The sequence below is a fragment of the Coloeus monedula genome (assembly GCF_965178545.1).
Source record: "Coloeus monedula genome assembly, chromosome: 12".
Lineage (NCBI taxonomy): Eukaryota > Metazoa > Chordata > Aves > Passeriformes > Corvidae > Coloeus > Coloeus monedula.
The window spans coordinates 10,387,374-10,592,713 of NC_138792.1; the positions used below are offsets into that span (position 1 = coordinate 10,387,374).

The 205,340-nt window shown below is 39.5% G+C and overlaps 3 protein-coding genes across 19 annotated transcripts; 1 reads left to right on the plus strand and 2 right to left on the minus strand.

Moving 5' to 3' along the window:
* Positions 1-1,686: 1,686 nt before the first annotated feature.
* On the minus strand, positions 1,687-110,153 carry STAG2 (STAG2 cohesin complex component). 4 transcript variants are annotated; one of them, XM_082289482.1, is made up of 34 exons: positions 109,952-110,153; positions 73,709-73,853; positions 71,721-71,799; positions 70,438-70,599; positions 67,597-67,693; positions 66,253-66,329; positions 64,480-64,684; positions 62,056-62,207; positions 60,759-60,832; positions 60,521-60,644; positions 59,339-59,437; positions 59,164-59,243; positions 58,517-58,624; positions 57,542-57,653; positions 56,847-56,964; positions 56,021-56,124; positions 55,051-55,143; positions 54,766-54,855; positions 53,503-53,706; positions 51,893-51,963; positions 51,466-51,553; positions 51,282-51,362; positions 48,132-48,224; positions 45,581-45,755; positions 45,001-45,140; positions 43,773-43,874; positions 41,976-42,124; positions 41,317-41,445; positions 40,745-40,950; positions 40,157-40,346; positions 39,958-40,071; positions 39,047-39,173; positions 38,643-38,720; positions 1,687-2,454 (listed from the first exon to the last, which is right to left on the minus strand). In XM_082289482.1, exons 2-34 carry the CDS (start codon positions 73,750-73,752, stop codon positions 2,398-2,400), a joined length of 3,822 nt encoding a protein of 1,273 aa, XP_082145608.1. In that variant the 5' UTR covers positions 73,753-73,853; positions 109,952-110,153; the 3' UTR covers positions 1,687-2,397. The 4 variants fall into 4 exon arrangements, with proteins under 4 accessions (XP_082145608.1, XP_082145609.1, XP_082145610.1 ...); XM_082289483.1 differs by having other exon boundaries at positions 1,688-2,454; positions 39,958-40,041; XM_082289484.1 differs by lacking the exon at positions 1,687-2,454 and adding an exon at positions 33,657-36,062.
* A 9,344-nt stretch (positions 110,154-119,497) lies between these two features.
* On the minus strand, positions 119,498-136,825 carry XIAP (X-linked inhibitor of apoptosis). 5 transcript variants are annotated; one of them, XM_082289647.1, is made up of 9 exons: positions 136,152-136,495; positions 135,993-136,063; positions 134,600-134,723; positions 127,971-128,873; positions 126,316-126,415; positions 124,808-124,886; positions 124,181-124,214; positions 122,705-122,929; positions 119,498-121,241 (listed from the first exon to the last, which is right to left on the minus strand). In XM_082289647.1, the coding sequence occupies exons 4-9, from the start codon at positions 128,839-128,841 to the stop codon at positions 121,048-121,050; spliced, it is 1,503 nt and encodes a 500-aa protein (XP_082145773.1). In that variant the 5' UTR covers positions 128,842-128,873; positions 134,600-134,723; positions 135,993-136,063; positions 136,152-136,495; the 3' UTR covers positions 119,498-121,047. The 5 variants fall into 5 exon arrangements, with proteins under 5 accessions (XP_082145773.1, XP_082145771.1, XP_082145772.1 ...); XM_082289645.1 differs by lacking the exons at positions 135,993-136,063; positions 136,152-136,495 and adding an exon at positions 136,736-136,825; XM_082289646.1 differs by lacking the exon at positions 135,993-136,063.
* An 8,944-nt stretch (positions 136,826-145,769) lies between these two features.
* On the plus strand, positions 145,770-196,315 carry THOC2 (THO complex subunit 2). Of its 10 annotated transcripts, none has more exons than XM_082289205.1 (40): positions 145,770-145,938; positions 151,734-151,789; positions 152,980-153,071; positions 154,210-154,261; positions 156,328-156,398; positions 157,096-157,217; positions 158,004-158,137; positions 159,711-159,877; positions 160,540-160,632; positions 163,009-163,164; positions 166,089-166,261; positions 166,407-166,602; positions 168,316-168,357; positions 169,054-169,095; positions 170,117-170,247; positions 170,334-170,435; positions 171,648-171,732; positions 172,742-172,835; positions 173,278-173,358; positions 173,627-173,723; positions 175,494-175,611; positions 176,111-176,290; positions 176,881-177,045; positions 177,722-177,997; positions 178,426-178,567; positions 181,004-181,161; positions 182,020-182,148; positions 182,636-182,767; positions 182,851-183,035; positions 183,766-183,950; positions 184,247-184,352; positions 184,726-185,162; positions 186,015-186,073; positions 187,511-187,627; positions 191,650-191,787; positions 192,138-192,207; positions 192,286-192,443; positions 193,084-193,160; positions 193,262-193,309; positions 195,473-196,315. In XM_082289205.1, the coding sequence occupies exons 1-39, from the start codon at positions 145,877-145,879 to the stop codon at positions 193,287-193,289; spliced, it is 4,908 nt and encodes a 1,635-aa protein (XP_082145331.1). In that variant the 5' UTR covers positions 145,770-145,876; the 3' UTR covers positions 193,290-193,309; positions 195,473-196,315. The 10 variants fall into 10 exon arrangements, 9 of the variants coding, with proteins under 9 accessions (XP_082145331.1, XP_082145335.1, XP_082145332.1 ...); XM_082289209.1 differs by having other exon boundaries at positions 187,592-187,627; XM_082289206.1 differs by having other exon boundaries at positions 184,250-184,352.
* The last annotated feature ends 9,025 nt before the right edge of the window (positions 196,316-205,340 follow it).

Consider the following 205,340-nt stretch of genomic DNA (forward strand, 5'->3'; position numbering starts at 1 on the left):
GGCACATGTCCCTCACCTTCCTGAGTATGTTTTGTGCAGTTAGACAAATCAGAGCTCAAAATTGCATCCAGGGCAATGGATAAAGATTGCTGTATCACCACAGACTGCAAAAGGAGAGCATTTGGGGAAAAACAACTCTGAGAAATATGTGTTTGAGAAATAGTTTCAGATCCCTCCATGCAAGACATACTCTTGTATATACTGTTCTACTTAACTTTTATCTCACATACAGACTTCAATCATCACACAGCAGTTGTATCCAGCACGTATTCGGATATGTGAGCCTATGGCATATTCAGTTTCCAGCGGGTACTTCAGAGCCACAAGCTCAGCCTGATTTTATAGCCTGATCTCTAATGATCACCCTGCAAACCATGTCACATTATATGAAGCCCGAGAAATTATTCTCACTATCAAACAACTTTACAACCTTGTTTAAACCATTCCTTTGTTTCATTTCTTTCTTTTCAAACAGCTTTTTGGTCCTATTTTTTGTGCAGGTCACTTCTAAAGATGACAGGAAGCACAATGCTGCAGCTCAAATACACAAGACTCATCTGCCCTGGCGGCTGAGAGGTGCTAATCTACAACATCCTCTTAATTGCCTGGCAGGATATGCAAGAAGAAAGGACCTCAGGTTCCAGATCAACTACCGAAAAATTAATAGTGGCCCAAGTATTATCCAAAAATTGGAAAGGTCAACAATCCCACCCTAAATGTGTCTTTTTTTCTTGAAGCAGCAGTTTAGGACATAATTTGCTGACTATCATAACCATAATGTTATTTAAATTGAATTCCTTCTGAATGTAATTTACTGCCAAAGTTTATTGAGCTTATTTTAACACCATAGTGGGAGATTAAAAACTAAACTATCATTTCAACTATTTTTATAAAGGTTACATTAGTACTTTTCATTTCTTTATTGCCTTACTGAATGTCAGGGTGCAGAGCACTCAGCGAAGCCTGACAGTGGCTAAGAGACATAAAGGTCATGCCGTGTACATTTACCTCAAAAGTTCAACCTTCGCTTGCCTAGAAAACTACTCACAAAATTACTGCCTCCAACAAAAATAAATAAAAGAGGAGGTCATCCACACCCAGAGCACCAGAGACACTGCAAGAAGCTCTGACCTGGGGAAACACACCTGCCCTCAGAACTATCTTTCCATTTTTGTTTCAGTGATGTTTTAAATTCAGACACAGAGCACACCTCTGCCTACATGGAGCAATATGATCACACCTTCCCATTGCAGCTGGAACATGAGGAGTTTGACAGAGCTCGTTTTGCTCCCCAGAGCCCTCGGATTCTTCTGAGGGCCAGAACAATAATAAATATTAATACAATGCAAATTAATTATTAACAATAATAAAACACGTTACGGGTGATTACATGATAGGTGAAAAGAAAAATAATTCATATTGAAGAATGTGTCTGCCTTGGTCTTGCCCCAAGCACCCACACACATACCTTCATTGCTATTAGTGTATCTTAATATAATAATAATTTTAAAATTAATTTAAAATGTGCATCATCAGTTGAAAACACTTTTTGTCCACTTCAAAGGAACAAAATTTTTGTAGTAGGGTTTAAATTGAATTGAGACATGAAGTATTTGGTTAACAGGGCACTTAACCTTTATTAGAGATTGGTGCATCACTTTTACTGCTGTTGCAGTGTTAATCTCAGGGTTCTTTTCAGGAGTAGCTCTGAAGTCATTACTATCCAAAGATGCTTAAAAATTCAGGATGTGAGCAGAAGCAGAGCATGGGGGTCATTTCTGACAGAACAAGGAAAGAAATGTTATGGGATCCAAGCCCTGAGGGCAGAGGGGCCATTGCCAACACCCAGCCACTCTTGGCACAAGGGACTGAGAGCCCTGGGGTAGTACCACAGAGCCCAGCAACAAACCAGAGCTTCCCAGGACCTGGCTTTAAAGTAAAAAAGGCATTTGTGAAAGTGTTCATGCTGTGGAAGGTGTACAGGGTTGAGACACTGGGGCTTCTAGTTGGATGAGCTTTTTGTCACTTCTCCTCCTGCAAATCACCACAGGTGTAACAGAGAGCAGAAGCCAGAAACAAAGGAAATTCCACACAACTGGCTGAGAAGAATGTTCAGCAAGACATAAAAGTCTGCCCGGGGCCAGTCCGCATTTCGGCTGTGCAGCCCTTCTGTGCGCTGGGGCTGCCTGTCCATCTCCACCGCATGCCCTGAGCACTCCCACACCTCGCTCTGTACATCATGTGGTTTATGTTAGGTTATATTTTTTTTCCGTGAGGTTTGACACAAACACAAAGGTGATCAACTGTAAAAGTGAAGCATTGCACGGCCCTGCAAAAACCAGGGCACCACAGCCTTTGACACGTTCTCGGCAAGGCAGCACAGGAGTCTCCTGCACCTCACCATGCTTCTGCTGAAACAAACCAGGCTGCTCTTGACGTTTGAGCGGTTTTCTCCTGTGGGGAGAGAGCATAATGTTCAGTATTTCTCACGATGCCTTTTTTGGGCTGTTTTCTTCTTTATCTGGTTTACCTATTTTTCCTCTCTAAGTTTTCTAGGGCCCTGGACATCACCAGGTACAATGGCCTGCAGCTCTTGAATGTGCTTAAAGTTGAGAAGTTTACTCTCAATTTGAGATCCCATTTAAATCGAGACAATTTTTAGACCAATAAGTCTTTCTTTTTGAATTTGCAATATATAAAAGTCCTATCAGTGAACCACTTGGGCCTGGTAGAAATGCACAAGCCAAAAAGCTACAGTTCTGTAGGTGCTTTTTCTCCTGTGCTATTTGTTCTTCATTACAACAATGCAAAACACTGGAAACAAAAATGAAGAAGACAAATTAGAGTCTGATTAGCAAGGGAGATATAAGCTAATACCCATCACTGTTATACTTCCTTATGCTGCTTAATGAATCAATGCTGGCAGGAAAAAAGATTGCTGGTGCCTGAGGCACTTAATAACAGTGTGTACCATAACATGCATTTCCCTTCAGGTATCACTCTAAAAAGTTGGTATGGACAATTTCTGCTTCTAAAGTAATGAGAGCAGAGGGTGATGCTGTCAAGATGAGGAATTTTGTCAGTACTGTGTGAAGCTGCACACAGGCAGCCAGTTAGTCATGTGTCTGGGCAGGACTTGGGGGCAGGAGGGTCACCCCAAGGCTGAGGGCAGGAGTGTCCTCCCCACCCTGGGCACCACCAGAGACCCAGCACCACCACCAGCTCCAGGGGTGTTGGACAGGTTTAGAAATGAGCATGGGCGCTGCTCATGCAAGAGGTACTGAAAGAATTCAAGCACCAGCTGCTCCCCTCAGAGCCCTCACAGCTGGAAACAAAAAGAGAAAGAACATGAATAAAATGCAGTGCATGGAACTGCCTCCTGTCAGCAGAGATGTTGCAGGTGTTGCAATGCACAACTCACAGCTAATAGCATTAACCTGAAAAAAACCCTTAATATTTGGTTCCATCTTCATCACATCTCACACATTCCCCCCACCTTGGGCCCTCAGACTTTCATTTGGGCTCCACCTTGCAGCTTCTCCTGTACACATTCACCTGTGGAAGGAGCCATCATTCCTACTCATCTGTGGCTGCCTCCTGTATGTCCAGGTATGCTCTCCAAAGCATCCTCATTAGTACGAAGAGCATGTAATCAGCAATGAAAACTTCGGGATTCATTTTAGTGAAGTATGTAAGGCTTGAACTGTATTATCTCATCTGGTAATTAATACTGTGAAGAGATCCTGCACAGTGTAACAACAGCTATAAAATTGCTTCACCTACATGGGATACAGAGAGAAGAATTACACTATATGATCATTATTATAATTTTTGAGTTTTTTGACATTTACTTCCGCTAAATCTTGTAACATCCTTCATGAACTTATTTCCTTTCAAAATGACTTCTTGGCAGAAAAAATGGCATTAAAACTCTAAAAGGGGCATCATGTCATTTCAGAATGAGTCAAGGTCAGCTTGTTCCTTTTTTAAGTACAAAATACCACACTGCTCCCTGCCAGCTGGGGAGAAGCTGCCTGCACTCTTCTGTCTGTCACATTCCATGTCTGGGCAATGAGGGAAAACAAACACAAGAAAATGAGAGGGTGCAGCACGGTACCAGAAATTCCAACTGACCTGGTGTTGCAGAGGATCAGGTTTAGAGACTAATTTCTTAGGAGCTGCAGTGAGAGAATCTTAATCATATTGGGATGGCAAAGGAGCATTGCCCTGCCACAAATCTCCAGTGCTCTTTCAAATATCAGTTCCACAGTGACAGTAACTGCAGCCACTGGTTTGTGTCCTTTGACTATAAGCCAGTTTATACAATTAATAACGCATCCCTGCCCAATCAACAGAACGATCCGTCCTTGCCCCTAGGTACTAATCATGTGTCAAGACAATTAATTGCAGAGATGTACTATGTGAGGAAGGTTGCCCTTAATGTAAAATGTGGCAATTTTTCTGAAGGGCCCAAGGCAACAATCATCTGAATATTCCTCCTTACAGTAACACTACCCTCTCTAAACGAGAGAGGAGAACTTAGTCAACAGGAGACCTAAAAACAAAGCTCCCTCTGGGTTCAAGCCCACGAGATCCAGAGCATCCTGCCACCTCCCGCTGAGCAGAATCATGCTCTTCAGCAAAGGTTACAATTTTCCATTTACACTGGATCAGAAGTCCCTGAATGGCTAAATTCAAATGCTGATCACTGCAAAGGATTTTTAAGAAATTGGGGTTTTTTTCTCCCACCAACTTTTCTAGTTCACAAGAAGCGTTTCCCTCACAGAAGCCTGGTCCAGAACCAGGGAAGGCTTGCCATTGATTTCCACAGAAATATGATCAGATCCCCCAGTATTCACCATCTTACTGGGTGTGTAATTGGGTGCAGATGAGGGGAGCCAGCAGAGAGCTTAAGGACACAGGTTTGGGCATAGAAATGAGTCAATATGTCAAGGTACTCTTTGTTTCACTTTGTCTACTCTTCCTCTTCTTTCTCCAAGGGAAACGGGAAAATCAAATGGGTCTGCTCAAGGAGGGCCAAGTCCTCTCCAGTGACTCCCTCCTTGCTTCAGCCTCTTGACATCTGCTCCACACTGTCACCTGTCCAGGGACAGCCTTCTCAGGAGAGGGGTACAGTTCATATTATGATGATTAGACAAGGAGCAACCAAAACCGCTTTGCACCATCTGTAATCTGGTTGTTGTCAGGGTCTTTCCTTCTGGGTGGGAAGCAGCCCTGTCAGCAAGAACCATGTCAGAGCCTTGGTGACTGGAAGTCACGATCTCCCCACTGCCTTACCTTGTCTTTTGATTTTTCACTTTGACTCATTGCTCCCAGTCATCCCTGTCGTCAATAATAAGAGGTGCTGGGGCACATTTTACAAATATGTGTGCCTAATCATCTTGATAGCTGAGAGGAGCCATGTAGATAAGAAGAGCTTTTATCTCCTTTTCACAGCGGCAATGTGAACCCTCCAGGGCTGCACAGGATGACTGCAGCCACACAAGGTTCCAGCAGCAGCGTGCACCCGGTTATGCAAAAAAAAGAGGAGAAAAGCCCTTCCAGTCTGCACCAGCTGGATTTAACCTCATGCACCGCTTCAGGATCTGGTGAGTCCCACCAAGTCGGTTATTGTAGACTCAAGATAACCTTCCCCCACTTTGATGTAGCTCTCCTTGGCTCATCCTTACCTGGAAAGGACACAGCCAGCCTTCCTGGCTACTTTGGTACATGCCATTGCAAATCCACCCTGCCTGGAACGTGTGGCTCTCCTCATCCCACTGTGAAAGGCCATCCATGCCCTCGTCATTGGTTTCTTTCATGTACAACAAATTGTACTTATAACAGGAAAGACCAGGCAGAATTCCCCTGAGAGTCTGAAATGACATTTCTCAGGATCTGACAATAAAACACCACTTGTGCTCTGCCTCTCATCTGTTCACCCTTTCAGTTAAGCTTTCACTCTGTGCATTAGAGAAATGAGTCATCTTCACCATCTCTTATGCACTCACATTCACAGTACCTTGCCTTAATCTTCAGTTTTTCACTATCACCTGAAATATATGCTCTTTAATCTCTAATATTACTTTATGGGGAAAAACCACTAAAAAATCAATCACACTTGTAACGAGAAGCTTCCAAAGACTCTAATCCTAAAATGCACTCCTATAATAGCACAAGGGAATCTCCACGCTCAGTATTAAAAGGATAATTTTTCAGTGCATCCCCAGTTTCCCAGATACACACAGCTCTTCATTTTCACCTGCAAATGACTCCATAGATTAACTGAGACAAAACTCAATCAAGCATATCTGTCATTGCGATTATGGCCTGGCTGTAAAGCAATTTCACAGAATGGAGAGGACCATGATATACCTACCACAGCTTAACAGCCTTCTTCATTGCACCAGATTTACATAACTTTATTCAGTGTTGTAGGTTCAGAAAAAAGTTCATATTTGCCAATAGGGATGGGAAATGAGCAAAGCAGTGACACTGGAGGTAGTTTATCATTTGAATTAGGTTCTGCACCTGCAGAATTCCCCTCTTGCTTTTTTGGCAACACCTTGTGTCTTGCACAGACCCAATAACTGTAAGGGACTATTTCTGTATTTATATTTTCTATCTAATAAAAAATAGTAGTAAGTTGTAAAGATTGAATTAGAGACCACAGTGGTTTTCGATTTTGACTCAGGCTGTGGAGTTCAGTGGGGAAAATGTAGCCCTTAACTCTACACCAAGAAAATACACCAAGATCCTTGTGCTCTCTGCTTGAAGTTCTTCCAGAGTTACTTTAGCATGCCTTCAAAAAATTGTCCCCAGTGGCAATTTCAGAGCCATATATATCAATTCAGATCGCCATGTACAGCCATTTGCAAATTCTGACATGCCCTCAAATCCTAAATCTGACTTAAAATTTCTTCAAGCAGTTTCTGACAGTTTAAGCAAGAAATGCGGACTTTTGAAATGAAAACTGAAATTCTCACTCTTGCGAAAACACTAAGTGATATGAGAGTTGACATGTCAATCATCCTGGCTCCGGAATAATCGTTCATGCTTATTTTACTGGGAAATGAGCAGGTGTGCAAAAGCTCCTGCTAAGCCCCTGCACCTGCAGGAAACAAAACTCTCCAGCAGTCACAAGAATTTGCCCCAGTTCTGCTGCAGAGCTGCTGGGTTCGGGTTGCTCTGGCCCACGCAGAGCATGGTTGGGTGATGCTGCACCATGTTCTTGAAAGAAAATGGGCACAAATCATAGAGTCAGAGATTCATTTAGGTTGGAAAAGACCCAAAGATCATTGGGTCCAACCATTAACCAACACTGCCAAGTCCACCACCAAACCATGTCCCTAAGTCACATCAGGAGTCTCTCCACACTGGCAAATTGGCTATGCTTTAAAAACTCAAAATAGCCAGCCCTGATTTGGTCAAATCAATGCAACCAAAGGTAGTGTGGAGACTTTCAAAAAGCTGATCACATTTTCTAAGGAACAGCTGAATCATGCCATTTCAGAGAGAAAGCCACAACGATTCTTGGCTGTGCGCAACTTGTTCCCGTAAGGGCAAGGGAAAAACCCAGGCCCAGGGCTGCCTCTTCAAGGTGGCTGGTCAGGCGTGCTGATTTTTGTTCCTTATTATGAAAACTATCTTTTGCCTTCTTCAATAGAAGATAGAAATTTGATGCCATTTCATTTTGTCTTTTTCCCCAGATCCTCATACTTCAAGGCTAAAGCTGAGCTCCCTGGAATGACTCTGGAGCTGAAACATACACCTAAGTACTTGGCTGAATCAGTCCCTCTCCAAGTATAAGGAGGAAGATATTCAGGCTTTCTAATTCAGCAGCACAGCAGGGAAACTGCTTGTCTCTGCATGATTGTGTAATTGCTTTTCAAAGAGAGAAGTGAGTTTCTCTATCCACATTGCACTAACAAACCTCAGAAGTCACTTTGGTCTCCCAGCCTAACTTTCAAGATTATTTGTTATGGATAAAAAAAAGACACTTCTATTTCCATAGCTGACAAGCTTTGCCTTAGGGCATGCATTTATTTTCCATGCTGTTGATCTATTCCTCCCTGTATCAGGCTAATTCATCAGATTAATAAAGGACGATTTAGCTTCCTGCAGGGTGTTATTGATCTCTTGGGGAACATGGCAGTTGTTTGCTATGCCCCCTTTCCTCTGAGCAAAAGGGATGATTTTTAAATATTTCTAATGCTTGAAGGCTACAGTTGGTTCTCACCAAGCAGCTACAGAGGAGCAAAAGGCAGCAGCAAAGGGGAAATGTAAAATGTATCACCTGAACCCCTCTTTCCCTACCTCTGTATTCATCCGTGTGTCCAGAGCACACAAAGCCCCAGCAAGGAGGTAGGAGTGAGCACCTGGCTCCCACAAGAGGCTTCAGGAAGACAAGGCACATCTGGGTTGAGCTGGCACACATTTCATCCACCTGCACCAGGCATTATTTGAAACACGCAGCTCAGTTCATAGACTATCAGGTCAGAAAGGCTCCCTGTATCAGCCCTGTCTCAGACCCTGCTAGGTTCTGCTACAGAAATCTTCATGTGTCATCCAACACAGAAACAAGAGTGTCTCCTTACCGGTGCCAAACTTCCTTCCTCTATCCCACCAAAATCATTCCTTTACCTTCAGGCTACAGTGCTGGACGAGGAGCTTTAATTCTCCATAATCTCCCAGTTGTTCTCTGGCTCCCTGCTTTTCTGGGCAGCAATCCCTGTCCTGCAAACACAGCCTGGCTCCTGACTTCCAGGATACATGGCTTGATGCTTGACCTTATTAAAAAACAAACAAACACTGTTTATTTATGCCAAGCTAGAAAGCCCAAATGTTCAGCCTCGATGACTTACTACCTCATTCTTCACCTTTCTTCTGATTTTATGTCATCTGTGACAGTTTCATTTTCTCCCCAAAACCACAGACAGAAGTGTTAAACGTTGACAGAGCAAGACCTGAGCCCCACCAGAGCTAGGTAGACACAATACCTTGCTCCTGTGTTTGCAGCAGCTCTGTTGTGAGGCTTGTAAATCCCTTGCCTTGAAATCCATTCAGTATGTGCTACATTAATTTTATGTACTTCTAATTCCTTAATCAACAGTTTTGAAGAAACAAATATCTCTGTAAATTACAACAACATTATTACCTTTAGCAGTCTAATTTGAAATCTCATTAAAAAGATATGAAGTTCTCTTCTGTAACCCTACAGTGAATGGAATAACTTGGAACAGATCCCCATCCTTTGTTAGTCATACCTTTCCATATGCTGTTCCATGTATGTCTAGGTCTGGTTTCCAAGCTTGCTTTCACTCCTGCCCATCTGTGATGGCCCAAGCACCAATGACAATCACTATGACCACTGCTGAGAGCTGTGTGGCCAGTATCAGTGACCAGTGGTGGCCTGTGCTATGCTGCACACTCAGGGTCACTGTGGAACACTCCCATCTTGCGGTATGACCACAGCTGAAATTGGTTTCCCCCAAACATGACACATTTATTGAACGTTTCTGCAAGGTTCAAGTGCCTTTTCTGCATCATCAGTGGCTTTTCTGCTTTATCAAAAGATCTTTTTTGCAGGGCTCAGCTGGTACCTGACGGAATAAATGCCTTTTCTTCCCAATATATTCTGAAAATTACTGAGCTCTGCTTGTATCATTTTCCTTCCCATAAAAAGGAAGCCCCATTTCCTCGAGTATAGAAAAGTTTTAGAAACAGAATTAGGCAGGGAATTGTTTGAAATGAAGGGGTCGGGGAGTGGTTTCTCCCAGTGGCAGGGGCTGTGTGTGATCAAACCGAGTGATCAAAGACAGGCCCCACACCTGAAGCTGCCCGTGTCTGCCCCCATTCAGACACATTTCTCATCATTATCCCTTAACCCCGCAGTTTCCAGTCCCACTTAACAAGGCTGTGTTTATTTGTCTGATTTTTGGCATGACAGATAAAACATAGCTATCCCAAATTTCAGTCCATAAATCCCAGTAAGTAGATTGGATGGACCTAGATTAAAAATGAAAATAACTGCAGAGACTTTATTTTGGAAACAAAATGAAAGGCTTTAAAACTGATTTGCTGATATGTCATTTGTTTGATGTCATCCCTCTATAAGTGGGTTATGATTGTTCTCATGAATGCAAAATGATATGCAAATATATCCATCACGTCCTGCTGCTTCCAGTTTTATCTGCCTCTTTCCTAGACTCTTCTTTCCCTTCCCCCAGAGTCTCCCAGAAGCATTTGTCCGACTTGCATTTGTCCCAGAAGCATTTTGAGAAGCATTTGTCCCACTTGCAAGGCCAGGGACAAAGGGAGTGGAAAAGGCAAAGAAAACCACCCTACACCTCTTCTGACACATACACGTTTTGTGATGGTTTATGTCCCTGTCACGTGGCATGCAGTTTCATTTCTGCCCTTGAAAAACACCTGAAAAACCATTGCCAGCATACATTCTTCCTTGACAATTTTTCTCTGGTTACAGAAAACACAGAAAGTTTATAGTTAGCCATCCTCCCTCCAAGAGTGACAGCTTCTCTGTCCCAGGTGTTTTGGAGCAAGCAGGACTCACCAGAACTGTCAGAATTTTTTCCTTAAACACAGAGCAATTAGTAGCACAAAAACAATCAATGCTCTCCTGCAGGAAGGGAAATTTGAGTGGGGTTTTTATCTCTTTTTCTACACAGTGCTACACATAATCTTTAGGTTCCCCAGAACAAGACTGTGCTCAGGGTGAATCCCAGCTCCAAAATGATGGAGTTTGTGCCTAGAGGTGGATGTGGCAAATCTGTACCTGGGAGTGCTGGCGAGGGGCTTGGAGCCGTGTGCCAGCTGCTCTCCTGCTCTGCCCCCTCGGAGAGTTCCACCACCGTGGGTGGGTGCGGGGCAGGGGCCAGGACTGGCCATGCCCCGTGGGGTGTCTGGGGCTTGGGCTGCCTCCAGGTCCTGTGCTGGCAGCTCTGTGGGAAGCGGCTGCTGCTCCTAATTAAATAGCACAGATCCATTCCTGCTCATCAGTCTGGCGGCCGTAAGCCCTCCTACTGTAGCCTCGGGGCTGGAATTAATGCTGCTTCGAGACAACATAAATTGCAGCTTGAAAAAGGCAGATCAGATGTACACTTACTGCCATTAAAAGGCTTTAAATTTGCTTAGAATTGAAAAAGAAAAGGAAATCTACCACGGAAGACCCAGATACAGCTGTAAAGGGCTGAATGCAAATTACAGGGTGAAGTTGAACTCATCATGAAGTTGCTTTAGGACTTTGCAATGCACACCCACAACACTGTCCCTTTGCAAGGGACACAGAAGCTGACTCTGCATAGTGGCCAAATTTTAAAGCACTGTCATATTAAGAAACGTGGCTTTGAAATACTGGATGTCTCTTGAATAATTTCAGGTCTGTTTTTATAATGTAGAATCAAAAGATTTGAAGCATGAAAACAACTGAATTGCAGAAACTTTGGATATGGGGAGGGAAGGGGAGGGGAGGGGAGGGGAGGGGAGGGGAGGGGAGGGGAGGGGAGGGGAGGGGAGGGGAGGGGAGGGGAGGGGAGAGGGAAGAGTTGAGTTGTGGGTGGGTGGGTGGGGGGACAGGGAGAGGTGACAGGGGTTAGGTGGAAGCATGTCACCCTTCTGGGGGTCCCAATGATGTCTCACTGCTCCCCTCCATCTGGTCTGCTGGTGGTGAGGGTCCCCTGTCGCCGCTGTGGCCACGCCATGCCAAAAAGTATAGAATAGAATCCAGGGGATTAATATACCTTTGGGCCAGGTGGGAACGCCCACGTGCCTCCCTTGCAGGGGGCCAGTTTGACACTGTCCCTTGCAATGCTGTGTATTTGTTGCATCATGCTGCAGTGCTCTGGTGCAGGGTCTGGGACACCCTTGGGGGGGCCTTTGATGGGTCATGACACCCCTCTGCTGTCCCTCATGTGGATTCAGCTTTTACTGGGGCGAAGGGGCCCCACAGCTGAGCTCCTCTGCCTCTCACCAGAGGCTTTCTCACCACACATCCAAAGCCTGTCTCCCCCCCCTCTCATCCTCTCCCCCCCCCCCCTTTTGGTGTGAGGGTCTGTTCGAGCCTGGCAGCTGATAGCCCTGGGATTGTGGTCTGCACCCCAAAGGTTTTAAGCTTGATCCCTCTGTGAATGTATTCTTTTCTCCCCAGACCTGAGTTTGCTTTATCTTATCTCCATCAGGAGGGGTCCAGGGCCTCAGTCAGAAGGCCTATTCAGGGTGTGGTGGTCTTCTCTGCAGCTTTTGTAATACAGTTTTGTTATAATAGGCAAAGGTCCTTCATGAAGATGTTTAAACCATAAATTATTACATTCAGTCTCTGACATTATCTTCCAGCTGAAGAACAGACCAGCTCACAGGGAACACAACCAAATGTCCATTGATTTGCTCTCCCAACTACCTTCCATGGAAGGGTGGGAAGAGAAGGCAGAGCAGGGAACTCACAGCAGAAGGATCATGGAAGTCTGTGACAAGATGCTGAAGTCACCAACTCTTTCTGCTATCATGAAGAACCAGGAGAGAGAACTCTCAGCCCCTGAGCATTTCAGGTCAGTGCTGGGGACCCACACACGTGGTAGCCATGAAACACGAAGAGACAACAGTGTTACAGTCCCATTTCAGCATCATTAGCAGGGCACTGGTGTCATGGCGACTGAACAATTCTCATATAAAATCTTCTTCTGAAACAATAGCCATAGACAAAGATCTTTCTCTGTATGAACGATGGTGTATTATTTTCTTTTTAATTGCATTGATTTACACTGAAAGCTTTAAACATCAGCCTAATAATTATCATAAACCAATTTCTCATCAGGAATACAATAAACCATTGTCTGAGCCAGTGCTTACAAGGAGGTGATTCTCCTGCATCAGAGGAACTGGAAAGAAATGAGAAGCAACACTTAAAAATGCCAGACTGCATCCAGGTTGCTGCAGTTAGGGGAAAAAATTATGTGAATGATTGCCAATAAACATGATGGTAGGTAAAAACCTTCAGAGCCAGCAGTAGTGTTTATTTATGGAGAAATGCCTAGATGGTGGTCAGGGGCTGGCACCCACCCTCACTGACCTGCCCTGGTTGGAGTCAGGGGTCACCCTGCTGCCCTCGCACCTTCTGAAGGTATTCCTGCGAGACTGCTGGAGGGGATCTGTGTCCTGAATGCTCCTCCCCAGAGCTGAAACCAGGGAATAGCAAGCGTGTGGCCACGGTTTGTGTGATTGCTGGTGGCACTGCGACCTGCTGCCTTTCTGCCCTGTCACTCACTCCCTCTTCCCTTGCTCACCATCTGTGATGACATTTCCGCTCACAGAGAGACATCAGCAAATACCTTTGGAATGAAACTTCACACTGCTCCAATCCCTGCTCTTAGAGAAGGTCTGACTATTTAAAACCAGCACCAAAAAACCTGGCTAGAGGCATGGAAAATTTTAGATAAAACAATTGCAGCCTCAGTCAGCTCTGAGACACCCTGACAAAGGCAGAGCAACATGAGACACGTTCTAGGTAGAGCTGCTGGGCCAGGGCTCACTCCGGGGGGACAGGCTAGGGTTCCCCACAGCCTGGAGAGGAGGTGGAAACGATGTGTGCTCTGAGCCACCCAGATACCTGCAGGAGTGAGAAGGATGCAGCAAAAGAGAGCTGTAACAGGGTTTGAAGGTTTTGAGCTCCTCTGACAGTCAGGTGCTGTAGTGCACCTTATCTGTGTGAGATCTCGCAGCAGCGAGTGCTTCACAGCCCCATCACACCCAGCTCCGCCTGCGGCATCACCCCAGGTTTTACTACCACTGCAAAATTTCCACTCCACGACCGGTGTCAGCAGAATGGGCTTTATTTTGCAGAGTGATCTTGAAATGTACACGGTGGTTTGTAGGGGTGGGATGAAGCCCCGACAGGACGGTGATCTCAGGGAAGTTTCCAGGCAAAGGCACATCCCAGGGCGGCGGCTGGAGGGGCACTCCATGCCTACTGCCTCAGGAGCTGCCAGGGGCACAGAGGTGCTCAGCGTGGCAACAGGGACACCCCGAGAGTGACAGCCCCCGCCCTGGGTGCAGTCAGCACCGCCCTGTGCTGCATGGGCGAGATCTCAGGTGGCATTCTCTCTCCAGCAGGGAAACCCTTGCTTTCCACAAATCCATTGATACCTCAGGATTTTCATTTGATTTCCCTGACCTACGCAGCTGCCCTGGCCTGCCCAGCAGAAGGCTCTGGGACTGAGGCTGTGACTTGAGCGGGGTGGAAGCAGCAGCACAAGGAACATCTTCCATGGGGCTGGGGCGTCCTGCCTTCACCACAGCATTCATTTCAGCCTCCAGCCCTTCATATAAAGTATCATCAAATAATTTACAGGAGGTGTCAGCTGCAGGCTACAGCCAAAAGGAAGGTTTATTTAAGACACCGTGTGGATTGTTATACAAGATCCTGATGGATTATTCCTATCTGAGAATTTACAGATACTTCAGGAGCATGGCCAACAATTTGGATTAGTTGAGATTAAATTCAGACTGGGTTGGTTTTCCTCCCTTAGGAAATCTCAGCCCCAGGTCTACAGATATTTTTTGAAGGCAAGATGTAGACAAAAACAACTTTTACACTTTCCAGCAGGCACCTGAAGTACTTTTCCATCAATCACCTTTGATATACAGAGGCAGAAGTGTGAGCTACTTCATTAAGAGCCCTCACACATAACTGGGTACATTTACATATTAATCAGACATCTAAGCTGCTAATCTTTCTATCTTATATGCTTCTGTAACCATTAGTCAGAGCCAGGTGCACTGGTAAATACTCCAGGTACCACCAAGTGCTCTAAAAATCAAGATGAGTGTGGATGACAGGGAAAGGCTCATATTTACAATGCTGCTGGTAGAGCCAAGCACTGTTAGCTCTGCCACAGTAACATAAATACACATATCTGACACCAGGAGCTTTAGTCCAGTGGGAGCACTGAGCAAAGCGAGGCACTCCCACTGCCAGGAGACTTCCGTGATTCCCACAGAAATAAACCACAGAACTGGTTCCAGTTCCACCTTCTCCAGGCTCTTTGCTAGTGTCTGAGCAGCACTGGGCACCTGGCACAAGACCCTGAGAATAAAGGAAGACAGAGAAGCTGTCTCCCTCCACCCCTGATAGCCCACAGCCCAACCCTGCTTGTCCCCCAAGGGCAGCAGCTGCCCCACACCTTAACCCAGGACTCAGTGGGGTGGAAGAGATCAGCCTCAGTTCTTACCATAGAATCATAGAATCACAGAATTCAGACTTGAGAGATCATCTTGTTCATCTTGCCATGGGCAGGGGTACCTTCCACTATCCCAGGTTGCTCCAACCCCATCCAACCTGGCCCTGAACACTTCCAGGGATGGGGTAGCCACAGCTTCTCTGGGCAAACTGTACCAGGGCCTCACCACCCTCACAGGGAAGAAAGAATTAATCTTTCACAAAGTTCAGATGGTTTTCTGGACAAGATTTGGTGCCTGGGTAAATCAGTCATAGCAAAAGTGGTGGAAGCAATGAGGGACATGGGGAAACTGCTCCAAAGTCAGTAGTTACTGAGCTGAACAGACATGGAACTCGACAGAGGATGCAGTCAGTGGCTCCACAATCAAGCTGCTGCTCACTGTGGGGCACCCAGCACCAGTCTCAGGTACAGCACAGTAGTTGCTTGGTTTTCTGTTCAATCTGTTCATTTGCCATTCCAGCACCTGCAAATCCACATCCTCAGCTTCCCATCTCCCTCCCTCCAGCACCTCTCATCCAGCTCTCCACCTGGCTTGTGTGGTACCTCGCTTTGAGCTGCTGAATTAAATTCTCTCCATCCTCCAAGAGCAGACAACATTGTGAAGTTTAAGCCCTGGGTGTGAGGTTCAACCTTCAGGTGCCTGTTCCTTGGCACCACACATGTCGCTGCTGCCTCCACCCTGAGGCTGGGCATACACTGTGAGCAGGGCACAGGGACAGCCAGTGCCCAGTGGTCACACACTGACAGCTGCAGACTTACACAAAAACCACAAACACCTATAATTGCCTTTGCCGAGGAAGTGATCTGTGGTACTGCTTCCTCCTTGCAGACCCATCACAGTTTACATTTCCTGGGCTTTAGTTAAACAAAAGAAAAGCAACGTGTGTGTCTTCAGTGATCACACAGGCTCTGCAGAGCACTCTGATCTTCCCTGCTTTGGGCCTCCAAGTTTTTTTTAGCACTTCCTCCAGATTAAAATGATGGAAAGGCTAGCCAGATCCTGAAGAATGGCTTCATGCTTTTGCCATGGAACATCACTTGGGTTACCTGCAGCTCTCAGTGCTCCCTGTGGCACCAAGCTGGCCTTGCTGCCTGGCCCCAGCACAGACACCCAGCTAGCAGCACACTCCGTGCTGCTACCCTAACACCCCAGCACCTCTCCCTCGTGTCCAAGCAGCCCCTCAGATCCCCACCAGCAGCTCTGCTCTGCCCTGCCACCCCCGGCCCATGGCAGCAGGAAGGTGCTGAAGCAAAGGGATGCTTTGGAGACCATGAGTCTCTCCACAGTCTGTTCAAGACCCACAACCAAGAAGTTTTACCAGTGGATGTGGTTCTTAGAGGAGAGCCTGGATGCCCCACAGATGCCATTAGAGCCCATCCCAGCAGCTGGAGACATTCCTATTCCTCACCCCATAGGAAAGGCAGATTTTGGAAACCACTAGCAATTTATGCTTCTTGTCTGGAGAGCCTGAACATAGCACTGGTGCTTTACAGCCAGTGGACCTCTCCTCCATCTTTAACTGCGCTTTATAATGTTTTATTGATTGGTTTTGTCAAACTATTTTATTGATTGGAAGTATTTCCAGCCTCTGCAGTCTGGGCATAAATGTTAAAGAGGAGATGAGGAGAGACAGGCTTTATGATGGAGCCCTGGCTCAGCCTTGAGTCTGGCTGAAGACCCATCCCTGGCCCAGTGGTCTTGCTTGACCCAGGCCAAAAACTGGGAGAAAGGAGCTGGGATGCAATAACATCCATGTCTGTATCTCTACCTTCCAGACAGAGGCACAAGTACAGCAGCCCTGTCTGAGCTGAAATAAAGCCTTAGCCATGACTGACCCTGTGTAGAGGTGCTCAATGGATAAGGAGGGGCCACAGCCACCACAGGCAGAGCAGGGCCACACACAGCCTGGGACACTTCCAGAAACATGGGGGCATGGAGGCAGGTGAGGTTGCCGTCTGAAATACCACCCTGACATGTTATTGGTACCTCACATCTCACCCCCATCTCCTGGTCTCATCAACAGGCAGATGGATGCTCCAGCACTCACATGGCCCTGCCTCACTGCCCCCCAGTCACTTGCCTTGCTGGAGCATCCCTGTGAATGCCAAGAGCGACTCCGCTAGGTCCGACGTGGAGGGTTCAGGCTGGCCTCTTTCCTGGGATACAGCCCAGTAATGCCTGCTTTGTCTGGCTCAAAACAGAGGGGTGCACCCAGGGTGAGATGGGCACAGCTTGCTTTGGGGTCAGGATTATTTATTCATTATTATTTATTCATAATTTTTAAATGAGCTTTACAGCTCAGTTCTGATTTCTGGCATTTGCCTCTCCTAGGAGTATGTAAAACACCACAACGAATGCAGTGGGGGAAACCTCCAGCCTCTGAACCACCAAACTGCTGAACTATGGTCACATTGACCACATTTACACAGGGCAGAGCATCTCTGCTCCTTGCAGAGCAGCAGCAGCAGGCATTACCATGAGGAAAAGCTGGTTACACCAGATAGGAGCATGTATGATGTGGGCATTTCCATTTCACATGTGAACCATTAACAAATAAATAAAAGAGACCATAGAAAGCATTTCTCATAGGAAGCCCAACTTTCTCCTGCAAACCCCCAGCTAGAATGTTTTACCTTTGCTGTGGTTTTTCAGTTGTTTGGTTCAAGCAGTGGAAAGAACCTGCCTTAACTGAGCCATACTTTGGCTGGTGCTTCTTTCTAACAGCATATATTGGTATTTTCCTATAAAAACCCAAGGTCACATGAGCAAGACACTGGGGATTTTCCATGGGATCAGCCAAGAGCAGTCAACACAGGGAACAGGAGGCCTTTGGTCCTGCTGCCTTATAGGAAAACGATGCTTCCACCTGGATCCTACAGTGTGGATTTCATGGCCTTTTCTACCCCTCAAGAACAGGACCCCCCTCCCCCCTTTCCTGCAGGAAAGCAAAGCTGAGTCCCCACTCTTATTGAGGAAACCCCAATTTCCATTTCATTCCATCATCTCTTTGCAGCTGCAGGGAGCAGTGCCCTTCTCCACCTGCCTGAACCCCAGAAGTGCTCCAGGGGGAAGGAAAGGTCCAACCCTCACCTGCAGGAAGGAAATAGAGTTACTTTAAAATCATTGTTAAGTACAGTTATTTAATAGCGTCCAAAAGCTCCACTGCCCCCCAGCCCTCAAATTACATATATCACATGAAATTCACACAGGCCACTGCTGGGAAGGGTGGATGAAGCTATTTTTTCCCTTTTTATCAGAAAAGGACATAGAGCCAGAAATATTGGCAAAGCCAGCTGTCCTTCAGACAGTGGATTCCACAGATAAGTCACTCCCCAACAGTGTGCAGCACAGATCTGCCCGTGTAAGTGGCCCCGTGGGGACTGTCACACGCTCCTTCACAGAGCGGTGCTGCTACGGGGCAAATCCATGCAATGCAACTGTGAACAAAACTCATCTTAACACTCACATTTTCCAGTCTTGATTGAGACTCTTGAAAGCAATGGAGTGATTTCCTTTGCCTCAGGTGTCTGCATTACACTGATCCATGGGGCTTGTAGGGCACCACTGAGTGGTCCTCCCCTTCGAGTTGCACAAAGGCCCCCCAGTATTAAGCACCACCCAAGGGGGTCCAAAAGATCAAACACTGAGTGTTGTCTCTAGGGGAAGCAGCAGAGCTGTGTTCTTGTCCAGCCCCTCTATTCCACCTCTTTGATTTATTTACCTAAGTGCTGCCAAGTCTCCAGTTCCACCAAACCATGAGGAAAGCAGACACAGTGCTCCTCTTTCCCCTCCAGCATCCACCAGCATGTACAAGTGACCCAAAGCACAGAGGGAACAGGCCTGTGTATGTTCTTGGTGGCTGCGGTTGGCTGGAAGGGTCCTGGGGCCCTCCAGGCTCTTAGCTCAAGGCAAATCATAGAATCACAGCATGGTTTGGGCAGGAGGGACCTTGAAGATCATCAGCTTCCAACCCCCTGCTATGGGCAGGGATGTCTTCCTCTAGACTAGGTTCCTCAGGGCCCCATCCAGCTTGAACACTTCCAGGGATAGGGCAGTCACAGCCACAGCTTCTCTGGGCAATCTGTTCCAGTGGCTCACCATCCTCACAGGGAAGAATTTCTTCTTAATATCACCCAAACCCACCCTCTGACAATTTAAAGCCATTCCCCTTGTTCAATCACTGCATGCCCTTGTCAAAAGCCCCTCTCCAGCCGGAAGGTGCTACAAAGTCTCCCTGGAACCTTCTCTTCTCCAGGCTGAACAGCCCCATCTCTCAGCATGTCTCCATAGGAGAGGGGCTCCAGGCCTCTGAGCATCTCCCTTTATATGGTTTTTCATCTGGATATGGGACTTGCCTTCCCCTGTCCCTTTCTGTGAAAGGAGAGTAGAAAAGGGCTGAGCTGCAGCTCACTTGGGAAAGCCAGGCTTGAACAGGAGGGGAAACAAAGGGATGAAGAAAAGTTTAACTGTTTTTCTCTCCAACACTTGCACTCCAAACATAAATAAGTTACAGATGCTAACATTAGATTTCAGTGCTTGCAAACATGGCATGGCTGGTTTGCAGTTCTGGGCAGACGGCTCAGGGCTGCTGCTGCCACTGTGCCCAGACACTTCTTGCTCCTCCGTTCAAGCTTTGATGGCAGCTGATATTGCTCTGTGCCTAAAATATTTTAAATGGCTAAGCCACCCCAAATGTCTTGGCAGGGAACAAGGGTCTTGCATATAGATCACACCGCTATTTCTGGACTGTTCTATAAATATGCCTTTTCTCTGGAAAAAGCCTCAGCTGCAGAGGCCAAGCCTCTGCCCAGCACCTCACCTCTCCTTTTTGGAACTGGCCTCCTTTCTTCCCTAGGAAAATTCCTCCTAGATTAAAAACTGGTTTTCCCCAGATACAGCTATTGAGGGAGCTGGGGGGCGCAGGAACCCACCCTTCCACCCAGTGCCTGCTGAGTGTGAGCTGCAAGGAGATTTATGTGCATTTCCTAGGGGGACGGGCTCCTACTGCAGGGCTCCTCGGGGCAATTTCAGCACCTTCCCCAGTGCCAGCAAACGAAGCCCATTTTAGGGGACTACAGGACTGTCCCAGCAGTGCTGCCCCCGTTGCTCTGGGGCCCTATCCAGGCTTAACTCACTAATCCCCGACACGCTGAAATCCTCCCTCCGTGTCCCAGGGGCACAAGGCACAGCCATGGAGCATGTCCTGGAGCACCCGCGCAGTGGGATCACCACGGATTCAGCTGCAGAGCAGCGCAAACCCCACAGCTGCAAAGTGACAAAGTCTCACCTGGGGCGGGGGGAAATTTGTGTGCTCACTGCTTCCTTCCTTCATCCACTGCTCTGCTCCGCAGAGAGCCAGAGCCCAGACAGGCTCCTGCCGCCTCCTCCCAGGGATTTACCACCAAGCAGCACCTCGTGCAGCACAGATTTACACCGCCTGAACCCTTATTTACACTTCAATTCTGTCATTGCTCGTGCACAAACACAAATCACATTGCTTTCCCTAGACATTCTTGCCAGCAAGGCTGCACAGCTTTTCCCCCTGGTATTGAAGAGTGGAGTGCTATATTAGTAGATAGATATTAAAAATAAATAAATTGGGGGAAAATGCAGCAGCCAGCAGCTCTGATTGAAGATTAACAGGTATTTGGATTTTCAAAGAGATAATGCTTTAACTTAAGCACCTGAGTGACTGATCACATTTATAACACTGCTCATCTGCTTTGTACTTGAATCAGATGATGCACGTTTAAAAACCCATCCCCAGGTGAGTTTGGGGCTTTTTTGGAGCTCTGGCATCAAAGAAGCAGACAGACAGGAGTCACAGGCCAAGCAATGAAACCCAGCAATCACTCACTGAGTGCCATTGCTCTTGCCTGGTGCTTTGAACACAATTTGTAACAGAAATGCAAATATCTATTTTTTATTAGTGACCCAACACAAACCACTTCACTCTGACCACAGAGATGCAGAGTGAGCAGTTCATCCAAGCAAACATTTACTCAGGTGCCTGAAAGGCTGCAGAGCCCCAGAGCAAGAACAAAGCATTTAAAAAGAAAATCCACTTTTTTTTTTCTTTCCCCTTCCTGAACCATCAAAAAAGGTCACAAAACCTTTGCGGACTTCTGTCACAAGCCCAGAATACAGTGGGCTTCCTCCCCAGCCAGCAGGGCCCTGTGCCAAGATGGTGGGAGTATTCAATCCCAGGCTCCGGAGCATGGAAAGCAGGACAGAGGTCTGTGGGATGGACAGACAGACACCCTGGAAACATATGAATATCAGATGATACCTGGTGGGACTGATCTACCCACCCCCACCAAAAACTGTGCCCTGGGGACAACACCCTCGAGCCGACCCCTCTTGAAGCCTTTCTTCTACCACCTTGCAGCCATTTACTCAGGACAGACCTAAATCTTTTTCCCTGCCTCCCATGGGGCAAGTGGGAAATGGAGCAAGGCAGCTGAGTGGTGTTCCCAATGTATCCAGAGAAGGGCCATGGAGTTGGGGAAGGGTTTGGAGCACAAGTCTGAAGAGAAGCAGCTGGGGGGCTCAGCCTGTGGAAAAGTAGTCTCAGGGGGATCTTACCACTCTCTAGGACTGCCTGAATGGAGATTGTAACAAGGTGGCAGTTGGGCTCTTCTGCCAGGTAACAAGTGACAGGATGAAAGGAAATGAAATCCCATTGTGCCTGGGGAGGTTTAGATTGGGTATTTGTGAATATTTCTCTGCCTAAAGGGTTGTCAAGCACTGAACAGGGCACTGCCCAGGGCAGTAGTGGAGTCCCATTCCTGAAGGGATTTAAAAGACGTGTAGATTTGTCCCTTGGACATAGCTCAGTGGTTGCCTAGGTACCGCTGTGTTAATGGTTGGACTTGATGCTCTGTGTTGGCTTTGCAAGGCCTGGTTTTTGGTAGCGTGGGGGCCACAGAGGCTTCCACCATGTCCGGCAGAGCCAATCCCTGATGGCTCTGAAGATGGACATGCTGCTGGCCAAAACTGTGCCAATGAGAGATGATGGTATTGCCCTTGTGATAACATATTTAAGAAGAAAATCAAAACAAAGTACACACAGTTCTTTCCTAGCCAGAGAAGAGGAGGAGGTGAGAATATGTGAGGGAAACAACATGGACACACCAAGGTCAGTGGAGAAGGGAGGGGAGGAGGTGCTCCAGGCACCGGAGCTGAGATTCTTCTGCAGGCCATAGTGATGACCATGGTGAAGCCGCTGTGCCCCTGCAGCCCACGGGTCTGGGGGATGCAGAGATCCACTCACAGCCTGTGGGGGAGGTGCCCATGCCAGAGCAGGTGGATGCCTGGAGGAGGCTGTGATCCAGTGGAAGACCCAGTGGAGACAGAGGGCCCTGCTCCCAGGCTGGAGCAGCCTGTCCTTGGAGGGCTGCACCCCGTGGAAGAGAGACCCATGGCGCAGCAGTTTTGGGAGGACTGGGTGTCCATGGGGGGAATTCACATTGCAGCAGTTTTGGCAGGACTGCTGCTCATGAGAGTGGACCCATGCTGGAGAAGTTCATGGAGAACTGTCTCCTGTGGGAGGGACCCCACGGTGCAGCAGGGGAAGGGCTCCTCTCCCTGAGCAGTGGAAGAAGATCTCGGGTGATGAACTGACCAAACCCCCATGCCCAGTCTCCCTGCGATGGGAGGGGCTGGGGGAAGAAAAGGTGTTTTTAGGGGCTTATTTTACTTCTCATTATCCTCCTCTGATTTTGTCAGTAATAAATTCACTTTGTATCTCTAAGCCAAGCCTGTTTTGCCCCAGTCCTTATCTCAACTCATGAACCTGTAGTTAATTTTTTTTTCCTCTCCTCTGCCCAGCTGTGGCAGGGGAGGGTGAGTGAGCAGCTGTCATGGGTGCCTGGTATTTGGTCAGTGTCAAACCATGACATGGTCTTAGAGGTCTTTCCCAACCGAAATAATTCTACAGCTCAGTGTTTCCTGGGCACACAGCCCTGGGCCCAGCACTCGTGGCCCCTCACTCAGCAGGTGCAGCCCCCAGGGAATACAGCCCAGCCTGGGGTACAGCTGCACACTGTCAGGGACAGAAAACACTGTTGTGCCTAACTGGGAGAAACCTAACCTGGAGGTGATGGACTAAATTAGTTTTTAAATCATTCACTTACTTCTTTAAAGGGAGGGCACTGCTGCCCAGCACACTGGAAATCCACAAGCTCTGGTTTCCACCCAGGTCTCAGCTCTTGCTCACAGTCAACTGGTTGTGGGTCTGGGGCCATCTGCAATCACCACCCCATCCCAGTGCCCAGGGACTCCCTAGGGACCTCCTCCAAATGGCTCCGTGCACACAGGGAATCAAACTGGCCATGCTCACTTGTGGGAGGGGCTGTGCCCATAGATCCTGCAACACCAGCAAACCCCTCTCCTGCATGGAGAAGGGCTGAGTATTCATCTGTGGGATCACATAGCTGGCGGCTGGGAGCCTGGAGAGGAGCCAGAGCCCAGCACAGTCCCTGGAGCTGCTTTTCTCTCACCCACTGGGGTTTGAACCAAGACCTACAACAAGCGAGACAGGGCCCTCGTTCATCTGAGGCACACAGGATTTTGTGATGACAGACATTCAAAAAGCTGCAAGAGACTGCCAGTGAGGAGCATCAGAGCCCCGCTGCCAGGGGAAGCTGTCCTGCCACAGGGGCCCATTCTGCGCAGGCAGGAGCTGCCTTTCCTGCCTCACCTACCTGAGCAGGGCTCCTGCCAGATTGGCATCACTGAGCAGGTTTATGCAGAGCTTTCTGCCTTCTGTGGCTTCCCAACTTCCTTTCCATTTTAGTGACTTCAGATTTTCCACCCAACACTAACGTTTCCTTCAAAGCCCAGGTTTTTAGAGCAGCACCAGCAGTTTCTTCCTCAATCACATATCTCTCCGCTAGCTGGCAGGTCCATTTTCCTTAATGGCTTCTTTTCCCAGGACATGCGTGGGTCCACCTAATCAACAAATAACCAGCTTGACTGGTATTAACAAATTACCCTGTTTTCCCCTGTCTTACAGTATTTTTTTTCCATTTCCTAACCTGTATCTCATTTGATTCCCATCCCTCCTTTTATCCCCTCTCAGTCTGCCCCCTGCCAAATTCAATTACAAAAGAGACACTCCAGCTCACTGCATCTGCACAGGCCAGCCCACAGCTGGCCCTGTGATGACTCTGGGTTTTTAGGTGGATGCCCTGTACAACCCGCAACACTCCCCACCCTCATTTATGGATGTGAGACAAACACAAAGCTCTGCCATGTGGCAGAGAAACAGCAGAAAGGAGTCCAAAGGCTCCTAAATGAAGCAAGCCAATTGGTACTGTCCATCTTCCCTCAAGCCATTTCCTGCCCATCTGTCCTGAGGTTGTGCAGCTCTGGCACATTCCTTCCTCTGAGCTAGGTGGGCTCCCAGAAGTTGGGAAGGCAGTGAGAGGGCTGTAGCATCTCCTCCTGTCTATGGAGAGCACTCAGTACCACTGTCTGATGCTGCTTGTGTAGGGATGTGCCCAGACATTGTGGAATTTCAGCTTCTGTGTTCTGCTCAGCTGCAGGATGCTGTGCTATTCAGATGTATGCAGAACCTTTTCAAGTGGAATTCTAATTTTAATTTGCACATGAACTTTTAAAAGTTGTAGATGGTAGTCTTTTGAGACAGAATGAAGGAAATCATTAGGAAATGACAATTCAGATGGGAGGCTCCATGTGGCCTCCAACAGCGTTGCAGGGAATCACAGACTTCACCACTACTGAAAGATACTGTAATGATTTGAGAAAAAACTGTTCAATGGCTTGGACACCAACCTGGCACTGGAAATGTGTGTACATCAGACACCTCAGCCATCCCCACAGCTCAGTCTTCTGTCGAGCAGTTGCAGTGAGAGAGAATCATGTTTTTGCTAAAATTCCACTGTGGAGTGAATCGAGCAGCCAACAGCACCTGCTGAGCCAGTACCTGACCCTCTCCCCACACAAGTCTCTGGTGTTCACATCCACATTTCCCATCCAGAAACTGCTGTGAGACAGGAAAACACAAGATGTGTGGCCCCACTGACAGTCAAGGAAAGTGCTCACAGAAGTTAAAACACTCATCCCTGCATCTCTGCTGCACTCAGTGTGCTGTAGAACCCTTACTTGTGCTGCTGTGGGGAACGGCCCTGCTCAACACAAAGAATTTGAGGTCATGAGGTGTTGAGAACTCACCTCTGCAGAGCACTTCCAACATGAGCCCCTCTGAGGGGGGGGGACACTGTCCTGCACAGTTTCAAGGAGGGTAACAAGGAGCAGTTTAAAACCCTCCCACCCCTGCAGAGCCATCCTCTCCTGCTCATAGCCAAGGCTCTCCTGGGCCTGTTTCTCCACTGATAGAGGGCACCCATTCCCATGCTGCCCCAGCTCATGAGCCACTGCCACCTTCAGTAAACTGTTGCCTCTCCTCCACAGCTCCCCAGCCCAGAGCTCCTCCTTGGTGAGAGTCCTGGAAACACAGAGCCACCAGCTCAGCTCCATGGCCATAATGGTCTGCACAGTGGCACTGAAGTGATGCAATAAAATGGATCCAGCTACATGAAGTGCAGAAGGGAGGCAAAGAAAACCAAGTCATCCAAGGTTTTGTGGTCATTTTCTCAAGAAAGAAAAGAGTTTTGCTCCCATTTCCTCTAGCATTTATCACTCAAACAATGCCTCACTGATGAAAAGAAGAACCTGCAAAGTTTTAGTCTGGCTTAAAACAAATCCACCTACAGAGCCAAGGAGATTTCAACTACCATAGAGAGGGTGGAGACAGAAACATTCACTATTTAATGGAAAGCATATCAAGTTTGATACGTCCTAAATTCCTTTTTAAATGACACTGATTAGTCCTAATTGGTGCAGTTGGCATTACCTCAGCCCTGACATCCGCTCAGGAGCTGAATACTTACTCAAAGTCTCATTGAAAACTACTCAAATTTTAAATAAAAATTGTGGGTTTTTTTTCTTTTCCTACGCCAAGAATATATTTGACAATTAATTGTGCAAATGTTGAATGAGTTAAGAAATTGCAACAATTTGAGAAGAAATGTTTAAGGCAGGCAGTAAAAAGTCAAGGACAGCACTCTGGTCAGGCTGCCAATTTCATACCCAAGGCTGAAAAGAACTAATGAAGTTAACTGTTATTAATGAAATGATATAGCTGTATCTCATATCATCAGCTACCTGGCAGTAGCCCTGTGGTTTCCCGTGTTACTGCTTTTACGCTTTACTGGCATCCACAGGGTGTGTGGCTCCAAATGCTAAGGTGAGAGTGGGTGCTCCCAAACACCACTGCCAGATGTCTGTCCTACTGCTAGATCAGGCAGCCACAAAAAGGGAGAAAATAATCAGTATTTCCCAGGCTGAAAAACTTTGTCACTGTGACAAATTCATTCAGAAGACAGACTAAAAGAAAAAGAAAATTTGGGGAAAATATGTAAAGTTGAATGACTGGCTTCTGTGGAACTTCCATCCCAAATTGCTGCTGTACATGCTCAGACTTTTATTTTTCTTTTTAGCTGGAGGGCCACTGAGAGGACATGGTAGGACATATTAGCAGAGAAAAAAGTCCAGAAGATGTTGATACACATTTTTTTCTGATGATTCAGAGAGAACATCTTCCCAAAGCCCCAGCTAGGGACCACTACAATATGGTGAGGACCTCCCATTTTAATTATCATCTTGAGAGGGGCCCTACAGGAGGAATGGGGAGCAGCACCCGTGATAGAAATGGAACAACCAGCTTACACAGTACTCATCCCCACTTATCCATAATGAAGTATGGAACTGAAACAAGCCCAGACAGTTCCTCGGAGACATCACAGTGAGATATGGGATTTATACTGTAATTTGAGTCTCTTAAGGGAGCCCTTCTAGTGGCCATGTATCCCTGGAACACCAGGGAGACAACCCTGCTGTTGCAGGGGTCACTTCAGCTGTGCAAGCATAGGCGTCTCTCAGGCTACTGCAGGACCCACACAGGAAGATAAAGAGTATGTGTACAGCGTAAAGCACCACAACATCCACTCCTGGGCTATTTCGGGTGTTAGAATAAATTTAGCTACATCTACGCTGCACTTAAGCCTGAACAAAAAGTATTCTCTTTTCCCCAAATTTCTGGCAAGTGAAAAATGTTGAAGCCTTCTCCAGGGAGCCCAGCATCACTCACCTGGCCCCTCTCCAGTGGGAGGTACAGCTGTCCTCACCACAGCAACCCTCCAGCACTTAAAACCTATTTTCCATTACACATCTAAACCAGAGCATCTGTAAAGCACATCCTGACACTACTGAAAAGTACAATCTGCTCTCAAATTTCTCAGCCACTAAAAGCAGGCAAACATCTCCTGGTTTATCTTTCTACTCTGTTAGGTCCTTCATTTCTATCCTGTAATTTAATATTTTCCTTCCATATTAATATTTTTGTAAGATAGAGAACTCAGCCCATTTTGATAAATTAATTCCTGCTGACTCCAGAAGTACTTCATTTTGTTCAGTAAGACAGAGGTAAAACCCCACCCTCTGCAGAGCACAGGAACAGCATTCAGCACTTCCAACTGCAAAGAGGCTCCAGGGACCAGACCTGTGCACCCACACCCCTTGCCAGTGTCCTGCGACAGCTCCTGGAGCCCCAATGACACGGGAGAGATGAAGTTCCCAGACACAGTTCACAAAACACAGTGGAGAATCGACCCTCAGCCCTGCTCTCACCACAAAACCCCTGGAAGTATCCTTGAAGAAGGTTGTTCTCTTCATCACTATTATTCTTCTCTATAAAAGAGTCTCGTTAACCAATTTTATCTTCACCCTGCTGTGGTCTCTCTGCTCTCAAAAAAGGATTAATTTTTTTGTTACCACAAAGTGACAAGAACTGTTCTGCTTATTTGTACGTTCTTGTAGAGATTTAGTTTGTGAAGATCTGCAGGAACAAAGTGATAGAGGAATAAAAAGAGAGAGGGGGCAAAAATCCCCAGCCCCGCAGGAGACCTTATCCCAGGGGAAAGACAGCTGTGAACCAGGCAGGACAGCAACATTCCCGTCAGGACATCAGGTCAAATCCAGCCCCAACAAGGCTGGGAGAAAGCAGGGACCAGGCTGTGCCAGTTGGACACAGGGCAGTCCCCAGCACTGGGGGTCAGACTCCTCCTGGCTGGGGCAAGTGATGGAGACAGGAATTGTGGCACAGGTGCTCCACTGGGACATGCACAGAACCCCTATCCCATCCTATGACGCTACAACCTCACTAAAAATTATATCTGGTTCAGATATAGTAACAAACATTTTGCTGCTTTTACAACATTTTGGATGTCATTAAAAATTATTTGCAACTTTTCCTCAATATGGTCGCAATTTCTTCTCCTGGTTGGAGACTAGGAGCTGTCATAAAAGCCTCAAGTTGTCTGCCAATATGAAGGTTATCTTCACCTGGTAATCTGTTAGGTGTCAAGAACTATACTGAAACAGCATTAAAAAGCCTCAGTTGTCCAAAAATGAGATATATTTTAAAAAATACAATAGAGACCAAAGATAACTAGAAAAACTCCCTGTATTTTGGAAGAGTAACAGAAAAAAATACCTGAATCTCCACCAGGGATAGTAACAACAGAAATAGATATAATGGAAAAAAAAAATCCAATGTTTGAACAAATCAAAGAGGCCAAATTCAATGAGTAAATTACCACAAATTATCTACCCAGAGCTGACTCTCATACAAAGCCAAGAAACTCTCTCCCCTAAGTGCCATGGTACTAGAGTGAAAACAGAATTAATTCTTTGACTTTGCAAAAACTGCAAGGTATCACTTCTAAAATATACTGATTTGAGCTGCCTGTACTGCTAACTTGAGCTTTACTTTGTGTAATCTTCATCCTTTGGAAGCAGAGTTCTTTATAATCAGCTGTGCCATGAACATCAGTATATTTAATGATGTGTATCTGAGCTGAAACAAGGCTCATTCAGTCCAAATTCCTGTAACATGCACCTTCCTTTACCTTAAAATCATATGGGAAAAGTCCCTCATCACAAGAACCATTGTTTTGAAATTCAGAAAACAATCATCCCACTCAATGTACACAGGTGAGGGAGGGTCCCCACTCCTCTTCCCCACCAAGTCCTAGAGGGATCAGGGGTGTACTTTATGCTGAGGCATCAGATCTGTACTTTTATTCCTAGAACACATTGCCTTGAAAGCCTTGACCCAAAATCAAGTTCGTCTAACATTTTCCTGAAAAAAATTAATTATCTCACTCTGCAGGCAGGTGAGACTTGACAGCATTTCCTGGCTCAGGCTGACCACGCTAAGCAATTTTAAATGAATTTGGGGGAGTCAGAAGGTGGCTGACCCAGGGCTACAGGACTGGTACGGCTGCTGACAGCTTGGTGATAATAGGAATGATAATTAATAATAATTAACTGCCGTTTCAGAGAAGATGGGCACCCCACATGTCTGATACCATGCAGGAAGCAGAGCCTGAGGAGGAACCACACAGTGGCCAAGCTGTCAGCCAGGGCCCAAGGTGGTGACTGGTCAGAGCATCTTTGCTCTCCAGATGCGAGTTACGCCGGTGTACACAAGACCCGGAGCTGTCATCTGTGTGAATGTTGGTGTTTGGTACAACACCAGTCGTTACCCACCCACACGACTCACCCTGCCAAGTTACCACAGTTTTGATTACACATCACTGAGTGCTGTGGTTTGGCTTCATGGACCACTCCACACAATTCATTTCTGGTAAATAAATGAGAGCTAAACAGCAAATCAAATTCAAAAAGAAAAGAAATTTGACTTTCCTTGTGAGTAGAGATTAAGAAAAAACTAAAAGACATGTATTTGAACTTTACTAATGGGTCAAGTGACCTAAATTGAACACTGTTAACTACAGAAACAGCATGTGAAGAGACAATGCTTCTAAACTGTCAATCTGCAGCTTTGTCACAATCTGAGACAAATCAGTAGTGTGCCAGAAAAAACACAAACAGCTTATTTCTCTTTGGTTAACTCGATACAAATCCCAGGAAAAGGCAACACTAGCAGCTGAAAATGCATCCTTGGCAGTCTCTCTGCTTTACAGGACACCCTTTCTTTCTGTCAGACCTACAAATCCGCCCCAAGTGAGCTAGTGAACTATGCAGTTAAAATTGTCAGTCTGAAGCAGAAGATTAAGCGTTGCAAGATTTAAAAAATAAATAAAAGAATTTGTAATGAAAGTATCCTTAAATATAACATCTGCTTCTTTTACTTCACAGCACTTCAATAAGCTGCTTTCACCACATAAAATCTATTGATATGAGCAAGAATAAAAAGGTCCCTAACAAGGAAAATGACCAATAGTGCAAATGCATAGATTTCTCCAGTTACAAGCATTTACAGAGTAAGCCCTTAAACTGTAACACCATCGGTCCCTCAAACAGGATGGAACTGACAAGATACTGTTTTCACTGACAATGCCACTGCCCTAATCCACACTAGGTATCACAGAGTACTTTGATTCTTGTCTGTAATGGAAGACTTCAGTTTAAAAAAACACCCCCCCAAGAACTCTGCTTTTCAAGATTCAAAAGATTATAAACTGGCAACAGAAATAATGGAAAGACAGGTTTTGTCAGTTGATACACAAGAACAGTTGTGTAAAAGACAGCTCAGTGTTTTAAGATGAACAATACAAAGAGCAGGCTAAATATAAGATATGCCACATCTTTAAGTGCTTTTGTGCATGATATGAAAAACAAGTGGATGTGGTTTGCTTTTTTGCTTTTGATGGAGTGCAGCAGTTTGAAAGAAGAAAACAGAATTTAAGCCTGTGAAAAGAGTGTGTTAAAATAATAAGAAATGGGTGCATATGTCGCTCAAGAACTGTGGTTTAACTGCTTTTCACAAAGCAGCAGCCAATTGCAAGGCTTCCCTGATGGCCATGTGGGGTGGCAAATAGGTGTCATGTGGAGCTGCTGGCCAGGATATTGAGGCTGCAGCCCTCCAGCATGGAAACCCCAGTGCTGGGCAGCTCGGGATCAGAGCAGAGCTGAAGCCCTGAGCCAACCCAGCCCTCCTACAAGCTGAGGGAACTGCAGCACAGTGCTCACACTATGTCCCACAGCCGGGGCCCTACAGATGGTACAGGGGATTTAGGGAGAAAAGCTTAAGGGCAAATGTACTGAATGAGCAGTCTAGAGAAGGGCTAGATGAGCACAAGGACACCATCCCTGCTAAATTTCTGAGACATCATTCTAGGTGTACCCACAGCCCACCAGATCAGGAACAAGCTGCTGCTGTGTGCACTGATCTCTCACCTGCCACTACCCACCTCAACAAACAAGAAACTGTCTTCAAACTCATTAATCCATTTTCCCAAACCTTGTGTTACTTGAATGCTTTCACAAAGTCACTACCAACTTCACACCTCCTTCCTAATTTGAGATGCTCTAGGTCTCCAGAGGTTTTATTACTTTTATATTTTATTTCATTAGGTTCTTTTAAATAGCTTTTCTAAAGTGCAGAATTCAAGCTGTTATCAGCTGAACACAAATTTCATTTTTAAAACTGGTAACTGCAGCTTTTTCTTCACCAAAAACAGTTAATATACACAAAACATGATGTCTTTTCCTCTTATTTTCCTATCAAAAAACTGCTGAGACAAGCTCAGCAGAAATTACACAATCAGGTTGGGGAAGCACGATGACATTAAAGAACTGTACATATTCTCTGAAGGACAGGGATGTTTTCTGTCAGCTATCCATCCAATCACTTTAACATGCTTTGGATCATTTTTCTGGGCACAGCTATAGCTTCTTACCACTGTACTGCCACTATGATTTACATCCATAAAACCTGGCAGTAGCTGCAAAAAATCACAACAAAAAGCAGCAACTGACTGTCTAGCTGGAAGGCACCATTTCAAACAGCTATAATGACATCTAGCTGGTAAAAACTTTAAAAAATGTAAAAATTAAGACAATCAAAGAAATAGATTCAAGAAAGCACAGCAACATGAAAGGATACAGGAGAGAAGGACAGGTGAGGAAAATGAGAGGGACCATTCACCTGGAACTATTACTTTTAAAACAGAAGTATTATAAAACAGTATTGTCCTACATTACCTTGTTTTCTGAGTACGTCATCATCCGCCTCCATCAAAACTATGCTCCCTTTTGGATGCCAACAAATATATATGAAATTAAACAACCTCAGTACAAGAAATTACATAGGATTATGAAAAATGAGGCAATGGCATAAATTACATTTCAGTATCACAAATTGATCGAAGAATATTAAATTAAAGCAGTTAAGTAGGAATGAAAATATTTTTAAAGAACCAATTTGTGTTTTATCAAAAGAATTCTGAAGCACAAATTGACAATTTTGACACGTTTCAAAGAATGAACAAGTCCTTGATATTCATCAGACTATTTAAAAAAAAAAGTATCTATGGGTTAAAAAGCAGCAAAGCATTGTTGTGAATCAAAGCAGTTCAAAAAATCCAGTATGGGTAGGAAGTTAATTGTATTGCTGTCCTGAAATCCCACACTAGGACAAGCGTATGTGTAAACTATGGGGAAAATGGAGGATCAGATTTTAAAGAGGCGGTTTTCTAGTTGTACTGAGATACAAGATGGGGATTTGCGAGCCCTAACATGCTACAGGAATCAACATCACACCAACCAAATGAGAAAAAAAACAAACAACAGCCATCACTAATGTCTTACGTATTCTCTTTGGTTGTTTAATATCAAGAAATACTTTTTACAGAATATGTGGAGACTATTCCTTTGAAATTCATTCTGTGTCAATACCTTCCCTATGGCCTCTCTGGCAAACCAGACGACAGGCTTTACTTTCTCTGAATAGTTTGGCTTTTTCTATATTTTTATCATATCTCTCTTCAAAACTCCGATTTCTTCCATTTACAGGCTTTGTACCAAAATGGTATAACTAGAACAGACTTTACATTGTATAGTGAAGGTATTTTTCTTCCGTTATAAACTTAAAACCTACTAAAACAATTTTCCACAAGATACTATTGAACTTACAGCAGGATTTAGAGACAGGAATAATGAACATTTGCAATAATAATAACTAAAATAAAAACCAACCCAAAACTTCTTAAGTTACATTAGCAAGGATTAAAAGTGTTATCTCGCTAAGATTTTAAAATTACTGCTTTAAAAAGTCTTGTACCAGAAAGGAATTTTCAATCCCCAGCTAGAGGCTCTCAGTAGCTGAGGAAAGGGGAATGGGAGGGGAAGCCATGTTTAGGGTTTTCCCCTCATTCCCTTGCTCTCTGGCCAATTAATCTCAGAATGTTTACCAGGTGTATGATAAATTTAAGGAATGGAAAGTAGTATACACATTTAATGGTATTTCCATTGGACTATGTACAGCATCTCCAATGTCTGAATCAAAAGCATTCTGAGTAAAATCAGATAATAGTTATTAGGAAAAAGAAACCAACAGAAAGGCTATTAATACACCTTTAAAAAACATTAACACAAAAATAATTAACCACTGCTTTCTTGGCATGTAAAAGTTCTATACAAATTTTAAAAATTTTATTTGCAGGTACTAACTTCTTCAAAAGCTCACTCTGTATTTACACTAATTCTTTTAACAATTTTATCTCAAATTAAAGCATATTTAAAACAATCATGATTGCATTAACTTTTCTGCTTTAAATTATTACCCAATTAGTGCTTTATTCACATTTTAAAAACTTGTACAATTTATTACAAATATAAAACAGTGCAGTTTTTCATACATTATCCCAACTCTGAGACAAACACTTAAAAGACATGGAAAAAGATTTTGATTTCTATAAACATAACATTTGCATTACTCATACCCCTTTCTTCACTGTCCTCCCATAACCCCAATTTAAAAAGATCAAACATACAACATACTGTAGGTTTATTTTTATTCAAAAAGTTACTGTCTCAAGACATAAATACAAATCAGAAAACAGTACAATTAGGACAATAGAATGTGGAGGACAACAGGTTAAGGTAAATATATAAAACATTTTTAGCTGGTTGAAAACAAAGCTGTAAGAACTGCTTTCACAAAGAAACACTCCTTCAAGAGTAAGAAAAATCAACTTAAGTTTAAAATCATATATACAGTCCTCTCAGCAGTTCTATTAAATGCAGTGGTGTGGAAAACAATATAGGCAGTACTTTTAGACATGAGAGTATTTATTTATGTAAAATGAGTTAGGCAGATCTAGTTTTGAGTTTGTTGTTACCCCATGACTTAGTAAAATAATTATATTTTATCATGATCCTTTAGATAATCTATGGTTTTTGGCTACCACAGCCGAATGTTTAATTTCTGAGTCTAAAAACAGGAAGCCTTTTTGTATTCACCCATTTGGGGAGATTCTTGTATTGCAAGCGTATTAAGGCATGGAATGATTAAAATAATATACCTCAAGAACTGAGAGACAACTGACAAAAAATATACATATGTAATATAAGTTAATATTTCCTTTAAAATGATGTCTAGCTGCCTAAGCCTTGCAAAATGAGTCAATGTCAAAATGGCATAGATCCACTTTCTGTTTTAGACCAAATTTAATTTATTTGTGAATGGACACAAAATGAAGTTTAAAGCTTAGCTTTCAAAGAATATTATGGGTTGTTTATGAATTTCTATCATCCAATCTAATTTACATATAGAGGAAATGTACTGTAACCTGTTAGAAGTATCTTTAACCTGAAGACTGCTTGCAAAGACAGATAGATAAAACAATATAAAATACAAATTTAAAAATCATTTTTAAAGCATGAATTCTCATGCTCTTCTATTTTTAAACATTGTTAAACTTTCAATATATTTCTGAAACCTCATAATTTTAAGTTGGAATTTAAAAGTAAGAAAAAACTAAACAAACTGCGCAATTATAAAATCAGCACCAATTTATATATATATATAATTTTATTTAAAATTTAGATCCCTATTCCCACACTCTAATAAGCTGTATAATTTTTGTTTAGAATTTTTCTGCAAACATACTACAATAAGCTTCTTTTATTTGGAGACAAAATACAGTGGCACTACTGGAAGGAATTTCACAACATTACATTTTTCTTAAAGGACAAGCAAACTTTCAGGGTTGGTAATGGGCAAGCAAGAGTGAAATCTGTTACGTTCTGGTAGCTTATAGCTTATGGACCTTTCTGAGAAGGCTAACATGAAGCTTTTGGAATAAAAAGTGTGTTTTAGATTAAAAAGCTGTTAAAATTCTGCTTTATGTATTTTTTTCCATGATTAATTAATACAAACCTTCTGTTGCTGAAGTTTGCATTTGATTGAAAATACTGACAACTCTTCTGGTTCGTTCTATCACTGTAAGAAAACCAATCCATCTACTATTTCAGTTCGTGGATGTGAACAGCAATCCAGCAGAGCTCATGATTATTTAGTATAGCCAGCAAATGTATAGAGAGGGGCTCAAATCTGTACCAAACACCTCTCAGACTGTTAAGAACAAAACTCAGAGGGAATACTTCTTATGATCCAGAAATAAACTGATAGCACATAAATAAAATATTGATTTTTTTTTCCCAACAAAAAGTGTAGCTTATCCTCAAATTGTTTACTTGTCCTTTACATTTCTTTTTTCTTTCAGGCAAACAAAACTGCCCCTTCAATGCACTTGATCTTGAAAGCATGTCATTCTCCTTAGAGAAAAATCTGTTCAGAATTTCACTGTATCTACCACAATTTTGTATTGAAAAACTTCCTCTTCCACTTAGAAAATGACTTCACCACTGATTTATTTGCTGCTCTGGTATTAAAACATTGACACCCCAAGAACCTAAAAAAAAAGTTAGAAATGGTGTCAATTTGTAGTCTACTACACATTTAACAAATAACAAAGCAATTAGTATATGATTTAAGATTAAGACACTTCAAGATATGTTAAGGCATTATTAAGTTTATTTTTCTTCCAAACCAGATTAACCATACTTCTGATTTAGATAATAATATGAAAAGGGCTCCTCATTCATTAGAAATATTTTTCTCACACTTGAAATTAATTAGATCCAGTAGGGATGTGATAAAGTCTGTGTTTTAATTATTTTAGGCAATAATTGCAAAAGAATTTTTAGTTAGGTGCCTAACTCAGAGTTCTTTGACAATGACATTCTATTGGCCTCAATCTGAAATCAAGTGTGTTATTTCCAGCAACTAAACCTGGGACAAAACACTTCAGACACCGGCTGCTGCTGCATCTGTGATCACAGAAACCACAGGCCATCCCACATCAGCCAACCAGGACACAAACTTAACATTTCCTAGGAAATGTATCCACTCTGTCAGGAAGACAGTGAAAAATCAAACAGTCATCAGGTAAAATCAAGCAACTGTACTTCAGGAGATTGGGTGACTAGGGAAAGAAAAAGTTTTCCTGAAACAAAGAATCATTTTCCACTTCCCATGTGAGAACAGGATATATAGCTTTCTATGCCAATGGAAGTAGGTATGACCACTGATGTGCCAAAAACACCCAGAAGATCCAGATTTTGTGAGTGCCCTAGCTCTAACAGGACTTTATAAAGTCAGCAAGAGCCAAAACAGACTAAGTTTTCCTGAACCTTAACACTGCTGTTCATATTCATCTGTTCACAAACCAATTTTTACTGTTCTTTCAATTAAATTCACTTTGGGTGCCTCCTACAATGCAGCACACAGACAGAACTGCCTCTGGTGCCAGTAACAAGTGGGCACACCAAAAAATTAAAAGACAGACTAGAAGTCTGATCATAAACCATGTGCATCTGAATAAATTAAACAGCTTTATTATGTCTACACCTACTAAAAACAAGTGCAACAACTCCAAGAATAAGGGATCCCTGAAATAAATTATATGAATAAAGCAAATAAACTTTATTCTGAGATGATTTTTTTTGCATTTATGAATTATTTTTTTTTACACTGAACACTGGCTGTTAGATTCAGCTCCGATTTCACGTGTGCCCGTGTTATCTGGCGGCCTGTCTCCCGTCGGGGGGGTTATGTAAAGGAGCGGCTGTTGCGCAGCCCCGCTCCCGCCCGGCCCCACCCCGGCGCTCCCCGCGCTGCGCTCCGCTGCCGGCGGCTGCCCCCGCGCGGCCGCTCCCGCGCACTGCGCCCGCGGCACAGCAGGGCCGGGGAGGGAACCTCAACCTGTTAGAGCGGTCCTCAACTAGTGTTAGAGCTGGAAAGCTAAAAGGGGAGCAAATCAATTAAATGCAACCTGGAGAAGGCCAAGGTTTCAGCATTGTCAGACTAAAAAGTGACTGGTATTTCACAGATCAGTCCAGGAAAAATCGAGAAGAGGAGGGGAAGAACTATTGTAAAACAGAATGTCAGAGAACAGGTAAGATACTTTCTTGGTGTTACTTCAGGAACAGAACACACGACAGCCAGACGCACAACCTAACTGATTCATTATTACTAAAGCAAAGCCCTACTGGTACAAAATATATGGATTTGCATTTAAAACAGTATTTAGGACTTCTTTCTCCCATAAACAACAACAGGTTCACGCTGCAATAATACTGTAAAAAAAACCATAACCATCTTCCAAATTCCACCAAGCTGTCCAAGATTCCCAGGAAGCCTTGTTGTACTGTCCTCTGCTGGCTTGCTGCAGCTTGTTATTTCCAGTGTAATTTTGTACCAGCTACACAAGGTCAAAAATGGCTGCATACTTTACAAGTGGTTCAAGACAGAAGGAATCCCTCATGCAGATTTTTAAAAGAGAATAGAGACTGCAGATTTATCAAGTCGGATAAAAGGGCAACTGCAAGCAGAAACTACAGACTTCGGATGTTTTGGACCTAAAACTTCATATGGAAAGAAAAAATACCTCTCATCTCTATAAACAGATATCTGTATTATATCTTATTTTCTCCATTACCTTACTTATGCACAAAAGTAAATATGCCAATTAAAGAAAAAAAATAACCACAAAATGCAAACCATCCAATGCTGACATTTGGTAATGACACCAGAGTCACTGAACTAAGCTCAGCACAACAGGAAACTTGCCTTTAATACTGTGTATGCACATTTCTTTATTTTTCTAATGCTCTTTGCTACCAGTCTCTGCGAGGGTCTTTTCCACACCAGATGTATTTTCTGCTCAGAATCATAGGCTTTTAATTTTTACATAGGTATATATAAATATTAAGAACAAAAATCCTATGAACTTGCAAGGAACACTGACTACCCTAGAATGTATGGAGCTGAATTACAGCATAAAATACTTCTCTGACTGTACCAGTCTGTCAAAATAAGCTAATAATGACAACCTGAAGATTGCATTCTTTCCATTTAAAATCTGAAGTAAGAGAGTATGGAAACCTTAAGACTGATGTACATTACTTTCCCCTTACGTAAGTTAACCTACCGATTCATCCATGATTGAAGCGGGGTCAAAGAAATCTGGTTTTAGTTCCGTTCTTTCTCTCCTGTTCTTTGATGGTGGCTTTAGAAAGCAAACAAACAAACAGGTTAAGTGTAATTTCACCAGAAGAGCAGAGGTTTTACACTGTAGTCAGTGAAGCTGAACTCTCAAGGGGTAAGAATTCACAAGAGATAAACGTTATTATTAGTTATTAGAGGAAGTGTTCTTGCTTTTTGTATGGCAGTTGGAGCAGATGGCTCTTGTATACAGACAACAGCACAGCCCTTTAACAATGCAGAAAGCAACCAGAATGATTTTTGTTTTATAGGAAGGAAAATTTCAAATATCTTACTTCAAAAGCAGAAATACAAATCCTAAAACCACCAAAAGAGCAGTAAATTTCTTACTAGGTCTATGTCCATGGTGTCAAAATCCATGCCTTCATTAAGATCTTCAATCCGCCCTTCTGATGACATCATCACATCTTCAACAATTGGCTCTTCATCATCTTCCATTAGACTTGTGCCACGTCGACTGAAATGAAAAGCAATACTGTTTACTAAATCAAGTTAACTTTTATCTATTTAAAAAGCTAATGCTCAGTAAGGGACTCCCAACAAATGATTAGATGAAACAGAAATGAAGTAATTAAATAAATGCACAACTACTACTAAAGAAAGCTGGTATTTAACCAGAAGATACTGAGAGAGTGTGGGAGAACGCCTAGAAAAGGTCAATTTAGATAACCGTGCTACACTGCTAAATGGGTATTCTGAGAGGGTGTGAGAACTGATAAGCAGATCTACTCTATACCTAATTTATGCTCAAGTGAGAAAGAACTTAGGTTTTGCCACCTAAAGAAAAATTGTTTCTGCCTTATGATAAGGCAAGAAAGAATGTCTTTGCAATAAAGCAGATCTGTAAAACCACTACAAATATTCCCACACAGTCCTTCATCCTCTTTCGTCATAACTTCTACATGAAACATCAGATCTTATGAGAAAACTATGGAGTCATTCTAATTATACTAATTGGTGTCACTGTATTAAAAAAAAAGCCACCATTGAAACTATGTTACATGAAGTACTGGTAATAAAATAATCAAGAAGTAGGGGAAAGATGTAAAGCTCCTCAATACATATGCCCACGGATTTTGTTTGCAACCTGTACTTTTTTCTGTAGAACCACACAGGCCTTAAGAATGCAGAGAACTTTTAAACTTAGAAGATGTATCCTTCTTAAAAGATACAGGTGTTAACACAGCATTTATAAACCCTCCCCTCCCCAACCCACTGAAGGAACATTTCACTCCACTCACATGGCGTGTTGCAAGTTGCTTCTCAGCTTGACGTAGTTCATCGCTGCCCTCTCCTGTTGTTGCCGCGCGGCTTCTTCCTGTTGCCTTTGAGCCAACATCCACGTTACTTGCGTGCTTAAAAAGACCATTATTCTATTTTAAACATGTACTGGTTTTGTGTATGAACACTAACACAAAGCAGACCTACTCGTGTACGTACTTGTAGTCGAGCGGCGGTTGGTGGTGCTCGGGCTGCATAGGATAGACGCCCATGTAATTCTCGTCAGGTCGCAATCTCTTGGGCTCCCTCATTATCGTGGAAGTGAGCTGAGGTGTCTGCATCATGACTGGTGTGTGCATTGACTGCTCCCTGTTCAGCCACATACTGTCACTACTGCTACTTTCTTCAGCTGGAAGCAAACACAGGAAGAACATCCGTGAAGATTTTTTCAAACTAGTCTAAAAGTGAATATTGAAACACAAATTAAATGTGTACTTTCTGTTTACAGAGAATCAATTGCTTTAATTTTGCCACAAAGTCTTATATGTGCCTCAAAAGGCCTGGATTTATAATCACTGGCTGGAGCATTTCTGTATTTTTCTATTGTATGACTTAACACTGTGTTATGCCCTTATTTCCTTTTGTGAATCAAATGAATACCTTTCTCACTGAGACATATACATGGTCAGAAGTTACCTGTTCTGAAAAAATACACTAAGGCATACCAATATACTCACACTAACAAATATGGAACACAGTTTATATGAATATCTACTCCAGTAAATTTTAAGATGAGAGAAGTTCTACCTTCGGGTACTTTCCGCTTGCCTGTTGCTGGCTTTGTCTTCTTATTTCTTACTGTAGATCCTCGACTACTGATTCCACTAATCACTGACATGGTATCATCATCCCCACCAGCTAATAAAGAGTTTCGGTAGGACATGAGAGGAAGCCACACATCTTCTCTTCGTAGAGACATCTGAAAGGTCATGAACTTCTCCAAGTAAACATACCTTTAAATGGAAACAGAAATACAGAGATGCAAAAAATCTGTAACAAAACGTTAACACGTCAAGGTAAGTAACCACTTAATTTGTGTTTTGGGGTGAAATTATCACCTGATGTTTCTCATCTAGTTAACAGAAAGGCCTGACAACAGCAAATCTGGAATACAATTTCTGTTCATTCACCATAAAATGAAAAATAACAATGATAAATACAATTTACCCTCTGTGAATATACTTGACTACGTTAGTGTAAACTTACCTTGATGTGCCAAAGATTTCACTTTAGAAGAATACAATACACAAATATTTATTCTGATGCATGTCTTTTGTGGTTATCATTACAAATGTTAAGAATATTAAGAAAATACTTACACTGTTCTTTTGTCTTGTCTGAGAAGTTTCGAGGAGAACTCACTGAGAATATCAAGAAATGCCAAATTTAATGGTGGGTGGCTCTCACCTTGTGGATTAGGCTCCTTAAAAGCAAATTCTATGCCATCCCTAAGAAGAAATTAAAAATTGCATCAGAAAAAGAACAAACAAAAGTTCAAAGCACCGTGAGCTACTAAAACTGAACCCCTTTCCTTTATGTCAAGAAAGCAATAATTTGATGTTTCCATATTCCAGCAAAAAACGTGAATACCAGTCATTATTTGAATCTAGACACACTCTTTCTGTCATGGAATTTCTACCTTGCATTGCAAGTTTTCTGCATGAGGACAACATGAGCACCACTGATAATGAAGTGGATCAGTTCTTACTGTTATGGACCAGACATTAAAAAGGCTTTTTCATTATAGCATTGACACTGCTATCATTTACATACTTTATACAACAATGCTGGAGAACACCAACAATACGAAACATTTGGCTTTTACTCAGAGACAAAACTGTAGTTGTCTTCTAATTAATATATGTGCTCTATCATCTCTAGGGCTGATGCACTTAGTATTAAACTAGATGAAAAAGATTATCTTATGTTAGTCAAGAAGTGTTTACAAAAGTGGAAGTAATACAAAGCACACAATTACTTGTGTAACATAGCAATAGCTTCTCTTGTTTTCAACTGATCCAATCCAAATGTTAAAGCAAAACGTCGAGCAAGTTCCTTTATGCCACTGAATGTTGGTGATGATCTGTCAAAATTATAACCATTTTCTTGAATCATTTCATTGAAGAGCTGTATGGAATAAAAAGGGAAATTTTCATGTATTAAAAGATTATGCCAAACTTTGAACCAATACACACAGAGCTAAGTTTCTGTTTAAAAGTATGTTTTACAGCTTTCTTTTCACCCCATTCTTAATCTGACAACACCAAGAGACAAATATGGAAGTTTTGGACAGTGAAGTCAAAGCTACTCTTGAAGAGTCTGCACCCCAGAGATAAACTTTGAAATGCACTGTCCAAGCACTCATCAAACTGTATGACAGATTTCTGGATGACAGATTTCAGTGCTTCACTAAATCAGGTGATCTACAGTTGAGAATACAAAAAATTAGTATGATTCCCTAATTACATACATTAACAGAGAAGGTATAAATGGGGTAATTATCACCTGGTCTTTACTGTAATACTTTGCCAAACTACTAATTCCCAATTCTTTTTTTTTTTTAATTTTCCTTCCCAAAATACAAGTATAAAGAGGAAATTCTAAAATGGAAACATGTCTTCAGGGAAATTGCCAAAGACACCAGAAATTCTGTCACCAATTATGAGATTTTTAAGTACTCATCAATAGTTGTCACAGCCAAATACTCTGAACTTTACAGTCTTTTCTTTTCTTTGATCAATCCTCTTCTCATCCTACCAATAATCAATTTTTCTAGTTTTGTCTAACACACGCTTCACTCTTCAGTACCACAAAGAACAAACCAAAGAGTGTTTAGTTACATATTTCACACTGCAGTTCCACTAGCTACTTAAGAGTCATGCTGCTATCAAAAGGAAAGGCTTCATGCTCCCTTGTACTGGCAATATCTCTACTGATAAACCAGTCCTTACTTTAATAAGGACTATTTCTGTTTGGTCTCCACCAGGATCAATATCTAGATCTACATTCATTATGCAGAGCTTCATAACCTTTAGTCAAAAAAAACAGGGAGAGAGAGAAGACAAATTTGGGTATATTTTCCTTTCATGGATAGCAGTGATCTATGCTGGATTACAGTGTTTTGCAGATATATGGCTCTACTGTTCTGAGCCTGTGAATAAAATCCATGCAGATGGTTTATGTGAGCAGATGAATCAAATGCTAGCCTTAATTGAATTCATCAGGTTTCCACACAAACAAACTTTACTGAAGAGAGCATTAAATTCTGTTTTAATATCAAATATGTGTGATGTCCCTACTAAACATTAAGAAATTACTATTTCAAATTAATTCTCAGAATAGTTTTTTAAAAAATCCTAAACCAAAAAAACATACCAAAGCAAAACAAAACCCCCACAAAAATCCCCAAACCACAAACCCACGCCACACAGGCGGGAAGTATTTATCTGTTCACAAACTAGTAAACTGGCCACTTCACAACATATTTCTGAATACATGACTTAAACTATTGTTTTAGAGTTATGAAGGTTTCATAGAGTTACATTCATTTTGTATTTATTAGCCTCTCCTATGTTTTTTGTGGTACAATATTTGGTAAGTATAGGAAAAGTTCTAGCAGTTTTGCATATAGTTGCAGAAAATGCATTTCAGTTTAGACCTATTTATCCCTACTGTACATAAAAATTTCTTCATCCATACCTCAAACTAGCTACTAAACAACAGGACATCATCTACAGTATGGAATTTCATGCATAAAACCACTGTAAATTCTTACCTGCTGCAAACTAAGAATAAGTGTTTTAGCACACTGGATTTTGTCTATCTGTCTTGTTTTACTCATCGTTTCTTTAATAATATCACCATAGTCATTGTAATACTAGGAAAAACAAACAAACAAAAAAGGTTAGCTGTCAATATTAGTTGAAAACATTGCAACTACTGAATTCTTCTGAAAACAAAATCTAGGATGTGCGCTTTAAAAAATAAAAATCAAACACTACCTAAAGGAAAAAACCCCAACATGTTTAGGATTACAGCAAAATTATACCCTAAACCTCCAAAATAATACTTAAAAAAATTTAAATGCAAAAAAAATAAACCCACTTTTAGTTCTTGCAGTGAGTATTACTTTGGAGGCAGAATGACCTATTTATCTTCAAGGCCATGACATATTTGTTAATGACACGTGTTCACCCCTTCAGGGTACAAAATTAGAATCTAATCTTTTTAGTAACTCCTGTAACTCTGGTGGGGAGTTTTCTATATTCTTTGCTGAAAGGAGGCACTTACAGACAGCATCATAGCCATAATGTGTCCAACAAAGACAGCCGCCTGTTCAGTTTTTTAAGTATTTCAGGTTTAAGACAGACCCAACTAGTTATTTGGAGAATCAAAATATATGTAGGGCACTCAGACAGATAAAAGCAGGCTGCCCAAATTTTAAGTTTTAAGGTAATCACCGAGGAGCAAAGCTTTATCATGGTCACAAAATGAGAACTTCTATTAGTGTGCAGCTGTGAATCCCATGAGCCAGGAGAGATTTTTATATTTAAGAAAGATTGAAACAGATAAAAAGAATGGGGGGAGGAGAAGAGGGGACTCAAACCTTATTTCTCTTCTACAAAGTTTAAACTTATATCATTTAATGAGGCTAGCCATCATGGAGTTGATCTTTGGAAAAACATTCTCAAAAGGCCTACTAAACTAATAAGTGAATTAAAAATATACCATCAATCAGAATAAGAACACAAAACTAGTAAAAACGACATCAAAATAATTAGTCAGTTTCCCTCCTCGCTCCCTACCACCCACACACTGGAACTGTGAAACGCATCTCAGTAATTTTTCTCCCTACATACAGAAAAGGGCCTACAGCTCTGGAGTTTTGAATTCGTCACATTTTGAATCGGTTAATCTTGTAAGGTAAAAAACTTAGTTAAAAACTCCACAACTACTGTATTCTAGCAGTTGTATGAAGTATCACTACTAAGCTTCAAATTTACCTTCATATATTGCTTGAAAATGTCTGCAGCTGTGTTCATTTCCACCACAGTATATACAATGAGCTTACAGAAAGCTGCAAGCAGGTTTCTTCTTTTGTGCAATGCTTCAATTTTGCTGGCTTCATCATCCTGCTGTCCATCTAGAAGGAGTCCAGAACAGGAAAACTGTCAGGTTTAAAGACTCCATATTTAAACGTTTACATAGGAAACTGTATGGGCTAGTAGTCAGGATTCAGAAAATCAGATCTCAATTCTGATGGCAATGCACTTCATTGTCTACTGACAAGTCTCTTACCCTGATACAAATATTTGAGCCTATTAAACCAAACCCTTACTGCAATTACCCTACATGTTCCCAATACAGAAAATCCTTTAATCAGATGACATTTAAAAGCCAAATCTCCCTCTGTGTACATGCACACCTCTCAGTGACAAAACAAGACTAAAACAAAAAAACAACCAGGCAAATAAAAAACCCAACAAAAAATACCACCACCACAAAAACCCAAAAATGCACAAGAAAACAAAGATACTAGTTAGAAAACAAATAATATAAAAGAAACTTAATTTTTGTACAAACCTGCACTATTATTATCATCATCCTGATCAATGAAGACATGATCTAAAATAAAACTGAGTAGTTCAGATTGCAAGGAAGAATCAGGAGTGTAAACAAGTGGCTCCAACATGTCACGTCCTCCTGTCATAATCTGATGGCTGAAGATCATCAGCACATCACACAGAATTGTGAAAGCCTGTTAAAAAGAAACGTTAGTAAATACTTGCTTGGAAAGTGGATTTTGTTTAGAATAATGTATTTGCACTTGACAAAATACTTAAGACCTCAACAGTGTACACAGGTCACTGAAGTCCTACACAACTGCAAAGGCCAACTGAAGTCAAAATGTGCACAGCTTCTCACAGCAGGTTCCTGTATCAAGACTGAGTCTCCAAACAAAAATATTGCACAGATGATACCAACTAAATATGCAAATATTGCAGGATTCAAACATGAGAAGCCTGAAACTCCCAAATTCTGCCTGACGGATCTACATTAGGCCACTAGAGAACTTCGTGGACTCCAACCATAGTACGAACTCCTTTTTGCTGTCTTTTTAAAAAATAGTTTCGATCATGTTTGTTTAACATGTAACACCTGAGATTATTCAATCCCTTTAAATCATAATGTCCAAAAATCCAAAAGTGCAACCGATTTGTTTGTTTTGCTGGCTAACTTGTGCATCTGACATCAGATTTAAATGTCTGTACTCCACTGCCCCAGAAAGTTCAAATGTCTTAGTACCTGACATAGAGACTGACACTCTTCAAACTAACAGACCAAGGCAACAAGCTGCTTAGTGCTGTACCTTCTCTTTGGCTCTAGTCTCCCAAGTACTTCCACGAACAGGTGTGTTCTCTATTTCCTCAAAGCAAATATTACTAATTCCTGGTCACAAAAAATACACATGCTCCTCTGAAGTCCTTTGTGTCCATTCATGAGATTAGACAAGGGAAGTGGAACCAAGGCTATTGTACCCTATGCAACAGATACCCTGTGTAACTTGGCAGTTCTAGTTTCTAGAGCATTCACCAGAGTCTGAGAGTCATACAGCCTCTTAGAACGACCTACTCAGAGCTTCAGTAATTTTGTTACTTGCACTTTTCACACCCTACACCTTGTGACTATTACACTAGGTAGCTCTTTGACATAGAACAAGCCTATTAAGCTTCAGGAATATTCTTGTTCTAGCAAGAGTTTCAAAAGCTGCAATTGTGCGACTCAGTGGACCAGATTTTCCACTTTAACCAGTTTATTATTATCTTCGGCAGTGAAAAGGCTCCTGGCTTTCTATTTCTTTAATTAAACTGTCTACCTAGAAGATAATCTGGTCCTTCCCCTATAGAGACAATCTTCATTTTCTTTCATTTTAGCATTTTAAAGATTGTTAAAGGCATTTACTTAGAATTAATCCTGCTATCAGTAACCTGTGCTCTTCACTGGAACCTCAAAATCCTATGAGTGTCCGGGCCAAAGAACTATTTGCCCACAGATTGGAAGAGACTCAGCCCCTACAGTTTAATTATTTCCTTTGACTCTGTTATCCTCAGAACTCAGGACGAGAGTTTCCCAATATGATGTCTCAATTCTTTTCGAAACAGAAGCACAAATTAAAGACAACCCCCAAAACCTTCATGCCAGCATTTCAAAAAAGCCAGAACTCCTGCCTGAACTGTCACCCATTACTTACTCAAGCTTAGTATCTACATTTTTTATGTCTAAAATATTTAAGAACTTATTTCCAGCTAAAACTCTCCCTGCAAAGACAACTGTATGAAGGACTGACTATAAAACTGCACACATCTTTTCCAAGCAGTGTATCGTTGTTGAAGCTTCCAATCATTTGCTAGAGCATCTCTAAACAACACTCTTACCAAAAGATCAGTGCGTGAGTGTGGGGTGTGTGAGGTGACTACAAAAAACTCCCATTTCCCAACAATAAACTCTCCTAGGTTACAGTGCATACTGGTGCATATATAAACATATACGCACTCATCTTAAGTACTCTTTTTTTCCTCCTGATTTTGAGATCCCGAAATTCTTGGGACTCTGAAAAACTGAGGAATATACTGCCTTATGCAACAACACAGAGGAGGAGGAGAAGGGAAGCTGCACCTGCATGCATTCAAAGACAGAACCAATAAAATAACTTCTCTTTTAAACTGCTGTCCTTAGCTCTTCCAGTTTTGAGCCTATGAATCCACAGCTCCACAGGAGATGTAGGTCATTAGCACAAGGCAAGCAAGAGGTTTGAAATGGAACTCTCTCAACTTACACCCAGAAGGCTTCTACATCTGCAGAGTCATTATTTAAAGAAACAAAAAGCTGCTTTGCATAAAACATGCTACCTAAAATTACTCAAAAATAATAAAGTTTAAATTGATTCTGAAATCCTATGTACATAAGGAAGGCAAGCATACAAGTACAGTATGTATTCACACTCAAAGGGCACTCAGCCTGAACATCCAGGACATCACGTTCCCACACAAGTGCCAAAAATATTAGCAAGAAGAAATTTTCAACTGCTTTAAAAGTATAGCATTAGAAGACTACAAGTAACAACAGCACTAACCTGTTCCTTAACAGCAGTGTTTACATTGGTCAGGTAGTGTTGACAGATTTGACAGAACACTCTCATCTGTTTCTTTAGACGTAGAAGATCCTCCTTCAAAGAGAATGATTTCATATAACCGTTTTGCTTTTTCAATTTTATAGTCCCATTTAGTGCATGTACTTTCACAGAGCATTCCACCACAGGCCTTAGTGGTAACATTCAAGTCACATTATTTTAAAAAATCACTATTACAAATAAAATTAGCAACCAGCAATTTCCTTAATTCTGTCACTCTGTGTAGCACAGAGGATATGGCAGTTGGGATGAAAATCGTGTTATTTCATAAAAAAAGTAGTAACTAAAAAAACTCAGAAAGAAACCTAAAACACCCTAACACCTCCCCTCATCCCCCAAAAATTCCAGAGTATAAAGCATTTTCTCTTTAAAATACCTGTATTTTCAGCCTAAATGATAGATTTTAGACAGCTGTTCATAACTAGAAAAGACAAGCCTACTTGGTATTATTTTATTTTTTTAATTCACTGATTTGGGATAAAGTGGACTATCAGATCAGTCAGTCTTCTTTCCCCGGTTCATTGTAAAAATAAAGGTAGCTTCAGGCACTGCAATAACTTCCCAAAGAGTAGATTACTGAGCAAACAAAGTATCAAATTGGTCTAAGTACCACCCACATGTGTAACACAGTTGGTGTCACTCAGTCATGTGAAGATGTAGCTCTGTAGAACTGGGGAAGTTGTAATATGAGACCAACTGTGTAACCAGCATCAGTCCAAAGATGTAATACACCTGAGGGACGTCTAAAATCTACGCCTGCAATCTAAACTGAAACAAGTCTCTCCCTTCAAGAAAGTGGGTAACACTGGGTACAGCATATTGTTTAATCCCATCAGGATTAACAAAAGCAACAGCTTCTCCTTGACAGGAATTTAAGTATAACATGATTTTATTAGTCCTTTTCTACACAAAATCTTTTCTCTCAACATTTACCATTCAGATTACTACACTGATGCTAAGACATTACACGTGGGAATATTTTCTTTCCTTTATACAGAATTATTTGTTTACATTTTTATTAAAATTGAACCATTTATATAGTCTTCAATTTAGTGCATGTATTATGAAGCTAATTCCCACACTTAGTTCACAAACCTGTTCACAAAGAGCAAAGTCAGCAGATGTTGACAATGTTGTCAGAAGCCAAAAAAAGCCAAAATCAACCAATTAAAAAAATCAACCAACCAAATCTTTAGGCACAGTACATTCCTGTCACTTCTGTTTCTGTGCTTATTTTTTGCTGTTGTACATTCCACTTTCATTGAACAGAAGTCAACCGAACTTCTGTAGGTACTTAGTATATTTGGCAGCAGTCAAGCAGTTATACAATAAAATAGTTGTAAATCAGAAGTTAAACCAATGTAAGCTTTAATTTACCAAATTTTATTATGCAGGAGCAGAAGATAGTCTCTTTAAGGGACCACTTTTCAATTAGGTTCTTTTCATTCCTGCTGAAAGTATTACAAATTACATTTTGCTGCAAAACAGCTAGGTTCATCTTCATTTCTAAACTAACCTGTCAGTATTTATCTCATCTTCTGCCATTAGGCTTGTGATAAAGCTTTGATCACTGTTACTGCTGTTTACCCTTTAAAGTAACAAAGCCTCCAGATCCTTCACACCCCTAGGTGCCTCTGAACAATCTGTGTAGCCACTTCTTATCAGGTATTTGGGGTGGGAAATGTGAAAAGCCACTAGAACACAGATGGGTAAACCAGCCAGCCAGTGGTCAAGTTCCTATTTATCTCTTAACATCTTCTGACTATAATTAGTCACTGGACTAAAGAAGTCTGAACAGATAGGGGAAAACCACCATAATCTGATACAGGTGTTCTCTGTTATAGGATCTAAATTAGTACAAGTTACATAGCATGATTTTCCACTCCTGCATCTACTAGAAGCTCAAACTACCACATGCTAAAAAAAAAAAAAAAAAAAAATTTAAAAAAAAAAAAATTAAAGGAAAAATGTACGCACCCTCACATTAAAATGAGAATACTGTAATAATGGATTATTAATTACTCATACATTATTAATGCCATGAGTTCCCTTTGTTTTCTCCCTAGTAAATTGTGACAGTCATATACAACTTCTTTTTCTTATATTAATTACAAGCATGATAATCAGAACATTTAAAAAACCTGAAGAATTTACTTGTCTCCTCCCTGACATAAAGAAACTCAAATAATGTAGTGCAACTCCAGCATAGATTTTCAGTAAAAAAGCACTCCTCTTACAGGACTGCAGAAAATGTATGTTTGATTACAGGGATTACATTTTTTAAATTTTAGTTAGAGAAATCATCAAAATGTTTTGGCACTTAAAAAATCCATTCGTAACTACCTAGGCCTTTCAAAAAAAGCCTTTTTTCATTAAGCAGTTCAGAGTGAGCCACCTAATCAACCTCTTCAAGCAGCACTGGATACAGGAAACCTTAATCCTTCCTCTAAGATTTTTCAAGAAGTGAAATTAGAAAGATGACATTTGCCAGAGCTTTGCCCTTCAAGATTACTATACATAGAACCAGAACAGGGCCTCTCATCATTCCCTGAAAAAACCTGAAATTTAACTTAATCTTTTCATGTCTTTATTTAACAACAGATTTAAAAGACTGATGAAGAGTAAAGTAGAACAGCAACATATTGAGCAATAAGAATACTATGATAGTATACAAATTCTTACATCTCACTGACTTGTCACTGATACTCTTCAAGGTTTCCAGACAAATTCAAATCCACTACTTGAGAGTAGAAAGACTGACTATGCTGGGATAACTACCATTCTACCCCTTCTTAGCATTGTTACTGTGCCTGATAGGTATCAGGTTTATTTACTATTACTGTAAAATTCCATCAAATTAAACATAATATTGCTATTTACATAATAAAAACAATTAAAGGAAGTACTAGGTTTGCAAGTCAAGAATGTGACTACTAAAACTATGAATTCAGAAGAACTTATTTAAAAAAGCAGGATTAGGTAGGTATCAATAGAAGGAAAATTCCTAGTCTTAATTCCATCACAGTTCCCACTTGATGACACTGCAGCTATTTACAAATGTTTATTTACTAATACAACTGGAACAAGGCATACCTTTGTGGAACTGCTTTCAGTAACTTTTGCTAGCTGCCAAAGGATTACATAATGAGTACACTGCAGTGCATGAATAACAATCTGAAACCAAAAGGAAAAAAAACATTAGATGACAAAGGCCAATAAAAAAGAGCAACAAAAGCTATTTGTAGCTGTGCCTAAAGAACATGTTTTAACTACAGACCTGTTCTGGCATGTCTCCATTTTCAATGCCAGTTTTCAATAACTTGTAGTTGCAGCCAAACAAGTCCCATCTTGATAGGTCATGAGCACTGGAAGCATTAGAAATGAAGCAAAAAATATTATTTAACTAATACTCTTTCTGCAATTTGAAGTTAACAACTACTAAAAGCCTAACTGGTCAAAAAAAAAAAAAAAAGAAAAAAAATTAGTCTTGAAAAAACCCAGCCATTGAATACCTCCACACCCCAACCAACACACACACACAATAAAAAAAGCAAAGCAAAAAAACCCCATGAAACTGCATTAAAAAGTAAGATATATCATATTAAAAACAAGCAACCCCCTCACCACAAACTCTGATACTGAATTAAAAACAAACAATCCCCCACAGCACAAACCCTGACAGACATGTGCAGAAGCCAACCTACTTGTGAAAAGCAGTGATTCTCTTCAGTGTTGACAAGACTTGATATGCATCATCTTCATCAGGTTCCTCCCCCTATTTAATAATCATACAGTGAGACATCTCAAGCAGTGTAGTCTAAGTGAACTGGGGAACTTACTAAAACCAAACACACACACACACACAAACTGAGGGGAAGGAGAGGGTGGGGACCTGATTCTAAATTATTTATCATGTCACATATGCTTTTAGAAGAGTTAGAGAGATAAGGCAGCAAGCAGTTCATATCTAGAAATGGAGTCAATGATCTTAAGTGTCTTTTCCAACCTAGACAATTCCATGATTCCATAAAATAGAGGCAGAAGAAGAGAGAGGAGAGGGGGGTGGGGAGGAAGGAGAAGGGAGGGGGGAAAAAAAAAATTGAAAAAGCCTAGGATAGTGGAATACAATGTATAATATAGGTGCTTCTATTTTCTCTGAAGAATCCAGCAGAGGCCACTGTCAGACAAAAGACACTGGACTAGATGGGCCACAGGTCAGTACTTCAATCTTACTTTAATCACAGAAAAAAAGGCTTTGAGAGAGGTAAGGGAACTGATTTGTTCTAATCGTCCCATAAATTCTGACAAAGTTGCATTTAGTAAAAAAAGAAGAGTAAAAATGAAAGGGTCAAAAAAGTATCTACTTGTACATAAGATAAACTATCTGAGGTCAAGAAACTCCTCCTAAGTCTAGCAGAGATAATGCAAGCTTTACTATTCTGTAGTTGCACAACCCATCAAAGAACTAAGGATTTCAACACTTCCACCAGAGTATTTGCCATTTTCCCTCAAGCCAACTTCTGACATCTCATTTCCTTGCTTTACTTCTCATTCTTTCTTTTAATCACAAAGGGAAACAAATGGGCACATTTCTTGTTTAGGATTTCTAGAACGGAGTTCTAGTTCAGAACAGAAAGCAAGAGAAAAAAGGCCATCTTGATAAACCACATGCATTTAAGAAACGTTAAGAATGAAGCTGTCAAAAAGACACTTCCTATGCTCCTTACCACAGATGAAGAGGAGAAACAAGTTTTGTCTGAATGTCAGAGATCCCACATAGTACAGTAAAATACACTATCAGAAGATTCTCACTTTTCAGATCAACACAGTGTGGGAACAAAGTTATTTCTGATCTACTAACTGCATCTGCTTGCATTCAGGAAGGGAGGGGGAGTGTTTTCTAGAGATTTTGATATTTAACAACAGTAACATGCAACCACAGGCAAGACTACCTAGAATAGTACATCTGAGAATCCATGGGGAATTACAATACTACAGCTCTCAAAAATGTAAGCCTCAAAAGCTAAGAGTAAAAAGTTTATGTATTTAATTGTTTATCTGAAACTTAATTCGAATTCCCAAAGGATTCTTGTCAAAAGGAGATCAAAATTAAAGACTCGCTGTCTCAATCTCCAACACAGTCTGTGTTCACACTATCACAGCAATGACACTGTTGCATTATTGCACTCGACTTAACAGTTTTGAAATTCAGAGGGAAGATCCTATCCCTAGCTCTGGCTTGCAAAGAAAGACAGAAAAACATACTGAAAATATTTACAAGGGCAGGAAAAGGTGATTCTGCACATTAAAATACCTCTTGCAGGAAGTCCTCAAGAAGTCGATTAAACTTGTCTGCCAATTCATCTATTAACTGACTTCTTGCAATATCAACCCTGTTAAAGATTGTGAATTCTTCATTACAGAGAGCGTGGTAGGTTTTTGAACAGGCTTCCAAAACATCTATATCTGTGTGCTTCTCCACAATATCCCGGATTTGTCGCAGTAAGGCATCCAAATGCTAGAAGGAAGACGAGCCAAAGAAGAAAATATTTATTTTTATTTATACATATACACACAAATACACGCATTTTTAATAAACCTTAAGGAATTTTAAAAGGTAAATTCTGTTTACTACTTTTGTAACTATGATACAGAACACAAACACCTTCTAGAAAATCAGTGAAGCTTCTGAAAAACTCAGTCTATTTACCAAAAATCAAGTTGGAGCTTGTAACAGACCAAATCACCAAAGTGATTAAAAATTTGCTATTGTCAGTATTGTCTTACCTAACACTTGAATTTGCAATGACAACTGAACAACACAGAAGTATTTACCTCCCACTCACACAAACATTTATGCAAGTTTGTGTGTGTCTTAAAAGCTGTTTAATTGAAGATTTAGTTTCATAACACTCTACTGTCCACCAGCTAAAGCCAACTTCAGCTGTTCACATATTCCTCCCCTCAACATGAGTTACTCACTGCTGCTCTATCACTGCTGGCTATGCTGTCAACTACACCATTTTATCACTTTTTGACTCTAATGATTTCCAGCTACTTCCTTCACAATGCAATAGCACATTTGAGAAGGAATCAATAGAGATAAGAACAGCTTCACCAACTTCATAAGCATAGGAGATAAAATGAGAGCAGTAACTTCATCATTTGTGATCTGGTATTCTTCCTCTCTTTCATGCAACGATGATGGTGGTTTTCTAGTTTCAGTGACAGAAAAAGAAAACTTACTGAGCTGTTTCTACAAGCTTTATCTGTCAGACAGCTATCTCAAATAAGACCATAACCCAGCAATAAATATTCTCGATTTAAGTTCATCTAACTGGCAAGATTTTCTGTTAAAACCAGCCAGAAAGGCCTTAGAAAACTCAAACTTTCCTTATCTCTAAAAAGAGCAGCCAGTCACAACTCTGAAATCCAAGTCGCATTATCAGTAAGGGTAACAATAAATAAAATCTCCTTTACACAAAAGAACACTCCTAGAATGGTGACTGAAATTCCAGTGACTAAGTCTAAATTCCCGGACTTTTCCTTTTATGTTAACATGTGGATGTTACTGTACCTTTTCTAATCGCCCTGTTGTATAAATTTCCAAATCAAAGTACTGTGGCAACTGCAGTAAGTTGGTGACTTTTTCTGCATCTACAGAATACTGCAAAATCAGCAAGGAAAAAAGTTTAGATGAAAAAGTCTTGGACAACATAATTCATTATAGAACAAGTAAATACAAACGAAGATTAGTAAGAAAAAAACAATAAAACTCGTGGCAAGTTGTATCATTAATTACAGAAATATATTTGTAAACAATCAACAACAATCCATCAGTGAGAAATGAAATTAAACCTACCTTTGCTAGCAACTGAGGAAGCGCCACCGCAAAAAGCTCAGTGATTTTTGTCCTGTCATCCAACTGGGTTTTCTTCTCCTTTGCTGTCAGCACCTAAAATATTGGTATTGTGAGGATTTTACAACTAAAAGTTCTGGTGCAAAGTTTCATTATCATTAATGAAATGATGATTAGGTACATGGACCTCTAAAATCACTGTAAAATATCAACGTAAAGCAGGAGGGAAGCGTGCAATTAAAATAAAAAGAAAAAAACAATAATTCAGCATTCAAAAAACGCAATTCAAAGTTAGGACTAACACTATTAAGATTATCTTGAAAACAGAAGTGATAACCTATAACAAAAGGTTTACCTTTCCTGCAACAAAATAACATGACTGGAATGACAATGTAAGAATGGGAACCCCTTCAGCTTAGAACTTTTAGTGATACTTACTCAATTAATTTGTCAAACCTATCTTCCTACAAGCTTTCAACCTGTAATTAAATGGGTTTCTTACCAAAAAGATGCACCAGTCTTGAGAGAAGACTGCTTAATGCCTCAGTAAAAGAGGCTGTCTAAACTCTGTATAATCACAGAAAAGCCAGTCGGTGGACTGGCCTTCTTCCAAGAGACTATGGAGTGTATTTTCCTTTCCCTCATTCTGCTCTTTCACACTGAAAATAGTCTTAGCTTTTCCCAAACATTGATTCTTGTCCTCCTTTCAAACCAACACTGTTTCCAAAATCAAATTTTATTACCTTCAATAGTACAAACAAATGCAGTAGTTCGAACAGTACTAAGCACATGCCAACATTCAGAAAAAGCAAACTAGCCAGGGTAGTCAGATAAATGGAGGCTGTGGAGACCAAAGCTGAATCTCCTATCTCAGTCCCTTCAGCAGCAACAGCCTCCTATCTTTTCCTTCTTCCCACACTGGCCCCACAGAGCCATTCCCACATCTCTGGATGAGTAGTTTTTTGCTTCCTACCCTTTTCCCTGTTCCTCTTCCCACAGGAGGATGACATTCAGCCGCTTGCCGAATTGTACACAGCATTATTTCAATCAGTGCGCTTTCCTGTCTGTCCGTTAAAGCTGAAATTTAAGAAACAGACATTAAAACACAACTTATTTTTCACTTTCCACAAGGATCACAATATGTTTGGGTTTTTGCTTGGGCTTTGGGGTTTTTTTTTGGGTTTTTTTTTTTAAAGGCAAAAAGACAGACATGTAGACCAACAGCTCATTTCCAGAGGTGGGGGTGGCAGAGGGGATAGAGAAAATAAGTACTGTATAAAACGACACCAGAAAATATTGAAAAATTGAGGGAATATCACTGGAGGAGTCACAGAAACAGATGGAATAAATATTAAGTTTTATAATCATTTTACTTCGTTTCCACTTTTCAGAGGTCCATTTACTAGGACCTAAGAATTACAGAATTAAGTCAGGGGTTTTGTTTGGATCTACTGACATTAAAGAAATTATACTATTTTTCCATACGGTACTTGTAACAATAAATTAACCAGTTTCACAAGCAACTTAGTTTCTCGAATGCCAAAAGTGCAGCCTGAACTTGTGGAACAACAAGGCTACACTGCACGCTAATTCCTTCTCTTTTCTTCTAACCATTGTTCTTGTGTCGCACTTCCATACCACGTGGTGATCTCTTTCTACTCTTCCTCACATTTCATAATTGGTCTTAGTGACTTATAGTCATGGAAACATAGAAAATACATGTAAACATCTTTTTCCTTATTTCAAGCCTAACAAAAACTGCACAGCAATATAAACAAATATCTACAAAAATCTCTTACGTTCTTCTCCATTGAGAGGCTCCTCCAGCAGAAGACTGTTCATACATTCCCAGTCCTTCAAGAGGTCTGTAGCACAGTCCCACATGCTGTCCACAAGATAAGCAGCATGTTCGTGCAACTAAAATGAGAACAGATTAAGTATTTTATCAGCAATGAAGTTCATTACAGAACTATAATAAAGAGTATTTCTCGCACGTGGCTCCTGCCTGTGGCAAAAATACAGAGCAAGTTTTGCAAGCTCTCTGTTTAAAATGAAGATTTTCTTCCCCAATTAACTTAAAAAGATGAATCCAGACCAACAGCTACAAGGAGTAGTGCTACAAGATCTGTCAGAACTTGGGGGATAGGTGGGTAGAGGTTGCTGGGTTTTTCTGCTTTTTTCTCTCTCCCCTTTTAACTCTGTTAAATCACAACTTCTTTACATTTATACATCATCATGATTGTCAGAGTAGCACTCGCAGCCTGTCTCAACACTGTGTACTGACAGACCCTTCAAATAAACACAACCACACAAAACAGTCTTCTGACCCCCAGGTTGCTCAAACAACAGGAAAACCAGGACAGATCATTATTAACCGATGAGTGGGGAAAAGAAAAACAACAACAAAATGTAACTGAAAAAAATTAGAACAAAGCTCAACAAAAAAACCCCACACACACCACAAAAACAAGGATATCCCTGAAACCCAACTTACTTCACTTTCCAAAAAGAAAAACACTAATGTCTTCACAAGATTAGCATTTGGACTTTGTCTTCCCCTCCTTTTCAGTATTCCATCATCTTCAGCATCTCTGCGGCTGAAAAGCCTAAAAGAAGAATTATTTCTTGACAAGTTTCTTCTTCCTTGCCTTCACCATAGTCAATTCACATCAAGATATCTGGTTTTTATGCACTAAATACCTTGTTGCTTGGCTCCACATTTTATTTTGAAAGGAAGTAATTTGGGACAAGCATCATTTGAACCATTTCATATATGCGTTTTATATATGCTGAGTCGATATTCCACTGACTGTTTCCAGTGGAATGTATAATTGTAACAAAATGCTTTAAAATCATCAGTGATAATTGCAGGTGCTTGAGGTCCTATGCTCTGCCTTAGCAAATTGTATTTTCTGATCCTCCCTACAGGAGACTTTAAAGCAGCTAGGAAATACTGGAAGGAGGTCTGATAAGTATTAGACGGAAACTCTGTTTTGTTCTCCTACACACCTGACACATGTTGGATTTTTAGTGGATTTTTTAAAATGAAAAATATTTTATGAAATGGTCATATGGGACAATGGGGAAGAGGCAGGCACAGGGGAGGAACTACAAATGGGAAAACACTCATTATGACGCAAACCCAAGTTTTAGGCCCCAAACTATGTAAGCATTTTAAGACATTTTACAGGAAGGATGGGAAAGGAGAAGACATAGGAACATTTTTATTATATTCCCTGAAGGTACAAGCTTTCAAAGTGCAGCCTTCAAAACTGCTCTCTATTTCCCATTTAGAAAAACTACAGCAATTCAGGAAATACAGTAATGTTACATTCTCTCCTCTTTCTTAAGGCCACTTTATGATTCATTTTTTCCTTAATTAAAACTAGTAAGAATCATCGTATTAATGCACACAAAATGCACAAAAATCTATAGGAGCAAGAGGTTAACTGTAATTTCTCCATCTTACTTTTTATAAAGAAATTCCCCTGCGGCAACTGCTACTGGCCGATGAGCTGAATAAACCAGGTGGTAGACATTTTCACAGTCTTCTGCAGTCAGAACTTCTTCACTACTCCTAGGGGAAGGGATGGGAAGAAAGAAAGAAAAAGAAAGAAAGAAAGAAAGAAAAAACCAAAAAAGGCTGAGTCAACAAAGTATGACCTCTAATGAGGGAGATGGAAATGAATGAGAACCTAGACCTTTTCCTTCAGTTTATCATCCTAAAATTCAGAGTCTTAGTTCCAAAGTCTTCCTGAACAAAATATAATGATCAAGTACAAGCTACTGCTAGAAGGTTACGCTCAAGAGTTCAACTACCGCATAACGTTCAACATATTCCGTGTTCCTCATTTCAAACATTCCATGATAGTTTTTAACTATGAGGCTGAATTCAAAGTTCCCCTACACCTACTGAACTGTGGGAGATAGGTAGTAACACTGTTCTAGACAGATTACTTTTGAAATTCCATTTTGTTTGAGTGCAAGATGTACAGACATTTGTATAGCCTTCAGATTATCTGAAGCATCATGCTGCTGGCCTCACCCACAGGGATGAGAAACACTCAAGTTTCAGTATGTGTTGTACGTCAGATAAGGAAATATATATGTACTTACTGTAAAACAAGAGTGAGTAATTTTATTGCTTGGACTGCAACATCATATTCTTTGTCAAGAGTCATAGACACAATTCTGTCCTAAGAACACAAAAGAAAATATTTTTGAAGAGGAAAGAAATATAATGCAACTTAAAAAAAATTCATATATACCAGAAGTAAGAAGTTACACTAACCTTGAACCGACTGGTGAAGAGCTCCAATTTGGAATTAAGCTCCTTATTATAGTAAAGCCCCTGCAACGCAGTTAGGCATTTGAGTCTTACTTCTCCTTGCTAAAAGAAAATTAAGAACTGAATTAAAAGTTAAGTATAGGATACAAATGTGATCTTCCTGTCATACAAGACAAGTTTCTTTTACAGTCAGAATTAATTCAAAGACAAAGATTAAATGCTGTCACAATATACTACCAATAATCATGCTAATGACGTAAGAATATAACCTTGTTTGTAACAAGGCAGTGAAGCAACAAAACCAAACAAAAACCTCCAAGGTCTTACTGCAGTTACCATCTCCATAAATCAAAATACACCTGTTTCATTCTTTGTAAACACTCAAGATATTTCTATCTTTGATGACCATCCCTTGTGCAGTCAGAATTACTAAGTAGATAATGGAAGAAATATTCCTCCTGAAATACAAGATCTACTTCAGCAGAGAACACGTTTTAAGGTATAGATGATCTCAAGCAGTTTCTATCGCCCACTGTCAGAGGTTATTGGGTTTTTACACCAAGCCCATGAACAGCACAGCAAGACTGAGCATCCCTCATTTCTTTCACTTAAAAGTCAATAGCTTAAAGTTTCCAATGCAAGAACTGAGGCAATGCGCTGACTCAACAATGAGTCAGGGAGTATTTGTAAACTATCTATTGACCTCTCCGAGCAGAGAATAGTCTCTAGGTGGTAGTTGGTAAATACAGCTTGAGGCACTCACCAGCATAAAAGGGGGCTTTTCCCATGCTTTTTACAGCTAGATGAGAATGCTACAGAGTTTCTTAACTTGGCAAAACAGAGAACTGCCAGGCTACAGGGCCACATTTGTCCATATCACATGCATTAATTTGAAGTAGTTAAGTACTGTGAATCACAAGTTTGCATCAGCAATAAATAAATAGAAAAGATCATTTGCCTACAAATAACAGTTCCTTAAAAAAAATCTGTATGTACTCTCTAAAAATATTCAAAAGATTCAAGTCTGGCTTATACATATTTTGAAATGCCAGTACTTCTGAGTGATAAGGAAAGCAGTGACCAATTCAAACAGTTAAGAGATCCAAACCTAGTCTGGAAATATCAATAACCAAACCCAAGGAGTTCTGCTTCTTGGTTCTGCTCCTTTTGCTCAGTGCAGTTTACCTTGTCATGCATAGTCCATCCCACGTATTTTAAGTAGCTGTCATTGAGAAAGGCATCACTGTACATTTTCATCCATATTCCAATCTCCTCAATGCAGATGGCTCTTATTTCAGCAATTGCATCTCTGTGGAGGGAAGTGGGGCAGTAAGTTCAAACAGATGAATAATCAGAAATAACCTGTCAACAGCTTCCAGAATAGATTAATGGTGCTACACATTACTTACTGAGAGAAACTTACCGGTATCTATGCACAAAAACACCTTTAAATATTGCATTCATCATGTTTTCTATTTCATCCTGATTTTCTTGAAGCTGAAAGAATGTGGAGAGTATATAAACAGTGAGCAGCACTTTTACAGTCAGATCAGATGGTGCTGATGCTAGACAAACTAAACTAATATTTAACATTTTAAGTGTGACCATTAAATCCTTTCATAGATTTAGAAATATTCACAGATCTCTTTCCCAGTACAATATGCTATTATTTAAGAAATTGTATCTACCACAGCATACAAATTCTAGTAATTCTGACCACTGGAAAACAGTTCTTCAAGTGCAACAAAGATATCTTGGGTTTCTGAAAGGTCCTTCTTAATTAATTTATAAGAAAACCTGATTTCATTTTCTAGTAATATCGGTGCTTTTTTTATGTATCTCTGCATTACTCACACTAGGACTGGCCCTGCACACACATCTAACAAAACTGCATTGAATAGGTGGTTAAGAGATCAGTCTCGAACTGCAAGATCTTTGGGAGATGATCAGAAGACAAACCTGTTAGTTTGTCTGAACTGTCAGGAAAAAAAAAAAACCCTTAACAGGTAACAGCACAAACGCTGAAGAGCAAAGGTGAGATGTTTCCTTTGATCATCAAAAAGTTATTTCTGATGTCTAAAAAACAAAAACCTAAAAGAAAGCAAACACCACCACTCAAAAAAAAACCAAAAAAACCCCCAGAAACCAAACCACTAGTTGCCCCAAAAGTAAAAACTGAAACCTGATTCAATTAGGGCTTTCAACAAGACAACACTGTCAGCAATGAATCAGCAAGTCTCTTTTACACAAAAGAAAGAAAATAGAAGTAGACTGCATTTTCAATTTTGATAGTGCTTTCTGTAGATGAAAAAAGCCTTATCTAAAGCCTTTAAACACACTTTCTGCTGAGATCATTATAAAAAGCAGTATTTTGCTCCAAGATCACAGAGGTCTTTTCTAGAAGCCAAAAATCTGACAATGTATGGTAATTCTTGGTACATATTTGAGCTCAGTGTAGGAAGATCATCGAGAAACACAACAAAATTGTATCTATTACTGATTGCGGTCTCTCTCACCAACCTTACTACAACACTACTATTTTTAAGACTCCACATTTATTTCTTTTTACAGAAAACCCGACAGTAAGAAGCACCTTTCAAAGTTTTTTAAATATTAATAGAGAGACTAATAACTACCAAAACCAATTACAGAACAAAATTAATTATTCGCTGTCATTTATGAACACTTATCATATGCATACCATCTAGAGTTGCACTAACCTCCTTTCTCTTCTGTAGTAAGAGTTCCAGCCTATCATTAGCTCGTTTCCCAATTATTTTATTTCGTTCTGCTTCATACTGCCGCTGTGTGTTGTCCATGTTAATACTTAGATTTAATGCCACATTCACTAAAGCAGTCATCAGTTTCATGGCTACAAAAATAAGTGAAAAGAATAAGGATTATTTAAAAGGTTACCTGATCAAAAAAAACTTAGAAGAAAAATCTTGACACCTCTTCCTGTCAATCCTTTCTGTATTTATGAAAATATAGTCACTGTAAATTTTTAGATACACAAACTTGAGCAATGTCTTACCAAGCACTGCATCATTATTTATCAAGACAATAGATGTAACACTGCTATTCTGTTCTTTTTTGTCGCTTCTTTAATGTTATGTGCATTCTTTTTATTATAAGCAAATTATTACTGTTGAATTGCGATAGAGGGTATGTTTCCTCCCCAAAATGAAGACAGAATATAAAATTTACAAACATAGCTCAAGAAATACTAAAAGAATTCCATTATCAGAGTCAGTTAGACTGATACCATTCAGTCTTAAATATACAAGAAGTTTCTTTCTTGAAAAGGAAATGTCTTAGACAACCAATGCCACCATATCACACCAGTCTTTTCCCCTCAATTTAATTTTCACAAGGGGCAGGTTTTTCAAAGATTCATTTATTAGCAAAAGCAGAGAAAGCACATTAGCCAACTACAACCCAGAAAACAGAAAAGCAAAATATAAAATACACTTGCACAGGATTTTTTGTGTGCTTTTCTTTTTAAATCAACCCTTTTTAAAAGGGTGCATACAAATAATACCCCATTTTCAGACACTAGAAGGTGATCAATTGTGTACTTGCTTATCTTGTGAGCTCCTGTAACAAGGCATAAAAGGGCTTGCACTGGCAGAGAACACACAGAAAATTCTTGTGCATGTACCACCAGCAAAAAGCTGATGAGCAAGGCTTAAAAGACATGCAGTTATATGGAAATATCATTTCACACTGTGATCTCAAAGGATATCAAGATTAAAGAACAAGTCTCAGCTAATCACAGAAGCCAAAATTACCAGAAGTACCAGTAAACATGGACACAAGGATTTTGTTGGCACTCTTTTCTGTATAAAATAGTCTTCAACAATACAAACAGTAAAACTCAAGATGAACACACAAAACCAACATAATTGATACTGATGTGAACAAATGCAAACATATGGCTACAAAAAAATATTTTGTGTGACAGAAACTGACATGCAACAGGGCAATTTCTGCAACTTTTATTCAGGCACAGCTCAAATTAAAAAAAAAATTATATAAAAACTTGCTATTTAAGACCTAGAATTTGTATTAGTCATATAGTACAACAGTCAGAATTGCTAATACAGCAGAATCTGGAAATTCTCCTGAAATAAACGGTTTTGTTCCTCTCTCCGTAAGAAATGTCCTGGCTGGTGGAAGTCTCACACAGCAGCAGCAGCCCCATGTGCAGTGTGCTAATGTAAATTCAAGAAAACTATCACGGATATAGAAGGGCTGACAGGACAGTCAGGACTGAAGCCAGCTGTAAATCAGCCAGGTTCAGGGAAGCTAACAATAATTATTTCCAGTGTGGCAAAACCTCAATTCCACGTAAAGGCTGAATTTACCTTGTTCAAAGTAAAATTGCTACAATAACCTCATATAAGCTGACAGCCACACAATACCATTCACAATCCTTCCTCAATAATCAGTGCAAGTTTAGGACTTATCCTAGAAGCTCATCCTTTGTCCATACAAAGACATATTTCTTTGAAACACTCTGTACTTAACTCATAAGGGATTTCTTTACAATTTAACAGATTGGGAAAAAAATTATGTGAAAAGGTCAATTACATAAAACAAATTTAGAGACTGTATTACTGACGAAAAAATTCTTTTAAATTATTTCTAATGCAAAGACTGGAACTGCTACTTTACACTGCACCATGGCCTCAATATGTAGCACAAAATAAGTTTGTAGTAAAAATTGCATCCAACATAAACTACAACTTCTTTTTGACTTAATGCAGAGCATGAACAGGTTCAACTGCATTTGAGGTTAAAAAGATTTACACCCTTATTTATGACCAAAGACAAACTAGTAGAATCAACAGAAAAGTTTGCTTCTATTTACTTTTTCTACTAGACTTAAAGGCAATAAAAACTAAGTACCAATAAAAATTAAGCTAGCAAAGAATGCTTTAAAATAGTGCTGTATTTTTCAGTACCAAAAATCCAAGATAAAAAGCTGTCCCAAAGCAAGTTGCATTAGATAAAAACTGTATCACACAATAAAACACAAGCTGAATGTTGAGTATCAAGAAGTTTAACCAGAGTAATTCTGTCCCGTGCAACAGAAAACATTAAACGTAAGCAATACCCAAATAAATACATAATTCACTGACCTGCCAGTGTGCTAGTGTGCCGAAACGCTCTGACTTGTGAGTCTGACAGCCCCGTAAGCAGTGAAATGACAGTATCCATCATATATTCATCATATATGATGCTATATTGACATTGTCGGACGAGTACTCCAATGAACTCACAAAAACTGGATTTGAACTTCTTCCACTGGGGGCCAGCCATAGTTAGTGGATAATCTCCACTATCCTATTAAAACACAGAAAAGGAAACAGGAAGCTCTTTCAAACATCTTAAAAGTTATTTCATTAAATAAAGATTAAGAAGAGATGGGTACAACTTTAAACCCAAAATCTCCAAGGCCTTAGAAATGATACATCAGAAGAATATGATGCCATAAATATGCATATACTTTGCAGCTGAGGCTTGTTGTAACACAAAGACAACATTCTAACCACTAGTTTATCTTTCTTGTTTGACTCAAAACCAAAAAAAATTACATGCATTATAAATCTGCTTCATTACACTAGAACCATCACCTGGACAGTTAGGTGACAAGTTTAGGAACAGTCAGAGGAGGATCATAAAAATGTTTACAGGGAAATGCTTACATATCAGACTGAAACTTCCTGAAGTCATAAAATTACCTACTACAACACCTTGACTATAAAAAACATGTGTTCCTCTTCTGATATGGGAGCCTTTACAAATGATGGTAAAATGACAGGGAGAAAAAAATAATCATTTGTGTCAGTGCTTCTGTGAATAGTTTCTTTAAGAGGCTGAACAACAATACAGATTGAAAAATAAAGAAAGTATCTATGAAAAGGGATTAGAAATCTGAGAGCTGTTCATTACAATTCTGTTACCAAAAAAAGTGACCATGACTGTGATTAAAAACCCCAAGTACCAACAGTCCCAGGTGTGGCTTTACAAATTTTATACAACTACTGCCTCAGAGCAACCAAATCTATTTATGCATTGAGGTAATTCTAAGGAATGCTAAAATCCTTTTACAGAAAAAGATATTACATTTTCCCCTCAGTTTAAGTTATGGATGTTTTTAATTATTGGAGGGGTGGCAGTGGAGAGAATTATTTCTGTACTACACAAATTTGGGGAGGAGGTTTTAAAGCTACATTTACGTTCTCTGAAACACAAGATGAAAGGAACACCACTCAAACCCAGGAAAACCAAAACCAAACCAAAACCAAATCAAACCAACAAAAAAAAAAACCCAAAACAAAAACTACAACAAACAAACAAAACAAAAATAACCCCACCCATTACCCACCAAAAAAACCCCCTACACAGCTCATTTACCCCAACGCTCTGTGGAACAGAAAGTGACAATTTAAAGGGAGAAAAGCCATAATCCCCATGCAAGGAAAAGTATTAGTCTTCAACTGGAGAATAATCAAATTTAAATCCCCACAATTTGTAGATTAATGAGTGCATAGACATAAATTTAGCAACCACTTTAAGAGAGAATTTAAAGCCTTACATAAACATCAAGATAGGGAGGGATCCCCCATAGTGCCACCATAGTAGGAGTTCCCACTATTTAAAAACTGAAAGTCAGTATTGATTTCTTAAACCACTAATCAAATATGTTGCATACACACAGAGCTTTACTTCCTGGTTTTATAAATTCAGTGAAATAAGAGAGTTTAATATTTTCATTCATAAAAGTCCTGTAATTTCTGCAACTCCTTATTCTTGAAATAAATGTTTAGCAATGTGAAGCAGCAAGATTAGGACAAGTAAAAAGAAAATAAAAATTAATATTATACATAATCAGCACTTCATTAACTTACCTCATCAAATTCTTCAGTCATTTTTCGGATTATTTCAGAATTCTGCATATGTCGGAACATCTCTGCTGTGACAACTCCTACAATTTAGATATTAGGTCATTAGCACTGTTAATATGAAAGCTGTAGATGGCATATGACATACCTACTGCTACAATGTAAAAAGAATCCATTTTCACCTAACCTACTGATTACACATGTATATTTTTAATAAATTTCACATTTTTTCTTCTAGCATCCATGTATAATAAGCACTTAGTACCATTTTTATATGTGGGGTTTATTATTCTTTTCAAGAAGTGTTTGCATGTACATACACATCTAGAATTTACTCACTCACTCATATTCGGAAGTCAAAGATACTTGTGCCAGACCTCTGTATCAGCGAGCAATTACACCATCTGAAGTGACCTTTTTGGACTCAATATTCTAAATGGTGCAAGACATTTCTGAACAGCTGTACTGCTACTTATTACCTTCTGCACTGCAATAAACAGAGTGCTTTCATGCAATTTCTATTTGTCTTAGCCTCAAATTGTTAGACCTCCCAAAGTTTACTGCAAAATTCATGACAAGGATCATCACAGAAAGCACTGAAAGATTCTGTGGCCTTATCTTGTAACAAAAATCAAAAGGTCACTACTCTTGAAAGTGCAGATAACCTCTGAGGAGCACTGTTAGCTTTCTAGAGATTTACGCACATTAAAGGTTTTATCAGGACAGAGAAACACTTGGGCAGAACAAATTACATCCAGTCCTCCTCTATCAAGCATAGGGACACTGGAAGGCAAGTTACCTTCTCTTCAAAAGGAGGTGAGGTAAAAGAATGGAGGACACGGAAATGAAGAAAGAAAAGTCAGAAAATAAAGAAAAAAAATATGGAAACACAGTCTTACTGTAGACAGGCAACATGAAGTTGTCCATAATATCTTTTAAAACAAGCATATCTACAAAAGCTATGAAGCATTCTTAAAACAATCAACATAAAGAAACAGGTACATCCAAATTAGAATTTCAAGAGTGAACAAGCTGAACTATCAGTGTTAGGAGAGATGGTTTTCTGAAATAATAGCAGGAACAGAGGAAGATGAAGCACACGTTAAGTACCAGTACTGACTTCTATCCACTGTAAATACAAAAAGGCTTAATCAACACTTTAAGCTACAGTACAATATTTCTAAACTTCCTGCTCCCACCTTCGGAAAGAGTCATTTAACTCCAAGAACTTGATAATGTAAATTAGCTGTGGGATGAAACAGTTCTACAGCATCAGTAGTATGAAAGCAAAGATTGAGAATCATATTATAATATTACTTAAATGGATGAGTAACCATTTCAGTATCTTACCTTTGCAGCCTGAACACTGAATAAAGAAGTTAATGAGATCAAGAAGTGCTATATCTCTGTCATGTTTGTATGACTCTATCCAGTCATCCACTACAGACTGAAAGAAAACAAATAAAAGGCACTGCTCAGTTTTCTTAAATTGAAGACGTTGTCACTTAACTGCTTTCCAGTAAGTGGTGGTTCTTCATCCCTTAAGTAATTTGAACCCTCTTTTTTGATTAATACAGAACTAAATGTTTAAATAATCTTTTACTGTCTTAAGTTCTCAAGAACTCATTTTATTCTATAAACATATACCAGTACAAAACTGACACCTAAACATAAAGCACAGGAATACCATATACTCCTACAGTAACGTTTTTGGAGGAAGAATACAAAAATAATTGGGGTATTTTACAGAATCACGTTTTTTATTTACACCCTCCTCCTGCTCTGCCAAACTATTGACACTTCTCTGAAGATACTATTTGTGCATTCAATTCAAACAGCTACAGCTCCCTATACTCTTTAAAAAATGTGCCTCTTTGATGAATTTGCTTCAACCACGTTTGCTGTAACAGGATCAACAGCACTGCCCTACACTCCGTGGATATTAATTACTCTGTAGTCACTAAGCCAAATAGGAACAAGCATGTTTTATTAAAAAAAACCTTAATGTGAAGCAATTAAACCTGTGATAATCATTTTGAGAAAACAGAATTTACCTGCAATTATGTTTTAACCATCCATTTGTAGAGTACAAACCATCTACTGCCAAGGTCATAAAAGCACAGAATCACACAATTTTATTAACACAGGTACAAGAGACTCACTCGGGTCTGACCTTTTTTAATACGTTCATACCCTTCCCTAAATGATGGAATAATTCCGAATTTCAAAGACAGTTGGACTATGAAGCATCTCCAAAGCTTCCTGTCTGTATTCTCAGTGCTCACCCTCACAGGCAATATTGCTGCGAGGACAAATAGAACATACTGCCGTTGAGAAAAACATCTGAACAGAGATACAGCTAAATCCCTTTTCCCCGAATCTCAGATTGTGTACAGTGTGATGCACAACTTCAACTTCTGTCAGCAAGACAAAAAGTATGAAAAACTCAAAGTGAAACTGTCATGGTCTTTCCAGTAAGAATAGAATCTGTGAACTAGAACTGAGGGGATTGACCTAAAGGGAGGGATGAAATATGAAGAAAACATCTTAAATTTGGCTTCTAAAGAAGGTCACCATGCAAGAACTGAAGAATGATAGGAATGCAATAAATATTTCAATTAGGTAGTTTTGTTTTCAGAATCTATTCAATTTAAAGAAGCTCCAGCAAAACAGTCGTCTCTTGAAGTGTTTTGTCTCTGTGAATGAACCACCTCTTATTCCCAGAGAACAGACACTAATTCACAGAATCACAGAATGGATTAGGTTGGAAAAGACCTTTGGGGTCATCGAGTCCAACTTATGACTTAACACCACCTTGTCAACTAATTCAGAAGGTACAGAATAGAATTTAAAATAAAATAATTCACTTAAAATTATTACCAAAATTTTTCCAGATAAGCAAACGCTGAGGGCCATGGAGAAAACTTTGTACTCTGACTGCTGAAATGGACTTTATTTTAGAAATAATTTGAGAATTTTTTTTTTCCTAATTTTAAAAAATTGACAAAGATTCAGGTAACAATTTCCCAATTCAAGACAGTAATCAGAGCTGGCAAAGGTCCATTTCACCCTTGGAAAGCAAAATATTTTGACTGTATATCATTTTAAACAGCTAAAATGTCATGAAGATACAATTACTGATAACTGGCTGAAAAAGTTGCACACAGAGCAACAGTTAGAGAAGTATTGTTTTTCCATCCACTTTGAAATCGAGCAAAACAAATGACGGGAGTATCAGAATTTCTCCGTGCAAATACATCAAAGTCATGTGTTCTTGTTCCCAGCTGTAATGCAGGAGCCTGCAAACCTTGAGACGACTGCACAGCGACCCAGCTTCCTGCATGTGTGTTACAGGAGCTGTAAACTCCAGACTTCCAATCCCAAAGATAGTCTTTCTTCCACAATGCCAAGGAGTCACAGGAGTGAGTCAGCAGGAAAGCTTCATGGCTGACAGGCTTACACTTTATTACACTCTAACCCTATCTTGACTGGGAGACCTACAGACAAGCAAACACTTTTTAAAAAACCCAGCAAAAACAGAGCAGTATTTCTTAATAGTCTGACTTCAGTCCTGTAAGTAAATGCAGTGCAGAGAGTGCCTAACGTAGATACTTGAACAGGTTAAATTCCCCCTAAGTTGACTTGGCCAGAGTACATTGCTACACTGTAATTGGCTGGAATTCGGGTCAGGAAATTTAAAGAGGAGCTCTTAAGTTGTAGCTAGTGATTTTACTTTGGGTGCAAGAAGAGAAGCAGCTATTTATTTTCAGATAACCTAAGGTCTGGATGCAAGTAAAAACTACAGATTCTCACTAAGTTCTATGACAACGGTAAGTCTGAACCACATTTGTATTTAGTTACCACCACACAAAAAGAACTTTAAAGTCATGCAATCCAAAACAACCTTTTTTCATTCCAGATACAAAAACTTACTTTGAATCATAGTATGAATTTATTCATTATGTATGTAATTACTCATGAATAACATTTTAAAATGAAAAATCAGTTTATTCAAATTCAAACATCAACAAAGAAAAACCACTTTATTTTGATCTTTATATACAAGTAAAACTAGCAAATTGAAGGAAAAAATTACTTGAGATTTCATTTGATTAAACTGCATGTAGAGGAAAATACTGTTATATTTAAATTGTATCTACATCCAAGTCATAGAGATATCCCAGGTCTTACCTGCATAGCACTCTTGCCCATTTTAACTACTTCAAACAGCATCATGTTTTCCACACCATTCTGTTGGTGATGTCCATTCATCCGATTTGGACCACCAGGTTTCCCTCCTCCGTTTCCACTTTTCCCCTTCTCTGCTGGTCCTTTTTTTCCTTTTTTACAGGTCTGCAATCACACACACAAGAGGTTTTACTTAATTACTATGAAGTATTAAAGAAATCACTATCCATACCATAACAAATATAGACAAGGCCTTTGATTTTCAGCAACCATATTTTTTAAATATTTTACATATATATGTGTGTGTGTATATATATACATAAACTCAAAAGTTGAGAACAGCAGATCCTAAGTGATACAAAGACCAGCAAGAACTCCGCAGGTTCCCCTTCCTCCTTCCCTCATTTAAAATCTTTTAGCAACTAAAAATGTGATTAGTGATAGCGTATAACACAGATCTTTCTTGTGTTTAAATTGTAAAACAGATTATATGTATTTCCTTTAAAACAGCTAAGGTGATTCCCTTAAAACATCACAAAGTCTCCTCTGCAATTCATTAACCTTTTGTTTTTTCATATGAACATACATTTGCAAGTGGGGGTGAGGAAGAGCGGACAGGTGTCCTCGTATTTGATTTCTCAAATCAAGTATGACTTACAGAAAGAAAAACATTAAGTACAAATTACATGACCATTGTGCACAATCTATCACCACCTCTCAATAGCCAGGTGCTCTGCACTGGTACAGGCACATGGGGTGTCCAATGAGGGGTCACAGTCCAGGCCAGCACTCAGCAGGGAAGGAGCCACACATGGTGGGTGTGAAGCCAGTGAGAGGCACATGGGGAGGACAACTGTCCAAGGAAGGGAGAGAAGGGCTGGGAACTGGGTTTAGACCTCCCACTCCACTACTGTAACCTCCTGTCTGCAACCCGTTAAAAAAACCCCTTTTAACAGCATAATTGGTTTCTGTTCACTTTTCAAATTAAAAGACACAGAAATCGTGATGAATTTAAGTATAGGATGGAAAATATGCCAAGAAACCAATCAAATCAAAGCTTATCCTTTCCTTCTCTACTTCCCTTATGCCTTCAGAGCACTAAGAAAATACCACTGAAAACAGTCAAGATGAAGCCTTTCCATGCAAATACAAATATGAACTCTAGCCACAGAACACTTGCAGCATTTTCAGAAAATATTCCTTGCTCATTCAACTTCGAAGCAAGTGCTAAGCTCTTCAACTTATAACAGTAGAAACGTTTCAGTATCCCTGAAGACTGAACATACTTTGCCTTTGCCTTGTTTTTGGTTTTTTCCTTCAATATCCTCAAAGTCTGTATCGGAAGAGAAGTGCGTTTCAGACTCCCTGCAAGGATGAAAAGACAAACCATTTACACATTTCATCAGAAACATTCTTAAATATACTACATAAGATCACAGTATGCTCTCAGTCCAGTAAGTCAACACCAACAGTGAAACTGTTTCTTTCGCAAGCCTGCTGTTGAGGAACAGAGCATATCCCCATACTCGCAGCCTATCCTGTCTCCTCTCAACAACGTATCTGTGAAGGAAGCCATACAGTAAGATTAAAAGATTTGAGGGTAGGTAGAAAATAGCAGCAGGCTGGGAACCATGCCTTTGGCATGTGACAAACATGACAACATCTCAAAAAGCAAAGAGCTTTAAATATCGGCCACAAATACTTAAACAAAATGAGAAGGAGAAAAAACCCAACAGCAAAAAAAAAACCCCAAAAGCATCACTCTCCCTGACAACCAAAGCGTCTCAACAGATTTCTTCATGCTGTTAGAAACTTAGGAAATAATTAAGAGGTTTGCACTTATGTTGAAAGGTACAGAAAATAAGTTTATGTCAGGTTTCCTCACCAAAAAGATAAGCTGTAGTTCTGTTTAGGCTTATAAGGTAAAAACATACTAAATACACAAACTCATTTATTTGGTTTCCTACACAGTAAAACATGCTGCATTGATACACAAATCCTTTATTGCCAACACTTGATAGGAAGATGGTATGTGAAATGACCTGAATTATTAACAGAGAATGCTTGGCTTGTGTATTCTCTATTTCTACATTTCCTGTAGAATTTAACTTAAATGATGCTACCTAGACCTCGTTTTAACACACAGATGCAGTAACAATGAATTTCAGCTACTATCTTACTGATACACACTTCCTGATTCAATTAACAAACCAATCAGAAAGATCACCAGAGGCACAGAGACTCATTCCTATGGATTTATTTATAACATTCTAAAACACTCCAGAAACCTACAGTCTCTCACTATTGCAAGTGTCTGAAAGGAGCTTGCTGACTTTTGACATGGATTCTGCCATGTCTGGTTTTGCTGACTATGTAAGCTGATATGGACTGGAAAAGCCTCCATCAGAACGCTGGAGGAGGAATGAAAGAAGGGAAAAAAATGGGAAAAATTTCTTCTTCAAATATTCCTAGATGTTCTTATTTTCACAGAAAGAACTAAATACAAACTCCAAACGCTCCACTAAACAATAAACTGTACCCACAGAGTACAAAACCATTATAAACATTTGTAAAAACATTATTTCATATTAAACCATCTTCCAATTTATTTCTAATCTTTATTTCTCACTGAAAAGAAAAAACACCCACACAAACTCATTGATACAAAACTGCATCTTTGTGTCTTTTTAGACTTCATAACTAAGTTAATCCATTTCAACAGTCTAGAGAAATGTATTCATGCCAATCCCTTGACAATAAAGGGGGATGAACTGGATTCTTTTGGTCTGCTTAAAATAATCACTTTACTTCTCTATCCAAAAGTGTAATCTCTACCTAATTCTAAATCTTGGAAATTACCCCAAGACAGAAATTCAAATGTCTGTTTCTTTAAAATTGTGGGAAGACTAAATGCTTAAAATTACGTCAAAAACAGCAAAGAAATTATGCTGAGGGAAGCCATTACTTTGGCTTTAACTAAAGCACTTGGCATCACATATTTTAAATATTAAGTGACCCGCACAGTTAAGGGCTAATATTTCAACTACTTGATTTAAAATCTGATTTTAAAGAATATTTTTAAAGCTTATTTAAGTTACTGCTGAATTAATACTCAAGAAAAAATTAAAACAATGCTTTATCAACATCTCAATAGAAAAAGAATATAGAATACTATCCTTTATTATGTTTCCTTGTTTCCAAGAGAAAGCAAACCATAACACAAAAAAGAGACAGTACATTTACAAATGGAACTACAAATTCTTAAAGCACTTACTGAAGGAGAGTAAAATCAGTTGGTATTTCTGGAGCTGCTATCATTTCTTTATCATCTTCTGGAACACCACTGTGTTAGAAAGATATTCAAAAAGCAGTCTGAAGTGCAAGCTTACTTTTCTTTCTTCCTTTGTAGCAGACAACTTCTAGAATAAAATAAATCAAAAAATACAGTGAAAATTATTCCACATATGGAAGGGTAAAAGAGTTGGAAACACAGAAAATGCAGATCACAGCATCCTCTGTTTCCAACCAAGCTTTTTCCTGTTTAAAGATCCTCCCATGATCCTACTACAAAGCGACTCCACAAATGGTAAAAGCATTGCAGCAAAATAAAAATACAGAAGCACTTAAAAAACCCCAAACAAACAAAAATAAAAAACCCACAAACAAACAAAAACAACCACCAAAACAAAACACCACCACCCACTTTTTCTGAATAGGATGAGCAAACTGGAATGGTTTTCATTAACACCTGGCAAGTAGCAGAGCCCAGCATTGACACACTAGGGTAATTCTAGTTGACCAAACCACAAAGTTTGTTGAACTTGAAGCACAACATGTGTACATTTAAGGATATTATATACAGCAACTTTGTTATCTCCAATTTGCCAACTTCCGTGTAGTTTTCCATAAATATAAGCTCTTACAACAAGTTCTTATAACCAGCAGCTTCACAACTCCATGTCTTCCAGAGTTGATAAACCAGACTTACAACAGGTTTAACATTCGAAGTATTTGTCAAGATTCTTAAGAGTTCATTATAATAAATTTTGTTTTTTCTCTTATTTTTCTTGTTGGGGGGGGGGGGGGGGGAATCTCCCTGGATACTTCAAAAGCAAGTTTTAGCCATCCACGCTGAAATATTCTATGTCACTCAAATCCCCAGGCTAACTTTTACATGGTGAAATTAAGAAAGCATGATGTTCAGGTATTTTAAAGACAGAATACCAAGGAGGAAAACCTTCATTGTCAGTCTGGTGACTCTACAGCTTTCTGGAGTGATTAGGTATTTAAGGAAAAGATTTAATTTTGGCATGCTAAGCACATGTTGCTCAAAGTCTGGTAGCACTACTCCAGAAACTGCATTTCAATTGAGCGTGTGGCAGAGAGGCTGGACAGGTTTTCTCCTGCAAGTACTTATTCTGAATGCTAGGGGCCACTGTAGCTTCCAGGATTTAGAGAGATGAGAGAAACCATAAACCCTGAACTTACTAGGGTCTCTTTCTTTACATTTCACATAATTACATAAAAGCAGAGAACCAAAGTGGAAATAAATAATAGCAAAGGCAAAGAGGTTCAAGATGATCAATCTCAAGGCAGTCTGCAACTACTAAAGCATGTTCCATCCAAAACACAGCAGAAGATAAAACGCTTCAATAAAACCGTGCTGCAGAATGGCAACACCCTCTGTCACTGCATTCCTCCCTTCTCCAAAGGCACCACGTGAGCACATGACCAATTCACACTCTCTGTAGCAACCCATGGTCCCAGGCACGGTAACGACCCCTGCCCAGCCATTCACCTTTGTAGGCTCTGCCAATTCAGTATCACCCAATTTCATTCCCCACTAAAATGGGCAAAATACAACTCAAGTATTTTTCCCCCAGATTCTCAAGTTAAACTGGTTCAACAGCAGATACCCACAGTCAAGGCACATGAAACATAAGACTGCATAGCCACCAGCAGGGGAGAGAAGAGTAAAATTCCCTCCTTTGGTGGCAAGCTGCTTATACCATCCAGGCTGCCTGTGAAATGACATGCTCAGAAGCTAATGTATCGAAAAGCTCCACACTTTGGAATTTTTAAAATATATTTTGTATTTATCTATCTCTTAATATTTACTTCGATTCCAAACAGAAACTCAAACTTGGAAAAAAGACACTTTAGTGCCTTGGTCATCAGGCTGGCACCTGCTCAGCTGCACAGGGAGGAGGGAACAGAAAAAAAGAACGAAGAAGAAAGATATACATCCACACAAGTTCTTTTTGAGGCATACTTGTGATTCAGTCCCAGTGCAAAGCAGAGATGCAAACTTCAAAAACCACACTGCCCAGTTTCAAGTTCAACCTGTCTATCAATGTGTTGGTATTTGATTCGTTCTAGTTTACATTTTTCCATGTTGAGAGGCAAGACATCTACTAAAGTGGCAATCGGGATCCTTACATGCAAACTGGCTCCTTTTATGAAACCCAAACCTACCATCCTACCAAATTTTGCAAAAGTTTCAACAAATTCTTTTAATCACATAAATACTTTAAAGAAAAAAAACCCAAAACTATGAAAAAGAATGGGCAAATTATTAGAGTACTTATTCTCTACATCAAACAAGCCAAATAAATTACTAATAAAACAAGCTGTCCGCCATTTATAACAACTTGAACTTTTTGTCAGAACTGCTTGTTCATCTTGATACAGACCACAAAACGTGAGAGAAAACATGGCATTTGTCAGAATCACCTCCTAGAACAGAACAGACATATCATGCTAGATGCTAAAGTATTAAATTACTAAGATTCATATTTTTTGTTTTTCTTGAAGGTAGAATAAACTTAGCCCTCATGAATGCAACCATATTCTGGTATTCTGGAAAACAGAAGATAGAGATGAATACTTGGCAATGGTGTACATAGGAAGAGTGTAAGGGATCTCAGGCGTCAAGCTTAAGTTCCAGCAATGACCAAAAAACCCCTTGCACTTGTCCTAGTAAAGAATAATTTTACAAGATTTACATACACCCAGAGTGAGAGGGTCTTTTGATGCTCAGGCAGCAGGGTCAACCCAGTACAGCAAGCCCTCTCCAGCAGTGGCCAAGCAAAGCTGCCCAAGGAAGAACATTATTTTCTTTATAGCAAAGTTTCCCTGAATACCTTCCTGGCATCCAGAAGTAGTCCATGGATTTTGCTGGCCAGAGAGGTTGTCCCTATACTTCACAACACCTTATTTTTTCCATTAGTATTTCCAAATAGTTTTTTAACTCGATACTCAGTGGAGGGTCTTCCACCCAAGAACAGTCAAATTCCGTACTATCAAAAGGCATATTCTTTGCCTTGAATTTATCACTTTCCAACTTCATGTCATGTTCTCTTGTTTTGGTATAGGAAAAGAGTGACACTGGTCATTCCCCAAGATCCTTCATCTCATTAAACACCTTCTGGAAATTCAAGACTACTGCCAGCCATGTCTTCTTCATGCACACACTAGATGACTCATTCAAAGCACGTGGTTCAGGAAGTCACTAAGAAAGGATGCTTATATGGATGATTTTCCTACTAAAACTTTTCAAAAATATCAAGTTCATGTATCACAGTGAAGTCTGAAAAGAAAGAAGTGAAATTCTTGCAGATGTCATTCCAAACAGTGAAGGTCTACTTTATCTATTACATGTGTTCTAATAAGCAGATAATTTTAAGAAGTTAACTCTAAGACGTTAGCTCTAAACTGAATTGTCATAAAAATCAGCTCTTGGGTTTCTTTTTTGGCATGTTCATAGAATTCCAACTTCAATTTTCCAAAGCAGATACTGAAATCTTTCAAGCCTGTGAAAACTTTTAAAGGCACTTAACTTTGTGAAATCATAATTAAATTATTAACTATAAAAAGAAAATGTATCCTGCAGAAGGATCACAAGGTGGAGCTCTAGCCTAAAGCTAACTGAAGAAACTCCAAAAGACAGGTCATCCAGAGGTTGACCTAGTTATTTCTCGGCAATAAACTTTATAACAGATTGCTAAAACTGCAATAATACTGTAGCACATTTCTTTTAGATTTGTATTTAGATTGTTAAGACACCAGAGGATTTCTTCATCTTTTCTGAAATAAAGGCACATACATGTTTGATTCCAATGACTCTTCCAATGACAGAAATGCATACAGCTGCTGTAGTATGACTAGTCTCTGTATTTAGCTTTCAAAACAAGCAGAAGAATTTCAAAATACGTTATAATAGCAGAAATAATGTATCCCTTTGTTGTACTTTGCTATTTTAAACTTTGCTAACAAAACATTAATGAACTAAAAAACCTACTGGAACAACAGGAGCAGTTCAGGAACAGTAATCACACATAATGCTTCCAACTATAAATGTAGGAGGGGTTTCTACTTAAAAGAATTTGACTGTTAAAAGCAAGAGGCAAGCACAAAACACTATCAAGACTCCAAATGCATCTTCATTGAAAAACAGATTTAAATCTTAAAGGCTATTTATTCTCTATTACATGAAAATTAATTTAGGGGTAGTTGTGATTAAGTCAAATACACTGGCCAAATGCTGATTCTGCCAAAAGCTGACAGAATGCACCAGCACAATTCACACAATAACACATACGCTGTAATCAGCAGTTGCTGAGGGCTACCTGTCCTCCCACAATTCCTATTACACGCACAGATAATTAATGCAACTCAGTGAGTAGCCTTTGCTCTAAGAATATACCTAATTATATATGTATATATATATACACACACACAAAAAATACAAAGAATCACAAAACAGTCCCCGACATCTGTGTTTTGTACACTTGTGTAAGCGCAGTAAGTCCAGCGTTATTGACCAAGCTAACAGCAAGGTCTCAGGCAAATGGGTTATGGTTGGGGGGCCTTCCCTACACAGGCTGTTTATTTTGGTTACTGTTGGATGTTTGGCATCTATTATCTGGAAGGTTTATAATGCAAATCAATAAAACAGTTATAATTTTTTTGGGAAGGCAGAGATGCAAAGTTAAAAAAACAGCTACATGACCAGGACAAAGATTTGGGTAATGCAGGATTGGCTGTTCAGAGATGTATTGATTTTTTCCCTGTAATTCAATTAATCACCTGTAAAATCAAGGACCTCACTTAATTCAGAAAATTAGAACTTCTCAAACTGTGATGCTGAAGAGTATGGCTGAAGTTCATCTTTGAATTATTTACCTATCCATGAATGAGAGATGCTGATGCTTCAGGACCAATTATGCAGCAGCAACAGTTAAAATGCTAGTCAGATAAAATTTAAATAAAGGATCAGAAATATGTCCAGCATTTTCCTGTAACTATTTTAGAAGAGAAAGCCATTATCAGCTACATGATACCTCTCACCTGGTTTTCTGATAAACTAGAATATGCCTAACCTTTTGTTTTATAAAATAAGGTTTGGTTATTCAGGGGAAAAAACCCCAGACAAATCTGCTTCTTCATACTCCTTTTGCTTTTATCTCTGTAAGTGGACTTTTAAGCAAGATTTTCAGCAAGTGCATGACATTCCCTACAGACCTCAAAGAGTGTGTTATTTCTACTAAAAGTACACAACCTAATATTTCAGCTGCCAACAAGCTTTAAAGTAATTCTGCAATTTGAGTAAAATACAGAAAACATACTTCAAGTATAATTCTGTAATGTAACTGTCCTTTAATACCAGTTATAACCGTATCAGCAGCTTTGATCATATTAAGATAGTGTAATCAAGACTAAAGAAAACAATAATGCAATTAATACCTTTATCTTTGTGGTTATTTTTGTGCTGTTTGCTTAACAAATGAGACTTGTAATTCCTTTACAGAAAGACCTGAACTAGACACCTTCAATCTACATTCTTCCTTGCTTACCAAGAGAGACATGGTCAATATACACAGGACCAGTCCACGGTGCCAAAACCACTGAGTAGCTAACATGCCAACAAAGAACCTAAATGACCGAATTCATACAGCTCTTTTCAGTCTCTTTCTTCACATTTTTTCCCCTAAACTTCCAGCTGCTACACCCCCTCCACACCACTTGGGACCACACATCTCTCCATCTTTCAAAAAATTTTAAAAAGCCATGTTATGAAAATTTTTGATTTTATGCTATCACTACCATTTTTTTTTCCCCCGGCCTGCTCTTTATTCATTTTTTTATAACACTTGCTCTTCAGTTCATACAATAAGTCTGCTGAGTAAGTGGGAAAGAGCCATCTCAAAACACGCTTTTCCAACGCCGTGGGCTGTTACTGAAAACAGTAGGTTTTCCTTCCCTCTCTCCAAACACACAGGAAAGTTTCTGCTCCTTCTGGCACTTAGGCAAACCAGCAGCAAGCAACCATTTCCTTCCTCCATGATTGGCCCTCCATTGGAGCAGCCAACTGAATCAAGTCCTCCTGCAGCCACACAAGTTACTGGATGCAGCATGGGCAGCTGAACTATAGCTTCACAACAAAGCCAGTGAGGAGCTTTGCCAAGGTCAGAGCATCACCACCACCAAGCAGAGCTCTGCGGCAACACAGGACCTCATATACCAAAGTGGCGAACTGGAGGCCTTGCATGGTTCCTGCCAGGATTCCTACCCTTTTGTTGGGAGGAGCCACTGCCAAAATCCTGCAGTTCTGTGGGGCTAAGCAGGACTAAGACCCCAATCACCCACCTGCCGAGGGGAGAGCAGCCCTGCAGACAAGCACCTTGCCTGGGACACACACATGACCTGTGACAGCACCTTCTGTCTCTAAATTCATCAGGCACCTGCCCAGTCTCAGCTGTCTCCTCAAAGCATTCCCCCTTCTCCTTTTCCTCATGCATTTCTTCAATTTTCATTACACAGCAGACAACACAAGTACCTACATAACCATTCACCACTTACCACCCCTCAGCCAGGAGTCCAGCTGAGAGCAGCTGAGGACCCCCAGAACCCGAGGGAGCCAGCCAGGAAACAGCCAAGCACATGGAAACACAGGTCCCCAGAGGTAACGCACACACTGGTCAACACAAAGTAAAATTTGCTTTCACGGTTTAATGTTGTGAAACCAAAATATTAAACAGGCTTTATTGAGGGGGGAGAGGGAAGAATGAAAGAAAAAACAATTCAAATAGCATGTGAAAGATGTCAGGCTAAAACCTAAAGTGAAGGTTGATACTTTACCCAAACTTTACAGACTTGAAAAGTGAATATACAAGGACCTTTGTACCACCCTAATGAGTCTGCCAATCCCAACTACAACACCAAATAATCCCCTTCTCATTAAAAGTACTTTTGGATTTTTGCAAGTTTTATTAAGTATGTGGAACAACTATTACAGAAGGAAAAGAGCTTGCTACAGTGCTTCAATCATAGGATTGCTCATTAAAGTACCATTAATAACATCAATATCTTGAATGAAGTAAGTTAAATACTGTTTTGAAACATAAGTACACTGTTACTGCTTGTGTCCTATGAGGTTATTGTAATGGCATCAAGTAATTCACACTGTCCAGTAAATGTGGTTTTAAAACACTCAACACATGCATTACAATATCTGAAAGATTATTGAACTGTACAATAAGTGCAACTAGTATGCTTATTGAAGGGGGAAATACCTGTGTTACTCTCCAGTGATCCTGCCCAACAGTATTTCCAAGTTCTGCTAAAATGCACCTGAAATTCCCATATATCCTTAAAATGGTTTGGGTTTGGACGTCTTAAAAAAAAAATGCAAAGGTAAGATAACAAAAGTAGAAGTTACACCTCATTGTGTCTGTCACATCTTTCCTTGCCAAAGAAGAGATTGCTTCCAGATGTTGTAGTCTGACTGCGTGGAAAATGAGGCTCTTAGGAAGAATAAAAGCCAAGTCAGATAACAACCAAGACTTTAAAAAAATAAATAAATGGGGAAAAAAGCCACATATGCCTACTTAAGTCAAAAAAGGAGTACTGGTTCATTTATGATACAAGGCAAGCACACCCTCCAGCTGCCTAAATGCCATAAATTTCCAAACTAAACTACAAAATAGAACAATATGCCCCTTCACATACTGCATTTTCAAAATGTACTTTGCACATCCCCTCAAAATCTTTGCTCTTGTAAAAGCTAGGGATGAAAACATGCACAGTCCACAGCAAGCAGGTAACCTGCTCCACAGCAAATCCTCAAGTAGAATTAGCATTGTTCAAATGTCCAGCCAACAGCAATGAATTACTTCAGTACACAGGGTGGAGGCAGGGTTTTCCAAGTGACAAGGTATCCCCCATCTAGCAAGTTCTATTTTTTGTTCTGCCACTGATCAATGTGAAACTGCAAGTTGCCTCACTTTAGTGGAGCCTCACTGCTTCCACTCCTACCACACAGATTTTCCCCTTAGAAAAGTCCAGGTCACTAGAGCTTTGTGCCCAAAATTTCAGGCATTTTTAAGAACAACTGCATTTGATTACAAATTCTGGAGGAGGGATTATACAAGTGCATACTGTAATAGCTTCAGTTGCTATTCTAAGATACAGTCAGTATTAGACAGCTGAAATAAGGAAAAACCCCATAAAATAAAACTAAAAGTTTTATTTGTGGAAAGTTTTAAAAGTGGAAAGTAAGATCTCTCAAGCACATCTCCCAGTCAGCTTGTATCAGCCCAGGTCATAGAGCACTTGGATAGTCCTTTGCAGAGCCCACTGTACCCCCCTGCATGGTGATCCCAAGCCTTCCAAGATCAGAAGGCAAAAAGAGACCTACTCTGTTCTATGTTTTGTCAGCTGAGATTCACCAGTTTATTAGCTGAAGCTTCACACTATATAAAAATGTTTGAACAGGCTCCAGACAATAACTAAAAGAGACCAAATTCACCACAGAAATAAACAGAAAAGAATATAGGCACATGTCAAATGGTTTTAAGTCTTACCCAGACCTTTAAAATAATTAAAAAACAACAACATCAACAAAAACAAAACAAACAAAAAAACCACCCCACAAAAATGGGGGGAGGATACTTCGTTCAGTATCATCCTGCTGTCTCCTGCCGAACCAGCCTAGCTCTTTTTCTGACAGGCCTGGGCTACAGCAAGGGCATCACTGCCCGAGATTCCCTTGGGCCACCTGCAGGGCTGCGGCTGCTCTGCACCCAGCGCTGGGCGCTCTCCCACCCGCCCGCTCCATCACCACTGCACCCACAGGCTCACAGCAGCACTGGAAAATTCATTGAAAGTGTGGCTCCAAAGACTGCCATTACCTGCCATTCGTGTAAACAAGCAAGAGCAATCATCCATCCTTCCCTGGCCCAAATGAAAATCTATGTCATCAAAAAGGAAAAGGAGTATCTAAGAAAAAAAGAAATAAATATTGTGCCACATCCAAACCAAGCAGTATGACCGCTAAAACCTATGCCTTTTCTAAGTGGATTATGGCTCTTTCAACCATTAATCTAAATAATCATCCTTACAAAATAATATTCAAGCAAACTACCCAAATATTCAAAAGTTGGCTTCACTTCTAAAACAGAAGAAATAAAGATAAAAACCTTGTTATCGTTCATTAAAAAGTTATCTCTGCAACTCTGCCAACCTCAGAACAGCTGTGCTCCATACATCCTCAGTCATAACTTAAACATTTTTAATACCCAACATTTTGTTCTTGTTCTCCCTCATAACATTTGGGCTAAAAGCCCAATTGGTTTGTTCAGAGATTTGCAGTACTGAATAGTAATTTTATATGAAACAGCAGTTGTGATGTGCATGGCTTTCCCCCATACAATTTAGAGGACTGAATATATCCACGATGAAGAATCTTCATAACCCAATAATTTATTAATTACTGGATTAAAAAAATACATATTATCATCACTAAGTCTAAACATGACTCTCTCCTTATTCTTTATTCATCCTAAAACAGAGTCCTCTTAAAATAATTCTGTGGGAGAGATGACTGGCACTAAAACCTCACATACGGAGACCTAGAGTTAACTACTGACATTCATTGAACATCCAGAGGAAAGCAGCCTGGCCACTTGCATATATCCTAAGAACACTGCAAAAATATTGGCATTATTTAAATCAATCAGTTTTTTCAACTCTGTAATTGCTTACTTTTGGCAGGTAAAAAATTAATCCAACTGAGAGTGCTATAACAAATCAGGCCTGTTTTATGAAAGCTAACGTGAAAAAGAGTATCAAACCCAGGTTTTTTAGAGACCAATCTCATTTTACCAAGTAAGCTGACAAATACTGAGCAACTCTTGATGTGTATAAAATATTCTGAAGCAAAGGTTAGTGCAACTTGTCCTTTTGAAGTTATCTTCCTTTATAAGTGCCTCTATTAATGTGCAGGAGTATCCTTCACACTGGAGCATCCATTCTACACAGACCTAAAATACACAAGTACAGCTTGTTAAATCAACCAAAATTAAACCTTTGGTTTCTTCATTCAATCTAAAAAGAAAAAAAAAACAAACCATAAAGCTGTATCCCTGTACGTTTGCTCTTGAGTAAATTAATCATGTAAATAAAGCTAGTAGCTCTCTCCTTTCAAAAGACAGTTATACCTTACAGCTAAATTTATATTATGTTGAAAATTTACTGATGACATTATGCAAGTATCATAATTTGCAGTAAACATTTTATTTGAGCAATGTTCAATACACTGAAAATATTAAAACTACAACTATCAGACTTACAAGCTCAGCAACACAGTAGAAGCTGTTGAGATAAGGTACTTACTTTCAGCCTTTTTCCGGTATTTTCTTTAAAAAAAAAAAAAAAAAAAAAAAGGAGCAGTAGTGCCAGATGTCTCTTAAACAAGCTACATGTGCTACGATTCCTCCCCCTTCCCCCACTCCAAGAGAGGCGTTCTGGAACAGGGTGTACCCTATAGCACCGGTGAGCTGAATTCACAACTGCCCCATGCTCTTCGAGGTGCATGAAACCCACAGCATTTTTCCAGCACCTGGAGGGATCAATCCCCTCACCTCCAGGACATGGAACAAGGCTTGCATGCTAAATATTGCTTTCTCTATTTTCCCTTCCAGCTGAGACAAAAATACCATCTTGGGCATAAGGAAAGAAATCCAGCTGTTGTTTTTACCCCATGTCACACACACAAAAAGAACATCCTTTTTTAGCCATCATAGTTTACTAGCTCCTTCACTATAAGGCATACCAAAAACCATTTCTGCCTGCTAGAAGTTAATTGGTAAGTATGTACGAAAGATAAAATAAGGTTACATTGCAATGTTGACTGAATTTACATCAGCTACAGCTTAACTCGTACAGCAGTTTAATACTCATGATTTTGTGTGGTAAATTCAGATACATTTACTGCTGACCAACCCTTTTCTAGGACTCTTAAGAGGATGCTATTGGGGGAGAGCTTGCGGCAGGAAACTTTACTAAATTGATAATTACCATTCTACTGGAGAAGGAAAAAAACCCCAAACAACAATAAACGACCACCCAATCAAAAAAAAAAAAAACACAAAAGAAGTTATTTCATATGCTCTGGCGTACAGTCAGATCTATTAATGGTAACTCATCTGCAGTGACAAAGCTAATATTCTGAACTTGCAAACAGAGAAGACTGAAGAGCTGACAAATCCCATTTTGCTGATTTTCGTAGCATGGGAGGTAACCTCTGACAGAGGGATGGAAAATTCAACTGCCACAGAGAAAGTCACCAAAGGACAGCTAAAAAATCTATAGTTGTCCAACAATTGCATGGAAAAATACTTTATTCACCATACCTTCAGCTTTTAATTTATTATCTGAACTGTCTCATCTTCTTGTGGTTTTCAGTTCACGATAATATTTGCCTTATCAGTTTGCAATTACCTCTAATTATTAATACAAGAATTGCCAGAATGCAAGTGGTGTACCTGTCACCATGTCTTTCCCAACAATTGCTGTGTTTTGCAATTATCTGCATTCCTACTCCTAGCATAGGTTTCTGTTTTGTACCAAATACCTGCCCCCCCCACCTCCCCACACTCAAATCAGAAACAGGTAACTCAGCAATAGAGAACACAACATACTGTTACATATAGAGTTTTTCAATCCTCCTTTAGTTTCTCTGACATTTCTCAGTAAATAAAAATTTCAAGTATTTTGAACAGTTGGACAGAAAAGGGATTATTTAAAATAGGCAATACCTCTTTCAGATTGCTTAGATCTTTCTACTCCATTTTATGTTGTGCACTGATGCAATGCTGAAAGAAGTCAATACATTTTCTCTAAACACATACTTAATTTTCTGAAATAGAATTTCAATCTTGTTGAATCCCCCATATTAAGTTATTCAGTTCTCCTAGATACCTACTCAAGAGCAGTGTTTCTTTGACTTAATTAGTTAGCTGTCAATTACATAATTATTTATTCCTCCTGGGTTGAACTCAACAGACTCTGCTCTTACTCATGCCTAACAGATTTTGTTCTCCAGTTACTTTTACCAGAGATCTGTGATCACCACTCAGGATTGTTACATCCAATCATAACACCTAATGGCAAATAAAAACTTTTTAATCAGGTAAGATTCTGCAAAATCATTTACTAAGTACTTACACCAAGTTCACAGCTCCTGAAACCATGACTTGCTCACAAAAAAAAAAAAATTAATTACATGCAGTTTGTCATCACAGGGTTGGCTATATATTATGGGAAAAGGGAAGAGATTTAAAATTAGGTAACTGGATTAGGATTCATGGATGTTTAAATACCTTTATATAAAATATAACCTAGTATGCTTAAGTATCATCAAGTAGCAAATTTTTTCAAGTCATCATTTTAATGCCCCAGGCACCAATTTCAAAAGAACACTGATGAACAATGAGCTTGTTCACATTATAGTTATCTCTTTACATTACTAATGCAAACTGCCAACTTTGTGTTCTTACTCAAAAAGTCACTTACTGTTTAGAGCTGCTCTGGCAATAAATCAGCGGTACAGAATTCTCATGCTGTTGTACCACTAATCAGGATTACAAGTATAATATCTTGCTTCAAATGCAATTCCTACACAGGCATGCCACTGAAAGTTAACATCACCTGACAAAATAGCTACACAAAATGCTTAGTTACAATAACACAATGCTCCAACTAAAATATATTTACCATCTTCCCTTTAGTTTGCCCACATTAACTAAATGTAATCACTTTTAATGTTTCAGAGCACAGTTTAATTACTCACGTAACATGTATTAAAAAAACTCATTGTTTTGGTCATGATCTATTTATTACACAAGTGTCAAAACATTGGTTATTAGTCAATCAACTGATCTGGAGAATTAACTATACAAATCTTACTGAAACACACTTAGCAGGTATATCTGGGAAGACAAATGTCAATAATCAAAAGTTATGTCTTTCCAAGATTTTTCTTCTTCTCCCTATTTCAGCATCACTGACTGTTGCTTTCACATGGACATCACACTAAGAAGAGTTTATGTATTAAAATCACATTCTGTTAGGAGTACGTCTCCTATCCCCCAAAATACGCATGCCAGGGGCCATTGATACATATACTGGATTCTCTGCGATTCCATAAACTTGGAAGTCAAGACTAATATTCTATTCAGAGAACACTTTCTTGGCACCTGACTGCCTTGGTCTTTAAACAATAGAAAACAATTTTCAGCACAAGTTAAGGAGAGGTAATAATACTCAATCTAATTGTTAGACATTTTTATCCAAGTGTAAATCAGGGCTGGCGATTGTTCAGCTTGACCTCCACTTACTATAATCTTGCCCTAGGGTATGAAAATCCTAGATCATTAAATGCAACAAATTTAGTCTTGCAAGCAGCCTAAAATGAACCTACAACCAGAGCCACAGTTTTCAACTGCTGTTAAGTGTTGGAGACGATACTGATAATAGATAACGCAATGTCAAATTGGGCTTTTCCTCAGCAGATTTTGGGTTTGGGATTTTTTTGTAGATTTTTTTTTTAAGAAACACAACTACTATCTCTATCCTTAGTATATGATTTTTTTATTTCAGGGTGTTTTTGAGGTTAAGGGAAAGTAACTATCCTTTAAATTTAGAGACCAAGAGAAAAACAATATACTGTTTTTTAAAATTTAGATAGATAGATTTCAGTTGGAAGTTTTTGAAGTCTTTCTGAGAAAAGATGGGTTAAGATAAAGCTGCCCACTTCTTTCAGTTATGAGAAACATTTTTAAATGCCAGCTTTCCTACAATTCTCTAGACAGTCAACAGACATTTTAGGAACTGCTACCAATTCATTACTGTGAAACAGATGCCTGCCAAAAAATTAATTACAGAACATAAATTTTATTACTATGTGAATTAACTTAAGACTTCATATGCTAAGTGCAAAAACTATCCTAAAACTGCAAACCCTGGTATAATACACAGCACAAGGCAGAAGAAAAAAAAAAAAACAACAGAAAGGTATGTAAGCATTTCTTGCAGCTGATCATAGCAAGACAGACCTGCTAGGTCACAAAGTAGTAAAATTCCTCTTGTGCAAGTCTTAGCTGCAGGGAAGGAACAAAGGTAAGAGCCGCATCCCAGCAGAGAGGGAGCCAGACAGCAGCACAAACCTTTAAAAAGGTCAGAGAAGACGGATGATGGCCCTGAACAAGCAGTAATTAGCTCCTCCTGAACCTAACTTATTTGGTAAGAAAAGGTCTAAGGACACAGCTGGAGTAGTTGAAAGACTAAAGCATAAGAATGGCAAAGTCACAGCTGTTCAACAGCAAAAGAAAATCACAGCACACAAACACCATCTGAGAAATGAAAAAAAGCTTTCACAAGACCCAGAGATATCACTCAATTTACAGAACTCTACATAGGTCTCCAAGGCAATTAACTCCAATTAACATCCACATATATTAATAACAATAAGCACAGCAAGTGCTAAAATTTAGATATCAAATATTAGTACTGAATTTACATGCAGTAAACATACCACCAGTGACAAGCTCTAAATAAGACTCACCCTAGTAGTGATACATAAAAATAGTACTCCATCAAAATTGTTGTTCACACAGCTTTATCACAAACAAATGCATAAAACTCTTAACACCTAGGACATAATTAAGGAAATAATTCTGGCACTTTGTGACTACAAAAAAATCCAGTCCACAAAGGATACCTTACCCTTTTAGGCCTACCATATTGTCCTCAGGTTTCTCTGTACCATATACAAATATACATCTTTTCCTTCTAAGCAAAATAATTGTATGATGATTATTGACTACCAAGACACATTCTGCAGCAAGGAAGGTTTAAATCATTCTTTACATTGCAGTATTTCTGTATTTAATTCTGTATTACAGCCCAACCTGAATATACACATTTTAGAATGGCAATCACAGTCCCCTCAAGCCCCCTAAAAGAACATTTAACGGAGAAGATTAAAGTTGTTTCGATTGATATATTAAGCACTATATAGTATAAACTGAGAATTTTAGCAACATCCACAACCTGACTTCCCCAAGAATCAATACCCTTAATTTAAATAGAAGGAAAAACATCACTTTGCAGAGAAAAAGACAATTGTCCAACACTATTTCCAGAAGCACATACCAAAATATTTTCACGTCCTCCAATAACTCTGAAGAAAACGAAGCGCTCATCAAGCCATTCACTTTACATCATCAAGCACTTCACTTTACATACGGCACAACTTTGGAGCAACACATGCAGCAATTTACAGCTCAAGAAATCTCCAAGTATTTGCTGGACTGCAATATTTACAACCCTCAAGCACTAGCATAAAATTATGCTATTAAATGTTTCCCCTTTACCAAAACAATGTTCTTGTTCGCAATGACAGCTAATATTTGCATGGGAGAGAAGACAAAGAAGTGCCCTGGCTGCCTATTTAAACCACATCTCTCACCAATTAACACATCAGGGTTCATGCACTATGACAATTCCCAATCGTGAAACTGAAAGATCAAATACAAGTTTTAATACTTACCATTCCCAAAATCTACATTAAAATAACACACTAAATAAATCTTTTTTATTTTTTACTAATAAATTACATGGTTTAAAACATGTGCATTTCCTGCACAGTAGTGTAACGTAAACTAAGTATGACCATATGGGTGTGTGCTGGAACAAACAAAACCAAACAACTAAAAAATATTTAAATTGTCCAGGTCGAAATACCATTTGATGTTTTCTGTATCACACAGTCTCTAACATGCAATGACATACTACTTGTCAGCAGTTCTCATCTAGACAACATGATGGCAAAACCTAAACTTTTTTTGGTTGTTTTCTGGAGCACACAAGGCTAATGGGGGGGAGGGGTGGAGAAACAATATAAAGCATCTACAGATTGACTGATGACTAGAAAAAAGACAGAATGTTTATCTTCCTCAGGAAAATGAAGAAAGTGCATTTTGTACAGAAATTCATTTTGTAAAACGCTATCAACATGTCTATCAGCAAGACCAAGAAGTAGACAGAACTCATACTGGAACAATGAATACAGGAACAACATCACATGGAAGAAGTCCACAAAATCTAAGCAGACTGGAGAGAGATCTTTAATGATGAGGAAAAAAAAAAAAAAATCAGAGATGAGAAGGAAAACACTATGTAGTGACCATGTTTAAATATTCAGCCCTAATGGCTGACAATCATATTCTATAAGCAGCAGGATCAGAGGTGTGATGTTGCAAATGCAATAAATCCCCAAGGAAACAATATGTCTTCAAGATGTTCTCTTGAAACTGCTTGTGGTTGATTGAAGCAGCATCAATAACACCAATGCACACACAGGTAGCAATCCCTCCCCACTGCCAGGGAGAGCACAAAAAGTAAACGGCCACATGACTTGGTTACCCTTATCAGTTCAAAGCCACAAATATATCAAGCCAGCACTACTGCAGTATTCTAGTCCCCTCAGTCACTTGAAAGGAGGGATACACACGCATTTTGTCATGAGTGACGAGAACTTACTACTAAAAACCTTTGTTGAGCCACAGTTGGCAAAACTGTTCTCTTTCACAGGAAATATTGATTATTTTTAATACAGACAAAATCATTCATGAAGAGTAGCATTTTAAGAAAAATTGATAAAATTATAATTTATTAATTTCCGGTCATGTGAAACAAACCTTTCACAAACTCTTATAAGTGACACCAGATACAGGTTATCTGTGTTCCAACTAAACAGTTTGAAACCAGAAATAAAAATGAACACAAAAAGCCCAAAGAAAACTGTAAACCTGGAATAAAAACTATTCATCTTCCTAATCTTCCCTCAGCCATTTTATAGTAGACAATCTTTTTACTATGGCTGCTTCAGTGCTGACTGTATTTTCATGTGGGGAGCAAGAAAAAAGACATTCTAACAGATGATATCTAGTTCTTCAAAACTTTGTTGAATGTTAGCATATAGACAGCACTCACACTTGCACCCCTATCTATCCATCCTTGTAGCACAGGCTCCTTTATGATCCTTTACTGATCAGAAGAAAATCAAGAACCAGGCATTTTCACAAAAATTTTAAGTATCACTTTAGCCTGTGACAACTGCTATGAACTCCTGGAAGGCTTCTGCAATTCCCAAACTAAAAATCATACAAACACATGGTGTATGGGCAGTCAAAAGTACAAACCCAGGCAGTAACTCATCAGCTGATTCATCGATGGTTCTAATGCCACAAAGAATAATGTTCAGTGAAATCCATTTGGAAAATGTGTATAAATTAAAAAACATTGTCCCCCATAAGTATTTGCAAGTAGGTAACCATCATTTGTTTTTTTAAAAGGCAGCCTTTTAACTGTATAAGCTTAGTCCTTAAAACAGGCTATTAACCTAAAAGTTACCCTTCAGACAAGGCAATCTTGTATTGCTCCCTGAAAAAAACAGGAGATTGAGAAAAGTGTTCTCATTCAATGCTGTAAGACAAAAAAAATTATTTTTTTAAACTTAAGCCACAAAATTGTGAAAAATACTGCGGAATCTTCTAGTGGCTACCTCTTGAATCTCACATGCTTTATCTAGTGATGTGAAAAAACATTAAGCACCCAACACATGCAATTCTTTTTCCTCCACAACTGGACAGTAGTGCAGTATAAATGCTACTGACAAGAAATTAGAGGATTTTTTAGCAGGACGTGAGTTTTACAACAGACTTTTAAGCAAAGTATATTGTACAAAGTTAAATGTGGTTGGCCAAAGCTTAAGAAGCTGGATGACTATCCACTACAGTCCATCTACTGAGGTGTTTTTGGCTACTCCGAAGTTAAACAACTGAAATGTTATAGCTCACCTAAGTTTCAAGCTTCCACCACTAAAGCAAAGAGCAAGACCACCAAAGCTCACACCTTCCTTTTAAATTCTTCCTTTAGTTTTGCAAGAGCTACAGTGCCCTCGAGAGCTCAGCAGCCCACCTGCTTGACTGTTTATTTGTGGCCTTCAACAACCACTTTTCTAAGCTTGTGTTTACACAGCCCAGTTGATGTAGCACACATTATTACACGCCCAAGTTAGATTAGAAGCAGTATGCATTTAAAAAAAATAAAAAAAGGAGAATTTTATGACCAGAAAATTTCTTAGAAACATTTATTCAAGGGTACCATTGTGTACTTCTCACTGCAAAGCAATGAATAATTTCAATTAAAGCTGACTGATCTAATGTGAAAACCTTTCCTGAGACAGTGAAAAAGTGTTTGCTTTTTATCCTCTCCATCAACACATACAAGAGCAAAATGAAATTTAAGTTCAAGGACTGCTTTATGAATTTGAATTTATGACTACGCAGATTGTGGGCCTTCACAATCTTACAGATAGGCATATCTATAGAAGCCTAAAATGTATTTTTTAAAAAAATAATTTTAAAAACCCTTTGTAATACTGCACAGGAAACTGCACATCTAGCTAAAGAACTGTGAGTGACAAAATCAGGGAAAATATTTTATTTCTCCCTTTCTGGCCTTTTGCCCTAACTGGTACTAGCCTACTTCCACAGCAATGACCAGGTCCCTAAAAACCCTGGGTGCCCCTTACACTTTCTCTGGTTTGGCACATTTTTTTGAAAGGTCCTGGGGGAGTTTCTTATGCCTTGTCAGTGGTAGTGGTTGATGTGAACCCATTAGCCTACATCTCCACTACTGACAACTCCCCCCTTCCTACGTGTTACTCCTAAGACCATTTACCTCACAAAATGAATTAGCAAACGTCAGTGCAAGGAATTTTTTTTTTAATGCAATTAAATAGGGCAGCACTACCATGTCTTGCAGAGAATTCCAGAGGACAGAGGAGTTAACAGTGTTAAATGACAGATACTAATCATAAATCTAAATATCTGGGGGCAGGAATGAGATAGCAGGAAAAAAAAATGAAAATGGCATGGTTAAAGAATTACTTCAGGAAAGTAACTGCTACCAAATTATGATCAGAAGATTAATATTCTGCCATCATGAAATGGACAGTATTTACCTACCATATAATTTAGCATTTATTAAGTAAAATTAGTAGTACTGGCTTTTCTGCAGTATCTTTTGCCCTTGTTTTAATTAACCTTTCAATGAAGAGAAGTTTAGATGTCTAGTAACACTTCACAGTTATTAGGAAGTTCAACAATAATATAACTTAGGAACTTTATTTTGTACCCCATGAAGCAATACAAGTAGATAATGCACACAACAGGTATGCCCACCTATAGTGCCAACATACACAGACCACAAGCAACAACACTTAGCGGAACAATAACTCAGTCTGTTCCAAGCTACTGCATGGCATTTTCAGAACAAAAAAACATCTCGTTCCAAACTTAAGCCACCAAAGACTCTAAACACAGACTAATTTACAAGACAGTCAAAAATTGCAGCATGATAATCACACCATCTTCCAGGTTTCTGCATGAACATCTGCCTTCTGTGCCAACAAGAGACAGACGCACATCCAGTTCTTTGACAGTGATACCGCAAGTGTTTATACTTGGACAAAGTAGTACCAGATCACACACTCACAGAACCTTGATGTCCCTTTGACTGAGGCCCACAACTACATTTCTGGTAATTTTGCATTAATCAGATCTGTCCTGGACAGAAGACATGTGATCCATCATTAAACCTGCTTGATTACAGGTTGATTTTACAAACAGGAAGAATAAGTCAGCATTCTCCTAACATGTAGGTGTGGCATTTTTGATTCATTGACCCTTAAGAGTGCTGCCAGGCCTTATGCACACCAGATGGGCACAAAATATGATAGTTAATTATTTTGTAATTTAAAAAACAACCTGAAGCAATACTAGAAGCATTATTACAGACAATGGAAGCCCTTCCTTTACCTAGCACCAGCTGAATTTTGTGCTTCAGGGGAAAGGGAGGTTGTCAAGAATGCAGATGAGGAAGGAGAAAACAGGTACAGAACACACAGCTTCAAAAATCACCATTACTCTAAAGAATTAAAATACAATAGCATTTTAGAATAAAAACCTTAACTTATATAGCAGGACAAAGTATCTCCAAAAGTAAACATCTTATTTGTCCAGTAAAACCAATATAGACTATAACAAACCAAAATATCGTAGTATATACCCAACTACATTTTCCTTAAAGACAGTCCTTACTGCCACGAGTTTGCATTTTGTTCAATGCTGATTTATCATTACACTATATCATTAAAATAGTCTAAACCAGTGTTTTCTTACCACTTTTGACAACTCTATTTCTCGGCAATTTATACTTCTCTTAATGTAAACAACCTATTTTCCTCTCCTTTTGAACTCATTCCATGTACATCCATAGGAAGACATTCCTTAGGCTCACTTTCTCAAGATTTGAGGATCTAGTAACAACACTGGTGAAATGTATTTTTCAAGTAACTTTTTTTGCTTGTTGTTTATTACCATAGAAGATAAAAACTTCTGATTCACTACAAGATACTGTTTCAGAATGTGACAATTGCAATAATTAAGGTTTTGTAGAATGCCCAAAATAACAGTGATTTTACAGCAACATGCAGCTTATACTGTTTGATATCTAACTGATTAATTCAGCAATTTACGGGTTCCCCAAAGCACGTGAAGAATCCTCCTCCATTTCATTTGGAGTATAATATATTCCCAGATTAGTGGCTCCAGAGAACCACTTAAATAGAAATAACACAGATATCCCATGTTTCTAAGACTCTTGACTGTGTTCTATGATACTGTGGTACACAAGTCCAATGTCTGACCTGCGAAACAAACCCTTCAGCTCTAAATGTCATTGTTAAATGTTTTGAACAGAAACTACCAAATCTAAAAACTGAATATACATTTTAAAGCATCATGCCCTCCAGCAGTTAAAAGGGTTTACACCATTATTGAATACCTATAATATAAAACACATTACACATTATACAAAATGCATTCTACAACTTAAGCACTTCCATGATTTCCACTTACTTTCCTATTTCACAATCTTTGCTTTTTCTACACCTTCTCAAATTGTCATTTACCTGTAGAAAAGGAAACTGTTCAACAGCACCACCTTGGCCAAATTCTAGTAATTTAAAATTTTATTCTGTTATTCCTTTCGCTTATCAACTCAAAGGACATTTATACCAATTTTTCAAGGGATTGCATTAATTATCCCTTTTTTTGCTAAATAATGAATTAAACTACAAACAATAACCATAGTAGTTTGATAATACAATAAAACAGATGGGTTGCTACTGGAGAAAGAGCAGCCCCACCATTCCCTTCTTGCATATACTTCTGGCCATACTTCATAGTCAAGGGCACTTGTCATTGTTGAGCAACAGTCTATTAATTTCTTTTCATATGAATTAGCTTTCCAACAGTTTAATAAGCTGAGCTGGCTCAACAAAAGAGTCCTGTGGCTGGTGCAAAACGGCTCCTTTGAAAATCAGTGAGACACTACGGCAGCCATGATCAACCGTCCAATTCCATCAAAAGCAAACAGAGAAGTCTGTACTGTTTTGGTAGCTACAACTGCTTTAGAAGTTGCCATACACTGCTCCAAATCCAGCCCACCCTCTCTGGCTATGGCACTATGAGGAATATTTAGTACAACACCCAAGTGCCTGTACCAAGTGTTACCTAGCCAGCTATGAAACAGAAAAGCCTGGCCCACATGCTGTTTTTCCCACAGTAATCAAAATTCTTAACTCACTCTGGTTTGTGCTGTCTGAATAAATTCAATGTTCTGACAAGCCAACAGCTGATCACCTTTGCCTAAAGCCTACATAGAATGGCAATGAAAGCAGCAGAGATGTGACAAGTAGAAAAATGTTAAATTCTTGCAGAAAAATTCAACAAAAAACCACCAGCTCACTTTACAAAATACAACCTAGAGTGGTCTCATCTAGGTTCTCTAATCCATTACTATTACAAGGTTACTTCAACACATCAGACATGATTAGAATCTACCATTCCTCCATGCAAAGCCAGGACTAGCTTTATTCCAACACAGCACTCATCACTGAATAGTTCAATACACCAAGAGTACATAATCAGAACTAGCTCTATTTCTAATTATTTTCTTAATTGATCTGTGTAGCTTCTACAAATGCTGCTATTATGAATGAAAACAATTTTTTTTTAAATTACATTAATTTAGGGAATTTCTCTTTGAATTCTCTGTTAAAAGTTTAAGACCAATAAGCCAAATCCACCACTTCATTTCCCTTAGCGTTCTGTGAGCGTCTCCAATAGGGAACCCAAAGCCACAGAAGAGTGTCCAGGCCAGTCCTGGTACAGAAAACAAGCTGGTTTAGCACACTACTGCACCTATACTAAGGACTCTGACCTCAGTATTTCTTCCTATTAATCCATGCTGTTTCTATCATACAAGTCACTGTATAAACCTTTTTCATGTTCAACTCCCAAAGCAAAAGCTGGAATGACAAAATCTGAATGCTTAAGCCAGAACTGAAGCCACACTTTAAAAGGATGCTTAACATAAAAACATGTCCAAATCCAAATTGCAAAGACACACATTTATAACTTCATGTGAATTCCAGCTGTAAATTACATGAAGAAAGCTATTCTATTATCTCTTCAAAATAAAAAGAAGCTGTAGAAAATCTGGGTAATAGAATGCAAAACAAATTATCTGTAAAACCTGCCACTCAAAAGGGACATTTTTATTAATTATAGATCTGTTTGAAATCCATATGCTGATTTTTTAGACACTGCTGCAGCAAAATACTTCATACAACACACTAGTCATTTAAAGCTGATCCCCAGCTTCAACAAAAATCAATATAATAGTGATTTTCAAAGTAAAATATGGGACCCTAATGAGAACATCCACAACTGCTTTAGTTTTGCTGCTGTGAGAACCTTACAGTAATTAAAACACTAACAGCTTAATGAATTTGTCATAGCAGTTCTATTTAATAAATATCAGTTAACTGAAAACGGGCATTTATAATGTCAAAACACAAGTAGGGTAAACCTCAGTAACTTTTACAGGAATTTTCAACCTAACTACACATTTTAAGATGAGTGACAGTTCTTAAGCAGCAAGCTCAGAATGAACATTATTCTCACAGCATTACTTGTTATGAATATGCTACGGCTCCCCAGACTGGAAAGAAATAAACCTCAATATTGCAGAAACAAAAATCAACACAGAAAAGCTTGAAATACCACACACAAAATGAACACAATGCGATTCCTTCCCACAGTCAGCATCCTAGAACACAGAGACCTCCTGAAGAGTAGCACTGCACTCCATTTGTAACTTTTTTCTACACCACATGAAACCAGAAGGGTACAGTGACGAAAAAGGGTGTGTTAACGAGATGATAAAGATTATTCCTACTATTCTAGTTACAGCATTTTGTTCTTTTGACATCAAAAAAATAGGGGTCATAACTGCCCATTACTGATTTATACTGACAAAAATTAGGCTCAAATGTTAAATAAAGATTAGTTAATATTTGCAGAAGAGTTCGAACATACAAAATGCTATGTAAGTAGCAAGTATTAAGTCTTCCCACACACTCATTCTGGCATGCTTCCAAGCAGGGAAGTCCCACAGAAACATTTCAACAGCAGTAAGGAGAAACAGAGAGCTCAAGCGATTGCAGCTATATGCACAACAGTCCTTCTAAGGAGCACCTGCAAAACTGGGGAGAACGGATGCCCACTGCCTGCTACAAATTCCAACACCAAAAAAGAAACTCCTGTTGCAACACAGCTTATATAAATGCATGCTGAACAACCCACATCTCTATAATCCTCTGTACAACATAAAATGACCTACAGAACTCCAAAGATCTTGTAAATATGACTTTCCTGTTGCCTAGTATTCCTGACCAGACTACAACTTCACAAAGCAAAGTCAGCCTACAGTGTAGCTGTCAGTTTGATTTTCATATAGAATCTTATTTTCAATACATCACAGTTCTGCCTAGAGCAGACTAGTTTTCCCAGATTTAAAATCTGAAATAGTGAGGAATTAGGCAATGAATCACAATGTAATAGTTTCTGATCATTCAAGAGCAAAGTTCTTCCCAAACACCTACAGAAAATCAGCATCTTCTTAGCTAGGATCCCATGTTGCAAAAAACACTCTGCAAGCTTTCTTCCAAGAGTGAAAAAAACCAAAACGGTCTGAATTGAGCCAAAAGTGAGGTAAAGAGGAGAGGCACATGACACATTCAGGCATTTCACAGTATCTCTGAAGGACAATATTAATATTTTATGATATTAAAAAAGGGTATGTCTGATTTAATTATCAGGTACTCTCAGAGGTAAGACCCGTAGCCTCAGCAAGCCCCACAAACCCCTCAAGCTAGGATGGATGGGACATCGGATCATTGCATAGCATGGTCCATATTCTGTAAACAGGCCAAAGCCAGACCTCATGTATAGAACTGGCATTGCAGCTTCCAGAAACCACAGAAAACTCAAGAGTGCAAAGGCTCATAATAAGATCTAACCACAACAGGCTGGTAAGCATCCAGCTGAAGAAGGAGGTCTAGCAGGGTTTTTACAGCAGCATCTGATTAACCATGCCAAGGCTGAAAGAAAAATCTTCTATAATTGTTCTTAAAATCTTCTCTTACCCCTTCCATCTTATTCCCAGTAATACCTGCACAACTTCTAACCAGAACATAGACTGAAACCAGAGAAAAATGTACATCATCTTCCTGCCTGCACAAATTAATGTAAATCAACTGCAGTCCTGAATTTCCTTGTGGAGCTCTAACTGATCTATGACAGACTTTGCAACATTTCAGGGAAAAAAAAAGATAAAATGGAGATCACTGCAGAGATTAGAGGACTACTTTTGGAATTGGCATGTCAGCCTAATGGTTTTTATGTGTAAGACCAGGTAGAAAAGTAGTAGATGACAGCAGGAATGAAGTTTTCTTTTCCTGGCTCTATAGTTACAGAAGATTACTGTTGGACCAGGTAACTGATACAACACTTCCAACTACTGAAATAGTGAATATTTCTGTATTCTTACTGGCCAGAAGGTCCCATATCCTCTTCCATCAGAAGCAGCGCACATTTGACTCCATAGGAATTTAACCCACAGAAAACTACTCCTCTTCACAGTTTAGCTCCTTAAATCAGTTCACCTGTAGGGTTCAAGTGGTGATAAAACACACAAGGCTAATAACAGAACATGTGGTCAGGACACAGAGACAGAACCACCCTGCTAGCGGCACCTACTCATGGAACTGCCCTGTGAACAGGAAGGCTCATCTTCAGTAGCTTGAAGTGAACAAGTATGGAAGGAAGAACACTATGAATGAGAGAGGAAATTCTGCACGTGAAATTATGTTGAAAAATTACTTAGTTACATAACTGCCTAATTCTGTTTTTTCACATTAGTGAAGTAACTAGTCTCTCCACCAACTACCCTCACAGAAAAAAACCTGCCTTTTCAATGGACTGCCAGTTTGATTTCTCCCCTTCAAATTCCACTCAAAAAGCCTTTAATGTTTGATAGGAATTGAAAAATTAAACACTCAAGACAAACATTTGCACCATCAATATCTGTCAATGTATTCCAAGATTAGGTTTTTACATTAAAGCAGTTACTTATACTGTACATACTAGTATGTGGAATATGTCAACATATTCCACAACAGAATGAAAAAGAGAAGATGATACAACCGGACACACAACATACTTTTGAAATGGCTCTAGTATTCATCACCATATTCTTACACGTTTCTATCTTTCCTATCTTTCTTGCTATATTTTCCTTCTTCACAGTAATCCCATGTCATCTGCTAGGATGCTTAATTCCATATATACTAACAAACAGTGCTTATTGTAAAGGAACTGAAAAACTTCAGTAAGTTTCTTAAATCCCCAAGCTACCAAGAACATTGAGTCAATCTTGCATCCAAAAGAACCATTAGAATTTTTCCATGCTTCCCTTCACTGGAGATAGCGGAAGACTAAGCCCATTTGTAGGATTCTGCAAGAATGCATAAATCCTCTCTTGTGAACAAAACTTCCCTAACCAGTTCTGAATGCAAGGTATGCTTTGCATAGTTTACAGCCCCTTGACACAAAAAGGAAAACCCTTGAGAATTCAATTTCACAGAGATTGTTACTGCATTTGGGGGTGAATAGGAAGAATTGTAATGAGTGACCTACTGTATATGAAGAGGATGACTTTCTACATTTTATTCTATCCAATGCTATTGAACTGAAAGTGTCTAGAAATGTTTTTGACATTTTTATATCATATTGATGTAAACAACCTGCATCTTGCCACCTTTGAAAATTTCTGCTTAGCACCAACTACTGCTCTGAGGTACAATCATACTCTGAGTTAACTTTCATAAAACCACAGCACTGCTGAACAGAAATTGAGCAGTATAGCAGAGACAATGCAATGCAGCATGAGAAGTAAAATTCCTAAAGGCTGATTTTTTAAAATTATACTTCAACTGTCAAGCCACAGCTCTTCTGTGTGCAAAATCTGGTTTGTTTCACAGCGGAGTGGTAATACAGCATACACATGTCACTGCATCAGCAATACTTTTTAATTGATACACATTTTTTAAATTAATCAAATACTAATATGTATCAGTTCTGAAAATACAGCTTATCAAAATTAGTTGAATGGAAGCACACTTAAAACAAGAACAGTTTAAACACAGAATATTTCAAAAAAAAGTAATTCAGTGGGGAAGAAAACCCAAACATTTTCCATTCTTATTAAAGCATTTGCCTTGTTAAACCATTTCTACATTTGGTAAATCAACATGCAAAAGCCAGTTTCACCTTTTCTTTAGCCGATTGTTTATTAAGCAAGTAATAACAGACCTATACCACAGATCCAAGAGAGATACTTGTGCAGCTTTCCCTTCTGGTTACCATAGTTTCAAATGAACTGTAGATTTCTAGAAATAATACTTATGAGAAGGAATAAAAATATCACTGCTTAAATATGAAAACTGCAAGAAGAATCATTTTGATTAGTGTATGAATGACACTTAAGTTAACAGGTAAATGCTTAGAAAAGGAAATTTGATTTGCAAGACTTCGTCAGACACAGTAAGTGAAGCCTGAGCACGGACAGGAGGAGAAGGATAAATACAGCACATGGAACAAGAGGGAAGAGAAAAGTAGGCACCAGAAAGTCATTTAACAGCCATTTACCTGTCTCTTTTTCAAAAATTCCTAACAAAAAAAAGCATCACCAGCTCTGAATAGGGACATTATGGTCTCAAGCCTCCAACACCAAGGGTGTTTATAAACATATACTGGGGGGGGGGGGGGTATGAATCAATCTTCACAGGAATTTAAGACAACTGTAAGATTGGAAATAAAGAAGGACCTTCCAATAGGAACCGCCTAATAGACTGCCAAGAGAGATTGTGGAACCTTCATCCTCTGAGACATTCAAAACTTGACTGGACAAGTGGCCTTACAGGACAAGACTTAAGAAAAGGCTGGATTAGACCTCCAGGTGTCCTTTCCCACCTATGCAATTCTGACCAAGAACACAAATAATTTTTTCATTGTGCCATTACTTCTAGGAAGCAACTGCACATTCATTATGCAAAGCTTTATTTCACACGGTGTTTAAAGGAAGTATTTTGGATACAGTTGTTCAAAAAGATACATAAAAAGCCAATAAAAATAAAATAGTATATAGCCATACACCAAACTGGAACTTTCCTGCAAGAATATTGTTCCCATCCCAAAATAGTACAAAATAGACAGGTTTTACAAATTCTTATGTTATTAATCTTAAATTATTAAGATGATAGTCTTTCCTTTTCAAATGTATTTAAACTGTATTCTTTAACCTAAACCAAAATACAGTATATCAATTCTCTTCCCTATTTCTCTGCCGCAAGCACAGCTCTGCCATATAATATACAGACTGCAGCCCCATGTCATTCTTGTTTTGAAGAAGAAGAAGAAAAAAAAAAAAAAAAAAAAAAAGGCTTGATCAAGTCTTCCCAGTTTCCTCCCTTGGAAAAAAACATCATAATAATCAGTACTCTGTTTCTTAGAATATCAGAAGTAAAATGGCCAGTGGTCAGGATGCACCGCCATCTTACACAAACTAAATTAGTTCACCACTATATCCATAATTATAAAAAATGTCTTATTCCAGGACTCATGTCAGACAGTCACCTTCAAATTGAAAACCAGACACCTCAAATGCACACATAAATTACGAGGCTGTGTTCTTGACATTTACTACTTACATTGGGTTTTTTTTTAACTTCAGTAATCTATATAGTCAATTACCCACAGCATATTAATAAAAGTAACACATGAAAAAATACAGACCTTCAATATTCACACCCCTACTCCATACAAACCCTACTTATAATGAACTCTCCTTGCTGGAAATCGGCCAATTATATATATCACTTGCTTATTATCTGCTTACTAAGACTTGATATGGTCCAAATTTTCAGTTGATCCTTCTTAAGGGATGAACTGAGAGCTTTACCTAAAGAAATAACAGGTAATACCATGAAAGACTAAAAAAGCCTTAGCTTTAACAGTTTATTTTTATTTGTAAACAAAGTAGAAGTCAATTTTCTTTTGCCCAGATATGATGCTGCAAGGAAAGTCTTAAAACTTAGGCTGAAATCCTATGTTCAGAAAAAATCTGCAATTCAGCCATAACCAAGAACTGCAACATTACCTCCCAATCAACAATGCCCATCTCTTTCCTGTCAGTTAACATGGATTACGCAATAGGAAAACAACTGCATTAAGTCCTCTTTACTATGTGACCACACACAGTACAACACACACCTTCCCAGGAAGCATCAAGCGAGTGTTCATCACATGATGCCTGCACTTGCTGGGACTGAGGTACCACTGGAGAAGGGAGAAACCTGAGGGGAGCCTGCAGGTAAGGTCAGGTGTCCTCCACATCACCCACAGCTCACTCACTCACAGGCCACAAGCTAAGCAGCATTTCACCAAACCTTTACAGCAACTCCAAAGCCAAATTTGGAATGCAATCCCAACTAAATAAAACATGCATACCTGAGGTTTGTTGTTACTTTTTAAAATAGCCAGTAGTTTCACAAATGTTTTGTCTTTCTCAAAATGTCAGTATATTCAATTTCATTATTTTGTTAATAGGAAACATTGAAATTTCAGCTATAAATATTACCAATCTAAACCACTGCAGAGATATCCATTATACGGCAACAGGCACCATTTGAGACCTTTTCCAAAACACAAGCAGAAGTCATCAGCTTGTTCTATCAACCCTTGAACAATGGGAACAGATGCAAAAATACTTTCCTCTCTAGAGCTACACAGGAACAGTAACAAAAAACTGCTGTAGAAAACAAACTGATTTCTAGTGTCACACGTATTCCCTCACTCTAATATAATAACTAATCTTTACTGAAATAAAGCATAGAAAACTAAAATGCATAAAAGGTTGTGTAAGGGCAGGACTAATAAGCCATTAAATTCAGAGCCATAAGGAAATAAACCACTCACCTACATACCAAAAAAGAAAAAATTCACAAAAAACCCCAAAACCAACCAACACATGTTCTCAGATACTTTTTTGGGTAGGTATTGTGATCAGCTTCTCAATCACAGATCACAAACTACCCTGCTATATATGCCAGTCTTCTTACATCTACTCCCTCTTCTGATCATATTCTTTTACAAAAATAAGCCTTCCAAAGGCAGAAATCATAGCTAGCTACACAACCAAAAAAATGTGCAGAATAGAAAACAATGAAGTATATAGCTGGACAAAGCAGCTATCTGACAACTAACTTAGTTTCCCTCTGAAGCCACAATAAGTCAAGAGGTAGCTGCACACAAATATAGTCCTATATGTCCTTCATTTCTGACTCAAACTGGCATAAAGAAATTTAAATACAGACTAGTCCTGTGCTCCTCCATGCAAATCTGTAGCCAGTACAGGCTAGGAAAAGCCAACTGCCACATGAAAGGCAAAGCGGTACCCAGGGGGATCAAATTTTCCCACATTCCTATCTCCAAAATTGGGTGCCAGATATCAGAAAATGTTTGTGAAAGAAATGTTTCTCTTTCCCTTCTTCCTACCCAAGATTTTGTAGATCTAGGAGACTTAAACAGTGGAACACTTGGAAATAAACTGTTTGAGTATTCTGTGAAATAATGGAATGGCATAACCCATCAAATCTAGCATTCTGGTCTAGTCTCAGTGATCTCATCCATCAAACTGACAGGATCAACAAAAAAAGAACACAGTTTATGTGTTGACACCTGAGCAGTAAAACATCTTTCTTGAGACAGAAGCCAGTCAGATAACAGCCCCTCAAGCTTCCCAACTTTAACAAACCAGCACCAGTCCTACAATTGCCTGTGATGATCTAAATGAGGGTCACCTTCAGAGATTTCCCTGACTTTGTATTTATTCTCACCAAAAAAAAAAAAAAAAAAAAAAAAAAAAATCCAACTTTACCAGATTTTTATGAATTTCAAGATGAGAATACTAAAGGAAAATAAATTCTAGTTTAAACAACATACAATTAAAACTACAATTTTAACCTTGTACTCTCAAAATGAGTCTTTGCTTTAGCACTCTTAAGTAATACGTGACCTTGTCAAAAGTCACATCAGATTCCAAGGCTTAGCCTTAAACCACAAAGACACAGAACTTTTTTTTTGAAAGCAGATTTTTTTTCTAATATAAAAAGCCAACTGAAGCCACTGTACTAACCTTCAAACACGAAACCTGTTCACTGAATGGAAGAGCTTAACTGGTTTACTCTTCAAAGCAGTCTTTTAAACGGAACAAACGCTCGTCCAAGAGCTCCAGTTCCGCAGATGTGACACTGCCAAGGCGACCGAAAGCGCTCCCTGCCACTTGCCCGCGCCCCATCCACCCCGCTCAGGGCTCCCCCGCCCGCGCAGCCGCGGCCCCGCCGCCGGGGCGCCCCCTGGGGACCGGGGGCGGCCGCTGCACGCGCCGCCCGCAGCCAAGCGCCGCCGCCGGGAGCTCGGCACGCCCCGCGCCCCGTCCCGCCGGGAAGGGCTCCACGCTCTTAACCAGGGCGTTTCATCTGCCTGCAGCCCTGTTCAGTTCCACCTCTGTGCGTAGTCAACAGGACAGAAGAGTCAGGAGGCAGAAGGAGGCCCAGAGCAGCCCACACCACAGAACTGCCGGTGCCAATGACCCAGGAAGATTTCCCATTTTTACTGAGCCTTTGAGTTTAAAAGGGGAGCTGGTCTAAAACGCTGGATGGTATTGAATCTAAACCACGGCTATAGGCTTCTATGTCACCATTTAAGTTTTTGTGATGCACATGAAAAAGAGCTCTTTCCATGTCTCCATATATTTGCTGTGCGCAAGCTTTTTTTCCCCAACCTAAAACTCATATAAGATAAAGTTTTCAGAATATGAATGTTTAAAGCGATACTGAGAAAGAGAGCAAAGCTTTTATTTAAGAGTATTAAACTGGTATGTTGATGGCTGCTATCAATCACTTCTTTCCATGACAAAACAAATACTGAACCAGATGAAACTCTTGGAAATTCTCACATCTCGCTGACAGAGACCAAATCGACAACATATTCCTCTTTCCAGTATGTTTTCTTAATTACACACATTGAAGAAAAAAAGGAAAAATAGAAAAAAAACCCCAAACCCACAAAACGAAAGAACACCCACCACCAAAACCCAACAGTACCATTTTGGAAATTCACACCTACAATATTCTCCTAAGTTTTCAAATTAGTCAGAGAAGAAATGGCCACTGTAGGCAGAGATCACACTGAGTTGAAAACCTTGTCTCATCTGACAAAACACAGAATTCCAGTACCACAACCAACAAGCACAAGTAACAAGCAGAAATATTTGCTTATTTTCTGGGATTCATTTGGTGTAAATAAGCAACCAAAGTATTTCAAGTTTCTGTAAAACATACAACCTGTTTTTGCTGGCACACAAGTTTCAGAAAAGCTCATCCTCCTAAAATATTTGCCTGCAGCAAAACAACTGAGACAGTAAGACCACAAATGAAAATGACAAACGAGGATTCTGGAATCATTCTAAATTTGAACCGTAAGTGACAAAGAGCAATCTAATTTTAAGAAGTTCATAAAGCTTTGATGTGCCAACATCATTTCATGACTTAACTAAGTCTAACACAGTTGCTCCCACCACCAAGAGCAGGAACTTTCAAGTGGTTTGTTGCCTGCAGCTATTTTCTACAGGAGACTGCAGTAGCATGTAATATTCAAGAGAAGCTGTCTACATTACTTTTTTTTTTATAATTCAGTTGCTGTTGGTAAATCATACTGAGACAAAATAAACCTAGAGAGTATTTAACTGACAATTCTATTTACACTCCTTCCAAGTGGAAATTGTTTCACTCCAAACATTGAAAGACTTGAACACATAAAGTTCAAATGTGATATATTTATGGGAGTTTAGTTAGATTAACAACCAGCTAACTGAATACTCCAATTCATAAAATGAAGGCTATTCAAGTAACATAATGCATTTTTAAACTAAGTATTTTAGTAAGCTATGAACTACCAATACTTTGTCATTTCACAGACCCAATTTCTTTTAAATATATTCAAGTATCACAGAATCCTTGATTTGAATCAACTCAAATTAATTTCACTTTTCAATTACAAAATATCAAGACTTTATATCTAGAAGATGCGAGCTGTACATAAATTTTAGCTGTACTTAAATTCTTAAATACAAGTTTAACAAATCCTTACATTGCTTATTGATTCTATTCAGCATTATCTTCCTGAAACTGTAAATGCATGAAAAAGCTCCAAAAGCATAACTCTGGCCCAAGTACATAACTTGGGAGTTATCTGAAGTCTAGGAAGTATCACAGAAAAACTAAGTCTCTCTTATCCCCTAGTTCCATGCCTGTGGGTTTTTTGGTTGGTTGGTTGAATTTAAGCTTATACAACAGCCAAGCTTAAGTTTACCATAGCTAACTTAATACAAACAACAGCAACAGAAGTTCAGGGGGGTTGTGTCACAGGTTGCACAAAGCCCACCCATAGACAACACCATAAAATGTCACCGGTTTTGTCAAAAAGAGCCAAAATAAGCCCTGTGAGTTACAGAGCAAGATCTATTTGTCAGAGATGGGATTCAATTAATATTTTTCTCCTTTGTATAATTTCGAAGCTTTGTTAGTCTTTGCTTAATCAGAACAGTGTGGGGATTCCAGCCCGTTCACCTCCAGGGCTTTCAGCAGCAAAAATTCATGTTTATGCTAAAAGCAAGGCAGCTCTCACACCAAGTTTCATTTAGTAATGAAACTGTTATCATGGCTATAAAAGAAAACAAACTATGTTACCCAAGGAAGAGCCCTCTACCAGATCTGTGGTACTAGTCTGTGACTGATCACCACGAAGACTGATCACAAAATTATGAGTTGAGGATAATGAACAGGTAATACCAAGAAGACAGAGATTAATGATTGCCAACTGCACAATCACTCGTGGTATTTATCTGCACACCATCAGCCAGCTTGCACATGGGTAAGTCTTGGGAGAGTTCAATACCAGATAAATACTCCAGAAACAATAATAAATAGATTGCTGATTTAAGGAAAAGAGACTATGAAAAACGGAAAAAGTTGTTTCGAATGGCCGAGCACTACAGACGAGAAAGAAGTAATCAATCACAAATCGAGACAGAACTGCCAAGAGTTAACAGGGAGACTTATGCTTGGAGAACACTTCGCTGTAGGAAACGCAAGGAACTCTCATTCTTGGTCATTTAAAACAGGGTTCAACAAAACTCCCAGAGAGGATAAAAGCGGCCGTGCAACGACTTCCAGGGAAGCGATCCAAAAGGCGTTTTCCTATGGTTCCCTTCCAGCAGCCTCGCGAGCCGTGAACGCGGGATGCCGAGCAAAGCCCGGGCAGCGCCGGCCGCGCTCGCCCCGAGCCGGGCGGAGGGGCCCGGCCGGGCCCGGAGGAAGCGGCCGCCTCCCGCGCGGCGGTGGCCAATGGGCGGCGGGCGCGGCCCGAGGCGCGGCGAGCAGGCCCGGCGGGGCCGCCGTGACGCACTTCGGCAACCGCCCGCCCGCCCGGACCGCGCCGGCACGGCCCCCCCGCAACCCGCAGCGAAAACGCGGGGTCACACCGGCGGCTCAGGCGCCTCGGGAGACCGGACACGCCAGGGTGTGGCTCGGGGAGCGCACGGAAAGGGAGAGCTTTCGAGCGCGGGTGGGGCGGGGGGGGGGGAAGCAGCAGCGCTACCCAGGCTGCCAAAAGTAATTAAAAAACAAAACAAATGAAACAAACAGATAAACAAAAAAATCCCAACCAACCACGCACCCCACCTCCCCCCCTCAGTAACTAGAACACTGGAGTCGGCAGTGATCGAAACTTTGTGTCAGCTCCTAACGCCGCATCCCGTGGGAACATAAGAAAGGAGAGCCGAGCCCGGGCAGTAAAATAAATAAATAAAAGCAGCGAAAGAGGGGCCCGATCGCCTCCGCGCCCGCTTTCGGGGGCGAGGAGAAAAAAAAAAAAAAAAATTGAGGTCGGTGGGCCCCGGATTTCCACGGGGCAGACGGATTATACAACGCCACCAGAACAGAGGAAGGCATGGAGGCAGAGCGGCCGGGAGCAGAGCGGTGCGGGCCCCCAAGGCCAGCACGCCCAGCACCAGGGATACGCTTGGGCAGGGAGAGGAATTCCCGGAAAACAGGGCCTCCCTGCCCAGCCATCTGCGGCCGCTCACTCCGCTGTCCCTCCGATCCTAACCACAGCAACAACTACATATATATATTATATACTTTTTTTTTTTTTTTTTTTTTTAGCCTGTGTAGAGAAAATAAGCGCCCAGAAAAGAGAAACACCAGGAAAGCTCGTTTCCTACCTGGGCAGGGTTCAGCTCAGTTCAGTGCGTGCCGAGGGGGAGGGGGCAGAGGAGCACTATCTAAAACAAAAGTGGCGCCAAAACCCCCCAGTAAGAAGCATTCTCCTTCCTCCTCCTCCTGCCCCCCTCCCCCACCGGGGCCGGCGAGAGCCCAGCGGGGTTCCAGCAACACGCGGCTCCCGGCATCGGGCGTCCCCGGCACAAGTTGGCAAGCGCCCTTTCTTTACAAAAAAAAATAAAGGAAGCCGAACGGAAACTGCCACAACTCTTCCTCTTAGCGGGCAGCCGCCGAGGAGCTCGGCCAAAGTCACTCGGAAGGGAAAAGTCGACCCACAAAGGCCTTCCCCGAGCTGGGCGCCGGGGCGAGGGGGCAGCGAAGGGAGGCGGGGGGGGGGGGGGAAAGGTGCAGGTCAGTCCCCACGTCCTCCCTTGGGCCGAGGGAGTTCCGCTCCCGCAAGCCCTCCTATGCACTCACAGGGAAAGGCGGCCAGAGTTGCCCCAGCTCTGGGAAGAGAGACTGAGCACAGAAAGAAACCCCGATCCCTCGGCACTTCCCTGCGCGCTCCGGGAGCGGGCTGGAAGGAAAAACTCGGCTGCTGGGCAGCGGGGAGTAGGGGGAAGGAAGCCGTGGCGAGCGCTGTCAAGGGTGCGAGTCCCCTGCCTGCGGCCTCCCCCGACATTCGACCCCGGGGCACCGGCAGCCGCCCCACCATTTTCTCTGCGCGGCCCAGCACTCCCCCCGAGCGCAGCGCGGGCCCCGACCCCATTTCCCTCGCTTGCCCACCCGAGCGGCCCGGCCCGGCCCGGCTCGCCCGCACACACACCCCACGCACACAATGCCCGAGTCCTCCATCTTGCCGGCAGCCCCTGCTCGGCTCGGCAGAAGGGGGGAGGAGGAGGAGGAGGAGAAGGCGGTTCTCCATTTTAGCTCGCCGAGCGCCAGGCCCGGCCTGCCCGCGGCCGGCTCCGGGGAGGAGGAAGGGGGCCGGGGCGGGCACGGGGGCCGCTTTCGGCGCCCTCTCGCTCTCTCACTCACGCTCCGCTCGCCTCCCCCCTCCCCGCCGCGGCGCGCCGGGAACGGGGGGTGGGGAAGCGGGGGGCTGGAGTGTTTTCGCGGCTCGGCCCCGCCGTCCTCCATCTTGGCTGCGCGCAGTCCCCGCGGCCAGCCGGCCTGGCGCCCCGCGCGGGCCCGGGCGCCGCGGGCCTCGGCCCGGCCTCTCATCGCCGCCGCGCACCGCGATTCCGCGTCCCCCCGCCAAACTTCCAGAAGCTTCGCCGCCATTTTCTAACTTACCTTGCCCAGTGTCGGCGTAGGCAGCGAGGAGGCCCCGGCGCGCAGCTCCGCTCCCGTATCCCTGGCGCGGCTCGCCGGCTGCGCGCCCGTCCCGGCCGGTGCCGGGCTGTGGGCGCGGAGGGGGCGCGGGGCGCGGGCGGGTCGGGGTTATTTAATTTGGCGGCGGCGCTGGGGATTGTTTGGGGTGTTCGCTGCTCGGCGGCTCGCGGGCGAATGGAGGGCGCAGGCGCCACCTGGCGGCCGCCCAGCGGGGCCCGCTCTCCTGGGCGTGGGGCGACACCTGCCGGCCGCCTGCAGCCGCGCCGCGCCGAGCGGGGTAAACAAGGTGCGGCGCATGCGCGGGGCCGCGCGCGGGGCGGGAGCGCAGCTGCTGCGGGGCGGGCCGGGACGGGATCGGGGCCGCGGCACGGCCTAAAAAGGAGCGGCCGCTCGGACACGGGGCGAGCTCGCCGGACGCGCCTGGCCGCACGCAGGCATGGGGCCCTTTGCTGTTGCAACCTTGGAGTAATTGGGCATAATCGTCCGGCCGAGGCAAAGGTGGGCCTTACCGAAGTGAGCTGCGGAGCCAGTGCCGCCGGGCTGCCCTCGCTCCCTGCGCGGTGCCGCCGGGAAGCCAAGTCGTGTGCGAGGGAGCCCGTGGCTTGGGAGATAAGTGTGCGGCTGCCCACGTGGATGTAGGGTGCCTTATCTTGAGAGCTGCAGGACGCACACAGAGGCAGTGTCTGCTGGCACCGAGGGCAGTTCGCGTGGTCGGGAGCATTCTCCAGACGTGCTTTCTGCTTCTGCCCATCGCCAAGCGTGTTCGTAGTTAGATGAGCATTCGTGGGATTCGTTTTTTCTCCCTGCATGAGGATTGTATGAACCTGAAGCTCTCCATATAAGCAGTACAGAGTTCTTAAAGTAACCAGATACACAATTTGTGACACGTTTTTTTTTTTTTTCACTTTATTGTGTAATGTTGAGCACATCGTTTATGCTGAATAGTTCTACGTAAGATTATATTTAGATCAGTCAGCACAGTAATAGTTTTGTCCTGGTAATTCGTCTCTAATCACCCTCATGTGTTTATCTACTTATAATTTTGGGGACAGTGTTAGCATAACTAAGCAGTCTCTAAGCCGAGTTACTCTGTGCACCTGCCTAACAAAGGCAGGATACTTAAGAGAAAAGTATCCACCGGTTCCAGTCTTTTCAAAACTAAGATGAGGTGTCCCGCAGGAAAAATAACACACACAATGGAAATCGTGATCAGATTAGGAGTGTTTAAAATAAAATTTAAATTAAAAACCAGCGTAATGTAAGTTGATGACACCTAGGAATTCTAGATACAATCTGTCAGTTGGTACGTGAGACAGGCTTACAAAAATAAATTCTATTTCGTAGCTTGAATTCACATTTCAGATCGTTTTGCACCTTCTGTCAAGTTTAGAGGAAACAAAAAAGAAAATAAGCAGAAAGACTGCCTTATAGGGAACACTTTAAAATAGCATCCTGAATGCCCAGTCATACAACTATGTTCATGGTTTCAATTACAGCTACAGGTGCTGCTGCTGATCTTTAATCTGATAGTGTCTGGAAACTGTAGAAGAATTGCGTATTTTTAAAACCCCACCAAACCTAATGTAAGCCTTAAAAATTATCTGTAGTGTTACAGAACGACACTTAGGAATAAATGGAAAGGAGCTGGATCTGTTTGTGCTTCTCCCATACAAAGTCGACTTCTGACAGCTGCCAGATAGACAACTTTCCATAAAAATAAACTACAACATTTTGCCTGCGCACAGAATTCCAGTAATGTGTCTTCTGCTTGAGATACAACAGGGATAACTCATATTACAACTCCAAAACTTTGCAAGATTATAGCAGTTTACTGCAGGAGCTGGCAGGAGCAGAACACAAGGCAGCTCCAGTCAGCTGTGCATGAAATACGTGTACAGCACGCGTGTATTTTGTTCTATTCCAGAAACACTGTAGTTCACACTTGAGCTTACAGCTGAGAGGTTTTAGGTAAATGTGTTTACCTAATGTGAAGAAAACGTGACATAGTTTTTAAGGTGTGGTTTTGAAGGAATGAGTGTGCAAGCACTGACAATACCATGGCAGAGAGTTCAGCCCATTTCCAAAGCTGACTCAGGCCTTGGAAGCCCAGACCCATAACACTTCTAGGTGTTCTGACTCACACGACAGAATTTGCTTTTTTCTACTTGTGACAGAACATGGAAGCGCTCTAGAGACCAGACTCCAGGTGCAGCAGCACGTTACAAACCCCTGGTCACAGAGCCTGCCTAAGAGGATTTCGCACTCCCCAACAATTTCCTCCCTTGCAGTTGTTTCATTCAGCTGTTAGCTCAGCCCTGTCTTAGCAAAACTTGCTGCATCAGACAAGGGGGGAGGGACATTTGTTTTCTAAGGGACTGGTTTGATTCCCACCCCCCCAACCCAGATCATTTCTCTGAGCTGTTCCAGCACAACTGCAGGAGCACTTCAGTCAGCACAGCTGAAGGTGCTGAGCACTCTGGTGAGGCCAGGAAAGTTTCTGCTCTGCTCCAGTGACCAGAAGACAGGAATTTCTTGAGTCAACTGTGCCCTGTGAGGATTCCTCACCTTTAAGGGGGCCAAACTGGCTCTCTGAAGAGCTTAACTCCTGCATTTTCCTCATGAGGAGATCATGCTTCTGGGACTGAGCCTTCCAGTTGGTACAACAGGGAAGAGGATGAAAAGCAGTTCCTCTGCTAGCACACCACTTATTTCTAAGCTACCAATTCCAGAGTGGGCTTCTACCATTGGTTCAGACTTTGGGAAAAAAATAAAGACCATCCTGAAGTTTCAGTATAGTTTTAGCACAATAGCGTCCTTTCCAATACAGTGAAAAATGTAAAAGAAAAATAAGTGTTATCTAAGCATTATAAAGAAATAGAGATATTTTAAATTCTGACCTGTCTAGAAAGGATTTATATCTGATAGAAAAGAAGTTCTGTGAAAAACTAGGAGAAAGTATTTTACTGAACTATGTCATCTTTCTCAAAAAAGCTACTCTTTAGGTGCTTCAAAGTCCATCATTTCTGATATTGAGCCCAATTTAGAGAGGATTTAACAAAGACTTTACAACAGGCACTGTTATTATGCTTGATCCAAAGAGAGCTTCATGATCAGTCACACAGGAAACTGAGCAAGGAGAGGGCAGATACCAATTCCGTGTCTGAATTAATGGCCAGAGGTTCACCACTAGAGAAGATCAGAATAAACTCAAGCTGCCATATGGCTGATTCATTTTTCCAGGCAGGAGATTCATGCTCATGCTACTTCCTTTTCTTTTCATGCTTCTTCCTTTTTTTTCTCCTGTGGAATAGGAACCCCCTCTGCAGTTCCGTTTCGTCATTTGTATTATTAAAAAAACCAACAAAACAAAACAACCTATTAAAAAAACCCCAAAAACAACACCACAAAAAACCACCAACACACCACCACCCACAATCATTTATTTATTTATTTATTTATTTTAAGACTTTGCTTTTGAGAATTGGAAAAAGAAACCAGAATTTGTGTATTGGATTTGTCCCAAGGTGAGGTGGTAGCTTTGATGGCTTGTATTGAATAAGGCACGGCCATACTTTTGTCTGCTGAGATGGGTACAGAGGGAAAAAGCAGTCTTCCTAGCCAAGTTTTTTTCCCCAGATTTTTGAATCTGGCTTAGTCACTCCAGGGAAATCTGCTCTAAATCCTTTTGAAGATGAGCTATTACATAATAAACAAAAATAAAGACCATTAAATGGGTTACTTTTCCATAATTTGCAGGAGAGATTGCACATCAGTAGCTCCTTAGGTCTTTCCCTGCTCTGAATAATTTCTTCCTTTTTCCGTTTATGTCTCCCTTGCATGCCCCTATTTCTCACCAGGTCTTTCCAGAACACCCAATTCATCTCTGAATTTTCTTTGAGCCAGTAAGTTTCTGCCTGCTCCTTCTGTGAAGGAGCACAGAATCACAGTTTGTCCCATACCACTACAAAGGAAGGAAGTTTTAACTCCCCTTCATTATTAGCTCTAAAATTGAACAGAATCCCAGTAAGTTGCAGATTCCTTCCTGCTAATTGCATTATGAGCAACAGCTTTACTTAGTCCTCTGTGCCACTTGTTACCCAAAGCCCCATGCTGATTCCCCTGTTTGGGTGAGGTGCTCTTTCTATGTCTTGTTCTTCAAAATAAAAATCCCTTAGTCAGGTTCTAAAGTTCCATCTCCAAACTGTGTAAAGGCCACACCAGTTTTTGGTAGGAAATAATGAAAAGCCCTTCTCCTGGCTGCAGTCAGGACGAGTCGCTTTCACTTGAGGCATCACCTCACCCTAGGTACAGGAACAAGTGTTACCAATCAGGCCACCACTCTTGGATTCAGGACACAATCTGCTCTGGTTTCCAGATATAAGGAAGTTTTGGAAGACACGGGCAAGACATGTTTGTGTCCTGTAGCTAAGTCCAGGCAGAGGGACCATGAATCATGGTCCATTTTATGAGTCAGGCACTATGACAGCCTCAGTGACAAAGTCTGAGGAGGAAGCACAGGAACCAGAGAAACATGTTTCAAACTGGGTAAGCCAGGTAAGTGGCAGGGCCCACTTAAAGGCGGCAAAAACAGTGTGAGACAGAAAAAGGGCTGGGGTGAGAAGCTTTCAAGAACTGAAATAAGGTCAAGCAGGCCAAACAGCACAACTGATGCCAAGCAAGGGAAGCAGCTTTAGCTGAGAAACAGCTAAAAATCCAGTGAAACTATATCACACTCTGGGTGTGTAGGGCACCTAACCCATCAGGAACACAAAGCAGTTCTCAGTTGGTCAGAGTTCATAGGGCTCCACCCCCCCGAGACTCTGACATGGAGCCAGGGGTTGCCTAAAAAGGGGAGAAAGGAGGCTGGCTTGTGGTTAGGTGAAGTTAGAATAGAACTGAGACAGAAACATCATTATTCAGCTCAACCTCTGCCCAAGTTCACAGAACAAAACAGTTATAAACAACAGAGTCAAATACTTTTGTGTTTAAGCTTAAAAGAAAATCCTCTATCAAATGTATGGGACAGCACTTCTCTATATGTGCAAGCAAACACAAGATTTGGATGATGTACCTTGATCTTTTCCCCACAAACTACTGAGGCAGGGGGTTAAAGGGGAGGTCTAGGCAGTGGGGGGTTGTTAATGACAGATAAGGTCAAGGAACAGATTACTCTTTCAGATAAGCTTGTATGGTTTTCTGGGACTGACCTACCACATTCCCAAGGTCCTATATATGTATGTCTGTCCCTAACACAGTTTCCTTTGGTTTAGATTTCACCATCAACCAACTTCAAGGTTTCTTTCAGACTGTGTTTCTCACAGGTCACTCCCCTACTGCCGGTTGTGTCTGGGGCTGAAGGCCTTTTTTGCTGCCTCAACTGTGACACAGCGGGCAGTGGAAGCAAAGCAAAGTGTCATCGTGGCATTAGCTGTGATTAAAGTTTTTTGGAAGTGGCACAATGCATAACAAGTGACATGTTGGTGGTTGCACAGGTGTTCAAAATCGTTAAGATAAAAATACTTCTTTTAGACTGTAACTTCCTTTAGTGTGATAGTAGCAGGCCTACAAAGCCTCAGTGCCAGCAGCTGTGAACAAAGTGTTTTCCCCTCCATGGCAAAGAGCACACCTGGGATGCTCACTATAAACACCGAGGACAGTGATTCTCACTCTCACTCCCCCAGGGAATCCCCACGTTTCCATTCCCTGTACCTCTGGTTCCAGCTGTGGGCCCAGCAGAAGTGAAGCTTCCAACCCGGAACATCAGTCTTCCTAAAAGACACTTGCAATTGCAAATTAAGCCTTTAAGAAAGCAACCGTTGACAAAGTTATAAAAGTCCTAAATTGTGATGCAGATGCCAAATTGTTATTTTTGGTACATCTATTTTGCAAAACACCCATTTGAAGCAACAGTTACTTTTCTAGTGGCTTGTACCCTGCAGACAGAGCTGCCATACTGACTCCAGTAACATGACGTGGGTCAGTTATGCATGACAGGGAGGTAAAGTCAGTCCTGGACTCAGAAACTTCTCTCTGTAACCCAAGAGTTAAAAAGAAGAGATGCCTGTGGCTTGACACCCACTTTTGAAAAGCTTGTATTCAGAAGATTAACTATTTGGCTCAGGTGATGACTCTCATCATACACTGCAAAATTAAGTTACGTAAGAGGAATTGTGTCAAGAGTTTTACAGCAAGATCTAACTACAAAATCAAAAAGACATAACATGAATAAATTTAAATGCTGTCTTGGTAATCTTTGAAGGTTCTATTAATTCACTCTCCAAAATTTGAAGGTGACCATACACATTTATACTAAACCTGGCTTTTCAGCAATTATTGTAGGTGTTTTCACAGTGGGACTCTGCAAATGTGTTTTTAATTTTTTGATAGTAAGCACAATTTTCAATGTGAGAGCAAGACTAATTCCAGTATTTCTCCAATACATTTGTAGCAATTATTACTTATCAAGCAATTTATCTCAGCCAACATAATAGCTATCCAGGCTATAAAACTGTAAATCAGTAATTACCTAAAAGCAACCAATTAGTTTTCAACCAGCTTTAAATATTATATACTCACAATATAATTAATACCATTTTGTCCCAGATTTTTCTTGGGGTTTTGTTACCCAAATCATTTGTAAATGAATATATACCATCTTCTTTCCTGTCCTAAGAAAAAGCAAGTTTTTTGGTAAGTTAGCCACAGAGCCATGTTCTCTGGGTTAACACTTGTAGTTTTACTGAAATGTTATCAGTATTGCTTAATAGGAATTCCTGGCTAAGAAAAAATTAAAGATAAAATCTGAATTTCAGCACAGGTTGTTTATCATCACATGCCATTTGCCTTCTCACAGAGAGCCACATTATAATTACAGCACATTAATTGCTGCACAGCAGCATTGGTAGAGCTCTTGAAGGGACATGACACAGTGACATGACACAGAGGCATTTGCAAAGATGAGAAGGTACTTCCAACAACCCGAATCAGTGTGAAGCCACGGCAGGGACGTGGGGGAGGAAAGATTTTCTTGATCAAGTTTTCAAGCTACTCAGTAAAACTGAATGCATGTAAACCACACAAAAAACTGGGAGAGTATTCACTAAGTTCACTATATAAACTTAGCAAGAGTGTACTAAGAGGGAGAGTATTTACTCATACTTCAGTTCCATGAGGAATTAAGGTGGATGTGGGTAGACTGGCTCTTTCCATCTGACCCTATGGAGAAGGAGACCCACACCCTTCACGAGCCACGTTCAAGAACTGAGGCCAATCCAGCTGCTCTGCACAAGACCAACACGAAGAAGCCTCCATGGCAGCACTGGGAGCACTCTCTAGCCTTCTCCGGCATCTGGCCTTGCTGACAGGAGTCAGTCATGCACAAAGCAGAGGGTAACAAAGAACACCGTGTTAACAACTCACTGTTCAAATCCTCACTGCTGTAGAAAAACCCTGCAAAAGCCAGAAAAACCTCCAGCTCTGCCTTTGCTCTATGAAGAGCTGACCTTCACACATCAGATGCTTGAACTTCCGCACCTTGTAAGGTAGAGCAGATTCTCTTCCAAGTAGCTCCTGAATACCACAGCAGCAAAGGTCACTGCCTCTGGTAATGCTCCATCCTAGAGTAACACCACTTCAGCTTGGTTTCACATGAACACCATATTCAAGTGCCTGTGTTAACCTCCCACCCAGTTATAATTCAATTCCAACCACCCATTGTATTTACATTTCTGTTAATTACAATAAAAACAAATAGAAAAGGTAACTTTAAAACCCATGTCTTAGATTAACAGCAACGCTTTGAAAAAGTTAACAAACTATTTGTCCTGTAGCTTCAGACTGCACACAGAGCTAACAAAAAATCCCACTGAAGAACTGTGGTCAAAACTAACCAGACAATGTTAAAATGAATATTTAAATACTCTAACTAAAGAAAAAACAACCAAAACCCAAGTAATAATTTAAGAAGGTTTTTTTGTATTATGAGCTTAAGATCAAGTCCCAAAACAAATTTTAAAAAAGTCCAGACATCTCCACTGCTGTAGAGACAGAAGCTGCTGCAATCAGCTCAGTAAGTCAGTGTTGTGTTTCAGGCCCCACGTTTCAAGGCAGTGAGAAAAAGCTCCATGCATAACAAAAACATTGGCTCTTTGGGTTCTCCTTATTTTAGCCTTCTGTTTCTAAATGAGCCATGCACTTCCCATGCTTTCTAAGCAACACACTTCCAGGACATTATTGAAAACCCTTGTAAATCTCTCATGTATTCAGAGTAGCGAGTAGTTCTGCTGCTACAAATAATACCAAAGAAAGTTTTTATACAGAAGCCACTAGAAGAAAGTTACTGAATACTGATACTTGAATATATTGTACAGCTCCCAGGTAACTCTTATTAAAATCAGCTCCCAGGGCATCTTTGTCCTGCTGCTAGCCTCCTTTTCAAAGCCCCTGTGCTTCCACTCCGTTTAATTGCATCCTTCATTTCTGTCTCTTTAAACACTCAGCCCAATATTAGAGGCCATGGAATTTCTTCTTTGTTTCTTTAAGATACTGAAAATCAAAGTAATTTGAAAAAAAAATCTTCCTAATTCAAGCTGTCAGAATTTGATGACTACGCTAATTATTTTTTCACATTTAGTCTGAATAGAACTCTGATTTTTTTTTTTTTTTTTTTTTTAACCCTAAACCTACAAGCAGTTATTTTGTCATCTCACTAACAGGTTTTTAACCCTTTTATGTCCCTAAGTGATTACAATTTGAATTGCTATATAGCTGTATCTTTTATGATATTAATGAAAAAGTTGCAGTAAGGGATATGTATATAAAATATAAAAGTGTACCTTTTAAAAGTTAACAAGCTTTACCACAAAGCATTCATGCAAAGTAGGACAATGTGTTTGCTCTCCATTGCAGTGTAGAAGGTTCTTTGTGTGACCTACTTCCCAGTTTTTCTCAGACAATTTACATACTACACTTACACTCCAAACCATCTCCTTGCTGAGATTTAGTTTGGTAACAGTTTAAGTTAAATTTGGTCTATCTCTTTCACAGACAGGACTTTGAGCCACTTGCCAGGTTCTGCAGCCTGTGAGTTGGATCCAGGTGATCCAAACAGCCTCTCTCATATGACTCAGGTCAAACTTAGGTAACCAACCATCTGCTTAAACAAGTCAGCACCACACAGTGTGCAGCCTTAACTAAACAGACTATTTCAGGCAAGATACACCAGCTCATGGCTAACAACCCCCCTTCAATTTTCCTTGATAAGTACAAAAAATCCTCCCTGCAAGGAAGAATGGGAGGTAGGAACAAGGCTGTCAGCTTGCCAGTCCGTATCTGTCCTAAAAAATCCCTGTATGTATGAATTATCTGAAACACTAAACTCCTCACAAAGGCACAGAAAGGCAAAATAAAACTGAATTCTCCATATGTGCTGAATTCTTTATGAATTTCTAGTCATCATCTATTCCCAAGACCAAATCCAACCATAAAAAAATACCAAAACTATTGTTAGATTTATAATAAACAAACTTTAATCTATCCAAACAATAGATTTTATTTCTTCTCCAATTAAAACATATTTGTTATCCTTAATAACATTCAGGTTAAATTAATAAGTTTAGTTACAAAACAAAAAGCAACAGAAAGCAGCCTCCTGTTATGATTTTTTTTTAATGTGAGAATAAAATACACTGATCAAGGAACACCTGGGTTGCACTTTAAATATTCGTACCATTACACAGCACAGTTTTTAAAAAAATAGAAAAGGTAGATAATACATTTCTGTGTGTTCAAAACTTTTATAACATGAACAACTATATTCTGTATATTCTATATTTTAAACCTTAGTGTGTGGAACTCAAAAATATATACACAGAACATATCAGCAGTTCCACAAAATAAGGAAGTGACATAATTCAGCAGAGTGATCATAAAACAGCTGTACTTAAATAAAAAGCTGTGATACTTCTAAAATTAGAAATGGAGGATCAGTCCAATAAGAAATAGTTTAAGTATTTTAAGGTGACTCTCATTAGAATAGTTCCTAACTTTTAAATTTAAATGCTGTAAACTGACAAGAACAAAAATGAAAGATTTCTAACGTTGCTAGTGAATTTTTAAAAAGCATTTTCTAGGAGATAAAGTTTAATCTTCGCCTATGAAAATATAAGATATGATGCAGTGCAAAGTATTAGCAGATAAATCAGTTAGGATTATGCTGTGTTAAAAAAAACCCCAAGAAAAATGCCAAACTGAACATTTTGTGTAGGGAGCAAATTTAAAATGAGCCTCCTCTCATGAAGGGCACAGGGTACATAAAATCCCCTTCATTTTTCTTGAGTTCTCCTTTAATCAATAACATTAATGTACATTTTATATACAGATGGATCTTTGTGAAAAACAGATGGCTAAAACCAGTTTACTGAAGCCAATTTATACATCTGAACCAGAAAAATACATAGGGAGACAGGAATTAAATTAAAACAGACAAACTTAACAAAGTAGCAGAAGTAAACATAAGGTGAAGTATTACAGCAGCAGGTTTTTGTGTATTGTCTGAATTATGTCACAACCAAAGTTACAGAAAAAAAGAGACTATTTTCAATCTTACATAATATTTTTAAAAAGCTAAAATCTCAGGTATAATACACATGTATACAATTATATTTTGAATTAACTTATTTACAAATTTTATATAGGGACAGGCTCTTTGTACAACTCTGTTTGTACAAACTTCAGTCATAGTGTCCTACCAAAGCGAAGCAAAGGAATGATCTCATATATAAAGGTTTACATTACTTGGGCTTTTCCATATCAGGTCTATGAATTTAAGTTACAAAATATACATATTTGCTTTTCATACATATTTCTTTTTACATACAAGAAATTCACTTAAGGAAAATAATTTGTAAAGTGTTAAAACATGTAGAGCTTGACAGCAGAAAAATCTAAATCCTGCCATATGGTTACATTCTGGAATTAACTGCACTTTTTACATTACGGTACACATTTTTAAAGTAATAAAACAGGCAACACTTGCATCCATAGTGCTGTGTGTTTCACTAATACATAAAAATTTCCTGTATCTTCGTAATATCTGTACGACACAGAGGGCATTCATTAAGTAATTGAGCACATTCCTTACAGGCAACTAGGTGACCACAGGGAATGAAGACAGCTGATACGTCTTTAGCCATACAGATTTTACAGAGCTTTTCCTCCTGCAAGCGTCTTAACTTCTCTTCAGTACTGAGGTCTAAAGAAAATAGACACATAAAAAGAAGTTAACATACTTAGTACCACTGACTCTTGTTCTTTTTTTTTTTTCTCTTTACACACAAGGACAAAGTTTTCTTCATATGATTTAAAGGTCACACCCTTAAAAAGAACAACAAAAAAATTTAAGAGAGAAGAATCCCAGCTGCAGGATGGAATCCTCTTTTTTTTACTTCCCCTTCTATCTCATTACATCTCCCAGGCCAATGCAAGCAGCGAGTGCATCTATCTTTGTAAGAGCTTGAAATACCTATAGAATTTAGGATATGCATATTTCAATCAGAAACCATTCTTTGCATGGACCTCTCACTGACAAGTTCCCCAAAATTTGAGCAGAAGGTGAAAGAAAGGATAATTGCTACTTAAGAAATTAACCTTAATTACTTAAGGTTAAGTAATTTGGATCTTATTTCTTTTTCTGAGTTTCCCCAATGAGAAAAATGAGGATGTGATTTCCTTCCCTGCCCCCATTTTCAAATTGCCCGTATTTCAAAAAGCTTAAAATCTGTAACACAGAAAGAGTCAATCTGGCATTGTATATGAGCTCTTTATTATTCCAGTATGCCCCATTTGAAAATACAAAATTCAGACACCCTCCCCTGCCGCTTGGGGGAAGCTCTGCACAGCCAACCACCAAAATGAGGTCCAGCTGCACTGCAAATTCTTTTTCCCCCACAATGTCCTATTAAAAATCTTATTAAAAGGAGTGGGCTGGTAAGATCTCTGCTTATCACACCAACCAGATGGTCTTTGCCCTCCCTATGACTTCACCCCTATGCTTGTCTTAAATTACAAATCTCCTGAATCAGAACTCCTGGGTTTGGTCTATTTGCAGAGTGCGCCACAAGGGCTTTCTGAGCGTGACCTGCACATTGCAGCAAAACTGGAACATAAATAACTGAATAGAAACACCATTTAGAAGCACGCTTGTTCTTACTGGCCAAGAACAAAAATACTTCTACCCCCAGCAAAATTATATACTGCAAAATAACTAACCCCCCACTATGACTTCTTCATATTGAATACACTGAATATGACAGTGTATCCCTGTGTCTATTTCATTTTGCCACATCTATATTTCTTCTTATAACTATATTCTTGTAGTTATTCTTGCTTTTGTTTTTAAATATAATTGTCACAACAATTTGGCCTTTTTTTGTTAGCACATACAACCTTTCTCAGAAGCATGCTAGACTGTCAGTGTTACACACTTCTGAGATACCAATACTACTTATTTTAGAGATGATATTTATAAATGCTGCTACACTCAAATATTTTAACATCCTGTTTGTTCAGGGCTTTTTTTGCACGTCCCAAACCAAATGTCTTTAATTTTAAGTTACAGTATTGTAACTTTACCATAGGTAAGACTGGGATCAGAGAGTAAACAGCTAACAATAAAAAGTATTTCACAGACTAAAGAACTGATATGAAAGTACACACAGAGGTTTTGTAATTGAATAAGCTCATCTTGCTCAACTGCGATTTCATTTGGTTCTTCTTCCCTTGTATTTTCTTTATGAGCACTTAAGTCTGCTACCAGATCCTCAACAGATGTGTGACTTTCTCCAGTCATCTGCAATCTCTTTTCCATGGTGTTCCTAATCTCAGACAAACTGAAACCCATGGCTATGGCACTTTGTACCAAAGGATTCTGTAAGAGATCATCTAAAACAAGAAATTAAAAACAAAACAAAAACACTTTAAGAAGGATGAATCTGATTATCTGACAGTATTCACAACAATACTTTAAGATACATATTTGCAAACAAATATGTAGCCTAAGGAACTATATTTCCAATTTGAGAATTTTGCTAATTGTAAAGACTGCAGATTTGAGTTTTCTTCTATCCTAGCTTTCCCAGTCTCCCTTCATTTATTTATATTATAGAAATCCTCCTAGATTTGCTGTTCGAATCAACAAACACGTTTCATGTAACTGTCACCACAAATTCTGTAGCTGAATGTTAAGTGAAATTCATCCAAAATTCCAAGTCCCAATGGATAAGTAACATTACACCAATTTTAATCCAGTTCAGGGAAGAAAAAAAAAATCATACGTATGTTGAGAGAAACCAGTATGTAATTTGAATTTATTAAACCAAAACACAGCAGCACTGTGTTACACCACCACCAAGCAAACAGATCTGTCCATGGTAAGACACAACACTACTTGGGGAAACCATTTTTCAGTCTGTTGGACCTTCCCCTTCATTTTACTAATCAACATTCAAACATCAAAATTTTTCAATTTTTAATTTTTAAAAATTAAGCCTTTTTTTAAAATAAAAAAGGTTCTTTTAGTTTCACTCTCATAAATGAGCCATATGGGAGAGATTCCAAAGCAGGTTTTTTGTAACCACTCTTACTAGCAACAGCTCCCATTCCCTGGGATGAAGCTGCTTGACTGGCCTCCTACTACCTCTTTAACTGTTTTATTTTTTTATTGCTGGTATTTGTGAAAAGCACTGCAGGAATGTGTAATACTGAAACACATAACAAACTGCTTCAGCTTGCTCAGCTTCCTAGTCCTTGCGATTGGACAGACCAACTCTTCCTGCCCCTTGAAAAAGGACTGTTTCCATTCAGTATTCTTTAACATTCATCCCAAAGCACTAATTCAATACTGGATGCACACTCACCAGCTATAAGACTGCATCCAACACAAACATCTTCCATGGTTCACAACTTTTACTTTACAGTATTTACCAAATTATATTACCCCTAAGAGAAATAAAATACATTCTCAAGTTCTTTAGAAGCAATGAAGCAATGGAAGAATATCATCCAACAATTTGCCTGTCATGCTTGATTTAAAAATGTAACAGGGTTATTTTTAAAATCAACCATTCCTGCCACTATACATTCAAATATGTATATTCCAAAACAGGGGGGAGGCTGTTTGTTTTAAACAGATACCTTTAGGAAGTATTGTCCCTTCAGCAGCTTCTGTCTAAAAGTGAAATAGAAAGAAACAAAATTATAATTCTGGAGAAAGTAGAAGGAAATGTATACAGTTACAAAATAAAAAACAGCTATTTGATCTCAAGTTATTTTAGAGACTACAACTAACCTGCTCTGAATAAATGATCAGTATTTTGTTAAAATTTTAACCCATCTTGGCAATAATCCTATGTACATGATTCTTAGTCTACAGAAGAATTCTGAAATATTATCAGTTTTACATTTTAGTGACTACACACAAGTTTAACAATGCTCTACCAAGAAGAAAAGAAAATGTATCTGCTATTATTCATCATAAACCTTAGGTTCCCAGGCTATAAAACAAATGGCACTTGTTCAGTATCCAGTATACAACGTTCACAAGGTACCCTGGCTATGATCCATAACCCAGCAATGGAGAACTGGGAGATCTGTGCACTCGGATTGACAGAAACAAAATACACCGCAATTCTTTCACTTTCTGCCAATGAAAGAAGCAGCAGGTGGATTAAGTGATATGCACATAATTAAAAGGTAACTTCATATAAAAATTATTTAGATTTTTTCTATTTTAACAAAAAGATTAATAAGCAAGAAACCTACTGTTGAATCCTTACGTCCATCTCTTAAGTGAACATTATTTATAAATTCTATCCCCTTTTCCTTGCTCACAAATCTGCACCTGAAAATAAGAATATTTAGATTTAATAAAACTGCATTAGCAGCAAAAATCTGTTGCATAACTTTGGAAGCTTTGATAAGTTTCCCACATTATACAGACTGCCTGCTTTTAAAATCTCTAAATGTTTAGTCAACATCCGTGATGTCGCTGTAATATTTCTAAGAACACCTTAAGCACTACTTATCTTCTTACATTTTTGGTGAAACAGAAAGCTTAAGAGTTTTTGGCCATGACAACTGATGACACATACTTCTAAAAATAAAGACTCACTCAAATGAAAAATAAACATTATGTTAAAATGCTGGTTCTTTTAGTCTTTCACAATCAAAGCAAACAGTCACTGGTCAGACAGGTGCCTTCCGTGCTTTCTTGCATTATTTCCCAGCCAGTCTTAGCCACTGGGCAGAGCTCTTCCCTACCAGAAGATTTAGGGAATGCTATAATTGCTTGACAAGAGTTCTCCAGCTCCAGCAGTTACTTCACTTTCAGGAACAGACAGCTGCTGTGAGACTGACACACTGTGACTGAGGCTGATGTGCAAACAGAACCCCCAAAAAACAGTTTATGATCTGAGAGGAAGTAATCAAACCCGACACAATTTATGCAATCTAAACCAAAATCAAACCCATAAAAGAGGAGCGAAATGTAGAAAGAAAACATTCCTTAACCATTCACTGCACCACACTAAAAACTTGGAATCATATCTCTTTCAAGTGGCAGAGACTAATAATTAAAAACTGCCTGTACCACTGTTAAAACAGGGATCAGCTAATGCATAAATACCAATCTCCAACTTCCAGAGAGCCATTCACCACAGAAAAGAAAATTGAGAGTCAACGCATAAAAGACACCGATTTTATCAATGTTAGATAGGTAACTAAATCTTTGTATTTGGATGACTTCTGTTCACCTGTGAGAACTACTGAGTCATACTGTTCTTCCTTTCCTCAAACCAGATTTTAGACGACATTGGCAGTCTTTCTAAAAACTACTTCTGGTACTACTACTACTACTACTATTACCTGGAATCCCTAATCCTTTATAATTAGAGAGAACTCTGTTATACATTCCACGCCGCTACTGACTTCTTCAGGTTTGTTTGCACTGTGGCAGCTGTTTAGTCATTTTGTATTCTGGTATAAGTTATAAACTTTTGCAAGTACCAAGCTATTACAACAACCATTACAATGTAGCACTTGAAAAACAAGAAAAATCCCTCAGATACATATTGACAAAACTACACGATTCTTCTTGCTGAGAAAGCAATCATCGCTTAAATCCACACATAGATATCTTTCCTTTAATAATGCCTACAAATAAGACAACATAAAATTATTTTCATAACTCTAAACAATGTTAAGCCATAATCAACCTTCTCAAATAAATAAGACTCAGACACACACCAAGAAAACACTAAGAGATACCTTACCCAGGAAACCATTTGGCATGTTGATCCCAAGGGTCTTCATTTTCCTTCCATTCTTGCAATCCTCCACCACAGTGGAAACATACAACGTGATCACCATTGCCTGAGGAAACACACAAGAATAAAGTTGCATACTTTACTGCACATACATACTATGTGCAGGCATAATACCAAGTTTTCAACTAAAATGTTACATTATTAAGAAAATAAATATTTCTTATACTGATTCACAATTTAAACTGAAAATAACTCCATTTTAACAGAGAACAACATGCACGATTTGAAACAAATGTTCAGGGGAGAACCAAACTTAAAGAAACACAAAAAAAGAGAAGCAAGTTTTCCTGAATTTTATTTTAGTAAGTAATAATACAGATAAAAAACAAAAGCTAAAAATAATCTATTATCAAGGAGCTCAATCCAGTGGTAAACAAGGCCTGAAAATGGCTGCCACAAAGAATGAGAGATGTTTACATGGCGGTGTGGTCCTCCATTTCCTATTAAGATCAACAGGCCCTAATCAGCAATAACAAACCCAGCTGAGGAGAACTGCATCCTCTCTGTTCTAGCACTGTGCCTACTGTGATCCAAGACTGCCCCAGAAACTGCTTAAACATTGTTTTAATTGGAATGAGAAGAGGTATGGATAGGGTTTCCCTAGAGAGTTAAATTCTTCTCAGGCCACAGGGAACAGTTTTCACAGAAGTCACCTGAAGAGTCCTCGGTTTGATAAGCTGGTGCTCAGTTAGTGCAACTCCACAATACAGATCTTTTGGTAGTTTTATGAATCCAAGAAGAAATCAATAAAATAGTTCTACTGGGTACAAATATTGCCCATTTATAACCCATACAGGAATATAGCAAAGATTTTATTTATGGCCACGGGTAAAATAAATGGAATCAGATTAAAAAGTTCTGAGAGCTACTAAGAGAGAAGTCAAGTAAGATGAGAGCAAGAAATTATCCCAGATAATCCCCTTTTCCTTGTCACCAAGTAAGAGCAACACTTTGCACTCGTACAGGATCTCTCACTGAGGAATTTCAAAGGTCTTTAATGGTACTGTGCAATTTCATCTAACTGAGAAACCAATGCACAGAGACGGTGTCTTAGCCAATTCAAACACTACATGTCCAGGAGTAAAAGCTCTTCTACTGGCACCACTGTCTTCATAAAGTAGGCAGTAGTGGTATTTGTGGTTTTGGGTGTCCACGTGCCATGATAATGCAAACATGCGTTAACTAAGTAGAATGGCACACAGCCTGCATTGTCTTGTTCACAGGCTTTTGTACAGGCCACAGGCCCATTCCTTACACCTAAGGTCTGGAGGACAGCACTTCATTTCTTAAAAAATATTAACTCAAATAATTGTCTTTGTGAAAGATGTATTATAAAGGTTTTAATAGGCAAGAAAATACTTGGCCGTTTTACTGCTAAGAACAAATTTATGATCAAGTCTATGCCTTGCTAGTAAACCATACCTGATACAATGTATACAATTTTACATAAGAACTGTGGAAAGTAGTTTGCAGAGTAAAGAGATTCTGGCAAATTGTTCCATATAAGAATTTTAAAAATTGAGGGTTTTTTTCATAACAAGACACTTCCTTATGTACAATTTCTTTGTAAAAGGTATTAGCCATTTCAAGGTCTGGCTTACCTGTGCTATAGAATCCAGCTTCTGCAAGTTGCTTCTTGTCAACAGGATATATCCAAGATAAAAATGTCTGTAAACGTTTTCCATATTTTGCCATAGAGGGATTCCTTGGGTGCTGTGCATTGTTCAGACCACTTATGCCAAGCTCAGCAGGAATAGATTCACTTGAAATATTTCCAACACCCCGGCCCAGGACAAAAAGGCATTTGGGAAAATGCCTCTTGTGTTCTGACCAAGCTCTGTCACTGGGTTCCCAGTTCTTCAATTTTCCACCACAACAAAAACATGCCACTTGATCACCAACACCTGTATAATAAAACCCAGCATTAGCTAATTCCTGTGGTGTCAACTGGCCATTGAGGGGCCAGTTGTGAAAAGACTTTAATCTTGTTTCTTCACTGCACATAGCAGGATTTTTAGGATAGAAACTATCTGACATATCCACAACCTGCCTAGTTCTCAAAAGGTAATCTGCCTCCACATCAGGGTCATCCAGAGCACACGGGAGGACTGAATTGCTGGAACCATTTTCAGTTCTATTCTGGTAGTTCTGGGCAACAAGATCCATGCTATTTTCCAGAAAAGCAGATTCAGTAATAAACTTGCAGCTGGGGGCAAGGTGTTTGTGTCTCTTAACTGCAGAATCCCCAGGCATCCATCCTTCAATAGTTGTATGGCAACTGAAGCACTTCACTTTGTCACCTTCTCCAGTATAAACAAAGCCGGCTTGTGCTAGAGCTAACACCGAAATGGGACAGCCCTGTGGAAATCCAATAAAAGTTCCCAGTCGGTCACGTTCCTGTGCCCATTCCTGGGCACCATCAGTGTCTGCAGAGGCACAAGCTTCTGAGTTATGTGGGACATTACACGACATCTCTTCATAAGCAGGTCTCTCCTTTAGATTTCCTAAACAAAGAATATATGTTTTAATTTCCCAGACAGAAGGATAGATCACATCCATATACAACCCTGGAGACTGGCTAAATTCAACTACCATCCTTTGTGTATTAAAATAACAACTCTTCCTCCTCTCCCCCATTTCACCCTTGGCTGTATCACCTGCTACACAGAGGCAAACACCAAGGTATTAAAACCAAAATAATAAAAAAATTGTAAAGAAAAGCAGGAAGATCAAGATATCTTAGAGGCCTATAAACATTTACCTGGAGAACACACAGGTTTATAGCTTTAAAAGTATGTTCCTTTTTTTTCCTAATAAAGATTGCAAGAATTAAATCAACAAAATACTTCTGGCCAAAACTCTGCCAAAAGGCTTCTGAACCTGAAATACAAAGTTACTAAATTTAAAATACTGATCTAAGTCAGACCACAGTTGCAAGATTTTAGAGCTCAATTCTCAAACACAACTACATATTACCCTCATGTGAAGGCCATGACCCCCATGCCCATTACAGGTGGGCAGCAACTGGTAAAAAAAATCAAAATAAAAACCTTTTTTACTTGTGTTATATTGTAAAGACATACCTCAATTTATATTTTAGCAAAATATCTTGTGAAATAAACTATCTGATATTTCACTGGGGCATTTTATCAAAGTGCTGTGCACTGCTTTTAAGATCAGTGTCTTGGGACTACCCAGCACAAGTGTTCATGTCCGGCATATTGCTTCCACTTTTCCATGCCCTGCCTACACTCTCTACAAAAATTCCTGTACCTCTGCCATCACCTCAGCTTTTCCTCCCTTCCCTCCCTGAAGGAAAATCATTCTTCTTAGCACTTGTTCCTACCCCTGCCTACACTTTTCCACGGTGAGTACCAACTACCAGTCCTGCCTCCCATCCCTTCTGTGCCACAAGGCTGCTAAGAGCACTCAAACAAGCTAAGCCCCATCTTTGTTGAGGATGAAACAAAGCAACTTGGCTACAGCGGGTCCTGTGCAAGAACCACAAATTGACAGTCATCACCTTCATCCCAACACAGATGAAGTCAAAGCACAGTAAACATTCATCTCTTGTCCAGACAAGTGCAGTGATACTATTGACTTTAAAAGTCTTGGCTATTGCTGATACACATCTTAAAGTGGCAAATTAAATTATAATGAGACTGCTCAAATAAACTTCTTAGCACAAAGCAGTAATAGTTCAGCAATTAGCAAAAAGAAAGGCATATAAGGAAGAGCAGAGTATGTACTTAACTGAACAAGTGTCCCTCTCTATTTTCCATAGGAATGCTGAAATATATCTATTTCCAGTCTATAAAATGTAGGCCAGCACACAAAAGCATAGCTTCCTCAAGACCTGCATTAATGTTGATTATACATTCTGTAATGTCGATGCAGATGTTCCAGTGATTGCTTCTATAACACCAGATTTAGCTTCTACAAAACCTGTTTTGGGGTTCAGAAAGGGGAGGGGGAAATTAAAATGCCTATGAATTGCAGGACTGCTGCATCCTCTGCCAAGATGACAAAGATAATTAACCTATAAGCAGGTAGGGAAAACGTGACATCAAACACCTGGCATGGGTGCTTCACATAATAACAGATACAAGATTTCTGAGCACCAGCTTTAATTACTTCTTTCAGTTCATTACTAATGTAAGAACACTAGAAATATGCTGTGGCTTTCTGTTTTAGCTTAGCAAATTCAAAAATAGCATCTGACTAAATAGCATTGACTAACCTACAAATCTGACCTATATGCTTGTTTTGACTTCGAAGGGCAAAAAACCCCAAACCAGTAATTACATTTAGTAATATGAAAGCTGCCATAAAACATGTATTTTTTATATACATACATACATAGAAATGTTTTTTATACTGAAAGCTTAAAAGCTTTCATGTTTATTGCTCACATTTATTTCCTTATAAAATCTTACTTTAAAGCCTCTAGAACTGTTCCTGTAAAGATCTCAAGTGACCTTAAGCATCTATCACTACTACACTGCATCCATGAAAGAATTGGTGTAACTCAAAACCAACTAGCTGCATAGTAATTTTCTTATCTGCATGCCTGAAAGACTTTCTAAAAGAACACAAACAAAGCCTACATCACATCCTTCAGAGGCTCCTTCTCAAACTGTTCATTAAAAAAACCAAAACAAATGCATATGGCTTTTGCTGTATGAATAGCAGTATATCTCTATTTCTATTGTATTTATATAGAAATGAGTTCAGCAGCAGTGAAAAAAACTCTTCCTATTTAAATTTTTTGCATTTTAATTTTTTGTTTTATGTACATTAGTTTTTTTCTACAATGCTATGAATACTTCAAAAACCCTTCTGTTAACATGGTGAATAAAAAAGAAATTATGCCCTCTACATGGTAATAATGAAAATATTTGCCACATTTGGATTCTCTGGAATTAAGCAATCCATCTCAATCCTCACAATCAAAACAGTATGAAAAGCACATACCAAGAGACCAGTGAGTACCGACACAAAAGGTACAATCACAACAGATCAATTCTTTAATATGAACTAGCTTTTTCAAATTATATCAACCACATAATTTAATCATGATGTCTTGCAGCAAAAAGGTTCAACTATGATTCTAAAAGCCTCTCAAAGTCACATCTAATTACTGCAATGACAGAAGCAGGACCAGTCCCTCCCCAGGTAGATGCAAGGTTTAACAATGCTCCAGCCACATTATGAAGCTCTTCCCTTACAACAGCCCCATGAAACATGGCTGGTTTACATTTCACTATAGTTTTATCTATGAGAAACATCTTTATCAAGCATTGAGGCAAACTCCTTGCCTGTGTAAGTACTGTTTTATATACAATATTAGTGCTACTTCAAATACAGTATCATGTTCAATTATTTCTATTTCGAACAACTGTTAAAAGCAACTATTCAAAGTGTAAAATTACAGCTACCTTAGGAAGAGTATTTCTGCACCGGTTTTTTAGCCATAGCCTAACTCCAGTTAGTTGGAATAATGATTTAGAACAATTATCTGGCATCATAACAGCACTCAGACAGATATTAACTGCAGCAGAAAAATGACTGAGGGTAAATTTTTGAATAGTTTATGGCTAAGAAATGTAAATTCACAAAAATCTGCCACCTAAGATGGGCACACAAGACTTTACAATATATACCAGTAGCCAATCTGAGTTCAGAGTATACTCTATGTATACTGAAGTTAATTAAGCCATTTTGCATAGGTTTTATTTAAGGACACGTGAATTAAAGGTAGAAGGTCCAGAAATGTTAACAATAATCATTTATAAAACCCAGATATTTTAACTATTATTGAAGCATTATATATCTTCTTATACAGTGAATAAACAAAATCTATTTTAGCCTGAAAGGTTTCCAGAAATTGAGCCAAGTTTAATCCTGCTTTTAGATATCTGAAGGCTATTTGCCATAAGACACCACCCTCTTTCACAAGCTGAATTACCAATTTATATAGCCTACTGATTATGTTTCAGAAGAAAAAATAAAGACAAAAATATATAGCAAAAATGTTAACTTATTCAAAATGCAAAATTGTACACTGTCGTTCTGCAAAACAAACATGTTTAATTCAGCTTTAAAAATATTAACAGGTCTGGATTTTATGCAAAAATACAACATGATCATATTATCTAGATCTGAAAACCTTCAAAGGAAAAGTAGAAAACGCACTTTTCCCTTTCAACTATATTTTACTAGACATGATTATTTCCGTCCTTAACCCTAAACCAGATTGGCATTATAAGGAGTTATTTTTAATTCTTTTACATGACTAGCATGGGAGTAACCTCCAAGTCAGAAATCTACTTGCACAGCCTCATGTTCCTGACCAAAGGGTACATGTTAGTGTTTATTGTTGACTGAATTTTGAAATGTGAGTAGTACACCAAGCGAATATCAAAAAGAACATACTGTACCAGCTGACACACAGATTATGCATGTGTCACTTCAATGAACTTCAGTTTCTGCCTGCTCAGCTGCAATTGGATCAAGGAAGGTGCATGCTGCTAACTGAAAACATACTTATAAAGATTATAAAAGTATAAAATGACCAGAAACATGACTTATTTAAACAGTGTTTACAAATTTTAGCATATTTGTATCTAATTATCAATAGCCATTTTTAAAAAAAGTTCTGTTTATATTCTTTTTAATTTATTTTAGAAAGAGAGTATATATCTACAGAATGCCTCCTGATTCAATGCCAAAGCTTACATAACCCCATCAGCTCAGCTTCATTTGTCTGTTCTTCCAACAGGTCCTACTTAGCCTCCCATCAGGGTTTGTCATTACAGGAAGTCAGTCAGTTGCTCAAGGTTATAGTAGGCTATTATACCCTCCTGATTTCTGACTTTAGTCACAAAGACTTCTACGCTCTCCCCATCTTCAAAATGTACATAACCAGGCAAACAGAAATACACCATTTTGAGAACTATTTTTACATTGTGTTTTTCTTCATGAAGAAGTCATACAGGTATGGAATAGAGAAATGAAAAAAAAAAAGGATTCATGGCTGCTAAGGGCAGAGAAAAAAAATCCTTTTTGTGAACTTGCAAGTTAAATGTCATCACAACTTCAGTTGTATGTATGAGAAGGAAGGAATAAATACCAGCTGCTATAGGAAAAACTGGCATGCTGTAGCCTAAGATACTGCTCCTGTGGCTAAGAAACAAACAAAAAAAAAAAACTGAGTCAACAAGGGTTATTAAAAAGAACAGCCAGTAGTAAAAAATGCCTATTAAAACCTGCAGTGCCCTGAGATGCATCTTCTTTTTCCTGAGTATGAGCTGCGCTTCAGCTTTTAGTGCTACATCCTTCTTTTACAAATAATTTAAACTCCTAGTTAAAGAAAAATATGGAGAAAGAGGGCGTTTTTCATCAGGGAGATATTATCATATGAAATTTCAGTTACAGCAACATGATTCATGCCACAGCAAAACTGCTGAATCTTCTGGATTCTATAGCAAAGTTGGAGAGGCATTGGACCAGCACCTCCTGCCTCACCCACTGGCGAGGGTGTTCCCTGCCCTGCCAGTGCTCCTGCCCACAGCAGCCATGCTGAACTCATCACTCACAGAGTCACTCAGCAGCAGCCTGAGGCAGAACAGCATCCTGATACTTTCTGGTGTCACAGCACGAATGTTTTGCTATTAAAGAATGAGAAGAATACATACATATATATATACATAAGTGTGTGTATTTATACATGCACATCCCTCATCATCTTGTAAATTTGGAAATCTGTCTTGAATTATCCTCTATATTTTATTTTTTGCTTTGTCAGGAAATGGGGATGACTTGGGAATTATTTCTAATTATAATATTTTACCAAAAAAGAAATATGAAAGTTGTGCCTGTTGAAAATACTCTGCTTGCCTTCCTATTTAATAAGAAACTCTCCAAAACACTGAAGGGGAAGGACAATGATCTGCAAGATATGTGCAGCTTCATTTTACATTTTATATGACAGGAGTGACACTCAATTCAAGCTTTGCAGTATGCCTTCTTCATCTTAACAGCATTCAGTCTTCACACACAGCTACATTTTTTATGTTTAAAAATCTTGTGGTTTCCAGAGCCTGACTTTAAATCATCATGCTCAGAATATTTTGGATTAGAACTCTGCAAAAAAGACCCAATGCTATGAAAACTAAAAAGCAGCAAAGGACTGCACACTGTTAAACAAAACAATACAAAAGGTACTTACAGTAGTTTTCCCTAAGGAATTAGTATCCAATCAGACCAAGTATAGCAATGGATTAATCAAAGCAGATACAGGTTTCATGGCTATTTTCCATCAATCTTTAGAACGAATTCCAATACTTTCATTCCTGTTGGTAGAAACAAAAAGAGGTTAAAAACCTTCTTTTTCACATAACCTTCAGCACTGTTTATGAAGCCACAACTTTGAAACTATGAACAAAACAAACATTTTAAAATTCTCTCCCTTGGCCAAAAAATCCGAACTAAAATATATTCTAAATTTGAAAGAGTCTGAGGTCAGGGAAAGTCTGAAATGCATATATTTTACTAAAACTAGCAAAGGACATAAATTGGGCATATTCCAGAAAATCCAAAGACAACAAAACAAAATCCTGGAACTAAAAACTAGAGGGCAGCAAAAAGGAGAAAGAACGTAACAGCAGACAGAATTAAATCCCATGATCCAGACTTCTCTTCTCTCTCCTAGGAAATTCTGTATCTGATTATAAATTGGATTTTCTGGAAGTCTTCAGCTCCCTGCAGCTGTACCACCCACTTTGGGAGGACAGCAACAGACAGAAGTCCTATCACAAGTACACACGGCCTGAAATGAAATCCATTTTCATACTTCTAAAATTGAGATATGAACACACATTTCCTTACTTTCCTGGTAACAAATGCAAGTCTGTCTTGTATCAGTGGGAGCAGTCAAAAAAACCCACAACCAACCACCCTCATCAGCATTCTTTCACTTTTGCTGATGGTTGCAAAGGGCGAGATCAGGCGAGGCACAGAACAATCATTAACTTATTCCTTTGCCCTTCTTGGCCAGTGCTGTAGGTGCCAAGCTTTTCATAAAAGGAGGTAGTTGGGGATTCTTTAAAGGACCTCAAAGAAAACTTCAAAGAAATCAAATAGATAGCAAAAGGAAGCAATTAAGAAAATGAAAAATATCCAAATAAAAGCTAAACCAACCAATCCATCACACAAAAACTTGCTTTCTTAGAGATGATACTTCACTGTTGTCTTCTCTGTTATGTGGTGACTTACTTCAGGATAAACACTGAGTAATTAAGTTAGTGTATTTCCTACTGCTCTTTGTCAAGGTATTAGATTAAAAAAAAAAGTATTTGACAAAAAGGTAAAAGAGGGTTTTTTCATGCAGTTGGTTGCCTTTCCTTCAAAAATGGTCTACTGTAAGATCTTGAAGTTTCTATATGTTCATTAGGAAACTAAATTCTCCCAGTTAGTTACATGAAGCATTGCAATTAAAATCACAACGTAAGACTGTAGCAGTGAAGGGATAATGAAAGTAGTGCTGCAAACATGTTTGCATTTTAGAGCAGATGCAGATTAAAAACAGTGCAAAAATTACCCAAACCAATCTGAGTACTTACACCCATTTATAGAGCTTTCAGCAGGAAGACAAAAGCATCAGACAAGTAGTACAGAAGCAGAAATACACTTACTGTTAAAGAGAAAAATGTAAGCATAACATCATAGACATTGTGCAAAAGAGAACTGCTTGAACTTAAATTACCGCTGAAAAATACTACCTGAGTGAACTTCTCCCTGTAGAATTCTTAATAACTACTGTAATCTTAAAAAAGAAAAGCTGAACAAAACTGCATTTTTATTAACAAGAAGCAGTTCTAGAAAGCGACGGGCCTAATAAAAGAAAAATAATACAAGAGTGGGCAGGCAGAGATAATATTCAAATATGTGAAAAGAACCACAGAGACCACAGAAGCGCTTATTAGACAGCTAATTTTTCATTCACTTCTGCAAAGAGCAGCATTGAAGATTTCCACCCGGAGCGCTGCGGACCCTCGAGCCGGGGCACGGCTCGGGACCGGGTCTGGGCTCCGCCGGGGCAGCCCCGGCCCGGTCCGGACGCTCCCGCGGGCGGCGGCGCGCCCGTCCCCACGGCAACGCCTCGCCGGCCGGGACCGCCCCGCCGGGTCTGTGAGCGGCCAGGGGCAGCGGCGGCCGCACCGGCCCTCGGCACCCCCGGCACCGCCGTGGGGGCTGGAGCAGAGCTGAAGGACCGAGCCCCCCGCCCAGCGCGGGCGGCCGGGGAGCCTGGCCCGCCTCGGAGCCCCGCCGCCGCCCCGGCCCCGCCGCTGTCGCGGGCACTCACCGGGCACATCCCGTCCCGCACGGTCCGCGGCGCGGGAGCCACTCTCGGCAGCGCTCTCCGAGAAGATGGCGGCTCCCGGCAGCCTCAGCGCCGCCCGGCAAGGGGCAGCGCCCCCTGGCGGGCCGATGGGGGTGCGGCGGGCGGGCTCCCGCCGGCGGAGGGCGGCGCGTGGCGGCAGCGGGCGGGAAGTGCAGAGCGGCCCCGCAGCTCTGAGCCGCCTCGGCCCGTCAGCCCCGCTCCTCATCCCCCTCAGCTCCTTCGGTCCCCTCAGCCCCGCTCCTCATCCCCCTCAGCTCCTTCGGTCCCCTCAGCCCCTTCGGTCCCTTCAGCCCCGCTCCTCATCCCCCTCAGCCCCTTCGGTCGTCACAGCCCCGCTCCTCGTTCCCCTCATCCCTGCTTCTCATCCCCCTCAGCCCGTTCCGCAGGCACATCCCCTCCGTTCCCTCGGCCCCCTCAGCCCTACTCCTCAGCTCCTTCCGTTTCTCCGTCCGCTCCGTGCCTCACTTCCTACCGGTCCCGGCTCCGCGCCGGCCTCGCCTCTCCTCTCCTCTCCTCCCTCAGCATCTCTAGCAGCCCCTTCATGTCACATCATCTTCTTCAGACGGTTTCAGGTCTAGAAAATGCTCATCCCAACGCTCTCCTTGCTCTCACCTCTTGTCCCCGCAGAAGTACAGCTTGTTACGACTTAAATCTGTTAAACCAGAATTTTTTTTGGACTTGAATTTTCCAAATCAGACAGAAACCTGAGGCTATTTTCTTTGGTAGTTGTAGCCAAAATCATCTAATCATTCTCATGGCTAAGACTAAAATGGTCTTGAACATTAAAATATTGCTTTAACCTTTCTCTGTTTTTTAAAATCTCAACTGACCTCACTTATGACCCAACACATATGTAGCCAGAGTATTTGGTTGTATGTATGTAGGGGACCTGCTTCCTGCTATCCTCGGGAAAACTCAGCTATTTGGAATAATGTTCTCATGGTTTTTTGGTTTTCCCCTTGTGCATGTCAACAGTAGCAACTCACTTTTTCAGATCACTATCTCCAAAGACTTTGTGGCAGATAGTATGGACAATATCAGGAGAAGCAGTGCAATTATACAATGTATTAGAATGTTTGCAGGTTCCAGGGCTTACACTGAAAGCCCTTTTGAGGAAGGATTTCTTCTCACTTTGTTGTCTAGCACCTACTAAGGTCCCAGTTTGATTCAAAGCTTCTAGTTATTACAAGTAACTATAGTATACAGAAAGTAATGAAATAGTAACAAACTCACTTTGATTGAATAGAAAAAACGGATAATGATTATTCAGTAATCAACAACAGTACTCAATAACTTAGGATGCAATTCCACATACCACTTGCTCTTCGTTCAGAAAAGAATGACCCACAATCTATAACATATTTAGTGATGTAGCACAATGGTGATGTGGAGCCTATAAGAAATAAACAGCTGTACTGAGTCACATCCATCTAAACTTATTCCACAGCAGACCAAAGCCAGATCATTTATTTAAGAATCTCTGGCACAATAAGAGGTTTGCACCTTAACACTGCAATGTGAACATGAATATTTAATCTTCTAAGTCCTTGTAGTACCACATTATTAATACATTCATTAGCAGTGATTTTCACAAGGGCCCTTGCTCTGTTGAGGTTTGATACTTCTCCAGATGAAGCAGATTGTTTTCAGAGGTCACAAAGTGGTTTTGCAGACACCCACTTTCAGGTTTTGATGTCTAAATCAAAAACTATGGTAAAAGTTTAAATTGAAAGGCTCCCATCCCTGCAGGAGGTTGAATTAGATCGCCTCCCGAAAACCTTTCCATCAAAAAATATGAGATAAAATAAAACTGAAAAAATCAGATCATACCAAAAGTACAGTATCCTTGAAATTTTCTTTACACAATCATGTTAAAAATTTCAGTCAGTTACAACCTGTTTGAGTCAGATAAACATAAACTGGACTTAGCACATAGTTCTTTGACACAAACTGTTCAGTCAACAATGGGTCATGCGTCACAGAGGTTCACACAGAAAACTGTATTTGTTGACATTATCCCTAAGAAATTAATGCAATTTATTTCCTACTCATCTCATTAACTAATCAATTGGACCATTATTACCAGATGAATGAACGGAGTGAAAAAACCTCTGCAATCCAGAGCTGAGATTTCAGATGTGCAGCAAACAAGAAAATCAAATATGGAAAAATGGAAAAATGACAAAATGGCGCCTTGACAAGGAACATTTTCTCATGAATATGACAATAGAAAATCAAATAACTAATAAGTAACAGATGTCTGAAAGCTGTCTTTTCCCTTGAATTATATCCAGTGCTTTCACTACCATTGGAAGAAGAGATGCAGTCATTTGATAGGAAAGCCATGCATTTGTACGCTGGTCCACAGAAAATCAAACCTAATTCTCTCTTCCAAAATGGGACACTCTTTCTCTTTACCCACAGCATTTACTATTACAGCACATTCTTTCCTTCTTTTTGTTGCAAGCAGGTGATAAACATCATTCTCATTACATTTTCATTAAGGGAGTAGAGGAGTCTGAAGGGAAGTTTGAGAAAAATAGAGGCATAATTATAGTACAGAAACAGGAAAAGCTGAAAAAACACGATGAGCCTTTTCAACTTCAGCAATGAAATCTTATGCAAGACAAACATTCCTATAACTCCCAAATCCATTGCTGATCAGACAATGCAATAAAATACCATCTCATTAAAACTAAAGCCATCAAATAATGGCAACAGTACTGAACTTGATAATACATTCCCTATGGGAAAGTTAGCATCTAAGCATGTAAAAACCAAATCTTCATTTGATGTCTTAGTATGCTACTGCTGAAACTACTTTTCAGTTCACTTCAGTGTGGTGTCAAATCAGAGACAAACTGTTTACTTTCTTTCACAATTCACTGAGCAGACAAGCTAAGATAAATGCCAAATGAAGAGGAAAATGCAACTAGTGATTTATCTTAGTTCTGTTTGAACTGATTAATGCAAGAAATAATTATCTAGAGCCAGGACTTTGGACTTAGCAAGCATGTGACATATGACTACATACATGGTTTTCTATTCATAATTCCTTCATGCTGGCACACAGGTACTATGTAAGTCTGATATAATAAGTACAAAAATGGCAAGTTCAAGGCAATGCTTCCCTATTCCCTGCATGCTTCCACATTTATGCCCCGATAGGAGAAAAGAGACAGAGAGGAGCAAAGAGGAATGCTGTGGTTAACAAACACGTCCCTTTAACTGATCACTTTGGTCATTAATTTCCATCATCCTGTTGATGATGTCTGAGAATTATTATATATGCGGGCAACTCAACATGACCATCCAAATCTTAGCAGAGTAAATTTATTAAATGCGTTATATTTCTGTAGAAGCTAAAAAAAAAAAAATATATTCGTCACATGTCAAAGGCAGGTGTATTTAATTAAGTACCTTCTGACCTTGAACTCACTCAAACGATCAGAAAGAGATGCAGCAGCAGAACAGAGAGCAACAGACAAGGTGCCCCAGACGGCTTTCCAGGCTGGGGTCAAGAATGAGGAATCACGACTGAGAGTTCCAGAAGTAGCTTCTTTGACTCCTAACAGTACCTGCAAACCCCAAGTTTAGGTAGGGGTTCAGAATTTCTCTGACTTAGTTACCATTAGCCACAAGCACACTTTAATTTTAACATAGTTGGTATGTGGGGTGCACAACTCAAACAAGGGTGTGGACCGTGTTGGTAAGAGTTTGATTTACCAAATTCAGGTTTTATCTTCAAACCTTCACATTCTCTCAATGCACTAATACCATTAACCCCTCACAATAAACCAGCACAAGGCAACTATGCCATGGGATAAGTGCCTGCCAACTTCACTAACAGCCACACCAATAGCTCTGGCAAACTGCAGATACTGCCCACCTATCACAGGGGGTCCGATGCTGGTCAGCACCGGTATGCCACGACCTTCCTAGAGAGAGCATCCTGCAAAGAACAACTCTTCCAGGGGCGATGGCAGGCCTCCCTGGGCAGCACGGGATTTCAGCAAGTGTAGCAACTTCTCTGCTACAAGTGATTCCAGCTCTTGTGATTCAGCTTTGTGAAATCACCCAAGGCGAGCTCGGGAACAGAGAGATAGGAGCCTCGTTTGGTAATTCCACAGAGATAGCTTTTATTGTCCAGCAGCCCCTGTGGAAGAAAAGACAAAGACTCCCTAACTGAGGCAGAAACAGGGGCTTTTTATGGGAAAGGCAGGGGGTGGAGTAGAAACCAATTAGCCAACTGGGTACAGGCTATCACCACATAGAAACAAGGCATGCTGGGGGTGGTTCACTTTATCACCATGGCCCGAGGAAGGTTGCTTATCTCTGGGAGAGTCTTTTTACACTTAGGCCTGTCTCCTCTAAGGGAGCGCAGAGGGCTCTTGTGCCAAGGGCTCACAGCCCTCCACACCCACCCACTGATAAGTGGTGACTGTTTGCAAACATCAGCTTCCTACACTTCCTGCATCACCAGCACTCAGCCAACCCTCCCCAGAAGCTCCAGCCACCTGGAGCTTCTCTGCACACAGGCCAGCGGAGAGGGGCAGAAGGACAAACTGCAAGCACAGGCTGCACAGCTGCTGGGACACCAGCATGGGCTGCCTGGCTCTCCCAACACTGGACAGACACTGCTAGGCAGCTGATACAACAAACTCTTTGTGTGTGTGACCACAGATTCATTACAGGCTGAAGCTCTCAAAGGGATTTTGGCAGCAGAACGCAGTAAGTCATCCCATTTTTTTGTGGGATATGTATGTAATCCAAGAGGCGTAATGATACAGAGCCCCATCCTGAACAATATCCAGCTATCAGATCAATGACTGAATGATGAGCTGTGAGCCCAGGAGTATCTGCTTTGCAAGTTGTACTCTGCCTTTCTGCACTAATGGATTTAGAAAGTGCTACAAGACTCCAAATTACACTGCCAGTGATACTGTCACTGCTAAGCTTGCAAAATATGCAAAATACATGGATTTTTTTTTTGTTATTTTCACACCTGACATACTCTTGAAATTCCAGTAATTGACCTTGATGTGGCATTTTCAAGGAAGGTGTATGTACTGGAAGACAAAATGTCGCCTCATTAATTTATTAGTTTTTTATTGTGCCATCATTCTTCAGAGCAGGCAAGCAGGAATTGTTCATGCAATAGTTCCAGCACAAGCTGGGAGAAAAACCCATTAGATCAGTTTGTCTTCATTCTTCAAATGAATCCCAGCAGTAAGTGTCTCACAGATCTCCACTTCTGCACTAACATTTTGCCATTCGGTGACACTGTCATTAAAGAAATAACTATCCTTTTCCCTGTTGTTGTAAGCTGCTGCTGAAACAGATTTTGGGAGGGTCTTTTTGTCTTTCCTTGTCAATGCTAATCAGAAAAAACCAAACCGTATTCTTTAGCGCTATATGCTCTGATGAGAGAGAAATACACACTGAAGTAGTGAAACATATTGTCAAGCAAATAACTGATCTGCTGCCTACCGAATGCTGTTCCAATCACATTACTCCAGGCATTGCTCACAGCACCATTTTTAGCAAAGCCCCTTCTTCATAGGCATTATGCAGAAGAGTTTAATTAGTCTTCTGCCTTTCATTATTCACCAGCAGGTTGCACAAACATACACAGAACCAACAAGTTAAGCCTTGACCAGAAGACTTGCAGGTCAATCAGGTTTGGAAATGGAATCTAAATCTAAAGCTGGCTCTTGCCTGTGTTGGCAAGTGGTAAGAAAAGCAAACAACTCTGACTGAAACAACACTGATTTCTGTGAGCTGAAAACAAGCAAAGCTTTCCAAAACAGTGTGATCCTCCACATCCACTGATCTTAATTAAATCTGGGACATTTTATAGCTCAGGATGATGCAGTGACACTGAGCTTAGCTATGAAAAAGCCCAAAAGTTGCATGATGTGTTTGACAATCACTGTCTGAGAATGTTTCTCATTTCTGTTGTCCAGATGAATGGAAACAGCTGGTATTACCTAATGTTTAGAATTTTTACTTGCCTAAACAGCATTTACCAAATGGAAATCATCTGAATAATGTGGAAGCATGTCTTCTTTATATCTTTATTTCTTCCGTGTGAGAATTTAGGAAATGTCTACAGAAAAAGAACAAGAGCAATCACGAAACAATTACTGATGTTTTGGTTTTTTTTAAAAAGGGAATTTAGAACAATTAGTTCTTACATGGACATAATGCAAAAGCCAAATAATAAAAGACATTTTATTCCAAAAAGTCATTATTAATTGTCTGTGCAGAAAAAGTAAAGCACTCAATTCCTCAGAGCAGATAATAAAGTTATGCCCTGTCACATAAATTCCATGGAGCAGGTTAATACAAAGGAAATGAGCTGTTGGATGTTTTATTTCTTCTGCTTTTCTACATTTCCAGCTCTCCCAATGGATGTCTGTAGTGTTTATTTAAAAAAAAAAACAAGAAAAAATACAATTTTAGAAGATCCAATTACCACTGATATTTTTCTAGCTATTTATTTGGTGGATAATGTACTACACTCTTGAAAACCTTGTATTTACTGCTCAGTTAAATAACTTCCCGCTGCTATCCAGCTGTTACCATAGTGGTGACACAGGCATTTCCTTTAATGTAGCTGGGACAAAGCCTGCAGAGTACTTCTTTATTCAGGCAGGAAGCACAGTAGGTGACTTAAGACTGTGCTGTGACATATCCTGCCTTTGCAGGCATCATTTTTCCTTCTTTTCAAAATTTCATTTTATTCCATTATTTAGAAAGGTAAATGTCAACCTGTAGAAACAACAGAAGGAAACACAAAGCTGTCCTGGCTTTTAACAAGGCTCTCTTACTCATTTATATGAATCTTAGGATCCCCAGAATGCTTTTTCTAGCACACAAAAGCCTCATGAAAAGATGAAGACTAAACTATAAAAGCTGTTTTATAAAACTAAAATATAAATCTTATTTTTTAACCTAGGAATTCCTCACAATTCAGCTAACATCAGGTGGTACCGAGAAAGATGTTTCACTACATAAAGATGTCCACCACAAAAGCAAGGATAAGGCAAAACTGAATATGACTTTATAGCCTGGAACAAAGACTACTCTGTGTCAATAACATATTATTCTGAAGAGGAATTGGTACATACTTATTTTTAAATTATTTGGCTTTGCCTACATTACTTTATTAAAATGCATGACTGTCTATGTTTTAGAGGTTATATGTCATATATATCATGTGTATTAATTAACTAGAGTATGTTTTATATAAATCCTACCATTAAATATTTTGTATAGTACCATAGAAATATTGCGGAATCAGACTCTTCTCGGAGTAAATTTTAAAATTGTTTCTGTCACATGTATTTCTACATAGCATGTACTATCTTTTATTTTCAGCCTGTCCCAGTCTATAACCAATATACTTCAAGAAAGAAGTGGTTAAATTCCTTAAGTAAACTTGGTACATGAAGGCAAAATCTCATATTTTTACATTCAGACCTTACACAGCTACTCCTACATGTATCCTTGCACCTAATATCTTTTGCTAGATTTTTGTTTTCTGTTTATGTGTCTCTTAGGTTTATCTTCTAAATAGTTATTGTACTTGCTTATAATACCCTCTCATATTACTCCTTAGGTCTGCAATTCTGTGCCTCTTACCATCCGCACGTATCTTTTAAATATATATACGTATTTTTTTAAATAACCTATCATAAATATGTTAGGCACTTGTAAACTGAGTGTATCTTCTATCACACTGCATATGGTATGCCTGGAACGTGGTCTGTATCTAATTTAAAATGTAAGTATGAGAAACAGAGAATCTGCCTCCTTTATTATTGGTGTTTAGAGCAAAGTTTAGGGGCTGTAATAGGTCCCTTTGTAGAAGGTGTACATAGGGCCCAAGAACACCAGCATTCTGCGCAATATACAGCTTGCAGGCACTGGCTGTGAATAATAATTGAAACAACACTATTCCCTCTCTCAGGCAGAGTTATGTAAATTTGCTAAAATGATAGATTTTCTGATCAGAGCTATTTTGTGAGTGGAAAACACTCTTACACCAAGGGCTTGCAAGCTGTAGGTTTCAGTTCAGTGTGGAGAACACAGCACAAGGCAGAGAGCACAGAACTGCGGGCACTGCTACAGGCACAGGGGCACTGAGCCCTCCCCTTCTGATTTTAATTCAAATTCCCCATTTTTTGAAGTTTCGTCGTATTTGTGAAACAATTTACACTTCAGTAGAGGAGGAAGCATGTACGAGACAGAAGAGAACGTAAGTGAAAAAAAGACTTGAAGAGGAATGTCTGAAAAGACTAAAAACATGTGCTGCCTGACCAAATGGAGTATTTTAACCCTTATATCCCAATTAGCAACTGCAGTGAACACAGAACAACTTGCGGAAACTTAATGGAGCTGAGTGACACGTAATAAAATAGGCACACGCATTAGGGGTAACACTCGGAAGAGGACATCCATACAATAGTTTGTCCGAAGCGCTCATGTCGGAGAGACCATTCAGATGTGTCACAGTAATTTTTCACAAAGCCTTTTTTAACCGTTTATTTATCGAAACGATTTACCGTTCTCGCCATTTTTGCGAGCAGACATCTCGCACCTCCCGCCATACTCGGGGCTGGCGGTGCTCAACGCACACGCGCAGCACATCGCGCCCCACGACCGCAACGCACATGCGCACGGAGCGCCCCGCGGTACGAACGCACACACGCGACACGCGGGGCACCCCGCCCACACCTCGGTTCCACCGCACACACTCGTCTCCAACGCGCACACACTCGGCACATCGCACACACTCGTCTCCAACGCGCACACGCCCCGCACATCGCACACACTCGGCTCCAACGCGCACACACTCGGCACACCCCAGGGCTTTAACGCGCACGCGCGCGAGGCACCGCACCCCGCCCCGCCCCGCGGTTCTAACGCACACGCGCGGCCGTGGCACCGCCCCGCGGTCCCCGCGCACAGGCGCAGTCCGCCCCGCCGCCTCCCCGTACGGCGCGGCCGCGTCCCGCGGTTTCTCGCGGCCCGTCCGTCCCCTCTGACCCGGCGCCGCCGCTGCTCCATCCGGGCCCTCGGCGCTACACGGGGAAGATGGCGGCGCTGCTCCCGGCCGAGTGGATAAAGAACTGGGAGAAAGGCGGCAAGAGCGAGTTGTGAGTGCGGGGCCTCGCCGCGGGGAGGGATGGGGCGCTGCGGCCTGCGGGAGGGAGGCGGGGGACGGCGGAGAGGACGTCGGTCGGGGCTGCGTCCTTGCTGCTGGGCGTAGGGTCGAAACCGTGGTCGGGAGGAGGGCCTGGGCCACCCAACCGTCGGCGGGTGCTGCCGCCCTCCGCCGACAGTCGGCCCCCGTAGCAGGGCCCAGCTTTCCCGGCTCCCCGAGCGCCCCCTTCCAGCCTCTGGGCCACATTTGTTGGGGGTCGGTCTCATCTTCAGCCGGCCCCCGGCGTAATATGGACCCTGAAGCGTTCCTGTGTTGGTGACTCTACGGTACTGACCTTCCTGGCAAAGGCCTCAGCCCCTGTTCCCACCTTTTTACCGATTCCGAGGGGACTGGCCCCGTATTCTTTGACCTAGGCAAAATATGATCAGGTAGTCATGCTTGTTCTATCCTACAAAGTAACCTTTGTGCGCGAAGGGGTCCGGTTGCAGCCTCCCAAATTAATCCAGGTGTGCCAGGAGCTTTCTATCCTGGGCCTGTTTCTGTTTTAAGCCATCTTAATGTGGCAGGTTCACTAAATGCTGTGTTTCAGGAATACAGCTCTTCAGGGGGTAATTCACCAGTTTGGCCATTTCACGTTACTCTGTTAGTTTGGACAGGGGTGTCCTCTGCATTAACTATATGTTTTTTATGCACTCTTATTTTAATTCTTCCATGCGCTTCTGTTTTTTTGTTGTAAGTAAAAAATCCTGCCGTTTTAAATATGGGCGTTAAAGGGATCACGTAGAGAAACACTTTTGATAAGCGCTCATTTTAGTATTTTCTTCTGTTCATGTTTTTTGAAAGGTTGTGCAGCTTAGCAATGAATATTCCTTGTGCATGAAGGAAAAGGCAGTGGGTTGGAGATTAGAGAATGTATAGAATCCCTGCACAAAACACTGTTGTCTCCAGAGCCTCCATTTTGTAGTGAAGGGGGCCCCATTTATAGCCATGTAATTTTTGGTTTGAATTATGCTAGTACCATTATCATGTTAGTATGCAAGTTGAACATGTTGAGAGGTTGTGTGGAGTTTGCACGAGGACAGACGTTTCATAGCTGATCATATAATGGCAACTGCACTGTTCACACTGAATTCTCAGCACTCTGAGCTTTGTAAGAGGCAAGTTACCTCAGCTTTTGACCATGATAAAACCTTTTATGGTTCTTTTCTCCCCTCAGAGCAGAACTTCTGCTGAGTTCTGATGGGAAGAAGGTGTTCATCTGCTGTGGGACCAATAAAACAAAATGATTAGCTAAATTCCTGTATTTGTGGTACTTGGACTTCATCTGGAATACTGCTTAAATGCTGTTCCAGGCACGACTTAAGGAGCAGTTTGCAGATGAGGCCATATGTTTTAAAAGAAGTGTAATTGTGTCTGGATAACAGTTGTCTGGTTTTGCAGTGGTAGCTTTGTAAATCCGAGGAATATGCATGAACTTATTTTATAGAATTTAGAGTATATACCTGTAGGGAATATTTAGAGAACTTTTTAGAAAGCCAACTTTATTGGGAGAGTCTTCAGTGCGTAACTTTGTGTTTCTTTTTCCAAAACTTCCTATCTCCTGATTTACTAGAGGAAAACAGAGCTAGGATGCTATCATTTCAGAATGAAACACATGAAATGTTGTTAAAGTAAAAAGGGAATAAAATGCAGTGACACTACTTATTTTTATTGAATTATTTATCTAATGCCAGTATGCCCAAGAATAAAAATTAGTTCTAGGCTTAAGTTCACTCTTGGGCTTTGTGGTTCAAAGTTAATACAACACATTATAATGATGTTAGAAAAGTGGGAAGGGGAAGGATACTGTGGACAAACAGAATGGACATTACTAACAAATAGAAGATTTACAAAAATTTCTAAGGTTTTTGTAGGCTTTTTAAGGGGATAAAACCCCTTCATAATTAGTAGAAAAGACTAGTTCTTATGGAAAAAAATACTTACTTGCTGGAGCATTAAATGGCTTACATGATCTGACCAGATCAGTTGAGATACTACTTTGGCTGTTAGTAGTTATCTAAATGAAAGCACATTTCTGTGTTTTGGGGGAATATGAAACTATATTGAGAGAAGTAGATAGTTTGTTTTAATTTGGCATTTCAACTTCTACTGGGATTAATAATGGATGCTTAAGATAATTACTCTATTTTTTTTTTTGAATGGTGTGATATTTTTGATCATGTGATCAACTTGTCATGATTTAACAGTACTATCCAGAAGTCAGAAGGTAAGGATTTTGTGTGTCTTAGAGTGTCATAATGTTAATTAGTAATGCAGCAGTGACCATTTGCTTCCAAGACATTGTTCAGAGACATTGTTCAAAACTGTACACGCTTTGAATTTAATTAATCAAGCTACTGGTGTGTAATAGTATCTAATACAAATACGTAAATGTAGTAGTTTCAAGTGTGTGTACCTGCCAAAACTACATTGGTCAGGATGTAGTCATCTTACCTGTCACTTTTTTGTTCAGATCATTCTCTAAGTACAGTTTACTAAATTATGTTCATTTATTTGCTACTGCCAGATACTGGTTACGGATGAAGTCTGAGGGTGACTACTTATGCTGCTCAGTCCGGACTCCCTGTAGACCAATTTGTGTGTACTGTCCTTGTAGGAAAATTGTTGTGTTTTCCACAAAAAGTTGCTGGTCTATGACTGCAGCCCACATGGACATTTATAACACAGATAGGAACTGGTACCTTACCTTGTTTTGTGAGAGATTCAACACATCAGGGAGCATTTAGCATGGATGGAGGGCTTTAATAAAGTACTTGCCTGGCAGTTTATGCAATATGTTAAGCCTCAAGATAAACTGAAGAAGCTTAACATTCTGTGAATGTGAAATTTTTGAGACTGGATCTTTCAGGCACTTCCAGCTTCTTTGTTACTCCAACTCAACACTGTAACATTGCTCATGTAAGTGAAGGGCTGAGAATCAGGAAAAGAGTTTAGTTGTAGTTGTGCCACCCTGACTGCAAAATGCAATTGATTGTACTTTATCTCAACTAAAGAACTACCTACATCAGTTGAATTATGCATATACTTAAATACTAGCAGGCACATGCACTTTGTGATAATTACTGCTTTAATCCACGTGTGGGAGTGAAATGGAGGTTATAGGACATGCTGTATGAGTTGGGAGGCCTCAGTTCCGGTGCTGCCTCTGCCATGCAAACTTGTTCACACTGCTTCAGAATTTGTGTTTTAAGCAAATCTATCCCATCATAGTCCAAAATAAATTTAATTTTGAAACCGTGGTTTCAAAAGTGATTCTGTGGGGTTTTTTAAAAAGATTTTTGCTTTCTAGGTTATCCTATTTTTTAATTGTATCCTACATGCATTACACAGTTTTACTTTCGGATTAAGAGATGTAGGTTTTAGTAGAGCAGGGAAGTTCTCCAACCTAAGCTGGCAGCAATGAGCTACCAGGTCAGAGTAATAAGTGTCAAATGAACACTTACCAGACTGTACCAGCATTGATATTTCTTTTCTTGTGAAGGTGCAACTGTTTTAATTTTATGCACTCAGCTGAGACTAGATGAGCTAATCTCTCAGCTTGTTGTTACTGGAAAGGAGGGCTTCTGCCTTGTCTTCAGTCACCAGGGTGTCTCTATGGTCTCCTGGTAAGTGCTTCAACTTGCAGACGTGGCTGAAGACTTGGGTTTTGACCAGTTTTCTGCCAGGTTTGTCAGTTGTACTGATGTAACTGATCAGAGGGCTAAAACTGTGTGCTGAGAAGGGAGGAAGTGTTGGTGAATGTGTCCCGTTTCTGCAGCAACAAACCATTAAATCAGTGCAGCTGTGCTACCTGGCAGCACCTACAGGAAAGGTGGTCTTCCTTTGAGAGAGTGCCTCTAGAAAAGAATAGAAGCATAAAAAGAAATATTTTGGCCTTCTTTTGTTTTTCTCCAATTTAAAAATTCAGGGGGTTCTAATTGCAAATATTAAGCATGTTGTTTTGCAGATTCATCTTAGAGTTTCTTACTATATTGATCAAACAGATTTGTGTCTTAAAGTAATGTGAAGTTGTTAATACTATTTTGATACTGCTGGAAAGGGAATGGGAAGAGGTTGAAACTCTGGTTTCAAGATGTACTTAAATGAACTCATCAGTCCAAGCAGACAGGGTTGTTGCTCTTGTAACCTCGTTGAGGATATTATCTTAGGACATAGGAGTCAAAGCGTGTAGCTCAGATAGGTTTTTTTGGAATCTGATGTTTCACTTTACTGTTATTTGTATACAGAACTTAGAAATGACTGCTTATAGGGTACCTTCTCTATGAAGGAGTAATTAAAATTTCAGAAAATTGATTTTTATTGAATTTATACACTCTCTGGGGACAGCCCGGGGAAAAATATATTCTTTAAAAAAATATTTACTTACCATTCATGAAAAATAAAATATTCCCCTGTTTTGCTGTCTCTATTCTGGTTATTTCCAGAATAACCAGAATATTGCATTCTCTTATAGCGTTTGGGACATCTCAGCCATACCTTTGCTTTTTGCTGAGCTTTTACATTTCTATTGATAATGTTATGTGTGAAACTCTGTAGTTTCCAGTTGTTTTCAAAGGGTGTGTATACCTTGTATTTGCTAATTATAATCCTTTGATGGCTAGAACAGCTGTTTAGTCCTGCTAGAGAAGTGATAATCTATATAGGATGCAAATAGAATGAGTAATGGATTGCTACAGAACTATTTTTTACTGTTTATTTTTTGTGATAAGCCTCTAATAATTGTACATATCTGCCTTATTTGAACCAGCTTAAAATGGCTCCCACAGCAAACTGTAGTCTTGCCATCTTATGTAGGAATGAGACATAGCTCTGATACCTTCCTCACTTTCTGCACATGAAAGATACTTTGAAAAATGTGTGAACTTTTGGTTGAAAATGTGCAAATGTGACAAAAGTTCTTGAAATATTCCCTGCTGTCTGTTATAATAAAGGTAAATATCTACCCTTTTAAAAATACTGTCACTTTTAAACATGAAACTGCTTTTGAAACCTCACACTGGGGTGACAGTAGTGGTAGAGAAGAGGGAAGATCCTTATGTCTTGGAAGTATGTCCATTTCTGAGCTGTCAGTGTAGTGAGGAAGCCTGCTCTTTAAGCATTTATTTTATAACACAGAAAACTATTATTTTATGCCATGTAACAGTCTGCACAGTAGTTAGAGTGCTTTTTGCATATGGCTGTTTGGTTGAGGGAGCCCTGGGAGCAAGCAGTGACAATGCAACATGACAGGTTTTTGCTTCCTAGAGTGGATTCTTTTAGGGACTAGAATAAAGAAAAATTCTGTCTTACTCTTGGTGAAACATTGCATGAGGAAATAATGCAAATAGTTTAATGGTAAAAGTTTTTTACAGACAAGAGTTTGAAAACTACCATAGTCATAGTAATTCTGTGAGAAGCATTTCCTTATTGGATAATGACAGTAGGTTATTGCTAGTACTTCCATGCTTTCACGTTGCCTCATGTTCTTACTTTTCTCAAGGAGGTGTAATGTTAGGAAGAATATTTATATGCGTATAAGATCTATTGGGAGTCTTGTGTTTCTTTGCTGTTCAAGTTCTCTGAATTAGGGTTTACTTTGGAAAAATTAAAATGTAGTCATCCATTTAAACTGCCCAAATCTAAAGCTGTTTCAGCCAGAGCATCAACCAAAAAAAAGAACCCCAAAACATTTGTGTGTGTATGCCAATATCTAATGGGTTTTTTTTTAAAATATTTGTTTTATTTTAGTGTGCAGCTGTGTCGTGCTCTCAGTGAAAACAAAAACCATGATGTGGGTTTCAGAGGTAAGTTGTGTGGTTTGTTGGTTGATTTTAGTTAAATTTAAAAAAAGCCTGGAAACAGTTGATTATGGTACCTTTGCATGTATGTGTGTCATTCATGTATGGTGGTCATCATTCATGTATGGTGACCATTAGTGCCTGCTGAGGGTGAATTCTACAAATACAAACATCCACTACAAGGATTGCTTTCAGACCTCCAGAGATTTCTTTTCAGTGAGTTGTGGCAGCATTGCCCAGTATTTGATCTGTGCTGTAGAAAATGGAATTCCACTTTGCAAACTCAGCATACAACTAGATGTTGAAATAGAAGTTAAATATATGAACCCTAATGTGTGCAAATGTGAAATTATCTATTTAAAAAGCAAATTGTTTTAATTAACCCACAGTGGTTTGTAGTCACCATGTTATTGAGTACTTGGTTTAAGGCATTAAGATCTGTATAACTTGTTAGTGAATATGGTTTATTGAGCAAACCATGTGGTAAAAGTGCACGGTGAAAGCATGGGAGTTTATTTTTCATGTAGTAAAAACACAACATTTTTTGTGTCTTATTTAAGAACCTTACAAGTTTTTCACAGCTGGTTTTTCAACCACCATGTTTAACACTGCAAGGTTTTTCTCAAGTGGAATACCTCTGTTTAGTGCTTCAGCTTATTACAAGCATTTGTAAGGTTACATTCTTGAGTTATAGGAGACTTTCCTTAAAAAATGAAATAAAAAATAATCCTAATCAAGCATTTTTTCTCCAATTAAATTTTACTTTCTTCTAGCTAAATGGTTTTTGAGAGCATATCTGATGAGACATGACTAGGAAAGTACTGGAGTGTTTTCTATGTATGTATAATATGATATTTGTGTGAATTACAAGGTAAAGGTTTCTTTGTTAAGCCAACTGTGAACACTCAAGTTACTGTATGCAGGATGGTAATTTTTCTTCCCATTTTACTGTTATTCCATGAACTCTCTAGAGAAGGTGAATCGTCGCTCACTTTATGCTTGTGTGAAATCTTAGATATTGATGATTGATTTTAATCTATCAGTGATAACAAAGTAATCCCCTTTATTGGTAAGGGAAACATATCCCCTTTACTTGTCCATTGTCTGAAGTTGACAGCAAGTAAACATTGCTTTAGCAGTTAGATAGATAAAGGATTATCTAATATGTTCCTTAATCATCTCCTGTCTTTCAACAGATATCCAGCAGGCTTTGTACGAGCTTGCTTACCACGTTGTCAGAGGAAACTTAAAGCATGATCAAGCTTCTAATGTTCTTGGTGATGTCATAGTAAGTATATATTTGTAATAATTGCATACTTACTAAAATCTTTCTTATAAAAGTCCATATGAAATCTAAGCAGGAGAATATTCAAGAGATTTTTCTTTTACGTGTCTAAAAAGTCATTCTTGTCAAGTTCTTTTTCTTCATTTGTGTGTACTTGATATATATGTAGACTGGCAGGGTTTCATTTTTTCTCTCTATTTTTCATGGTGAGGAATAGATGTGTTCATTTCAGCATAAATTAAAAATTAAGCCATTTTTTAAGGGCACGAGAAGACTGAAGTTTTTAATAAATGCTAGAAACAAATGTCACTTGCTCATGCAGCACATCTGTGATGCCACCTACTGGTTTTTATAACAATGTGACAGTGTGTGCGCCATTTTACGGTTGGGATGTCCAAGTTCTGTGATGGCCTTTGAAATAATGCATTAGACTTATTTTTTGTTTGAGAAAGGTTTTTCTTAAAATGCTTTGAATAAGTAGAGAAAATAGGGAGAAGAGTAATTTCCTCTTCCAAGCTCACCAAATATCGCTGTTTCTTAAAAAAGCAAACTAGGAAAAATACATTAAAAAATCTTCTAGAAATGATTTCTTATTTTTGGTAAGTTGCTGTATGGAGCATTAAAGAAAAATGTGTTGCAATAATCTAGTTTAACTGTTTCAGGTTTTTTGAACTGGAGCATTGGTGTTGAGGGAAGGCAAGGCTGTAGGGCACCTTGCTATTGGGGTGGTGTGTGAAATGTTGCACCTATGGTTGCTGTAAGAAATAGTAATCTGTTTGATGCCTGAGGAACTGCAGGTCACTCTCCGGGCTGCTGCTCCTCACACAGGGTGTTCCCTTGGGCTAAAGAGTTGGAGGGAATAACCAGGGGGTTTTGTCCCTGGTCACAAATTACACTTAAATTGCATTTCAAGGTTATGGGGTTTCATGACATATCAATAATTAGTACAGCACTTTTATTAGATATTAGTCAATAATTAAGCATATTCGTTATTAATATGAATTATGAATCATAGAAATAATATGTATTATTAATTAATTTGAACTTTATGATGAAGTGTTGTTTTATACAATGCAAACATTTTCTAAGCATGCATATTGGAATTTCTGTATTCGTTAAATGGGATCTTTTTGTTTCTTAGGAATTCCGAGAAGACATGCCTTCTATCCTTGCTGATGTATTCTGCATATTAGGTAAGTTGGGTTCCCTTCCTTTCAGCATTGCAATAGATTTGGCGAAATTAATGTTTTGTGTATCTGCTTCTTGAGGAAATTTCATTAAATCTGTAAAGCATGACTTCTCCTTACAAAGCATGTGTTGATTCTTCCTCAGTGTATCTGTACCTCACTTGTTAATGTCTTTTCATTCTGCTTTGTTCTGTTATAGTTTCCAGAAGTTTGCCTATTAAAGGCAGTGGAAGTTGATCTGCCAAGAATAGTTAAAGGAGCTAGCTTGTAAGAATGTTGGATGTTAGCTAATGGAATCAGTGACTTAGTGATGTTATCATTCTTAAATATTTTAAATAAAAGTTGACTTACTGGTAGGTAGATCCTTTCTCCTCAGAATGTGTTCTATAAATATTTTTGTCTGTACAGTCACTGTTAGTGAAATGGAGCTTACGCTAATTGTCCAGAAATCTAAAGGCGAGTGGCATCAAGTCACTCTGCCAGCTGAGCAGATGTGCGCGTCTTTTTCTGGTGATAACTTCTGGATTTTTATGTTGTAATGTTGATCTAAAGCTGTTCTCTCATGTTTTTCCTGCTTTAACTGCTTGCAGTTTTTGTCTTGCTCCAAGTCTGTGTTTTTCAACAAATTTCAGAAAGTTCTTTTGCTGGTCTGGTCACCACAGATCCTGTGTGTTCTTGTATGGAAGGAGTGAGGCATGTGCTGTGCTGTGGTTGCCTGTGAAGAGAGGCACCTCATTAAGTTTGCACGTGCAGCTTTGGTTTTATACATCTGAATGATAAATTTTCACTTTGTTTTTTTCATACTGTTTAATTCTGTGTCCTTGTATCATCATTTTGTAATAACTAGTTTTCGTAATGCAGTGTTACACTGATGTCCTTTTCTTTTTTAATCTGCATTAGAACACTTGAATTAGCTGCTTCTTGCACTACTTGAATAACTGAAACTAGTGTATCTGTCTTCCTTTTTCTGTTTATTTTTCTTTTCCCCCTTTAAATTAGTGTGTAGCCAAATGCCATCCTTTCGCTAATAGCAGAGAATAGTATGGCTAAGGAGCTAGGTTTCAAACTTTGGGACAAAGGACATTTGACAATTTCTTGCTTGTTTTCTCTAACCCGTTTTTACTCTAATCAGTATTTGCTGCTATCAGGATTTTTTTCTCCAATTCCTTATGTGTTTCAATATATGAGAATTTCGGGTTTTCCACTCATCCACATTCCCTGGACAAATTTTTTACTGTAGCTTGTTCTTTGGCTGAGAGTCTTGGTTGCTAAGGTCCAGGCTGATCTGGCTGGTCTGTTGCCTCCACTTCTACCCTGCTGCATCACTGGTTTTCAGTCTCTTTAGGGTCTTCTTTCTCACATTTTTGTTGCTGATGTTTTCTCTATGGGTCTGATTTTAATGTGGGCATGTGTGGTGGGTTTTTTGTTTGTTTGTTTATTGTAATATCTGCCTTGCATTCTTTTATGGAGTTTTCTACTCGTTTTACAGCTGCTCACTTCCTGTAATGATGTGCTTTTTTAAAACTGCTTTAGAAGTTTTGCTTCCCTGGCCAGTGTTCCATAGCCTGTCTTCTCATAGGAGCGAATTGCTTTCAGTAGTTGACAATACCGGAGAAATTAATGGTAATACAGAACCGTAGCTGGTAAAAGACTGCAGACAGACAGTAAATGGTAGTTCTCTGACACCACAGGGAAAGAGATTAGAACATTACCTTAAGGCCAGGATCATGCAGTTCTCTTCAGCAGTTCGTATTTCTGGTTTTGTGCTTATTATTGATCTTTAATGCTTGCCATAAGTATTATTGCAACAAAGAGAAGGGCAAGAAAAATTACTGCAGCATTCCTCTGGTTTCTGTTTTACCTTTTCATGAGCCTTGTGGATGTGTGAGAATTGTTGCCAAAATATTACACAAACCACATGGGGAATGAGTGGGTGGGAAGTGGCAAGAAGCTACTATGTTATCAATAAGTTGCTTTGCTTTGTGTTATCATTAGCAATTATCAGAATAGTTGCTAAAAGAAGAAACTCTCAAATTATCAAGTAATGTTCTTTTCCCCATCTTCTTTTGTAGATATTGAAACAAGTTGTTTAGAAGAAAAGAATAAGAGGGATCATTTTACACAACTAGTATTGGCCTGTTTGGTAAGTTGCACCTAGGAAGTCTTTTGACAAAATTGCATGTCAAAATATGACAAGAAAAATAAGAGCGTTGAAGCTTGCTTTTTGGTTTTTTTCCTCTGGAAAAGACTATAAGAGTGTTTTCCAAATGCCCGAATAATTAAAAAATTCATCTCCAAAGTGTTGTGATAGAAGAATATAGTACAGCTCTCCTTTGAGATCTTTAAAGAGTTTTGAGGTAACTTAAAATTTTCTGCCTGCAAGTTCAACTGAAACTTTGCCTCTGAAGCATGCTTTGAGGTGCACTTCTTTATGCAACCTCTTCTTGTCTTTAGAAGTAGCATTCACAAATGCATGGAATAAGCTTGATTTGTAGGAAAGTTCTGAATATGAAAACAAGACTTCTTTCCCAGAATATGAGAATATGCTTTGTAAATACGCAGTTCTTGGTAGTAATGTCCCTGGGTGCTATGCAATGTGTACTTGGTAACCAGCAATTAGCCTAAGGCTTGTTTCTTCAAGGTGCTCTTGTATGTAAAATTTACCACTGTAAAATTCCAGTTTCAGTTAATAGTGTCTCAGTTTTGTCTGCCTCTGTGTTTGAAGCAAAATGTAAACTTTTTCCTGTTGTAGTCAGAATGCACATGTAACATAAAGTAATTGTGTGGTTTCTAGGTCTTTGTAATTGACAAATTTGGTGTATGTTTTTGGTGTTTTTTAGTATCTTGTATCTGACACTGTCCTAAAGGAGCGTTTAGATCCAGAGACGCTGGAGTCACTGGGACTTATCAAGCAGTCTCAACAGTTCAATCAAAAATCTGTTAAAATAAAGACAAAACTATTGTAAGTTTTGGGGCAAGGGTTGTTTGGGGAGTGGGTGGGGAGGGACAATGATGATTAGTGTGGTAACAATGTTTTCTACCAAGTGCAGTGTTTCTTTGAAGATACTCAGTTTCCTTTGGGAGATATGTTTTGTTGCACTTTAACTTGCCATTGACAAAAGAATTTTGTTAGCCTTTAGTTTTCAGACTGTTGAGAAGTATGCAATCTTTCCCATGTTAGATATGGCTTTTGCTACAGGGATTCCATATATGCAGATTAATTAGTATTTATTTGTGACATGTGAATTTACAAAGTATAAGAAAATTAATTATTGCTCTTGCATCAGTTAAGAATCGGTTTTGTTTTCATAACTAGGCAAATATTGTTATTTTAGTTTGGGCAACATAGGTTATCCTTTTTTGGTGTATGTTTGGTTTCTGTCTCTGCATCCAGTGTTTCAGTCTCAAAGAACATCACTTGAAACAAGAATAGGTTAAGGACGGACTGCCACAGAGCAGTTCTCCAGAGCAGTGTGTAGAACAAGCTTTCCTGTTAAGTGTAAGTCTAATCTTTTTAATGGTCTGCATTTGAAATGAAAGAAGAGCTGGATTTGTTTGGAGAGTGCTTGCTACCCTGCAGGTATTAATTTACTGCATTTAATAGTTTTTGCAATAGCTCAGGTAAATGACAAGTTGTTAAAAATATGTTTAAAATTAGCATTTTTTAGTATAGCAAATTGCTAAGAGCATAAATAAGCTTCACTGGATGCATGTTACACAACAGTATTTAATTTCTGTTCATTTGCAGTTATAAGCAACAGAAGTTTAATTTGCTAAGAGAGGAGAATGAAGGTTATGCAAAGCTCATTGCGGAACTGGGTCAAGACTTATCTGGAAATATCACTAGTGATTTAATCCTTGAAAATATCAAATCTTTAATAGGTAAGGAATTTATTGAAAGAATATGGGCATTGGTTTTCCTATATGACCTTACGACTACAGAGAGTAGATCACCTTGGATAGAATTATAGGGTCTTGAAGTTCCTGTTTCTGTGGAAAAATTAATTTTGAGAATGTTGTGTAGGCATACTTAACCCTAGATACTGAATTTATGGTGTAGCCTCAGATATGCATGCTGTGATTTTTGACATCTTTTGAAGATGTGCTTGTCGTCTCAGCAGGCAGACTGAAGCATAACAAAGTAATGCTTTTTGCTACTGAATGTATCAGTTCAATGAGTGAGCATTCTTTTGTTCTTGAAGATGTTGAATGAGTGATTCCTTGTGAAGACCAATGAGAAGTAGTAAATGTTCTTCCTTTATCTAGTTCTTTCAGTGATTTTTCCATGTTTCTAAGTTGTCATGATGAGAATCTCACAAAGTGCAAAATGTTAAAAACAGGAAATTCCTGTAATTACCCTTGTTTTACACTTTCTTTTTGAATAATGAGTTCTGTACAATATATTGGTGTTTGCACCAGTGCCTGTCTCATATGGTGCCAGTGCAGTAATGGGCAAAAGGCTATACTGCCATTTTATACAAAAAATAATTTTTCATTTATCAATGTGTTTTGCCTGAGTATCAAATGCCTGTAACAATGATACTTACTTTGGGAGGGATGAAGAGAATAGGATGGTTTTGCTAGTTATTACAGTGAAAAAATACTCTCAGTTTGAGGAATTTTGTGATAAAACATTTTTATTTCTGGAATTTTAGGAATTGCAAATAGACTTCCTACAGTGTGTCAATTCTTTTAAATTGCAGTAGGTTCTAGTGTTAATGGAAATGGCTTTTGGGAAGGAAAGACTGATGCAGTTATATATCTGCATAGTGAATGTGCCTGGATAAAACATGTCATGGCACAATGAAGAAAATATCTAGGTGTGGATTTTTTGAATAAAAGTAGTATTTCTGCCTCAAGTATGTCTCCTGGAATTCTGGTGGAAAAGTTTATATAGTAAAATACAGGTATGATTTCAGCATTAACTGACCTGATCTGTATCTTTGCTCTTGCTCCCCTTCAAATAAAGAAACTGTTCTCTCTTCTGCTGGCAATAATGCTGAATTGACAGGGCAGTACCAACAGGAGGATCAGGGTCTAGCTCAAACCGGAACAGTTTTTGGGGTGTAAAATAATTACTAGCTGGCTGATCTGTGTGACTGAATGAATATATGTGGCAGCACAAGGGAAGAAGCAGCAGCCCTTGCCTTTTGCTGGCCCTGTGGTGCTGGCGAGGTCAGGTTATTAATTATTAAATGTTCCCTTTTAGGTGTTAATTTCTACTTTTGCTGTAATCTGGGTTGGAAGTCCTTTTTAGTATTTTTGCCTAGTTCAGTATTCAACAAGTCAAAATGATCGGTGCTGTATTTATCCAGATTATTTTGCTATTGATAAATCAGGCTCAAGTTTAACTGAAAAGAATAAATTTTTAAAGTTAATGCATTTGTGTTCTAGAAACAGAATGAAGATGAAAATTAGCAATGTTAAACTTTTCTGCTCTATCCTTCTCCACTAGGATGTTTCAATCTTGATCCTAACAGAGTTTTGGATATTATCCTAGAAGTCTATGAGTGCAGGCCTGAGTATGATGATTTCTTCGTACCACTGATAGAGTCTTACATGTACATGTGTGAACCTCAAACTCTATGCCATATCCTTGGGTTCAAATTCAAATTTTATCAGGTAATGTATTTCTGTTCTTAATTTTTGGGTTTCATGGTTGGTGGTTGAACTGCAGTTGGTAATAAGATTTTCTGCAGGTTTTTGCTGGTTTGGTTTTTGGTTTTGTTTTGGGGGTTTTTTTTCCATATAAATTAATTTTTAAGTTGTAAAATTCTGGTATTAAAAGCAATAATTTCATTATTTGAGTGGGAGTCTCTTACTGTATTTTGCAGGAGAATGCTTAATGTTCTCTTAAAAGAGCTGAAAATAATCTTGGTACCTTCTGCTTGACCTTGTAGAGTCATGTAAGGACTGGCATGAACAAAGAGACTGTACATTATAAACAAGACTTATCCCCAGGAGTGAGGAACATGTTTGCAGGAGAGTCATGGTTGATATTAGATAATATACTCAAGGGGGGTTTTTTGAGTATATAGCTAGGAATTGCATACAAGCACCATAGGGTGTGAAGACAGTTTAAAGTTTTTGTTTCTGAAAATACTGAATGTGTATTGCAGTTAAATCTAGTGACTTGGGAGTAATAGCAGTTAAATAACATGATAACAAGGAGAACTGTGGGTTAATATATTTAATTTGAACAGGAATTGAGTGGTTCCTGTTCTGTAACCACCTGCTGTGGTCTGACTGATTTTTTCTTAAATTTCCAATGTTGTCCATTTTAGGATCCAAGTGGTGAGACCCCTTCCTCCTTATACAGAGTTGCTGCTGTCCTTTTGCAACATAATCTCATAGATTTGGAAGATCTTTATGTTCATGTAAGTGACAGTACTACTCTGCTAGATGCCAAAGCTAAGGACATTTAAAAAAAAGAAAATCAGATGCTTTACCCTATTTCTAAATTTTCAGATTCATGATATTCTGTCTAATACCTGTAGGTGTACAATATTTAATGATTTAAAATTTTCCCCGCTTTCTTAATGCCATGTATTCACATAAGCACACATTGAAATATGAATGCTGATAAATTTATCTGTGTAACATCCTCTAGATTGTTTATCTTCTGGCAGAGTAGGAAGTTGGAGGTAAATACCCAAGTAACCTTCCTTAAGAGCTAGACCCTTTGAGTTTTGCTTTACAAGCTCAGTTTTGGAGAAAAGTGGTAGGACAATTAGCTCCAAACATTCTTTTAGTTTAATAGTAGGGTTATTTTTTTAAAATGCTTGCATGTTCCTGAGTAGGCCTCTCATTCTCTACAAGAATTCTGACCATTTGTTAGGCTGAAGGAAGGATATGGACTTACATGTTCAGATACAGTCAGAGACTTATTCTCTGCAGTCTGACAGTCTTATCAACCAACCAACATTCCAGTTTGATGAATGGTTAATAGAATGTTGTAGTTATCAGATTAATTTTACATAATACAAGAATTTTTAATTTCAGAATATCTATGGATAGGCTTAAGATAAGAAATTTTAAGACTCAGCTCTTCCACTGAAATCAAGGAAAGAGTTCTAGTTATATCTGTGGAAGGTTTGGAAGCTAGTCCTGCCATTAATTTGTGTGGCATTTCATAGCCTTAGTGACAATCTCATCAATATTGACTCATCAATAACTCTCTCTGGCTTCATAGGAGTATTTTGGCTGAAAATGTGCTGGGTGGAGCAAGAGTAGGAGTGCATGTCTCAGATAATTGGTGTGGACTGAGGAATGTGTGATGATAATGCTTGTTTTTTAAAGAAAGTTTGTAAGCTTACAAAACATCCTGACACTTGGGGTTACAGTTGCCTGTGCAATCTCAGCTCAGGCTTGTGCAGGTATGGGTGTGTTTTCTGTCAGTCTCACGGCTCGAGGGTCCCTGCAGTCATTTGCACTCTTCACCTGCGTGATGGTGATTCTCAGTCTCATTCCAGAATCTCTCTGCCAGTCTCTCTGTCTTTTGCATATTTGGAATGGTATATATTTTTTTAAATCTCTTTCCAGTTCAGGCTTAATTTAACTTGCTATGGAAATTTCTGTAAAATAATTAGCGTGTAGGTGTTGAGTCTAAAGGGGTGTTCGTAGTGTGGCTCCCATACAAGAGCACTGCCAGGATTATCGCTCATATTAAGAATGTTCTCCCCACCTCTGCCCTCCTTGCCCTTCCAAGCCTGTAAAAACTGTTCTCAATTAGTGTGTGTATACACACAGCCATATAGAATGTATGGCATCTTGGAGATGCAATGTACCCATTGAAATTCCACTCTAGGTGCTTCTTGGTGAAGTTTAGTAGGTTTCCTGTGTTTTCAAATGAGAAAAATGCAGATCCTTAAAACTTTTACCTTTCCAAGTGGGATTTGTTCTTCCCCAAATTTCTGTGAAATGGGGCAATTCTTTCCTCCCTCTATAATCAGTTTGGGCAAAGAAAAACCAATAAAAATTTTATCTTACTAAAAACAGTAGAAGAAAAGATGACTGTATCAAAGAGGTCATGACTGCAGTAAGTTTTGATTACTTACTTGCAGGGAAAGTGTGATCTTGGTTTCAGGAGCTAAACTGAAGTTTGTCAGAAAAAAACCCTTAATTTCTGAGTGTAGCTTTATATTCCTCACCCTGATTATTCTCAAGTACAAGACTACGCTGAGGTTTTTTCATACTAGGTACTTTTATCTTTTATCTAAGATGGTTTTTAAAGAACAGATGTTACATGTGTTTAACCCACATTGCTCATAAATAAAAAATTTGCTAAGCTTTAAATGGTACTTCTTTAAAATAAAGGTGCAATCAAAATGTGTGGCTAAGTAGATTAGCTGTTTTTCCATGGTGATTAAATTTTTCTTCCTGTTAGATGAGCAATATTTTGAATATTCATTTGGATTAAGGGCACTGAGTTGTGTTAATGTTACCATGGAGTATGTGTGTAATTGTCACCATAAAGCTAAAGGTGAATGGTAAATGAGAGAGCAAGGGGGCTCAGACAATGAATGATTGTGAAGAAGTAGAGTGATATTATTTCTCATGAGTCCTTGATTTCAGAGTAGTTTGTTATTAGTGTAATTCCCTGTTGGGGATGGTGGTAGCAAGGAGAAGGAACTGATTCCCTGAAAGACTGTCTGATTAGTAACAAGAAAGGACAAAGTTCTTCTCCAGGCTCTGGTGATCCACAGTAGCAGTTGGTCACTTCAATTTTCAGATATAATGTTCTGTTTTTTCAGCTTCTACCAGGGGATAATACCATCATTGAGGAGCACAAGCGAGAGATAGTGGAAGCTAAACAAATTGTCAGAAAACTTACAATGGTCGTCTTATCATCTGAAAAGACTGAGGAAAAGGAGAAAGAAAAGGAGAAAGAGGAGGAGAAAACTGAAAAGGTGTGACTGAGTAGCTTTCTTTTCAGTAAAATTATTTCAATTACATTAAACAAAACAATTGTTATAAAAACGTGCTTGTATTTATTTGAAAAACAGTTATGTACTTTTTGCATGGCTTGTATTTGTCTTCCAACTGCACTTCTGTTATATTGAATGTGCAAAAATGCATGGTTTGTCATTTGTTCTGGATTTCTGTACATAAAATATTCTTGGTTCAATGGCTAGTTGATTTCTTCCCTCCCTTTTTGTTGTATTGGCGCCACTAAGTGTGTCCAGCATTCATACACTTCACAACATTTAACAACTGCACTGCTAGGGTTCATGATAGTATAATCCTAGTTGATTTCGTAAAAATAAAGACATGAGTAAGCGTTTATTCCTTATTTCTCTCAAGAATTGGGACATAAAGAATTGCCAGACTTAGGAATGTTATAATTATCCTGCATTGTAGAAAAAGCTTATAATTGAAGATTTTTAGTTGTAACTGTTCACTGTGCTCCCTTTAAACCTGTATCTCCATATGTGTAAATTTATACTCTTCATTTAAGTTCCTACTATATCATGTTCATGTTGGCCTAGGTCTGGTTTGATTTAGTGTGTCCAAGCTTTACTTTAGAAACAAAATTATTTAATCTCTTAGGGGCCATTCTGTTGTCAGCTTCATCTGAGTGCTTAAGTACTTCTTAAATGGCTTATTTAAAACAAAAAAGAAAGAACAAGAAATGCTTGATATTTGCTTTTTTAAGTGGCATGCTGGAGTGGGGGGGAGGGACCCATCAGTCTTGACAGTTTCTGTTCTTGATTTTCTGTATCCTCTTGGGTTCCTTATCAATCTGGTTTGTCTACCTATTTCTACTTCTTCTACTCCACCTTGCTTCTGTTAATCTCTGACCTTCCTTCCTGTTTTCATTTTTCTTCCTTGGCTTGAAAAAATCTAATTCCATTTTCTTCCCTCAGGCATCTGATACAGTCACTGCCTTCTGGCTCTCAACTGCAGCCACAGCTGCTGCGTAAACCAATTTTCACTCACTTGAAACTTCTGATCCCCCTCCCTTTTGTTTTGGTTCACCTTCTCTGCAGTCAGATGGGGCTGCCCAGAATTTTTTGAAGTGTGCTTGTCACCCTGTTCTGATAGAAAAATAAACTCTTGATGGGACTTGGGGAGTGTATGCATTTCAAATAATGTCAGAGGACTTAAGACAGTTTTTGTGGCTAAGATTTAGAATTAAGAACTTGGGAATTTTAAGCTCTAGCAGAAACTGCAGCATTTTTCTGAAGGATTAAAATGACAAAGTCTGAGCCTGTGTGATGGGAAGATTAAGAACTGTACTTAACAAAAACCAATTTCTGTGCCTGTACACACTGTTGTGCAATAAGTGCTGTTTCTTGAAAAGCTGGTTTCTGTGTTAAAAGTGTTTTTGTATGTGCTTAGCTGTACACTTCGTAGGAGTTAGGGGAGTAACTGCATGTGAAAGCTGTTGACGGTCTAGGTACATTGTATCCAGCATGTCATGTTAATATACTACTTTTGATACAGTATCATGGAATAAATGCCTGCATAAGGAAAACAGTGTTTAACAATTACTGACCTGACTTTTCTTCTAAATCCTCTAAGTGCTTATTTTGTGTGGTTAAAATTCATTATTATCTCAGGACTCCAATATGAATAATTTAGTCTTGACAAATGTTCTACCTACTTTTTCCCTTTAAGATGCATTTGCCATAACTGTGTGATAGGAGATCTGGACAGGTCAGAGTGTGGGCAGCAAGAATGGGTCTGACAGCAGTTCCAGACTGACCCCTCTGTGCTAGGCGTGTCTTGGCTTTTGGAGAGCTCATGTCAGAACTTGATTACCCAAAAGTCAAACAATGTGTGAGCTCCATAAGTTCAGCATGAATAGAGACCTTATAATTTTGTTTTGCTCTGAAGCTTTTCTCTGCATGTTATCATGTGCTGTGCTGTTTTCTATTTTCAAAACTATCAGAAAAATACTTGCCAGTGTTAAAGTTTTAAGAGGAAAAAAAAAAACCCACTAAAAAAGCCATGCAAACTGTAGAACCACAGGAGTGTCTGTTTTGTAATTAATTATTGTTCTTGTCAGTCAGCCTTCTCTGCTTGTGTGGTTTAAATAAAATAAAATTATATTTTCCTTTAAAATAATAAACACATTTTGTCCTAGATTTATAGTCTTCCTTCCCTGGGTGTCATCTTAGCCTTGTAGTTACTTACAGCTAGTGTTCCTTACTGTTAGTCACTTAAGAATAGACTTTTACCTTGGAGGCCAGGGAAAACCAATTATAACAATAAAATATATCAGTACTCTGCCCCTGAAAAAGTGCTTCAGGGCATGATCTTAATTTTAGAGTCCAATTTCCTCTTAAGCTGTATTGCAAAGGGAAACTTTGTGTAGACTTGCACTTAAGTCTAGAGTCTCCTAGAATAGATGCTAATGTGAAACATGGTACAGGCAGACTAAGATAGAGAAAGGGTTTGAATGTGGCTTAGCTTTTATTTTATTCGAATCTGCTTTTGCAAGAGAAGTTTGTGCTTTTAGACCCAGAAAAGCACACAGCATAAACGATTCTTAAGTGCTTGCATTCTTCTTAAAATGTCCTGTAAGGAAATAAGCTGCAATAGATTGTGACAGTTTGAAAAGTATGTGATCAGATGTAAATCAGACAACTTAATAAATTTCTGTTCTATTTTTAACTTTTTCTTTGGTCCAGATGTTAAATTCTATGTGGACTGGTTTATAATTTCTTTTGAAGTTTGCTTTTTGTCTGAATGTCTAGCTAAGTTTTATTTTGCATATGTTTTTATTACACAGTTAAAATACATGGCTTTTTCTCTAGCTGTGGATTGCTGCTTAAGGAGAAGTATTAAGGAGGCTTTATGAACATATTTTTTCTTTATTATCTTGCAGCCTCCTGATAATCAGAAACTTGGCTTATTGGAAGCCTTATTAAAAATTGGTGATTGGCACCATTCACAAAGTATTATGGATCAGATGCCTCCGTTCTACGCTACTTCGCACAAGCCGATTGCGATCGCGCTTTGCCAGCTTGTCCACGTGACAGTTGAGCCTCTGTACCGCAGGTAAAGTAACAGCCACAATTCTGCTGCTACACAGGGGAAAAACAATTTCTTTACAGTGTGAATTCACTAATAAGCTTAATTATGGATACATTTCTAAAATTTGCACTTCTATTTCATGTGAAATGCTGCACATTTTATTTTTCAGAGTTGGTGTACCTAAAGGAGCTAAAGGGTCACCAATTTCCTCTTTGCCAAACAAGAGAGCACCAAAACAAGCAGAGAGCTTTGAGGAATTGAGAAAGGAAGTGTTCAACATGCTTTGTTACCTTGGTCCTCATCTGTCCCATGATCCCATTTTATTTGCAAAAGTAGTACGTCTTGGAAAAGCATTTATGAAAGAGGTTGGTATGAGACAACAGCTGATCAAAACATGAAAAATACCAATTATTCTGATGTCAAAAAATGTTTGTCTTGCTAATTGTGTGATGCTCAAATGCTGAAACAAAATTTTGACTAAGGACAAACTTGGAGATTCTTATTTTAACTTTTGATAAATTTTATGATCTAGAGACATCTTTATGAACAACTTTAGGCACTTTAGGTTTATAACTGGGGATATTTAGTGATATCTAATTTCTCATTATGGTATTCATATTTTAAAATATTGCCTCTGTGTGTATAATTAAAAACCCAGCAGACATATGGTACTGACTGCCTGGGACCTTCTACATTATTGCCTCAACAATGTAGTCAATGAAGATTGATAACCTAATACATGTGGAGTGCAAATAATTTCAGCTTTCTGTTCTAGCTGTTAGGTTTCTTGGGAAGCAGGGGATGTTGCATCCTTTTACTCCGTTTTTTTTTCTCCCCCTTGTTCTGCCTAGTTAAAATGCTGCTGCTATTGATCTTGTGTCAGTGACAAATCTTTAGATGCTGCTAAGGATGAGTTCGATGTGGAAGCCACTTCAAGTTGCCAACTTCAGAAATAAACTAATCTCTTGAGATGGGTTACTGTCTTTTGGCCGTATCTTTACTGTGTGTCTATTGAAGGATTGGCAGTATGACCTGTTTTAAAAGGCTCCAAATTGAATTTATATTCTGAACTCCCTTAAAATGTGCTCAGTAGTTCAGATTGAGGCTAATGGTTTCTTTTGCTACTTTTCTGGCAATTTGCTATTTAACTAGCAGTTTCTGGTTTATTCTCAAGTCAACAATAGGGGGGTTTAATTTTTTTTTTTAAACGGCTCAGAGAAACTTTGGAATAAATATTTTTTGAATTACTATTATTATCAATGAATGACCAGTCCACTTGCCCAAAACTTAAAAGTCATGGGTTTTACCCAGCATTTTATTTTAACTTAGGACCGAAAATTGGAGCGGTTGATTGATCTAAATGGTACTGGAGGGGAAGTTTTCAGTTTTATAACTTTTTTTTTTCTTAAAAGTATTTTTATTTCAACTGCAACTAATAAATATTGGAATGCTCATAATTCATATACTGCCTGAGGGGAGGCTTTCATGTACAGCTGTATCTGATGATGCAGAGCTAAAAACATAGGTAATTCTTTGGATTGAAGATCTTTTTGTTCAAAAAATTGTTAGGAGAATTTATTCTTGTTAGGTTCCAAGATGCAGTGATAGGGTGAGAGACCTACAGTAACTTTGGGTGTCATGTAGTCTTTATAATAAAATCATGGAAACTTTCCCTATTTCCATATCTCTGTATAATTTCTTGGCAGTTTCTCATCCAGACTGGTAAGATTTCCTGATGATAAATACTCTAACTTTACAGCATGGTCATTTCTTGTTGGTCAGTGAGAAGACTGATATCACTTCAGTGATAGCTATGTTGCACTGACAGTGTAGTTAATTTGAAAGTTATAATTTTAAGGGACTAATGCATTTTATTGCTGTCAGCAGACTATTAGGACTACTTAGTAATTCAAATATTGAAGGTTGGTGAGAAAGCCCTTGTTTCTGTGGATATGTACAGTGGAATGGAGATTACTTGGTTATAGGAATCTCTTGTGCAGGTTTACTGTAAATATACTTTTATATAAGTTTAATGTGTTTCTGGCAAGAATGAGCAACATTTTAGCTATTTGCTCTAGGTTGGAACTGTGAAGAAATTCGTCAGTGACAGAGTGGTTAAGGTAACATAGGGAAAGTTATTTTTAATGCGTTGTTGCCATCAGCATGTTCTAGTTGTGAAACTACATTTAACACACAGTAGAAATACTTATAATTGAAGGTAATTTGACTCTAAGTTTACCCATACAGTAGTTTAAAAGTTAGACTACTAACACTGCATTGCAGCTTTCATGCTAAAGTGTACCTTTAAAATAATTGTGCACTTACTGGTGTGATAGCTTAATATGCTTTTCTTGGTGAGTGGAGCAAGCAGAGAGAAAAAGAAATTTAATAAGGAAGACTAAAAGCTTAAGAGGGTGTTACTGAGAGAGAAAGATGGGGCAATAATCTATGGCTGTTGGAAACTGCATTGGAAGTCCTGAGATTTTTTTAGGTAGAAGGTGAATGCTTAGGCATTTTTTTTTCTCTCCAGTAAGAAAATTCAATATTTCGTATGTAGTACCAAGTTCCCTTGTAGCTTTAGTTATTACTTCTTTTTGGACAAAATTGTACAAAGCCCCTCCAAATGTAAGGAATGCATTTCATCCATGCATTTGAATTTCTGTTTAAAAATACTTTAATGCTGACAGATGTGGCAAATTAAACATTTAAGAAATGCTTGGCCCTTCAGGTTTATTCTTTTGCTGAGATAGCCCTGTTCTGAAACTGTAACTGTTACATTAACTGTGCTACAATTAACATGGTTGTCTTTGTTATAGTTTCAGTCTGATGGAAGCAAACAGGAAGATAAAGAGAAAATGGTGAGTTTATTTTGGAAGAAGGTGTTTTTATGCAAGATTTTAATTGTGAGCAAATGTGCATTTTACTTCTTATTTGCTTGGAATCAGCTGGAAATCCTCAAGCTATTTATTCTATAAATACACTTCATGGTGGGGAAAAGCATAGAGAAAAGACAAATTAGAAGTAGGGGAGGTGTTTATTAGTACAGTGTTTTGGGTTTTTTTTAATTGCTTAATTTATTTACTTTGAAGTTTTCTAATTTATTATCAAGATTGTTCAGAATGAAATCCAAGTGTCCAGTTGAATTCTAACACAAAAAACAAGTAGGTTTTTTTTTTAACTCAACAAGTGAGTTTTCAGTATGAAGTTTCTGCAGTTTTCATTGTTACTTGTTCCTCTTTCTCACTTACCCTGATTTCCTGAATCATTGCAGAGAAAATCTCTTCTGGGTTTTGCATTTTGTTTTGGTTTTCTTTTCATTGCTGCTGTAGTTACTCTAAAATAGCTCAGTGGAAAAGAGAAATGTTTAAGAAAGGGCAAGGATAGCATACTGAAAACATGGAAATTGGTACTGTGTCTTGGGAACATGCATAATGCTTTCAGGTTTTTATCTGAAATTTTGAAAATGGAAGTAACGATGAGGAATACCTTAATAATTGAAAGCAATTGCCAAAATCTGTTTTTTCCTGTGTTGCACTTCATGCAAGTCCACAGAATATCAATTTTTTAATGGTATGTTTGATTCGAAAATGAATGCAACCTTCTGAAGATTTCAGCAGCTTTGTTCTTGTATCTTATATAGGCAGGTAAAATATTGGCAGTATATATAGTCCATAAATTATTTACTAAATGATTATGATGGGAGATACTTCTAGGTCCTATTTAAATTTTTGCTTTGTTCTGAAGGTCTTAATCTTTTGGTGTACTTGGTTTTTTATCAATCTAATAAAATGTTCCATTCATGCATCTGCACATTGCAAGTATAACATTGCTTCTGAGGCACTTCCTGATGGTTACCTTGGGGTTTTGTCTTTATCTCAGGAGACACTGTTCAGCTGTTTGTTGAGTATTACTGATCAAGTCTTGCTTCCATCTCTTTCCTTGATGGACTGCAATGCATGCATGTCTGAGGAATTATGGGGAATGTTCAAAACCTTTCCATACCAGTACCGGTGAGTAGAACGATTTGTTTCCATCCTTTGGAATGGGCTGTTGAATTGTCAGTACTGAACTTCCTTTTCCTGTATAACTTTGCCAGGTACCGTCTCTATGGGCAATGGAAGAATGAAACATACAATAGTCACCCACTTCTTGTGAAAGTTAAAGCTCAAACCATAGACCGAGCCAAATACATCATGAAGTAAGTAGTCTATTCCCATAAATAATTATGAACTGTATTGCACTGTATTGCATATCACCAGCTGAAGAAAACAAGCTTGACAAATACATTCCCTGTCTAATGACTTAATAATTTCCCCAATAGTTCTTGTTCATGAAGTATTTAATGTATTGTGGTTAAAAACCATCAAATAAGGATAAAGACAAATTCGTCAGCAACAAGGGTATCTAATCTCTGAAAAATGTCCCATTAAATGATTTACAAGCTTTTCCATGGGTAAGGTGTTCAATAAATTGCTTTGCTTATGGAAATGTCCGAGTGCTACATATTTTCTCTAGGTGTGGAGACTCTCGTCCAAAGAGTCTCAAGAATCTTGTTGTGTTTTCTGTAGGTTTGAATGTATGGCAGTAAGTTGAACAGAATTATTTATTCTCATCCTCAAGTGGGCTCACAGCAATTTCAGATTTACCTCACATTTGATGTCACTGTCAGGGAATTAGGTTCTCCATTTGCCAAAAGCAAATGTGGTGTGGTGTTACAATGTGGATAATCAGAACCTTTCCATATAGGCAAGACAGTAATTGTTTCTGGATAAAAAACTTTGGACTCAGAGCTAAGAAAGCCAGGAACAATTGTTTTGATTCCCTTCTGACTTGCTGCATACACCATAAACCTTTCCCCCCCTTCCCCTGTACTATGGATTTCAGTTGTGCAGGTGAACTACAGTGCTGTCAGTTGTTGAAGATTGCTGTGTGTATAATTTACTGTCAACTTCAGGTTTCAGGTTGAGCTCAAATCTCCAGTAGGAAATGGTGTGGAACTGTAATGCAAAGAAAGAAATACTGTTTCTCAATGAACAGAATGCAACAAAAAATGACTGATCTGTGGCTAAATTAAATTTTCAGGAGCAACTAGCAGCATCACATGGTAGTTTGGTGTATGTGGTACAGGTTTCATTGACAACTTCTGAAAGCAAAGTGTTTGAAGTTGAAGCTAGAATATGGTCCATAGTAACACAGGGACAACTGGATTGACTGTAGTGTCTGCATCTTGGAGGATTTCTCAGTTTCCAGTTCTCAATGGAGTAGTATTTCTATGCTGAGGTTTCTTGAAAACACGTCTGCTAGTGAGAAGTTAGTTTCTGGGACTAACAAACATGTTTTTCACTGAAACTAACATGTTTTAATATTCTTCTAGCTTGTCTATTGTAATAAAACATGTTCTCTTTTACAGGCGTTTAACTAAGGAAAATGTGAAACCCTCTGGAAGACAAATTGGGAAGCTCAGCCACAGCAATCCTACAATTTTATTTGATTATGTATGTAGTTACATGTATTTGAATGCTATTTCATCCTAACAACAGATAATTGAAGTTCAGGAAGGGACCTGCAGTTCTAATTTAATTATTTTTTTACTTTTGATGCAGATTTTAAAGTATAGTAATTTTTTAGTTGAGCACATAGTGAGATACTAAATATGACTTAATAATACTTAGATATTAAATATGGAAACATTTCTTGATAACCATCTGCAGAAAGAAGAAAATTTAATTTGAGATGGCAGAGGTGGGTCTCAGGTACAGAGATAGCTAATCAGGTTACACAGAATGTGAATTCAGGTTAAGTTGCTCTGACAGTTGTCTATGAGTGGGGTGGAGATGTATCAGGGTCATTTAGAAGAAAACTTAAAGCTTTGAAGTCTGAAATACACCTACAAAGTTGGGAAGGATTTTTAAGATTACTTGGTGCTACAGAGTGCCTGAGAAGTGTAAAAATGTGTTGATGGGCCTCCATCTTACTCACAAATGTGATCTAAGGGTATTGATTTACCAGTTTTTAGATTGTACTTGAAAAAATTACTGCTGCAATATACGTGTGTGTCATGTACCAAGGAGTTCATACTAGAACTTGATTAATACAGTTTGCTTGCAGTCTTTCATGACCTAGCATCATGGTTGTGGGTTTTTTTTAAATAGTCTTTTATTTATTACTGTATTTAGGAACAGAAAATCCAGCTGCTAAGGTTTAGGATTCTTAAGAAATATTGGGAGAAAAATGTTTTCCTTATTTTATTTGCTGATAAATGAAAAGAGAAATTATATGGAATTGTTTTTACATATTGGAGACTTGTTTCATTGGTATCTTTAAGGTGCTAGATAGATTAATGAGATTGCCTATTTGCTTTGACAGTTTTTTAGGACCTTCTGAAAAATTAATTTTAAGCATGTTTTGTGTAAGTTTTGAAGACAAGTATTGTAAAATGCTTTTATTATGTGCAAGATAAGGAATACTGTCCCTATTCAGCTGAATGTCTGTTGTAACTTGCAGATTTTATCGCAAATACAAAAATATGATAACTTGATAACTCCGGTTGTTGATTCACTGAAATACCTCACTTCCCTGAACTACGATGTCTTGGCATGTATCCTTTAGTGTAAATCACTACATCACTTATTGATAAAGCTGCAGTTGTAGCCAGATTAAATCTGTTACCTGTGAGTAAATATTGTCTCTGTTTTCTATTCTTGCTGCTTTTTGCTGGAAACTTTAGTGACGTTTGCAAATACCTTTGGACTTGTAGTGGGTTATGGGACCCTCTTTATTAATTCTTTCACACATTGAAATTTATTCTTGGTTTTTACTACTTTCACTCTTGAAGGCATAGTGATCTTGTAAATAGTATGGTAAACAAATAGTATGGTAAAAAAGCTATTTCATGGCTTTATTTTTTTTAAACCATAACTGTGTTAGTGCTTGCTATGCTTATATATCATATTAATGTATTACAAAAGCCAGAAAAACAAGTCTCTGTAACTTTTGTGCTTGTAAGTTGAGGAAAAATACTCTCTTTAACTCCGCTGAAGATTGTATCATTGAGGCATTGGCAAACCCTGAGAAGGAGAGAATGAAGCATGATGACACTACAATCTCAAGCTGGCTGCAGAGTTAGTATACTTGTTTTATTTATTACAATAATGTTTAAAATATTTCAGCCTCCCTATGATCTATTCAACCATTGATCATTATGATCAATGTTTTACTTGCACTTACTGACTAGTAGTTTAAACAAAATGGAGAGCTGGCAAGTTTAATCAATAGGAATTTTTTTTTCTTTGTATTCCAGAAATTCATGTATTGCTAAGATGCCATATGCACTTTGTTAATGTTTATTTAATAATGAGTTGCAGTCACAGCTGTTTCTCTTTACTTTAGGTCTGGCAAGCTTTTGTGGTGCTGTTTTCCGAAAATACCCAATTGAACTTGCAGGCCTCCTGCAGTATGTAGCCAACCAGCTGAAAGCTGGCAAGAGGCAAGTATTGCACAATGGATCCTTATAAACTCAGTTTTTATAAAGTGTTATTTGGGTCTTTGCTGATACACAGGCACTCAATGTAGTCATTGCTCTAGCAGTGGTAAACTGCATTCGTAGTATTGGGAAGGTTAAATAGCAGAAAAAATTATTTACTCTTTAATACATTACTTTTCCTCTAGTTATACAGCTGTGACATTTTTGAAGCACTGATTTTTCATCTTTAACTCACTTTAATAGTTTTCTTAACAGCTAACCATACAGGGGAAAAAAACTCTACCAGTGTGTAATTTCATCATAGAACTTATTGTACATTATTTAAAAAATAAGTATCCATGATACAAAGCAGTGTGAACAACTAAAACAAACTACAGTTTGTTTTTCCTTTCTCATAATGTCTTCTTTGCAGGGATGGCTCTTAACACTTTAATATTATTTAAATACTTTTTCCAGTTTGTTTAGTGGTAGTTGAATTGCTTCTTCATGTGTCAATGTCAGTCATAACTCAAAACAAGGTTTCCAATTTGAGTTTTCCTTTTGTCTTTCCATTGTCATCACTCAGTATTATTGTTTCATTTACTTACTTAATTTTATCACATAGGTGAGTATCAACTTTTTTTCTATTAGAAATCCCCATATGGTTATTGAAAGGCAGCTTACCAGTGGTGATAACACACCACTGTTATTTTAGGGTAGTTATATTGAGAAATGTAGTTTTTTCCCCTTCACTGCAATGTAGACATTCAGTCTCATATGCTCCTCTGTCCCTACTTTGTTTTGTTCTGATGATGGCAATCACATTGAGCTACAGAGGAAGGGTAAGTAATGTTTATTGTCTTCCCCAAAATCACAACTGTAAGTATTTTGGGTAAAACAAGTCAGTTTAGTACTTGGGATCATAAGAATAAAATGGATTTACTGGTATGACCAGTTTCATAGGACTGCAATGTTCAGGTATTTGAATTGGAGTTTATGCTGGTATTGCACAGCTCCTAGACAGAAAACATATTTATGGTTGGAACAGCAAACAAAGATATAAGTCATATAAATTATTTAAAGATGAAACTTGGTTTTGGAAGCCATAGGTCAATGCTTTTTCTAAGTAGGTCACAAAATTCCAGAAGTTACTGGAAAACATTGCTGCTTTGTGTGATTGGGATACAGTTTACTGTACTTCTATTGAGGAAAAGTCATTGTCCTTACGGAATTCAGAGCAGGAAGTAAAACCTAGTCTCTGGGCAGGATGATTATTGGAGTATTTTATATATTCCGTGTTTCAAGTAAAAATAAGATATTTTCCATGTTTCCAAGAAACCTCTCCAGACTAACTTTGCCAGAACATTTCTAAGGCTGTGTACTATTCTAGATACTCTTAACAAAATATGAAAAGTTCCATAATCATAAAATTACTGTATAGATAGAGTTTGAAACATGGAAAACAAAAAAAGGGAGCAATAAACTTTATGATTAATTTGCTGATACATAAAAGTTAATAGCACCACATTCACTACCATCTTCAAAAACAAGGAAGTTGTTCTGAAGGGGTTCTGAAATCCAACTGTTGAATGACAGTGTTGCTTTTAAGTACTAGCTTTTTACTTGCAATAAAGAAATCCTTGTGCTTGGCATACCAGTTTCTTCTTGAAAAAAGAATAAAAATGTTGTTTATATGCATTGTAGTGCTGCTTTGTAATATATATTGAATGTCAGAGCTTCCGGTTCTTAAACAAATTGTCTTGTTTTTACTCCACTTTTCTGTTTTCTTTGCAGCTTTGATTTGCTTATTTTAAAAGAGGTAGTGCAGAAAATGGCGGGGATAGAGATTACTGAAGAAATGACCATGGAACAACTGGAAGCCATGACTGGTGGAGAACAACTGAAAGCTGAGGTGCGTTTATGTTAAATTTAATAACTGTTGCTTTTTAATGGTGCTTCTAAAGACTCTGGTTCAAGAACTATGGCAGCATAGCTGAGAAAGGTGTGTGCTTTATCAGAGTTGCCCCCCCTTTTGAGCTTACAGGCCTTGAGACAGGCAGCCAAGGCAGTGTAGACGTGAACCTTAATTGCTATGCTTCATAGCATCGCACATTCAGGAGAGAGTGTTACATGACAGATCTGTGTGTTCCAGCAGTCACTGAACTTGGATGTGGTGCAGTCCTGCTGGCTCAGACCTGCTGGGGAGAGTAGCAAAAACTAATTAATAGCATGCAAGACTAGTTAGTTTCTGATTCTTCTATACATACATTGCAGTACAGGATCCAGAGAGTTGTACTGATGGACAGGAGACTATTGCTGTTAGTTCATCAGTATTTCTGCAGTCAGCACACATAGATTCCATTTGTGATGCACTGTGTTCCAACTTGGGTAACTTCTTCTGTACTGTGCAGGGTGGATACTTTGGCCAAATCAGGAATACAAAAAAGTCATCTCAGAGATTGAAAGATGCGTTATTGGACCATGATCTTGCCCTCCCACTGTGCCTGCTTATGGCTCAACAGAGAAATGGTGTCATCTTTCAGGAAGGAGGGGAAAAACATCTGAAGCTGGTGGGAAAGCTGTATGATCAGGCAAGTAAAAACACCTGTATTTATGAGATCCCCTCCTTCTTGTTAACTTCTAGTGTATCATCACAATATCTAAGAATTCAGCACATAAATAGCAAAATGTGTAAAATTACATATGAGAATCCAGTACAACAAATACATAAGACTTTTTAAACTAATTGCAGGGTTGCTCTATTAAAATACATGGGTGTATTAAAAGTGTATTATATTGACGAGTGATTTCTGAGTAAAAGAGCAAAGCATCCTTTGTCATAAAAAGTTAAATTCTTAAGTGTCCGTCATGTTTTCTAATCTTTGGTAGTGAAACTTCCTTTTTTTTTTTTTTTAAGAATTCTTTTGCTGCCTTAGGCGATAGGAACCAGTTGCATTCCATTCTGGTAGAATAGAATACTGTTGAGTTCTGCTGGCTTTTCTCAGTGGGGTTTTTTATTTTATTGTTCTTCCCCCATGAGAAAATTTTGCTTTATTATTTGGTGTTTCTCATTCTTAATGAGAAACAAAAAGAAAAAAAAAAGCAAGTTTGAAGCTCTCCCCAACTTAATTGTTGAACAAAATAATAATGTTTGCTAACTTTTTGTATCTTTCACTTGTAGTGCCATGACACCCTGGTACAATTTGGTGGGTTTTTAGCATCCAATCTAAGCACAGAGGATTACATTAAGCGAGTGCCTTCTATTGATGTTCTCTGTAATGAGTTTCACACGCCTCATGATGCTGCATTCTTCCTCTCAAGACCCATGTATGCGCACCACATTTCAGTGAGTACAGCTCTTCCATTTGTTTGCTCGTAGTGCTGCTCTGGTACCGTTACCAGTACCTGTGATAGGTTCCAATAAAGTTTGTTTGCTAAATAAAACTTGCAAAGTTTTAGGAGTAGAATTAGAAATAGAAGCTGTGGGCTGGAACAGGTTGTCCTTAATCTTCTTAGAAAATATGGCCCATGTATCAACTTTTACACAATTTACAGAAGTTGTAGCTAATGAAGTCACCTCTTTGGATGTCTTGGGTTATCAGTAGGAATTCTCTCCCTCCCTGTTTCCTCAAAGGTCTGAGTTCTTCTGCAGGTGTTTTAGATGGATGTTTGCTGTGGAGGAAAGTGTTGCAGCTGCCGAATGGTATGGTATCTTGGGAAGTGTCAGAAACAAATTTGTTCCTGCATCTAAAAAAGCTCAATATGGAGAGCAGTTTTAACTTGATGTAGTATAATGTATTACTATAACAACAGGTAGACACATCGGTGAGGAAAGATAAATCCATCCAATATGAGTAAAGACTAAAGACGCTGTATGAGGTTCTTCAGTGCTTTATATACTGACATTTCACATGTGTAAATGTTGTATAGAAAGGTTTTTGAGAAAAGTTAAATTATATTGTTAAGTTTAATTTTTGTATATATAGATTAGTTTTTTATTTCTTTTATTTTTTTATCCACAGTCAAAGTATGATGAACTGAAAAAAGCTGAGAAGGGAAATAAACAGCAGCACAAAGTTCACAAATACATTACATCGTGTGAGCTGGTGATGGCTCCTGTTCACGAAGCTGTGATTTCTCTGCACCTCCCTAAAGTTTGGGATGACATCAGCCCTCAGTTTTATGCTACATTCTGGTCTTTAACAATGTATGACCTTGCCGTGCCACACAGCAGCTATGACAGAGAAGTCAATAAACTTAAAGTCCAGATGAAAGCCATAGATGACAATCAGGAAATGGTATGTTGATACAATTTTGTGGTCCAGTTTAAAATTTCTAGCCTTAAAAGAGTTTCTTTTCCTGAAGTATTATATTAAGGTTGTTTAGATCTGGGAAGTTTGGTCACCTGGTTCATCCATTCTGATTTGCCACGTTAACATAATTTGGATTGACTTTTCTTCATAATTCCCATGTGAAAAGTACTAGTGACTCCACTAAGTGAAAATTACTGGAAAATCAGTTCCAGAAAGAAGGTCTTGACACGTTTGTCTGTTCACTCTTAAGTATAGTCAGCCAGTGTCCATAAAATCAGTTGATTACTAGAGCAGAGCATTTTTGAGTGAAATGAAAAGTTTTCCAAGTATTCTTTAGTATTACGAGGAATTTATTGCTCTGTCTTTAGCAAGTTTTAGTACAATACTAAATGAGTTACCTTGACATTTTATAGCCTCCAAATAAAAAGAAAAAAGAAAAAGAACGTTGCACGGCTCTGCAGGACAAGCTCCTTGAAGAGGAGAAGAAGCAATTGGAGCATGTGCAGAGGGTTCTACAGAGACTGAAACTAGAGAAAGATAACTGGCTTCTGGCAAGTAAGTGTGTCTAGGGGAAATGCTGTGGATGTTATTGTAGTTGTCACTGTCTCCAGAACTTCCTTGCACTAATATTCTTAATGTTGATTTGAAAATTTGATCTCTTTATATGTAGAGGTCTGTTAGCAAGGTAAATTTTTAGTTAGAATGTAATGTGTCTTTGCAAATGCTGAGTAGTTGGCTTTCGTTGTTGGCTTAGTTGGCTTTTTTGTTTCTTGCAATGTGAAGACCTTTTAAATTTTGCCCTAATTTAGAAAATAAGTTAGAGATAGAGCAATTCAGTGGAAATTTGTAATTGCAAGCTGGCTTGTACTTGCTAACTGCAGTTGGAATGCTGCTAAGTTAGTATAATTGCTATAGAACAAAAAATAGGCATGTAAAGTCTCAATGATTGGTTTGAGTTAACTTACTTTGAGTCCTGTGATTAGGAGCAATATGCCATGGTTTGGGTGGTGGCATAAACCCTGTTCCAATGACAAGATAAGTGTTATGCCAGCCTAACCAGCCCCATGCAGTGAAACAGCATGCACGTGTTTCATATGGCAGATATGCAGCAAGCAGAACTAAGGTTTTTTCTTGCAAAACCTCTGTAGTGTTTCATGTTGCTTGTGAACTCTGCTGGTATGGTTAATCTGAAATGTTTTTCTCTGGTCAGTTTTCTTCTCTGGATGAACTTTGAGTTTGTAACTGGAAGTAGTAGTTCGTCTGTCCCAAGAAGCCTAGCATAATCCAGTGGAAAAGAGTTTTGTTGTCCAGCTCGTGTAAGATCCATCCAACTGGTTTAATGAAGAAACACTGACAGTTATATCAAGAGAAGTTATTCCCTATAAATATTTATTGTACTGGTGTGGACAGCGAATGAACTGCAGGAAATTACTGGTTGAAAAATTACTGCCTGATTAAAGCTTGGTCTAGAGGTGACTTGGTAAATCTGTCTACTTAAAGAAGCACCCAAAAGTGTGTAGAAAATAGTTTGTGTTAGTATGATCTGTATATACATGTAACACTTTATGGGATACTGGGAATAGCTTATTGTTGGTTCTTGTGCTTGGGCTTCAGCTGGAGGAATTTTCCCAGTGTTATATCCAGAGGCAAGCTGATTATTTCAGCAGTTTGCCTATTGAAAGAAATAATCTGTAATTGTACTATATGAGGAAATTGAACAGCACATCCACTGTAGTAGTAGGTTTTATTATTTTTTAAAAATATTTATTATATAATTATTTTTTAAAAGATATTTGGTTTTTTTGAAGACTGGCTTCCTGTCTATAAACTTTTGATAGAGTATTTCTACCCTTGAGAACAGGTTAGTTTTTGACAGAGTATATAGCCTGGTATCTTTAGCAATTGGAGACTACCTGTTCTGACTGGCTGTTTCCTTGCTTTGTTTATACACTTCTGGAGCAACACATACTTGATTGTCCTATGAACTGTGATTCTCTTGATAGATTTTTTTTTTCTTTTTTTCAAATGTTTGTTATAACCTTTGAGGGGTAGATACTAAAATTAAAGTCAACATAAAGGTTTTAGTTAAGTAAAAGCTGACAGTCCTTTCTTGAACAAGCTTTATTCCGTGAGCATCACAGAATTGAAGCAAGTAAACCCTGGGTATTATGACTCGTGGCCTGTGCAAAACCACCAGTGGCCCTCATGAGAGGATCATGAGTGTTCTTCCTTTGGAGACATCCACTTGGCAGTCTTTAGTTCTGTGCTTTCCTTTGACCTTGCTTTCGTGCTGTACATTCCTCTCAGCTTGTTTTTATGCTCCTTCTTGCCATGGGACCAGTTTGGGTGTTGAGTTTACCAAACTGGGGTTGGTCAAACAGAGAAACAGGTAACTCTTGAACTTGATACATTGCAGTCTTTTACTCAGTGGTAGAATGAAACTTTCACAAAAAGTGTATGTATTGGGGTGGTGGTTTACTGAAGACTGTTCCTCTTTAAATTCCTCTGTTTGATTAATTGGGAGAATGATTATTAATGAATTGTATAGAGACAGCATGTTCATCAGTTTCTAAGGAAACCAAGCTGAAAGTCAGCCTCATCTAGAAAGATGAAAGAAAGTGTTCTAGGGAAATAGCAGGTGGTGTTTGCTTTGCTGGTGTGCGCAGTTTGAGCAGGTGGAGAAGTTTGCTGAAGCTTTCCCAGAACCAGTTTTTAGCCCTGTTGTGTGAAAGAAGAATTTTGCCAATAAAAAATAAACATTTGCTACATCTACCCTGCTATTCTATCCCCACCCTTAAACAGTTGCACTTATATTCACTTTTTCTGATCAATGCCAAAAATATGTCTGAAATAAAAGTGGCCAAATGTACAAACACCAGAGTATGGATGTGTCATACTGAACTTCTTGGGAAGAGAGTAGTTGAATGATAAACCATGAATTTACTCTATTTTTCTTTTCTTTTTTCCCCTCTCAACTTTTGTTTTTTGAAGAATCTACCAAAAATGAGACTATCACCAAATTTTTACAGTTGTGTATATTTCCTCGATGCATTTTTTCGGCAATTGATGCAGTTTACTGTGCTCACTTTGTTGAACTGGTGCATCAACAAAAAACACCCAACTTCTCTACACTTCTCTGCTATGACCGAGTAAGTAGCTCTTTGTGTGTATGTAAATCATTGCCACTACAAACATGCCAAGCTAGTGTGTCTCCTGCCTCCCAGAAGAGGTAAACAAGATCATTTCTTATGTTTCATTCTAGAATCTGTAGCAATCAGAAGTTCATTTTTGTACTTCAGATCTTAGAAGCAAAGTTTTCTTAAAGCTTCAGGGGTTTATTTTCAAGAAATGTTGTTTGTGTTTTACCCTAATGAGTGTGGAGTTTCAGAGCAAAGTCATTAGCTGTCATAGGAGTTGCTTTCAGGTTTTGTAACCTTTAAGTAATCTGCATTTCCATGGCCTGCTCTAATACTCCCATTTTTGGTGTGTGTGCTCTTCTGCAGTGGAACCAATTTTCTTATGCTCTTCCCCCACCAGCAACATCCTTGGGACCCTTCTGACCCTGGCAAATGGTGCCACAAACAGTGAGCTAGTTTGTCTCACTGTATCTGCTCTGATTTCATGTATCCAAAAGAGCATTTCTACTCAAGTAGCCCTATCTGATGGACCTGTGTGGGCCAGGAAAAAAAACTTCTCTCCATCAGATTAGCTAGATGTTTACTTCTGCCAGCTCAAATCATTATTAATTTGAAAATAACACAATTATGTCAATGAAGACACTTGAACTATCAAACTGTGTGTCAGCAATACCTGTATGCAGTGCTTGGATTCTGGGCTAAGAGTGAAGGACCAGCAGTTGAGAAACAAACAGTATTTTATAAGCAGTCTGTTTTATTTAGAAACCAGCTTAATGGTGGTTTAGATGAGAGAAATTTATAATTTTTGTTAGGTCTTCTGCTTTTGTAATTCAGTAAGGTCATAGTAACGTTTTCTTGCTCTATTCAAAGGTATTCTCTGATATTATATATACAGTTGCAAGTTGCACGGAAAATGAAGCCAGTAGATATGGCAGGTTTTTATGCTGTATGCTGGAGACCGTGACCAGATGGCACAGTGACAGAGTCATATATGAAAAGGTATAGGAAATTACTAACATGAATTTGCTCATTAGAATATGTACTAACCATTTGTGTAATTCAGCACAGTAAAAATGGATTTAGTGAAACTGTTAGATTTAAAAACATTGTGATTGGATTTTTCTGATAGCATAATCATAGAATTGACTTATATTTTACTATATATGTGTTTTTGATAGAATTAATTTTGTATGGTGTCAAAAAATATATTTGCTAAAAAAACCCTTTCCATTTCTGATTTTCACATAGCTTACCTCAAAGATAACTTATATGGAAACTCTCCTAATACTCCTTGCGCAATCTAGTTAAATTATGAATAATCTTTTCTCTCACCCACAACTAAAATTTCAACATAAATTAGCTTAAAAAAAAATTATGTGAGTCTTGTGAAGTGTGATCGCGTCTCATTCTTTAGAGTTTAGAATTTAGAATTACCAGTTTTGTTTCCCAAAAAAGAATTTTTTCCTCTTCTTTGATGTGCATGTAGGAATGTGGCAACTATCCAGGCTTCCTAACTATATTACGAGCAACTGGGTTTGATGGTGGAAATAAGGCTGATCAATTGGATTATGAGAATTTTAGACACGTGGTACACAAATGGCACTATAAATTAACTAAGGTAAATCGAAATGCCAAAAACCTTATGTTTTTGAATGCTTTAAAAAAACCCCTCAACTTCATTAGATTTAATTTATGTTTTAGGCTTCTGTGCACTGCCTGGAAACAGGTGAATATACACATATCAGAAACATCCTGATCGTGCTGACCAAAATCCTTCCATGGTATCCAAAAGTGCTGAACCTGGGTCAAGCCTTGGAAAGAAGAGTACACAAGATATGTCAGGAAGAGAAAGAGAAGAGACCTGATCTATATGCATTGGCAATGGGGTAACAACAACTTATTTAAGAAAGTGGTTAAAAGTGGATCATGAAAGGCATCTAAAGACTCGGAACTGTTACAGTCCTAACATTTGATTTTTACCTTATCACAGAAGATTTCGCTATCCTGCATCTTGGTGCTGGCAGTGTGAATGAAAACATTCATTTTATGCTGGATGATCACTAATTTCCTTTACAAGACTCTAGTAAAAAATAGTAAAGATTTCTACTTACAAGAGCATAGCTTTATTTTAGAGAAGTACTATAGCAGCAAGGAGATAGGAGGGATAGTAAAAGGAAGAAAGCCAAGAGGCTATTGCTGCAAGACTGGTTAGATATTGGAAGTGTTATATGATTCTAAAATGCTTAGTTTCGTGTTACATCTTCCTGTGGTGAATGTGGAACCATCCTCGTATGCCTGAGGGGCAGTTCAGGTTGCCCTAGCAGTCTGAAGTTTTGTCAGTCGTCAGTTTGTTCTGTGTGTTTGGCAGGGGGTGTATGTGGGGGTGTGTGTGTGTGATGGTGAGGAAGAGAGTGTGGAAGTAGGGCTGCTTCTATGTCTAGTGGGTTTGTTTATTTTTCTTTTGAGCTCATCAATAAAGGGGGAAGAAACTGCGTATGAGTTAGGAAAAACTGTGAAATAAATAACAGATGAACTGTTAGATTAGATCCACATTTAAGATTCAACCCATGTTTTGCTTTATGTTTGTGCATATTTAACAATCTGTGCGACTTACAGCTATTCTGGACAGTTGAAAAGTAGGAAGCCTTTCATGATACCTGAAAATGAATTTCACCACAAAGACCCACCTGCCAGGAATGCTGTACCTGCAACAGTACAAAATGGGCCAGGTGGTGCTGGGATGCCTACGTCTCTCACAATAAATACAGTTAGACTGGAAGAGGGCACTACTGAGGAGACTGGTAAACACACCTATGATTATTATATGTTTATTTTTCAGTAGAATTCTTCTGATATTCCAGGCTTCTCTCAAAATTTGCTTCATTAAGCTAAAAAGAAAACATGTAAATGTGATGCCAAATAGGATCAATGAATGTTCTTTATTTTTACTTGGTTTTGGGAGAGGGTGTTCTGCTGCCTAATTTTAGCTGTTAGCTACACATGACCTTACATGAATGTGCTCAGCTACTTGTTGTGTTTTAACCAACAGGATATATAGTAACTTGCTGAAATAGACCTGTTCTGTTTTTTTTTTAAGCAGATAAGCTAAAGGAGAAGTCTCAGGGTGTGGTGAAAGTTATTAATAAAACTGTCAACGCTACACCAAAGGTGACAACAAGCAATGGAAACAGTGCATCTAATAGGTGAGAAAAACTATTCTCATATGTTCTCTGTTTTCTTCCTTCCAAGACAGAGAAGTACACTTGAAAACGACCTGCCTTTTATTTTGGGTTCTGTATAAATAGTTTCAATTTCCTTAAAGTTTAATAAATGGCATTATTTCTTTCAAAATACACAGTTTTACTGATCTGATGTTGTTAAATGTGTCCCATTTTAGCTAAATAAGATAAATGAGAACAGTTGCTTGTTGCTTTTCTGATAAAGAAACAGCAAATCTGAAATCTTACGGTGACTGCTCCAGGAAATTCTGTCAAACATTCCAAAGTAGAACTCCTGTGATAAAGCTAGAGCTGTGTTTTGTTTCCATCCTAATTGGCCTTTTTATTTTTGATGCAGCAAAATTATTAAAGAGAAAGATGATAAAGAGAAAAGCGGGAAGGAAAAAGATAAAGAAAAAAAAGACAAGACTCCAGCTGCCACTCCAGAGATGAAGGCACTTGGGAAAGATGGGAAAGATAAACCGAAGGAAGAACGGGCAAACAAAGATGAGAAAGCAAGAGAGATCAAGGAGAAAACGCCAAAATCTGACAAAGAGAAGGAAAAAGTGAAGAAAGAAGAAAAAGCTTCAAAAGAGGAGAAGTCCAAGACGGTTGTTACCATCATTGAGTCAAAGTCAACTGCAGAAAAGGAGAGAGAAAAGGAGCCATCCAGAGAAAGAGATCTAGCGAAGGAGATGAAATCCAAGGAAAATGCTAAAGGAGGAGAAAAGGTGCCAGTAGCTGGGTCCTTGAAGTCACCTGTTCCCCGATCAGAAACATCAGAATCTGAAAGGGGTAAGTTTGAATATTTCGTTTCTGTTCTTGTCTAGAAAAATAGAATGTGTCACTTGAAAATCACTTAATGTCAAAAATTGCTAGAGAAGTTGAGAGAGAATCCCTACGTAGTAAGAAAGATTTTGGCACTGGCTTTTCAGTACAGTCAATATCTAAAGGTCAGAATAACTTCAAAAGGCAATCTATGTGAATGTGTGAACTTCACACATCTCCAGTGAATGCTTGTTCTCACAAAGCCTGTCATTTTTTACTGTGTGAATGGTCTTTTATTAAAATGTATTAGTATAACTTCGGCCGTGCAAGTTTTGCAAAAGTGTAATGCAAAAACTTTGTGTGTACTCTGAGAGCTTCATGACAACCTTTGAATTGGAAGAAAACAGGGAAAGTAAAAGATAACAGGCCTTCGCTTCCTTAAGAAGGATGCAGAAAGCTTTATCAGTCCCTTCTTGTATTAAGGGTTAGCAAATCCTTAAATTATTATCTGAGGCTGATGTTGAGTTTTATATTTGTGCTGCTTCAGGCAAACCACAAGGGCAGGCTATGATGCTTTTCATAGGGTTCACCTGTTCAAGGTCTTCATAGCAATTCCAGAGTTCAGACACTGACTTCCATAAAATTGAAGTTTGGAGTGAGCATAATTTTGCATCAGTTTGTTCACATTACACCTTTGCTGCAAACTTTCACAAAGATGGTCAAGGCATGCTGTTAACTCCAGATAGCTTAAGGAAAACAAAATTCACATAGTGGTAAGAAATCTAGCTTTAATTATGTTGGTACTTCAGAAAGTGATACTATTTGATTCTCCTTTTTTAACTGTGTTTTAATAATGCCATTGTTCTGTTCTTTCCTCAGAACAAAAACGCCGCAAAGTTGATACACATTCTTCTCCGTCACATTCCTCAACAGTAAAGGTTAGTATAGCCTGAGGAAGGCAGCACCCATGTTAGGCTCACAAGTTTGGGATGCCAGTATTCGACTTCCTTCAAGTTTTGTGCCAAGTATACACTGGAACCACTGGAGGTTTTATGTTGCATTACAAAATGCATTCCTTTTCTTTATTGGCGGACTGTCTTTTTTTTCTATAAAAATATATTTTAATTAACCAAAATAATGCTTCAAGGACCTAGCACAAATTTTGTAAAATAGTGTTTGGAAATTTCAAGAGAATTTTTACACAGAAGTGCCTCATTGCTTTAAGCAGTCAGTTTTTTTGGAGTGCAATGGTAGCTACAAGCAAATGAGTCTTTGCAACAGAGTGGAGCATATTTTTCTGCACTTCTTTGAAGAATCTGTAGCACTGAAGATTCCTGGATGATACGGGATGTACGATACCTCTGAATTCATCAGGCTTCTTGATGAGCATCATACCGATATGTGCCTTCTAAGGAGGAGTCTTGAAAGGAGTTCCATTTTAAAGTCTCCTTGGTGATCAGTTCTCCTGTAGTTGTGTATATTCAGTGCGCATGCAGCTTCTGTTGTACCTTCCCTTCGAGGTTTGTTTATTTCCAATGGGTTCCCACCATGTTGAGCCCTGCGTTACGATAAAACCAGATGTGGCCACCAAGCCTCCTACCCAGCAAAGAGAAACCCCAAGCACTCAAGCGCAGCACAAAACCATGGGCGTAGCCTACTTGAAGACTCAGGGTAGCCATTCCTTGCTCCATATTTATATTATTTCTAAACCATCTATGTTCATGGAATCTTTGAATTTGCAGTACGTTGAACATTTAAAACTGTAAGTTACTAATACTTCATCAAGAGCACTGTGATGGATTATGTGGGTCTTTAAACTTCACCATCTTACCAACTTTAGAACAAGCTCTTCTTTTTTTTCTGTTTTTTCAGAGTACATATTTTTCTATGTAAGATTTACTTGAAAGATTTAAGTTAATTTTGGAGAATTCAAATAGCTTTTACTAGTTTTGAGGAAACAGGTGACAGTGATAACTACTCGTAATGATGAAGTTTTTTATAAATGGCAGCATAAGGTCATTCTAGAGTGACTTCTACCACATTTAACTGAAAGTGGAGAAGATACAGGTTTAAAAGTATTTTAAACCTGTTTCACCTCTTGTTCAGCTATATTTAGAGTTAAGACTATTTTTTCTTTATATTTTTGTCTGGGCAGGAGAGTGTGTTTTCACTGTTCTAGGAAGAATTAGATATGGACTTATACAGACTTTGGAATTTATTTAATAGCAGAGTCTAGAGAATAGATAATTACTGTCTCCCCCCCCCCCCCCCCCCCTTTCTTTCTTTTTAAAAAGTATTTCAGTTCCTAGCTTTATTTAGAGTACAGTATTAACATAAGATTTATTCCAGAAGGAGTAGCTGTTTTTTGTTTCAAGGGTACGGCCGTGCTTCCCAAAGTCCCTCTGGTTTCTGAAAACTATTCCAGCTCACGTGTCATCTCCGTTCATTTTCTACAGGACAACCTCAACGAACTCAAGGACTCTTCAGCAAAGGTTTGAATCTTTTAGAAACCAGCCAAGTTTATTTTCATATTTTGTTGCAGAGAGAAGTTAACTTTCGCTCTTGTGGCAAACTCCCATCAGAAAATTCCAATTCCATTCCTGTAAATAGTAGCATAGTAATAGAGGGATGGGGTTTTTTGTCCTGGTGTGTAAATCCTCTGTACAGGAGAGACGGTTGGTAATGTAGAAGCAACATAACAAAAATCCCCTGAATTTACCTTTCTGTCAGTATTTTGAAGAGATGTAACATGTCAGTGTCTCTTCTATTCCCCTCTAAAACTGGTGAATACACAGAAATGTCCTTATGATTAAGCCTTTCATTTGACTGAAAAGCTGATAGGATAGCTAAAATAGTTCTTAGAATTGTTTGAGGGGTTTTGAATATATCAATTAAGGAACAGTAGTTAGTTAAAACAAAGAATATTTGAGATGCCCCTGGAATATTGATACTCTTTCCCCTAACAACTGTATTAATGTTCTAGTACTATAGTATTGTGTTTCTAAGCATCACAGACAACCTCCTGAATTATCATCATCTTTGTGTATTTACTTCCTGTAAATGCACTTCAGCTTCATTATCTTAGGAGAAGCGATACTAAAGAATGCTCTCAGGAGTTCATAGAATCCCAGATTGGAAGGGACCTCAAGGATCAGCTGGTCCAGCCTTTCTTGGCAAAAACATGGTGTAGGCAAGATGGCCCAGCACCCCGTCCAGCCAGATCTTATACGTGTCCAGTGTTGGGGACTCCATCACTTCCATGAGGAGATGCTCCAATGGCTGATTGTTCTTGGTGTGAAGCGTTTCCCTCTTGTGTCCAGTTGGAATCCTCCCATGAGTAACTTGTATCCATTACCCATTATTTTTCCATGTGACTGCTTGTTAAAAGCGCATCTCTCTTGGTAGCCGCCCTTTAAGTACTGGGATGTGGTGATGAGGTCTCCCCTAAGCCTCCTCTTCCCGTGTTCTCCCTGCCTTCCCTCTCGTGTCGGGCTGCCCAAGTCTTGGATCAGCCTTTGTGGCCCTTCTCTGGACCATCTCCAGCCTGTCCACATCTCTTTTGTATAGCAGGGACCAAAACTGAACACAGTGTTCCTGGTGTGGCCTAACAAGCACTTGGAATATAGTATTTTAGACAGATTCTGTAACTATTTTGTTGGTTTTTTTAAAATTCAGGCACATTGTAACTGTTGTAGAGTAATAGTCACAGCCACTGCACACCCGCTGATACATCAGGGGATGTGACTGATGGGAATTGGATCAAATCTTCTAAAGTTGCTGTTAAAGTCTTTGGTTACACACTCAGTTCCAGTGTGTAACTAAACTGCACAAAGATTTATCACTTGGAAAATGCTGACCATTTGGACTTTTTGGATACTTTTTGGGTTTTCCTGGGATTCACTTACTTTAAAAATGTGTTATGGATTTCCATTTTCTATTCTGTATTTACACTGTTGGTTTAGTTGTAGCTAGCGTTGTACAAAGTGTTCAGAACACTTTGCATGTTTTAAATCAAAATAGCTGTGATTCTGTAATGGACACTTGCTGATGGATTTTTTTTTTTTTTAATTGAATCTTTCCAATACCAACTGTATGTGCTTATAGGGATAGTGTATATGGGAAACATCCTTTAGTCTTACCACTGATGAAATTACAGTGTCTGTAGATTGAATCCAGATACTCTTATAAATCATCATCATTGCCATCATCATATCTTGTATATTTAATTTTTTTTAATTGGAGAGCTATAGTATTTGTCTTGAGCTCACCTCTGCATGAAGGGTGGTATATGGGAATCCATAAAATCTCACTTTTCCCTTTCTTACTATATAAGTCAAGATTCAGGTGGTTAATTGAAAATGTGCCTATGTTTTCATTACTTAAGCTAAAGTTTTATATAAAAATATTTCTTTTACTTATTAGCACAATGATTTAATTAAGCAGGCAGTGAAGCTATTTGTAATTAAATTATCAGCAAACAGCTTTATTTTTCTAGTTAATTTGAAAAGTTGTGTTTTAGAATTAACTATAATGTGTTTGTGTAGACTTAGCTGGAAGTGTATTGCAGTTGTGTGACCTTTTAATGGATTTATTCTTCAGCTGTTTGGGGGATGGGGGGGTGTCCAACCCATTCCTTCCTTTTCTAAATGCTATTTTCTAATCTTTCTCACTTAATGAACTAATCTTCACTCTTCAGTGCCGTTCTAACAGACTTAAAGCACTTCATGACAATGTTCCCTGTACATGGTGTAAGACAAGTTAAATGTTCTTCTTTACTTCCATGTACTTGTTTGGGAAACGGATGGGATGTTCAGAAGCCTGTAAGATTTATGAGTTCAGCTTCCACTGAAAGTTAAAAGTCTAGTGCTGTTGTCTGCTTACAGATGTTTTTTATTCCTGACTTGGCTCAGTTTCTGGAGCCAGACAATGGAAATACTGGTTTACACTGCAGGTGAAATAAATGGTGCCAGACTTGAATTAGGTTTTTTCTTTCTTTGGCATTTGTCCAAGTTACAAACCACACAGAAGTACCCAAAATTTAATGTGGCGTCAGATGCAGCATTTCTAGAAGCAAGTTGATAAAGTCTTTCTGGTAAAGGTGGGGAAGGATGGATGTAGTTTTCCAAAACCCTGCATTGGAATGATAGAGGAGCAGCGCAATCTGTTGTGAACAGCCATGAGAACACAAGAAATGGAATAGGAGAAAGAAGAGCTATGAGTTTGCTTTCTCCTGTGGAAAGCGGCTCTAGACAACTGAATGGGGCTGTTTAGAAAAAACATATTTGTGTGTCATTGTCAGCAAAGAAGAGAGCAGGGGTAAATTTACTTGTGGAATGGCACTGTAGGAAATGGAATAAGAAAAGAGGAATGAGGGAAAAGAGCAAAAAGAAATGTCTAGTGAAAGAAGTATTGAAAGTTCAATCTCTGTTGTAGGATAATAAAATTCTAGTGCAATAATAAAAGGAAAGAGACCTAAGTTTTGTTAGTGTGACTTTTAACACAAGTTCACTAACATCAGGTTTTGGTAAGTTAAATGTTTACTGAAACTGGAGAAGGACAGGATTAATTAAATTTTGGAAGTTGTTTGAAACACTAATTGGTTTGGTTCAAGTGATATCTTGATTGTTTTAAACTAATCTTCCACTTACCTCTTTTGTTGGTGTCCTTTTAAGTAAGGTGTCTCTCTAAAAAGAAATACAGAGAACATTTTAATAAAGATACTTTTGCCCCCAAATAAAATTGTTAACTTACAGAACTGGGGGAAGATTGAAGTGTACTGATTTAAATCTGTGTGCTGGTGTAGCTTAAATACCAAGGGAAGTGGTTTTAATTTAAAACTTGATCTTAATATTTCTTAGATCTAACTATATAATTGTATTTAAAAAGACAGATATAGTTACTGTACTGTATCCATTTTTATGTAACACATGCATTACCTGTTTTATGGAGCTTACCAGAATTGTTTAGAAGAGACAGTGGAATAACAATCTAGAATACATTACAGAAAAAAACAATTCTATGTTCAGCTGTTTTTTCTCATTTGAAGGGTAGAAATTAAAGACACATTATTCAATGTATTGTCTTAAATACTTTGTCGATAAAGATTATTCTTTAAAAATAAGTTGTAGCTTGTTTAAGCAGGTGATTCCATTCATTTATTCCAGGCAAGATTAGAGGTGTTGAGTCCATTAACCTTCATACCCTGTTCCTGTAGCTCGTGTGTCTGATTTGTGTTCATGCATCCAACTGGTTCTGGTGAACAGTGTTGTGTGTATTTAACATAAATGTCTCAGTTAAGAGAAAATATTCTTGAATTTCCAGTGTTGAGTAAATAAGCTGTAGGTTAAATTATAGATGACGAGTTTGAACGTGTCTTTAATCACTCTTTGTTTTGCTAATAAAGTATTTATGTTTAATATTTGAGCTAGATCTGGTATGTTAGAATAAGACTTCTTTTTGTTTACACATATAGGAATACATATTAATACTTGGTGATGTTGACTTAATTTAACAGCACTACGTAAACCACACTACTCCAACACTGTCCAAGAGTAAGGAGAGAGAAGTGGAGAAGAAAGATTTGGACAAGTCAAGGGAAAGATCCAGAGAGAGAGAGAAGAAAGATGAGAAGGACAGGAAAGATCGAAAAAGGGTTGGTGACATTTTTAATGAACTGGTTTAGACAGTTGGTTTATGTGCTTGGAAAGCTTTCTGTTCTAAGCCCTTGAAGTAATAATTGGCTGTACAGCCCATCTGAGCACAAGTGATCTCTATCAGAGGTGGCATTTTTGTTCTGTTACTCTTTCAAAGGTCGGTTTGCAGTAAGGCATTCAAACCTCTTCACCCTCCAGACCGGTCTCAAGAAACTTAACACAAGATGTAACACCTCAGTTACATCCTAAGTATTCAAAAACTAGTTCTCCAAAATAAGAATATAAGCAGGTGCTACTTCAGGAGTATGTTTTAGTCTGCTAACATCTGCATAATTGTATTTGGTGCCAGGATCATTCAAACAGTGACCGAGAGGTACCGCAGGATTCAACTAAACGACGCAAAGAGGAAAATGGCACAAGTACGTATTTTACTTTTTGTGCGTGTGTTTGTCAGGCTTTTACTTGTTGTGAATTACAACTTTCTGTTCTGTTTTTAGCTGGTTCTTCAAAACACAGCAAAAGTGAAAGTCCTTCTGATTCCCCTCGCTTAAATGAAAAAGAGAAGGATAAAAACAAGTCAAAATCTTCAGGAAAAGAGAAAGGTGATTCAATCAAGGCAGAAAAGATGGAGAAGAGCTCCTCTGGTAGCAAAAAGGTAAAATAAGATGTTCTTCTCTTGCTGATTTGTTTTTGTTGCTGACAGACCAAGCTGATATTTTTTTCCTGAAATTTATTGCTGCTTAATAGCCTAAATTAAAAAGATATGCTGTGAATGTGTAAGAAAATGCTTTTGAACTTCCGGTATCTTGTAGCTTTTAATATCTCGGCAGTCACTCCTGGCAGGAGCAGGATAGTTTGGAGGACTAGTTCATTTTGGCAGTACCCAGGAAAATTCAGAACTTACACTTTAGGTTCTGAATAATATAAAGTATTTGCAGATTACTTTGGTAAGCAAGTAGATGAAAGTAGGCTTAACTTAAATATAAACTAGTCCGTAATTCAGATTTCCACGTGCATGTGTCAGCACAGTTTCTTTTGGTGAAAGCAGGTATGTTGCAGTTATATTTGTATTCAGCAAACAGTACTTCCCAGTTGCAGCCCTGTGGCTGGCACTTAGCAGAGAACTGGAAGAGAAAGATAAAATAATCTCAGAAATCATAGAAACTGAGCATTGTCATTTTGAGTGATGATATTTTTAGCTGTGTCCAGTTATAACATTAAATATTACGGTCCTCCTAAACATCCTGTACAATGGGTGCCATAATAAGCTATTTCCCATATGTGTATTTTTAAAGGAATCAAGACATGATAAAGAAAAAGCAGAGAAGAAAGAAAAACGGGACAGTACTGGGGGGAAAGAAGAAAAGAAACAATATCCTTTTAAACATTGACATTTCAGAAAATTTCTGCAAATGAGCTTCCCTTTATTATATGTAGCAAAAGATAAATCTTTTTCCTTAATGCTGAATCTACTCATAAATCTTCAGACAAGCACAGATAATGAAGATTCTTTCAGGCAAGGTAAAAATGTTTGTGGTTTAATTTGTTTGATTCAACATCTCCTGTGGGCCCTGTTGACTGGTAAAGGATATACAGATAAAACAGCCTGAAATCACCCAGGGTGTCAGGGTGGTGTTTTGGGGTTTTTCGGTTGTTTTGTGGGGATTTTTTTTTTTTTGGTCTGATTGTGTTTCACGTTGGGGGTTTCTATGGGTATGTGTGGGTTCGGGTTGGGGTTTTTTTTAAATTACTATTATTATTTTAAAAATATTATTACTACTATTATTTGTAATTCATTATTACTCCCCCAGGGGAAAAATATTTCCCCATCATCCTCACAGAGATTATATAGATGCTCAGATTTTTTGGGGGGGAAAAAAAGTAGAGGCAGGGGATGTGGCACATCAGCAGTGTTTGGTGGAGTTGCATCTTCGTTGCTCTTTCCAAGAAAAGTTGCCATACAAAAGCAGAGGTGGATCCTTGTCATTCTGATATTCATCAGTCTCGATAATCTGCTAATCTGCGTGTTACTTAACTATATCTTGTCTAATATGTTGCAAACTCAAGTTTTGTATCTTCTTACTTAAAACCAGTAGCTTTTAAACCACAGTGCTACATAGTACAGTTAGCTCAGTGTCTCTGCATAATCTTTTATCTGGTCAGATCTGAGGAGGAAGAAGATAAAGGAAAACTTTGGCATGGAAACATGGACTATTTAAAGAAAGAAAATAAACTTTAGGGTATTTTGAGTAACCCTTATTCAGACTGGATCTTTTGGAAAAATCAATTGTTCTTTGAAGTTGATGGGGCTCTGAATGGTTTGGGCTTTTTTTCAGACCTATGCAACTATGTGGACACTCTTAAGATTTGTTCTATGGGTATGAGGGTAGGAGTTTTTTCTCCTCTGCTTTGAGACATTTTAAGAGTTTTGAAATGTTTTGTTTTCAGTTATTTAGGAAGGAAAATGTCCCAGTGAACTTAAATTAGTTCACCTGATCTATCCAACTTTAGTCAGAGACTGCTATTAATCTTTATGCATAAGGCAGGGTACAACTTCACATTTTAAGGAAAAAAAGAAAAAACAAAATTTGAATGTCTGAGAAAAGTATCCACTCATGGATTGTGACCTCAGAGCAAAGGGGGCTTATTTCAAAAAGGATCTTGTGTTCCATTTGGTGTCAAGGCTCATTCAGCCACTGCAGTTGAGGGCACATACGTGAAGGGGCTTGGGTAAGAAAGCTTGTGCTGATACAACATGCTCTTTGGTTATAAAAAGGGGGGAGTTCATGTTATTGCTTCTTAGTACTATTTCTTTTTATCTTCTTGAAGTAATGAAAGATACTTCTGTGAACAGTTTCTAAACTGAGAATTATGAGCATTCTCTGGAAAGAATTTGCTGGAATTTTCTAGACTCTTTGTCCTTCATAGCCATTATTGTCTGATCACTGTGGAGCGATCCCAGTTTTTTCCCTATTCTTTTAAATGCTACTTTGGAACAAAAGAAAAAAGGCAGTCTTGGTAGATGAAGTTCATTACTGAGCACTTACAGCTTCCTTAATAATAAAATGTGAAGTTTTGTCTTGACTAGCAATTCAATATAAAGTGAGTATTATCATTAAAATAGTTAAAAAAGCACAACTGTGTTTTGCTGACTGTAAGTAACAAGTGCTCAGGTAAATGTCAGTTGTACCATGAAATTAATGTCCAGCAATGGGCTAAACTGGAGCATCTGGCCTGGAACGCTGACAGCACCCCACTGTGTGCATAGTGAAGTGTGAAAAAGTGCTTTTTATAGCAACACAGTTGTGGAATCTCATCCTGTGCTCCTGTTAAATCTTTGATACTGTTCTTCCTAATAATGTACAGTGTCTGATTGACTGCATTTATTTCTTGCCTAATTTAGAGATAGTAACATTTTGAGGGGGTTGCACCTCTAAAGGAGTTTATACCTTCTCAAGTGACTACCTGTTTCCTATTTGTATGTTTGAATCAGAGTTTCACTACTTACAGTGCAGTGCTCATATTAATGTAGTTCTTGCTGTGGAATAAGGTAGAGTTAGGGAATGATAAAAATAGTTTTATTTCCCCCCCTCATTCTTTGAGTTGTGAATGGAATAAATACAAAGTTGTGAGATCAGTGTTCATATGAACATCTGATTCTAATTATGTACACCTTTGTTGCAGGTGACACTGAAATGGGAAGATATCCAGCTGTGACCAGAAATGTATTTTCCAGAGTACAGATTGCACAGAAAATTGTGAATGAAGAGGACCCATCTGCATCTCCTTAAATTATTCAGTTCTCTGCTTTATTTCCCCATGCTAAGGACTTAATTGTTAAGTTGTACATTACTGTATTTTTAACTTGTTGCTTAGTTTCTTACACATTTATTTTCAGTACCTGGCTGAAAGTGTTACCTATTCCATATTTTAGCACAATGTGCTGCAAACAAACAGTTGCCATAGTGCAAATGAGGTTTCATGTGTACATAGTTCCACTTTAGTTTGTCGAAAATACTGCCTGAGTTTAGTAATTCTTTAAATTTGAAATTGCATTCTTTTAGATGTTTGAAAACCACAAATAAACAGTTATTGAACCTTTTTGGATTTACCTCATTTAAACTCAGTTTTTATTTATTACTTGGCCTGTTTTTAATATCAGTGACTAAAAAAAACAAAGTTAAGTGGGAGCACTGTTTTCATGCAATGCTTAGGGATTATTTGTATATTGTGTATAAGGTTGACTTGTTTAAAGAAACAATGAATGAACCCTGTCCTATCCCATCCTAAACCTGTGCTCGGTTGTCCCCTGTCACACCTTTTGTTTGTCATGTTGTTTTTAGATTGATTGGAAATGCTCTCTTCAAAACTGAAATAAATTAAGTTTCAGTTACAGCTACAGGAGCTTTGTATTGCTGAACTTTAGTCTGAAAATTTCACAATGACTTTTTAAAAAAAAAAAAAAAAGAATTTTTTTATCTGCTAAATTCTACCGGTGTAACCTTTTTTCTAAATAAACAATAGTTTTCTCAATGGGTCGTAACTCATTCTCTGTGTGGTCACTTTATTACTTTTATGGATTGTTATGAAAATAGGATGTTAGTTGGAATTGTGGGGGAGGGTGGTTCCTGTCTTTGCTGAGGAGCCCTCTGTACCTGCCCTTTTTTAGATGCCAAGGGCCGGTTGCAGAGTGTGGTGCCTGCTGTGAAGTGACAGATGTGCCACCCTTCTGCAGCGGTTTCCAGGAGCTCAGGGTTTGCCTTCCTGCACTCAGTCAAGTTTACACCTTTCTTTTGAGCCATTTGTCCCTTATCCAAATGCCATTAAAATCTCGGTTTTGTATCGAATATTAATACTATTAAACATGAAGACTTGTCTCTTAAATATTTTGGGGTTTTGGTTTGTTAGGGTTTTGGTGAGGTATAAAGGGATTTTGATCAAAAATTAAGCATCCCTGATGCTGTATGCTTTCAGTAATCTGGGATTTGGGACAGAGCTGTGTTGTCTTGGTGCATGTATTTGAAATACTAAATATTAAGAAATTTTAGTGCTTGTAGACTTGGTCAGTAAAACTTTCCTGATTAGCTTTGTTCTGATACTGAGTCAGTCATAGAAGATTACAAACCCTGGCCCTGCAGTGAAAGAAAGACACAGACAAATTGGGAAGAGAATTGGGTAAGTTCTGCAGCTAATTAGAGGTGAGAAAGAATTACTAAAAAGAAGAGTAACTAAGCTAAATACTCAGGTCGTTTTAATTACTTCATTAGGGCAGTCTAAAATGAAGCACGTCTATCAAAGTCACGCTTAGTCCTTGGGCTTTACTGGAGTGTGGATGAGGTGAGGCTTTGGGTGGGGCTGCAGCCACTGGCCTCCGCTGAGCTCAGGGCTGCTACACCTCGGTGGGCAAAGAAGGTCACCACGGGGGTCTCTGAATACAGTGTAATCTCCAAAAACAAGGAGACCACCTGTCATCCCAGACACGGACAGAGAAGTTGAAACAATAATTTAGAATTCAGGTTGGAGGAAGCGTGTACCTGTCCTGGCAGGAGCGTTTGTCCTCACCCGATACTGCTGGCATGGCAGGGAGCAGTGGGGGTGTTTGCACATCCCTGGAAGCAGTAGTGGGGGAGGAGAAGGCATGTGGGGATGTTACACTGACCCTGTCATGGGTGTGGCAAGTGCAGACACACCCCCAGCGAACTTCAGCAGTAGAAGCGAAAGATTAAACTTTGTGAAAGCACTTCGTGCTGTGGCTGGGATAACTTGGATGTGGTCTGCAATGTCCTGATTTCCTGAGAGGGGCCAGAGGAACAGTTTCTGGGCAGCTTCATGCCTGTTGGGAGGGTTTCCTCCCCCAGAGATAGTGCAAAAGACAGCTGGTCCTTCCAGTCCTTCTTCCTTATGTGAGTCTCTCCAGAGACTCAGCTGCATTTGTGGAGACAGCAGCGAGGGTTTGGTGATGGGAGTTGTATACAGAGTACAGCCAAGGGGAATCAGTGAGTCCCAGAGAGCTGGAGAAAGCATGGCGAGGTTGTGTACACTGGCACACTCCTTGACTTCGTGCCCAGGTGGCCAAGAAGGCCAAGGACATCCTGGCTTTTGTCAGCAATAGTGTGGCCAACAGGATCAGGGCAGTGACCATCCTCTGTGCTGGTGAGGCAGCACCTCAAATCCTGTGTCCAGCTCTGGGCCCCTCATGGCAGGAAAGACTTTGAGGTGCTGGAGCCTGTCCAGAGAACGGCAACAGAGCTGGGGAAGGGTCTGGAGCACAGGTCTGAGGAGAAACAGCTGAGGGAGCTGGGATGTTCAGCCTGGAGAAAATGAGGCTTGGGGGGACCTGAGCACTTTCTACCTCTCCCTGGAAAGAGGTTGGTGCCTGGTGGGGGTCAATCTACTCTCCCAGGCAACGAGACAAGAGGAAACAGCCTCAAGTTGTTCCAGGGGAGGTTTAGATTGGATACTACAGAAAAATTCCACACTGCAAGGTTGGTCAGGCATTGGAACAGGCTGTCCAGGGCAGTGGTGAAGTCACCATCCCTGGAAGTGTTCAAAAGATAAGTGAACATGACTCTTAGAGCCATGCATTAGTGGTGGTCATGGCAGCGCTGGGTTAGGGGTTGAACTCAATGGTAAGTCTTTCCCAACCTAAATGTTTTTATAATTTGAGAAGATTGTGGGGAAGAATAGAGAGGGTTGGGAGGGTGGGCAAGCAGCCCTGCCCTGGCACGGTCCTGGGGAAAACCTGGTACCCAGAACCCATTAATTAAGCCCTGTCTGATGTGATGTTCTAATTGCTGTGTATAATCTGTAGCATCTGTGCTAGGTCACAGCTTCAGCTATTTCATAATAAGGTGTTTTCCCTCAACGCTGGCAAACTTCCCTGGTTTAAAGGGCAGGGGAATGCTAAATAAACACCATTTATATTTATTTGCCTCAGATCAAACCACAGCTCTTACATTAATTTTGGAGGATTTTTTGGGTAATTAGCCTGCTCAGGCCATATTTGGAATTCAAATGCAATATTTGTCCAAAGGCTTGGAATGCTATTAAAAATCTGCTTCACCAGAGAAGAGGGGAAGCAGGATGCTCAGGCTCGCGGCGCTCGCCTCGGGCCGGGGCCGCCGCGAACGGGGCCTGCCGAAGGCTCTGCTCTGGTCGTGGCGGCCGCAGAAAGCGGCGTTTCTCCCGTCCCGACCGCTGCATGTCAGTGTTGCGCCGAGCACGGCATCGCACAGATTCCCCCCCTTCCCGAATCCATGGCTTCCTGGCGTTACAGAATTGAAGAACGGTTTCGGCTGGATGGGACCTTGAAGATCACCTCGTTCCAACCCTCTCGTGGTAGGAATGCCGTCCCCTAGACCAGGTTGTTCTGAGACTTGAATTCTTCCAGGGATGGAGCAGCCGCAGCTTCTCTGGGCAACCTCTGCCAGTGCCTCAGCACCTTCTCAGGGAAGAATTTTTCCCAAATATCCTGTTTAAACCGACACTCTTTCAGTTTAAAGCCACTCTCCCTTGTCCTATCACTCCATGCCTTGTAAAAAGCACTTCTCCAGCTCTCCTGCAGCCCCTTTAGGAACTGGAAGGTGCTCTGAGGTCTCACCAGAGCCTTCTTTTCTCCGGGCTGAACAGCCCCAACTCTGGGGCTGTTTGCAGAGGAGAGGGGCTCCAGCCCTCTGAGTTTCTTTGTGGCCTCCTCTGGACTCACTCCAGCAGGTCCATGCCCTAATGTTGTGGCTCCCAAAGCTGGACACTGCTCCAGGTGGGATCTCAGAAAAGCAGAGCACAGAGAGCACAATAATCTGCCTTGATCTGCTGGCCATGCTTCTTGTGATGCTGCCCAGAATATATTTGCTTTTCTGGGCTGTAAGTGAACAAAAGTTATTCCACAGTTATCCCCTTTCCCCCCCTGCCCTTCATACCCCCCTCTGTCCCTGCAGCAGGTGCCAAGCCCTTGTCTCCCCTCCCTGCTCTTGTGGCCCTGCCCCCAAACCTGCCCACATCAACTGGCCCAGGGCCCAGGCACTGCTCTCCCACACTCTGCTCTGCTTCTGTATTCCTTTAATCAATTTCTGGTGTTACATCCCTTCCCTACTTGTTACAGCATATCAAGCATCTGCCACATGCTCATTAATTGGTCAATTACTTTATTTATATGCTAAATATTATCTAAAGCACCAGTCATTAACCAGCATCATGACTTCGGTTTGTGTTGTGCATTTTTTACAGGCTTTAAGTGCCTTACCCTCTCCTTGCCATCAAGGCTGGAGTGCTTGCCTGCACCCCTGTAAATTCTTTGTGGTCCAGTCACCAGCTCAGTCCCATTCCTGAGCCCTGTGCAGGTCCCCACTCTGAGAGGGCAGGTCAGTAATCACTGCCAAGTTTCCCAGCCCTTCCTCAGAGCCATTTCTCTTTGGATTTATCTTGTTTTCTACTGCTGCCTTGTTTTCTACCTCCCTGCCTGAAATTAGAATGAAGTAAGAAAAAACCGGAAACCACAAAACAGACGATGGGAGAATCCCTCATGACTGTCTGCTGGGGCAGGCCAGGTGCCACCACACATCCTGGTTTTGATCCTCATATGCAAACCAGCTCTGAGTTCACCCTGAGGTGTCAGCGCTGCCTTTTTGCTTGGAGGTGCCAACAGCCTCTTGACCAGCAGGAAATGATGCACTGCTGGAAAGGCTCTGCTCTGCCTTGGCTCTGCTCTCCTCTGCCCTGTGCTCTGCCACTTCCCAGAGCACCTTCCCTGTTCCTACTGCTGCTCCTGCTCATCTGATTGCAAGTTGCTGCAGAGTACGATCTTGTCCTCGTGCTCTGCTGTAAGATGTCTGGTCATCCTAAAAATGCCACGATGGCATATATAATTTAGGGCTATAACACTTCAGTGATAGAAACAGCAGTAAATAAATATATGTGCACCAAGGTTTCATTATCCTGCCCTTGGTGTCAGCCCGTGGAGGCATCGCCATCCAGCACATCAGTCAGCCAGTGCCATGGTGTCCAGCAATACCAGCACTGCAGGTGCTTCCAGTGAGCTTTACCAGCTGCACTGGGGAAGGGCAGAAGTTGTTCTGCTACGCTGGCTGTAAGGTGTGTATGGCAGCTCCCATGCTCAGACTCCTCTCTGGATACTGTGTGGTCTCTGGCTGCTCCTTGCCTGGCAGGGCAGCTGCTGCCAGTGCCTGTGCCTGTCCCCAGGGGAAGCTGGAAACCATTTTTGTTGATGCCGTTGCAGTGATGGTGCCATATTACAAACAGTCTCAGTAATTTCTCTGTTGTTAACTGATGAAAAAAAGACAAGAAAGCCCAAGCACAGAGTCAGAGCAGGACTGGGATGTTGATGGGCAGATTTTGGCTAAACCTGCCTCCCACAGGGCACACATAAGAGGGGTGTCCCATCGTGGTGCGGGGGCTCCAGCCTGGAGCTCCTGGATGGGGACAGATGCAGCAGTGGGTGCCCTGGCCCCATTGGTGCTGTCCCATGGTGTAATGCCAGCCTGGGCCCTTCCTGCAGCCCCAGTGCTGCGGGGGCACCGAGCATGGCTCAGCAGCACGTTGGGCTGTGGGTGCTGCTGCTTCTGGGGACCCTGTCCTCCCTGATACCAGTTTCAGATGTATTATATTCTCAGTAAATACTACTATGAAATTTATAATATCCATGCAAGTATTATCTCTGTACTTAAATCCTTTAGGTTAATTGAATAGAGCTATCATTATCCAGATCTTGTTTATGTATTGCTGCCTGCAAAATAGAGCCAATTTTCCAGACTGAAATGATGAATATGGGCACCAAAGACATTTTTTGATTTAATTTTAATATCCGTGGCATATTATTATTTTAATAACCATAAAGAATAATTATTTAAAAAAAAATATTGCAGTGCTTTGCACAAAACCTCAGAAGGAAAAACTATGCCACAATGATACAGTAATTATTTTATTTTGTTGTCAGGTGTGGTGTGCCATGGGGAGGAGCTGCTGTTGGTTTGGGGTTTTAGGCCAGAACTTGAACACTGTTGTTGTCCTTTTGCTCCCACTGATGGCTCTTGGAATTTGATGCATTACTCCGATTTTTTCCTTATATTATTCCCCACCTGCAGAAGTATAGAGACAAGGTCATGCTGGGATGTGTTAGAGCTCAGCACTCCAGGGGTGTTGTGCAGCCCTGCTGCCATTGCTGCAGTCTGTGTAGCAAAATCCAGGTTTTGGCCCAAAGTGCACTTGTGGCCCAGGGAGGCCCCGGATTCTGGACAGCCCCAGACAGGCCTGGGATGACCAGGTCCTCTCCTGCCTCTCATCCCTGTGGCCACAGACCTATGTGAGGCCATCCCCCACCACATGCCAGCTGGCCAGGCTCTCCCAGCTCACTGGGGGCAGCTGTGTCCCTTCACCACAGCCCTAATTGCCCTGTTTCACCTGTCACATATTTATTAGAAAAACGTAACACCCATTGTGCAGGATCTGGTGCCTGGTGAGCCCCAGTGGGGCAGCACTGCAGTGACTGCTCACTCGGGGCAGGGTTGGCATCAGTCTGGCGCTGGCCTTTTGCTGGGGCTCAGTGGGCACACTGAGCCCTGCTTGCAGACACATTTTGGCAGGTCTAAGGGAAGGGGGCATAACTCACCCCCGTGGCTGGTGTAGGTCTCTGTGTGGCTGTCAGGCAGAAGGGAGTGGTTCAAGACTGCTCTCTAGAAAAATGCAGCCCACCCACATTGGCCTGGATGTTGAGCATGAAATGAAAGCTGAAGGACAGAACAGTATCTTTTTCCATGCCTCCCTGCATTCATTTTGTGGGAGCTGTACACATAAATAGGCTCATTTCAGCAAGGCCTCCTTGTGCCCTGTGGGAAGGGTGGTCTCACATGGAGCCCAGTGTACTCAGCACAGCACCCTGCTTACACCCAGGACAACCTGAAATCTTCATCCTTGTAAGGTGGTTTAGGGTCAAATAATTGTTGTTTACTGCTCTGATTTAGTCCTTGCTTATTCCTGAGCTTATTTGCAGTTGCTGAAGCCTCGGCTGAAGACACAGGGTGGGCTCAGCACATGTCCCCCACTGCACCCATGTACAATGAGCACCAGTGGCAACTCCATAGGGATTAGGACAGGGCCCAATGGTAGGGACCCCACTGCCAGGCACCAGATGCTGAGCTGGAAAAGGTACCAGTGACTGCCAGTACATTTTTCCTGTTTCCCCTGCAGCCAGAGGCAGTGCCACAGGGACACTCCAGGCAGCTCCAGTTTTGCAGGATGTGTTTTGCCCAGCAGATACCAAACCACTCAGGTCCATGCCCACCTGCTCTGCAGCAGCACTACTGGCCAAGACCTTCACTGGGGGATTTTTTTTTGATTTTTCAGAGGCCGATTTTTTCATCCCCAGTCATCCAAGAGAAGCCTGGTGCTGTTCCAGCTCAGCTTCAGCAGGCCCTGGGTGCTTACAGCAGTGTAACCTTCAGTAGTCCTTGGAAGGAGCACAGGGAGCTGGTTCCTGATGGGGACCATGAGGGTGGTGTGGCCAGGGGTACCCCCAGAGAGGCTGCCCCTGCTGGGGTGTGGTTTGAGTGCACACCAGCTGTTTAATACCAGGATTACTTCCTATGGTTCACAGTTTGTGGTGACTTGGAAAAACTACACTGTGGGTGAAATAAACTCAATAGAGTTGGGATTAGCTGCAATGTTGGGTGAAGGGCTTTTTCCTTAAAGAAGCATTGGTGAAAAGTTGGGAATTGCAGGAAAATACATCTGTTTAGTGAACATTTAAGGAATTTATCTACCCACGCTGCTGCCCACTGCAGGGGCAGGGCAGAGCAGCTCTCACCCTGGCTGGACCCCTGAGGCTTCTCCCCTGCTCCTTCCCTGCTCCCAGGGAGCTCCTTGCACCTTGCAGGGTCAACCAGCTTCTATCATCAAGAAAATAAAAAATTAGCTGGTTTGCAGGTTACCAAACCAGAAAGACCCATTTCCCAGCAGCATCCTCAGTTCAGTGTGGGAGCCCCTAAACTGGCCAGGCGGGACAAGGCTTTGAGCAACCTGGTCTAGAGAAAGGTGTTCCTGCCCATGTTGGGGCTGTTGGAACTGGGTGATCTTTAAGGTCCCTTCCAATCTGAACCTTTCCAGGGTTCTGTGGTAAATATCTGAGGAGCAGCCCAGAATGGCCAAAGGGAGAGCAGTAGGGAGGGACTCTTTCTCTGCTGAAGAAAAGAGAAGCAAGCTCTTTAATATTTTTTTTTCTTTACAGTTTTATTTACAAAATGTATTAAAACTCTTTGTACAACACCTCATCAAAATGAGGCTCAGTAATTGATGCCCACACATGCAGTTTATGCTTTTACAGCCATTAGTTTGCTTGGCAATTTTTCTGCTCACTCAAGTGCAGTTTCAAAGACCAATATTAGGAACTTAAATTACAAAAAAAAAAAAAAAGAGAGAGAGAGAAAAAAAGGAAAGAACCCCCAAAGCCCCTAAAGCAAAACAAAACAAAACAAAATATACCAAAACAAATCATCATGAGACTACTGCCAAACTTCCAATAGCTTGAAGTTGGTAGCCGGAATTGGTAAGCACTCAACACATTTTAGATTTACATGCAAGTTTAAAAAATATCGAACCGTTTACCAAACTCCCTTCACTGGTGTGAAGCCTCCACTCTTAAAAATTGATCTGATAAACATACATCTTTTATACAGCTTTTAAGAAAAACATTTGTTTTAAATACAACTCATAACTGCACAGCTTTAGCTCGCCCTTGCTGGGGATGTGATCGCATTCAGAAGTTGAAAAAAAATCACAGTTTCATGAAAAGAAAATGAAAACAATTTTTTTGTCAATCTTGTTAAAAACTTGAACAATAAATTATTCTCCTACGAGCTTTTAAAATGATTTTATATTACATTTTGTTGGAAATACTTATTTTTAACAAGACTTTCTTTTTCTTTTTTTCTTTTTTTTTTTTGTTTGGTTTTTTTTTTTGTTGTTTTTGAATCCTATTAAAAGTTCAAATCTATCATCAGCAAACTAAACGCCTAAGGGTCAGACTGGTTTAAATGAGTTTCTTTTTCACTGTATGTTACTGATGAAATAAAAGTCTATCATAAACTACGGAAAATACATATTGTCGATTAGAGGTAATTAGTATGCAGACATTCCATTGAACATTTCCCATGGATTGACAATATGTTTAAAGTTTTGTGGTTTTTTTTTTCTTTATCTTTTTTTTTAATTTTTATTTTTCGAGATGAAGTTAAGTAGTTTCCAGGCAGAGGTTCAAGGCTGAAATGCTGCTGCTGTCTAAGACGTTGGATGTGAGTAATAGTGAGCCCCTCCTGGAGCAGAGGTGGCTGGAGCGCGGTGTCCTCCTCACAGAGAGGCAGGGACAGGAGCATCCTCTCACCAGGCATGAAACAAGAGTTGGCAGGAGCTGATATAATATAACACTACTAGCAGGAGTCATGTTAGATCACTTACTATTACTCTGGAACTGCAGCTCTAACTGGAGTTACTATCCTCTTTCCTTACTTCTGTTTTACAAGGACCATTACTGAGAAGCATTAGC

Bases quoted from the DNA above. Each gene is read 5' to 3' on its own strand.
- STAG2 (XM_082289482.1), bottom strand. From the start codon at position 73,752: ATGATAGCAGCTCCAGAAATACCAACTGATTTTACTCTCCTTCA. The intron at 67,694-70,437 runs GTAAGACCTGGG...GTTTTCTTTCAG, and splicing joins TGGGCAAGAGTGCTATGCAG to TCTGTAGTGGATGACTGGAT. The intron at 56,965-57,541 runs GTAAGTTGGGTT...TTCTCATTTTAG, and splicing joins TTTTCTTTTTGGAAAGTGAA to TTGCACGAACATGCTGCTTA.
- XIAP (XM_082289645.1), bottom strand. From the start codon at position 128,841: ATGTCGTGTAATGTCCCACATAACTCAGAAGCTTGTGCCTCTGCAGAC. The intron at 124,215-124,807 runs GTAGGTTTCTTG...TTTCACTTTTAG, and splicing joins ATGGACGTAAGGATTCAACA to ACAGAAGCTGCTGAAGGGAC. The intron at 121,242-122,704 runs GTGTGTACTTTC...TATTTTCTTTAG, and splicing joins TATTCAATTACAAAACCTCT to ACCTCAGTACTGAAGAGAAG.
- THOC2 (XM_082289205.1), top strand. From the start codon at position 145,877: ATGGCGGCGCTGCTCCCGGCCGAGTGGATAAAGAACTGGGAGAAAGGC. The intron at 181,162-182,019 runs GTAAGTAGCTCT...CTCTATTCAAAG, and splicing joins CACTTCTCTGCTATGACCGA to GTATTCTCTGATATTATATA. The intron at 183,951-184,246 runs GTAAACACACCT...TTTTTTTTTAAG, and splicing joins GGGCACTACTGAGGAGACTG to CAGATAAGCTAAAGGAGAAG.